At 34.6% G+C, this 278,743-nt stretch overlaps 31 protein-coding genes, 7 long non-coding RNA genes, 2 other non-coding genes and 3 pseudogenes across 58 annotated transcripts; 24 read left to right on the top strand and 19 right to left on the bottom strand.

Moving 5' to 3' along the window:
* Positions 1 to 6,270: 6,270 nt before the first annotated feature.
* Positions 6,271 to 8,690, top strand: LOC125218741 (basic helix-loop-helix protein 80-like). The gene is made up of 8 exons (XM_048120482.2): positions 6,271 to 6,604; positions 6,698 to 6,820; positions 6,892 to 6,957; positions 7,099 to 7,167; positions 7,252 to 7,338; positions 7,438 to 7,545; positions 7,659 to 7,791; positions 8,291 to 8,690. The coding sequence occupies exons 1-7, from the start codon at positions 6,416 to 6,418 to the stop codon at positions 7,749 to 7,751; spliced, it is 735 nt and encodes a 244-aa protein (XP_047976439.2). The 5' UTR covers positions 6,271 to 6,415; the 3' UTR covers positions 7,752 to 7,791; positions 8,291 to 8,690.
* Positions 8,691 to 13,076: 4,386 nt separating this feature from the next.
* LOC125202023 (V-type proton ATPase subunit C-like) lies at positions 13,077 to 17,990 on the bottom strand. Its single transcript, XM_048100334.2, has 11 exons — positions 17,751 to 17,990; positions 17,592 to 17,660; positions 17,381 to 17,508; positions 17,192 to 17,291; positions 16,124 to 16,191; positions 14,917 to 15,058; positions 14,558 to 14,674; positions 14,254 to 14,379; positions 13,961 to 14,044; positions 13,789 to 13,868; positions 13,077 to 13,456 (listed from the first exon to the last, which is right to left on the bottom strand). The coding sequence occupies exons 1-11, from the start codon at positions 17,868 to 17,870 to the stop codon at positions 13,357 to 13,359; spliced, it is 1,134 nt and encodes a 377-aa protein (XP_047956291.1). The 5' UTR covers positions 17,871 to 17,990; the 3' UTR covers positions 13,077 to 13,356.
* A 2,876-nt stretch (positions 17,991 to 20,866) lies between these two features.
* LOC125193323 (uncharacterized) lies at positions 20,867 to 22,136 on the top strand. Its single transcript, XM_048091096.2, has one exon. The coding sequence runs from the start codon at positions 21,022 to 21,024 to the stop codon at positions 21,859 to 21,861; it is 840 nt and encodes a 279-aa protein (XP_047947053.2). The 5' UTR covers positions 20,867 to 21,021; the 3' UTR covers positions 21,862 to 22,136.
* A 1,151-nt stretch (positions 22,137 to 23,287) lies between these two features.
* Positions 23,288 to 27,075, bottom strand: LOC125200659 (long chain base biosynthesis protein 2a). Its single transcript, XM_048098360.2, has 12 exons — positions 26,827 to 27,075; positions 26,681 to 26,746; positions 26,142 to 26,230; positions 25,766 to 25,911; positions 25,551 to 25,675; positions 25,381 to 25,474; positions 25,104 to 25,267; positions 24,599 to 24,760; positions 24,159 to 24,285; positions 23,901 to 24,067; positions 23,711 to 23,818; positions 23,288 to 23,604 (listed from the first exon to the last, which is right to left on the bottom strand). The coding sequence occupies exons 1-12, from the start codon at positions 26,947 to 26,949 to the stop codon at positions 23,509 to 23,511; spliced, it is 1,467 nt and encodes a 488-aa protein (XP_047954317.2). The 5' UTR covers positions 26,950 to 27,075; the 3' UTR covers positions 23,288 to 23,508.
* A 10,456-nt stretch (positions 27,076 to 37,531) lies between these two features.
* Positions 37,532 to 39,553, top strand: LOC125202013 (protein CELLULOSE SYNTHASE INTERACTIVE 1-like). Its single transcript, XM_048100325.2, has one exon. The coding sequence runs from the start codon at positions 37,645 to 37,647 to the stop codon at positions 39,307 to 39,309; it is 1,665 nt and encodes a 554-aa protein (XP_047956282.2). The 5' UTR covers positions 37,532 to 37,644; the 3' UTR covers positions 39,310 to 39,553.
* A 2,933-nt stretch (positions 39,554 to 42,486) lies between these two features.
* Positions 42,487 to 43,230, bottom strand: LOC125205563 (CASP-like protein 1F2 pseudogene; annotated as a pseudogene).
* A 7,936-nt stretch (positions 43,231 to 51,166) lies between these two features.
* On the top strand, positions 51,167 to 54,263 carry LOC125204699 (putative serine/threonine-protein kinase At1g54610). 3 transcript variants are annotated; one of them, XM_089065700.1, is made up of 7 exons: positions 51,170 to 51,407; positions 51,503 to 51,777; positions 52,088 to 52,372; positions 52,689 to 53,006; positions 53,086 to 53,313; positions 53,411 to 53,635; positions 53,861 to 54,263. In XM_089065700.1, the coding sequence occupies exons 2-7, from the start codon at positions 51,532 to 51,534 to the stop codon at positions 54,086 to 54,088; spliced, it is 1,530 nt and encodes a 509-aa protein (XP_088921826.1). In that variant the 5' UTR covers positions 51,170 to 51,407; positions 51,503 to 51,531; the 3' UTR covers positions 54,089 to 54,263. The 3 variants fall into 3 exon arrangements, with proteins under 3 accessions (XP_088921827.1, XP_047959369.2, XP_088921826.1); XM_089065701.1 differs by lacking the exon at positions 52,088 to 52,372 and having other exon boundaries at positions 51,167 to 51,407; XM_048103412.2 differs by having other exon boundaries at positions 51,169 to 51,777.
* Positions 54,264 to 54,488: 225 nt separating this feature from the next.
* On the bottom strand, positions 54,489 to 56,006 carry LOC125193315 (bidirectional sugar transporter SWEET13-like). Its single transcript, XM_048091085.2, has 5 exons — positions 55,967 to 56,006; positions 55,657 to 55,870; positions 55,029 to 55,190; positions 54,829 to 54,948; positions 54,489 to 54,756 (listed from the first exon to the last, which is right to left on the bottom strand). The coding sequence occupies exons 1-5, from the start codon at positions 55,984 to 55,986 to the stop codon at positions 54,580 to 54,582; spliced, it is 693 nt and encodes a 230-aa protein (XP_047947042.2). The 5' UTR covers positions 55,987 to 56,006; the 3' UTR covers positions 54,489 to 54,579.
* Positions 56,007 to 66,220: 10,214 nt separating this feature from the next.
* Positions 66,221 to 67,111, top strand: LOC148932238 (uncharacterized). The gene is made up of 3 exons (XM_089065042.1): positions 66,221 to 66,313; positions 66,499 to 66,642; positions 66,734 to 67,111. The coding sequence occupies exons 1-3, from the start codon at positions 66,221 to 66,223 to the stop codon at positions 67,109 to 67,111; spliced, it is 615 nt and encodes a 204-aa protein (XP_088921168.1).
* Positions 67,112 to 68,072: 961 nt separating this feature from the next.
* Positions 68,073 to 72,235, bottom strand: LOC148932237 (protein FAR1-RELATED SEQUENCE 5-like). Its single transcript, XM_089065041.1, has 3 exons — positions 71,559 to 72,235; positions 70,641 to 70,836; positions 68,073 to 69,113 (listed from the first exon to the last, which is right to left on the bottom strand). Exons 1-3 carry the CDS (start codon positions 72,233 to 72,235, stop codon positions 68,073 to 68,075), a joined length of 1,914 nt encoding a protein of 637 aa, XP_088921167.1.
* A 2,091-nt stretch (positions 72,236 to 74,326) lies between these two features.
* Positions 74,327 to 74,444, bottom strand: LOC148932236 (U5 spliceosomal RNA). The gene has a single exon (XR_016136061.1). It is a non-coding gene; the product is annotated as a U5 spliceosomal RNA (small nuclear RNA).
* A 300-nt stretch (positions 74,445 to 74,744) lies between these two features.
* Positions 74,745 to 74,854, bottom strand: LOC148932235 (U5 spliceosomal RNA; annotated as a pseudogene).
* Positions 74,855 to 76,344: 1,490 nt separating this feature from the next.
* Positions 76,345 to 78,567, bottom strand: LOC148932234 (uncharacterized; annotated as a pseudogene).
* A 1,397-nt stretch (positions 78,568 to 79,964) lies between these two features.
* LOC125202921 (U5 spliceosomal RNA) lies at positions 79,965 to 80,083 on the bottom strand. Its single transcript, XR_007173251.2, has one exon. It is a non-coding gene; the product is annotated as a U5 spliceosomal RNA (small nuclear RNA).
* Positions 80,084 to 80,704: 621 nt separating this feature from the next.
* Positions 80,705 to 85,086, bottom strand: LOC125201882 (pyruvate dehydrogenase E1 component subunit beta-1, mitochondrial). Its single transcript, XM_048100172.2, has 15 exons — positions 84,941 to 85,086; positions 84,642 to 84,714; positions 84,472 to 84,531; positions 84,077 to 84,160; positions 83,941 to 83,967; positions 83,801 to 83,863; positions 83,635 to 83,721; positions 83,150 to 83,275; positions 82,256 to 82,389; positions 82,097 to 82,169; positions 81,946 to 82,011; positions 81,777 to 81,815; positions 81,558 to 81,682; positions 81,348 to 81,462; positions 80,705 to 80,995 (listed from the first exon to the last, which is right to left on the bottom strand). The coding sequence occupies exons 2-15, from the start codon at positions 84,690 to 84,692 to the stop codon at positions 80,927 to 80,929; spliced, it is 1,119 nt and encodes a 372-aa protein (XP_047956129.1). The 5' UTR covers positions 84,693 to 84,714; positions 84,941 to 85,086; the 3' UTR covers positions 80,705 to 80,926.
* Positions 85,087 to 86,343: 1,257 nt separating this feature from the next.
* Positions 86,344 to 87,341, bottom strand: LOC125205554 (nuclear polyadenylated RNA-binding protein). Its single transcript, XM_048104584.2, has 3 exons — positions 86,909 to 87,341; positions 86,787 to 86,821; positions 86,344 to 86,655 (listed from the first exon to the last, which is right to left on the bottom strand). The coding sequence occupies exons 1-3, from the start codon at positions 87,273 to 87,275 to the stop codon at positions 86,515 to 86,517; spliced, it is 543 nt and encodes a 180-aa protein (XP_047960541.1). The 5' UTR covers positions 87,276 to 87,341; the 3' UTR covers positions 86,344 to 86,514.
* Positions 87,342 to 87,944: 603 nt separating this feature from the next.
* On the top strand, positions 87,945 to 89,696 carry LOC125216071 (mitochondrial import inner membrane translocase subunit TIM8-like). The gene is made up of 2 exons (XM_048117692.2): positions 87,945 to 88,071; positions 89,249 to 89,696. The coding sequence occupies exons 1-2, from the start codon at positions 88,024 to 88,026 to the stop codon at positions 89,429 to 89,431; spliced, it is 231 nt and encodes a 76-aa protein (XP_047973649.1). The 5' UTR covers positions 87,945 to 88,023; the 3' UTR covers positions 89,432 to 89,696.
* A 1,171-nt stretch (positions 89,697 to 90,867) lies between these two features.
* Positions 90,868 to 94,930, top strand: LOC125193302 (bidirectional sugar transporter SWEET10-like). Its single transcript, XM_048091076.2, has 6 exons — positions 90,868 to 93,068; positions 93,312 to 93,348; positions 93,449 to 93,659; positions 93,762 to 93,923; positions 94,018 to 94,137; positions 94,433 to 94,930. The coding sequence occupies exons 1-6, from the start codon at positions 93,035 to 93,037 to the stop codon at positions 94,694 to 94,696; spliced, it is 828 nt and encodes a 275-aa protein (XP_047947033.2). The 5' UTR covers positions 90,868 to 93,034; the 3' UTR covers positions 94,697 to 94,930.
* A 7,255-nt stretch (positions 94,931 to 102,185) lies between these two features.
* LOC125201128 (protein TAPETUM DETERMINANT 1-like) lies at positions 102,186 to 104,683 on the bottom strand. Its single transcript, XM_048099074.2, has 4 exons — positions 104,435 to 104,683; positions 104,226 to 104,338; positions 103,707 to 103,826; positions 102,186 to 102,703 (listed from the first exon to the last, which is right to left on the bottom strand). The coding sequence occupies exons 2-4, from the start codon at positions 104,332 to 104,334 to the stop codon at positions 102,342 to 102,344; spliced, it is 591 nt and encodes a 196-aa protein (XP_047955031.1). The 5' UTR covers positions 104,335 to 104,338; positions 104,435 to 104,683; the 3' UTR covers positions 102,186 to 102,341.
* Positions 104,684 to 106,168: 1,485 nt separating this feature from the next.
* LOC125193292 (TPD1 protein homolog 1-like) lies at positions 106,169 to 107,169 on the bottom strand. 2 transcript variants are annotated; one of them, XM_089063513.1, is made up of 3 exons: positions 106,909 to 107,169; positions 106,754 to 106,860; positions 106,169 to 106,666 (listed from the first exon to the last, which is right to left on the bottom strand). In XM_089063513.1, the coding sequence occupies exons 1-3, from the start codon at positions 107,004 to 107,006 to the stop codon at positions 106,320 to 106,322; spliced, it is 552 nt and encodes a 183-aa protein (XP_088919639.1). In that variant the 5' UTR covers positions 107,007 to 107,169; the 3' UTR covers positions 106,169 to 106,319. The 2 variants fall into 2 exon arrangements, with proteins under 2 accessions (XP_088919639.1, XP_088919638.1); XM_089063512.1 differs by having other exon boundaries at positions 106,169 to 106,669; positions 106,754 to 107,169.
* Positions 107,170 to 112,567: 5,398 nt separating this feature from the next.
* LOC148932233 (uncharacterized) lies at positions 112,568 to 114,471 on the top strand. The gene is made up of 2 exons (XR_016135201.1): positions 112,568 to 112,906; positions 114,377 to 114,471. It is a non-coding gene; the product is annotated as an uncharacterized LOC148932233 (long non-coding RNA).
* A 2,054-nt stretch (positions 114,472 to 116,525) lies between these two features.
* Positions 116,526 to 118,601, bottom strand: LOC125210097 (protein transport protein Sec61 subunit gamma-1). 2 transcript variants are annotated; one of them, XM_048109684.2, is made up of 3 exons: positions 118,391 to 118,601; positions 118,153 to 118,276; positions 116,526 to 116,749 (listed from the first exon to the last, which is right to left on the bottom strand). In XM_048109684.2, exons 1-2 carry the CDS (start codon positions 118,482 to 118,484, stop codon positions 118,161 to 118,163), a joined length of 210 nt encoding a protein of 69 aa, XP_047965641.1. In that variant the 5' UTR covers positions 118,485 to 118,601; the 3' UTR covers positions 116,526 to 116,749; positions 118,153 to 118,160. The 2 variants fall into 2 exon arrangements, with proteins under 2 accessions (XP_047965641.1, XP_047965635.1); XM_048109678.2 differs by having other exon boundaries at positions 118,149 to 118,276; positions 118,391 to 118,593.
* Positions 118,602 to 124,650: 6,049 nt separating this feature from the next.
* Positions 124,651 to 126,900, top strand: LOC125215422 (acetolactate synthase 2, chloroplastic-like). The gene has a single exon (XM_048116831.2). The coding sequence runs from the start codon at positions 124,723 to 124,725 to the stop codon at positions 126,688 to 126,690; it is 1,968 nt and encodes a 655-aa protein (XP_047972788.1). The 5' UTR covers positions 124,651 to 124,722; the 3' UTR covers positions 126,691 to 126,900.
* A 459-nt stretch (positions 126,901 to 127,359) lies between these two features.
* On the bottom strand, positions 127,360 to 128,825 carry LOC125215426 (uncharacterized). The gene is made up of 3 exons (XM_089064166.1): positions 128,696 to 128,825; positions 128,517 to 128,606; positions 127,360 to 128,413 (listed from the first exon to the last, which is right to left on the bottom strand). Exons 1-3 carry the CDS (start codon positions 128,768 to 128,770, stop codon positions 127,478 to 127,480), a joined length of 1,101 nt encoding a protein of 366 aa, XP_088920292.1. The 5' UTR covers positions 128,771 to 128,825; the 3' UTR covers positions 127,360 to 127,477.
* Positions 128,257 to 129,205, top strand: LOC148932232 (uncharacterized). Its single transcript, XR_016135241.1, has 2 exons — positions 128,257 to 128,394; positions 128,792 to 129,205. It is a non-coding gene; the product is annotated as an uncharacterized LOC148932232 (long non-coding RNA).
* A 3,873-nt stretch (positions 129,206 to 133,078) lies between these two features.
* Positions 133,079 to 138,843, top strand: LOC125202161 (CBS domain-containing protein CBSCBSPB5-like). Of its 2 annotated transcripts, none has more exons than XM_048100513.2 (15): positions 133,079 to 133,238; positions 133,381 to 133,560; positions 135,026 to 135,194; positions 135,289 to 135,421; positions 135,517 to 135,687; positions 135,912 to 135,990; positions 136,095 to 136,208; positions 136,311 to 136,377; positions 136,599 to 136,704; positions 136,782 to 136,840; positions 137,389 to 137,495; positions 137,567 to 137,697; positions 137,920 to 138,005; positions 138,097 to 138,186; positions 138,361 to 138,843. In XM_048100513.2, exons 2-15 carry the CDS (start codon positions 133,409 to 133,411, stop codon positions 138,538 to 138,540), a joined length of 1,644 nt encoding a protein of 547 aa, XP_047956470.2. In that variant the 5' UTR covers positions 133,079 to 133,238; positions 133,381 to 133,408; the 3' UTR covers positions 138,541 to 138,843. The 2 variants fall into 2 exon arrangements, with proteins under 2 accessions (XP_047956470.2, XP_047956471.2); XM_048100514.2 differs by having other exon boundaries at positions 133,083 to 133,238; positions 133,373 to 133,560.
* Positions 138,844 to 141,716: 2,873 nt separating this feature from the next.
* Positions 141,717 to 144,556, top strand: LOC125202083 (non-specific phospholipase C6-like). The gene is made up of 3 exons (XM_048100407.2): positions 141,717 to 143,076; positions 143,723 to 143,899; positions 144,017 to 144,556. The coding sequence occupies exons 1-3, from the start codon at positions 142,008 to 142,010 to the stop codon at positions 144,316 to 144,318; spliced, it is 1,548 nt and encodes a 515-aa protein (XP_047956364.2). The 5' UTR covers positions 141,717 to 142,007; the 3' UTR covers positions 144,319 to 144,556.
* Positions 144,557 to 149,927: 5,371 nt separating this feature from the next.
* On the top strand, positions 149,928 to 151,448 carry LOC125214355 (thylakoid lumenal 17.9 kDa protein, chloroplast). The gene is made up of 4 exons (XM_048115356.2): positions 149,928 to 150,298; positions 150,593 to 150,710; positions 150,788 to 150,857; positions 151,092 to 151,448. The coding sequence occupies exons 1-4, from the start codon at positions 150,003 to 150,005 to the stop codon at positions 151,310 to 151,312; spliced, it is 705 nt and encodes a 234-aa protein (XP_047971313.2). The 5' UTR covers positions 149,928 to 150,002; the 3' UTR covers positions 151,313 to 151,448.
* A 1,559-nt stretch (positions 151,449 to 153,007) lies between these two features.
* On the top strand, positions 153,008 to 156,124 carry LOC125203510 (uncharacterized). The gene is made up of 2 exons (XR_016135378.1): positions 153,008 to 153,282; positions 155,195 to 156,124. It is a non-coding gene; the product is annotated as an uncharacterized LOC125203510 (long non-coding RNA).
* Positions 156,125 to 161,444: 5,320 nt separating this feature from the next.
* LOC125203523 (uncharacterized) lies at positions 161,445 to 163,887 on the top strand. The gene is made up of 2 exons (XR_007173389.2): positions 161,445 to 162,682; positions 163,689 to 163,887. It is a non-coding gene; the product is annotated as an uncharacterized LOC125203523 (long non-coding RNA).
* Positions 163,888 to 167,486: 3,599 nt separating this feature from the next.
* Positions 167,487 to 171,849, top strand: LOC125203516 (uncharacterized). Of its 2 annotated transcripts, XR_007173384.2 has the most exons (4): positions 167,487 to 167,765; positions 169,650 to 170,728; positions 171,020 to 171,213; positions 171,572 to 171,849. It is a non-coding gene; the product is annotated as an uncharacterized LOC125203516 (long non-coding RNA). The 2 variants fall into 2 exon arrangements; XR_007173385.2 differs by lacking the exon at positions 171,572 to 171,849 and having other exon boundaries at positions 171,020 to 171,495.
* Positions 171,850 to 175,260: 3,411 nt separating this feature from the next.
* Positions 175,261 to 181,999, top strand: LOC125185330 (uncharacterized). Of its 11 annotated transcripts, none has more exons than XR_016135955.1 (9): positions 175,261 to 175,541; positions 177,402 to 178,324; positions 178,847 to 178,954; positions 179,050 to 179,691; positions 180,024 to 180,083; positions 180,312 to 180,375; positions 180,919 to 181,057; positions 181,173 to 181,212; positions 181,653 to 181,999. It is a non-coding gene; the product is annotated as an uncharacterized LOC125185330 (long non-coding RNA). The 11 variants fall into 11 exon arrangements; XR_016135962.1 differs by having other exon boundaries at positions 175,263 to 175,541; positions 179,944 to 180,083; positions 181,667 to 181,999; XR_016135961.1 differs by having other exon boundaries at positions 175,263 to 175,541; positions 179,944 to 180,083; positions 181,303 to 181,999.
* Positions 182,000 to 185,540: 3,541 nt separating this feature from the next.
* LOC125202729 (uncharacterized) lies at positions 185,541 to 187,989 on the top strand. Of its 3 annotated transcripts, XR_007173177.2 has the most exons (4): positions 185,544 to 185,671; positions 186,403 to 186,522; positions 187,438 to 187,520; positions 187,609 to 187,989. It is a non-coding gene; the product is annotated as an uncharacterized LOC125202729 (long non-coding RNA). The 3 variants fall into 3 exon arrangements; XR_007173178.2 differs by lacking the exon at positions 186,403 to 186,522 and having other exon boundaries at positions 185,541 to 185,671; XR_016135470.1 differs by having other exon boundaries at positions 187,438 to 187,989.
* A 206-nt stretch (positions 187,990 to 188,195) lies between these two features.
* LOC125202382 (uncharacterized) lies at positions 188,196 to 193,185 on the top strand. Its single transcript, XM_048100770.2, has 2 exons — positions 188,196 to 188,714; positions 190,716 to 193,185. Exon 2 carries the CDS (start codon positions 190,748 to 190,750, stop codon positions 193,022 to 193,024), a length of 2,277 nt encoding a protein of 758 aa, XP_047956727.1. The 5' UTR covers positions 188,196 to 188,714; positions 190,716 to 190,747; the 3' UTR covers positions 193,025 to 193,185.
* A 579-nt stretch (positions 193,186 to 193,764) lies between these two features.
* Positions 193,765 to 196,170, top strand: LOC125202537 (gamma carbonic anhydrase-like 2, mitochondrial). Its single transcript, XM_048100946.2, has 2 exons — positions 193,765 to 194,225; positions 195,645 to 196,170. The coding sequence occupies exons 1-2, from the start codon at positions 193,838 to 193,840 to the stop codon at positions 196,019 to 196,021; spliced, it is 765 nt and encodes a 254-aa protein (XP_047956903.2). The 5' UTR covers positions 193,765 to 193,837; the 3' UTR covers positions 196,022 to 196,170.
* A 285-nt stretch (positions 196,171 to 196,455) lies between these two features.
* On the bottom strand, positions 196,456 to 201,849 carry LOC125193283 (F-box/LRR protein). Its single transcript, XM_048091056.2, has 10 exons — positions 201,564 to 201,849; positions 200,847 to 200,954; positions 200,655 to 200,747; positions 200,313 to 200,444; positions 199,282 to 199,374; positions 198,581 to 198,620; positions 198,225 to 198,377; positions 197,945 to 198,120; positions 197,411 to 197,529; positions 196,456 to 197,071 (listed from the first exon to the last, which is right to left on the bottom strand). The coding sequence occupies exons 1-10, from the start codon at positions 201,786 to 201,788 to the stop codon at positions 196,624 to 196,626; spliced, it is 1,587 nt and encodes a 528-aa protein (XP_047947013.2). The 5' UTR covers positions 201,789 to 201,849; the 3' UTR covers positions 196,456 to 196,623.
* Positions 201,850 to 203,914: 2,065 nt separating this feature from the next.
* LOC125201341 (UDP-arabinopyranose mutase 1-like) lies at positions 203,915 to 206,099 on the bottom strand. Its single transcript, XM_048099407.2, has 4 exons — positions 205,660 to 206,099; positions 204,824 to 205,074; positions 204,570 to 204,738; positions 203,915 to 204,472 (listed from the first exon to the last, which is right to left on the bottom strand). The coding sequence occupies exons 1-4, from the start codon at positions 205,984 to 205,986 to the stop codon at positions 204,104 to 204,106; spliced, it is 1,116 nt and encodes a 371-aa protein (XP_047955364.1). The 5' UTR covers positions 205,987 to 206,099; the 3' UTR covers positions 203,915 to 204,103.
* Positions 206,100 to 222,792: 16,693 nt separating this feature from the next.
* On the top strand, positions 222,793 to 224,494 carry FP3 (farnesylated protein 3). Its single transcript, XM_048100237.2, has 5 exons — positions 222,793 to 222,945; positions 223,038 to 223,236; positions 223,338 to 223,549; positions 223,633 to 223,720; positions 223,848 to 224,494. Exons 1-5 carry the CDS (start codon positions 222,937 to 222,939, stop codon positions 224,255 to 224,257), a joined length of 918 nt encoding a protein of 305 aa, XP_047956194.2. The 5' UTR covers positions 222,793 to 222,936; the 3' UTR covers positions 224,258 to 224,494.
* Positions 224,495 to 230,005: 5,511 nt separating this feature from the next.
* On the bottom strand, positions 230,006 to 233,090 carry LOC125206644 (palmitoyl-acyl carrier protein thioesterase, chloroplastic-like). Its single transcript, XM_048105916.2, has 6 exons — positions 232,631 to 233,090; positions 232,423 to 232,556; positions 231,800 to 231,913; positions 231,221 to 231,398; positions 230,737 to 230,805; positions 230,006 to 230,354 (listed from the first exon to the last, which is right to left on the bottom strand). The coding sequence occupies exons 1-6, from the start codon at positions 232,946 to 232,948 to the stop codon at positions 230,124 to 230,126; spliced, it is 1,044 nt and encodes a 347-aa protein (XP_047961873.2). The 5' UTR covers positions 232,949 to 233,090; the 3' UTR covers positions 230,006 to 230,123.
* Positions 233,091 to 235,588: 2,498 nt separating this feature from the next.
* On the top strand, positions 235,589 to 236,865 carry LOC125201831 (HVA22-like protein e). Its single transcript, XM_048100093.2, has 5 exons — positions 235,589 to 235,730; positions 235,833 to 235,859; positions 235,958 to 236,080; positions 236,321 to 236,501; positions 236,607 to 236,865. The coding sequence occupies exons 1-5, from the start codon at positions 235,684 to 235,686 to the stop codon at positions 236,625 to 236,627; spliced, it is 399 nt and encodes a 132-aa protein (XP_047956050.1). The 5' UTR covers positions 235,589 to 235,683; the 3' UTR covers positions 236,628 to 236,865.
* Positions 236,866 to 238,494: 1,629 nt separating this feature from the next.
* LOC125205282 (11-beta-hydroxysteroid dehydrogenase A-like) lies at positions 238,495 to 240,893 on the top strand. Its single transcript, XM_048104123.2, has 6 exons — positions 238,495 to 238,710; positions 238,789 to 238,981; positions 239,204 to 239,289; positions 239,952 to 240,083; positions 240,156 to 240,320; positions 240,499 to 240,893. Exons 1-6 carry the CDS (start codon positions 238,525 to 238,527, stop codon positions 240,787 to 240,789), a joined length of 1,053 nt encoding a protein of 350 aa, XP_047960080.1. The 5' UTR covers positions 238,495 to 238,524; the 3' UTR covers positions 240,790 to 240,893.
* A 786-nt stretch (positions 240,894 to 241,679) lies between these two features.
* On the bottom strand, positions 241,680 to 250,347 carry LOC125202716 (protein MICRORCHIDIA 7-like). The gene is made up of 20 exons (XM_048101163.1): positions 249,938 to 250,347; positions 248,934 to 249,008; positions 248,788 to 248,822; positions 248,612 to 248,690; positions 247,952 to 248,044; positions 247,671 to 247,755; positions 247,073 to 247,148; positions 246,658 to 246,786; positions 245,853 to 245,951; positions 245,660 to 245,761; positions 244,774 to 244,938; positions 244,587 to 244,682; positions 243,893 to 243,944; positions 243,702 to 243,813; positions 243,558 to 243,619; positions 243,044 to 243,405; positions 242,515 to 242,609; positions 242,342 to 242,429; positions 242,079 to 242,201; positions 241,680 to 242,005 (listed from the first exon to the last, which is right to left on the bottom strand). The coding sequence occupies exons 1-20, from the start codon at positions 250,293 to 250,295 to the stop codon at positions 241,934 to 241,936; spliced, it is 2,358 nt and encodes a 785-aa protein (XP_047957120.1). The 5' UTR covers positions 250,296 to 250,347; the 3' UTR covers positions 241,680 to 241,933.
* A 425-nt stretch (positions 250,348 to 250,772) lies between these two features.
* Positions 250,773 to 264,879, top strand: LOC125198882 (protein FAR1-RELATED SEQUENCE 5-like). The gene is made up of 5 exons (XM_089065040.1): positions 250,773 to 250,921; positions 262,449 to 263,210; positions 263,364 to 263,436; positions 263,622 to 264,384; positions 264,476 to 264,879. Exons 1-5 carry the CDS (start codon positions 250,773 to 250,775, stop codon positions 264,877 to 264,879), a joined length of 2,151 nt encoding a protein of 716 aa, XP_088921166.1.
* Positions 264,880 to 278,743: the final 13,864 nt, after the last annotated feature.

Raw genomic sequence — 278,743 nt, 5'->3', positions numbered from 1 at the left:
ACACCGTAGGTAGTGAAGAAGAATGTGATGGAATGGAGAAAACAAGAAAGAAGATAGGAGAAAATACAACTAATGAAGTTATTTAACATAGTATGAATGTTTGATGGTGCGCAGGTCATGTATCTGTATAGCTAGCTAGTGATAATTAATTTTACTCACTCGATCGTATCCTCCATATGTCGTTCATTTCATATATTGTGCACTTAGTAGTAAAACAATAATAGTAGTAATACATTACTTAGTGAAATTATCGATCATCATTAACTACTAATTCAAAACTAAATAGATGTCATTAACATTAAATTGTGGAAATGGAGTGATGTATCATAAACACACAACAACACAATGCAAATTCAATCAAACTTCAAAAATCGTCATTAAGTCGTTGTATTGCTGGTCATTTAGTACAATTCGTCGTGTTCGAATCATAGAAATTATTCAATTATGTCACGCAAATATGGTGTACATTGGCATATAAACATTGGAATAATTGTGAAATCTAGTGTACCAAGAAAAAGGACCAATATATAAAAGAAACCCTAGATATCTATGAATCTAGCTAGGTTAAGCTAGGCGCATGACTTCGATGTTTCAATGAAACACAATTAAATCGTTACGCAATGACAGTTCTCATACATGTGTGTTTCACTTTAGCAAAGAATTCCATTCAATTTGAAAGCTACGTTACACACACCAATATATACAGTACTTTTTTTTTCTTTTCTCCCATTGATTTTGTCGATGTGTGTCGATTTATAATTGCAATGGCCTTGAAATTAATTAATCCCATTAGTAAATCATGGAGTTGTAGTTCTATTTAAGAGCAAGATAATTCATTGTTAGTAAATTTACTCATGAAAACAAGAGTTGATTTCAAAAAGGCTATATAACTCCAACATAAAAATTACTCCCTCCGTCCCACTAAATATGAAATGTTTGTTTTACGATACGTGATGTTAATTAGTGTTGTTTTGTGAGTTAATGAAAAGAGAAGGAAAAAGTAGATATGATGGTATTTCCATTTTAGAAAATGTTTTATTTTTAATGAGACAACCCCAAAAATATGTTTTATTTTTAATGGGATAGGAGAATTTAAAATGTTTTTTCATGAGATGCATGGCTGGACAATTTCTTAATCAACATTCATATACCCTTTTGTCTCACTCTAAGTATGAATATTTCTTATTCGGGACATAATTTTATACAGCGTTGCTTTATTAATTAAGTGAAGCGACAATGATATTTCTGTTCTAAGAAGTGTCATTCAAAATGGGGCTTCTCAAAAGGAAAATAGTCACTTAAAGTGGGATGAAGGGAGTACATAATATAGAAGAAAGAATTCAAACCATGCACACTAAACCTAGGGCTCATAGAGACGAGGATGGACGCGCTTGATTGGTTTGCGTGGTTTGAACTAATAAAAAGAGGGTTTACATGGTGCATATAACCGAAGTTTCATCGATGGAGTGAAATAAATTAACGACTGCCGGGAGACTAGAGTATAACTTTGACATCGACGCTGGCGATAGCTAGACAATGTTGAAGAGAGATAAGATAAACATATAGATAAATATGCTTGACTTAAATAAAAGACATTTATATATGCCTCTTTGGTTCAAAGATGGTGGTTAACTATTTTTTACTATCTAAATGTGCTAATATGTGTCATTACCACTATTGTACAAAGATGCAAAGAGAAAGTAAATGAATGCTACTATACTACAGTAAATTAAAAAAAAAATATTGTGCATGTGATTGAATTAATGCATAAAATCACAAAGACGTTCAAGACTCTTCCTGTCTTCCACAATTATTTTCATTTTACTTTTTTCTTTAAATTTCAATGTGTCATCTTAATCAAAAGTGGGCTCATCGTCACTGTCGATCGTCCATATACACAAGAGCAACTACCTAGCTAGCTAAACTAAATAGTGAAATTTCACTGTTTATTCATCACCAATTAAACCATAAATGAATTTCTTATTACTTGTTGAATTAAATGGCAAGATAGGAGCCACAAGTTGTGCCTTTTTTTCTTTTCTTTTCAATCAACACTATTCATGTTTCTCCAGGTGCTTCTGGGTTGTGTTAGTTATGTAATAACGCCACATACATATATACATATGTGTGTGTGTATTTGTGTGTGTTTTTTTCCTTCTTCTTGCATGTGTGTGTGTGTGTGATTTGACATATGTAGAACAGCAATAACACTACTACTACTTTTTTATCGCAGTTCATTCGTCTCTTTTCTTTATAATATTGGTGTCTCCATCATATGTGGCAAAAATCTTGAAGCTCCCCTTCGTCAATGGACAATGACTCCACTTCCATTTTTATGTAAACTAGTTGATAATATCAAGTTTTGTTTGGTTTAATTTGCTCCTTTTCGGAGACATTTTTTCTATAAAGGTTCTATAATTAAGCATACAATGTACTCCCTCCGTCCCTGAAATTTTGTCACATTTTTCCATTTCCGTCCGTCCTATAAAATTTGTCACATTTCACATTTTACCATTTTTTATAGTGGATCCCACATTCCACTAACTTATTCTCACTCACATATTATTATAAAACTAATACTTTAAAAGTAGGACTCACGTCCTTCCAACTTTTTCAACTCACTTTTCATTATACTCCCTCCGTCCCCGAATAAGAGTTACTAATTAATTTCCATTTTGGTCCGTCCCCAATTAAGAGTAGCACTTCATTTTTACCATAAATGGTAAGTAGGTCCCACATTCCACTAACTCATTTCACTCACATTTTATTATAAAACCAATATAAAAAAGTGGGTCCCACATTCCACTAACTTTTTCAACCAACTTTTCTTTATATTTCTTAAAACCCGTACCCGGTCAAAGTGCTACTCCTAATGGGGGACGGAGGGAGTATTTCTTAAAACTTGTACCCGGTCAAACTGTGACAAAATTTGGGGAACGGAGGGAGTAAAACCGAAATTCATTTCGAGACGATCCATTGTTAGACAAGATAATAGCGAGATACTCTGAAAATATCGTATAAACCAAGATCAATTTTTGTCCAAGATTAAATTAGTCGCAAGTGTGAAGTGAAACGATAATCGTGAAACACAATGTAATATTGACAGTGCAAAAGAGACAAGCTTAGATACATCGTCACGAGCCATGACTTTTAAGAAAAATGATAGCCGAACTAGGGATGCGAATATACACGATATCTAATCAGAATAAAAATTTCAGCCGACGAAACTGAAAAGTCACAATCTCATAATTACTTGAAATTTGCTCATAATTTGTGAAAAATGCTAAGAAATCGGAGATCGTTTGAGGGGCAAAAATGTCATTTTCCTAAAGTCCGGATATTTGTTGTATTTGATTCTTTTTTCTATTTCCATTTTATTAATTTCCTATTCGTTTTAGGATTAAGGCCTCAGGAAACATTGTGTTTGCAGTCAGTTTTTTTATACTTATTAAATTAATTTTCAAGAAACTAGGGTGCGTTTGAATTTTTGTATGATTCAATCATTGATTGCATGCCAATTGACATGAAGAAGAAATGGTATGAACGACCCCATAATATTAATTGAGCTAGGTCCTTCGTTACTTAATTTCCACATTTATTTTGTAATCATACATTAATAAAATTACAAGTGTATATATGCCATTAATATACATCGATTTAAACCAAGACATAAATATCAAATCACACAGTTTCAAAACACGTTGCAAAGCAAGGTACTACATGCATTAATGTTTGTAACCGGCCATGTGTCTTGGTTTGTAAACACATTACACATACATATATTTGACATAAATAAAAAATGGTACTAATTAATATCTTTCTGATCATTTTAGTTTATCTGATTTCTTGTCTTTATATGGCCTTTTGACGATGTTAATTCAACCTAAACATGGAATCGAAATTGGCTTATAATTGGCCGAGGATAAACTAGTCTTAGATTGACAGATGTAATATCTTACATAGCTAGCTAGCTAGATAGCTAGATACTCCTCCAATCATGCGACATCTTTTTCCACTACATATATTTGCATAATTTAATCAAAAAATCATGCTATTAGATTGTGTGTTCTTAGCTAGTTCTAGATGCTGAGCAATTTAGATGGTGCAGTAGGGTTTTCCTGTTCATGGGTTTTTTACATGCAAAGTTTTACCTAGCTATGCTTGTTTTACCCCTTTATGAGTGATTCTTAGATTGTGATTCTTTTATTTATTTTTGTTTTACCTGTGCTTTTTTTTAATTTATATTTGAGTAACATAATTTATCAAGAAGTTTTTTTGCAGTAAAAATTCTGCATTGAAAAAGATATAGGAATTTTTCGCTTTATTGAAGATTCAAGCTGAGCACTTCACTCATCGAGCAAGTGACACATTATATCCATCGCAGATATTAATAATCCAGTAATCGAAAATGATTGTACAATAAAAAATTCTCAGTATATAAGAAAATTTTAAAATTAGGATATGTGGCTAGAGCCCAAACTTTCCCTTTCCACCAGGACAAATGATTGAAAATTTAAAAAGCATAAGAAAATGCAAAGGACCTGAGAATCATAAGAGGAAGAAGGGGAGTTTAAATATGGATCTTTTGTCTTTGTCGAATTTTGCTACAACACAATTTTAGATGGGGTTGATTATGGCAAGTATGTCCTCACGAGTATGTTCTCTTCATCTAGGGGACTTACGAGTCCAGGTTGTTAATTGGAATATGATTTGTTGTTTCTTTATGTTGTCACTTGGTTGTTTACCTATTTTCCTCTTCTTTCGGCGTGCCTTGGGCTTGCCCAGGTGCCTCCGGTCTCGTTGTTCTTGGATGGTTATAGGGTGTTCTTGCTTTAGCGCTGATGGTTTTTTTTGAGTATTTTGCTTCTATATAAAAAAAGGAAGCAAATTTTAATTGAGAATATTTAGAAATGCAACTATAAAAGGTAAAATAAAGAAGAACAACGAAACTCTATTAAAATGATTAATTTTGGTGTATATTTCGAAAAAAGAGAAGGAATAATTGCTTAATTTTGTTGGGTTGTAATGATTAATATTAGAGCAGAATCGTATGCACAATGCTCAATCGGATTCACTGAATTAAAGGTTATGAAAAAAGCAAACTGACATTCAACTGTTTAACTGTTCATCACATTTGGACCAACTGATTACTCACATTGACTCATCTACGGATCTAACCCATGGCCCCCCAATCAAATTATTTCACATACATATTTATTATAATCAGAAAATATATGATGAAATAAAATGAATATATTTGTAGATTCTTGGTCCAAAATATTTAAAGTTCAATGAATTAATGAAATAATCCATAATAAAATAATAAAGATACAATTTGGGGAATGTTTTGTTTGATTTCAAATTGGAAATGATGGAGGGGGAGATAATAATGATCATGTCATGTCCATTGATTTACATATGATTCTTCTATTTATAATGACTAGCAACATTAAATATGTTTTGTACTACCAATTATGTTTAATTTTAATCACAATTTGTGTCTCCATTTTCAATATTTTCCAAAAATATCTTAAACTAATGTTTTGTTTACAAGAATTCTTCAATTTTGGAAATGTTTGATCGAAATGACGAGTCACTTCGTTGGATTTTTAGTTGGTATTTTAGGGTTTAGGAGTTTTCTCCAATTTATATTGCAAATTTTTGGCTAGGTGATTCAATATTAGTAATAAATGATAGGAGTACACATTTTAACTAATAGAATAAAATATTGATTAAAATATTATCAATTGTAAGATGGATAAATAGTACTCATTCTGTCCCCAGAAAAAATAGTCATTTTTCTTTTTAATTTTGGAATATTCAAAAGAAACAGTTTCATCCAAAAATGAAAGTTTTTCTCTAATTATTCAATCCATATATTCTGTTTTTCTCTTGTACTTTATCAATTTTTTCTTCTTCTTTTCTTTCTTACATTATTGATTTCACATTTAAACCTGTGCCGAATATTTTTGGTGGATGAAAAAAGTAGAAAGATAAAAATAAGAGAGAACGAAAAAAATGATGGGATGTGATACACTAAAAATGAAAAAATTAATTTTTATGAACATATATCAAAATAAAAAAAGGACTATTGGATAGTACTTCCTCAGTCAATTTCTTTTTTCATTTCGAGCCATCATCTAAATTATTTTTAATTAATATTTCTTACTGCATGCATACATTGTAATTAAATTGTTATATCTCTCTTTCTCTCTTCTGGTCCCCAGAGGTTATAAGTATATAAATATAAGTAAGGCCTCTCGACATTGTAGCAGAAACAGACCCACATTATTCTGATATTATATAAGTTTATTTTCTCCCTCCACCCTAATCATCATCATCATAATAAATCAGACCCCAATTCTGCACAATCTCTCTCCCATCACTTTCTCACAATTTCCTTTGCAAACATTACATGGCAGCCTTTTCCTCAACCTCCTTTCACCACCACCACCCTTGCCCCCTCTTCCTCCCTGTTTCCACCACCATTGATGCCACCACCACCACCACCACAATAGACAACAATTCCTCCTCAATTGTCACTGATAAACAAGAAACCATGGATAAAAAGAGGAAATGTTCTCCAAATTCTGCTCAATCCAAGGTTACTATTGTCTATTCACATGTACTATTATTTTCCTTTACATTAATCACATCCAAAAAAATTTATATTAGTGCTAATTAATTTTTTATATAGGATAAGAGAGAAGTGAAGGGAAAGAAGCAGAAGAAATTAAAAGATGATGAAGAAAAGAAAGGCTACATACATGTAAGGGCAAGGAGGGGCCAAGCTACTGATAGTCACAGTCTTGCTGAAAGGGTATATACCTTCTTTTTTTTTCTATTTTTTTTTTTTACTTTGTGAAATGACTATTATTTGTTGTGTTATAGGTGAGGAGAGAGAGAATAAGTGAGAGAATGAAACTGCTACAGACTCTTGTTCCTGGCTGTGACAAGGTGAATTCTTCAACTTCAATAATTTAATTTGTCCCAATTATATATAAATCTAATTGGCCAGTTTTGATTTGGTTTGGGATAATATTGTTTGTTTAGATGTATTTTGTGTGACAGCTCATGTGGTTTTGTGTGACAAAACAGGTCACCGGAAAGGCCCTCATGTTGGATGAAATTATTAATTATGTCCAATCCCTCCAAAATCAAGTTGAGGTGAATATTTATTTATTAATTTTCAAATTTTTCTTTTCAATTTATGTATGTATATTACCATGCTAAATAGTTCATTTTCTGCAGTTTCTCTCAATGAAGCTTGCCTCTGTGAATCCTATGTTCTATGACTTTGGGGTGGACTTAGAATCACTCATGGCTAGGCCTAATCAGGTACACATACAGTTTTCTTTAATCCAAAAACTATTGAGTTGATTTGTCACATTTTTTTATAAATAAAATCAAAAATTTGATAATGAAATTTACATGCAGGATCTTATTGACTTGCCATCCCCAATGCCAGAATGCAGTCCCACACCAGCCAATAACACTAATTTTGTTGAAAATCCTATTGTGTTTCAACAAGCCCAACTTCCACAGGTAAATTATACATCAACTTTATTTTTTTTATTATTTTTTTCAATAGATATGTATATAAAATTTTACTCCTATATTTTAATGGAAGATGGACAAAATATACTTATCATTTTCAGGGAAGCAGCCAGAGCTTGTGGGAAGTGGATGAGCATAGACAAAAAAATTTCAATCAGTCAGGACTCAACCACAGCCTGTTTTCATTCCATTAATTAATAGTATAAATTCCAGCATCTGCCCTACAACCATCTGGTTAGCACTCATTCACTGTCTGAAAAATATTTTTATTATTATGTTAATAATTAAAAATTACTCCATTTTAATGCATACAATGGATTTGAAAGATTTTATAATTTCTCATTCATTAATGTCTTTTAATTCTGCTTGCTTTACCTTTTCAAAGAATCATGTTTAATTAATAGTTACCATTGGTAAAGAAAATTAACGAACAACATCGTTTGCGGATTAATTAAAATAATCAAAAGAAAATGATATACTAATTAAACCCAAAAAGGAGTGCTTCAAGTAACGTGGGATAGATGAATTATAAAATAATGGTTTTCATTTATGTATATTACAAAATTAGTTTTCTAAGCTAGTTGTGGTTAATCATAAAAACGTGCATGAATCAATTTATAACCAATTAACTTATAAATTGATAGTATTTCTTTATTCATGCTAAAATTTTAGTTTCTTTATTTTACCCAACATATAAACAACAATTTCTTTGTCTCCCATGAATCATTATCAGGTATGTTGAAATAATTTGATATTGATGGAGGAAGAAGACAGTGCAAAGGAAAGCCAATGCTCATAATATTTCTAATTAAAGAAATTGAGGGGGAAATTCAAGTTGCTTCGATAGATTTGATGAGCACAAAAAAGGGCTTCAAAAATAGGTGGATATAACTAATCTGTTGACAGATTATAGTACTCCATCTTTATCAGATTTGACTCTCAAATATGGGAGCGCATTTTCTAGTGCTTGTAAATTTAGGCACAAATTATGTAGAAGGAAAAGATTAATTAGCATAAATTTCCATGTGTTGAGAATATATATGTATTGAATGTTGTGAATTTAAAGTTTAAATTAGTGCATTGTAATTCACTATATATTTTATTTTTACCGACACTTGGTCATATTCAGTTAATTCTACAGTGACTTACTTTCTTGTCCTTGTCGACTAACTGATTTAACCTTTTAACTATGATTTGATATTTTACTATACTACAACTGACATGACTTGATAGGTTATACTATATGTAGAGGGATTTTATAGAGTAAAAAAATCTCATTCGTTTACCATATGGTAGTTAAATTTAATTACACTGAAAAACAAAAATTTACAAAGCTTTTCAAATAAAATATAGTACGACTTAGAGAACTTCAAATTTATTCTAGGTGACAAAGAGATTAACATTACTTCATTTGTCCCTTATAAATGTACTCAAACTTATTTACATGATTTTATGTAAATATTTGGTAGTATGTGTGTTGATGTACTAGCAAAAATGGTACACTTTTGTTAGAGCGAATTTATTTAACTGTATAAATGCTAGAAAATGCGTGTGCCATGCATAATTTTCTGTAAATAAATTGATGTAGTAAGGATATAATGTAAGGAGATAAAAAGGTTTGGTAATTTTCAAAAAATAAAAAGTGCACAATTTTTTAGTCATGCTAAAATAGTAAACTGATCATATAGTATTCATAAGGGGTGGATGAAATGTGAATTATTGAAAATATTATTTTATAGAGTATAATAATCTGAATTCAGTTGGCAAATTGCAAATCCGTTTTAACATGAGGGCAATGAGTCCCTTCATTGCAGGATAAATGTAGATAATGTATTAGTCAATAAATTTTTAAGTTTTTGTCAAATCCTGGTTTTATATACTAGTTGTAAAATCTGCTTGTATATTACAGAATCAATTATTTGTTTTTGGAGCTAATAAGACTGTGATGCTTATATGACTTGATGATTATTTGCGTGACATTATCAGATCTTAACCAAAATAACATCACCTAGACAGCGAAACAACATCATAATATACTAAATTATATATTTGGCTGCCTACAATATGATGTCATTTGATTAACGATCAATAGTGCCACATAATTGAGTCATTAAACTATATTAGCGCCAAAATTTAAATTAATTGCGAAATCAGAATCAATGAATAATTTAATTACGAAATCAGAATAGTTAAGTGTAATTTACATGCACATATTTTAAGCAGATATGTAAAGTTCCAAAAGAAAAGGTTAAACCATCAATTTGGGTTAGTCTCTTCATATAATAATAATAATAATAATAATAATAATAATAATAATAATAATAATAATAATAAAAAAAAAAAAAAAAAATTAAAGATAAGTAACAACGAGCACACCCACCGACTGACCCACACCACTCACCCAATGAATTATAAACTACTTAATGAAAAATGAATTGGACTATATATAATGAATAAACAGGCTAGTAAAAATATTGGAAATTATGTAGAAGCATGATGTGTTCAAAACGTGATCCAAATGGGAGTTTGGGCTAGAATAATTAAATATAGAGCTCCAAGTTCTCAGAATTAAAAACGCAAAACCAATGTTTGGCTGCATTCATGTGGAGGCAAGGCATGTGGCATTTATGAGAAAATTGATCCACACTTAACTTATCACTTATAATATAAACAAATAGATACCCATCTACAAGTCTCTTATCAAGCATATGAAATACTCTAGCCACTTTGACTCTATACAAATTTTATGAATATGAAAGAATATATATAGGTATAAAAAAATAATGAAAAATTATACTTCCTCCGTTCCATAGTAATAGAGTCATTTCACTTTTTGCACTCGTTTTGAAAAAATGATATTAAATAGTTAAAGTGGAGAGAGGGTAAAGTAAAAGAGAGAATAATGTAGAGAAAGTCTTATCTACAATATTCTCTTACTTATTTTACTTTTTCTTCACTTTAACTATTTATAATTATTTTTTCAAAAAAAGTGCGCAAAATGAAATGCCTCTATTACTGTGGAACGGAGGGAGTACTAATCTTACATTTATGTATTAGTTTTATAATGAAATGTGAATAAAATCTGGGATAGACTTACTAATATAGTAATAAAAAAAATAAATGGGACATGCGAAGACGGACATACCAAAAAAAACCTATCATATACAGTAACATTTAAATTTATTCCACTCGACTTTCCAAAAAGAGAAAGAGTAGACAATTAGTGGGATGACCCACGAATTCTATTTTATTCATATTTTGAGACAATAAATTATGTAAATTTGGATAGCTTTCTCTAGAAGTGGAGACTGTCATCCTTTATGTCCATATATATGTGCTCCTCAAATTAATATACATGTCTACAATTATCACTTGTCACAATAATTTTGGAAGGAGATTTAAAGATTAGGTGTAATGTAGAGTTAGGTTGATGTATATTTCGTTTTTTATACTTGTGAAATGCAATATAGGTTTATATATGAAACTTTTGTGTATTTTTATTTGGTACTTGAATTGTGTTGTATGTAGTGCTCTCAATGACATATTATTACTAGTGAATTTAGGAGACATTTGCTAATGCTAGATAAATCATCTTATATTAAATGTATATAATAATTGGGATTCTAATCAACTCAACAAATTTGAGAATTGTCGTCATTAATTTGATCTTTTGTTTCTTTTAATTTGTTTTTAAGGGAAATCTGATTTTTTTTCCCTTAATTTCCAGTATATTAGTTCAATTGCTCAACCCTTGCAGCTTATTAAAACGAACCGCTATCCTATCTATGTTCATATCAAAATTACATTTTGCTCTTTTTGACCAAATATAGTGAAGGCTCAACAATATATCTTGACCTGCATATTTATTACTCCCTCCGTGACCTGTTCCACAAAAATATGCGCTCTTTCCTTTTTAGTCCGTCCCACAATAATATGCACTTTCTAATTTGGAAAGTCTTGTCTCTCTAATGAGGTGGGACTCTTTTTCCACTAACAATACTTTAATTACTTTTTCTCTCTACCTCTCTCTTACTTTACCAATTTTATATTAAAACTCATACCGAACCCAAAGTACATATTCTTTGGAGACAGAGGGAGTAATTTGTAAAGGTTGGTTAATTCTATATCTTTGTATAGACAAATATTATGCTAGGAATGTAATCAAATGCAAACTCTAAATATTGTACAAACTTCAAATTATGATTTGCACTATTAGAAAATATCAACATATGACAAAATAACATCAACAAGAAAATGTCGACAGAGTGTCAACGATTTATGTTGTGTTGACATCAAAATTCTTGAAGTTTTACATTATGTTGACACTGTGTTGAGGAGTTTGGAATTTGTATAATATATAAAATTTGCATTTTATCACTACCCTATTATAAATACCTAAAATATCATTATTAAGCACCATAAGCATAATCTTCGTTTATCCATCATAGCATTATTAGTTTATTTTAGTTTATTTTATTTATACATTTAATTTGGTCTAATATCTTAAAAATGGTAACTGACATCACAATTTACAAATTACACAAAAATAAAAGTTCGATTTATTCACGTCTCTCATCATTGTTTTTTCTCTCCACTTTGTTGTTGTGTTATTTTCCAGTATAATAGTATATGGAGTAATTATTAGAATAGTTGAGCATAGACAAACGTTTCATTGCAACTTGCAAGAGATCCCATGAGTTATGTTGTTTTGTGGAAGAAATCACAAAGTTCGTTTTCACTCCATTCTCTCGTCTTTTTCTTGCAATAGCTACATCTACCTTGTCATTTTCCGACCTGTTCAGTTCCAGACAAACACTACTACTACACATTTAATCACATCCTCAATTTACACACTAAATGACAAATGCATCATGGATTCGAATCTCTTAAGGGCAACACTTCAAATATGCAACCAATTCCACGACGAAATCAGTAACTTTGCACTCTCAATGGAGTGGCTCTCGCGTTCTCACGAAAAAATACAGTTTTCACAAGCAAATAGTGAGTGGTGATTCTTTATTCAAATACATCATTGTAAGTTATCCACAGATCAAGTGACAACGAAGGATCAGTGATCTGTGGCTTCTCATCAGCATCTCCATCAGTTTCTCTCATTCAGACAGTGTCAAGATAAGTGCAAAATTGGCAAATCTCTATCTCTGCACTATGCAACAAACTCGTAAAATATGAAGTTAATCATAGCATGTGCAATGTTGTCTGTGAAATTAAGTAAACATCACAGAGCAGTTTGCATCACTCTGATCCTTTCTATATTCCACATCTCTACTACTGTCGATTTGCCAGCTTGCAGAGATGATGCATTTCCCTTTTCGCGACATGTCAACTCCGTATTCATGTAATCTAGCAAACAAATCAAAGGCTAACAGTATCTACTTTGGTTCTATCCTTCATCACGAAAGCTGTTGGATGTCAGCATCCCAACATTAAGATGACAAATCGGTTCGCTTCCAAGCAAAGAGGTTTATTTTCATACCAATAACTTATTTGTAGCTGATAAATAAAATCCAATAAGCTTATTCCTTGCTGATTAATAAAATCCAATTACATCTGTCAAAACACAAGTTCAGATGACAAATGTTTGGGATTCACAAGTCCAGCCGGCATGCAAATACAGAAAAATAATAGGTGGGAGTGTTTTACAGGCAGCACATCCATCTAAAGGAAGGAAAGAATAGGGCAATATTCTAGTATATAATACAAGGATAGAATGTCTTTATTATAGCCAATAAAACAGCACAATTGATCGCAAAAGGGACAGTGACACTTCAGCGTCTAACCTTAAATAAGATTAATGGTGAATGAGACGTAAGGATGAGCATCTGCTTCGCCTGCACCAAGGCCAACCACTCCTCCGTCGTCCTCAGTTTTCCAGAACGTGCTACAGTAACACAGAAGATAATGATGAAACAGAAGAATTCTAGTTGAGAAGTTTACTGATATCTAAGCTCAAAAGGAATTGTTTGGTTTTGTTAAACAGAAACAATGCATCTGCTTCGGATGCATTGGTGACAATCCACAAATTCATGAGGCGACAGAGCATAAATCTACTCGGAAAATATTCATCCTATAAAACTACACAGCTTCAGCAAAATCTAGTTGGAATTATGGTCCAACATGGTCACAGGCTTTGGGTTTTTTGTCCAAAAAAATAGTCCATAAAAGTTTCATGAGAAGTAGGAAGAACTAAAAAGTAAATCAAAAGTGTATTACCTGTTTGAATTGCTGCACATTCCCTCAAGAATGGAGCGAACTTTCTTCTCACTTTTTACTGGAGGTGACAGTACAACAGACTAAGAAGAAAAGGCGAAACAGAGATGGTTAGAACAAGGTCCCTACATAGCCATTTGAAAAAAAGCAACAGAATGATAGGCAGGATAACTACCAGAAAAGATGGTGGCAGGCCATATCGGAGAATGCTTTCACTGAATACTCTTACCGCACAGAAGTGCATCCAGGAACTAAAAACCTGTAATAGAATGAAGCATATGAAAATTATAATGGATCAAAGTAAACTTAAGTCGCAATCTAAGAAACCATATCTAATAATGCATTGCAGACAACTTTTTATTGTTTCCATCTAACTCATTGAGACTTGGAGAACATAATTCACATATCGCCACACATATACATCTGAGGAAACTAATTTCAGAAAATTAAAGAAGAGGGAGTAAGGACCTCTCCATAGCTAGTATAGCACCATTGCAAAAGGGAGCTTCTCATTGTCTCCTGGTCTTGCATCAGTTTTTCAAGCTCCTGCTTCCGACTGTCTTGGGTCTCGGGATTATATTCAAAATCACGAACCTATATCAATAATTAGTGAATGACAAAAGAACATATTAGTGGCTGTCTTATAAAAGATTAAACTTTGGAAAACTACAAATTTTAACATACACTTGTACAATAGTTGCAAGTTATACTATTAAACCAATTAGGGAATATCAATCAAATAGTAAAAGAAATGAGGTTTACCATTACTTACCTGAAAATTTCTTTCACGCGCCTTCGTTTTAAAATTATCAACATCACGACTGAATAATGTCACAGTGTAAAGAGCATATTCATTATCCTCATGTAGCTTCTTCGAAGATCTGGGGACCTAATCAAAAAGTTTAATCAAGAAATAGTATTTTCCAAATCAGAACTGAATGTATATATTTAAGGCAACTAAGATAAGCTGTTAAATGCAAACAAGCTCATTTTATGTTTGATGAGATGCTTCTTTATTCCGTTGCACTTAGTGTATACAATCAGTAATGAAAAAAAAAGGACAGATAGGCATTCTACTGCAGTCTATATGAATAATGAGAAAATCCCCCCTCTAGTAACTAGAGTGATTACCACATATGATGTAAGAGTCTCGTAGCTTGATAACCAGTCTTTCTGAGAATACTTTGAAACAACTGCAAGAAGGGTAGTCAAGTGTTCCGAACTAACAACATCTTCCGGTTTCACTAAATTTGAGAGATCACGAACAGCTAAGCTGCATTCAGAAATCATTTGAGACGGTGAGTTAGAATACACTCATACTTGAATAAAGTGATGCTTTAGAATGCTATTATCACCAAGAAACTTCAACATGTTCCCACAAACTGCATGCAAGCAACTGTGTGTGTGTGTGCTGGCATGGATGTGCTTGTGCATAAGAGAGACAGAGAAGACCATTCTCGTTGCTAGCAAATTGCTAACACATGAACACCAATCCTCCGACCACAAAGTTCCCTCTTAACAATATTATCTAATGATAATTCTGGAAGCAGTATTTTTCTTTAAAAAATCTAGACTCAGTCTTCAAAGGTAGACCCAAAAAAGTATAAGGGAAACCTCACTGATAGACTTCTAGATTTCAAAACATTTCAAAACTCAAGTGATTTGTTTAAGATAAAAGGGTATTCAGAAGAACACCTACCAGAAGTCAATTATGAAGACTGAATTACTAGTATTTAGATAATACATAGAATATAAAATAACTGAATTCATTTTGCCCTTTTTTGAGAATTGTAATTGGATGTGGATTTATTTCGGAATATAAAGGCTTTATACCAAGCAAAGAACTACAGCCATAGCTTGTGAAGCCACTACAGCTCAAAAGAAGATATTGCATCATCTGTACAAGTTATATTATAGAATTATAGTCCTCAACCAGGTGCATTTCATAAATGGTTCTTCAATACACCAAAGCAACTTTATTTATTCCCACTTTTTATAGATATATTCCTTTTCGTGAGTGAGACACCAAGCCATTCACACCTAACAGTCACCAAATTGAGCAAGGAGGCATTTGTATCCAAATTCCAAAAGCAGTACCAACTACCAAGACAGTCATTCACTGGGAAAATAAAACCCGATAGAGTTCATAGCAAATGGACTTGCAAGAACTATCCCACAACTTGTGTCAGTATGTATTAAATTAGGCACAAGTGATTATTTTTGTCACTAATGAAAAGCAAGGAACATCCATACACACAACATTAGATCAAGACACCAGCAGAAGTCGAATTCATTCTAAACAAGCCCCAGATATATAAAGCTTAAATTACTCATATACCTTCCAGCCTGCTTTCTGTTAATTGCATTCAGTTGGCTGCGTACATTGCTATATTCAGCGACACGGACCTGTAAAGGAAATCAACCATCATGTTAATGTCTCCAAGCCCAAATACTTAAGGCATTCAAGACCATATGTAGATATATATTGTTTTCATAAGCAGAGACAAAAAATGATGGTTGAGCACAGTATTAAATTAGTAATGCACTCAAAGGATTAACTTTGCCATCAAATCTAGACAGAACATCTATTTAAAAGATCTTTATTTTACATGACATGTCAAAATCCATAACAAAAACATTATTTAGGCTTATTGACCATACTGTCCTTTACCAGGTAGCTGACATATTCGTACAGGGGCTGGCATGTACATCAGCATTGGAATACTATGATCCACAATTGCTTCTGAAATTATAGCAAATTTTTTTTTGTTTTTATTGTATTATACTAATATTACTATTTTATTAAATTATCTATTTGAAATTTTACTAAGTATATGAATAAAAAGTTACTATTAAGAAGTGAGCACTTTTGGCAGTTTAAGTTACTGTAAGCATGCAAGACGAGAATAGAACAGAAAAAGCCGCAACATGACCAATAATGTCAGTTTTACTTGTCTAATGATATTTCTCTAAAGCTGCTTAGAATCTTTCGTGTGCCTAAAAAACGCTAGGGTCAGAGGGAGTTTAGCTAGATAAAATATATCATTATTCATTAAACTGACGAGGACTCTCCAAAGGATTCTAAATAGTTATGATAACAGTGGATTATGATTGCCAAGCATTAATATAGGTTTCTGGGGCCAACATAAGTTACACAACTAAAGAAGCATATGGTAGATAACTGTCCACTAGAGAGTAACCAAGCAACTTTGGTTGTTTGAGCGCAATCAGCAATTCAGAGATTAGATAGATGACACGATTAATCTCTCAAACATTTATGGTACCGCCGTACCGCAAAAGCTTCCTTTGCTAGTCTAATTTGTTTGACAAAATCCATATTGAAACAAAATATTAAAAGGATTCTAGTATATTAAGTTATAAACAAGGTGGCATTGAGTGAGCGAACCTTGAGATCATCCTCAATCTTGGCAATGTGTACATGAATTCCGTCCACAATCTCCTTGAGCGGCGACATTGTTGGATACTTTGCCTCATCCCACACGAATCTAAAGAAATGATAAACCTTTAAACAAATCCAGACGCTAACAAACATCAATTCATAAACAAAGACTCGATAATAAGCATCTAATTTTGCCTGGTAAGATAAGAGTCCACGGGAACCCCGTCCACAGTAAGCGAGCTACTAACAACACCGGACACCCTCTCCAACTCCTCAATCTGACGCCGGATTTTGTGCGACACTCCTTCGATAAAGTTGTTTGCCTGCCAAAACAACAAATCACACTCCAATTAAAGATGAGGAGAACAATTTCAACAAAATCAGCTAAGGTTTGTGAAGAACTCGCCTTCGATAGGTCGTCGCTGAGAGACAAGAGCAAATCCAGAGTGCCTACTCGCAGATTCGGAATGTTGAACTGCGGAATTCAAACAAAAACAACACAATTGGCGAATCAGGATTGGGGGAAAATGCGAGTGGAAGAGATCTGCGACGAATAAGAAAATACTCTGTAGAGAGAGGTGTCGAAGGCTTGTTTGGAGATGGATTCCTGAAGACGAGTCCATAGGGAGGAGGCGGAGGCGCCTTGGCCGACGGGGAGAGACGCTACCCAGTAACGAGTCGCCATTGCCGCCGATTAGAGATTGATCGAGCGATTCGAATTCGATTAAGCTTGTGATTCCTCTTCGTGATCTTTCTTTCCTCCTTTCCTACGTGTCACATTTGCTATTATTGTCGATTTGACAATGTCTCGACATGTTGACACGATATACTATTAAAATCTGATCCACGATAATCATAATCCAAAATTTGTGATTACAAAAATAATGCATAATACGCGATTTTAATAAGTTTATAATCTAATCTATTATTAAAAATGCAACTATATGATTCAAACTTAATTATCTTCGATAAAACATTTTTCTTTCAACCACTAAATTGTTGAAGGTTCGACTCATCTCAATAGAAATGTTGTAAGAAAAATAAATTTTAATACACAATTTTTACATACATAAAATATACACTCTTCATCCAAAGTAGGTTGAAACATTCTTTTTAATTTTTATGATATTTAACAAATTTTTAAGAAATAGAAAGAGAGTTAGAAGAAAATAATATTATACTACTATAAAATATATACTCTCTTCATTCTAAGTGACTTGAAATATTCTTTTTATGATATATAAAAATTATTAAGAACTAGAAAGAGAGTAACTAAGAAGAGAATAATTTGAAAAAAAAAATGAATTAATTCAAGTTCTTAGGATAGCCGAAAATGAATACTACTATAAGGGGGTAAGGGGGTGTTTGGTAGTCTAGATAAAGCCATGATATATGAGTTATATGGCTTATTTGGTTGTTTGGTAGATAAAACGAGGTCCATGTTAAGTCATCCAAGCCCATCTCGGCCCGGTCAGGCCCGAAATGATTTAGTTCAAAAGGGTTGATTATTTATCAGCCCAAAATAGTGAAGATAACATATTAATCAGCCATATAAGAAATGAAATGACGAAAATAGCTGCACAATAATTGATCCAATCTATCCAAGTAAAAAATATAAAGTATCAGTAATTTTTTCATATAATCATACAAGGTCAAAGAAAACAATCGCATGCCTGGAAAATTAGCAGCTGTAGCTCCAACCAAAAAATGAGAAAATATCAAAAATTTCAAATTCAAGCCTAATAAATTGGTAAAACAGAAAATCTAAGATCTCACAACACACAGTGAATAATGACATTGCAGTTCCTACGACTTTTCCCAACCAATTTTCCGAAACCAAAAGTAATTCAAAAAAGTAATCGATGGAAACTACCTTGCTTGATTGAGGGGAAGATATGCAGAGGAATGAGTGAGGAAGAGACGTTGCAACAAGAGAAATGGGTGGGAGAAGAGGCGTCGGATCGGAGAGACGCGCTAGCGCTGGATCGCTGAATCGAGAGCCCTAATTTTTTGGGCTTGTGAGAAATGGGAAAGAAATTGAACATGTGTGTTAGAGGGATAGATCTGGAATAATATTAATTCACAGGGTTAGATAAGTCATTTTAGGTTTCTATCTTGAGTTTTATCTTTGTGTAACAAACAAGATGACTAAATTATTTATCTTGAATTTAATCTCAATTTTTATCTTCTGCCCATATTAATTAGTTATCTTATGTTAATTAATAATGCCTACCAAACACCCCCTAACTCTACTCTCTTAAGACCGATGAAATATTAGTATCTTTTAGAAGAAAATACATACTTGCACGAACTTACTATGCGCACAGGTCTTCCTCATTGCACAAGCACACCGCTTCCTCGCAACCACCCCCCCCCCCCCCAATCGCAACCACCCCCCCCCCCCCCCAATGAAGCCACCACCACACCGCTTACTGTGCGCTGTAACTTGAGGTAGCTCTCGCTCTTCCAGCCCCATCACTTCAAAATTGATGTCGATTGAAGCCAAGTTTTGGGTGAGGTTTGACCAGCGCACATGGTTGCAATATGCGCATGATAGTGTGCGTTATTTCTATATATATAATGTGGTTATAATAGAAAAAAAAACGGAAAAATAATGAATCTTACCTCCTTTTGGGTGTGCTGAAGATTTGTAATACATGCGTTAATATTTTTTATAAGTATATGGTATTACAGTGATTTTTTATTTTCGTATAATCCAATCATTCAAAAATCAAGATTTATATACAAAAAATTGTTATTTAAATTATAATTTTTAGTTGATTGTAAAATTCAAAAGTAGCATATTATACAATAACTTTTGTATATTTCACAATTGTCATGCGATTCAAAATCACTTTAGTTGACTTCTATATAAATTTGGTATAGTTTTTTATTATGATAAAAATATCAAAATAACAAAAGGCACAAAAGTCGTAATAAATATAATCAAAATTTTGCAAAAGTTAAAATTTAGTTCACTATTTTTAAAAACTAATGGCCAAAAAGTTATAATATTAATGATAACTTTCCTATTATATTAATGGCAATAGATATACACTTTTGTTTGCCCCTAAATCAACGTATAATGAATGTAACTCTTATCCTTTCCCAAACATGAATATAATTTAAATAAGTTGACTTGTTTGCCTAAATATTCAATGAATCCAACCTTTTTCCCTTTTCCTATATTCACTTGTTTGCCTTAATTAATACTCTCTCCGTTCCACAATAATAGAGGCATTTCATTTTCTGCACTCGTTTTAAAAAAATGATATTAAATAGTTAAAGTGGGGAGAAAATAAAGTAAGAGAGAATAATATAGAGAATAATCTTATTTATAATATTCTTTTTCTTACTTTACTTTTTCTCCACTTTAACTATTTATAATTATTTTTTCAAAATGAGTATGCAAAATAAATGCCTCTATTATTGTGGAACGGAGGAAGTACTACTATCTACTACTATAACTTGTTTTCCTTTTCCTAATCCATACATGAATATAATTTAAATAAGTTGACTTGATGATTTTAGCAAAAATAGAAGTACTGACTACTGATAATTTGAATTCCCCTAATTAATACTGTTTCATAAACATTCCACAATTTATTTATTTCTCTAAAAATATCCCCTGTATTAAATATATTTATAAATAGAGTTCACACTCAGTCCACATTCATCATACACACTGAACTCTCTCTCTCTCTCTCTCTCTCTTTCTCTCTCACTCTCATTGAACCGTCTCAATTGATCCACGATTCTTACTCTTTATTGCTGAAACCCACTGAATTGTTCAATTTTCTCCACACAGAAAAGCAGCTGGTGCGTAGCGGAGAGCAATGCAGCTCAACGGCGATGAGGCGCCGCAGGAGAACGGCAAGCGGATGCGCCGCCCAAGCGTGAGATTGCACCAGCCCTACTACGAAAACCCCGCCCCCCGCAAGATACAGCAGCAGTGGAAGCCAGGGAAGGGCGCGCCCACACCCAGAAAGCCTCGAACCGCCAAAACCGCGAATTCCAAATTCACCAAGAGCGATGAGCGTGGCAAGGGCGAAGGAGTGGGGAAATCTGATTTGGAAGAAGATGTGGCGATTGGGAGCTGGAGGAGTTTCAGTGCCGCCAATCGGGATAGGGATTTCCAGAGAAAGAGGGTTAGGTCATCCAATTTGAAGAGTGGGGTTATGGAGAAATCTCGGAGGCTTGGGGACCAGGAAATTGGGGATCTTGGATTGCCTAGTGATGCTGAGAGTGGGGAACACGACCAAAATCAACACATAGTAGGCGAGGGAGAGGGGGATTTGAATGGTAATCAGATTAGTGCCGATTTAATAGTCGAGGATTCTGATCCGTCTAGCCCTAATCATTCGTTTGATGACGATGATAACGAGAATCGTAAATTGAGTGGAGATCATGACAATGTAGGTGGAAAGCAGAGGGGATCGAGTGATGATCGACGTTCCCGTGAAATGGGAGAAGATGGGGATAGTAGTGGTGTGAGGATGTGGCTTAATGATTTGGGGTTAGGGAAGTATGTGACACTGTTTGAGGTTCATGGGGTGGACGATGAGGTGCTACCATTGCTGACTCTTGAAGATCTTAAGGATATGGGGATTAATGAGGTTGGGATACGAAGGAAACTGTATTCGTCAATCCAGAAACTCGATAGATCGTTCCCGTGAGCTTTGTTGATGGCAAGACTTGTTTGGATGCTCATTTTGCTGAAAATTGCAGTGCATATACGAACTGGTCTATATGTGTAGTTTAGGATATGTTGAATAGTTTTCTTGCTGCTTTTAGTTCGGTAAACTTGTACTCTTTGCATAGATGGTCTGTCAGGTAGCTGATTGATCATAACCTACTAGATGTACACTTTTGCTCTGATTGTGGCAGTTACTATCGTATGATGCAGCTGTGGTTACAGTGTGAATAACAACTTTTGGATCTCTTTTTGAAATGACATGAGTTCGGTGTCACTGAGAATGCTTGGTGTTTGTTGTTATTCCATGTCTTATTGTAAATGGCTTGTTTTATGTTGGTCTAGTTGGTAAATTCTGTGCCCGGCCTTGTGAAAACTCTGCCTCGTTATCCTTTTCATTATAATCTAGGTGAACTCTATGCCATTTGTCTGAAGTTGTAGGAATTGTCTATTAGGAAATTCATGAGGCCTGACTCCTGAGGGTATAAAACATAGGGGTGAAGTGATAGCTAGTGATGAAAAGCATTTAGCATAGACAAAGGTGCCATGGTGATCATTTTCAAGATTGGTTCTTTATGATAGCCTTATTACAAAGGTGAACCTGGTGACCACCTCTATTTATGAGTAGGATGCACAGATTCTTGAAGAATCGATCTTTTTCTGATTCCCATCGTAGGTTTTTTATGCCCTCTTATTGATTGCTTTGTGTTCCTTCCTCAGTTCTGTTATCTCCAAGTTTTTGTTGGCGGCACATCTCAGGAGCTATCAAAACAGAGATGAAACTGGGTGATTGAACATTTATGTTCTATGTTCTATCTTCTGATGGAACGATTTGCTATGATCTGCTGCTGCTAATTTAACTGTGGGAATCATCTTAGTTTTAGGATTGAGTACGTTGAATTTAAAATAGTTATGCAGGTGATTCTCATCTTCCATCCTAAGTATCAGTATAACTTTTATACTTGTCTGGCTCTAAATGCCAGAATGGATGTGCGATTACTGAAGTGTTTGTTCTTGGGACTGTTCTTTCGACAATTTAGATGTGAATTTGGCATGATAGATTAGGAAGCATAATGTGATGCAGAGATTAGGATTGTCTATCATGTGATATAACCAGAAATTCCTTGCGACTTCTGCAGTGATATTATGTATTAGCCTCTTCGTCGTCTTCTTGTTCAAATCGGAACTCACACTTCTCAGTTTAGATCCTTTTATGGCATTCCTTCTGTTCATGTGTTTTGATTACAAGATTTTTGGGGCCTATGAAATATGAGGTTATGTTCTATTGAGCCATTGGCTTTTTCATCAAATGTGCATATTAATTGTTCGAAATGGACAGCAAAACTAAATATTAACACAAGGTAGCAAACTGTGTATGAGACTTTGGACAAAAAAAGCAGTCCCAGATCAAACACAATTAGGAGATGAATACCAAAGTTGATAACATTTACAATTGCAAGAAGATATTAATCCCAGAATTGGGGGGTGAATATCACAACAAACAACTAAAGTTATGCAACTTACGACGCCACTTGCATAAATTACAACACCACTTCCATAAAAGCAGCGGCAACGATATTCCTATATAACCATTCTAAATTGGCTGAGAAACTGTCACAATCATGTTTCTTCAATCTACCTTCTTAACCTGTCCTACCTCCACTTGCTTATTCGGCTCGGCGGGAAAGTATTTTACACCCACCATATCCCCTACCGTGCCGATAACCTGCCAGTCTCACGCAGTTAGATATTGATCACCCAACATTTCCCTTACAAACAAATCATGCAATGCAATGCCAATGCGAGCACGTGCAAACGACAGTAAGACTAACCTCCAAAGCTTTGAGAAGGTCTTCTCTTGAATGAGAAGCAGAAATGCAAATGCGAGCACGGGCCAGCAGTAATGGGGTGGCTGGGAAAGCAACCGTCACCACAGCAACCTATAATTCCATGATCGAATTAGATTGTGCTAATGATGAGAAACATGGAAGAAACAGCATATGAGAAGAAAACAATGCTTACATTCCGTTTGAGGCACTCTCGTGAAAAGGCAGGAATTTTTGCCGGATTGTAGAGCATAATAGGCATTACAGGGGAATCATTATCACCTAGAACCTCAAAACCCATTTTCTGCAATTCAGACCTGAAAAAATTGCTGTTCTCACGAATCCTAGCTAGTTTCTGAGCCCCTGTTTTGACAAAATGCCCGAAGTTGTAAAACTATTGGAAGATACATGAAGCTGAAAAGTTGAGTTGCAACGAGGGACAGAAAAGTCTGACCTCTGCTAGAACCATCTTCTCCAAGAACAACCTTGATGGAAGAAATAATTTGCTGAGCAGCCGGTGCTGATATAGACGTGGCATAAAGATGAGCAGGGCATGTGTATTTCAGGTATTGAATAAGTTCCTGGGGGATGAAAATGTCAGCATGCACCATTACAAGATCAAGAAAATTAACAGGCATCTCCATGTCAGCATGACATGTAAAATAAAGTAAAGAAACCACCCTTACGAACATCACCCTTGGCAAACAAATGCATTATTCATGCCAATCAATTGATAGTACTACTTATGAGATGGCATGCCATTCTCGGAGCTAATTTTGCTCACTAGCATAGTTAGATGTCGAAAAAGAGGGCATAGAGCCCAAAAGCTTTGCCATATCTTTAGTTGTTCTAACGAAATATTTAAAATCTTGACAGAGTACTTATGGGACGCACCTTGGATCCTGCAATATAACCACCACTAGATCCAAATGATTTAGTGAAAGTTCCCATCATTATGTCCACATCAGCAGTATCAACTCCTAGGAGTTCACAAACACCTCTTCCACTTTTCCCAACAGCCCCAATGCTGTGAGCTTCATCAAGATAAACAAATGCCTGTTCAAAAGGAAAAAATGGGAACAGGTAACAAGGATCAAATTGGATCTCATGAAAAAGCCAGAACACGTGGGGGAAAATAACAAAAATAAAAGTACCAAAAATTAATATTTAGAGGGCTTGAAAAGCAGATCCCAGAGTTTTGTTTTGAAATAATTACACCACATGGGCATGTGTATTTAGTCATATACACTCTTTATAAAGAGAAGCTAGACAAAGAGAGACTGAAAATTCATCTGAAGATTCTGAACCGATTAATGCACAAACTTTACAAAAGAAAAGAGTGGAGAATGCTAGCAATCAGCAAATATGGAGGTTAGCAATATCTTGTACTGATATCTACCTTGTATTTCTTGCAGATGGAAACAATTTCAGGGAGCTTGCAAAGTTCACCTTCCATACTGTAGATTCCCTCCACCACAACAATTATCTTTTTCCAGGGCCTGTGTGTTCTAGGTTGACCATCTGCAATTTGCTCCCTCAGAACACTCTCCAAATGGGATGGTGCTGCAAAGGATATCCAGAGAATCAAATGATGGCATAAAGATATTATTGTTGTTATTATTGTTATTCTTCTTATTATTAATATTATTATTAATTATCTAAACATTAGAACATACTGTTATGCTGGAAAACTCGAACAGTAGCCCCAGATCCACGGGCACCATTGACTATTGAGTTATGGTTCAGAGAGTCACTAATGATCAGGCCTCCCTGAAAAATTCCCAAAGTGAGGACTATACAAAATAACAAAATTTCAAAGTTGAGTTAGCCAACTAATTCTCTGTACCTTTCCAATTAGCACGGGAAGAATGGCCGAATTTGTTACATAACCCATCCCAAATACAATAGCAGCTGGCTTTCCCACAAAATTGGCAACACACTCCTCCATTTCAGTATGCAATATTGTTGTGCCTGATCAAAGCGTTTTATTCATCAAAATACACATAAGCGGATACATGCTTCAGTGTGGCAACGGGCAATATAATGAGGAAACACATTTACCTCCATCAACACGAGTACTACAGGTGCTTGGGGTATATTTCTTCAGGCACTCGATTACACGAGGTGTGCAGTATTCATCTGCTGCAGCAAATCCTAGATAGTTATAAGATCCCAAGTTCAGACACCTATTTACTTTTGTTGTTCGCCTACAGAAAAATACCAATTAAGTAAGGGTTGAATTCAAAGTGAGTTCCATGCTGAAGGACCATGGTCCTGAATTCATATGGAAGCTAGAACTTTCCATTCTACCTGAATATATGGTAGATTGGTCTCTTATAGTGCTAAAGTATATAATCAAAACAGATTTATAACTAAGCGATTAGGGACTTTGGTTGTGATTAGTGAGATAAAATAAAATTAGGAGGTAGATTCTTACTTTAGTGTTTTGTTGTTATCATTGGAGACACGCTCCACCACATCAAACCAAGCATCCGGAGGGCTTGATATTGGTCTGTTGAAGCAATCCTGAAAATCACATATGATTTACAAAGCAAGTTCATTCCTCTGACAATGTAGAGAGACTATTACAGAATCCAACATAGTGAAATCACGGCTATCCAACCACTATATACGATTAACGGAATCCAATCTAGCTCGTCTGTTTAAGATTCATGACCAACTGTGTTTACACTGATTACATTATATCATAGACGAAAGGGCATCATTAGCTCTTTCCTTACTATCAATACAATCAACTTTACATACAGCATACAGGCAACCTTTTCAACTTTAGCAGAAACAAGTCATTCCCAAATTCAATACGAAGCTCACTAAGCATACGAAAATGACACCAATTGACATAAAATACGAGGAAAATGCAATCCGTTGATAAATCATAATAAATCACAAAATACTTAAAACATTGACGACGAAGCCAACAAAAGTAAGGAGGAAATGCGGATGCAAAACACGAACCTGAATTCTCAAATAGAGGCGGCGAATGTAGAAATCTTCAAGCCCCAAACAGATCGGCGCATAGCCCTTCCATAGCACAAAAACGCATTGATAATCAGATTCAGCGCCTACAGGAGAAAGAAATCGAAGAATAATTCAGCTCGTACCTGAAGGGTGCTAGCAGAGCACCAATCGAGAGACTTGCGGAAAAAATCACGCAGCTGGCCGAAGGCGAAGAGTAGGCCGTAGCTGAAGTAGGTGGTTAAGGCGGTGAGATAGGGGATGATCATCTTGATCTAATCCGAACACGCCGGAGAGGAGATCCCTATGGTGAGAGAGAGAATGGTGGAAGGAAGCAGATTCAGTTTGACTCGCTCCCCTCTCTCTTCCTCACTTTTTTTTCAATTTTTTTTTCTGAACTTTTCGAAATAAAGTGAAGCTTTATATTTGTTAAAATGTAAATTTTATTCTTCCACTACTTTTGCTGTCATTTTATGAAAGATTTTAACTTTTTGGAATTAAATTGAATGGTTTCTCTGGGATTTAATTCGTATTTTTTTAAAATATGGGATAAAAGCATGTAATTTTTTTTATTATTATAGAGGATTCTTTTTACTCTCAAAATACATAAATTGACCAAACTATTTCTTACCTTATTTTCTCTTATTCCTTTGCAAGACAGATCGAAATGATTGATCCAATTATAAGCGAGTTACACACAAGGACACATATCAAACAAAAATAGCACAAATGCATTTGACATTGCCGGTCCGGAGGGGTGATGGGGAGAGATTGTGAACTTGCTAGTATATTTGGATCGATCCTCTGGGGTCTTCCGTAAACATATGGAAATATTCATATCACCTATACAATTAATGATTCATTAATCATTAATTGAAGTTGATTGTCCCCACTACCTATCATGTAAGGGTTAAAAAACTCTATTATATTTGCAATGAAATTGCATCAACCCACAATATAATAATTTTACCACAACTACATCGAGGTTAGAGTTCACTTCGTCATTCATCACTAAGATGGATGCTACATCACCTGCCTTCAACATCCATCTTTGCTTTGTTGGACGTCATGACACTGATATCTGTTTCTTCTTGAATCCATCATTACTAACAGGAGAAGGAGAAGAAAGAAGACGGCCTAGCATGATAAAAGAGAGGGAGTTTGGATAGCCACAGGATGATGCCTAAAAACCATATTAGTTTCATAGTATAAATTATGAAACCTATAAAGAATATAGGCAAGTCATCCTTGGCTACCGAACTTCGCTCTGCTATTTCATGCAACTCCGCTCTTCCCTGTTCTATTAATCTTGGTCTGATGATGAATTCCATTGCAAACCAACAAGTATTTATAGAAGGTAATGGGTGCAAAATTGAGCCACCCTTAGACATGATTTCAATCGAATTTTCATCTTTTCGAGGGAATAGAATCTTGCAGCATCAGAGAGGGACCAATGGACCATACCCTTTTTTCCATCAACTTTGATTTGCATTCAATTCATGTAATAATGCATAAATAATAAAGAAATAGTAATGATATAAATTGAGGGGAAATTCGAAATCATGCTCTTGACCAGGGGTGGGTCGATACGATATATCATATCGAAAACGTCGTATCGTGTATCATATCGAAAATATCGATATGAAAGAATTTCATATCGTTATCGTATCGAAAGTTTCGATATAAAAAAATTTCATATCGTTATCGTATCGATATTTCGATATATCGTACCGAAATTCGATATATCGTTAAATATCGATATATATCGAAAATTTCGATATATATCGAAAATAAAATATCGATATATATCGAAAATATCGATATATCGAAAATTTTCGATATATATCGTATTTTCGATATAAAACGATGTATCGCGATATAAGGAAATTCATATCGTTATCGTATCGAAAACTTACGATACGATATCGTATCGTATCGAAAATTACGATATATCGAAAATTCGACAATTTTTCGATATTTTTCAATACGATACGAGCGATATATCATTTTTTCGGTATTTTTCCCCAGCCCTACTCTTGACATTCCAAAACGATTTGGCTTTGACGATTCTTTAGTGGGAGTGAGACATATTCAATAAAAATGAAATACATATTTATTTTTTCAGGTTAAAAATAATTTTATAATTATAGCTTATAATATAATCAATATTAATTTTATCTTAAATTTTTTTCACAGTTTAAAATCTCGAGTCTCGATGAATCGATGCCATTGAGGCATATAATTATAGCAATGAATTATTAGGTCAAAACACCCCATTACTCCTATATTAATCTCTGTGGGCTCTTAATGAAATTTGTGTTTGTGTAAGGATTATAAAATTCCTAATCGTTGAGTATTATGACAGAGGGGTATTATTTTCTTATTATACAGATTTGTATTAATCACTTTACGTGTCGACTCCAGACTAATAGTACCATATTGGAGTTCAAATGTGACATTTCAATTCAACATCTCATATATAATCTCAGTTCTAAAGTGTAAATAATATTTATACTCTACATTTTTTGTCAAATAATTACATGTCATATATGTAGACACATATGTGAATTTCAACGTGCAACATCATTATTTGGGCGATGTAATACTTTATTCGGTCATAAACATAGGAATGATGATACTGTAATTATGCATACATAGTTACATTAAGACATTTTTGTGTTCGATAGCAAATATCGACACACATTTGTTCCACCTATTTAAATTATTTTAGAGTAATTAATAATTACAGCATGAAACTACATATATAGCTCAATTTTGATTAAATCATAAACCACAAATATTCTCATCCTTACAAAGAATTGATAAAGATATTCCCACTGTGAGGGGGACCTCTACCATTTCCACATCTATTTCATTCATTTCAAGAAAAATAATTATTAATTAGGACACTCTAATTATAATATAATCCGATGCATATTTTCAGTCAAGAACAAAACTGATCACTTGTCATAAAATCATAAATGGACACACTTAATTTGGGAAGTGGTATTAGAGCCTCCTCACTGGTAATAGGCCAACCACTCTCTCTCCCTGCCACGTCAGCAGCACTAAAAATCTACCTGCCACATCAGCCATAGGCCAGCCGCAATAAAAATAATTCAAAAACAACTACATTTTACGGAATAAAATTTTCGATTAAATTACGGAATTAAATTTACGAGACATATATGGGAAAATTCATTCATTTCATTAAAAAAAAAAGCACATAGATAAAAAAAAATACATGATTTTTTTTTTAAAAAAAAGGGCTTCCACACACGAGCCCCGCCACTCTCTACTCCTCGTCGTCGCCGCCGCCACCCGGGGTATCTGAGCCCGCGTCTGAACCCCCCACCAGTGCCCTCGAGGCATCCAAATCCACCCGCATGTTCTCGAGCATCGAGTAGAGGAACCTCTTCTCCGTGGGGTCGGTTGCGGCCTTCCCCTCTTGGAAGACCGCGAACATACGTTCCTCCGTCTTCGCACGCGAGAATAACGTGTACGCGCGTGGGGGTGGGGGGGCCGAGATGACCTCCTGGGGCGATAGGGGGGATCCTCCCCTCGCTGCCCGTTGCGCCAGCTTTTGGCCAACTAGGCGAGGGCGACGAGTAGCGGATGGAGGGGACGGAAACTCCTCAGCATCCGGGGGGAGGTCGTGGGATCCGCCGCTGCTGCCGCTGTAGTCGCCGGAATAGTTCAGCCTCTGTTTCTTCGGCCACCCAGCGTCGCACCCTGCCCGGAACTTCTCGGAGTCCTTCAACAACACATAGCATTCCCAGAAGAGGAACTCCTTATACTTCCCCGGCAAGGGGAACTGACTCTCCGCTATCCTCCGGGCGTCCTCCTCATTCTGCCCACTAGTCAGCTGGCGGAGGGCGTTGGCGTACAACCCCGAAAATCGGCCGACCGCGGCCCTGATCCGTTCCCACCCCTTCCGGCACTCCTCCCCGCTGTAGTCCTTCCCATGCGGGCAGTTCCTCCTGTAGGTTGCTCTAATCTTCGCCCACATGTTGACGACCCGCTGGTTGTTCGCAACTAGCGGATTGTCACAGACCGACAACCACGCCTTGGCCACGCCGGCATACTCATCCTCCGTCCACTTCCTCCGCGTGGGAGTGTCGTCAACACCGGGCTGCGAGGACTCGCCGACCGCCTTGCCCTTCCCCTTGCCCTTCTTCTTCTTCGGCGCGGCCCAACCCGCTGGAACGGGAGTGTCTGGATCCCCGAGATCGATCCCCATATCATGCAATGACAAAAGGTCATCGCCAGTGAACTGCGTCTTTATTGGGGGTCGACGTGTGAGACGAAGCCGTAAAAAAATCAAGAGAGGGGCGATAGACCGTGTCCTCCCCCGGGCCCCTACATCCCGGGATGCATACCGTGCTGCATCCCTCCCTGCCACATCATCCCCATCATCTGCTCCTGCATCTGGGGCATACCTCCCCACCCCAGCGCTGACTGCCCGCCGCTCGCCTGCCCCCCGCCCGGCATCCCCCACGGCATACCCCCCTGGTTCCCCCCCGTGCATCCCTCCCCCCCCCCCCCCCCGGCGCTCCATCCATCATCTCCATCAACTGCCCCCAAGGGACGTTAAACCCTGGGCCCATCTGCCGCCCATCTGGCCCATGCAGATCCCAAGGGTACCGTGGGCGTATGAGAGTCGCTCGTCGCCAGACTGGACTCGTTGTTGTTGTCCATCGCTCGATGATGCTCTTGTACAGAAAGTTAGAGAGAGAGAAAACTCGTTAAAACAAGTGGTGCAAATGAAAATGAAACTAAAATCGCGTATATATAGGTTTTCAAAAAAAATTTAAAAAAAAACGAAAATAGGCGCTGGCCGATCGGAACGCCACAATGGCGGCCAGCGCCCCTGAATCGGCTAGCCCACGCCGATTTTCTGGCCGATTCGCCGCTGGCCGACTGCAAATATCCGGGAATCCACACACGAGCCCCCTCCCCACTCTACTCCTCATCGTCGTCGCCGCCGTCCTCGCCGCCACCGGCTGCACCCTCGGCATCTGAGCTCGCGTCTGATCCCCCCAACTGTGCCGCGAAGGTATCCAAATCGACCCGCATACTCTCGAGCATTGAGTGAAGAAACTTCTTCTCCTCGGGGTCAGTTGCCTCCTTCCATTCGTGGAAGATCTTGTGCATTTGTTTGCGCGTTTGTTGACGCGCGTAGAAGGCGAGTTCGACTGCCGACTTGCCAACAGGGGGGATGCCGACTGGACCTCCTGGGACCCCTGGGCGACTCCCCTCGCTGCCCGTTGCGCCCTCCTCTGACCAATCGGGCGAGTGCGGCGAACGAAGGATGGAGGGGACGACTCCTCTGGAACATCCTCGGGGAGGTCGTGGGAACCGCCGCTGCTGCCGCTGTAATCACCGGCATAGTTCAGCCGCTGCTTCTTTGGCCAGCCAGCATCGACGCCCGCCCGGAACTTCTCGGAATCCATCAGCACCAGATAGCAGTTCCAGTAGGTGAATTCCTTATACAGCCCCGGCACGGGGAAGGCTTTCTCCGCTATCCTCCTGCAATCCTCGTTAGTCTGGCCACGGTCTTCATGCGGAGGGCGTTGGTGTACAAGCCCGCAAATCGGGAGACCGCAGTCCTGATTCGTTCCCACCCCTTCCGGCACTCCTCTCCGGTGTATGCCTTCCCATGCGGGCAATTCCTCCGGTAGGCTGCTGCAATTTTAGCCCACATGTTGACGATGCTCTGATTGTTTGAAACGAGGGGATCATCACAAACAGACACCCAAGCCTTGGACAGCGCGACGTTCTCATCATCCGTCCACTTCCTCCGTACACTGTCGTCATCAGCCGGCTGCGACGACTCGCCTACCACCTTTTTGCCCTTCTTCTTCTTCTTTGGTGCGCCCCGGTCCTGCCCCCGCCCCTGACCTACTCCCTCTGTCTGAATGAGAGTGTCTCCGTATCGAACGCCTGGTACCAACAACTCCTCTATGGAGAAAGTGTCATCTCCAGTGAATTGAGTCTCCACTTTCATCGATGTGTGGGAAGACGCAGTCAAAAAATCAAGAGTGGGGCGATAGACATTGTCCCCCCTCCCCCCCCTCGCGCGTCACGGGCTGCACCCCCGTCTACCACCCCGGCATCATCTGTGGCATCAACTGCATCCCGGCTCCCCAACCGGGCATCATCTGCATATCGGGTTGCATGCCCGGTACCACCTGCCCGCCGCCCTGCGGCATCATCTGCTGCCAAGGGTACATGCTGTAGTACCCGCCGCCCATCTGCCCCCATCTCGCTCCCGCGGGTACCGTGGGAGTTTGATTCCCGCTCGTCGCTGGAGTAGACTCGTTGTTGTGATCCATTTCGCGTTATTTCTCTTGTACAGAAATTAAGAGAGAGAGAAAACTCGTTAAAACAAGTGGTGCAAATGAAAATGACGTGAAAATCACGTATATATAGTGTTTCGAAAATTTAATTAAAAAAATTGCGCTGGCCGATCGCTAGCCGATCGCCAGCCTACAATGGCGGCGAGCGGATCGGCGAGTGCATCGGCCAGCGCTCGCCGAATTTCTCGCCAATTCCGCGCTCGTCGGTTGCAATGGTTCGGCGAGCGGTCCGACTAGCGCCTGGAATCAGCTAGCCGGTCGCTCGCCGATTATAATGGATGCTCTTATGAATTTGAATTATAGTACTTAATTACTGTTTTTTTTAGACAAGACACACAACATCACTATTAAATTACTATTAAATACTGACTTAGGTATATAAATTAAATAGCAATGTATGAATGTTGACTATATTGATTTTCTCCATCAACATCACCAGGTGTCGTGCATGAATTATTGTAAACGTCAATGCATGCAAAGGAATTGATTCAAAAGTCTAGCCGATCTCATTTATCAATTCCCCAAACCATATAAATCATTTTCATTTGACCTATTTACGTATTTCATATATTCCTGCAGTATATATACCCAAATCAATCCTTATTTCCACTTATTGGAAAACAATGTCAATTGTCAACTCTGAATGACTCAATTTTATTTTATTCTTTTATCACTTTACTTCAAGAATTATTCTTTTTTGAAATTGAATTAAAGCCCATTACTTGTTAATCGTATGATTTGCACATATATTAAAGTTATAAACGTTTATAGTGCGACACATATTTATTGGTTTTTAGGATAAATATTCCATGGAATACTACATTTATATTTTTCTCGTCCCAATGCATAATCAAATACCCAAATGCGGAAGTCATGTTTAAATCAATTTAGTTCATAACATAAAGGTTATTATTAAATTATTTTAGTTCATATGAGTTTATATCTCTAATATGAACTAAAATGACTTACAATGACCTAGTATATAAACATGAAACCTTTGTGTTTTAATCTTATCTGTCCATTTTTTATTTTGTTGTTGAAATTTATTCTCTAATTATAATGCAGTAAAAGCTAGTTAGTTGTACTTTATACATCTATTAAATGCAAGCCCAGTTTTAGTTTTCAGTGTAAGTATCTGAACAATCTATAAGTTTTGAAATTCACTTCTCAGCCCAAATATTTTGTTGTTGAAATTTATTCTCTAATTATAATACAGTAAAAGCTAGTTAGTAGTACTTTATACATCTTCTTAGCCCAAATATTTTAAGCCCATAATTTTCAGCCTAGTTTATAATCCAATGCATAGTCGTCATTTGAATAATACTACTTGTATTTTTTTTAATATCAAAAAAGAATTTAAGTAATTTTTTTAACTATGCCTATTACAATGAAAAATTTAGGGTTGTCAATAGACGTAGTTTACTTACATCTAGTATTGATAAACTAAACTCTTTTCCTTTCATTCAAGTACAATAATTATAAATTTTCCAATTTTATAATCTAATGGAGCACGGTTAAAAAATAATAAAACATATGGTATTCGTCGACATTATCAAGGTCATATGATTAATTATTGTAATTATTCCATTATCCATCCCTAATGATCACACTAAATAGATATAAGAACTTTATTTAGTAATAGCAGTAGTATTAATTATTGATTAATAGGTCAACGTCAACGACTTAACTTCCACATTATTCAAGTCTTCATAATTGGTCCATCACGCCAAGACTCACAGATAGTTACACAAATTTCGCCTTTGAGAGAGGATCATGTTTAGGCCGTGCAAATGGACCAGCAAGAAGAAACTAATTCTAACTTGCCAATTGAAATGTTAACGAATTAATGATTAACCTAATAAATACTAGGTCGATTAATTATGTGAAGTGTTGACCATTGAAAATTGCATATATATGCATGGTTGTATGGTCTATATTAGAAACACATGATATTGGTTGCTATTTACACGTAATTATAACGGCATTGGATTGAAATCATAAATTATACATGTAAAAAGTAAATAAATGTTTTCACTTAAAAGAGATTTGTTATACTGAATAGTTATATAAAGTGTTTATATATAAAGAGATTTGTTATATTGAGCTAACATTTTGTGAGCAGCAATTGAGCGCCTCTCTTCTACGCTACCTCACCTCACTTCTCTTTTTAGTATGTGAAATTATCGCATCTCACATTCTCTATATCTCTTTGCCGGCCAGAAATTCCTCTTTATATAACCCCTTCAGTTTTTTAATTAATTTCAAATCAAGATTATGAAATCTCATGAGAAAAGGAAATGAGCTTTGATTCCAAAATCCAACTGATGCCAATTAAGAGTGCAATTTTTAGGAGAAATTTATCGCAATCAGCGATTCTTTTCTTTTTCTTGACCCCTATACATTTATACATGAAAACGTGTGTCTCTTACTTCTTGCCACAATCAAACCCATTTGCACATTTTTTATCACATACAAACTCAGGATTTATGAAATTATGCACTTTAACTAGTGTAATGAATACTCCATATATTAAGAAATTAAATAACTACTGTAATGGTGCGGTGCACCTTTACCCATACAAAAAATGATATAACTATAATAAAGAGACAATATAAAATTACCAAAACTTTGTGAAATTAGTTAAATAAGGTTGTTTTATCGATGAAGTGGCTGTGGGCACGGTCCCGTTCTTGCTCTAGACTGTCCGATTAGTGATTAATAATATAAATAAATTGCGTAGAAATAGTAGTGAGGTGTAACTCTCATAAATATTATAATAATCAATCGCTGCCATTTGTGGCTACTGAGGTGCTTCCTCATAAATATACAAACTTTGTACACTGTATACCAGCTGACCGGGGACCATGCCGCATACCCATACTATAATAGCCACTTAATAATGTTTGTTAAATTTACTTTATTGTTATGTTTATAAATTGAACATATATTTTAATTAACATTTTTTTATATCGAAGTTAATAGACTTCATAAAGTATACTCCCTCTATCCACGGATAGGAGTCCCGGTTCACTTTTACCATAAATAATAATAGACTCACACTCTACTAACTCATTCCACTCGCATTTCATTTAAAACTAATATATACAAGTGGAACTCATATCACACTAATTTTTTTCACTCACTTTTCTTAATATTTCTTAAAACTCATGTCGCTATGGAATGAGACTTCTAATTGCGGACGGAGGAAGTATCATAGACAACATCCGCAAACCAATCAATAAAGAAATTAAATATTTTAATAAAGAAGTGATTAAAAGGATTGAAATATTCTTCTTGGGCTTGAAGATATTTAAAAAAAAAAATCAAAATAGTGAAGAAGTAATTCAAATAATATTACATTAAAAGTAATAAATCTCAAAAGATATTTACAAGTATTACAGAGAAAAAAAATTTATACTTTGGTAAGGTTTGTTGACAAAGAAAATATCTCTTTAAAAATTAAAATATATAGTAGATAGAATAAAGTTCTTTTTACAAAATACTTGTACTCTTAAAAGTTAAAAGTAATACACCGAATGAACGAGGGTTTGGTATGGAAATCTTTGTTCTCATGCCTGGCACTGCACCTCCATCTTTTCGCCCTATAATATTTTGTCATTTTGCACTTTTCTCCCCACCTTTTTGGTTTAGCACCCTTTCCCTCCGTATTTTCCCTCCCTTTTCACTTTATTTTTTTAATCTTCAATTTAGTTTTGATTTACCAAATATAGGACCTAGTAGGAGTACATAGTAGGCAACTCCGATTAAATAAAATAATGATCCCATTAATAAAATTTCATATTTTATACTTATTTTATTTGTTCCGTTCTATAATAGTAGAGTCATTTTGGTATGTTACATAATAAGTACAATATTTTCCTTTTTTAGTAAAAATAACCTATTTCTTCTCAACTACTTTACTCTATCTCCATCTCTTTATCTTTTCATTTCTTACTTTATTTTACTATTTACTCGACTCACTCAAAACAAGTTTTCTTAATTTCCGTGGCCAAAAATATGTCTCCACTGAGGGAATAGTACATATTCACATGCCTGTATCTTTTGTAGTAGACCCTTTAATACCTTTTGTACAAGTCTTTCCAAAACCTCTTTTCCTCACTGTCAATTTAGTAGTATTGGGTTTCAGTGTTTGGAAATTGAAATAATTTAAATACGAGTATGATTTCATTTGTAGCTACTTGTCTACTTATGGCATGCTATAAATTATACTATTGCATACCAAAACAAAATAAATATACCAAGATGTTATTGTCAATTCTGACTTTTTCTCTTGTTTTATTGCTGTTAAGGGGAGACTTTTTCATTCGTTAAGTGTACGTCTTAATCAACATTTTAATATAACAATAGTAGAGTAATAATTTATTTACTTGATCATAATGTAATGTTATATATTAAAGTAGCAACAGTTGCCGTGTTGCGTCATTTATTTAATTACACTCGGATTAGCTCTTTCTATGATTAATCAATAAATCACTAAATTAAAATAATGGAGTATTGATTATATAATGATTTAGAATATTACCATAATTGGAAATCGAGCGTTTGCATTTCCACACTACGCCCTTCCTCCGCCGCGCCGACGCCATGAAGGAAGAGCCGATCAATTCCGCCGTCGCCGACGTACAGCAGCAGCTCCACTCTCTCTTAGACTCCGTCTCCCGCGTTCAAATCCTCAAGGGCAAATGGTCGCTCATAGCCACGAAGCTCACTACATTAAACAACCGCCTTTCCAATCTATCCACCTCCGCCGCCGCTGCCGCAGCCAATAACCCCCTCTCCTCCGACCTCCTCCGCTCCGTCTCCTCCACGTGTTCATCCGCCGCCTCCCTCTCCGCGCTCTGCCACTCCCCCACTCCCCCCGCGGGAAAGCTCAAAACGCAGAGCGACATCGACTCCTTGTCGGCGAAGCTGGACGCGCACACCAGCGATCTCGAGGTCATCGTCCGCAGCGGCGTGCTCGCGGAGAACGCCGATGCGGTTATCAGCAGGAGAGAATCCGCGCGGGGAGAAATCCGGTACTTGATTACTCGGCTGCAGATCGGTTCGACCGAATCGAAGAGCTCCGCCCTAGAATCTCTCAACGGTTTATTGCAGGAGGACGGGAAGAATTTACTGATTGCGGTGGCGCAGGGGATAGTTCCGGTGCTGGTGCACCTTCTCGACTGCAGCAATTCACCCGAATTGAAGGAGAAATCGGTCAGCGCGATCGCGAAAATCTCCACCGAGGACTCGAGCAAGCACGTTTTGATGGCGGAGGGTTTGGTATTGCTGAACAATTTGATGCGTGTGCTCGAATCCGGGAGCGTATTCGCCAAGGAGAAATCGTGCATCGCGCTTAGGGTTTTGAGCAATTCGAAGGAAAACGCGAGGGCGATTGGATCGAGAGGAGGAATCTCGTCGCTGCTGGACATTTGCCGAGAAGGTTCCCCCAATTCGCAGGCGCTGGCGGCTGGGGTTTTGCGGAATCTCGCCGTTTTCGAAGATGTGAGGGAGAATTTCATCGAGGAAAACACAGTATTGATACTGCTAGCATTGTGCGATTCAGGCACAGCGTTGGCGCAGGAGAATGCGATTGGATGCTTGTGCAATTTGGTGGCTGAAGACGATGGTTTGAAGCTGCTTGTTGCAAGGGAAGGTGGAATTCAAACGCTCATTGATATCTGGAATTCTTCTCCAACTGCTCAGACTCTGGAGGTGGTTGTGGAGATGGTGAGAGCAATGGCTTCCTGCCCGAACATCGCTGAATTCCTCGTTGCAAACGGCTTCCTAAGCCGCTTAGTTAGCGTACTAAGCTGTGGCGTTTTAGGCGTTAGGATCGCAGCTGCCAAAGCTCTGTCTCATTTGGCTTACAACACCAAAATAAGGAAGGAATTGGGGGAAATGGGGTGCATTCCTCACCTTGTGAGCATGTTGGATGGTAAGGCGGTCGAGGAGAAGGAAGCCGCGGCTGAATTGCTGTCGAATCTCATGAATTATCCCGGAAATAGGAGGATTTTCAGCAAGGAAGACAAGGGGATTGTGTGTGCAGTTCAGCTATTGAATCCTTCACTAGACACCTTGGATAATAAGAAGCATGCCATGTCGATATTAGGATCGCTGCTGCAGAGCAAGAAATGCCAGAAACAGATAGTGGCGGCTGGTGCCTCTGCTCACTTGCAGAAGCTCGTGGAGGCTGAGGTTGATGGTGCTAAGAAGCTCCTCGACAGCCTTGGACGGGGGAAGCTGTGGGGCGTCTTTGCCCGCTCTTGACAACACCACCACCCACACGAGGTGATTGTGTCTCAGTCTCTGTGTAACATAATTTATCTGTTGTTTTTGCTCTGTGATTTTTTTGGTTGTTTTGTTACACGTTGTGTATAAACTGTGGTTAAAGTTTGTGGTAGGAAAGTAAATGTGGTTAGCAGTTAGCTGATGAAAGTTTGTGGTGTATAACTAACATGATTAGTTATTTGTGTTCATCACAATGAAATGCAATAAACTAAATTGACATGAAGCAGTAGTGTTCTGCAATCCCTTTGCTGTTCGGGTTCGTTTGCTTCGCCTTTGTTTTACTCGGGAACTTGCTCTCTAGTAAGCAGTAGTTGTATCTGCGCATTTCTTGAGTTGGGAGGTGAGTTTTCTTTCACATTCCCAGTCTGGAAATTCCATCATGTGTTGTTATTCTGTGATGGAAATAATTGGGATGTTTGTTGATATGTATGCTTCAACTTGACAGTGTTGAAGCATTAGTTTATAAAATGAATTGGTTATGTGATGTCAGTTTCGGTTATGGGGTGTTGTTGGCTGTGACAATGTTAATTGAGATTGGTTGTGTGATGTGGACCAGGGCAGGCTGTGGATTTTATATGTTGCATTGCAATAATTGCAATAATTCCATGATGATTGCTCATCTACTGAGATTTTATTATAGGAGATATGGTGGTATTTTATTAGTTCAAATAATATATGGTATAATTGAAGCTAAAAAGAAGCAAAGTGAGAGAGGAGAGGTCAGAGGTTGAGTTGTGACTTGTGATGATGTGGATATTATTTTTAATTTTTAAATGTTTGCTGGTAATGAAACGACATCATTTTCATCAATACGACGTCATAGGATAGGCCGTATGAATAGAAATAGAATCATAATTCTTCTTGTTTTCTTTAAAGCCCACATTACTTTTGGAGTTATGGGGTGGTGCATTATTTTGAAGGCCCATATTACTCCCTTATTTGGTTTGTTACATTGTATTTTTATTACTCCGTATTAAAATTAAGATATATACATATCACAAGTCCTAAAATAAGTATAGTTGCACAAAAAAAACCATAATCTATGTTTGTGTCCCAACAAAAATATTTTGGCGCTTCTACAATGACGCGTGACGTTGGAATTCAAGTGGCATGTCTTACGGTCCAAACATATTGCCACGTGTTCAATCAACCAGAATTATAGAAATCTTCTATTTCCTCTTTATCTTTTTATCTATTTTCCTACAATTATGATTGGGCCGGATACACTGGATGACAGTATACCCTTACCATGAAGCACTAAATTTTTATTCATCTTATATGTTCTTGGAGTAGAATCACTCCATATATTATAACAGTAATAAAATCATGATATAAAAGACCATATATAAATCGGTTAAACCACGTGACTACAAAATAATCAATGAAGTCATTTGATTTTGAGGTCATGACTTCATTATATAAGACCTATTTAAGAATTGAAAAATATTTTAGAGACATAGTGGCAATGCCATAATGGGGATTAAATAGTAATTATACACTATAATTTTATTTTTAATTAAATTTATATTTTGTATATATACTTAATTACCCTTACATTAAATGATGTATTAAAGACACCTATTTATGGACATAATTCTAACTTAGGCGTGTACAATTTTTTTGGCATCATAGTAACCACAAATTTAAGATTAACATTTTTTTTCTCTCCCCTTTTATTGCATCTATTTAATCACTTATCTTTAAATTTTTAAAATATTGTAATTTTATTAATTTTATATATTTGGTGCACATTTGTCTAAAAATAAATAATGTTTATTAGCAAACAAATAATGATGGATTTTTCTTATTAAACTAGTCTTTTCAAATTTAAATTTAAATAATTTAATATAAAAATAATTAGCTATATGAAGTATTAAAAATTTATTATCTATTTTTAATAAAATGTAGTAATAAGTAAGAAAAATTACTTTAAAATTGAATTTTAATTTTCAATATTGATAAACTTATTTATTTTGTCACTTTTGATTCACAAGATTCTTTATAAATATTAAGAGTTCTTAGCCCAATTCAATATTGATTTTCTTAGCTCAATTTAATATACTATCATGTACTAACAGATTAAAATAAAATAATAATTTAAGAAAATGCTTCATCATATAACTATATTATTTTATCATACCATTCAAATTAGAATAAGAAAAATATTTATTTTTTTAGTATATTTTTTCATATTATATACTCCCTCCGTATTTAAAAAATAGAAACATATAAAACGTGCATAAGTACAAGTATAGAGATCGCAAATGATAATTTGCAAGTATAGGAACCGCAAACGTGCATCTTGATAAGTATAGGTCCTAAATATGTAATTCACTCAAAAATTAATAAAGTAAGAGAGATAGAGAAAAAAAAAAGTAGTGAAAGTAGTGTTAGTGGATTGTGTGATCCACGTCTAAAAATAGAAAGATTCTAAAAGTTTCTATTTTTAAGAGACGGATTAAAATAGAAAGAGTTTCTATTTCTAAAATACGGAGGGAGTAAATGATTTCATTGTTTTGTACTCCATTTAAAAATATTTGACAAAAATGAACAAGCTATGAAAGAATAATACCAAAGAAAAAGGGAAAATTTAAACTTAAAATATCAAATAATTAAATAGAAATTTGTTTGAAAACACATAAGTTATCAAATTATTTAATAATTAATATAATAATTTGTTTATATAGTGTGTTAATTGATACTACTATAATAATATTTATAATAAAAAATAATGATTTTTTAATTAAGTGTTACGTACGTTACACTAAATTTTTTTAAAATCCATTTATGACTTTGAACCATGATTCAAGTTTATCTCTAATTAATAAACATGCATTTAGGTATAGGAATTTAATTTGATTTAATTTTCCTAAACTAGATATATAGCCTTAATCTGACATTAGGGTAAATTAGTCATAATATGAAATGAAATTATGGCAAAAAAAAACATAAAGGTATAATGGAGACATTATATCTCTAAATCACTATTCTTAATAATTTCCCATCTTTCTTTATCATTTAAACGGATACATAACTTGTATCATGATCTAATAATCAATCTCACCACATAAATTTATCATCATTTTATAGACCAAAATAATAACATCTCATATTTCTTCTAAACGAACTACATGTATATCATAATTATCTCCTAAACGAACTTCAATTAGCATAATAAACAAACATTATTGTATAGGATATATAAATATATCAGTAGCTCTGCAATTCGCTTTGATCACACGAAGATTTGGCGCGACTTGTTGGCGGAGATGACGGTGAGAATGAGGTAAACAAGCAGAGCAAAATACGAAATCGACGAAGCAGCAGTCGCCTTTCTGCAGAATTCGCCCAAGTAGCCGCAAATCGCCACCCATCCGGCGAGGCTGTTGCCGTATTTCCCCACGTACCCCACCGCCGTCGCCGCCATCAGCAGCACTGTCACGATCTGCCCCAAATTTCCCTCAAATCAAACTCAATTTCGACAATTATTCAAACACACACGATCGAGACTAATTTTACCAAATCATGCAGGAAGAGGTAGAAGAAGTAGGCCGGATCCACCGCCTTTTTGCCGACGTAGGCGAGGAACAGCGACAGGATCGTCAATGCGAAGACGATTAGATTCGTATATGCGAAAAACCTAAATTAATTTTGAAAAAAATGGGAAATTGAATGGAAATTGAAGTGTGTGAGTATAATGTATGTATATTTCTTACTTCAAGGCGGGGGAGTAGCTGTATCTCGGGCGTCGACTTGGATGCCGAAGGCGACGGAGGTTTGTTTGGCGGTGAGCATGATCCATGCGGCGGCGAAAATCCGGAGGGAAAACTGTGATGCGAAGAAGTGTATGTGAGTTTTGCGGGCGGGGAGGTGGAGGGATTTCTCTGCTGATGTTTCCATTATTGATGAAGCTCTCTCTCTCTCTCTTGCAAAGCAAGGAGTGACGATGGTGGTGGGTAGTTTATAGAGAGAGGGAGGGAGGAGTTAAGATCGAATTGCAAACGTGGTAAGATTACTTGAATTCCTTAAAAAAAAGTACTCCCTCCATCCACGAATAAGAGTCTCGTTTTTCTATTTTCGTCCGTCCGCGAATAAGAGTCTCGGTTCATAATTACCATAAATGGTAAATAGACCCCACATTCCACTAACTCATTCAACTCACATATCATTTAAAACTAATATATACAAGTGAGACCCCTATTCCACTAACTTTCTTCCACCCACTCTTCTTAACATTTCTTAAAACCTGCGCCATTTAGAGACTTTTAATCGTGGACAGAGGAAGTAGCTTTGAATAATGCATCAAGTGGAGATATTATGTAGAGATGACTAGACTTAATTCAGTTGTTAATACGGTTCATCTTTATTCAAGATTTGATAAAGACAAAGAGATTTAGTTCAGTTGTTAAGACGATTCATCTCTAATCACGATTTGATAAAGATGACGAGAGTCAGTCCAGGTTGTTCGGTTGTGCTGTTAAGATGATTAACTAATCTCTGATCAAGGTTCGATAATGAGACTCGGCTTAATTGTAAAACGATTCATCTCTAATCGCAATTCGATAACCATATCTGATTAATAGGTTGAAGATTCGATTCATCGCATAATAAGGAAATGATCGTGGTTCATTTTTTTTGTAAGTAAAGGTGTGCAGGTGGTGAAGGGGTGTTCCTCTACTTGTAGTATTAAATCTATGGCTTTTATAATTCATAACTATATTTTCGTGCATTTGTCACCTCTTTTGGGGCTTTGCAATAACAACCTCTAAGAAGGGATTTTTCTTTCTACATATACTCATGTGAGTGTGAAACTATTTAATTATTATAGGAGTAATATTTTATAGAATGCTTTTGTTATTTATAGAGTGCTTAATACTCATGTGAGTGTGAAACTATTTAATTATTATAGGTGTAATATTTTATAGAATGCTTTTGTTATTTATAGAGTGCTTAATTAGTTAACTAAGTGTCGGTTGGACATGTACTATAACATTTGTCATAATTGGCTTACATTGTCCAAGCTAATAATTTAAATTAATTATTAAACATATTAAAAAGATAATTTGGGCTGAGACATATATAGTATATTAAATTGTACAGTGCTTGAAGTATTAGTGGCACCTAATTCTATGCATTTTGACATATCAGTTGGTGGAATATTAATTCTAAATAAATCTTTTTTTTTTTTTTTTTCGAATCCAAGTCGACACTATCAATTTTTGATGCAATAAATTAACCACTAGGTTTCCAAAATTTGTGTATGCGTGAGTAAAATATATACACACATCAATTTCAATTCAAATTTTGTTTATTATGTATCAACTGTACACAACATCTTCTATTCTATATCGTTCGTATAAAGTGCCTTACAAATATGACTCCAATTTGTGATCGTTGAATTTTATAGAAACAAATGGTGCATTCTACATTATTGATTAGATTTCATGGATAATTAAGCCTAAATATCATGTGGAGGTCAACTCAACAGCATTAATCAATTTAATACCCATGAGTTGCAATTTAAATGGGGTAGTCATAAATTAACAAAAATTGTATATACAAAATTGGAAAATTTAGGTATTTTACATATAAAATAAAGTTATAATTATTAATTAATTTCATGTATTACCGAGTTAGCCTTCTATGATCATTTAGGAAAGATTAGTTAAGTCTTTGTAATCAAGTTCATACTTCAATTAGGTAAATAATGCTAGTATATATCAGTGGCATAATTTCTTCTTCCGTTAACAAGAAAGAGGATATTTCTCAAAATTTAAACTCCCCCAATACAAACTAAATCATGTAGATATATACATTATTCTCGATATTTAAACTCCCCCCATACAAACTAAATCATGTAGATATATACATTATTCTCGATATTTAAACTCTACCCAACACACTAAATATGTAAATTATGTAGATAATATACATTAGTTGCATAATTTCTTCTTAAGTAATTTAAACTCTCCCCTACAAACTAAATTATCTTTTAAATTATCTTTCGCACTATTTATTTTATTATTAAACGATCTTTACATTTCTAAGTTATAAAAACGACTACATAGGTATATAATTAACGACTACATACGTATATAATTAATTTCTTAATATTAGCATGAAATACAAAATAATAATAGTCATTCACATCCAATTATTTTAGAATTCCAAATTATAAAAATAAATTCATGCATATATACTTCATTCTTATTTCTTAGTACTAACATCATAAACATAATCGTTAGCAACCTTTTTAAGTCTTTACTATATTATTCATATAATTTAGAATTGACATATAGTAATGTAATAGCATAAGTCATGTTGTAGCCTGGGGTGTCCATTTTCTCATTTTAACTTTTTTTTGTTAATTTATAGGAGTATATGAAATTATATTAATTTAAATTATAAAGTAACATTGTTTTTTGTTCATATGTTCACTTTTGTTATATTCTTATAATTTTGTAAATTTCAATGATAATAAGTGGCCAAGTGGGAAATTATGTACTTTATGTCTTGTTCTTTTCGTAAATTTATAATAAAAAATAATTTTGTTTGTTTTTGTTTTTTTCATAAATTTCTGTAAAATCCAAGTTAAAATTATTAAATAATACTATTTATATTCGCTTTTTGAATTGTTGGAGTGTCATCTAAGAATAAGAAATAATTGCAGCCTGATATGATTCAAACCTAAATAAGAAAGAACACGAAGTAGAGGGATCTTAATGGCTAAGCAAACTATTTGATGCAGCACTATTTCCATATTTTTATTGTAGTGATATTCCATATGTTCACATTTTTATCAATGAAATTTAATAGTGATTAGACTTTACAAATATATAACAAAAGAGTAATTAGGTAAAGAAAATAATAGCTAATAAAAAACCTGTTTAAATAAAAACCGATTTAAAATGTAAGGGTATTGTATATACAATTTTCGTTAATTTATCTTTACTCATTTAAATGAGCAATTACGTAGGGTCTGAAGTAGTATTTAATTAAGACACTTGTGATAGGTACTAATTGCCTTGTCAATTGACAAAACTAGATTTGGTCATCCAAAAATAAAGATATTTTATTTTTAATATTCTCTCTGTCCCACAAAAGATGCTACACTTTTCTTTTTAGTTTGTCCCATAAAAGATGTCACAATTCCCTTTTTGAAATTTTTTTTCTCTCACATAAATATAAAAATTATATTTTCTCTCTCCATTTAATACACAAAACAAAACCTCCTAAAATCTCGTGTCGTCTCACAAGTATGACATCTTTTGTGGACGGAGGAGCGATATTCTTTTTTGGGGTACATAACAAGGTCAGCTTCGACCCAACAATTGATGACCTAGCTATTGACGACCCAACAATTGACGACCCAACAAGGTCAGCTAGGATTGAGGTGTGGTTTTGAATCTTCTACATCGAAGTGGGAATCATAAAATAAGCATATTTATCTCCTAAATTATGTGGATTTTGCATAATTTGTCCATTTTCCGTGAATTACTAAAACAAAATCTATCAATATATAAAGTGGGAGTTGTTGAGAAAATCACAGAAATGCCATTATGACCACTTTTAGGGGGAAAACGATAGAATAGAGAAGTGGTCAAGTGGGTGTAGGCGTGTAGTTATTCTGCTATACAAGAAATAAGAAAGTTGTATCTAGACTGAGTATAATCTGTCAAATTCGCCTATCTCAAAATCTTGAGAAAAGTGAAGAAGAGATATATTAATAAGAAATTATATATTGAAACTAGCTTTCACCAGAAGTTTTGAACTACTATTATAAAAGTCCTGCAAAAATAGTGTAAGAGATCTTAAATGAGTGATTAATAGAGCAATGTCCGATGGCAGTTTCCGACAAACCGAAATGAAGCTCTTTTTGTCCTATCTTTTCTCTATCTGTACGTATATGTGTATAGGGGGGCTATGAATATATATAGGTGTTGCAGGGGGGTTGGACAAGGAAAGCACGACAACAATGGCAACATCGACCATGGCAGAGCGAAAACGGGGAGACAGAACAAAGGTCGATGGAGAGATGAACAATGTCAGCTTAAACATCAACTGGAAAAAAATTATTCATAAGAAAGATAAGATTTTGTTGCCAGCATTAGATTTTACCTTCAAATTTAGATTTTTTATTGTTGCAATCGCTAAATTTCTCCCTCACTGACTCTGACTCTGTGCCGGAAACGTTGCAGCTTCCTCAACGAAGACGCATCGTATCACCACTCCACTCCACTCTATAAAGAAGGCCGTCGGCCTCTCTCTGATACGCTGTCGCCGGTTTTGAATCTCCAAGGTCAAAGAAATGGGGATTCCACTCGCCAGAGCATCCAGCTGCAATTCTTTTTTTTTTTTTAAGCACCACCTCAATTTCAGTGCATCTTTCTCTACTAATGTTGTATTGGTAACATGAAGTAGGGCTTCATGTATTTCAAAGCCCAATATTTAATAGGCTTTACATGATTTAAATTTTTTTATAATACTTTTGATTAATAATAAAGTTGCATGATAATCAAATCTACCACTATTCTAACAATTAATTAAGTCCCTTTTATATTTTCTTAAATAGTGGAGTAGTACTCCATAAAACATGATTCTCAATAAAAATTTTAAATAAATTAATTATCTATAAAAATTAGTTTAAAGTTGGATCAAATTCTAATTTACCTTGCACCTGTTAAATTTTGAATGCTAAATTATAAAGTTACAAAAATTTCTCAATTATTCTGTAATAACTTTTTAAGATTTAAATTAGTGCACACATGTGAAATTTTTGTGTTAACAATAAATAGTTACATAAAATGCATATATATTACAACGGGGAGTGATCAATTATTAACTTTTTAAGTTGCTAACTTGCTAACTCATCAATGCAGTGTATTAAAAATATCAACACGATGACATTAAAATGTCAACACATAATTTTGTTGAACTTCAATGTAATGTGTTGATATTATGTGTTGACATTTTGATATCACCATGACATTTTAAATACACTGTATTGATGAGTTAGCAAAGTTAGCAAATTAAATAATTAACAATATAACGCACCCTTATTATAACATGGACTAAACACCTTTATTTTGAGCTACAAAAGCTAAACATTATGTCATAAATTTTATCAAATGTGACTATTAAGAATTTTTTAAATATCATGGTTTGTTATTCAAATTTTAAAATGGGATAATCAGAATTTGTCAAACTTTATGCTTTTATAGTCAATAAACTCTTTTTAAAATAGACGCTAAAAAGATATGTGTAACAGGCAAGACAAGAAATTAGAGGAGAATTTATATTATGCTAAGAAGCCAATAAAATCTTTTTAAGAAAGGACATGTTAAAAAGTGGGAGTAATATTCAAGACAATAAATTAGAGGAGAAATTATAGTACTATTAAATTAAGAAAGAACATGTTTATTCTATGCACATAATTGCACTTATATCATAATATTACTCAATGTATCTGGACATTGATATAATATCGTTGTATGGAATTTTGCATTTTTTTTAATCAGAATATCTTCCAAAATAAAAGTTTAGGGTACTATGGTTCAAAGAGTATAAAAACTCCAAAAGTCCTTTCAACGAGATTATACCAATATCCATGGATGTTTAGTGATATTTTCAATGAATAGAGACTGCGGATAATATTACTGCAATGTACTGGAACTAAAAATGTAACTCTCTTTTAATTAATTAGAATACTCCTACTTTTAGAAGTTCACTCTATTCCATCTATACATAATATTAATATTTTATACATGTATAAAAAGAGAGTTCCTAATAATCAATTTAATTAACCGACACAGTTTTATTCATCTAATAAATGTTATTGTTCATTTCTTATTTTTAAATTTATGTACGCAAGGTTATTGGTTCTTATTTTTATTGACTTATCGAAAATGTGTAACTAATACTTGAAAATTATATAACCTGTGCACGAAGGATGATACTAGTAAAATATAAATCCCACTACAAAAGTAGGAATCCAGACCTTTTATGCGGGCCCTACATTATTTGCTTGGGTATCAAACAGTTGCAAATGTATAAATTGTGGGCTTTTTCTAGGCTTTCTCACTCTCATGATTCAAAATTTTGGTGGCCCAAATTATGGCCCAAATACCATCCAACCGTAATACTGTTTAGAGAAAGTGATCAAAACCCAATTAAACAAATAGCGTTGAATATAATTTTAATCTATAGACTATAATATTCATTATACTCTCACATCAACATCGCTATTATATTTTTCTTCCCAATTATGTAAGATATGGGGTTGAGATATTAGGTATTTTTAATTTTAATTTTAATTTTAATTTTAATTTTATTTTTATTTTTCATTAGATTATAGGAAAATGATGTGTGTTGAATACCAAACAGCATTTTTTATATAGAAGGGCCCTGGGCCCTGGGTCTCTTGCATATGTAATCATTGAAAAAGACAAAAAATATTTCGACGAGTCAAAATTAATGTAGTAACAAGATATGTAATCAAATTTTCAAAGAAAATTGGGATTTTTTCCTGCTGTTTTTAACAATTATTATCTGATGAAAATTGGAGTAAAACAGAACTATCACTTCATATTTCAGTGCCGATATTCACATCTAGAAAAAACTAATCATTAACAAGATAATTATGGAGACTGGAGTAGTACATATTGGGGTACTAATGTAATATATGAATGAATTCACTAATTCAATTTTTATGTATCTCTTGTAGATTCTTATTCTTATGAATATAGAAAGAGAAAAATATTTATGGTCACCACAATGAATCGTCTATTAACATAATATTTGGAGCCAACAACTATGAATATACAGTACTCAAATAATTCACATGATTGACTTGGTCAAATTTCAAATTTTCAACTCTCACGTCTACTAATGGTCCTTGAGTTCAATCTCATACGACTACTATTTTTAAATTACAGTATAATATTATGCTTCAGAAGATAATTATTTCCACCTAATTAAAATCGGTATTACATTAATTAAATCTCTGTGCAGTCAATTGGATTTACTCATTCATCCATTCCAGTCAAGTCAAGTCCTCCAATAAATCCACATTTGAACTATTCGTTTTTCTGCGCATGGAAAAATCACTATTTCAATGAATATCTGAGTATTGTGAGCTTTTTTTATTTTTCAATCAGCATGAAAATACTCAAAGCGTAGCTATAATACTTAAGAAAAAAATAAGAACAATAATTGGCGGATATTTTCTACCAATATTTTTGAATTCAGTTTAATTTTTTAATGTTGTTTAAAAACATGTCGATATCAATGTGAAAGTTGAACTAATTACGATTGGGAAATAGAGTTATGAATCAGAATAATGGGTTTTGATTTTTCTCACTATGGTCAAATTAAGTCGAACTTCCAAGTCTATATATAATTAGTTAATTACAATAAGAAACTTTAATATGCATAAAAAACTTCAGTATCATCATTACTAAAATGAAAGCCATATTCTTGATTGTCTTTGACTACATTAGTAGTTAGTATAATTTTTACAAATCATCAAAAATATGATCCCAAATTTTCAATTTGTCAATAATTGTATATGACCTACACTTGTGGCATGATTAATAGTAGTACTTGAAAGTTGAAAGCAATTGAAACTTTAGTTGCTAAAATGATTAGCCTTCTCAATAATATGCGTATGATATTATATGACTTATATGCTTTAATAGGACCACACACACTCATTAGTACTCTATCACCTTCACTCTTGTAGTCTTGTACTTGTATAAATGACGATCCAGATAATAATCAGCATATTTTTGAATAAATTAAAAATAAATATAATATTTAAAAAGTTGTCACATACACAAACACTAGCTATCAAAACACATTAACTAGCCTTCCCTAAACATACCGAATTCAATTTAACTTCCATTAAATGCATTACCACATTTCAAGCAATCACAATTCAAATACACAACATTTATACATCAAAATTTCATAATTCAGTGACATATTTTAGCAATCTTAGCTCAATTCTTTGTCTGCCGCCCAAATTCGATATAATTTTGGGGTCAACGGAATTTATTTGAATTTAATGGAGTTTTTCGGTCATAACCATATAAATACCCTGCTAATTAATTCATTCCATGATTCCATTGAAAAAACGATCATTTTTTTTCTCACAAATTTGAATTTTTTTCAGACGCAATGGGAGGTTGAGAGAGCTCGATTATGGGGTGTGTTCACGGAAAAGGAGCCGCCAGCAATAGTCGCCGGAATCGGGAGGAGCTGACGATCGAAGAGGCTCCCGCTGCCGCTGCCGCTGACAGACCGGTGGTGGTGCCGGAATTCAGGCTGAGAATAGGCGCCGACGCTGCCGCAACGGAATCGTGGCCGCCGTGGCTGGTCGCCGTCGCCGGAGACGAGATCAAGGGTTGGAAACCGCGGCTGGCTAACACCTTCGACAAAATTGCTAAGGTATTAAAATAACTCCGTCAATTCACGGCGTTAGTTTGTTAGTTTTGATCAGTTACTGCTTCTCTGTTTTGTTGTATTCCTCTGTTTTTAGAATCACCTTTTGCTCACTGTAAAGGTACCACTTTCTATACGTTAGGTACAGCCAATACAGAGATTCTAGGCATGGTTGAAGTGTTATTAGTGGAAAATGATAAAATTAGTTATAAATAGATAGAGACTAATTTTGGTGGACGATACGATTTAGTAATTGTGTTTTTTAACTAGAGTTGATTTTGAACAAATTGTGGGATTGGGGAATAATGTTGCACAGATTGGGCAAGGAGCGTATAGCAATGTGTATAAAGCTAGGGATTTGGTGACGGGGAAGGTGGTGGCGTTGAAGAAAGTGAGGTTCGATAGCTTTGACCCGGAGGCTCTGAGGTTCATGGCAAGGGAGATACTCGTGTTGAGACGACTAAACCATCCGAACGTTATCAAGCTCGAAGGTCTTGTTATTTCGCGGATGTCAAGCAGCCTTTACCTCGTGTTTGAGTACATGGAGCATGATCTTGCTGGCCTTTCTGCTGCTCAATCTGCTAACTTCACCGAGGACCGGGTAAGTAAGTTGTACTATAGAACGAAACCATACCGGTTTTCACTTTTGTATTCGAGCAGTTTTATCTACTTGATGTGTGTTTGATTAAAGGCTTTCGTTGTGGTACATGTGGCTCTTTCGCGTTTATATTTCATCGAATTATGCAATTTTTTTGTATGTTGTTGTTTGTAGGCAACTGATGATGCATTTCTAATATCCGAAGCTTAAGCTTATTGATCATCTGAATCGTCATGATCTGTTCTGTTGCGTTGGATTGATTCGTGTACTGCTCCGTCTTCTTACAGTAGCTAGTCGTCATTTGCTTCTCGATATGCAGGTCAAGTGCTATATGAAACAGCTGATCTCGGGTTTGGAGCATTGCCACAGCAATGGTGTCTTGCATCGTGACATCAAGTGCTCGAATCTGCTGATTGACAACGAAGGAATACTTAAAATAGCCGATTTTGGCCTTGCTTCTTTTTTCAATCCCGAGAGCAAGAAACCTATGACGAACCGTGCAGTCACCCTCTGGTATCGCCCTCCTGAACTGCTGCTAGGCGCCACACACTATGGCGTTGGTGTCGATTTATGGAGTGTCGGCTGTGTTCTGGCAGAGCTTCTCGCTGGAAAGCCAATACTGCGCGGGCGAACAGAGGTAATTGGTGACTAGTCTTACTTGTTTAATGAAAGGGATAACTTTATAACGTCGATTTATGGATGCTTTCGCGTATTAGGTCGAGCAGCTGCACAAGATATTCAAGCTATGTGGCTCTCCTCCTGAGGAATTCTGGAAGAAATCAAGTCTGCCTGATACAACTCTCTATAAACCGCAGCATCCGTATAAATGTTGCATAAGGGAGACGTTTAAGGATTTCCCGCTGTCGTCTCTTGCTCTGATAGAAACTCTTCTTGAAGTCGATCCTCGTGCACGAGGCACTGCTGCTGCAGCATTGAAGAGTAAGGTAAGTAAGCAGGCGTGCGCGGTCCAATCAATACTCGTTGCTTCTGGTGATGATTTTGAGTGTTTTTACCTGATCTTGATATGCTGTTTTTGGCCAGTTTTTTACTACTGAACCATTTGCTTGTGAACCATCAAGTTTGCCTAAATTTCCTCCTACCAAAGAAATGGATTTGAAACTGAGAGATGAAGCAGCCAGAAGGAAACACGGTATAGGCAGAAAATCGAACATCAACGATGGACTTAGAAGAGCTCGTGTGCACAACAAGGCCATCCGTGCAAATCCGGTTCTCGAAGCCAACACAGAACTCCAAATGAATTTAAGCGTATGTCGTCAATTTCTTCTTTCAATTTTACCAGTAAATAGAAATTATGCGAACGTTTTTAAAATGAGAACTTTGAGAATTGAAAATTGCAGTTTTCTTCTCTCATAACATATTGAACTGATATAATTATGTGTTCTGACTTTAAGAAAAGTTTTGAACTGAACCATCTCCTTACACGTGATTGAGTATATTGATGATCAAACGATACTTGTCTATATCGTGCAGAGGCTAAGAGTCGGGAGAGGGAGGGGCGAGAAGTTCCCACCACCACACCAAGATGGCGCAGTTGGCCACACAATGTCGTCGTTTGCTGATGATGCTTTGTTCGCTTCCTCGATTAGGAGGAGGAATGGTGACAAAGAGCCTCATAGTGCACCTCCTCGTTGCTTCATCAACGCCTTATATCAGTCCACTGCTGTTTGCTCCGTGGACTTCCGGTTCGGTCGCAGATGAACGCTTTCGACATAGGTATAACTGTAACCATATCTTCAAGAATCAATGCTGCTTATCAAATGTAAAGGTCATATTTTTGTGTACAGTTATAGACGATGAGGTTTATACAGAAATTTATAATCAATTTTATTAAGAGAAATAAGCAAATTTTGGTAGGTAGGGTATTTTGGGTTTATTACTTGACTTCCATTTTACACTGTACATTAATAATTTCAAAACAAAATTAATAAACCTTAGATATTAATATACCAAAATAATTTGCTTCCGATGTAGAATTACCTATTTAATATGGAGCGAAGATAATTGTTTTGTGAATTCGCATAATTATAATAATACTAATTAACCAATAATGGTCGAATTAATACTATTTATAGTAAGTAAACAATTCTAGATTAGATGATTGAAGCTGTAACGTTACCATTAGTAGATGATATAATTTACAAACAACATATATACATACAGATCACCTATAGATTAATGAAAACCCTAATTTAGACTTCCGTTTGAACCAGTCTAATTATTGGCTCATGATCTAATATTACAATTTGAGTTACTACAACTGCAGCTTCTGGAAGCTTCTGCTTGCTGCTCATTTTCTCCGCATATTTGTACTTTACATACACTCCCATTTGAATCACTCCAAAACTGAACCCTACCACATTTGGAACCTATACATATATAAACATTAAAATATTTGCAAATATAAATATTACTATAAATGGATATGGATATGAGCTTACTGCAACGTTGTAATCATTGATTAGAAGCCCATAAAAAAACCACATGACGGCGCTAAGTGTAAGGAATAGTGAGAGAAGAAATGGCATGTATTCAACACTCTTGCTTTGTATCACCTTTTTCTGCAATTGCAAACATTAATTATTTATACATCAAATTAATTAATTAAATATATTCAGACTATTTATGTAAATATGCTGACCAGAATACACAATGGGGCAACGAACACACACAGGGAGAAGACCAGGCAAATCCACCCAACCACCGGGGCACGCTGAGGCGGCTTCACCAGGTAAATGGTCAACGCGACGATGAATCCGAATCCACAAATTATGAGGAGCACGAGCATCTTTAGGGTTTGTACCTGCATTTCAATTGTAAATATGACTCTACATAATAAGGCAAATTGTCGGAAAAATCATAAAATTCGGCCAATTTTGATCCATTTGACTAGAAAAAAAAATCATGAAGTTTTAACATTGTTCACAACTGTCCCACAAGATTTGATTTTGATGAAAATCATATCTGCGATAGATGAAATTTGAGTTTTTATCTCCAACTGAAGAATTTTTGTATTTAGAATCTACATCAGTTTAACAACACTCAGCCACATCATCAACTGGAGACACTTATGAGCGACATCAATACATGCAAGAGACCTAAATATCTCAACATAGGATAATTGCGAATAATGACCTTATGATTTTTTTTTCCGGACGATTTTTAAAGTTGCCGGAAAGACCAGAATGAGGCCAAATTTGATGATTTTTTCGACAATTTTCCCACGATATATATCATTATTGGGGAATCGAAACAAATAGAAAAATTACCCTGGCCTTGTTCGGGGCGTAGAAGAGATAGAAACAAACATAAATTGTCTCAATGAAACAGCCAAATGCATTTATGGTAAGGATAAGAGTGGCATTGGATGACTTGAGAAGTGCATAGAAAATCCACAGCATTGAGCTAAACAATGCCACCACATAAGGGAGTGATTGATATCCTTCACTTGTTTTCTTCTTGTAAATTGAATAGAATGTTGGTCTGCAATTCACCATTGCTTAATATTAATTCAACATATATCTATTAACTAACAATTACTACAAAATAATAAAAATCAAGTTAGTATAATAAACTTACATTGGAGAAAGAAACACCATGAACGACACAATATTACCTGAAAATGACAAAAAGTGATTGATCTAAGTAATTAATCAATATCCACTTAATGAACCATGGATGATTTTCTTGGCTTTCCATTCTTATAACTTTCTTGGTTCATTACCCTAAATAGTACTACTATTATATAATCAAAGAGATAAAACACAGATATATATACCAAGTAGTCCAAATGCTAAAGCCCATTGCCAAGAGAAACCTGCCATCATATATATCTGTCTTGAAAATTATGATGCAAATCTAAAAAGAAATTTTTTGTAGCTATCTTATACATACATATGAATTATTTCAACACCTATTTATAAGCCTAGAATTAAATTATACACAGGACACAAGTTCCAAAATTCTTGAAGCTTAGCCAAATGGGATTATTTTTATATATAATTGTAAAGTGAAGCGATTAAGTGATAATGACAACCAACTTTCCTTGAGATATTAGTATAATTTTCTAGAGCTGCAATTAATTAACCTTTGCAATAATTTATAGAATTTATTTTCTGGTGCAATCAGAAAAAAGTGGATTAATAATTTGTCTCATCAGTCTCAGCAGTAATACCCAATCTTGTCTCTATGAAATAAAAATAAAATACTATCAAAAGGGAGATGTCGTTCTGCTCTTGAATGATCACCTAGTGTAGTAGAAATGCTCCAAAATTAGGGAAACATCATTTTTTTTAATAAAAAAGGAAAGAGAGGAGGATATATCTTATCTAGGATTGGTTTGTTTCATAGTTAATTAATTACTACTTGAATTTTCACAATTAAATGAGCTCTAATTTCGGATCGATAATTTAATTTCGAGAATAGCTAAACTTTTCGAATGTTATTATGGAATATACTAGTATGTGTTTTGTGTTTAGAAATGTGACTCGCTAAGTTTTACTTTGGTTTTGGATATGTATCATCTACTACTATATAATTAAGTTTTGTTTTAGTCTGAGAGATGAAATTTGTAATCTATCTTATTTTCTTGGGCTAGATATAAGTATAAATTTGACTTTTGCGGCGAATTTTGTATTTTATTGGTTGGTAGCTTCCCTTGTACGTGTGTGCTGTATATATCTTAATTTCAATAATTTATAGTACTGCATCTGCAATGTCATTGCATTATAATCTAATTATATCTCAATCATTCCTTGACAGTATAAATTTATAATTTGTACCTACACATGTTATTTTTGTAAAGAACAATGTAATAGCCGCTTATTTTATTTATACCATCTTCTATTAAATACTCTTCTTATATGTATTTATTTTAAAATGTTTTTATTAAACGACTTACATCAATGTTTTTCTTTTCTTTTTTACTTGTAAAGATGCCAATATTTTGATGCGTTAATAATCAAATTTTTTAACGTGCTATTTCTATTTCACTTTTTCAACTTGTATCAACATATTAGCGAAATTTAACTTCAAACAATGGAAGCGTGACGACTTCTTCCCAAAAACAAAAGTTATTACTATGAATTAATTAGTATGTTAAAAATATGGAATATAATTGATACAATTGCTAAAATTAGAAATAAATTACTAATACACTTCTAAATTGAAAATAAATTATTAAAACTTAGATAGATTCATAGATTCGATCTTTGACCATAGAGATGTTTGAATAGATATAAATTGATGCTATCCGATTTTGCAAAATCTCTTTCCCAATTTACCCGTATTTTGTATGTTTGCTCTTATTGTGGAATCTAGCAAGACACTAGTTCTTTTTCTTCTTCTTATTAATATTTACCAGCAGATCAAATAATTATTTCTCATACTGATTTATTTGTATCTTGAAATGAAAAATAAGACCATTGATCCAAAAATTTAAGATTTGCTACTAAAAATATGGATCAATCCCCGAACCATAGTTAGTGATGGACAAATCTTATGCACTCAACTATAAAATATACTACTAAAATAAAATAAAGAAGGACAATATTTGGTGTAAGATGGGATGAATGATATGTGGCGCAGGGAATGATGTATTAGTGTTATTCGTCAATTTACTATTCTAAATTATTACAGGCTGAGCCTCCACGTTGTATCTATATTTAGACAATAGGCTTGTCAATTTCAATTCGATTTTCGCTCACTTATTATGTTATTTTGATGGTTGGTAGACAATTAATCCCTTTTAAATATAATAAATTGATTAAATATAAAAATTAGAAAATAAAACAATCAAACATGCTCGAAATTTATTCATTCATTTAAAGTAAATAATAAATTAATTTGAATTATTTTCATTATAGGAGTATATGTTATGGTACCTACCACCTAAACTACAAATCAAGAATGCGTGAATGTCCAAAAATAGTGTGTATATTGATATTTTCTTTGTATAATTTTGTAAGTTTGACTGATCATTAAATCTTTTCTTCAGCAATTAATAAACGCAATAACTCTGGTAAACGCAATAAATTTGGTACAATTTGGGTGATTTTTAAAAAAGTGTAGGTTTGACTGCTTTTTTTTTAAAGATGACCTACATGCAACATAGTATTATACGTATTTGATTTTTATTATATTTAATAAGTGAATCTCATCTTCTAATAATTTAGTTCACTTACGATTTTATTATTAAGTAACATATAAAAATAAAATTTACATTTTAATAATTTTACTTGTGTTTATTCACTTTTCTTAAAACTCATGTTAATCTCAAATTGGTCAATAAATGGAAGACAAGGTGAGAGTAGTAATTAATAAAGATTAATTGAGATTTTAACTCTTTCAAAAGGTATAACTAGACAGGCTATCAAAGGAGTGTTATGATATTTTTTTTAAATAGCTTAAATAAAGAACACTTAATACTTATAAAATTAAAAACAGGCGGTGAAAATTTCGTATACAACTTGTAGGATTGGAAAGATTCGAGTATAATACTTTTCCCCCATTAAAATATAGGGAGTACTACAATAGATTCAATACAGACTTCACAGTTAAGATTCCTACTACTATTCCCCCATTAAAGTGGAGTATTGGAATTGCAAAACAATATGATTCGTTTTTTTCTTTAATATTTGGTTAATTACTTTTCACTTCAATATTCACATTACAACATCAACTAATATTATATGTGAATAAATTATAATTATATTACATGTTTTCGAAGTTCGTCACTTCCTATTATGTTTCGCTTATAATAATTATATTCATTCAATTATATTATTACCCGTTTGATAAGAGAGGTGGGACATAAAAAGATATGTAAAACAAGATAAGAAATACGAGCTTTATGTAAAGATAAGCAGTGATAAGATTTTTTCGTTATTGTTTGATAGAAAAGAAATTATCTAAATTTATATAGTAGTACTTATTAAATAACAGTGGCTTAACTTGATAAATTGGTGGGTTACATAAACATGGTTAAAGTTAATATTAATTTTGGTAAAATTGCATAATTCTCTAGAGTAGTGATATAGGGCAAGTGCCCATTAAGTACATAACTAGAGAACAAATTATAGCCACAAGATCAAGAAAATCAAGGGCTAGATTAAATAAGCAAGGGTTATTTTTCGCAGTTCATTATATACACAATTTACTTCAGCGGGGGTATTTATGTAATTTCATAATTAGGGTAATAAATCAAAATTCCCAAAATTTTACTCTCCCGCTTTGAGTCTTCCGCTGTAAGCTACTTCTCTCTCAAAATTTCTCTCACAAAACCCTACGACCGACGACAAATCTTCATCTTCACCACTCATCTCCAGCCATCTACGACTGAAATCGACGACATCTGTTCAGCATTTGTACCATTAAGCATCTACATCGAATCCACATTTACAAAATGGTTGATACTCGAAAATCTTCAACGGAAAATTCTAGCCGCCATTTGCGTTCTGGCCAAAATTCTAGTGAAGGTAATACACATCTGAAGCTTTTCAAAGTTCTTACTCTTAATTTATTTCATTAAGTTCATCTCATTCCTAACTTCGATTCTGATTTTTGTCAAAATAGTACAAAAATCGACTCGCAAGCAGCCGGCTATCAAACAAGCAACTCGGAACCTCGATGCAAATGCTGGAAACAAAATTCCAGATCCAGATGGTAAAACCTAGGAATTAAATTTGTAAAATGAAGAAATAAATTATGATAATGAGGTAACAGAGTATTCCAAGTGAACTTTCTATAATTGTAGATGATATGTTGTATATTGATATTGTGTTTCTTATTAATGTGTTTAGGATTTTTGGATTAAACGTAATTGTTGTGTTCTTCATTAAAATGAACTACATATTCTTTTTAATGAAGTAGTAAATTGATAAGATGAAGTAATACATTATGATAATGAAGTAATATAAATGATTTGTTTATACAGTAAGGTTTATTACTAAAATGAAATAATAAAACATGATAATGAAGTAATAGTCTATAAATATGAAGTATATGTTTACTGTTTTGTATGAATTTAGGATTTAGAATTAAAATTAACTACTGCATTATTTGCATATTCAAATGAACTACATATTTTATATGATGAGGTAATGCAACTGATCTGTTTTCCTATTAACTATAATATAGTTGTTATGGAGTATTAAATTCATATAATGAAGTAATAAGTTATGATAATGAAGTATCATATTAAACTATCTATAATCATATGAAATGAGGCAACAGAGTATTCCAAGTGAACAATCTATAATTGTGGATGATATGTTGTATATTAATTATGTGTTTGTTATGTATAGGTAAAAATTCCTCTCCAACTAGGAAAAAAACAAGTAGTTCTTCTCAAATCCCTACTGAAATTCCTACTACAAAAGGTAAAAAATGAATTGATATTTAATGTGTACTTAATGAATTAACATAGTATTCCAAGTGAACTATCTATAATTGTGGATGATATGTTGTATATTAGTTGTTGTGAAGTATTGAATTCATATAATGAAGTAATAAGTTATACAGTAGGTTTTATTACTAAAATGAAGTAATGTAACATTACAATGAAGTAAATGACTCTAAACATGAAGTATATGTTTACTGTTTTGTAGTATGAGTTTAGGATTTAGAACTAAAATTAACTGCTGCATTGTTTGCATATTCAAATGAACTACATATTTTATGTGATGAGATAATGCAACTGATATGTTTTCCTATTAACTATAATCTAGTTGTTGTGAAGTATTGAATTCATATAATGAAGTAATAAGTTATGATAATTAAGTAATATAAAGTGAAAAATCATATGAAATGAGGTAACAGAGTATTCCAAGTGAACTATCTATAATTATATATGAAGTAGTAAATTGATATAATGAAGTTAGTTGTGTCTTATGTATTCACACACTTTATTCTAAGTGAACTATCTATAATTGTATATGATATGTTGCAAATTACTTAGGCAAGTACTTCATTCATACACTTTATTACTTTATTCATGTTCCCTGTTACAGACTCTAATGAAGTAATAGAACATTATAATGAAGTAACAGACTCTAATTATGAACTACCTATTTATTGTATTCAAGTAATATAAATGCTATGTTTATACAATAGGGTTTATTACTAAAATAAAGTAATATAACATTATAATGAAGTATCAGACTCTAAAAATGAAGTAATATAAAGTGAAAAGTGAAAATCATAATAAATGAGGCAACAGAGTATTCCAAGTGAATTATCTATAATTGTGGATGATATGTTGTATATTAATTCTGTGTTTGTTATGTATAGATAAAAATTCCTCTGCAACTAGCAAGAATGCAAGTAGTTCTGAAATCCCTGCTACCAAGAGTAAAAAATGAAATTAAAGCATAGATGAATGAAGTATTGAATTCATATGATTAAGTAAGATCTTGATCATTATCTAATTTTTAATGTGTTGTGTACTTTTTATATAGCCAAAGGTTCATCTGTAGAGAAATTGGATGCAGCTAAAGGCCTAAAAAATTCTGTCCTGGAAGGTAAAAAGTGAAGTCTAAGCTATTTTTGTTTTGAAATAATAAATTGACATGGTGTAGTTAACTAGTATTATTAATTGTATTTATTAATGATAATGCTGATGCAGGGGACAAGAAATTGAAGGCTATAGAGGAAATCATTACGCCCATTGAGAAGCTTCAAGGTTAAATTCCAAAACTGCCACTATGGTTTGATGTAATACAACATGTAATTTAATTCATTGACTAAAATAGTCCACTTTTTTCAGAAATGATGAATCCGAAGCAAGCATATGGTGGTAATGACTGTATTGATGAAAGGAGGACAAAAGATAAGCATGATAAGCTGTCAAATACAGAGAACCAAGGTTCGTTTTAAAATAAATTTTAGTTGCAATGACCCAAATAAGTTAACTGATGAACTAAATAATTTTACTTGCATATGTTAGGCACAAAGAGAATCAGGGAAACAGAAGGTGCTTTACCTGGTGGGGTACAGGCAGATAAGAATAAGGAGAAACGAAGAAAGAAGATTGTTAACAAAGTTGCAGAATCGGCAAATATAGAAGGGAATGATGCTAAAAAGGGACAAGAGAAAGGTAAAAAGTTTGCTCGTAATAATGCTAAAGAAGATGCCAGTAGACCTTATGTCCAGAGAGTCCTATGTCTTAAGAGAAGACCTAGGAAATTTGTTGAAGCGATTGAATCGCTCAATGATGATCAAAGAGATGTTGTAGAAGATATGGGGTTTGGAAGTCTTTTGCACTTCAACTTGAACTATATCCCAACGAAGCTCGCATTTGAGATTCTTGATCATTTTGATCAAGATACATGCAGTGTAGTATACCAACGTGGTATACTACATATTGGGCATGATGATGTGCGGGCTACCTTGGGGTTGCCAAATGGTGGTTTGAGGTTAGAGCATAATGGACGCCAAACAACCAACAAGTTCATAAACGAGATTGCAGAATCTGGCGGTCGAAAGAGGTCTACAATGGGTGCAGATATGCTTATAGAAAAGATGTTAAGCGATGTCCATGGAGGGGAGAAGTTCAGGAAGATATTCCTGATTTTGGTTGATACAATCTTGATCAACCCTAAGGGAGATGGATACTTGCGCACGCAAATTGAAGGGGTCATCCATGACATTGATAATGTCAAGGAATACAGCTGGTGTGGCTATGTCATTGATAGCTTACTCAAGGCCTATAATACCTGGGCTCAAAACAAGGACACACCATTCACTGACCCAATTTCATTTCTGGTGGTAAGTTTTAAATTCAAAAATTTATTAACCTTGAATAAATATGTTTTAAATATGAACTTTACTAATGATAGCTTTCATTTTGTAGCCATGTTATATTGATAGGATTATGCTTCGATCGAGGCCTGTTACCCGAACATTCCCAACCATTAAGGGCTGGACAAGCACGTTAATCCACCAACGCCAGAAAATGGAGCTTGAGCCCGGGTCATTCGGTAGAGGCATTGGGGAGCTAATCTTTGACCCCCGAAGAAGCTACCTGTCTGAAGAGGTTGTCAAGGTCAATATTGCGTCCTCCTCTGGGGCAAAGCCCAAAGATATCTCTAAGACAAGCCAACGTAGAACTACCGTTATCACACTTATGGGAAAGGTTGCTGATGTCCTCGGGGAACTGATGAAGGAGTTGAAAGATAGTGCAGATGAGCTAAAGAATGATGGGTGCTCTAAAGTTGCAGCCAAATGCACAATGAAGATGATGGGGTTGAATGAGATGGAGCCGGAAGAAGATGTCAATGATGTCCAGTCCATGTCTCAAGCAATGGAAGAAGATGACCTCGACAATCCCGAGTTTCTTGAGGCTGTAGAAAAAGTAACGAGGGTGGTTGAACAAAGAAAGAAATGGCAAACAGAAGGGCCATCGTTTGATCTAGAATTAGAGTTTCATGAAAGAAACGTAAGTTGATGGTGGGTTACGTCGTGATGTTGTGCTTGGAGTTTTGTGTTATTGGGATGTAATTTGTAAAACACATTAGTATGACATATATTTGGGATGAACTAAACTTTTTTGTTGTATTATATGGTTTTTGTAACTAACTGAATTTCTCCATTTTGGGGTTTTAAAATGAAGAGTACTTGTTCATTGGGTTTTGTTTGTATTGATGTTTATTATATACAGGTTAATACTACACCAACAAGGGACATAGATCCCGGAAGCTACATCTTTGAGGTTGTGCAATTCATGCATGTCCAAGATTTGGACAAGGTAAGAAGCTGTCTTGCCTCTTATTGATTCTGCATGAAGTAATATTTAGTTGTGATAAAGTAAACATCTCATTGAATGAACTATCTAATTATATAATATTACTGGGAGAATATTCCACCATCAATCTTCAATGTTGATGCTGGACTTAGGGGAAACTTAGAAGCTAATCTAGTGGCAGAGGTAATATTACAATAGCTAGAAGTATGCCTCCTATATGATGAAGTAAATTGTCCTTGAAATGAATCATTTTTTGAATGGACGTATTGCAACTATCAGGATTTTAATACGCCGTGTGTAGTTCAACATGGAGAAAATATGAGATCGTATACAGATGATGAGCTAAAAGATGACGGAGCAAAGGTATAAATTTATTCTGGATGAAGTAAAAATCTCACTGAATGAACTATTTAATTATATAATTATTCATTCTGGATGAAGTAATATTTAGTTGTGATGAAGTAAACATCTTTATGAATGAACTATCTGATTATATAATACTAATGGCAGAATATTCCACCATCAATCTTCAATCTTGATGTTGGATTTAGAGGAAACTTAGAAGCTAATCTAGTGGCAGAGGTAATACTACAATAGTTAGAAGTATGCCTCCTATATGATGAAGTAAATTGTCCTTGAAATGAATCATTTTTTGAATGGACGTATTGCAACTACCAGGATTTTAATGTGCCGTGTGTAGTTCAACATGGAGCAAATATGAGATCGCATAAAGATAATGAGCCAAAAGATGGAGCAAAGGTATAAATTTATTCTGGATGAAGTAATATTTAGTTGTGATGAAGTAAAAATCTCACTGAATGAACTATCTAATTATATAATTATTCATTCTGCATGAAGTAATATTTAGTTGTGATGAAGTAAACATCTTACTGAATGAACTATCTGATTATATAATACTACTGGCAGAATATTCCACCATCAATCTTCAATGTTGATGCTGGACTTAGGGGAAACTTAGAAGCTAATCTAGTGGCAGAGGTAATATTACAATAGCTAGAAGTATGCCTCTTATATGATGAAGTAAATTGTCCTTGAAATGAATCATTTTGAATGGACGTATTGCCACTACCACGATTTTAATACACTGTGTGTAGTTCAACATGGAGCAAATATGAGATTGCATACAGATGATGGAGGAAAGGTATAAATTTATTCTGGATGAAGTAATATTTAGTTGTGATAAAGTAAAAATATCACTGAATGAACTATCTAATTATATAATACTTCATTATTAATATGATACACTACATCATGGAAAAACTTATATCTATATTTTGGTGAATAGAATATTAATGTCGCTGCGGAAATACATTCAGTTATTGATGCTTACAAGGATATAGACATTGATGATGATTTCATGGGTAGTGGTCCTCTAGTTGGTAAGCCGGTGGGGAGTGAGATCATTGTTTACAATGCTAACAAGGTAATCCTGTGCAAATTAAGAATATAATAATATATAATCTGAAGTTTGTCTTGTGGTTAATATATAATGTGTTACAAGTGATTTATTTATTGCAAACAATAGATCAAAACTTTGAAGGGTCAAATGGAGTACGTACTAGAACAGAGAAAACTGTTTCTCATGCATTGCGATCTCCATTCGCTAACAGACCAGTTAAGATTACAAACAAGCTCAGTAAAGATGAGAAAGAATCATATTACTGGATTCGTGTAACACATGAAAGAGACGGGTATGATTTCTAATATTGTTTTCTAATAGTATATCACACCATTAACATATCCAACAATAGAATGTGAAATTCTAACATGTATTATATAATGTGCAGATTTGTACTTGTTTATGACGACGATGTTGTGAAAGTTACAAAGATGAAAATGTGTTCTTTGATACCTCGAAAATTGATTGTGGTTGGTGTTATAGATGCATGGGCTTCCTACCTCAACAACATGGAAGAAATCTGATCACCATACTCATCAAGGCGGCTATTCTTCACCACTTATCCATGTGTAAGTACAAATTATTGAAATATAATAAGATTGTATGTTATGAAGATCCTAACTACATTAATATTAATAAGCAGTTGTACACCATTGTGACAAAGCCTCAATCCATGGATGCCAACACAGTTATTGCAAACTTTTGTAACAACTTGGATAGAGAGGTGAAGGAAATTCCATATTTCAAATGGAAAGATGTGAACACAGTACAAGCATCATTACTTCATTAGTACTTCATTTTTACACTATATTACTTTATTTTTACACTATATTACTTCATTCATATATTTTATTACTTCATTCATTTTTCATGTTACTTTATTTTTCAGATTGTTTACTTCATTCGTATACTTTATACTTCATTCATATTGTATGTTACTTCATTCAATAGGCCTTCTTCCCCATATGTGCAAATCAACATTATTATGCTGTTTGTTTTTGCTTCAAGAGAAATGCTATTGCTATAATAGACAATTCTGCAAACGGGGATGACAACGACCTCACAATTAATTATGGTCACATTCCAGAAACATTGGTTCGTATTCTTCTCTTATGATTGAATTTTATAGCACATACATATGAATACACACAACTACAAATGCCATGTATTTGTTTTGTACATGAAGAGATCATATTTTTGTCACTTCCTCACCAAGAATGGTCTCCACGCATATTGCAAGATCGTTTCCAACGCCAAAATGGAGAGATTGAAAATGCCATGGAGGACAGTTGATAACATTGAAGACTTTGGAGTATTTCTGATGCGGCATATGGAAACGTACAAGGGTGAACGTGAAGGTTGTTGGAATTGCGGCTTGAAGAAATCAATTTCAGGTGTGCTTCGGAGCTTGAGGGCCAAATATTGTTCGGCGCTGCTGTTAGCCGAAAACAGCCACGAAAGCTTCAACAACAAAATTGTTACATCAACGTATTATGAAAATGAAAGCAAACACATTGAAATTGATGTTGAGAAAATGATTGCGGCATATTTAAAGAAGAAATAATAAATCAAATTTTGTATTTGACATACATCTGTTATGAGCAATTTTGAATAAAATACCACACTTTGTAATGTTGTTCATTATTAGCCTATAATAATGGATTGGGTAACCGATTTAGTTCATTTCAGAAATCTTAGTTCATTTCAAAGATCTATTGACAAATGGAAAATATAAAGTAAGATTAATAATCTACTCCTACTATATATTTTGTCTATTCTCTTTAAAATTAACATTATAAAAACACTTCAGTCTATTCTCTTTAAGCTTGCGAAAAGTCTAAACAAGTTCAAATTCAAAAATGTAAATGAAGTAAGAAACTACATGATTGAAGTACAGAAGTAAGGGAATGAAGAACAGAAATATCCGAATAAAGTAACATTTGTAACAGAGCTACTGGAACATAATAGAACAATCAGCCTCAACATTGGTTTTCCTCTTTAAATGTTGTTCAGTGTTAGCCTGAAATACTGCATTCGGTACCATATTTAGTTCATTTCTGAGATCTATTGATTATTGATAAGTGATTGACAAATGGAAAATATATCAAAGTAAGATTAAGATAAACGTCATAATAAAGAACAAATAAGTCATTATAAAAACACTTCAGTCTATTCTCTTTAAGCTTGCAAAAAGTTTAAACAAATTCAAATTCAATATGTAAATGAAGAAACTACAAGACTGAAGTACAGAACTAAAGGAATGAAGAACAGAAATATCAGAATGAAGTAATAAATTTTGGAACAGAACTATTGGAACAGAACAAAATAACCAGCTTCAACATTGGTTTCTCCTCTTTTTCTTGTTCTTCTCCTCCTAAAACCAAAGTGAACTATTTCTTTCCAAATCCTCACTGCCTCTGTTTTGTCTTCTCATTCACCTTTTTGCAGTTCCTCGAATCATGGTGTCCAATCACATGACTGTTTCCACACTTTCGGCCTGGTTTCTTTGCTAACTTGATTGCTGCCTACTTCTTTGATTTCCTCCTACTTCCACTTCCCTTTGTACTGACAACATTAGGAGGATGAACTTCAATAAAGTTTGGAACTTGTGAGCCATAGAAGTTTTCAATCAATGTTCTCTTCTCTATTGAAGACAGAACAACACCTTCTCCAAGAAGTTGCTTCTTACCTTCTTCAATAATTGCAGTAAATGCATTGATTTGGTCAATGTTCCCTTCAATACTTTGTGTCATTTCAAAGAATAATGCATACATGTTTTTAAATGCAATCTTCTTCTCGTCTATAGCAGAGAATATTTCATGATCATCACAAAAACCTCCATGTATTGGCTTCACAAACTGTGACTTCAACCATCTCCATCCACACAACTTCTCGGGTATCAACCTAACAAACTTATATTTCAACACACAAAATATTTGGTTGCACAATAGACCAAGTCTCTCAAACTTTTTACATCCACACAAATAGGTGTCATCACCAATGGAGTAAGTCACTGTCCATGAGTTTGAATCCTTGTCATTTATGTTATATACTTCATTCTCTCTATTGGTAGACACTCCTAAAGTTGCACAAGACAAAGAGAAAAATGCATAAACTATCTCCTCTTGAATTGCATTAAAAGCACTACCACTATATATTGTTGATGCATGTTTCTCGATTTCCAATTTTGTTCGCAAAATAGACACTTTTGTTGAATCACAGTATTCAAGCTTTGCGCTATTACTTTTTTGAGCCTCCAAAGCATGGTTATAGTTCATATAAAATAGCATAAGGTTAGCCCGACACTTTGAGTACCTTTTAAAGAAGCTATTCTGTGATTCGGACAAAGATGTTGTCTTTATCAACGAGCTCATCGGAAAATCACGGAAAAGGGCTGGAACCCAAAACTTTCTAGATGCAAACATTGATGAAAACCAGTCATTATTGGCCAGCCCATATCTTTCCATTATAGCGTGCCAAGATTCTTCAAATGCATCGGGCTCTATCAACTCCGACCAAACACATGCATTCAATTCCTTCTTTAGTTCTTCACTACCAAGCATGTTCTTGGCAATTTGTCAGCAACTTTAGTCATTATATGCCACATGCACCACCTATGTCTTGTATTAAGAAGAACCTCTTGATTCACTTGGATTTTACATGATTTTAGAGGGTAGTTTTACTTGGTTTTGATCATATATTGTGTACTTTAAGACATGGTTATAGCTACTTCTCTATTATGTTGGTATTTTGACCATTTTGTGAAGAATGTGTAGAAAAATGTACAAAATATGTGGATGTGCAGCTGCTCAATGTTCGAGACAGCTTATCTGGATATTTTGAAGTCCAATTCGCATGTAATTCATACCATTCTCTTCGTCTTCGAAATATCTTCGCGTGGATATCTTAAACGTCTCAATCGGAGTTCGGTAGAAAAAGTTATGACCGTTTTACCAAGACTGCGCAGAGCAGTGACATAGCTGGCGACCCGCCAGGTTCGCATGCAAACGAACCTGGCGACCCGCCAGCAAAACACGAAAAAAACGCCGTAAGCAGCTGGCGACTCGCCAGCTTCAACGCACACCCAATCTGGCGACCCGCCAGCTTCGTTCGACAGTTTATTTCGGGCCCAAAGTCAACCCTAGGTATATATATGCCTAGGAAACGCCTCCAAACACAACATACACGCCTCCTACCCCAAAAATACCACTTTTTCACCTAGAAAGAAGAGAAGAACGAGCAGAGGAAGAGCATTCATCGCAAGATTGAAGACGAGGCCTCCAATCCGCCCAATCCAATTCTAGGAGTTTCTACCTTTAGTTTTATTCTTGTTCAAACAATGTTTTTGAATATTTCTTTGACTTTTGTGTTGAACATGAGTAGCTAAATCCTACGTAGAGTTCTACGGGGGAGATACAATGATTCTTATGTTTAATTAATTTTCTTTTTCTATGCCTTGGCTCATGTGGTTTTTTTGATTTCTTCTGTGCTTATACATTTATTTGACTGATCACCTTATAAATGCATGTGGATTTTACTACAAGAACTGAGAAGTGAGTAGTTTAATTTGAAAGAGAAGAAATTGACGTTTTTGCCAACATAATCGAGAGATTTGAGCCTTTGAATGAAGCTAAGTATCTTAGGAGCTATTAGGAGTTGTTGCCTTAGTTCTAAGAAGGAGACTTCGGTTCTAGGTAGCAATCTACAAATTATATGCTTTGAGAAAAGATATAGTTTTACCTTAGTGATAGCTTAATAACCCTTGAGACCCTTTGTTGGCATAGTTAGGAAGTTAGTTGAGCATAGGATAGTTGTTATCGATCCCGTAGGATTCTACTCTTCTCATCCTTGATCTACATCCGTTTTCTCTTATTTGCTTTAGTTCTCTATTTATTTTTAATTGTTTTTACCTTGCTTTTAAATAGATTTAGAAAAACCAAAATTCCGATTTATCTAGATAGTAGTTGAGGTTGGTTCGTGGTAATTAGATTGACACTCATTGTCTCTGTGGATACGATACTCTTTGCTTACTATTAGCTACATTAGTCTCGTACACTTGCGGGTATACTTTTGTTAAAAATAAGTTGAGTCACCTCTGCAATAGCAACTTTCATTCCTAAGTCTTGGTCGGTTAGGATTAGCTTGGGAGCCACACCCATACATTTCACAAATTGTTTAAATAACCATGAAAAGGAGTCGGCATTTTTCTTGGACAAAAGGCCAGCAGCAAATGTCACAGGGCGACCATAATTATCCTTGCCCGTAAAAGAAGCAAATATCATGCAGTACCTACATGTTAAAATCACTATAAGACATGCAGAATATACTTTAATCACAAACACTTCACTTTAAGCACGAAATACTTCATTCTAAGCATGTTTTACTTCACTGAAATGGAAAAACAAAGCACTTTAAGCATGGATCACAAACACTTCACTCTAACTCTATAATACTTCAGTCTAAGCATACTTTACTTCACTGAAATGATAAAATAGTGCACATAAGCATGGATCACAAACACTTCACTATAATCAAGGAATACTTCACTCTAAGAACATTTTACTTCACTGAAACGAAAAAACAGAGCAATATAAGCATACTCAATACACTTCACTGTAAGCATATTTTAGTTCACTAAATGCTCAATATACTTCACTAAAATGAATAAAAACAGTACAATATGAGCCATGCTCAATATACTTCACTAAAATGAATAAAAACAGTACAATATGAGCCATGCTCAATATACTTCACTAAAATGAATAAAAACAGAACAATATGAGCCATGCTCAATATACTTCATTGTAAGCTTATTGTAGTTCACTAAATGCTCAATATACTTCACTGAATTGAAAAACAATACACTGTAAGCATGCAGAAATAAACAATAGACTATAATCATATACTAGTTCACTATATGAACAATATATATCATTATACGCTCAATATACTTCATTGAAGTGAAAGACAGTAAACTATGAGGCATATGAATATAATTAGTGTGCACGTACCTATTTGTTGAGTATGTCGTATCAAAAGAAACAATATCACCATACAAATGATAATTTCTCTTGGCAGTTGGATCACACCAAAACAAACGTGTCAGTCTATCCTTTGAGTTGACCTCAAATTCATAGGTAAATGCTGCACAAAGTTCCTTCTTCCTGCGCATCTCATTTAATAGCATTTGTGCATCAGCTCCTTCCACGTATGCTCTAAGGTCGCGTATGTAGTTGCGCACTTCTAAAACAGTACACCCTACATAATCTAATCCACCAAGAACTTCCTTGAGTAAGCTAAAACTTAAAGTTGGACCGATATTTGCGTTAGCGCAATCAAGTATGAATTTCTGATGGACTAAATTCAAATTGCGGTTCAACTTCATAAAACGCTTATGGCGTTCCTCAACCATCTCGTGACTATGTTCTTCAACAAAACTTTGTATAACATAACCAATACCCATAAAAAACTTCCAAGACACTTTAGCATTACAAAAGCACTTAATAGAAGAACTCTTGCGTTTAATCTCATGTTGTTCATTTTTTCTTTGCTTTGTACCTTCTCGGCTACACACCACATAAATCCAAGTAATGACATCTTTTTCCTTTTTCGATCCCTTCTTACGGGTGTCAAACCCAACATATCGAGCATAATTGTTGTAGAAGTCCAATGCACGATCAAGGGTCATGAAACTTTGTCCAATTTTTGGTTTCAAATCATCGGGACATTTTGGTACGTAAACCACTGTAAGAAAAATATACTTCACTGTAAGCATAAAATACTTCACTTTAATCATGTTTTACTTCACTAAAACGAAAAACTAGAGCACTTTAAGCATAAATCACAAAAGCTTCACTCTAACCACTGTGAGCATAAAATAGTTCACTTAATGCATAATATACTTCCCTGAAATGATAAAGCAGAGCACTAAAAGCATGGATCACAAACAATTCACTCTAACACTCGAATACTTCACTTTAATCATGTTTTACTTCACTAAAATGAAAAAATAGAACACTTAAAGAATGAATCACAGACACTTCACTCTAACCATGGAATACTTCACTTTAATCATGTTTTACTTCACTCTAACCATAAATCACAAATATTTCACTCTAGCACTGAAATACTTCACTTTAATTATGTTTTACTTCATTCTAATGCATAATACACTTCACAAAAATGAAAACAGTTCACTAAATGCATAATATATTTCACTACAAACAATATTTACTTCACTATAAAGTATATTTAATACACGATAGTACATATTTACTCACTAAAAAGCATATTTCTACACTACAACGCATATTGAGCATATTTACTTCACTGTTCGTCACATATAGTTCATTCTAACGTTTTTCACATCATACACAATCTAATCACGCTGAGCAACAACACTTATTTGATAATAATAATTGATAATTATCTTTAGATTCAGTTTCTCCTTCCTCTCCCAATGAAGAGGAATTGGAATCGAAATAATCTTCCGATGAATGTATCATAATTGAATCCATATGATAAGGAATTCAAACGTCGCGATGAAGGAATGAACGTGAAGAATGAGTAAAATTGTGTTGATCAATCGTGAGCGAATTTGATACCTTCGGTTTGCCACGCTGATCGATCCTGACCGATCACACTGATCACAGAAGAATGAATTCAATCAGAATCAAATCACGCTGATCGATCCTGAACGAATTCGCGATGAATAAAACGTAGCTGATCAATCGTGAACGAATTGGATCAGGAAGCTGAATTTGGTTCAGATTTGAGAAATCGCGCATGGATTTGGTTCAGAAATCTCGCAGTAATTCATGCTTAATTATCGTGAATGAATTTGATTGAGAATCTCATATTTTTGGAAGAAATCCTAAGCTGAATTTGGTTCAGATTTGCGCATGATTTGGGAAGATTGAATTCACGATGATGATTCTATGTTATTCATTCATTCATGTTGAGATATTGAATTCCCAAAATGCCCTTGAACAAGTATTTTTTCATAAAAATATGAAAGTTTATTTAAACCATAGGATTAGTTTGGAGTAACGAGATGTATGGCTGAGATATGTTCTCTATTTATATACTTAAAATTAGTTAGACCTTGATCAATCCTCTAATTCTCCATTCGTATATTACTCCCTCCGTCCCGGCTAAGATGACACATTGCTTAGCCGGCATGAGATTTTAGGAGTTATTGGTTAAAGTGTTTAATTGGAGAGAGAGAAGGTGGATGGAAGTATTAAAGTAGAGAGATAAAGAAAGATGAATATTTTAATATGAGTGAAAAAAAGTGGTTGAGTGTATTAATTGGAGAGAGAAAGTTACCAAAAAAAAAATGTGTCATCTTAGTTGGGACAAACTAAAAAGAAAAACGTGTCATGTTAAGCGGGACGGAGGGAGTACTATTTTGTCAAACACGTTAGGCGTAAGTCTTCGTAATCTGAGTAACAAATTGGATTTTCTTTAAAAAAACTGGTTGGGCCTAATGCGAAGCTGGAATTGGGCCTTTAATTATTCCACATATGGGCCCAAAAAACAGGCCCAAAATTACTCCAACGTAATAACTTCTGTCCAAAATCAACACTGCCATAAACCCAAATTACAAGATGAATATAAATGTAAATTTTTCTGGTAAATCTATTACAAGCACAACAACAACAAAAATATTAATTTTTGTATTTTAACTAGAACATTAATCATACTAAATGGAAACAAAATGATTGAATAAGATAACAAAACGACAACGAGATTAAAATTTGAACTAGTATTGCTGGAGAGTTCCTTAACAGAAACACCCCTCCAAAAAATGGCGTATGCCACTTATAGACGACGAGCACACGGTATTCTTTAGTAAAAGGCGAAAGAATAGTTCGCTATGTGTTCAACGCGCAGCTGCGTGATTTTACCCATAGACTCACCTCCTTATTTTATAGTAACGGTTGGCTACTCTTTTGTCTCTCGCTTCCGATGTGGGATACTATTTCACCCAAAAACCCAAACCCTCTCATCTTCTTCCTGTCTCTAAAGCCTCAGCCTCATCTTCTTACTGGGATTTGGATACGTTTCTTTTGTTACAGATTATAAAAAAACATCCATATTTGCAATTAAATTTCAGATATATTTGAGTTGGAACGTTTCATGAAGAGTTGGACCCACCCTCCATATTTAACCAATTCTGACTAATTTTGTTTGGGGCCTTCCTTATAAAGAAAGACCCTCCAAAAAATGGCGTATGCCACTTATAAGCGACGAGCATTCTTTAGTAAAAGGCGAGAATAGTTCTCTATGTGCTCAACGCGTGGATGCGTGATTTTACTAAGCCATCTGCCTCCTTATTTTATAGTAGAACTTGGTTACTATTAGTAATGTAGACACTGTGGATTAAGGATTTATAGTAAATACTAAACTAGGTCTTATTCTCAAATCTCAGTTGGTAAGACGCTTATTCTAGAAGTGATTTGTGGAGCAACCGATCGTTGATTCGAGATATATAGTTGATTTTACTCTTCCAAATTAATGTTCCATTATACTATATGATTACCTTTTTCGAGTGTTTTAATGCTTTTCTATCATGGTATCAGAGCGAGTTCTGAGCGATTACATTTTGAAAGCTTTCAGAGCGTGTAAACAGAGAAAGGCAATTCAAATTGAATCTTCATAGTCTCAAAATATTTATTAGTATGAGATTTATGGTGTATACAAGAATGATAGTAGTATCAATTAATTAAAACATCTACCATCCTTGGACGGGCCAACGACGATGAGGATCTGCAACCCAACAAACCTTCCCTTTGTTCGGCAGCTTCGTCTCCACGGTTTCTTGTTTCTTCTTGTGAGAAAAGAGTTTGAGAAGAGATCTCCACCCTGACCTGTTTCTCTTGCAACGATGGTTCCCGGCCTTGACTTCGCTCTCGTCCACGAGTCGCATAGACTGCGAGAGCCTCTCGTATGAGGTGGCGCGTGCCACGTCCGACACCACAAGAGAGCTAGCGCACCTCCAATCTGAAGCTCTCCATTCTCAGTTGCAAAGAGGTCAATGCTCAATTTTGATTGTTATTAATGACAAACTGCATGGTTGTTGCTTGCCAATAATAAATATTTCAATTGTTTGTCTGGATAATAAACATTTTTTTGTGATGACGTGCTGGATACTACTATATGTTATAAACGTCTATTTTAATTTCTAGAAAATTGATTTGGAAGAAAAGATAGCTAAAAGAATGTAGTGCAAATTAATGTAGTTTATTGATGAAGCTTACATGTAGTGGTATGATGTATAATCCCGAGAGACAGAGTAATTTTAGCTATTTTTTAATGAACATTGTCTTTTTTTTATTTATTCTACTATTATGTACTGTAGTTTATTACTAATATGGTACCTCTTCCTATTATTATTTTTTTTTTAAATATGTGGGGCCATATTTGTTTACAAATGTTAGTTTAAAAATCTTAGTTTTCGAAGAGTAGATATATAAACCATTGAATATTACTATCAAATTAGGTGTAGACTAATAGAAGGTAGGTTCAAATTATCATTATGCAACTATTCAACATTGTATAAATGCCATGTAACATTTGTCAGGACAGCCCACTAATATGGTTTTATTACACAAATAAATCAATGTCAGTTATTCATCCATAACACTCGCAAATAAAAGATCTTGAATAAAATAAAACATTGATTCATGCTTGCACATACTATATGGAACATTCATAATAAGAAATTCAGAAATGGTCTTGAACTTGAAGATCTCCAATATTTGAAAATCCAATAGAGGATGCTAATGGTATAGGTTAGGGTAGATGATTGATTCTAAGATCTTCCCGATTTCGCCTGTTTATCTTTCCTATTTGCGAAAAACTAAGTATTCCTATAATAAGAGAGACCACCATGACTATAGCGATGGCAATGGACACCATGATTAACATAAGAGCAATAAGGTTGCGTGATTTTATTTTGGAATTGGGATTGATCGCCAATATTGATGCTCCATAGCTCACCGTGATAGATGCCAGCGACACGCACATGGCAAGAAAGGTGATGCTCAACAGACAAGTGTGTCTGGCTGGCCCTCCAAACGCGATGAAGAGGATTGTGAAGATGGATGAAAAGAATGCTACGATGTTTGCACGTACCATAATTTTGTACATATGTGGGTGAGTATATGCGATCACGGCTTCACCAGCCTTGTGTGGTGACATGTCATCCTGCCACACGCCGCCTGCTGGGTTGACAGTGCTCTGGAATGCCATTGTTGCTATCAGAACCGCCACCACCATCGTCGAGTTGGTAATGTATGGCTTGACTTTGCTTATTGATGGTAGCGACAAATGTAACAAGACTCTTTGCACTACCATATATGTTGGGTTAGGGCTCCCAACTTGTGGAAAAAAAGACCCAAATATTATTGGCTCATTTATTTACTTAAATAGGTCAATGGAGAACTTATAAATACCTACCAAGTGTGTAGGAGCCGCAACAATTGAGAGAAGAGAGAGAGAGAAAAACATGTAGAAGGAAAGAAGGGGGAAAAGAGTGTTCTCCAAGTTTCTGCACTGCACAGTCTCGGGTTTTGTCTCGATCGGGGGTCCAAACGTTGTCCGATCAATTTGAAATTTTAACTGGAGGTATAAGACTCGTGGTTCTTCATTATGACCCAAGGAAATTGAATTTGAACGGTTAGATCTCCGGTTATAAATTTCTGAACGTGACTGCAGTTTTTTGAAATGTTTATTTCATCTATTTTGAAGTTATATCGATTATCTAGTGCCTTCGTTGTGTTGTTAAGGATTAAATATCATTGTAAACTTCTTGGTTGTATTCTCTCCTTGGTGTTAGTGGATTTGGTAGACCGGTGGGTCTCGTGGTTTTTATCTCTTCACATTGAAGAGAGTTTTCCACGTAAAATCTTGGTGTTGATATTTTCATTATCGTTTCTCATTATCATATTATTGATTCGTCCACATTAGTTGCTATTATATTGTGCTCATATCATATTCTTGCAATTGGGGAGGTTTGTTTATCTGCTGCGCCTCAGAATTAGGCCATTCCTCCCAACAATATATGTAGTAGTGTTTGGAGGGCTCTCATTCAAGATATCTAGCTCTGTTTTGTACGTGGAATTAAATGTGCGCCTCTTTATGTGGTTGCTTTCCACCAAATACTGTAAAATCTGTGATTTAATTTAATAGTAACTCATTAGTATCTTCATCAATATAATTGAACCTTGTACTTAATTATATAATGTATGATTAATTAGTGAAATGGTTAAAGCAAATTGATGGTTACCTGCACCTCACTGCAAAATGTAGTATAGTTACCCCATCCTCATCAATTGCATTCACAATATCCTTTCCCAACTTGTCCACCAAAACCTTCAACACCATAAGCTGACCGTGTTTGACGCACAAGTGCAGCACAGTCTCTCTACGACGCAACCTCTCCATAGCGGGCAAATAACTCACTTGAAGGAGATGTTCCATGGTCTCAACATGCCCTTTCATGGCAGCAATATGAAGCGGGTTCATATCATGGTTGTCACGCCACCAGCAAGCCTCGGGGGCTACTGATAACAACTTTTGTGAGATCTCAACATGCCCTTCTTCGCGCTAGCCTCGGACTAAGCTTTAGCAATTCTTCAACAATGGCGGTTTGTCCATGCATTGCTGCGATGTGCAGAAGATTTCATGAACATGGAAACGAGACTCCATGAATAAGAAATGGATCTTGTTCAAGTAGCTGTACAAGTGTTGTTACATCCCCTTTTGATGCAGCATTGTAGAGTTTCACTCGCCATTCTTTCCCCCCACTAATTGTTACATTCTTTCTATCTTTTGTACTTTCTCACAAAAGTGATTGACGTACAAACAAGCAAAGAATCCTGTTATAAGGTTGGCTCTCAAGTAAGTTCTACCTAATTTACACACTACTTAACAATATGTTCAAAAAGCACCTCGTATCAAACGAAAATTCTACCGATAATTACTTCGAAATTTCAAAAAAGTTAAAGACCTCATAAAGTACGACTTACATGATTATTTTTCACATTTCACAAAATATATAATTACATATCTAAAATTATATAATTAGAACATATAAAATTCACACTTATTAAAGAAAGAAACTCTAAATCATGGTGCTTTTAAATCCAAAGTTACTACTCCCTCTGTCCCGCTTCAGCAGTCCCATTGACTTTTCTGTCATCTTTTTGTAAAAATAATAAAAAATAATTAAAAAGGAGAAATGGTAAATTAAGAGAGAGAATAATATAGAGAAGAGTCTTATCTACATTATTGTATCTCTTACTTTACCATTTCTCCACTTTAACTATTTTTTATCATTTTTACAAAAGGAGGACAGAAAAGTCAATGGGACTGCTAAAGCGGGACGGGGGGAGTATTAAATAGGTATTTCGCATTATATCAAGATGCCAATACAAAGGATTCATATAGGCTGCACAAACTTCCCCAAAAAAAGATAAATACTTGTGCATATCCCAAAACAAACACCAATACATAATGAAAAGGTGGTTGCAAAAATTTAGGATTCTTGTTGCCATTACATCTTGGGTTTGGAAATAACCCATGTGTTACCAACACTTTGAAATCCAAAGATGGCCAAAAAATCCAACCTCCTCAACAACACCGCCCCTTTAATTATTTGCATAACCCGTAAGCATTAAAACTGTTAAATCGTGTAATGCATTTTTAAACTTCTAGTAACATATATTTCTAACTGCCAAACATAATATAGCTTTTACCTTGCATTTCCTCTTCTTGTTATAAAATCAATATTTTAGTCAACATAACTGTTCGATTATAGAGGATGATTACATATATAGCTTTTAGTCTTGTGTCTCTCGCTTCCAGTGTGGGACATTACACTCCACAAACCAATTCACAACCGGCGCTCGCTCTTCAGTCCAACAGAGAAGAGGGATGATGTATGGGGATATAAGAACCATTGACAAAAGTTTTGAGAATATTTATGTTTGTACTCGAGAAACATACTAGCACTAAAGCCAAAAACAGTGTATTTTGTTTTTGTGTTGTTTCAGGAAAAGGGAAATTATGAAATAGGTCTTCAACACTCTTCAAACAATGAAGAAGCTAGTCAAGCAAATCGATGCAAAGATATCAGAACATGAACGACGTGAAACTGAAGTTTCCAAAAGTATTCTTTTTTTCGAGTTTGTATATTTTTGTGTAAGTGAGCTAAAACAATTGTGTTCTTGAACATAGTATGAATTTGTATATGCTTCTGTTGCATGTTGGTGTTGAGCATATATATCAATGTTTTATTGGATGATTTATTCATATGGTTGCATAGTTTGTAAAATTGTATTAGTTGGGGTAAAGAATTACACTCTCTAAATAACAATTACTAAAACTAAATTTAAACTAGTATTGCTGGGGGGTTCATTTATCGAAACACCCCTCCAAAAAATGGCGTATGCCGCTTATAGGCAACGAGCACACGGTATTCTTTAGTAAAAGGCGAAAGAATAGTTCGCTATGTGCTCAACGCGCGGCTGCGTGACTTTCATAGCAATTCGCCTTCTTATTTTATAGTAGCGCTTGGCTACTCTAGAGTCTCTCGCTTCCGATGTGGGATATTAACTCTACAAACTGTATTGAACTGAAGGTCCAAGGATAAGGCAAAACTGTTTAGTTTCGTTTCTGTGTTGTTTTTTGTTAATTTCCTAAGTTCGTTGAGTTGCTAAGTTTTCTGTTGGAGTTTAGGTTCTTTACAGCACAGTCAAGCATCATCGTCACTCAATTTGTTGGATATATGCAGCAAGATCATGTTGTGAAAAAGGTCTCCAACAGTTTCCACACAATGTACGCCTGCAAAAGCTTAGCCAAGGAAATCAATGCAAAGAATGCGGAACATGAATGATTGAAACTGAAGTTTCGGAAAGTATTGCTGTTTTGAGTTTGTGTTTTTTTCATGTAACTTTAGTGCGAAAGGTCTCACATGCTTCAGTATGAGCTAAATCAATAATTGTTGCTGTTTCTGAAAGAACTTCAAACATCTTGATTTGCTCTACTTTATTGTTATGCCTTTTGTTGGTTGCAGTGTTTTTACTACTGAGATTTTGATACTGTGACTGAAATCTTACTATCAAAGTAGAAAATTCATATAGGTGGACAATTTAGCAGAAGACTGAATTTGCTCATTTACTTTCCCTGTTTGGCTGAGTATCAAGAAATTGTCACAAAATAAAGCATACGAAGCTCCTCAACAACGAGGCTTTCAACGTAGACTTGTTAAGCCTCTACGGTATTGTGAATTACATGAACTTATTCCAGGCAAGGGAGGGAAACGTATGTAAAAAATGTAATGTAGAGTGAAGCGCTCCGGTGATCCCATCCTCTAAGCCGTTGCGGCCAAAGCAGTTGATCTGTAACAAGCCCTCTTTGCTGCACGGACAATGTCCTCGACCTGACAAACACGGCCAATATCAGATACTCCACAGCTATTGAATTAGCAACAAGGATTGATTAAAAAAAAGGTAAAAAACAAAGTATGGATATTTCCTTAGTTTAACTAGCCATTGTCTTAAAATCTGGTAGGCCATTGAGCCTTTTTTACACCTACAAACCAAATAATCTTGACTAGAAACAAGCATATTTTCTGTGGCACGTACTAGTTGACGGCACTAGGGATGTTGATCAATTATACACAAGAAAATATTTGGTCAGTTCTCTGTCTCTGTGACAGCAATTAACTTTACTCAAATAAAGCTAAGCAATAAAAAAAATCAAAAGTCCAAGAAGAGAGAAGATAGGTATACCTGTGGGACAGCCATCCTCTCAAGATTTGCAGCATATGGCATAGGAACATCAGCCCCTGAAATCCTCTCAACAGCTGCATCGAGATACTCAAAACTATCTTCAAGAACAGATGCGCTGAAGAGCCAAAAGGAATCATAAAATAAGTACTCCATTAAGGCTTGAAGGGATAGGACTGAGTTAAAGAGGGAGAGAGGGGGTCAATTAAATACCAGATCTCAGCACCAACACCATGTTGAGGGAATCCTTCCTCAACAGTCACCAGCCTGTTTGTTTTCCTAACCGAAGCATTTATCGCAGCTCTATCAAGTGGGCGGATTGAGCGAAGATTTATCACCTGCACATGCAAAAGGAGCCCCAACATAGTTGTAATTCCAACTTCACTCTCTGTAAGAAGGTATAAATGGGATCTATTGAAACATTTTAGTTACCTCGGCACTGATTCCGTCTTTTGCAAGAATGTCAGCAGCCTGTGCACATTTGATTAAGAGGAATACAAATGGGTTAAGAATTTATACACTGATCTGTACAGTTGGACCGGACTTCTTCACACTCCTAGGAATTAAACATCCAAAATGCATTTAACAAATAATGACAGACCTGAAGAGCATAGCCAACCATCTTCGAGAAAGCAGTGATAGTTACATCCTTTCCTTCTCGTTCTATCTGCCAAAAAGTTAACAAACTTTGAATAAATAATCACTAAGCTGCAAACCGTAAGCACATGATATTATAGAGAGGCATACTGTACCTTGGCTTTCCCAATAGGAAGACAGAAACTGGAGTCGAGGACTTCAGCCGAAACAGGAAATGATTCACCATACCTGTACATAAATAATTAATCCCCCAGAAAATTAGCATTAGTTCAGGAGCACACTAAAAGCATTAGTACCAAAGTAGTAGTACTCACAGCAACTCATTTTCCAGGAAGACAACGGGATCTGGATCCCTTATTGCAGCCTTAAGCAGACCACGAGCATCTTCTGATGAATAAGGAGTTAGTACCTTAAGACCTGGGATTGCACCGAACCATGCTGCATAGCACTACAAAGGATACAACTTAGTTTTGCGCTCATAGACATATCCATATCTAATTCTAAATGCATATGTTGTGTAAGTGACTAAATGTAACAATTTCCTTCACCAGATATTACAAGACAATCTACTCAGCAACTAACTATTAATCATGTAAAATTTTTTGATGCCAAACTGATCTATCTTGCATAAAATACCCTTCCATTGCGAAAGACAAAAAGCTAGTTATCAACTCCATGACTAATTGGTTATGGGAACACCTTCTGTGACATTCTGGATGACACAGATCGTGATCATTAAGTCAACATGTCAGAGATTTGGATACATGGGCCTAGTGAGCAACATCTGTTATGTTTTTGTAAAACCAAATCACCGATGAGAACAGTTACTATACATTCATATCTGTTACTTTTAGTAAATACATGGACGTGGTTCTATATTTAATATGCTCACAAATGTGAAATACAAGAGACGAAAAACACCATTCAAAAATATTTAAATGAACACCTCAGAAGCCCAAGTTTAATTATTTATATTTGAATTTGATAATTTGGAATCACAATTGAAGCTCAAACTCCAGATAAAATGGTATTTATATTAGGGAGGTAACCATATGGCTATGAATAGTTCATATCGTTTAAAGAGGGCAAATGATGTAGCATGTAGAGTTCAAAATAATTAAATTTCAATATAACTAAGTTGCAACAGACAAAAATGTATTGTTTGAAGTGACAGTTATAAGGTTTAATTTTTTTTCTTATTCCAATACCTGAGAATGTTGAGCCCCTACACCAGCAGCAGCACCATTTGGGCCTCTGAAAACTATGGGCACTGATATTTGACCAGCGGACATGTAATTTGATTTTGCAGCAGAATTAATAATGTGATCAATGGCCTGCAGCAAGAACTTGTCAGTTACCTTTACCACTCAGCCTTAACACATTTTGTTGCAAGAAATAGGCTTAAGAATTTACATATGCTTTTTTAGGGAGATTCATGTTGAGGTGTAGCTTAAAACACATCCATACTTAAGAATTTACATATGCTCTCACCACCAAACAAGAGAGAGAAAGAAATGTAGAAGACATGCAACTATGAAATCTTACAATACATGCGAATGGTTGTAGAAGAAACTGCAACAACGAGCAGTTGCAATTTTGAAAATGGACTTGGAAAAACTGACACAGATTCTAAAATCTAAAATAGTAGTACAAATTTTGTGAAGCTAAAGCATCGTGATAGGAGAAACCTAACCTGCATTGAGAAGTTGAATGTCATGAACTCAATTACAGGCTTTAGACCGTAATATGCTGAACCAACTCCAATTCCAGCGAACCCAGCCTACACAAAGTATTGAATTGAGAATTATTTTCTCCTTAATCGAATTTAAAAAACTCATGTGCACAGGAAAAGAGCCAACCTCAGTGATGGGTGTATCCAGCACCCTCTCAGGACCATACTTGTCAAGAAGCCCTTTTGTAATCTAGTAATAAATGGATAGCAAATTAGAGATACAGAGCAATTTCCATTTGAACAATTCACAAGTGAACCAAAGCTCACCTTATATGCACCCTGATACTCGCCAACCTATACAACAATAGCTTAGTTAACAATGTGACTAAACCAGCAAATGTCAAATTTAAAGTAGAACACCATTCACATATGAAGTGATTTAATGTTCGGTGGACAGTGATACCTCTTCACCCATAACATAGACTTTCGGATCAGCTGACATCTCTTCATCAAGGGCCGAGTTTAAAGCATCACGAACTGTCATCGTCTAAAAAAAACAATAACATCAATAGACATGAGTAATACATCTTATAAACGTCAAATATCTCAACAACTGACTGATCACCAAGTGAATACGCTGAACAAGAGTCAATACAGAATCAGATAAACCATAATCACAGGCCACATGAAATGGCACAGCAATCTAAAGTGTAACAAAAACCATAAGAGTGGGAGAACATTGGAAACATATTTTCCTATAGCAACCCAACATGAGAAGCCTTAAAAATCAATAACCTTATGGATTCTTTACACAAAAAGGTTCTTCAATTAGTTACTAATCATTTCATCAGTTATTACCTCCTTTGCTGAAGACGAAAAAGCCCTAGATGCAATCGCTCGAAGTCCTTGCTCCAAACCCTTCCAACCCAAAAATCAAATCCGGAATCAGGTCAAGAGCACGAACAATCAATTGGATGAACCACCAAGAAGCGGAAGTAAATTAAGGTGAAATTAAAGAAATTAATTACCAAAGCATGATTGGCTCTGCAGGCAACTTTGCTCCTCAAAACTCCCAACATATCGGCTTCACTCTATAGCTCCCTGAACAACATCAAACAACACATTCAAATCCACAATCTCGTTACTCAGATCAAATCTGGCGACACAGAAATCGTTGACAATAACTTAAATCCAACAAACTAACACAGATACGCTACCACCACCTACCCAAATTCAGTATCTGAACACACAAAAACAAGTGAGGAATTCGAAAAATTGAACGAATATGTTGAAAAATCTGTGCTAACAAAATGAAAACAATACTTACCTAAATAAAAAAACGAGAGAAAGAGGGAGATTGGTGAGCTGCCTTTAATGGTGGGATTAGGGGCGGAAGAATTATCTATTACACCTTTTTGTTAATTCCGTTTTGGCAGTCCAAGGTCAAACGTCAGAGTACAACCTTCTGAAGCGTAGGATTCTGTCCTGTAGAAGTTGGTGATGCTTTAGTAGGTTGTACCCTAATGACGATACTATCCTTACCTCGCTGGAACAGTGTAATGGAGATGAAATACTGTAGGAAATGTATGCGTTGGAACTGTAGAGGAATCTTGCTAGTGGAAAAATATTAATCCATTAATAAATTATCTAAATTGGCTGCTTTGGTAGGCCCGTGGGGCATTTTCTTTTTGAAATTTAATACGCATAATTTTTATATGGCCCTATCGCTTTGAAAGGGTTGTATTTGGTGGTTGAGAATTTACCAATTATTAAATCAAGTTGATTTTTTTTTTTTTTTGTTTATTTTCTGATTTTTAGAATTTTAATTAAAAACAGCACCACTTTGTTGAATATTACTCCGTGCTTGATTTGTGAAATAGTGATAATATTAGATGAGATAGAATAGTTAGCTTTAGAGATTTAACTTTTCACGGTCAAAAGATTATAGCAGTTTCAAATTTTGTATATGTAAATTTGGTTGTGTATATTTTAGATGTTGCGAGTTAGTTACAATAAGGGAGGGAGATGATGTTAAATCACAATTGATCTAAAAATAATTTAAATATAGCTATTGTAGTAAATCACTAAATCTTATGTGGAAGTCTTAATTATCATTCTTGTCATAACATTTGAGCAAAATAACAAGTATATTTCAATATCTCAAAAAAGCCAAGTTTGTATATCCAAAAATAGTTTTTGAGCCACAAAGCTGGCATGTCTAGCTTGGCATATCAAAAAAACCACTTTTTTATCTCAAAAATAGTTCTTAAATGTTTAAACATTTATTGTGGCGCTTTTACAAGAACTTTATTATTGTTTACTCTCTCCGTCTCACATAATTTTACACACTTTGATCCGGCACGGGTTTTAAAGAATGTAATGGAAAGTGAATTGAAATAGTTAGTGGGATGTGAGTCCTACTTTTAAAGTATTAGTTTTATAATAAAATGTGAGTAGGAATGAGTTAGTGGAATATATGGTCCACTACCAAAAATGGTAAAAGTGAAATGGATAAAATTATGTCGGACAACCGAAAATGGAATACTGGGTAAAATTATGTGGGACGGAGGGAGTAATTATATTCGCAAATTTCCTGACGAGTTTTATTTCTTGTGTATGGTCACTGACTCATTTGCAAATCAAAATTTGTAAAGTCGTTTATGATTAAAGACTAACTGGTGACTTCTAATTGCTAGTCATATAGTTCAGTGGAAATATTTTTTATGTACGTGACAAAAAAATCGACTGAATATTAATTTTTGAAGAGAATTTCCCCTATCCAACATAGTACACACTTACATAGTAAAGAGCTTAATAAAATTGTACAGTGTATATACATAGTAATAGAGAAAAAAAAAAGGTGGAATAGGAAAATTTCAAGGCCTAATGTAATTATAATTATCATTGAGATGGGTGATTATATGTACGGCCTTTCATGTTTAGATTTTTCACAAATCTCTTTCTCAATATCACATTTTTAATGTGTCTCTTCATATTTCTGTCTCTCTTCGCTTTCTTTTGGACACTTCCCTCCTCCTCTTTCTGTACAAATCACACAAAAGATTCATTTTATAATTTATTTTTCAAATTAATAGACAATTTTATTATATAATCTTTTCATCCACTACGGCACTACCAACAGATTATTAATTTTAGACAGATATATTGTTTACCTTGGAATATGTCTCTTTTGAACACTCGTCTTGACCTAAACTTTCGAGAGCAACGATCAGTCAACAATCCGAAATAAAATACGATCAAGTAATTTGAAATAATAATAAAAAAGAGTATGTACCAAATTGCTGTAGATGGGCATCTCGTGCAGCATCCTCGAAAAAAATTCGAAAACTAGGCGATCCCCGAGCGATCATTCTGCATTGATCGTCGTCGTGTCCATCTTCAAGTTGCGGATGGAGTTTGGGTTTGGTGGAGACTTTAAGGCCGTAGGTGTTGCCGATGACGGTGGCCACGACAACGCTATTGCTTTCCAAAGTCTTTTCTTCCAAAAGGAGGCTCTTTTTGTATGAGTTGTCCTTTGGGGAGCGGGCGGGAAGCCGCCACGTCCTCATCGCGGCTATCTGTTGGAGGACAAGCGGACGGAGCCTAGTTCGTCGGAATATGGCTCTGTCGGTGCTAATCTTGGAAATTTTGCACCCCACCATCGTCGCTATGTTACGAGCTTGTTTCGTATCTTCAAATGATGGGGTGTCAAATTAACTCTCACGGAAAACGCCCACAAAATGGAAGCCGATTAACCGATTGTCCTGTTTTCAAGGGCTATCTATGCTTTATGTATACTATTATGCTATAATTTTCATCCAATGATTTGAAATTAAAGCTACCACGGTGAAAGATAGAAATTACATATATAGATACCACATAATTACTATAGTAGTACTATATATTTCATTTTCAAAGGGTAGTAGGCCACGTACATTGTAGATAAGATATCTAATAAATTGAAAATTGAATAAACAGCCTTAAAATGTAATTGTAAAAGATTTGAAAATTTAATTTAATTTATACTTGGAGATCCAAATAATAAGAAAAAAAATGCTAAAAATAGACAAAAATGCACTTTGTAGAATGCTACCCGGTCAAGGGATTATTGAGCCTTAAAGCATCTGGTAGAGTCAAAGTTTGTAACTTGAGTCGGATGGGTAGGCCAAAGTGTACCTGGCCATCATCAGGGCGGGTCGAATGCACCCGGTCAGATGCCATGGGCCGGTCGAACCACCGGGTTGAGTGGATTCTCTTTATGCAAAAAATTGAACCGCATGGGCCGAGTCTCTTATTCCTCATCATCATATGGGCCCAAGCCCATATTACTTATTCCCAATTTTTAGTTGAAGAAGGGTTTTGTCCTCTGCTAGGGTTTTGATTAACACCTTCTACCACAGCAAATCTTCGATGGATCCTTCGTCAATCAACTCCCCAGAGCTGCAGAACCTTCTAGCCGTAAGTCCTTAAATTTATCGAATTATTTCGGTTCTATATTTATACGCTTTCTGTATCGCAAATGGTAAAATTCAATGTTAATAGAGGAGTAATATCAGGATCGTTTGTTTCTGGATTATCTTATTCGTAACGACGACATTTCTTTGGTTAAATTTTAAATTCTTCCACTTCATCAGTAATGAATTTTAGGGAATAATTGGCTGCCGCCTTGCTTGATTAGATTTTAAAGATTTTGAATGTTTGAGTTTACAGTCTGTTAGTTTTTAGTTGAATTATTACCTGTGTTTTAATGTAAGTAGAAAGCAAAGGTGTTAATTTTTTTCCTCTCCTTTTCTTCTAGTGTAGTGTTGTATTGTGTAGACTGTAGAGTAGATTCTCAGTCTCTCTCAAAGGGTTCTTCATCCTCAGCTTGCCTTTGATCAAAATTAAACCTACTTCACTACCAAAATTGTTCTAGCCTTATGATTCTTGGATTCTAGGCAAGCTTCTTGATGCTGGGGGGAAGGTTGCAACATCCGTAAAGCTGTGTGTAAATTTTATGCTTGTACATACAAGCTAGGCCTTGCTTTGTTATTCATTCAAGACTATCTCATGGAAACAATAACATTAGAGACTTTATATAAAATCCAGTATCTACCCTGCCTTTTTATTTCCCCTGTTTTTGTATCTTCCGTAGTTTCTTAATCACAGCTCTATCCTGATCATGCATATGGTCAAAATATCAACCTTTCTATTTTCTGAGAATGATAAAACCCACTTCTGTTGTTGAAGTACTACTATAGTTTTATAATTCGAACTGCAGGCTTAACAATAATTAAGGTTGTGTTGCTGCCTTTTCATTTGTTTTATGAATTTCGAGCAATAGCAACAGGTTTTCAATGACTTCTTTTTGAAACTTCATCCCATTTGGGTGGACTAAAAGCCACTTGTAGAACAAATCCTTATTCTAAAGTATTGGTCAATTAGCCTTATTGTGGCAACACTTGTTTGCACTAGCATTTATACGAACTATTGCAAAACACCCATTTCTGTAATAATTTTCACAGTTAGGTCCAATATTTAGGCAATCGAGGATTTATTTAGTAAGCATCCCAGAATTAGCATTAGGGCAATCCTACTTGATTTGAACAATTTTGTTTCTTTCAGGTATCTAACCTCTGTTATTGAATATTTTCAGCAAGAAAAACAGAAGGCCATGATTAGTGAAATGATCTCAAAGCTTACATCTGCTTGCTGGGACAAATGCATCACTGGCTCTCCCGGAAGCAAGTTCAGTTCCAGCGAAGCTAATTGCCTCACCAACTGTGCTCAACGCTACATGGATATGAGTCTCATAATCATGAAGCGTCTTCAGCAGTGAGATTTAGTCTAAGCTTTCATTTTGATTTGAAGAAGCCCTTTTTTGTTTCTGATCTCGATGGCACATACATGTCAACGATTGTACTTCAGTCATCGTCTCTTTTAGGAGCGAGCATGCTTCTTATTAGGTTCTTTTCTGTCATCGACAATTTGTATGTTTACGATTTTACATTATAAAAAGCAAATTCAGTTGCTAGGGTGTGGCTCACCACAAAACATTCAATATTCACGATTTTCTTATTTTATCAATCTTCGACTTATGATTAGATGAGTCCCGATTCTTGTAGATAGATGGAAATCATTTGTTCTGATTTTAATTTGTTTCAATTCAATGCTGATTGCTGAGTTGTTGACATTCCAAAATCCAAGTAGCAGATTTTGAATGAATATATCCCTTTAGAATCAATAAGTTGACAAAAAAAAGAAGAGGATGCGAAAAGTTATTGCCATTGACTATAAAAACTTATGAATAAAGGGAACCAACCTAAATAATATTTCCTCCGTCACATATTTATAGTCACATTTAGTTATGGCACGAATTTTAAGGAATTAGTGGAGTGTGTAATTAATGAAGTGAGAGGTAGAGTGTGTAATAAATGGAATGAGATGGTGGAGTGAGATAATGGAATGTGTAATAAATGGAATGAGATGGTGGAGTGAGATGGTAATAAATGGAATGAGATGTTGGAATGTGTAATAAATGAAATGAGATGATGGAGTGAGATAATGGAGTGTGTAATAAATGAAATGAGTTGGTTGAAGGTGAGTCCCTTTTTGACTTTTTGATTTTTTATTTTGTTTTGATTTATTTCAGTGTAGATAATGACATTTGGGTGTAATTTTAGTGAATAATGGGGTAAAATTTTATGTCCAAATACGGAAATTCTAAATGTGACTATAAATGTGGGACGGACTTTTATGGCAAATATGACTATAAATCTAGGACGGATGGAGTATCACTCTATATCTTTAATTTTCTTTAAATATGACAATATTAATCTAGAGTTTTATTCAATTATAGTCCAATATAAGTAAATTTTCTTAAAATCTTAAATGGGGTCAATCAATCAACCTACAGAAATTTAGAGGGATAAACGAATGGCTACCTTTAAACAATTTTTCTATTTATAAAATAAAGTATTTAGTAGTAATACATATTTTCTATGTTTATAAATCGGATGATGCACACTAATATAACGATATAAAATATCGAAAAGAAAAAACTAAAAAAGGAATGTGGTATTCCCTCTCCCTACTGGACTGGATCCTATTTGTTCCAGCTCAACAATTGGTGGAAAAAGTTGTAATTATGAAATTAAATTGAAGGTTGACAATCCATCCTGATGCAATAGAGAATAAATTCGAGAAAATTTTGGTGTATAAATAGAGGTGAAAATTGGACATAGAAATGCACATATGAAGATTGAGGTAGAGTAGAGAGGAGAGGGGTTGCATGAAGAGAAGAGGGTTTCGATGGTTTAGTAGCCAAGAATGATTTGCCTGGAACCTTATATTTTCGGGCTCCGGGCAATCTTCTTGGTTACATCACCGCCTCTTCTCTTTCATGCCACTCCTTTTTTCTCCATGTTCTCATGCCCACATATCATTGCTTTTTCATATTCCTCATCTCAAAATTTTACTCCCTTCATCCCAGAAAAGTATATGAATTATTTTCGTGTTAGTATGTTCCTGAGAAGTATGAAATTTCTAATTTGGGAATAGTTAAAAACACATTATTCCTACACATCACTTTATTTATAATATCATTGCACTACACTACTAATGATGTGAATCTCACTCTCCACTAAACTACTTACTACTTACGTTACCCTTTTCTCCATTTCTCATATATTTATTATTAATTATGCATTAAAATCCGTGTGAACCAAATGTTCATACTTTTCAGGATCGGAGGAGTACTATTATTCTTTCCCTATTTTGGTCTGTCAATCAAAGTTACTCTACTTTTATAGTAATTGAAAACTTGTTCAATTATGCATTACTACACTACTAATATTATTTCAATCTCATTTTCATCTTTTTTTTTCTCATACTTAGACAATTCACATTAAAACTTAGTACCATCTCTGAAGTATTTATGTGTAAGGGACGGAAGAAAAATGTTCCTTTATTACCATTTTCTTGCAAAATGCTAACATAGCTAAACACAAGTATGATTTCTACATTTTCTTTGCTGGAGAAAACATCCAGAACTGGAAATAATTTGAAACTCGCAAATAAAATTTAAAGCTAGATAAGTTTTTTGGAGTGCGATGTAATTAATTAAGATACTCCTAATTCAGTAGTACAATAGTATGTTTGAAAGTCAAAATGTAAATTGATTTGTTGGTGACAAATTATAGCTAGATAGTCATATACATGGATGTAAAATTTGTTATTAAGTGTAACTGTAATTTTAACTAATTATTTATGAGTGGTACTATTTAATTAGTAGATGTAAAGAACAAATTAGAGGCTATTATTGAACACAATATATAGTGCGTCGGGCAAAGCTGGTTTGGTCTTATGCTGGCATAATTCTTGACGTGGAGAAAACCCCAATTTACCTACACATTGAATTTAATTTTACGCTTCATTAGTTGAGATATGGAGTATTAATCTTTATTGCTTTCAATTTGATTTGGGTTATAGTCACTTAATGAAATATTGAAGTTACATAATTTGATTTGTATTATAGTCACTTAATGAAATATTGAAGTTACAAAGAAATGAACAAAGAAATGAACAAAGAAAACCCTATTTAATGATTTTTACTATGTATTGGTTTATACATTAAAAATTTAAAACTCAAAGAGATCACATGATATTCGATAAATTCTTTTGCTAGTTAATTCATCACATCTTAATTAATCAGTTGGTGAAAAGAAATTTGTGCGCCGGAAATTAACAAATCGAGAGAAATATAAGTTAATTAATTTGACGAATGAATCTCGATAGAAGGGAAATTGTCGTATCCATTAAATTTGATTTTTGTACTTTTAGGATCACTTGATCGTCAAGAAAAGGAAAACACATCATTCACCGAACCAAATTTGACCTTGCGCATTAATGATGGATCACAACCTAGTGGATAAGACATCATTATTGCATCTAAAAATAGATCGAGAGTTCGAGTCACAACAGCGGTAAGAATGAGTTGTAAAGCGTTACCCAAATGGATTGGTGGGTGACACATCGGATTGAGCATGCGTGGGTCCCATCGATTTAGGGGGATCTACCAAAAAACACAACCAAATTTGATCGTGGGAAAAACAATGCATATATTGCCCAATTAGGTTAGATGTGGTAAGAAAAAAGGAAGAAGCAATATTATGTGTTGTGTTCAAATAATTATCACCACTCTTTAATTTGAGTCTTGAACAACTGTAAAGAATAATAGGAGTACTACAATTGAGTTGGTTTTCACCATTCATTTTAATTTGCATTTCAAATTAATGTAATATGCATCCCACTTGCTAATCAGTAATCTCTATATAAACCACTCGATGTTAGTAACACATACATATTCTCAACTTAATTAGTCTTTTCTTTTAAGTTAAGAGCAAGAGATTAATTTGTGTATATTAATTCTTTCAAATTCAAGATGAGTTACTTGGATTTCATCTTCGGCCTTCTTGGTACAACATCTCATTTTATTATTATTATTAAATTCTTGTAGTTTTTTCATGTCAAATGCATTGTCTCCCATTTCATGCTACATTGATATCTCAAGTAAGACAAAAAGATTATAAATGTAGCAAAAAAGCAAGTTGTTACAACTTGTTAAACAACCAATTTTCAATGTAAAATACCCATGTAAGCATTCACAATTTATTTTTATACTTCATTCATTATAATAAAAAATAATTTGTTTTTTGCAGGCAACTTCGTTTCCTTAATGGTGTTCCTCGCACCAGTGTAAGTCTTCACTAGCTACAGATAATAGTATTATTTGTGACTAATAAAATAATTTTTCCATATCAAGGTATAATGATATATAGTAAATATTTTGATGCAGACCAACATTTATTCAAATATACAAGAAAAAATCAACAGAAGGATTCCAATCAGTGCCATATGTAGTTGGATTGTTCAGTGCAATGTTGTGGATATATTATGCTATGCTCAAGACAGACACCACTCTCCTCATCACCATCAACTCCGTCGGCTGTTTTGTTCACACGGCTTACATCTCTTTTTATCTTTGTTACGCCCCCAAATCCGCTAGGGTACGTACGCAATACTCCCCACCCTCCCCCCCAACTTAAAATTCTCGATCTACTATTTTTAGTAAACATGTCTCACATTCCATTAACTCACCGTTGGTGCAGTTGCAAACTGGGTTTCTAATCCTTCTAATGAACATCATTGGCATGAGTCTAATTGTTGTGCTGACTTACTTTCTCGCGGACGGCTCCACACGTGGCAACATTGTAGGATGGATCTGCCTCATTTTCTCCCTGTGCGTCTTTGTAGCGCCTTTATTTATCCTGGTCAGTATTTATTTCGAAGTCAATAGGAAATATTATGAATTTTCATTTATCAATTGTAGTTACATTTAATTTATTTTTCGTGGTCGACCCTCAGAGACAAGTGATCCGAACGAAGAGCGTGGAATACATGCCGTTTCTCCTTTCACTTTTCCTCACCTTAAGCGCGGTCATGTGGTTCTTCTACGGCTTACTACGCAAGGACTACAATATTGCTGTAAGTATATATAGAGAGAGGATTATGTTTTTCAGTAATAGTATATCGAATTTATCCACCAAAAATGCTATCTCTACTTAGTGGCGGAGGCAGAAACTTTACACTGAACCCAAGAGGACAAATTTACAATTTCCTTGATAATGTTGTTCTCACATCAAAACACAAACTTCGTAAAATCTTATTTTTATTACAATTGGGGGCCATGGACCCCACAATTGCCTTTGTCTATGATAATAGAATAGTCTTTTGGTATTAGTTCTCGTGAAAATGACTTTCGACTATTTATGATGTACAGATTCCAAATGTGGTAGGATTCACCTTCGGAGTGATTCAGATGGTGTTGTATGTGATATACAATGGCGCGAAGAAGGCCGTGGAAGAGAAGCTTCCGGAAATTCAAGTGGATGGGCAGAAGAATTCCGAAATTAGAGAGCAAATCATCGATGTAGTGACTTTGAGTGCACTAGTTTGCCCAGAAATTGTTCCAGCTATTCCACAGCTCGTTCGCCGGGACAATTTCAACCTTCAAAATGAGATCCACATCGCCACTTCTACCTGAAAATTTACTTACATTTTCGTCAAATACTTTCTTGGAATTAATTAACTTATAGTAGTATTCAACTATGTTACATCTTCTTCCTAAATTAGTTTAATTTGCTGTTGCCCCTAGAACTACCTTCATGGTCAGTTTGGGTTGTATCATTTTCAATTGACTTCAAGTGTAACATATATATCATATATGTGTGTTATTAATTAGTAGTTTCAACATCTATTATTATGCACCTTAAATTAGTATATATGAATATTTAATGTGTGTTCTTGAATCTTGCTATAAGACTGAAAATTCGAGAGTACCATTCACGGGCAATGCATGGTGTTTAAGTTCCAATCTTGTTCGATCTAAGCTTAGATTGCTTATGACGAAAGCTAATTATTAGTTGAAAGAGAAAATATGTGTGATCTCAAGTAAGAGATTAATGGACTCTTGACTTGACACTGATATCTATTTTTTTGTCACTTTGTTGCTACAACTTCAAATTTAAGTTCTTGAACGTTTTTTAGGTTTTCGTAGTTAATATTTGAAGATTGAAAAATTCCTCTACTTATAGTCATCACATTGAAATGAGCACTTATAAAACTTTGACACGTGAAATTGAGATTCTTCTTGTTTGAAATTCGTGTCGTTCTCAAAGTCAGTGGTCTCGTGCAAAATCTTCGTAACCTTGGATTTGTTCCACAATGATGTAAGAGTACGGAAGATCTCATTTGTAACCCACAAAGATAACGATATAAATGTTGGTTGCATAGATCCTTGTTGTTAGACATCAACTTTCTTCATGCTTATTGTCTAGGAGTTATGTCCTTGTGTAGCTATGTCTTAATTGATTTAATAAAATGTATTTTAGCTATAGGAATTATTGCTAAAAAGGGCAAGATAAGTAAGCAACATAAAAATGAAACGAAAAAAATAGTGGTTGTATCACTTACTAGTTATACATGTTACATGTAGGTTATCCACTTGCCCCAATTCTTGTCTTGAGTGAGCAAATTTGGATGCAAGGTCAGAGTAAACAGCATACTCCATCAGAATCTGAAGATGAAGAAGAAGATTCTGTTTAGTGTTGATTGACAAGAAAGAAGAAATATTCAACTTGATCATGGGCCCACCATATCTTTATGTTTTGAGGCAGCTCTTCTTTTTTTCAGTTGAATATTTCCTTTGAGAAGAGGCAACCTTTACCAAAGGAGAAGAGTAAAGGCCAAAACTGGTGCTGAACATATGTTCATTTTACGATTTTGGTCTAAACTTTATCTTTTAAATTTTTTGGTCCTGTACGTGTCAAATTGGATCACAATTGGTCCTCCGTTAACAATTCCGTTAATTTATTAACGGTCAACGGATTAAACCTAATTTTGACCAATTAAAACTCTTAATTATGATTTTTAACTCACTAATTATATCATTAATTATTATTCTAATTTATTACCCCTAATAAAACAGAATATATATATTAACACTAAATATACTAAAAACAAATGAAATTAAAATAAAAAATTTCCTCAAAAATATACATTCCCAATTTCCTCAAATCTATAGAATTCCTAATTGAAGCAATCACAGCAGCGGCAGTATACTTCCGATTTCCTTCTTCTCTTTTCCGTCGCCGATCAGCCTCGCCGGAGGTCGACCAGCGTCGGCTGCCTCCCGGCCCTCTCTCTCCATTTCACATCTTAAATCCAAATCTGAAAATCGGGGAAACCTTAATCGAAGGAGAAACAGCAGCACCTCCGCCGCCTCCCTCGCCCTCCTCCCCTGGCGAAATCGCCCCTCCAATTGGGCTGCCGACCCTCCGTCGGCATCTTCCCCCTCTGCGATTTCTTTCCCGGTGAGCTCTCTCACTCCGGGGAGCTCACCTCCGTCGAGCTCTCTCCTTCGAGCTGCTGTTGCTGCCCGCGTGAAGACCTTGGTGTGCCGCCGCTGGTCTGTTCCTGCATCAACACCTCCTTTCGCCCGCTCGGCGGACAGCCCGCATAAGAAAAAGAAATATACAAATTTATGAATTGCATTTTGTTATTTTAATTTCTTTATTAAGATCTTTAATTGGTCAAAATTGGGTTCAATCCGTTGACCGTTATAAAATTAATGGAATTGTTAATGCAGGACCAATTGTTGTCCGATTTAAAATATGCAGGATCAAAAAATTCAAAAGAAAAAGTTTATGACCAAAATCATAAAATGAGCATATATTCCGGACCAGTTTTGATTTACTCAAAGGAGAATGTAGATCAACATTTGGCTTCATTTACCTCATTGAAATTATCGAATTAAATCAGTTTTTATCATTATTTTTTGAAACCGGAGTAAACTAATTAGTTGTATTAGTATTGAAACAAAACCAAATAATAAAAAATCAAATATAGTAGATCTTCAAAAAAGTTGTATCAAAAGTAGAATTAAATAAAAAATAAAAGTAAAAAATCGGAATACACTAAGAATAATTAATAAACCATATCTTTAAAAAAAATATAAACCAAAACATATTTTACAAATTGTGAACCAAATTAATCTACATAAATAGGTTTAAATGTAAATCAAATTGTGAACAGCCCAATAGTGAAATGGAGTCCATCAAAATCCAACTGGGCATTTGGTCCCAAAATCCATAAGCAGCGCTCAAAATAATGCCAAAACAATGAATTAATTGGACTCGAAACCCAGTTTACAATATATAAGCCCAATTATATGCTCATCTGATTAATTATAGCAGTACCAAATACAATAGTACTTTATTGAATTTATTATTAGTTTAATAATAATAATAATTGCATGACAATAATTGCCACAAAGTTCTTATTAGAGCATTCGCAGCGGTAAGTTGTCCTTCCGTGCCAGCGGCACGGCTTACCGCTTATCCGCCGCTGCAACTTGTCCGTCCATGCCAGCGGCACAGTGCTGCTGTTAAATAAGAGCACGTCCGTGCCGCTGAGCAAACTTACGTGGCAGGCTGCGATTGGCCAACGGCATAGCCATTGGCAAATTTGATTTTTTCTTTTAAAAAAAAAAAAAAATCAAAATTAATTAAAAAATTATTTTCCCACTTCTCAATAAATTATAACCGTTTTCTGCACAGTTTGATTTATTTTTCAATTTTTTTACCCCAAAATTCACATTTTCATCTATAAATACCATCACTCCAACACAAAAAAAATTCCCACCACACTACACAATTCTCATCTATTCTATGTAATTTGTAGTCTTTAATTATGTAAATTTTAATTTGTACAATTTTAATTATGTATTTTTTATTTTCTAGGCTTTTAATTATATATTTTTATTTTCTAGGATTTTAATTATATAATTTTTATTTTTTAGGAATTAATTATGTATTTTTTATATTTTAATGTATTTTTATATTGTAGAAATTTTTTTAGTAGTTGAAGTATTTAAATCGAATAATAGAATGGTGGGACCCTTGAGTTTTTTTTTTTTTAAAAAAAAAAAAAAAAAAAAACTCCTATACGAAGGAGGATATTACAAATAAACTCCTAAGAAATGAGGAAATTAGGAAATTATAACAGATGTCAAGAGGGCTCGAACTCGGCACCTCATACATTGATGTCTAAGCTTCTTGCCGCTAGGATAAAGGCTCTGGACAGGTGGGACCCTTGAGCTTGTCCTTACGGAAGAGCATGGATGTTGGTGTTGTGCTCTTGCCTAAGAGCATCCGCAATGGTGCTTAGGCCAGCAATAGGCCAACCATTCTCTCCCCTGCCACGTCAGCAACACTAAAAAATCCACCTGCCACATCAGATTTAGGCCAGCCATAGGCCAGCCGCAATAAAAATAATTCAAAATATACTATATTTACGGAATTAAAATTACGATTAAATTACGGAATTAAATTTACGAGACATATACGGGAAAATTCATTAATTGCATTTAAAAAAGGTACATAGATAAAAAAAAATTACATTTAAAAAGGTACATAATAAAGAAAAAAAAACTATCGCCGTGCAATCCTCCGTGCCCACAACTCTTCAATTATATTCTTTTGGAGTTGAATATGAGCATCCACTTGGCGCATGTTGGCAAATTCCTTGAGGCGGCCGGCTTCATCGAGAGGTACCCCACGTCGTACACTAGGGGTGGCCGTTCCGTGGCTTGGACCGGCTTCATCGTCATTGACCCAACTAGTCAGTTGTACGCCTTCGTCTTCGACGATCATGTTGTGCAGGATAATGCAGGCGTACATTATCTGGGAAACGCATCCGACATCCCACAAACGCGTTGGACCCTTAATTGCCGCCCATCGAGACTGGAGCACACCAAATGCACACTCCACGTCCTTGCGCGCCGACTCCTGTCGTTCCGCAAAGTAGGCCTTCTTTTCATCACTTGTTTGTCTGATCGTCTTCACAAAGACCGGCCACCGAGGGTATATCTCATCCGCCAAGTAGTAGCCCATATCATGCCGGTTGCCGTTGGCCACAAATGAGACGGCTGGACCGACGCCCTGGCACTTCTCGTTGAAGAGGGGAGACGAGTTCAGGACGTTGAGGTCGTTGTTCGACCCGGCTACCCCAAAATACGCATGCCAGATCCACAGCCGGTAATCAGCTACGGCCTCGAGGATTATCGTGGGATTCTTTGACTTGTAGCCGGTCGTGTAGGCCCCCCCCTTCCAGGCAGTCGGACAGTTCTTCCACTCCCAATGCATACAATCTATGCTGCCTAACATCCCGGGGAACCCATGCTTCTCCCCGTGCATCTGCATCAAATTCTGACAATCTTCGGGAGTAGGGCTTCGAAGGTACTGCTCACCGAAAACGCTTATCATGCTCCCACAGAAATCCTTCAGACATTTCAGGGCTGTCGACTCACCGATGTGGAGGTACTCATCCCACATGTCTACCACGCCTCCGTAGGCCAACTGCCTGATTGCCGCCGTGCACTTTTAAATAGGGGTGTGGCCGAGTCTGCCAGCCGCATCGTGCCTGATGCGGAAACACAGATATTGACGCTCTAATGCCCCAACGATGCGCATAAACAACTCCATGCGCATTCTAAAACGCCGCCGGAACATGTTGGCGGGAAACCGCGGGTACTCTGAAAAGTAGTCGTCGTACAACCGTTGATGTGCAGCTACGTGATCCCGATCAATCACTGCTCGCGGTGGACAACTCGTGGAGGGCGAGGTATCGCCTGCTGTTCCACCCTACGCATGTACCGCTCCATCTCGCGGTTCATGTAGGCATTCATAGCCTCGTTCATCCTCCGTTCGTACTCCTCAGCATCCCCACCACTACCACCACCGCTACCACCCGTGTTACTCATCGCGCGATGATGCTCTTGTACAGAAAGTTAGAGAGCGAGAAAACTCGTTAAAACAAGTGGTGCAAATGAAAATGAAACGAAAATCGCGTTTATATAGGTTTGAAAAAAAAATACAAAAATCGGCGCTGGCCGATCGGGCCGCCACAATGGCGGCTAGCCGATCGGCTAGCGCATCGGCCAGCGCCCACCAATCGGCCAGCCCACGCCGATCGGCTCGCCGGTTAGCCGCTTGCCGCCTCCAATAGTTCGGCTAGCCGATCGGCCAGCCCGAAGAATCGGCTAGCCGGTCGCTAGCCGACCATTGCGGATGCTCTAAGAACAAAGAGTAAAAGTGGGTTCGGGCCGACCTTCGTATTCTTATTTAAGAGCACGGACGGGGATGCTCTTAGTTCCGCATAGAAAGGATGGAATGAAATATTAATAAAAAAAATGAATGTTTTTTATGAAGGAAAAAGATTACTCATCTCCTCTGTAGACTGTAGTTATATCTCCCCCCTCGTTCAAAAAAAATCTTTACTACTTCCCACTCTTGATTCCGTTAAAATATATTAGATCACAATAAAATGAGCAATGATGAACAACTAAATTTTGTACAACCAAAACAAGATTATATTAGTAATTTTGATATATTAATTAAATATTAAAATAATAGATATAATTAGTTAACAAATTAAAACCAATTTATTAGTCTTTAGCCTCATTTTCAATTTTTTATTTTTATATTTGAATTATTTCTCTATTATATTTTAAATTTATATTAAAGTATGCATTAATTACATTTTATGGTTCAAAAAAATTTAAAAAAATTATACACAAATACCATAATATTGTGCACATTCCATATACTATATATATGTCTATACTTTTTAATTAAATGCATAAATAAATTATTTTTTTACTCAAATAAATCAATTTTTGGTTGTACAAAATTTGGTTGCATAGACTTATTGAAATAAAATTATGGTTCCAAAAGTTCAGGTGTTATTGAATCATTAATCATTGCAGTCACTCGGTACATATCTAGTGCATCCACAAGAAGATATTGTTTTCTGTCTCGTCACAACCTCATTTTTTCAAACCTCATTTTTTCATGTCACATTAGCAAACTTTATTTAGCCATAATGCTCACAATAAGGTCATTCTCATTTTTAACCACAATTCAATTTATATTTTAATTTTAATATTAGAAAAGTGATAAAAATGCAATGTACTTAAAAAACACAATTTCAAATTACTTCATGAACATGAGTATATCAAGTACAGTAATAAGAAATTCCACTAAATTGCAAAAAAAAAATTATAAACATTTAAAAAAAAAAAGTTTACCGATTGTTTTTCAATAATTAAAATTATTTAAATCCGACATTATTTCATATCGAGAATTAAATAAATTGAGTATTCAAAATTATATATCATGCCGTATATTTTATGGTCACATCAGTCAAATTAGTTCTCTCTTATAAAATCTTCAAAACTGTGCAAACTGTTTCCTTGAATCGCCGAAATTTCGGGCTGCAAATTTCGATTTAAATTGAAAACCTCAAATTCTTCCATGTCTTCTCCACTATTCACTATCCAGAAATTAATCATCAGTCATCCATACATTTCATGTGACTGACACATTTTTATGGAGTGTTTTTATACTCAATTCTTCAACGAAAAATACGTATAATCACTTTTTTTTACCTTTAATTTATCTACAAAAACGTACATTTCTATTTATGAAACCATTTTTTCACTTTTTAGATGTTATTTTATCAACTATACATTAAAATTCATGTTATAGTATTATTTTGTGTAAATGGACGAAAATAAAGCAACATTAATTGTAAGTACATAAATTTGTTATAGATAATTTCAATATGGCTAGTATAAATTTGTTATTTGATAGAAAAATTATGACTTGCAAATAAAACAAAGTTCAATGAATCCAGTCTCCAGAGCTCTATCCAAACCACATCTTATCGCTTGCATTATTTGATTTTGAATTATTTCTTACTGATTTACTCAATTAATTTAGAAACCACAGTTACATATTCATATACTACAAATAACATACCTATTTTAAAGTCTCTCATTTTTTACATAAATGCAAAATTATAACATTATCATTATTGTGATCGTGTTACAAATTTACAATATTATGATTATTGGAGATTAATCAACAACTGTCACTCCCATCCAAATTTTCAATGCTATTCCATCTTACCAAAACACTAATCCAACTCGAATCAATCAAAATCCCATTTACAATTTTCTGACGAAAAAAAAGAGTTTTGTTAAACTAAAATCATAACTGAACTTGTACTATTTGATCTGCCTCTACTCTGGTCTCTGTATATACATATCTCATATATCCGTGGTGCATTCACGAGCACCTAACGGAGGAGACGGAGAGGGCGTAACGGAACGTGTTAGCATACTGGAAAGACAGTGTCCTGCCGTTACGGAGCGCCTTCCCGTCGTTAAGCAAGCAGTCGTCGAAGCGTAGCCGCTTGAACACGTGAGGGTTCACGACGCGGGCGGAGCTGAACCAGCCGCAGCTGACGTGGATGGCCGAGATGTCGCAGCCGGAGACGCAGGTGTTGCTGATCTCCACCGTGTACACCGGAATCCCGTTCGGCAGCGCCTCCGTCGCGCCTTGGATGATCATTATGTCCGATTTCGAGCACTTGTCGCTCCATATCCTGTTTGGCTCCACCACACCCTTTTCTCTCTCATGTCCCTTTCCTGTGCAAACAAGAATCACTGTAAAGCCACATTTTGACTCATTAAATGTTTCTTTTTTAGTCTCTACATGAATATGACAAAACTCAAACCACAGAAACACCCTTTTCCCAAGCTACCAAATCTTCTAACTTGGTGTCTACGCGAAGAGAGATTGTGTTGTGAGTCTTCACTGAAATGTCGCTGTTGATGGTGGAGAAAGAGAAAAAAGGCCAAAATGCATTTTCTTGGGAAGACATGCCAGTGGGAATGAGAAAGGGACTTTTCAATCAATAAAGATGTGTGTGCATAGAGAAAAGAGCTCTCTCCTTAATTCAATGTAAATCAATCTCTATGCTATTTCAAGACCCAAACTTTACATTCCCCCCATTCAATTCAAGCACAGGTGCACACGTGCAGGAGCAAGTAAATTCTCTATCACACATTCATAATCACACCAACCCTAAATAATTAATTGACTAACATAATTACAAGATGGTATTATTGCACAAGAATTATGTCTAAGTAGAAACCAGCTAGTAGCTGTACCCTACAACTAGGGTGGTAGGCTGATTAAAGGGGGAATTGGGTTGGGAAAAACGACACGTAGGGGAAAAGGGGACAAAACCGTACGCGACCACTGAGAGAGAAAGAGGTGGCTAAGGCTGTCGCACAGTGCGCACAGTGGGGGCAGAACTCTCAGTGTGTGTTTTGCATGTAAACATCAATATTCAAGGCTAGTAATGCATAAAAGCAGAAACCATGGCAGAGTATGCATACATGCACATATGCCGAGCATATTGTGCGTGTTATCATATCACAATAATATTCATAAAGCGCAGAGAAGCACCAGCCAATATACCCACTGGTTATACCAGAACCTCACCCCCTTTCTACCTTTTTCCACTTTTTCCCCTTTCTCTTTCTCTCTCTCTTCATGCATAATCCAAATTCCATTTATTGCAGGAGCTCCCACTACAGTACGACTTTCTCGTAAATACAATTAGGGAAGAATAATTCGAATTACCATTATTTAGCAGCTTGCGATGAGAGAGAGAGATAATCTGGTGGTTATTCCCGGTGATTGAGGTTGAGCTCTTAATCTTCGTCTCCGATAAAACTGACCCTAACTTCATGAATTTTTTATCTGAACAAAGTAATTTTGAACTATTAATTTCGAATTTTAAATGCAAATGCAGATAAAAACAAAAATAAGCTCAAAACAGCAGAAGATTACACGTTTGGGGACCATATATGGCTATACTACTACATTTAGCAAAAACAAAACACTCAAACACGTCCTTGCTCGCTCAGAATTTCTTTTGTTTGAATAGTGTTACAGTTACAGGAAAATCGACCGAAATTGATCGCGGATAAAATTAAAATACAAGAACGAGACAATCAATGAAGTTTGAGAGAGCGTTGTCGCCGAAACTAACAAATCACAAATTCGACCAACTCTCAAATTATCGAATTTTCAAATATGAAACTCGACTCGGAAACGCGGAAATACACATTACAATACACAGTAATTCAGTAAACAGACCTGTAGTGTAGATTCCAGTGAATAGCAACACGGATGTAACGGCAAACACCGCCGTGAATGAAGAAAGCCTCCGGCGCCACAATAATGACGATGATGATTCGCGATTCATTTTTCTACGATTACCAAAGAGAAACACTAATGGTTTAGAAAGGAAATCATTTTTTTTTCACGAACAAATGATAAAGTAGCAAAAAATCCCCAATTCGTACCAAATGTATGAGACAAAAACACATTCAGATATATAAGCATGGCGACAGAGCATCATCGAGAGCAGAACGGAAGCACAAAATAGTGATTGCAGATCTGAGACGGAAAAGACGAAGCAGCAATTGTGAATCGGCAGCTCGCGAGTGGAAGCAGAAATTGTGAATCAGAAGGTCACTGTGTATGAAGAAACTCTGATATTTCTGCCATTTCACCTTTGATTTTGGAGTTTTTGGAGGAGAGATATATAGATAGAGAGAGCGACGAGTTTCAACAATCAGTTCCGAGAATCGTGCATGACTGTATACTCATATATATATATATGAGTGTGAGTGTGTGTGTGTGTGTGAGAGAGAGAGAGAGAGTCTGTAAAGAAGATGAAAAAAGCGTGTGAAAGTATATTAATTTTATAATCATTAATTTATTTTATTTAATGTGAGTTTACTATTTTGTTAATGGCGTCATTTATTAGTTAAAGTTTGATATAGCAAGAGGACACGGAGTTGTTCTCAGGCATAAATTCTATATTAATTGTGTTGTAATCAGTATAATAAAAACACAATCTTAAATAAATTTGGAATTTATTTACAATAAATTCGTCACTTTGTTTAATAAATTGGTAACAAATTTTAATTTTCGAATTCATACTTTTTAACGGCTAGTTCCTATTTTAAATGGAATTGGAAGTAATCTAACTAATTGTGGTAATGTTTTTTCATGCAACAAATACTACATAGCAAAATTTGTTTTATAAACATTTAAAACAATCCCAATTTATCTGCCTGAAAAAACATTGAGCAAGAAGAAACAACAAAGTTATTATCCAATAATGAAGAGCATTTATTATAAATTGACAAAACAAGATTTCACAAAAGAAAATTTAAACGAAACAGCGATGATAATTTTCTCAAATACTACTACTAAAAATTGTACTTTTGTTTTCCGAATTCGAATTCAAATTCATAATAATAATAATCTAAATAATGTTGAAACTCCAACAAATTAAATGAATGTACAAAAAGGATGTTTAACTAACACCAGAACTAGATAGATGCCAAACGTAGAAGACGCATAATAATTGAAATAAACACTGAAGTGAGAAAAAGTGGATTATATATAAACTAACTCATTTATTAGATTGTATATTTGTATACCTTTCAGTTGGGGCCATGGGGGGTAGAGTTCAGGAATGAATTCATTATTTGTTTTTCATTTTTGTTTTAATAAGAGTCTATAGTAAGTAAAATTGTTAAATGGGGCTATGACTATAATTCCTATAGAAGTATAAATTAAAGAAATGCACTATTAAGATTGAAAATAAATTATTTAATCACAAAGTTTTATTTATTTTTTTCTGAATTACTCATATAAGGAATAGACAGAACCCCTTATAGTACTGAACATGTTACATATGACCAAACTTGGTAATTAAAATGGCTACTTTACCTAAATTAAACAATAGTTTGGTATGCAATTAATTGTTTTGCAATCAACCAATGGCCCTATTTAGCATTTTAGCTAGACATATTTTCACATTCAATAACACCCCCAAATGACTATGATTCTGAGAACTGCATGCTTCTTTTCAGTCATCAACATGTTCACTAATTTAACAATAACAATAATCTCAATAATTGAAAGTATGATATCTCAATAAATAAAAACAATAGTTATAGTTGTAAAAAAAACAAAGAGGAGGTACAACTTTTGTGCAGTATTCTTTAGATATTCCATTTACATCCAAAAAACAGGAAATTAGTCCACAACTGTCACCTCTCACAAAATCAGCTAAAAATCCTCAATATCTCAAAAAAACTAATCCTTCTTGAACTAAACAAAATCCCATTTACAATTCTCACCAAAAAAAAAACCAGTTTCTCAATATATATATCAGCAGCTAACGGAGGAGACGGAGAGGGCGTAACGGAAGGTGTTGGCGTACTGAAAAGAGAGGGTCCGGCCGTTACGGAGCGGCTTCCCGTCGTTAAGTAAGCAGTCGTCGAAACGGAGCCGTTTGAAGACGTGCGGGTTGACAAGGCGGGCGGAGCTGAACCAGCCGCAGCTGACGTGGATGGCGGAAATGTCGCAGCCGGAGACGCAGGTGTTGCTGATCTCCACCGTGTACGTCGGAATCCCGTTCGGCAGCGGCGGCGTCGCACCTTGGATTATCATTACGTCCGATTTCGAGCATTTGTCGCTCCATATCCTGTTTGGCTCCACGCCATTTTCTCTCCCCTCTCCTGCAAAGAAATGTAGTACAAATGAGAATCAACAATTTACACTTTCAATGCTTCCATTTTAGTGAGATTAATCTGAAATTTTACCAGTAATCAGCAGCTTGCGATGAGTGATCGGAGAGACAATCGTGTTTTCGCCATTGATTGAGCTCTTCTTCTCTGCATTTGTATCACACAAATCCAAAAAATCAAGGCTAATCTTAACAGAAAACGGCAAATCAGTAAATCGCACACACAGGCACGTACCTGTGGTGTAGATTCCTATGATTAGCAGCAACGATGTGACGGCAAACAATTTCAATAACGACGAAAGCTGAAGCGATGGCGATTCGCGATTCATTTCTCTACGATCGCACTGTGTCGGCCGAGTTAAGGCGAGTCAACTCGGAGCTAGCTAGAACCTAAATAGGCTATAGCTTAACAGCAGCAGGGAGCTAGCAAATCACCGCCAAAGAGAAACTGCAAAATATGCACGGACGGAAACCGACTTCAGCTTTACAGATATGCTTCGATTCATCTTTGACCGGAAAAAAAAAAATCGCAGAAGAAAGGTGTGATATGACTTGATTTCACAACTAAAAAACGATTTCAAAAGCCAGAAATCTCTCATGCACACGAATAAATCCAAATCGAAAAGATGAATGAGATTTTTTGTGCGTTCAAAGCTTCAATTAATAATCAGTGTACTTACTGGAAAAGCATAGTCTAGCTAGAGTTTTGACTTTGAAACATCAGGTAGCATGAAGAAGAATGGGGAATCTGAACGAAATCGATTGAAATTTCTCAAAAATTGAAGCTCAATAAAGGAAAGTTTGGCGACACAGCTTTTATGATAATCCCGGGAAAAGAGCCCCAGAGCCGAATTTTTGAGGCTCCGATTCCCGATTAAAAACAAAAGAGGGGCTGAGAAAGTAAAATATCTTTCATAAAAGCGATGATAAAGTAACAAAAATCCCCAATTCCTACCAAATGCGTGAAATAAAAAACACATATATATGAGGATTGCGACAGAACGGAAGCACGAAATAGAGTGAGACAGAGAAGGAGAAGGCGATTCAGCAGCTCTGGTGTCTGTGTTTTTACATTTGATTTTGGAGTTTTTCGGAGAGAGACGAATGTGAACAATCAGTTCCGAGAAGCGTGCGTGATTGTATGTATTCATGTGTGTGTGTATATATATATATGGAGTATAAGAGAGAGATAGAGAGGGAGGAGTGGTAGGGTTTTGAGAGTTGAAGGAAAGGCTGAAAAAAAGGTAATGATAAAAGAAGGAAAGTTTTTTAACCGCGGTAATGAAGATGTGCACGTGCTGCTCGTTAACTTTTACCGCCTGTCAATGTCGCTCTTCTTTCATTCACCCATGGCGATATGCTTTATTTCTTTTTGGAAATAAACATATATGGAGTATAAGTTTGTGTTAAAACGACAACCCCTTTTAAAGTGACACCTAGACACCAGTTATACAACAATATTATAAACGTTACACAACAATCTATAGATTGTTGTATAGCGTATTGGATATTGCTGGCCAAGAAAAATTGTTATATAGTGTACAAAATATTGCTGGCCAGAATTTTTTTTTACCGTGGCAGCTTATTATTCGTTCACGTGTACAAATGATTGGCTAGGAATGGTGGTATGGTATTAATTTAGGAGGTGATGGCACCCTAACACTCCCCACGGAGTTTAAATATAACATAGATACACAAAAAAATATTTAGGGCATCCGCAATGGTGCGGACGATGCGACGAACGATGCATCGTCCGTCGCATCTTCCGCCACTCCAGCATCGTGGACGATGGGTTAACCATCATCCGCAGACGATGCACGGAGGATACCCCATCGTCCGTCGCATCGTCAGCCACTGTGGACGACGCGGACGATGCGATGCGTTTCCGTTTTTTTTTTAATTTTATTCAATTTTCAAAACCTATATATACCTCTCATTTTCACTTCATTTTTCACTCTCTTCACTCTCAAATTCACGGTACATTTTCTACATTTCAAGCAAAATGGATTCCGGAGATTACCCAAATCCGAATAGTCCGATGTTCGGTGGTGCACGATGGCCGGGTACAGAACAGAACCCGACGAATACCGGTCATTCGACACCAACATCGACTCGCAGTGGCGAGAGTCTCGTGGATGTGCGGGACAAAGCGATGCAGTCGTACATGTCATTGTACGGCGATTTCAAGCACTACCAATCCTGGACGCTCTTGAGGGACAAGCAGAAGTTCGTTGGTGATGTGATTCCCCCATCGACGGCGGCGAGGAAGAGGGCGTCGAAGCGCACCTTCGCTGATTATACAAGTAGCGAGAGCGACGCGTCTCCAATGGACCTCAACAATCCGGTGTTCGACGATGAGAGTTCCGGCATACCGATGTCCTCCCGGCGTCCCCCTGGCATGAAGGCTGCCAAGGGCAAGGGCAAGGCGACCACATCCGCCGCGGCGCCGTCTGACCAGCCCCAGAGCCCGACCCCGAGCGAGACTTCGGCTGCGTCGCATGCCTATACGGATTTGGTGGCCTATTCCGACTACAGGACGTTGTTGGACGCGCACAACGCTCTGATGCAGGCGACCAACCCGACTCAAAGAGAAGGCATCCAGCGGATGATCGATGGCCTTAGCCGGAGGTTGGACTACTCTAGACGAGCCGATGGGGCATTTTTTTTAATTTCTTAGTTTGTAACTTTTTTTTTTATTTCTTAGTTTGTAATATTTTTTTTAATTTCTTATTTTGTAACTCTTTTTTTAATTAATTAAATGTAGGATTTGCCTTAATTGTGTTGTTTTTATTTTTTTTATTTGCTTGATAAATTTGCATAAATTATATAAATACAAAATAAAAGTAATATGCTTAGGGTGTCGCTTAGGGCAGACTATAGTCCGCCCACTGCAGGTGAAATGAGAGGAGGATAAAATGTTGACGTAGCGGTGCATAGGATGTCGCTTAGGGCGTCCCAACGTGGATACCCTTACCTATTTCAATATGGGGTCATGCTAAGCCAAGATTTTTATTAATTTCGTAAAAACAGAGAAATTTGGTAACAGTGGAACGAGAAAATCACTATAAATATATGCAAAATAGATATTCTATTTTTAACCACACAAGAAAGTGTAGTACTACTATATTTTTATGGAAATACTATATAATAAGGAAACAATTTATAAATATGATAAATAAAATATGTAGTTCCTCATTGGCTTCCTTTTAAGCTCCATATTTAACATTTTATTTTATTTTTTTATTTTTTTTGGTCTTTTCTTCTTTTAGATGGTATACTCAAATTTTTATTGACATAAATTTAATTTAACTTAATAGGTGGGACATAAATTCCACAATTAATTGCGTTAATATATTTCATGAACTTAATGACTAATCTTTGCTTATAGATTTGATATTCTTCTCTCATACTACAATATCTCACGGAGTAGTAATTATTAACATAAATATGACTTTTTTTTATTTATTTTTTCTTTCCCTTTATTTCTTAGCGTGAATATATAACGATATATTTTCATCTACGCTAATGTTATGAGGATTTTGTTTGATTTTATTTATGTAATGTTTTTTAAAAACAAGCATTATTAGGGCATCCACAGAGGGACGCCTTAAGCGACGCCCTATGCACCGCCACGTCAGTATTTTATCCTCCGCCCATTCCACCTGCAGTGGGGCGGACTATAGCCCGCCCTAAGCATTTTATCTATTATTTGAATATTTAAATACTTCAAAATTTGGAAAAAAAAACTTCATTTCATTAAAATTAAAACATTACAATACGAAATAAAAAAACTACAAATTCTCAACGACGGCGGTTGCGGTTCCAAACTTCTTCAATCATGTCGGTCATGAGCTGAGTATGGTCTTGTTGGCTGCGCATTGAGGCCTGTCGCTGTAGAATCGCACCGAAGCCCATCGGTAATCCTCGAGTGACAGGCGAGGTTGCCGTGCTGGAGCTAGTCCGGCTTCATCATCCACCCAATCGGTGACATGTCCACGTTCTTGTTCGACTATCATGTTATGCATGATGATGCACGCATACATGACGTCGTCGATGACTTCCTTGTACCAGAAACGCGCAGAACCTTTCACTATTGCCCACCGCGATTGGAGCACCCCAAAAGCCCGTTCCACATCCTTCCGCGCGGACTCCCGCTTTGCCGCAAACAAGACTCTCCTCTCACCAGCTGGTCGTCTTCAAAAAAATAGGCCACCTTGGGTATATGCCATCGGCCAAGTAGTGCCCCATATGATGTCTGCGGCTGTTGGCAGTGAACTCGATGGCCGGGTCGCGACCCCTGCACTGATCAGCGAATAGGGTGAACGAGTTGAGGACGTTGATGTCGTTGTTCGACCCGGATACACCGAAGTAGGCATGCCAGATCCAGGGGCGGTGGTCAGCAACGGCTTCCAGGATCATAGTAGGGTGGCTGCCCTTATGGCCACTGGTAAATTAGCCTCTCCACGCCGTCGGGCAGTTCTTCCACTGCCAGTGCATACAGTCGGATGCTCCCTAGCATCCCTAGGAAGCCGTGCACCGTCTCGTGCATCCGCATCAGACTCTGGCAATCATCAGCAGTCGGGCGTCGCAAATATGTGTCGCCAAAAGCATCCACAACTAACTTACAAAAAGTCTTGAGACATTCGCGACCAGTTGTCTTCCCGACGTGAAGGTACTCGTCGAACATATCCGCTGTTGTGCCGTAGGGCAACTGGCGGATCGCAACCGTGCACTTCTGCAACGGCGTAAGTTCGGGTCTGCCGATCCCGTCTTCCCGATACTGGAAGTACTCATCACGTCCCTCCAACGTGTGCACAATGCGGATAAAAAGATCTCGGCTCATTCTAAACGTCGGTGAAAAATATTCGGGCCCCACCTTGGATTCTCGGTAAAATAATATGCGAATAGACGTTCGTGCGCTACGTCGTGCTCGCGGGGGACATACGTCCGACGTCGTATCGGGCGAGGGACCCGCGCCACCGCCTCCTCCGCTGCGTTTGTCCCAAGCATTCCGCCTTGGCTTCATTAACGACATCGAACAAGGCTCGGGTCAAGGCCCGTCTGCAGCCATTCGATGTACTCAAATCGTAGTCGTCGGGATTCATTTTGAAAACGATGAGAGAGAATAATTGAAGAGAAATTGAAGAGATGTGAAATTGGAGTGTGTGAAATGGTAGAGAATTGTAGTGTTTTAATAAGAAAAATTTTTGGGAAAAAACAAAATGCGTGAGCATCGTCTGTCGCATCGTCTGCGATGCCACAGCAGCGGACAATGTGACAGACGATGAGCATCGTCCGCGCTTCTTCCTCGGACGATCGATCGGGCGCGGACGATGATCCGCACCACTGCGGATACTCTTAATAAATTCTATTGAGATGCCATAAAACTTAAATAAATGTGGAAGTACTGTATTAATTGGTTGAAAATGTACCCAAGTTTACGAATTAAATGGCATGTTGGCCTCTATTAGGGAATCCATAACCCCATCCTCGATCAAGGTTTCAAGTCCCCTCCACATCACCATTTTCGCCTTTTTTTGCACCAAATCAAAACTTCCACAATAAGGCCTGCTCATTTGACCGGTTTCGGTTCTTACTGCACTGGTTAACCAGTTTCAATTTTTCATAAATTCCGAAACCGGAACCGATGTGTAACTTTAATTGAATTTATTTGTAATTTTAATTTAATGATTTTATGTAATACCTTAAATTTATAAAATAATAGAAAATAGGAATAAATATAAGAATTAAAATTTGTGTACTCCTATATTATATATGTACAAGTGATAGTTATTAATAGAAAAAAAAAATATGAAAAGAATAAAGAGGAATCAAAATAGAAGAAGAATAAGGATCGGGATGTGATCTTTTACGCGGATGAGGATAAAGATAAAAGAAAATACAAAAAAAAAAGAAGGGAGAAACGTGGCATGTGGGGAGGTGAAGAAAAGAAAATAGGAAAAGGATGGAAATGTGAAGTCTTTCTCTATATCTCTGCACAAATAATTTTTCTCGCTTTACACACACCGAGCATCCTCATCCATTAACTCGGCTCTCTCCATCACGGGAAACCGTCGCTGTTATTATCTCTCCGGCGCGACGTTGCTGTGCCGCTGGTCTCCTCTATCCCATGTGACCTATCTCCACCTTCCTTCTCTTCCAGTCTCCATGGAAGTGAGATTTATAGCACAAAGTTCAACACCCCAATCTCAAAGCTTGTGAAATTAAGGTAATAGCAAATTCTAACTTACTCATGTTATCCTCTATGCTTGAATGTTGAATCTCAGAACTAGAAATGGATGAAAAAAATCCAGACTCTTATGAAAGGAACCAATAGGACGAGTGCTTGCCTTGGTGAGTTTGTTTTGATTGCTTGGTTTGTGTATAAATATGATTCGAAAATAAAAGGTAGAACTTTGGATATGAATTGGGATTGGTTTAAAACCTTGGAATCAAATAAAGAACTTAGTTTGATGCATTTAATTGAGTTTGGAGTATATTGATATTTAAGTATGATTTTGGAAGCTTGTGTTATGGGGTTTGTAAAGAACCATGGAGAAGATGTTTATTGACCTAAGGTTTTGGAAGAGTGTCATTAGTTAGGAAAAGAGGAAGGAAAATCCGTCTTTTTTGGTCCATAATGTACACATATATATTGTCTTACTATTGAGCATAATTGTTCGAAAGTAAATTGTAATTAGTATTGTTCTTTCCCTACTGTACTAATTAGTTTCGGCCACTCAAAACTGTTGGAAATTTCATTATAAAATTTTCTGTAGATATTTTCATGTCATAGGAAGGCCCCTTCAAAATTTCAACTCATTTTACCAACGTTTGCTATTTATTAAAAGTTCATGCGAAACAGTCGCCAGAATCTGTTACAAATTGGCAAGCTGTAATAAAACAGCCATACCTCCTTAATCCCCTGGAGTTTTTGTGATTACCTTTTTGTAAGTTAAACTAGACTTCAAGAGGTTTCTTTTGTTATAGGGCTCGACTCTAGTGTTACTCCGAGCAAAAGCAGTTAATTATTTAAAAATAGTGTAATGCAGTGAATTTGAAATGCTTCAAAAGTTGAAAGAAGAAATAAAGGTATGTTAGCTAATTGAAGGTTATTTTGGGGAATTCTTCTATTGTGTAGCTCTAATTTACATATGTTTCTAAGTACAAATAAATACAATAGACGTTCTAAAGAATTTTACTTATCGTAATACCCCCGTTTTGTTGATAAAATTGATATGGAATATATGTACGATATTACAAAGATGAACAAACAGCAAATAATAATTGAAAGAAGGAAAATGGTGCGTGGCCGAAGGAAACAACGAATGAAGGCTTTTGGACATTATGAGGTAGGATATCCAGCATTAATACTCATTTTTCTTACTTAAATTAGTGGTTATGCTTATATAAACAAATTTTATAATAATATATCCGCTGATGCAATTACGCATAAACAATATGATTGTGTATGAATATTGTGTGTTAATTATGAAATTGAGTATTCTGTTATGACTTGGCTAATTTATAGTATGTTATTGGGTGATGTATGTAAAGTAGATTATGATTGATATGCAGATGTAATTTATGTATTTTATGAAAGAACTCTGGGTACGATTGTTATGAATGCGAGTATAAGGAAATTATTGAGAACATGGATTTTGAATTGATATAGATCTATGTTGATTGTGATGATGAGGTGGATGAGCAATGAATATGCTCATATATGTGTTGTGATGCCACTGGAGGAAATGCTATGTGAAACGGTGTGATGGGAGGAAATGATATATGATATTTGGTGTAAGAGTAAGAGTATAAAATATAAACAAACAATACAATAATATTCATGTCGTTATTTGATGATAATGCCAAGTGTTGTACTCCCTCCGTCCCAAGATAAGTGACCTACTTTTTTTGGGCACGGAATTTAAGGAATGATATTTAAATAAGTTAAAGTGGAGAGAGTAAAGTATGAGAGAGGGAAAAGTAGAGGAGAGAAGAGAGAATAAAGTAGGTGGAGAATAAAGTAAAAGAGATGACTTTTTGCTAAAAATGGAAATAGGTCACTTATAGTAGGACACCCCAAAAATGAATACAAGTCACTTATCTTGGGACGGAGGGAGTACTATTTTGTAAAGAATCATCAAACGAATTAATAAATAGTAGGTCATACTAGTTTATGTTGATAGTTCTTTTAAAAAAAGTTCTAAAATTTAGCAATTTTTTCTAAAGGAGTTTTAAAATTGAATTGCATTCTCTTTTCTTTTTTTGGCTAAACAAATGTTCAATGGAATTTCAAATACTCCGTACTAATTGATATTGTTGTGACTTTTTGGTTTAAAATGGGACAATTAATAAATTCTCCACAAATGGGTTAAAGTCGAATGTTAAATGAATTATTACATCAAGTTTGTTATTGCGCTAAATTTCTATCGTATGAAATATACTTGTATTTTTTGTATAAGCTCTTTTGGAGATGAAAAACAAACTTATGTTGTCAAAATTGAACTATGAAAATAATAGTAGATTCAAAGTATCGCAATTTAAACATTTTAATATTCACAAAACTGAGTTTGCATATTTAGCACGGTTTAAATCCAAAAATCACTCAATGTTTCAAATTATTTTATTTCAGTTCAATATTAATTAAATCAAGTTAGATTTATTAGTATATCAAATTTTACGTTAAAAAAATGAATTGTAATCCAATTACATGTGAACTAATAATCAGATTATGTTGTTGTCTAAAATATGAAATCGGTACCGAAACTAATTTTCTGATTCCCGTTCCTCAATTAACTGGCCGGTTTTGGTTAACCGACAACCGAAGAACCGTTTAAGCACCTCCGCTACAACTCTAGTCCTATTCAAGCTACAAATATTAAATTGTACTATTCACAACTTCAAACTATTTTACTCTAAAAATTGAAATGTTGAGCAATTATATTTCAAAAAAAATAAAAAATTACAATTTCTAAAAATTAAAAACGTTGAGCAATTATATTTTGAAAAATTTATTGGAATAATATAGAAAGAATGAAAATGTTGTGGAGTTTAAATTGGTAAAAAAAATTAAAAAATTAATTTTCTACTATAAAAAGGAATGGGGTCCGGGTCCAATCTTAGCGTTTGCAAAGTTGGGCCAGACCGCAACTGGTCACGGCCCGTGATCACACAACGCTAGGCCAGACCATAACGGGACTGGCCCTAGTCATAGCCCAGACCCGAGCCAGATTCCAAGTGCAATTGTAACGCTTCCAGATGCTCTTAATGAATCCTTACTTAATATACACGATATATTTTTCAAAATATGATTCATAATAGATTATGAAAAATAACCTACTCGACAAAGACATCTGAAAAACGCACACAATATCAATAATTATTGCACGGAACATTGCATCTCCTGAAACCGTGATTTTCACGTTATACTACTCCCTCCGTCACCAAAGAATAGACACTTTGGATTCGGCACAGATTTGTACTAAAATAAAAGAGAGATAAAGAGAGAAAATAACTAAATTATTGTTTGTGAATAATAAGTCCCACCTCATTAGAGATAAAAGAGTTCCTAAACTGAAAAAAATGTATATTCTTATGGAATAAAGGAAATATTAAATTTTGATAGTGAACATATAATTCACAAATAATGCTGAAATTGAATAAAGTAATAAAAATTGTTTTTCATATTTCAAATTAATTAATCATCCAAACAACCAAGTACCCGACCGTATAACTAAGTCACTAAATCGCTCACCAAACTAATGAAGCAAAATTTATCAAAAATCTACTGAGTTTACTATACGTACTTTTAGGAATTGAACACCAAATAGCAAAAACTCACATACTTGGTTCAAAGTAAACTCAACTTAACTTATCGAACAGTGAGCACAATGTAGATGCGAAACATGTAGTAACATAAACAGTAAAATCATGTATTGGAAGTGTTTACAATGGAGAAAAAGACATCGTGCATAAGATTAGAAGAAGTTCTACAATATAAAGAAATCAGACAAATAAAATCCGAGCAACCAATCTGCTTCACCGGGGTTCTCATTCTATAGCTGGAAGCCTGCACATCAAATAATAGTTTTCATTAGTGAAACTAATCTTATACACAGCCTAATAGTATCACAACTGCAAAGCTAACATAAGGTGAATTTTCAAAGTAGGATGTGCTAACACCACTCTAATTGTTTCAAGTGAGGCAAGGAAGCAAAAACTCCATATAATTTCTGAGACGCGCAAATTATGATTTTATCTCATTAAAGTGATGTTTCAAGTGAGCATAGTTGGTGTGTGATAAGTAAGGAAGCAAAAAGTCCATATAATTCCTGAGACACACATTTTATGATTTTATCTCAGTGAAGTGCTGTTACAGCATAATCATCAATGATATGAGTTCTATGCATTGTGGGCTGAAGAAAAGATGAATGTGAAAATCATCAACGTTCTAGCTAACATACGTCACAATTTTCCTCACTGGAAGATACAATCTTCTAGCTGTTTCTTTATATCAAGTGCAGCTTTAGAGCAAACCAACAAAACATGAGAAATTTGCTATGAACAAATTTAATTTCGCTAACTCGACATTTGAAGTTTACTCTCTAGCTTATACATATTGCCAATATAATAACCAAACCTTATCTCACGCCATTCAAATCAAGCAAGATACTTCACCCCACTCCAAGTAGTCTATATCAATATAAAGAAGGTGTGGTGGGGTGTGGTGGGGGGGGGGGGGGTAACCCTTCTCATCAAGTAAATTATTGTTATAATCAAGAATAGAAATTCACTCTGCAAATTTGTCATTGAGATCATAATCTCATGTACATAATTTAGGAATAATTAATAGTAGTTGTAGTAAATAATAAACGGAAAGCTATGATCTCTGAATTCCCTCATCATAAACACTGCAATTCCATTTTCCTTTTAATCTTTCATGATGAATATACATCCAAAAGGCCCAAAAGGGACATTCCAGTATGCAGAGAATGTGAAATCTCCCCAAATCAAATTGTCAAAACAGATCTCCGTGGATATGTGTATACACCATATACCAATGCTAAACCACAAATGGAATTTCTTTTGACCTATATATTGTAGTAATATTTCCCACTTCATTATTTTGATCTAAGTTGACAGTTCCTAAATCCCGGGCATTGTAAATTTTCAAGCTCTGTAGCTCATATGATTTTTGTGTGTTCCACAGCAAGCACTAGAAGTCTAGAACTAGACAAACTTCAGTACATATATTAAAAAGATGGGGATTCATTGATCCATTTATATAACTCATTCTGCATACAAATTTGGAGAACAATGTATTCATTTTTCACTCATTCCGAATAATCACACTAAGCTCCTAGTTAGTCCACGGTATAACACAATCAGCAGCAACAGAAACAGCAAACATATCAAATTCAAAACATAAACCAAAGTAAAAAAACCGCAATTGAAGACAGGGAATGTACCTACGAAATAAATCAAGCAGCGCCCACAATAATATTGTTGATCGGGATAAAAATCAACTTGACGAAGAAACCAACGAATCCCATCACGACGAACCCGATGGCTGTCCGTGTGGCTACCTTGGTGAACTCTACACGAAAATCAAATTTCAAAAGGTCAGTTAACAATTCTGGTTTCTTCATACACCAAAACAATCTTTAAATCGTCGAACCAAACCATAATTAAGAAAAGCTAGCTCAATTACCTTTGCGATCAGGCTTGTGGCATCGCTTGACGAGACGAACGCTGTCCTTGGCGAAATCTCTCAGTGGATCGAAGACTGAATCAAGCGCATCCATATTCGATTTCGTTATTTGTTCTCCTAGATCTCAGATTCTCAATTTGGACACGAATTGAGGGTTTTGAATTTGGGGAAAAGGGTTTTATTACGTGTGGGGACTGCGGATTGGTGCAAGTCAAATACGTATGACGCTATGCGAAGTTCCTAATATATCCCTTTGAAAATAAACACATACAGTATATTCACAGATATAACAGAAATAAACAAAAAAAAAAAATACTCCATTTACCTAATTCAATATGGGATCTACTAAGCCAAGATTTTTAATAATTTGATAAAACAGAGGAATTTGGTATCAGTTAGAACAAGAAAATCACTCTAAATATGTGCAAAATAGATATTCTAATTTTAACCACACAAGAAAGTACTGTAGTGTATTTTTATTGATAACAATTCATAAATACGATTGTTGGAATGGAAAAATCAATTAATTGGTAACACAAGAAATTAAAATATGATGCTATGGCGAGAGAATAATAGAGGAAAGTCAATTAAAAGTTATGGAAAATCTAGGGTTGGCACGGTACGGTATACCGCACCGAGAATGTCATACCGCATACCGTATCGTAAATTGTGGTATGAAAAAAATGTCATACCTATACCTTACCGAAAATTATGTATGATTATTTCCGATACCGTTACCATACCGTCTATGCGGTATACTGTACTTTTACGTTATACCGAAATAAGGTATGGCATACCGAGTACGGTATACCGAAATAAGGTATGGCATATCGTAATACCTGTGTTTCATACCAAAAAAATTCTATTATAGCCAAATATTTAAAATAAAATTTCACCTATTTAAATAATGTCCAAATGATTAAAACTACACCACAATCAAATCTATACAGTTGACTTGATTTGCATCTCTGCGTGTGTGTGTTTGGGGGGGTGGGGGCGGTTGAACTAAAATATGAAAGTAGGGTAAGGGATTTTAACATATTAACTATTTTTTATATAAATTTTAAATACAACATATATATTGACTTTTTGGCAAATATCGTAAATGCGGTACATTGCGGTATAGCGCAGTATAGAAAAATCTATACCTTTATCATACCGAAATCTATCGGTACGGATCATACCGTACCACAACTTGCGGTATACCGTAAATTCGGTATTTTCGATATTTTTTCGGTACGATAAGTGCGGTATTTCGGTATTACGGTATATTTAGCCAGTCCTAGGAAAATCAAATCAAGAAAATACTTGTGAAATTAGAATATATTTTCCATGTATAGCTAGAACTAGAGCCTTTAAATGGTAGCATAACCATTGTAAGAAATCACTGAAACCAATACAATGTAGTCTTTATAATTCTCCCATTCTTTTCATTTCTGCATTAGAGCATCTCCATTCTCCAATGGTACTTCGGCCAGAAATCGGCCAGCAGTTTCTCCCCCTGCCACGTCAGCAGCATTAAAAATCCACCTGCCACATCAGATTTAGGCCAGCCATAGGCCAGCCGCAACAAAAATAATTCAAAAAATACTACATTTACGGAATTAAAATCACAATACAGAATTAAATTTACGACATATATACGGAGAAAATTCGTTAATTTTATTTAAATAAAAAAAGTACATTAACTAAAAATAAAAAGAATTACATAATAAAAAAAAATCCGGGCTTCCACACACGAGCCACCGCCCCACTCTACTCCTCACTAATTTATTAAAAAAATACATTAAAAAATGTTAGTATGCCTTGAATCTGTGTTAGTTTGCCGCTAGCCGAACGGGGGCCCGACGGTATGACATGTTTCTGTTTTAGTTCTTAATTTTGTATTGGGCCTAGTTGTTGGTGTCCATCGTTAGATGTTGCTCTTGTACAAAAATTTAGAGAGAGAGAAAATCGCGTTTATATAGGTTTTTTTTTTTTAAAAAAAAAAAATCGAAAATCGGTGCTGGCCGATCAGTGGCCGATCGGCACGCCACAATGGTGGCCAGCGCATCGGCTAGCGCCGAGCGATCGGCTAGCGCACGCCGAAATTTTGGCCGATTTTGCGCTGGCCGACTCCAATGGTTCGGCTAGCCAATCGGCCAGCGCGACGAATCGGCTAGCCGGTCGCTAGCCGACCATTGGAGATGCTCTTAGTCTTTTATTTTCCGCATTATATTTTGTACTAAATGATAAAAATAATAATAATAATAATAATAACATTTTCTTTTTTCTTTTTTGATCTCTTCTTCTTTTAATTGTATATTTTAATTTTTATTGACATTAATATAATTAAGTTAATACATAATTCCATAATTAATTGCGTTAATATATTTCATGCACTTAATGACTAATCTTTGCCTATAGATTTGATATTCTTCAGTTCTTCTCTCATATACTATATCTCATGGAGTAGTAATTATTAACATAATATGATTTCCTTTTTCGTTTTCTTTGTTTCTTAATGTGAATATATAACGATATATTTCTATGATTCCATCAACGGTAATGTTGCCCAGACTTTTTTGTGTGGATTTTGCTTGATTTTATTTACATATTTCAAAAAACAAGCATATTAATAAATTCTATTGAGAGATACCATAAAACTTCAAATAAATTTGGAATGGAGCCTATATAAACAGAAGTACGATATTTTTTTGGGTAAAAAATTACAAGTACCGTTCCCAATTTTACGAATGTTATGTGGGCTCAGTATGAATCCTTAATATGCAAGACATATTTTCCACAGTATGATTCATAAGTAGATTATGAAAAACATCCATGTAGGCACAAGTAAGAGTTTTTGCACTTTTTGGCACGATTTCTGGACAATTTAACCCTTAGAGTGGTGAAGGGCAACTGTGCACTTAGGGCATCCTTAACCCCATCCCGGATTTAGGCCGCAAGTCCCCTCCACGTCATCATTTCCCTAAATTTGGGGTTTCAGGCCACAACTTCATTAACCCCGCAGGCCACAGCTATTATTTTGCACTATTCACAACTGCAACCTATTTTACTCGTAAAATTGAATACGTTGAACAATTAAAACCGAGAAAATTCAATGTTCAGTCGGAAAATAGAAAATTACAACATTGAAATTTTAAAATTCCAAAAAAAAAACATTAAAACATAAGTCAATTGCGGTTCCAAATTTCTTCAATTAGATCCGCTTGAATTTTAGGGTGAGAGTGAGAGAAATGAAGTTGAATTAAAATTAAAATGGATGGAGTGGTATATATAGGAAATTTTTTGAATTTTATAAAATAAAATAAAAATTTATGAAGTTGAGTCCCGGTCCGGCCCAAACCCCAAATAACGTCGGGCCGGGACTCGTTGCGGCACGTCCCGTATCAGATAATCCTAGGCCGGGCCAGACTCTGGGAGCTGCCCAAGGACGCAACTCCTCTAACCCTGCAGGCCTTATCCCAGGCTACACCTATTAAATTGCACTATTCGCAACTTCAACCTATTTTACTCATAAAATATAATACGTTGAACAATTAAAATCGGGAAAATTTATTATTCAGTCGACAAAAGAAAATTACAAATCCTAAAAAAAGAAAATTACAAATCTTAGAAAAAAAAAATTACAAGTCCTAGAAAATAAAAATAAAATGAAAAACTAGTTCTTCATTTTGGCGCGAAGGCAGACGATCATCTCATGGTGCAACTCGAGCTCGATCTTCGACATTGTCGAGGTATCCCTCGATGTCAACTCCATCAGGTGGCTCATCCGCAACGTTGACATAGAAGCCGGAAATAATGAAATATACAAGAGGATTGAATGGAGAAAGTGTGGCAGAATGGTGCACAAAATGAGTATATACAGGCAGATAAAAAGGAAAAAAAATGAAGGGGACTTGCGGCCCGGCCCGCAAGACATCCAACTCTGGGTCGGGACTCTTCGTGTGCGTCACGGGCACGCCTAACACCAGGCCGGGACGGACCCCGGGCGCGGCCCCGGGACGCGACTGTGTCACCAAGACCGTCCCAGACCGAAAGTTTGGTGCATTTAACACGGTGGGCCGCGGGCCGGGACCCAAGTGCGGTCCGACCTGCAGCGTTTGGGATCCACTCAATTAATTCAATGGAAGTTTTATTAATTTTTTTATAGGGCTAAATCATTTCTCATTTTTGGTTTCTCAATTTTAATTTCGTTCTGATTTTTTATTTTTTAACTACAGTTTTTATGTTATACTCCCTATATAGGTGTAAAGATAATTGGCTAGGATTCATTGATTTTATACTCCCTCCCTCAAAATTATGAAAATTATGAACTCTTTCATTTTTTTTTCAGTTTCGTAACTCTTTCATTTTTAGTCTGTCTCTGAAAATATGAACTTTTTAATTTTGAAAACTCATTTTTCTTTAATAAGGTGCGACTCATTCCCCACTAACAATACTTTAAAAACTTCTTATTTCGATATCTGATAGTCTATTACTCTACCAACTATGCATTACTACTTATTTTAGATTTTTAATAGATAATTATTTATTAGTGTTAATAACTTCATAATGGATCTACTTTTCATAATTTTCATGTATTAACTACAAGTCTAAATGCTGCCGGTGATATTTTTTTTGTTCAGGTACCGCAAGCGCAATGATGAGTCGAGAATGGATTCTATGTTGTGTTAAAAACACAGAGGCTGCTTTGAGACCAAATGCTGCAAATTTCAAACAAAACTCTTCACCTATCGTTTAAAGCATTGAATGTGATAAAATTATTATTCCGTCCGTTCCCTCATAGTTGAGGCGGAACTTTTTGGCACGGAGTTTAAGAAATGAATGTTAAGTGTGTTAAATAAATACATAAAAAAGTAAGAAAGAGAAAAAGGTAGAGAGAATAAAGTAAAAAGTGAATAAAGTAGAGAAAATAAAGTAAGAGAGAGTAAAGTAAGAAAGAGGAAAAAGTTACTATATATGGAAATGACTCAACTATGAGGGAACTTCCTGAAATGAAAAAATGACTCAACTACGAAGGAAAGGAGAGAATATTAATACAAGAAAAACCTGTAAAGGAAACATTGTGGCCCGAATAGCAGTACTGTTTTCAATTTTATAAACATGAATAGTGATATTATTATATTCAACGCAATAAACACAAATATTACTTTTAAAGAAAAATATGGAAACACGCTTAATTTGGGACTTGTCTCTAAAAACATACACAATAGGAACTCAACCTAAAATTTCATCTATCACGTCATCATGTCCTTCTAATAGCCTAACTAATATCTTAGCTCAGAAACAATCTAGCAATAACCCAATCAATGCTCTTGTCCAACAAATCAAAATATACGAAATTAAATTGGACAAAAAATGAAGAAAATTCCAACATACTTCAATAAAATAAAAATAAAACTTCTACGAGTGGTGTGAATAAAATAAAATGCAATGAGCCATATATATATAGAGTTTGTCAGTATGCCTTGAATCTAGTATATTGTTGGTGAATCACATAAATTTGTGTCTCTTTGTTTCTGTTTGTTTCGATTACTAAATTACTCTATTCCGTCAAAACAGAGTTGAAATAATAAAACAAAAAAAAATCGGACGGCTCGCTTATCGCTCACTGCGCAATAGGTGGCTAGCGATCGGTGAGGGCCTCTCGTCTACACCCTAGCTCTCTGGCGTTTCTCTCTCCTCCGTTCGGTTGGCCGCTCGCAATAACGCTCTAGTAGTATAGCCGCATGTTGGTGGCTAGGATGTCGACTAGAGCGCTATTGTGGATGCTCTAAGTTGCATGAGAGTGATCAAAATAGAAGTGATGGTGCGTTTTGTTTGAAATGCACCATAAGTCTAGGATGCAATTCAGTCTACATAATAAAATAGACATGAAACTAGGATGTGTGCATCCATCCAACCTTTGCCCCTCATTTCCCTACTGCCACCACCGACACCTTCACCATCACTGCCACCTCCTCCACCATCGTCGCCTCCCTCCGCGGCCACCTCCTCTGCATAATAAGATCTCTCCGTGCACACGCACACTTAACATCCGCTCACTATACCTGTTACCACTAGTATACTTTGTATTTCTACATTTCATTTAAAACATTCCTATCATGTTAGGTTTGGGAACATGTGAATTATGTGGTGATTCGCAATTCCTATCATCAAATAACCATCACCACATAAAATATAAGTGGCTGTTGATTAATTTCAATTTGGACCATTCCCACCACTGGCGCCTCAATAAGATTTGCAATCCAAATCTATCTCCACTCCACTAGTCCACTTCACTCCACAAACAAAAACCCTACACACAACTAATCCCGCCGTCGCCGACAATGGCGGCCTCCGCTCCAACCTCCACCTCCTTCAAACCTTCCCACATTCCTCCTCTCTCCAATTCCCCCAAGCTTCTCTCCCAATTCACCCTCCCTTTCCCCCACAAGCTGCCCACCGCCGCCATTTCCCACCGCCGCGCCCTCCAAATCTCAAATGTGCTAACCTCCCCCGACCCACAATCCCTCCACGACAAAGAGGAGAGTCAGAAATTCGTCTCCCGATTCGCTCCAGACGAGCCTCGCAAGGGCTGCGACGTCTTAGTGGAGGCCCTGGAGCGAGAGGGCGTCACCGACGTCTTCGCCTACCCCGGCGGCGCCTCCATGGAGATCCACCAAGCCCTCACCCGCTCCGGCACCATCCGCAACGTCCTCCCCCGCCACGAGCAGGGCGGCGTCTTCGCCGCCGAGGGCTACGCCCGCGCCTCCGGCCGCCCCGGCGTCTGCATCGCCACCTCCGGCCCCGGCGCCACCAATCTCGTCTCCGGCCTCGCCGACGCCCTCCTCGACAGCGTCCCCATGGTGGCGATCACTGGCCAAGTGCCGCGCCGCATGATCGGCACCGACGCATTCCAGGAAACCCCAATTGTTGAGGTAACTAGGTCGATCACGAAGCATAACTATCTCGTGTTAGACGTTGAGGATATTCCGAGAATTGTGAAAGAGGCGTTTTTCATTGCGCGGTCGGGTAGGCCTGGCCCGGTTCTGATCGATGTGCCTAAGGATATTCAGCAGCAAATGGTGGTTCCTAATTGGGATCAGCCGATGAAATTGGGGGGTTACTTATCTAGATTGCCGAAGCCTCCGAGTGAGGTGTTGCTGGAACAGATAGTTAGGTTGATATCTGAGTCGAAAAGGCCGGTTCTTTATGTAGGTGGTGGGTGTTTGAATTCGAGCGAGGAGCTGAGGAGATTCGTGGAGCTCACAGGAATCCCTGTTGCTAGCACGCTCATGGGCCTTGGCTCTTATCCTTGTTCGGACGAGGAGTGTTCGTTGCAAATGCTTGGAATGCACGGGACAGTCTATGCGAACTATTCAGTCGACAAGAGTGATTTGTTGCTTGCTTTTGGGGTCAGGTTTGATGACCGTGTGACGGGGAAGTTGGAAGCGTTTGCGAGTAGAGCCAAGATTGTCCACATTGACATCGATTCTGCTGAGATTGGGAAGAACAAGCTGCCACATGTGTCTATTTGCACTGACATCAAGTTGGCTTTGCAAGGCTTGAATTTGATATTGGAAGAGAAAGGGAAAGAGGGTCTCCTCGATTTTTCAGCGTGGAGGGATGAGCTAAAAGAGCAGAAGGTGAAATTTCCTTTGAGCTATAAGACGTTTGGTGATGCCATTCCTCCTCAGTATGCAATTCAGGTTCTTGATGAACTCACCGGAGGGAATGCAATCATTAGCACGGGGGTTGGGCAGCATCAGATGTGGGCTGCACAGTTCTATAAGTACAATAAGCCACGGCAGTGGTTGACATCAGGTGGTTTAGGCGCGATGGGTTTTGGACTCCCGGCTGCAATGGGAGCTGCTGTTGCTAGGCCAGATGCAGTTGTAGTGGACATAGACGGCGATGGTAGCTTCATAATGAACGTGCAAGAGTTGGCTACTGTCCGAGTGGAGAACCTTCCTGTCAAGATTATGTTGTTGAATAACCAACATCTTGGTATGGTGGTCCAGTGGGAAGATCGCTTCTACAAGTCCAACCGAGCACATACTTATCTTGGAAACCCTTCCAAAGAGTCGGAGATTTTCCCTGATATGTTGAAGTTTGCAGAGGCTTGTGATGTACCTGCTGCTCGTGTGACAAAGAGGGAAGACGTCAGGGCCGCAATACAGAAAATGTTGGATACTCCCGGACCATATCTCTTGGATGTCATTGTACCACATCAAGAGCATGTGTTGCCCATGATCCCGAGTGGGGGAGCCTTCCAAGATGTTATAACAGAGGGTGATGGAAGAACTAAATATTGATGAATCTTGATTCGTGTAGTTCAAATTAGACATCAGAGTAATGGATGCAGGTTATGAGTTGGTTTTGTAAGTTAGTTTGAGTTTTGGTTCAGTTGTACCAGGTTTACTTTATGCAGTGATTGGTATCTAGTGGATACCATTTGTTTGATGTCATGTCACCTTCTTCCGTTGAATAGTACGATAAGAGAGGAGTTACGTTTGGAATTGCTAGTAACATTGTGTTCAAGTTCCCTTTTTCTTTTCTATTCTTCATATATTGGGGGCTATCACAAGCTAACACCATAATGAGAAATTTCCACATGCTATTCTAATAATTATTAGCCTAGATGTATATTTCCTGTTTTGATTGGCTAGCATCATATTGAAAGAAAAGAAAGAAGACTAAATGCAGAGAGAAGGATGCTGAGAATACATACAAGAAACCTTCAAAAGCTGAAATCAGCTCTGTCTGGGGGATATGGTGATTCCTCCGTTGGAGCTAAGGTAACACACATTGCGTAATTAGTCGCTTCAAATTTCATAGTATTCAATAATATTAGTATGGAAATTAAGATATCTAGACGAAATTCTTCTGATAAAAGAATGCTATCTATGTATGCTTGTTTTTTAACAGCTAAAAATCTTATGTAACCTTATGCGTAAAGTGAGAATGTTGATTTGAGTTGCCTCTGAAAAAAGAAGAAAGAATGTTGCTTTGAGCATTCAAGAGGAATATTTTCATCATGAAAATGTCTACTTGACACTTGAGCTAAACTTTAATGTTCTTACAGGTATATACAGAATAGCTTCACTCATTCACTGCTGCAGAGGAGGTTGACATGTCAAAGGATTTTTTTCTTACCAAGAGGCAGGTAACCGTTGAAGAATTTGCATGTGTATTATCAGGACTGCATAGCACAAAATCTGGCCTATAGAGTGCAAGATTCAGCTGATCTTCTCCCACAGCCAGTGCTGTAGTGTCAAGCAGAACATGCCATGAGTTGCGATGAGCTTCTGAAATCCAATGCATGGAGTATCGCGTTCCATTTACTTCAACCGGGTAGGAAAACAGCCCTTTGGGAGTGTGCTTGCATTTCCTCCTGAAATAATGACTAAGTTGTGAACCCTTAATCCTCAAATCCAACCAAGATTCTGGTGCCGCAATCACTCTTGATTCCTTGTAGGTTGCAAATTCTTTCACATAATCAGCATCTTCCCCGATAATCGTCAGGTAATAGTTCCCCTTGAAAAAGGGGTAGCTTTCTCCAACCAACATCATTGCATCCTTGTAGTTCTGGGTAAAGAGAACAAGATACTCCTCATCAGGTAATCCGCAGTGTTTCAAAACCTTGTTTCTAGCTTGAATTTCAGGAATCGAGATGAAGCTCCCGACGAAAGAGGACTTTTTGGTGAGGATGCTGAGCAATCTCGATGGCTCCAGCTGCGTATTCTCGAGATCAGGGAGGCTGCTTCCAAAGGTGTCTCTGGAAAATCCTCTTGGTGATTTCCGCTTGTCATCTGGCTGAGGTTCTTCAAGTTTTTCTGTGATACAGAGATCATACAGATCGGTTTTCTCTCCTCCTTCCACGAGGGCATTGGAGTACTCTGGGTACTTGGCCACGACGTACTGTTCCACGTATTGCATTTCAGTCGGAGTTATCGGTCCTGACCACCTAAGGTCCAGACCGTGCAGCGTGGATATGGCCTCAGCAACTATATGAGCTGGTATTACTCTATGAGCTTTCTGTTTCATTTTCCCAAATACAAGTGAAATCAGATGCATTTCTAACATGATTTTCTTGATAAAAAAAGGTTTTAACAAAATAAATAAAAAATGATGCTCTTACCTTAAAAACCATGCTGCTTGGTCTTCCAGTTTCAGTTGGTGATTTTGCTGCACTGAATAAGGATTTTCTCATGTCTTCTTCTTTGGCTACCTAATTTTCAAGAAAACAAGAGTTGTCGAGAAATATCAAACATGGGACTATTTCTATCTCATAAGTTTCAAGAATGCTCATGTTCTTACCTTCATTCCTGGAGATATAGCTGCGTGCTTCTCATCATTCCTCTCCATGGTTGTTGCTGATCTTTCCCTGCCCATAAACTGCCGGATTTTTTTTAGGTCAAAAGGCGAAGAGAGAGGGGGGAAGTCGGTACCAGAAGTAGGAGATGAAACCAAAGTGAATACAGAACGAGCTGCTCTATTTTTATGAAATCATCGTCAACAACAAGGAGGATGTGATGTCGTTGCTGGAGTTATAGCAGACGCAGCGATAGATGATCGGTGATGCTGCAGGTAAAGTCAACAGGAAGATGTGAAGAGTGGCAACAAAAATGTAGCTGTAGTGGTGATGGGGATCAGAGTTTTAAAATAAGAGCAGAGGCAATCTAGAGAAGGTAAAGACGATAAATGAGGTTGCGTTGTGCATCTTTTTTCTTGCAAAATAAACATGATTCCGTCACTCGTGCCTTGGCTTTATTAGGACCAATGATTATATACAATAGCGAACGCAAGTTGCTCGAATCTTCCTAATAAGGGGGTTGTAGTAGAATATTGAGAATGTGAAAGGGACATGAATATTGTTTGGTTTAAAATATGTGGAGCAGAAAGGGAGTGATGGAAGGCCAGTTGAGATTGAAGTAGTTGTTTATTGTTGTTTGAGTATTGGTTAGCAGCAGCAAGTAGGAATATTCCTACTACAAGTGTGAAAACTAATATACAAATTATAGATACCTGTTTGTTTGTGATTTCTGATTGTAGACCTTACATCACCAAGACCAAGTCAAGATAGCAGAGCCTATGAAACTTTCTCTCTCTGTGAATTGACTTGGCATTCATTTATCATCATAGAGCAGTCAGTCAATTTCATGAAAACTACTTGGAAAATCTTGCTATTATTAACCTAATGTTTGTGAAAGATGCAAACTTTGACATGAATATGTGTGTGAAGTGAACTGTCTGACTTGGTAAAGAGTAAATCAGCCTGCAAGGTAGTTGAGAGAGAGAACTGGGAAAACTTGCTATGTACATACAAATTTACTCTGTTTGAGTCGAGAGCAGACTGAATTACAGGCGTGGCAAGTAGCAGAATCCCTACTACTAGAATCACACTTTGATTCGACACAAATTATAAGAAATAACATCTTTCCGTTCGGAATTAAATACATCACACTTTGATTCGGAGATATGAGTGCTATTTTCATACTTAGTTTTAGGGTAGTCAAACTTAAAATTAATTAAGTAAAAAGTATAAAATATTTAATATAATAGGGTATTAGAGTTTGAGATTAGCTTCACAAGTAATCTAAACACACCGGCCGCCGATCCATGGCATATCTTCCCCTTTTGGACTATATCTTGATTTTACTCCATTAATCAATCATCACAACCTTCTTAGCTTAATTAAGCATTTGACTATATATAACTCTTCAGATTTTTATAAAAAAAACTAACATTTCTGATTTAGATTTAATCTAGTACTCCCTCCGTCTCCGATTAAGAGTCACACTTTGACCAAGACACAGGTTTTAAAGAAGTGTTTGAATGTGTAATAAATGGAGTTAGGTAGTGACATTTTGTGTAAATTTTGTGTAACTTTTGCCAACAATAAAGGTATTTTTGATGTCCAAATATAGTAAGTAGGAAGTGTGACTCTTAATTGGGAACGGACCGAAATGGAAAAGTGTGACTCTTAATCAGGGGACGGAGGGAGTAATATTAAGTACTCTCTCAATCCCATAAAAATATGAATATTTGAAATGACACGAGAATTAATGCATAATTAGTAAAATAAGAGATAAAGAGAAGAGTTTTAAAGTAGTGTTAGTGGATAGTGAAAACCACATTAGTTTTTAATGAGTTGTAGTGGTGGCCATAATTAGTGGTATAAGTAGTTAATAACTTGATGTATATGGGTAATGAGTTGGAGAAAACTTTCCATAAATGAAATGCCCATATTTTTTTGGGACGGACAGAAATGAAAAATGCACATATTTTTATTGGACAGATGGAGTAATTTTTGTCATACTTTGACCGGCACGGGTTTTGAGAAATATGATGGAAAATAAGTTGAAAAGTTAGTGAAGAGTGAGTCATACTTTTATATATTAGTTTTATAATAAAATGTGAGTCTGAATGAGTTAGTAGAATATGAGGTCCACTAAAAAAATGATAAAAAGTGAAATGTGATAAATTTTATGAGACGGACAGAAATGAAAAAATGTGACAAAATTTAAGGGATAGAGGGAGTATCATGTTTGGTTAATGAGATTGAATCTCACAATTAATTGTAGATGATTAATCATGAGATAATGAGTCGTAGCCAACTCCTCCGATTAAAGTAGTTGCACAACTTAATTTTAGATAAATAATCATATGACAATTAGTTATACCAATCAAACAACATCTTAGGAGTGAAGCTAAGACCATCTTCAAGGATACACTAAATTCTAAAATGAGATAAGTAGTTAGCTCCAATGGTACTCAAAAACCAATTCCATTTTTGGTCTTGGAGAAAAAAAATACCTATCTTTAGGTTTACACTAAATCAAAACCTATAAAATTTTCAAATTTTATGAGTAAAAGAGACATAATATAGAATATTTTTTTAATTTTGAGTTTAGTATAAATGGTTGGAGTAAAGTCATATTTAACATGACATTTACACTAAAATGAGTTTGAATTTAGTGTAAATGGTTGGAGATGGCCTAACGCAGTACTAGTGCATAACGTGGACGGTACGAAAGATTGAACAACTATTGCTACGAGTCTACAAGTAACAATACTTACACAATAATAAAGCCATAAAATAATAAATAAATTTCCCCTAAAAAGAGAGCATAGCATATTTTTGACATTAAAATAAATAGCAACAATTGAATAATAATGTAAACAAAAAGAAAATAAAATATAGTTGTAATTTATCTTCAGAAACACATACTATATGCAAATATAAATGCCAAATAAGTGACAATTGTGAGGCACCACAACTCTCTTTGCTAAAATGGTCATTGGTGGATTGTTGTTCCATTTTTTTTGTAATTTGTTAATTTTAAATTTTTTAATACAATAGTAAGTGTAGTAGTACTATATATCAAAGGAAATAGAGAAAAAAAAGATGTATCGCCTAGAATATCAGGATAAATTTATTTAATTGGATGAATCGACTAGAATATAAGGATAATTTATTTAATTGGATCGAACTAAATTTAAGTTGTCTGGCTCTGTATTTTACAGTTACATTTTATCTGGACAGGTTTTTATGGTTATTCTTTTTATGGGACCCTATTATAAAAAATTAATATTTTGACGATAAAAGTATATATATTTAAGAGAAACGATCTGCTGCATAACAATTATGAGCGTTTGTGAGCGACTAACAATCCCACGTAGACTAATTTCCTTAATTTTAGATGTTTATTAACAGAAAGCCAATTATCCTTAATTTTAGATGCTTGTTAGCGTAAAATCAATTATCGTATATTATTTTCCAAGCCATCAATATCATTAAATTTCTTTTTTATCTTTTCTCTTTCGATTTTCTGCCTCTTGTTCTTATTGTAAACAAACTTCTCTACCACAACATCAATACTTCTTAATAATTTTCTCTCTCTTCGCCTAAATTACACTATTTGATTATTAGTTTCTGAAAAAAAGGAAAATGACATTCTTTTTTATTACTCTCTACTTTTGATGATAAAATAATAGTGTAAAAGAATAAAAAAATGAGAATTTTATGATAAAATAAGGTTTTTAATTGGTAAAAATTAAAAGCATAGATTTTAATCAAGAGACAACTAAAAAAGCATAGATATAATCAAGAGACAACTAAAATGCGAAGAAACAAATTATTACATACTACTACTATGTAAAAAAAGTGAATCAAGTATAATGATATATAACAAAGTAGAAAAAAAAGTGTAAATTGTATAAGCATATTTCCAAACATACATGAACAAAGGCTAAAAAAACAACATCAAACAAGCATATATGAAAATTATAATAAAAACCTATGGAAACACATGTATTATGAATTTATGATGTATACTATAAAAAAGGATACGAAAAGTAAATAAAGGAAAAAGGAAAGATAGAAAGAATTTAAATGATATTGAAGAAATGGAAATTGTGGATTTGTTAACAAACATCTAAAACTATGGAAATTAGCCTACGTGGGATTAGTCACTCACACACGGTCACATTTGTTATGCAGCATATCTTTTCTCATATATTTAATATCTTATATTTTATCCTATCTTCATTCATCTTATTAACCTTCATTCTCATTTTTTATGCTAAAAAATTTGTTAATTCACTCCTCAATTGTGGGCCCGACCATATGTAATATGCCAGCCCGATGTTAGGCCCAAATCTACGCAATTAAATTACTCCATATTTTAAATTTTAAATTAAAATTAATGTAATATTTTGGACATCGTAACAGCGAAAATCCTCATCCTTCCGTTTCTCACGCGTGCACTCCTCTTCTCTTCATTTGTCCTCCCTAAATCAACGCCAAAAATCTTCAATTAATCACTTTTGCTCATTCAATCGCCGTTATTCCTGATTGGTATGCTGTAATAGCGCTACATACTTTCACGATTCATGCTTTACTTGGCTGAAACAGCTATAATTGCTGAGCTTCTGCTGTGGATGATTGTGTTTTGGTTCAATTTTCGATGCGTGTGTATTGATTTCTGGTAGATTTACAGCTGCTGAACTTTTCCGATCGAGCAGAAGATGTCGACCGCGCCTCCAGGGGGACCGTCGACTAGGAGAAGCGTGACGTTGACCAGGAGGAAATCTGCTGCTGATTACGGCGGCGGCGGCGATGGAGTTGTTGGAATTCCTCCCTCGAACCACCGCAAATCTATATCCGGCTCCCGTTCCTTGTACGCTATTCATATCCGATAAGCTTCAATTTGAAAATGTTTTTATTCCGTTATCGTGCGAATGAATTTTGCTTTTCAATTTCATTAATTTCTTTAGCAGATTCCTTTAGTGTGGTGGATGGCATTAAATGGAATATTTGCGTGCTTTATTTTCCATTTATTTCTGCTGTAGAACTGTCATAAAACGATTCTAAACTAAATGCCGATAAGTAAAGAACAAGCGGTTGGTTGATTAGCTCATAATTGCTGAAAGCAAAAGGTGTCTACGTTTAGTCAAAGCATTTTTCGCTCTTTATCTGCACGATCAGGGTGAATTTATTCTAAAAACTGGAATACAGTTACTACAGCTTTTATTAGCTTGATTATGCTATATATATATATATTTTAATTAATAAAATTCTTTAATTTCAGCTTCAACAGTTATTGCAGAAAATCCAAATGCTTTAGTAACTATCCTTGCTTTCTTGTTAGCAATCCTCAATATTCCCTTAAATGTTGGCCTGATTCTTGGTCGAAGCACAAATTGAGCTGCCATTCTTTGCTCTCTGTTATTAGAGGATAGTTGTGCTAATGAAGTTGAAAACTCTAGTGAAGTGCTAGGAAGAAAGTAAGAACTATTAGAATAATTTGTCAAATGATAATGGGCGGGGTCTAAACTTAAGTACAACGAAGTAAATTAAACTTGAGTAACAAGTAGATCTATGACTTTTCCACTTGAAAATTGAAACTAAAGGTATCTATGTCGTCAAGCACCAAGCTTCACTGCTACGCCCTCTGTCTACCAAGACTGTGCAACAGGGGGGATGGCATGCTTTTAATAAAATGATAGGTTGACTGTATACTTAAAGAATTGAGAGCTTCTACTTGAAGTGATGATGTATTACACAAGGACTGACTGAGGTTTGATGTTAAAAGTAATCTTATACAGTACATACTCTAACCAAATAATGTAATAGTGTTAGTAGTTATATTAATTATGCTTTACTGATACAATCATACAAATGAGCAAAGTTAATCTTCAGAGCTTGAAAAACCAAATCTGTTACAGATTTTTGTCTTGCTTTCAACCGCCCAAGTTTTGTTTTCCAAAGGCTGTGTCTAGCTGATGACTGATGTGTCAGTACATGCTGTTTCAATTTTCACTTTTCGTGTTTCATTTTGTTTCTCAGTGGTGAGCATTATGTTCAAACACATGGCTGAGCATTGTAAATTGAAGGGTAACTTGTTAACTCTTTTGTTGAGAAAGTGAACTTATTTATTCTAAGTAAGAAGTGGGAGGAGTGCACGCTTATGCACACATTATTTAGATATGCTCTACATCTTTATGTCGTATTTCAGCTTATAAATTAATTTGTTGTGCCATGTGGAGGAAGACACATCAAACATAAATGCATGCAACTAATTTCTTTTGTCAAAATGTATTTCCATGATATTTGAGAATTATTATTCTTCAAATTTGCATCAGAGGACTGACAGGGGAACGGACGGTCAAGCGATTGAGGCTATCAAAAGCCTTGACAGTACCAGAAACTACCACTATAATTGAAGCTTGTCGCCGGATGGCTGCCCGTAGGGTTGATGCTTTACTGCTAACCGATTCAAATGCATTATTGTGTGGAATCCTGACTGACAAGGTACATGTTGGGATAGTCTTTTTACAAGTCCCTATGTTGCTTGTTCTCATTTCTTTTCTTAGAAGAAATGACATTTTTCTTCTTTGCACTGAAGGATATAGCTATGAAAGTCATTGCTCATGATCTAAATCTTGAGGAAACTCCTGTGTCTAAGGTCATGACCAGGAACCCAGTATTTGTGCTTTCTGATAATCTTGCTGTCGAAGCTTTGCAAAAAATGGTTCAAGGTCTCTTTTATCTAAAACTTCATGCCTCAACACACTATGAATCTTGTTCTAGAATCTAAATTGGCTTGGCTTCTGCATAATATTATTTTCCACAGGAAAGTTTAGACATTTACCAGTTGTTGAAAAAGGAGAGGTGATTGCTTTACTTGACATAGCAAAATGTTTGTATGATGCTATTGCTCGTTTGGAGAGGGCAGCTGAGAAGGGAAAGGCAATTGCAGCTGCTGTTGAAGGCGTGGAGAGACATTGGGGGACAACAGTTTCTGGTTGGTGCATGCATCCATTAAATGTTCTCTCCTTTTTCGTACAGATTTTACTTGTGAATTTCTTGTCCTTGTTTTTGTTTTTCTTTTTATTTTCCAGTGGCCTTAGATTATCTAGAATGTTATAATTGTAACTTTTAAGTGTCTAGCCATTTTGTATGTTATAAAGAATCATGATCATCCACTTGCAATTGCTACTGTTTTGATTTTAACATGTTAATATGTAGGCCCAAACACATTCATTGAGACACTTCGAGAGCGAATGTTTACACCCTCTGTGTCCACTATAATTCCTGACAACTCAAAGTAGGTAATATCTTCACTTTGCTATAATTTATATCCATAGCCTGCATCTTATGACTATAGCAAGATATTAGAAGCGTAATGCAACTAACCTTGTGGTTTGTTAGGATTGTTACAGTAGATCCAAGTGACACTGTGCTAGAGGCTGCAAAGAAGATGTTTGAAGTTCAAGCAAGCTCTGCCATTGTAATTGTAGAAAACAAACCACGAGGAATACTTACGTGAGCTTTCCCTTCTTTAAGAAAATGCACAATCTGCGTGCACAATCTGTGAAATTTTGTTTCTTAACTGATTACTCACTTGTATGCAATACTTATTTTTAGTTCAAAAGACATGCTGATGAGGGTCATAGCTCAAGATCTTTCTCCAGGATCTACTTTAGTGGAGAAGGTAAACTTTACCCTTCTCTCTCCTTTGCCTTGGTTATTGCTCCCATATCCATCGCTGTAGCTGTTCAATCTCTGGAGTTGTTTTGCTGGAGTTATTTTCTGGAATAAGGATAATTCATAATAGACTTTTTGAGTATCTTTTGTCAAGTTTCAGTTTTCTTGGTAAATTGAAAGGTATGCCAACATTGCTCTTTTTTTCATATCACTAAAACAATTCTCCAGGTGATGACACCAAATCCAGAGTGTGCTACTGTAGATACTCCTATTGTTGATGCACTTCATACCATGCATGATGGGAAATTTTTGCACCTTCCAGTTGTTGATAAAGGTATACCAGCATAATATGTCTTAGAAGAATTTTGAGGATTATCATTTCCAGGCCTAAAGTTTAACGCAATGATACAGAAGGAGTGGCGGTAGCTGTTCTCGATGTTCTTCATATAACTCATGCTGCAATAGCCACAGTAAGTCAATCTGAACCTTCCTTTTACGGATGAGGTAATTAGAGATCAAATGATTTGAACTAAGAAATGTGCTAACCTATTGAAGCTATGTCTATAAGATAAGAAATAAACTACCTTATATTTTCAACTAAAACTGTAATTGCTTTAATTGCCAATGTTTCACTTTCATTTTTTTTTTTTTTGCAATTTCATTATTTATTTGAATACATTTTTGTGTAGCTTAGAAGAAGAATTTGACTAAAGCAATCTAAACATTTTATTTCATTGTTTTGGGTTGTCAACGAAAATTACCGTCAACTTTACCGTTGCATGAGCTATGTTCTTATGGATTGGATGAAGACAGAATGATTGTCTCAGGCATATTTATTTTATCACTAGAATAAAGACTATTAACACTCCCATTTCTGTTTTTATTTTGAGATCTTCAACGTGCTGCTATTACTCATGCTAAAGGGCAGTCCTGATTATTTTGACGCTTAGAGTTTATACCATTGCATTATATACTACTTTCTGAAGATTTTATGCTCTGATTGGGTTCTTTTTTCCAGGTTGGAAGTACTGCAGCAGTCAATGGCGAGGCCACAAACACCATGCTGCAAAAGTTCTGGGATTCTGCAATGGAATTAACTCCAGATGATGATGATGAGACCCGGAGGTTGTGTGCTTTACGGTTGAACTACAATTCCAATGTTTACAGTTCCTTACAATCTTAGTATGATATTTCAGTGAGAATTCCTTGAAATTGCCTTCTGATGGGGGAGATGGCGGACGATCTATTGCTTATTCTACTTCCACCCCCAACTCGTTTGCTTTCAAAATTCAAGATGGAAAAGGAAGGATGCATAGATTTTTATGTGGTATTTTTCAAGTGTTATCTTTTAGTGTGAAAATCGTCTTGTTATCCTAGTATACGTTTAGCCTTTTAGGTTTATCATTATTACCACTTCAAGTTTTATGCAGCAGAAGAATACACCACATACTTTTTATGTGTTGAAAATTGTGTCTTGTTCTTTTACCATCTCTATTATATACTGCTCATATAGTTTTTGCATCACTTTGTGTCACTATTTTGTGTTTAGGTACACAGAGTTTGGCCGACCTTATAGCAGCAATCCTTCAGAGATTAGGAGATGAAATTGACCGTGACAACCTTCCATATATTCTGGTAAGACATGCTCTTGACTCTGCCCAGCTGTTTTATTTTCTGTATTTCGAAATTCGAAGTCTTATGCTTTTGGATTGCTACCATTCTTTAGTATGAAGATGAAGACAAGGACAAGGTTGTGCTTGCGTCTGATAATGATCTTCAAGCAGCTGTGGATCATGCCAGGCTAGCTGGTTGGAAGGTAAGTTTCTTATACTCGAAAGCAACTTTTGCTGTCTCTGTCTGACGATGAATTTGCATCCATTTGCGAAGTTATCTTTTAAGTTTGCCCCCCCTGTGTGAAACGCATGCTGTGTCTAGTTGTTTGACCCGATTGGCCAAAAAAGGAAATGATAAATACAAGTAACATGAACAGGGGTTGAAATTGCATTTAGAGTATACCAGTGCAGCACGTCCTCGGATGGGATCCAAGTCGAAAGGTATGGAATATGCTCAAGCAGATGCTTGGGCTTCGGCATACAGCTCTGTGGCTGCTGGGGCCGCCTTAGTTGCTGGTTTAGGCGTTTTAGCATTCTTGAGGCGACCTGCAAGTTGATTCGATACACACGTTGCTCGGAGAGTTTGAAGAGGAAAGAAACCAGAGTGTGGTTGTGGTATCTTTTGGTTGCCATTTGTGAGTATACCTTAACATAACAAGAGAAAGTTGATTGTGCCTTGCAAATTACAATAAGCACAGGTGATTATGACGAAAAAAATGGTATGTATTTTCATTGAAAAATTGGATTTGTACATGTAAGTGGAACTGCATACATACAGTATCCAACTTTCTATTTGTCTCACTTTGATCATATGTGAATTCATTGGATTGTCAAAAATAATGGAATTCCCTTTGTTTTAACACCATATATTTGTATTCGAGACCTCTTTTATTTAGTTAATTTTGATCTTGAAGACCATAAATTTTGGGCGAATTTTTGGTATTTGACACGAACTTTAAAAGTGGTTTTAAAAATCATATACTCTTGAAACTGTGCAATTTTTCCAAACCTTATGGTTTGAATAATCTGCCGTGTATTGTTAGACCACTTTCAAAATTTGTAGAAAAACATATTAGAATTTGTTCAAAATTTAGTTTTTAAGCCCAATAACCTTGTAGTTTCTCATATAAATGAGAAAAGAGTGGTTAGGCAGATTGCTTTCGATGTTTGTTGAAAATTTGCCTACAATGTATGCATAATTTGGGTAAAATAAATAAGAAAAATTAATACATTGATTACTTCACCTCAATTAGTATAAGGATGTGACAATATCATTAAAAGAATATTGTCATGAGTTAAATCAAATATTTACTAATTTATGTGTGACATGTTTCATTTAAAAATGTGAGGGTCCATGGCACCGACCGAACCTCTAATTCGTCTAGGTATATGGAGACAAAGCGACAACAATAGAAATTGGTATTAAAACTTTTATACCAATATTTTATTTAATAAAACCTATGGTCACGGATCAAATATTCCCTACAGTCTCTTTGACTTTGACAGAATGATTTAGCTATAATAAATTATAATGGCATTTGACTATTTTTCTAATCAGAATCAAGATTTAGTTTAAATAATTGTACTTAAAAATAAACATTAATATCATGTAATCTAATTGAATTCAAAATGACAAAATGAATTGATGTGTAGACTGTAGACATATATGAAATTATAACATAAAAAGAAATAAGTATGAGTAGGGAGAGGGATCAATTGCTAACTCATCATGTAATTGCTAACTACAAAAGCTATAGGATTTTAGAAAACGTGTGGTCTACAATTCGTCACAGTTAATTTTTTTTTATTAATTAAATCCAAAAAGATAAAAAAAACTCCAAATTAGGGTTTTGGATGAAAATGTCAATATAGTGTTTCGAAAATATCAACACATTGCTTTAAGAATGTTAACCCATTGCTTATATTGACATTCTACGTATATTATATTGACATATTTTATATAGTATGTTGACATTTCTGTTGTACGAAAAAATTAAAAATTTTTGAATTTTTTTTCAAATTTTGACGTCGGAACATATGCATGTAGGATATTGTTGGAATCCTTATAAAATTATCTTTAATTTGATATTATGTTATATGAATTTAAAGTTTTGAAATTTCTTTTAAAAGTTAGTTATAACTAATTTTATAATTAATTGATATTAATATTTCTATTGATATTTTTTGTGCATGATATTAATATTCAAGGGTTGAATGATGTTCGCCTTTAATTTAATATAGTACATGTGAAATGTAAGAAATTTGATATACGAGAATTCAATTGCAAAACTTATAATTAATGTAATAGTTATTCTCAGTCACTTCACATGTACACAAGTATTTAATGCTCGAAAAATTATAGTATGAGTAATTCATTATGTTAAATAATTGTGAAATGAATATTTGTGTCGGTGCATTCATCTCTTAATTTAATGTGGGAATTTCAGTTCTACGTGTCATTGTCAACAATGTCCAAATCTTACTATAGTTTCCACAATATCATTCTTAATTTTATTTGAAGATATATCATTATTAGCATTTTATTACATTTTGATGAGATATTTGACATTTCATCAATTGTAATTTAATCACTAAATTTATTGCTAAATGAAAGATGAAACTCTAAAGTAACACATCGCAATACAATTACTTTTACGTTTTATTATTATTAACTTGCTCATTTTTCACGTGGCATGCTATTGCTTATTAAGTAAATCCTAATCAATACGATTGCCACATTATATAGTAATTTAATTAATCGGCATAAATGGTTCGAAATTATGTCAATTGATTATGGACCATGCCATATTAACCAAAATTAAACAGCAGTATCCTAATTTGTGCATCAAAATTTCTGGTAACATTTCAGTTTTTATTAGATGTTACGGAATAATGTACGATCTCTATTTATTGAACCATATCAATTACTTAAAAGAAAAGTGATTTATTATTGACAACATCATAAGTACTTTTCAATGTATACAATTCAGATGTTTATTTTAATGAACTCAAATTCGTAAAATTATATTTCCTTTCATCAGCAAAAATAAAATAAAAATAAACAAATAAATAAATCCTATTTTCCATTTTACTACGTCGTCTTTTGTTTTCATTTTAAATTTGAATTAATGAATCACCCGCTCATATTTTATTATAAAATTATAAAATATTAATTTCTAAAATCACAAATTATGATCAAATTTTGGATTCTCACTGTCTTTAAAATTAGCCTAAAATATTACAAAACTCCCATTTATTTCGTGACAAGTCAATTATCCTATCAAATCATTAGTATATTTTACTATTTTTTAATTAATATTTTTTTTCATAATTTTAAAATATATAAAATTCCATTCATTCTATATTAATAGAGCGTTTCTTTTAGGCACGTAAATTAAGAAAAAATGTGTTATGTGAGTTAAGTAAAAGGAAAATAAAATGGAAAATGAAAAAGGTAGTAAGATGAAGAGAGAAAAAAAGTAAAAGAAGTAAAGTAAGGGTAGAAAAATGTGTTCTTTTACTATAAAGGGAAATAACTCTATTATTATGAAATCGTATTATGACTAAATGACTTTATTACTATAGAACGAAAGAAGCCTTACTCAATAAATAGGGTTGATGGTAACAGAAAATGTCCGCCACGTAAGTTGATGTTGTTATTCACATTCAACAGTTACAAACACGTTTCACCACATACATCCACACATTCCCATTTCCCTTCTTCTTCCTATATTTCCTGCAAATCTTCTTCACCCCTTTTCTACTTTACTGCATTCATTTTTTTATCGTTAATAATTTATTTACCAATTTGGAATGTAGCCGCAGACTATATCTCTACATTCACGTGATCGCACTTCACTCCACTCTCTATAAAAAATGGCGGCATTCCTACAAATCTCTGCCGCCCTTTCAATCCTAACTCGTGAACTCTGAACTCACCATTTTCTAGTCTTAATGTTTTCTTCAATTCTCCACACTTAATCAATCCTCTTCACCTCAGAAACCCCAAAATCAAGCTAACAAAATGTCAAAATCAATTTTCCCGATTTTCCTCATTTCACTCTCCGCCATTTTCTCACACTCACTTCAGCTGAATACTAATCAGCAGCAGCCGATCAAAAACGTCGTCGTTTTGATGCTGGAGAATCGCTCATTCGACCACATGCTGGGCTGGATGAAGCAATCCATCAACCCCTCAATCAACGGCGTCACCGGCCGCGAATGCAACGCCGTGAACTCCAATTCCACCGACATCATCTGCTTCTCCGACGACGCCGACTTCGTCGATCCCGACCCCGGCCACTCCTTCGAGGACGTCGTGCAGCAGGTCTTCGGATCCGCCTCCATCCCCTCCATGTCCGGCTTCGCCGAGCAAGCCTCCACCATGGCCGAGAAAAACCTCTCCCAAACCGTCATGAAAGGCTTCCGCCCCGAGAATCTCCCGATCTACGCCGAATTGGTCAAGGAATTCGCCGTATTCGACCGCTGGTTCTCCTCCATCCCCGGCCCCACCCAGCCCAACCGCCTCTTCGCCTACTCCGCCACCTCCCACGGCTCCACCAGCCACGTCAAGCGCCAGCTCGCCACGGGCTACCCGCAGCAGACGATTTTCGAGTCTCTCCGCGAAGACGGCTTGGATTTCGGGGTCTATTTCCAGAACATTCCAACCACATTGTTTTATAGAAATCTGAGGAAATTGAAGTATGCATCTAAGTTTCATGACTACGATTTTAGGTTTAAAAAGGATGCTACGGCTGGGAAATTGCCCAATTTGTGCGTGATTGAGCCGAGGTACTTCGACATTTTAGGGTTTCCGGCCAACGACGATCACCCCTCTCACGACGTTGCCAATGGGCAGAAGCTCGTGAAGGAGATCTACGAGACGCTGAGGGGAAGCCCGCAGTGGAATCAGACGCTTTTCGTCATCACCTACGATGAGCATGGAGGTTTCTATGATCATGTCCAGACGCCCTTCGTCAATATCCCCAATCCTGATGGGAATACCGGGCCGGCCCCCTATTTCTTCAAGTTTGATAGGCTTGGTGTTCGTGTGCCTACTATCATGGTGTCTCCTTGGATCAACAAAGGGACTGGTATACTTTCATGTTCTTAGATAGTTAGCTTTCACTTTGCATGATTAAAGTTTTTTCTGATCATGTCTTTCACATTCTTGGATAATTAGTCTTGGAACATTCATTCATATATAGATGCTTTGGGCTTTATGAGTTTATATAGTTGCTTTCACTTTGTAGGAATGAAGTTTTTCATGATCACGTCTTTCACATTCTTGGATATTTAGTTTTGGAAACTTCATTCATATATAGATGCTTTAGGCTTTAGGAGTTTATATATTTAGTTGCTTTGACTTAGCAGGAGTGAAGTTCTTGATCATGATTGTCTGTCAGATTCTTGGAACATTCATTCATATATATATATACATGCTTTTGGCCTTTAGGAGTATGTATGGTTGCTTTCACTTTTCAGAAATGAAGTTCTTGATGATCATGTCTTTCACATTCTTGCATATTCTGTCTTGGAACATTCATTCGTAGTTGCTTTGGGGTTTAGGAGTTTATATTTGCATATGATGATATTGATCTATAGTTGCTTCAACAAACAGGGCTGATTTTCAGTTGTTATATCTGAAAAAACTTGATTGATTTTGTGAATAACCTGCCATGTTGAGTTTTACTGCAAGATATGGTATCTGGTATATTAATTTGTTGTTTTGGTATGTAGTGATAAGCAAGCCAAATGGGCCGACTAACAATTCTGAGTTCGAACACTCATCCATTCCAGCAACCATAAGGAAGATCTTCAACCTCTCATCCCACTTCCTAACTCATAGAGACGCGTGGGCTGGCACATTTGAGCAGGTTTTCAGCGAGCGAACATCCCCACGAACTGATTGCCCCGGTGGGTAACAAACTCATCCTTAATCTGTTGCATTATCGTTGATATGTGAAGCCTCAGTTGTTAGCTACAACACACTTCCCATACACACAGTTTGATCAAATTCCATTTTACATGCAGAGGTTCTGCCTGATGTGAGTCCTTCAAAGAGGATTCAAACGAATGAAAACAGGGGCTTGTCCGAGTTTCAGAGCGAGGTCGTGCAGCTAGCTGCTGTTCTGAATGGAGACCACTTCTTGAGCAGCATCCCGGACGATTTGGGGAAGAAGATGAGCGTGAAGGAAGCTCATGGATACGTCAGAGGTGCCGTCTCAAGGTTCTTGAGAGCGAGCAGAGAGGCTACCAAGCTGGGAGCAGACGAGTCCACCATTGTTGACATGCGTTCTTCTCTAACCACACGTTCCTCCAGCCGCCACGGCTAGTTTCTTTCAGCGGAATGGGAACTCTCTGCCGTTGTTGGTGTGTGTAAGTAGCAATTCTTTTTGGGTGGCTGTGTAGTTGATGAGAGCTGGTCATGGGGTTTGCATCTTTGTATTTATCAGAATTTTCTATCTAAATTGTGATAGTTTCTTTGCATAAGATGTTCATTCTCATGTCTCAGTGGAATCTGTGATGGAACGTTTCTTTTATTTTAATTTGATGCACAAAAGTCTGTAACAATGATGCTAAATTACACTTTCATGCCCCATTTAGAATAGTTGTTCATGATTTAGTTCTATTATTAAGAACTTTTTTTTAAAGAAAATTACAGTATTAGTATAATTTTATTGACTTAGGTGAAAGATTGAACACAAACTAGTAAAGAAGAAAGCTTTCATTGTTTTTAGCCAAAAATAGCTTCAGAGGAAAGATACTATTTCATTGCATAATTTTGAATGCAGATACATTACATATTTATAGCTCAATGAGGAACACAATCTAGATCCTCTCTAATCTTTGTACTACACCATTATAATCTAATCTTAAGCATCTAATCATAACTGACTCTGTTAAGCTCTCTTCTTCACAACTCCTCTCATTTTCGCGTCTCTCCAAGTAGTACCCTTGTGGTCCTTCTTAGCTGTGATATCAACAACAAAATGGTCCTTGAGAGTGGGTTGCATATCTTCAACTTTGAACTCCTCTCGTGCACTGAATGATTCACCACAACAGTCACTTGGACTTACTTCATTGAAGGAAGGTGTTGATACATTCTTCACTTCATCATTACATTCAGTTTCACAATGTTCTCTAACACGCCCCCCTCAATCCAAGGGAGGCTAATGAAATCACTCCAAGCTTTTCTCTTAGCTTCACGAAGGATTGTCTAGCAAGAGGTTTAGTAAAAATATCAGCAATCTGATCTCTAGTTGGTACATGTCTCAGTTCTATTTCTTGTGCCAGAACTTTGTCTCGGACAAAATGAATGTCCAACTCTATATGCTTAGTCCTTGCATGTACCGGATTTGAAGCCAAAGCAATCGCACTCATGTTATCAACCCATATCACTGGACTGGACTTTCTATGAATCTTCAACTCCTTGAGCAAGGAACTCAACCATGTTACTTCTGAAGCTGTCTGTGCAAGACTCCTATACTCTGTCTCTGTACTGGATCTGGCCACAACTCCTTGTTTCTTCACACACCATGAGATAAGATTCTTTCCATAATAAGTATAGAACCCACTCGTTGATCTCCTATCATCAATGTTTGCTGCCCAATCAGAGTCTGAGAAGGCAGTTATCATTCCATTTGATTTGTGTATCTGAATTCCATAATCTATGGTTCCAGAAAGGTACCTCAATATCCTTTTTACAGCCCTCAAGTGTGAATCAAGCGGTGAGGACATGTATTGGCTTACCTTATTCACTGCAAAGTTGATGTCTGGCCTTGTAATAGCAGCATATTGCAAAACACCAACAATGCTTCTGTAAGATTTAGGATCAGTCACTGGTTCACCAATATTTTTGCTAAGTCCCCGACCAGAAACCATGGGTGTTGGACAACCCTTTGCTCCCACCATATTAGCTTTCTTTAAGAGATCTTTGATGTATGCAGACTGACTCAAATGCAGACCACCTTCAGTAGTTTTGATAACCTCCACTCCAAGGAACAAACTCACCTCCCCAAGATCTTTTAAAGAAAAATGAGAATTGAGCTGATTAATTACTTTCTGAATAGAAGAGGGAGCATTACCTGTGATAAGCATATCATCTACATAGATGAGAAGATATATGATCTCACTTCCTTGTTGTCTGAAGAACATAGATGCATCAGCCTTTGATTAAGTAAAACCAAGTGAAAGGAGAACTGAGTGAACAGTGAAAAACCAAGCTCTTGAAGCTTGTTTAAGGCCATATATAGCTTTATTAAGCTTACAAACCAAGTGTGGACCACCCTGCTCAAAACCCAAAGGCTGTTTCATGTAAATATCTTCCCTTAGATCACCATGTAGGAAAGCATTGTTGACATCAAGATGAATAATTGACCATCCAAGAGATACTGCCAAACTAAGTATAACCCTGATAGTTGTAGGCTTCACCACTGGACTAAAGGTTTCATTAAAATCAAAGCCATTGAGAGAATCCTTGAGCAACAAGCCTTGCTTTGTATCTAGCAATATCCCCACATAGATGATATTTAATCTTGAAAATCCAAGTGCACCCAATCAGATTCTTTCCTGGAGGTAGTGTCGTCAAAATCCAAGTTCTATTCTTGAGTAGGGCCAAAAATTCAGATAACATAGCAGCCTTCCAATAAGGAATAAGCAAAGCCTCAAGTCCAGATTTAGGAATAAGATGAGGACTAATGGCTAAAGAGAAAACCTTAGCTTGTAAATACCAGCCTTAGCTTTGGTTGTCATGTGATGTGTAGACCGAGTAGGCTGAGCAGTATGGAATGGTGTTTGACGGATTTGAGGGAGGAGAGAGTGATGAAGCACCAGAGTGTGAAACTGAGGCAGAAGTGGAAGAATTAGATGATGAAGGTGAATCTGAAGCAACATGATGGGAAGAAGAATTAGATGATGTGGGTGATTCTGAATGTGATGGAACAGGAGATGGAGGTGGAGTAGGATTAATAAGGATGGGTGATGGAGATAAAACAGAATTCCAAGAGGAAAAAGAAGATGATGTTTGAGGAGCAGATGCTGCAAATGCAGATGATGATGATAATGAGTGAAATGGAAAAGTGAGTTCATAAAAAATGATATCCCTTGTAATCACAATTTTCCCATCAGGAAGCAAGGCTTTATAGCCCTTGTGAGAAGAGCTATACCCTAGAAAAGTGGCCTTGACTGACCTAAAATCAAGCTTATGGTTGGTATATGGTCTGATGTAAGGATAGCAAAGGCAACCAAAGTGAGGAATAGTCTGGTTTTTGTGAGTGTAGTTTTTCATAAGGAGAGAGGTTTTGGATAACCTTAGAGGGCATGCGATTTATGAGATGCACAGCTGTAAGAAATGCATCTTCCCAGAACTTATGAGGCAATGAACCAAAAGTGCCAAACCAGTTTCAACAATATGCCTATGTTTCCTTTCAGCAAGGCCATTTTGCTGTGGAGTATAAGGACATGATACCCTATGAACAATCCCACACTCTCTTAGGTAAGTAGTTAGTCCCTGAAATTCACCTCCCCAATCAGATTGGAACATTTTGATTTTGGAATTGAAGAGATTTTCACACATTGCTTTGAACTGCCTAAAAACAGCATTTGCATCACTCTTGTGTTTTAAGAGATATATCCAAGTGAACCTTGAATAATGATCAATGAATGAAATATAATATGAGTATCCATTTCTGGAAATCACAGGAGAAGGGCCCCATAGGTCACTATGGATCAATTCAAGTGGGGAACTCTGAGCTGAAACTGACTGAGAATAAGGTAATTTGTGGGATTTGGATATGCAACAAGGATGACAAAGAGAAAGATTTTTCATTGAAGTGAAAGGAATATTACAACTATTCAAAGCAAGCTTAACAACATCTAGAGTAGGACCTAGTCTACTATGCCACAAGGCAATATCTAGATCAGAATTTGAAACTGAACTACTGCTAGAAGCTGAATCTTGAAGGCTGACAGAATGGACTGCTGGGACTGCTTGAAAGGCATTGGAGCTGTGGCTTCTCTTGATTGGGGAATGATCTACTAGAAAATGATACAGGCCCTCATCAAGAGTTCCTTTGAGCACGACCTCCTTGGTGCACAGATCCTTAACAAGACAGAAAGTTGGGTGAAACTCAAAAAATACAGAATTATCTTTGGCAAATTGTGAGACACTTAGCAGATTCTTGGTGATATTGGGAACATGTAAAAGATCTTTGAGATAAAGTTTCCTAGAAGCACTAGAGGAATGTGATTTAAAAACAGATTCTCCCACATTAGCAATAGAGACAGAAGCTCCATTCCCAAGTACCAAGTTCTTACCTCCACTGTATTCTGAACTGATATTGAGATTACTCAAATCATTGGAGACATGGTGAGTTGCTCAAGAGTCAGGATACCAGCTTGTGGATGCATTAGAGTCATAATTGTACTCTGACTGACTTCCCATTGAAAAAGGTCCAGTAGGTGATCTTGGGCCTGATTGAACAAGATGTGCTGTAGGGCTGAAATGAGATTGCTGTTGTGTAGGAGCATTCCCTTTGAACTGCACTTGTGGTGGAGAAAATTTTTGTTCAAATCTGTGCCAGCATTTTGCTGCTGAATGCCCATGCTTATCACAAAGCTGACATATGATCTTGTTTCCTCTTCCAAAGCCTCTTCCACCTCTCCCTCCTCTCTGATTTCTGGAGCTTCCTCTTCCACCTCCAGAATCAAACTTATTTCCATAAGAATTGGAATCTCTTTTCTGAGAAGTGTGTTGAACCAGATTTAGAGCAGGCTGTGAGGCTTCTACATTAGAAGAATGAGCTCTTGTTGTCTCCATTCTGGACTCAAAAGTAAGAAGATATGAGCTCAGATCTCCAATAGTCCAAGGTTCAGATCTGGATGTTACTGCACAAATGGCTGGATCATAGTCCTGACCCAAGCCACCCAAGATATACAGGGTTTGTTCTCCATCTGGAACCCTGCATCTAACTGAACCAAGTAAATCAAAACACGTTCTCATTTTACTCAAGTACTCACTCATAATAAGAGCATCCTTCTTGAGACTTTGCAGCTGTTGCCTGTATTGCATGATCTTTGCTGTGGATCTACTAGCAAAATTTGTTTCCAAAGCTCTCCAAATGTCTCTTGCAGATCTAAGTCCCACCACCAGAGTTAGAGCGGATTCTGAAAGTGAGGAGAGTAACCACCCTGCAACTCTCCTATCCTGCCTTTGCCAAGCTACAAATGTTGGATTCAGCATCATGCACTCCTAGTTGGATCTGGTATCATCTGTGATGGTGGGTTGGGTTCTCCAGTAAGAAAACCTTCAAGCCCATATCTGTAGACAGCTACATCAACTTGCTGCTGCACATAAGAAAATTTCCATCTCCCAGTTTGACAGAAATGGGAGGCAGCTGAGAGAAAATAGGTAAAACAATCAGAGGTATATTGTTGACATTAGAATCGTTTGATTCTGTCATTTTGACAAAATAAAGAAAAAGAATTCAAACAAGGGTAGGAGAGACAGGATCCTCTGGATCCTGCTCTGATACTACTAAAGGGAGTATCAGTCAAAATCGAAAATAATCAAAATTAATACTGACAAACCAATACGACGTGACAACAAAATGATGCAACTGTTTTGGATAAATTACATCACTTTATGGGTATATTGATTAAAATGACATCAATTTATCGGACACGATGTGATTTGTGCTAAACACAACCCTATACAAGTTTTGATCAATTATTGTCGAATGCATGATTTGTGCTAAACACAACCCTAAACACAACATTTTTTTTTCTTATCTTGTAAAGGAAGTTTTTAGGGTCAATATAATCGTATTCGAGAATACATAGTAAGGATTATACTACTCATTTCACCTCTTGTTTGGTAAACGCTATTATATGACTTGCGACTCTTGTTTAAACCATAACGACTCCCACTCCCACTCGTAGAAACGGTTGAAATTAACCGAAAAAACAACCAGATTTCATGCTCCCTTTGTTTAATCATTTTCTGGGGAGTGAGTGAGAGATGATGATAATGGGTCACCTTCTCCATCACATTTCCCCTGCGTTTCCCATTTCAAAACCCACCCCTAAATTTTCCTCTAAATTTAGCGTCGATTGCATCAACAATATCGATAAATATTCTACCACTAAACCCCCAATTAGTTGGTCTACTAACCTAATCTCCGTTGCAATTGCTGTGGCCCTTGTTGCTCCGCTCCCATCTCATGCAATCCCATTTACCCCTTTCAATCCTAAATCTTCTTCAACAACCACTCCTTTTTCACAGGCACAGAATCTTCCTACTGGATTGGAAAACGGGTATACCTTTGCTCTCTGTCTGTCTAAATCTTCAATTCTAATTTTGTATTACGTGTTTTCCCCTTTTAGTGTGTTTTTAGCAGTTCAGAGTGTTAATTGAACATCTTGGCAAAAATTGTTTTACTAATTTGATGCAAAATTGATGATGATGGTATAGTTAGGTTTCCCAAATTCATGTTAAATAAATATATACATGTATCAAATTAGTGGAATTTTGTGAATTGAATTCGTGATAATACTAGGGTTCGAAGAAAAATGTGGCATGTAATGTAATGAGTGTTGGATTGGATGCAGAAAAATTAGACCTTGTCCTGCAATAAATCCAGGGTGTATATCCAGTAACCCCAAGTCATCAAATTTTTCGTTTCCATGGAAAATAGAGGGCTACTCTTCGAGCAGTGCTGCCATTCAGGTCAGCCCCTACGCTTTCTTTGATACGTCCGATGTTGGTTAAACAGAACTAGGGATCTAACTGGTGTGTGGTATCAGCAACTGCAAGATGCAATTCTAAAAACTCAGAAGAATGCCAAGATCCAGCTTGTCGAAGATACACCTACTGGTAACTCACTAATCGATAAAATTTTAGCACAACCATGCTATGCAAGTGTCTGAGGATCTTGTGTATGCATTTTTGCGTGTTTCTGCGGTGTTGGTTGTATTAGTATGTGCATAAATTTCAACAAGGGGGAATGATGTTGATTGAGGGTTTTTACTCCGACTAGAGTTAAGATGCTTAGATTGTTAGATGTAATGAATTGAAGTTTCTTTTGATGAAAATGTGGGAATAATGCAGGGATGTATCTGCAGGCTGAGGTGGACGGAGGATTTGGTCGTGACGTTGTGGAGTTTCTGGTGAACGGAGACGTGGTTTCTTATAGAGCTATGGCGACCAAGGTAACGTACGTATACCCCTTCACCACAGCCTTGGGGGACTCGAAAGGGCAGGAAGAGAGACTGCAGCAGATCGTCAACGAATTAGGCTGGTACGCCCCAAGGTTTGATTTGATGGACTAGATGTATGTGTAGATAGTTCCAAATGTCTAGTGATGACATTTTCACAGGCAATATGGATTTGTAATCATAAACTGGAATTTTTGTATTGTTTGAAGAAAACCTCATTGATCAAATGTGCAGGAAAGTTAAAGCATCATTGAATTTTGTGTAAACAGGGAGAGTTTTCATGCAGATGTGTGAACCTAAAGCTCAAACTTACTGTATTTGTTAAGTTGAGCTAATCCCCCGGTTCCAAAAAAAAATTTAACGATAAAATACAATTTAGTTGATAGGAGCAAAAGCACAGATACGGTGGTAAGAACAGCTGCTGGAACTGCTCTGCACGAGAACTTCAATCACGCAGGGCTAACTGGGGCTATGAGAAAGAAAGAATTGTGGAGGTGATATAACTGGTCTACCCGATGAATGCTCCTTTTAATTTAATAGCTAAAACTGATATGAACTTGTGGCAAAACAGTTGCATCAGTTAAAAAAAAAATACTGGTGTATTAATGATGTAAAAGAGAGAACATCAGTAAGGCTCTGCTACCAGATCTATCAGAAGCTCAGTGCTTTGTACTTGAATGTATTAAAAAGCACACAAGTGAATTGTGGTCTCTTTTGCTCAAACTTCTCAGGAATGACAAAGTCTGTTTAGGTTAAGACATAGGCATAAAGTGTATGTGGTTTTGGTCTATCATGAGCTGAAAATTGCAAGGGAATTTGGTTGAGAACTATCCAGAGGTATTGGTGGCTAACAGGGATCTCCAAGAACGAAGAAACCATTGTGACAATTACAAATCATGATTTTTTTTTTCTGGTCTGAGAGCTTTGCAGGAAAGAGAAGATCCATATTTTGCTTCAAAGGTGACAAGATTCTAGATATGTCATCAAAATACTATGCATTTTCTTTTTCCGATATACATGTTTATGTTTTTGTGCTTATGATCAGATATCGCGAATACAAACCTAAAGGAGCCCAGAGGTAATGCTTAATATGGATCTCATTAACGAATTAACAATCTAGGAACTTTCACCAAATTGATGCAATTGCACATTTTCTAAATTTACCAGTTGCAGAAGCTGTAGCATTCGAGATCTCTGGTTCAAGTGTTCTCGTGTAATTTACAGTGTTGTACACGCTAGTTATGCTGCTTCTTTAAGCTATTGCATTCTCTAGCCACACAGATTCTGCAGATGTGGAAATCATTAACGGCATTAGTAGTCATATGCTTACTTGTACACTATTATAGAAATTAATTCAACTGACCACTTATTTTTGAATAATCTCTATCAATGTTTCTAGAGTATATATTGTAGATGCTATACCAAGTGAAATAAACGGATGCACTGCATCGCGTCGATTTATATAAAATTACATACGAGCTTCCGAACGTGTATGTTGAATATATCAAGCGACATATTTTTCTCTTCTTTTTTTAAAGAGGATTAATAATAATGTACGTGACAAACTTTATCGAACTAAGTTTAACATCGAGGAGCATCGTTCGGAAATTCAGAAAGTCAAGCATTCACAACATAAAATTTCTAGTATTAAATTGAAATTTAAATTACAAACAGGGAATTGAGTTAACATTTTAACCAGGCTTAATTTTAACCATGGTTAGGGTTTAAACTTAAACACCTCAAAAACTCTCCCCCCAAAAAAAGGTGGGGTTTTACCAATTTAAATAGAGGAAATTCAGAGTAATTATTAATGCACGATTCATCACCAAAATATTCCTTTTTCCGATTTCTCCTTCAAAGCGTTAGATTCTCCCATTTCAGTGTTCTTTAAATCTGAAATTCTGCATTGTTCAATCGATACTCTGTTGATCCGAGCACTCAAACACCATTGAAAATCCATTTATTTACCTCTCCTTCTTTCTTTTCAGCTTTATATATATTATTTCAAAAAAAAAATTTAGTTCCTTTTCAGTGGAGAATTTCATCAAAAGGTTCATCGGAAAATTTCTTCCCGTAGAAAGGAGGTAAAGTTGTGTATAGTTTATGTGTTTTTCAGCATTGATGGTAATTTGATTGTAATCTATATACAGGATCATGCTTTTTGAGTTCACGATAAATTGCATGTTGCTGATGATTTTGGAAAATTGGGGTTTTGTTTAATCAATGTGTTGGTGAGCTTGATGTTTTAATTATGGCTGATGATTTGTGAGTTGATTGTAGTGATGTCCAATTCTGAATTCTGTGTGTGTGTGAAGGTTTATGTGATTATTTCTATGTATTTTCTGCCTCTTATTAATTACTAATATGCTTTATATTGAAGTGTGTTTATCTGGAGAGTTTGCTTCTCGTGGTCCTCTTTTTGGTTTTGGTAATGACTAATGAGGGGAATAGATTCTAATGTATGAAGAGATTGAAATAGTTTTTGTGCTCTTACTGCTTGTTGTGAGTTGTTGAATTGTGTTCCGTAGTTCTTCTTTCTAGAAGATGTGCCTGAGGTTTTGTAGATCTGTAGCATGGATGAGATCATGGTATGCATTGAATTGTGTTTTGTAGTCTTGTTTGAATGATTTCTCATTGAGTACAAAGTAAAGAATAGTCAATTCTGGAGTCGAGTAAAATTCGTAAATACAGTTTAGCCAAAAAGATAAGTATCTGATCAATGATAGCATCGAATTGATAAATAGTAACTAGAATTGTTTAAAACAAGATGGTAATAGTTTCTGGTGTTTTTCCTTTTTTATTGTGTGCTAGTTGTAGAAGGGGCTTTCGCGCCAAGATGGTTTGCACAGATTTAAAATAAGTTCGGTAATACCGTTATTCTCTACGTTCTATTTGTCGTTTGGTGTATGAAGCACATACTTGTTTGTCCGTATACATTAAATAAGTTTCAGTAACATTTATTTGCAGCTACACTTTTATTTCCTGACTTAGAGTGCATATCAAAGATGAGGCCACGTGTCGAATATGAAATGGGAGGCCGACTCTATTTTTTAGATCTATGGTGCTCGCTGGATTTTGTCATCCATAGAACACCTTTTCTGCACGTTATTCGTTTATATGTTTTTGACAGCTTTTTAATGAAATCGCTTACTATGTCTGTAGATGAATATTTAGGTAACATTACACACACACACATACATTTACTATGTGTGCGTTGATCATGGATTCATTGTTTGTTTCTCTTTAATATCCATGCTTTTTCAATAATTATTTGACAATTCTGATTCCATTCTAATTCCTACAGAATCAACGAGAATTATTTGAGTAATTATGAATACATCTGCTTACTTCTTTGACAATTTATCCCACAAACATGTGCGTGTTCAAGTTATGTACGTAGTATTCAATCTATTGATGAGTGGGTCCTATCAATTTCTTTTATATGCATAAAACTAGACTTGACTGACTTCTGAAGTCCGAATTTTAGCATTTTTCCAGGATTGTTGTTTCAGAAATGCATTCATGCTGATATTCTTCTGTCCAATTGTGATATAACTAAAAATTATTGGTAGTCACTTTCCTATAGTCATATATCTCTGCTTTGTCCTTATCATTACATATTTTGTTATGTATATGTGTGGTCTTTTGTTTTCCATTATATACTTTTAGCACATGGAAAATTAACATGTATATCTTGTGACATTCATATCAACAAGTAGTATTTTTGCCAATTCATGTTTGCTATTTCCTCAACATTCTTGTTGCCTTCTTTTCCATTTTCCCCTTTCATTGTCTTTTTTTCTCCTGATTGAATAGCTTCCATTCATAAACCTTCAGAAGAATATACATGTGCAAAACTGTGCATTCCATGTTCTAAACACAAAGTTCTTTTAATTGCTGCATTACTTGCGATGAACGTTTAGATTTTGCATATCGTCTAATTTTGTTGAGACCCTGTTCCTTATTCCATCTATAAAACATAATATTAATTTGTAGGTTTTCAGAGCAGAAGACTGGTATATCTGAAAATGACCTCCATTGCTAGCTTCTTTCGACCAGACACATTCTGGGCATTGTGCAATAGGTGCAACGTACAGTATGAGTACACAAACATATTTCTCAATCAGACTCTTCTTTGCTACGGCTGTCATCAGCCCTTTTTGGCGACATCTATACCTGTACAGAGCTGCAGTTCACGCCCTCGTCCTTTCCCAAATCAACAACAACAAGATATGCACGCTGCTGCACAACTATCACATTCAAGAACCTCTCAAGCTCCTTCATCCCATGCACCTATTAACATGGAGAGAGAAAATGGTCCTTCAAGTGTGCCAGAAAGAGCGGACACAGCTTCAGCTTCGCATACAGCTTCCCTTGTGCTAAACAAAGAGAGGCCAGCCAAAAGGAGAAATACGAGGGAGTTATCTCAGAGAAACATGCGTGCTATGCTGATAGGGAAGGCTAAGACCGAGATCCTTCACCAGCTAAATGAATGGGAGAAAAAGACAAAAGTGACCTCTTCACTTTCGAATGGACAGGATATGGGCAATGTCGTGCCTGCTTCGTGCAACAATTCCAGTGACAAAAAATGAAGGAGTTGGAGCCTTTGAAATCCTCCACTTTCAAAGAGACTGTTGTGGAAGCAAGCCTCTCCCCACTATAAAAAGGTGGGTTTTCACCACCTTAAATAGAGGAAATTCAGAGTTATTTTAAATGCACAATTTATCAGCAAAATATTTATTTCCTTTTTCCGATTTCTCCTTCAAAGCGTTTACATTCCAATTTCAGAGTTCTTTAATTCTGAAAAGCACTCAAACCCTTTGAAAATCCATTTATTTAGGTCTCCTTTCTTTTTAAGGGCTCGTTTTGTAGCATGGACTGGAATATACCATGATAGTGAACCTGGGATAAAATTTCGGGCCTAAAGCAGGATAGAACTTGGATTAGGTTTTTATGTTAGTATTGTTTTGTAGCATGGATAATTTTCCAGAAATATTGATTATTTTGAATGTCATCAACAATTCAAAAATCGACGAATACTTCCATAATCGAAAATCTATGTATTGAAGATGAGTTTGAGTCCAAAATCAAGAATCTAATTCCAAAATTGAGAGTTTCATGATCTGAATAAATAGAAATCGATACCACATCGACACCAAACCTAGAAATTCATCCATAATTTGATAAAACAAAAAAAAAACAAAATACAAAAATCGGAAGAACAAATATGCCCCAAACATACAGAAATCCACTACAAGAAGACTAAATTGCAGAAATTATTATGAATTTGGATCTAGATTTACGGCAAGTACTCCACCAATCCCTCCCCTGCAATGTTTTCCAGCATAATACAGAGGGCATAGAGTCTGAAACCAAACGACTCCGGGCGCCGCCACTATCGCTAGGTGGCGAACGACGGCGGCCATGGAATAGAGGTCCAAGGTTCATGGAATAGATGTTGACGGAGAGGAGTGCTCAAGAGACAGAACAAATATGGTTTGTTGATGGCAGAGAGAGAGTGGAGTGGAAGAAATTGAAGGCGCTGATGGCAGAGAGAGAGATTGGAGGGGAAAAAATTGAAAGGTAAAGAGGAAACCTATTAAAACAGTGAATAATCCAACAATTTTTGGTGGACTTTTTTCCCAGGAGTAATAGTGGAATTTGGCACTGTTTACGCCGGGCCTGGATAAAATTCGATAGGCCCGTCGGGCTTTCCCAAAAATTATCCATAGTACAAAACATAGGTTTAGAATAGATTAAATGCCCCAATCCATACCTAACCCACGTACAAAACAGGCCCTAACATTAGTGGAGAATTTCATCAATGTGAGTTGTTGAATTGTGTCACCAACTTTGCTGATAGGGAAGGCTAAGACAGAGATCCGTCACCAACTAAATGAATGGGAGAAAGAAAAAGTGACCTCTTCACTTTTGAATGGACAGGATATGGGTAATGTCGTGCATGCTTCGTGCAACGATTCCAGAATTTATCCAGAGACAAAAAATGAACTAAGTTGGAGCCTTTGAAATCCTCCACTTTCAAAGAGACTGTTGTGGAAGCAAAGCCTGATGATGATAATGGGTCACCTTCTCCATCAAAGACAGGATATGGATAATGTCGTGCATAACTCCAAATGAGTTAAGATGCTTAGGTTGTTATATGTGATGATGTGAAGTAATCTTTTGATAAAATGCGGATTGTGGGAATGATAGATATATGCAAGCTTAGGTGGATGGAGAATTTTTTGGAGTTTTTGGTTAACGGAGACGTTATTTCTTATAGAGCTATGGCGACCAAGATCACGTATATATACCCCTTCACCACGGCCTTGGGGCACTCCAAAGGGCAGGAAGAGAGGCTGCAACAAATAGTCAATGAACTAGGCTGGTATGCTCCAAGGTTTACTTTGATGGACTAGATGTATGTGAAGATAGTGTATTACTCCCTCTGTCCCCAAAGAGTATGAACTTTGGGTTTGGTACGGGTTTTAATAAATAAGGGGAAAAGTAAGAGAGAGAGAGGGAGAAAGGGTAGTGGAAATAATGTTAGTGGGAGACTGGGGTCCATATTATTATAATGGTATAAGTGTTAATGATAATGGTATAAGTTGTCAATAAAATGATGTGTAAGGGTAGTATGTTTTTTGAATTTTTCAAAAGTAGAAAGTTCATACTCTTTAGGGACTGATGAAAAAGGAAATAGTTCATACTCTTTGGGGACGGAGGGTGTATTAAGTAGTCGAACAAACGTTAAGTATTTGGGATTAAAAATGATATTCTTCAAATTTCATGGAACGAAACGTAGAATTTTCACAAGCATAGGGTTTAAATTGGCATATTTGGAAACATAGTTTAGCTAATAAATCGTGCCAATTTGAGAAGAGAAAAAAAAATCGAGACGCAAAATTTCCTTCTTAAATTTGTATTGCGAGGACTCTTAGGACGAACCCTGTGATCATTTATGCACATGCAATCCTTTTATGGTGATTTGGTATGATGAGAGTGATACAGACAAACAAAACTAAACAGGAGAACTCATCTAAAAAAACTAGTCTGTTAGGAGAGAGCCCATCTAGTCTATATACCCCACACCAGTTATTAGAACAACCGATGTGGGAATTGAGTCCGTAACAGAGAATCAGATGGCGTGGGAGAAAATTGGGATGATTTGACTGTTGCGGTACGATCTTGCTTCTATTTTTGTGTTGTCATCATTTTGCTGGATATATATTTGTAATTGAAAGTTGAAAATATGATGTTGGGGAATGGGTTACCTATTTTGATAGATATGCATATTAGAAGTGGATCCGAGCCTTATTTTTGAGATTTTTGTTTGTCATAATTGAGGGCTTGCATATATTTTGTTGCTATATATAGGTTGTGTAGTAGAAAAATGAAGATAGTGTGTTTAAATCGTTGCATGTTTCTACCATTTCTTAATAAGTAATTATAGATTCTTTCTTTCTGTATAATGTTGGTGGTTTGGATTGATATTTGCAACAAGTTCATTCACTCCAGCTTTCAGATGTTCTAAACAACTTGTACAAATATAGCCACAGTAGATTAGGGGTGTGCATTCGGGTTTCGGTTCGGTTTTTCGCCCAAACCGAACCGAACCCGAAAAACCGAAAACCGAACTAAACCGAAAAAACCGAAATTTCAAAACAAAACCGAAAAACCGAAAAAAATAGTATACTTTAATATATCTAATTTATTTTATTTTATATATACTAATAGAATATAAATATATATAATATTTATTATATAAAAATATATTAGAAGAATATATGTTATATATATGATATATACTAAATTAATAGGATAAAAATATATAATACTAATATATTTAAAATATAATTCGGTTTTTCGGTTTTTTTTTGTCGCCCAAACCGAACCGAAAAACCGAAATTTTTGTATTTTTAAAATCGAACCGAACCGAAAAACCGAAAAAACCGAACCGAATTTCAAAATTTCGGTTTGGTTCGAATATTCGGTTTTCGGTTATTTTGCTCACCCCTACAGTAGATGCAGTTTTCCTCTCTAGAGTTTGAGAATATTATGCCAACTGCCATACATCAGTATGATCTGTAAAACTAAATCTAATTAATGCACACTCCCCCCCCCCCCTTAAAATGGTGGGCTTTCACCACCTTAAATAGAGGAAATTCAGAGTTATTTTAAATGCACAATTTATCAGCAAAATATTTATTTCCTTTTTCCGATTTCTCCTTCAAATTGTTTAGATTCTCCAATTCAGTGTTCTTTAATTCTGTAAAGCACTCAAACACCTTTGAAAATCCATTTATTTAGCTCTCCTTCTTTCTTTTTAACATTAATGGAGAATTTCATCAACGTGAGTTGTTGAATTGTGTCACCAACTATGTTGATAGGGAAGGGTAAGACAGAGAGACCTCTTCGCTTTTGAATGGACAGGATATGGGCAATGTCGTGCATGCTTTGTGCAACAATTCCAGAATTTATCCAGAGACAAAAAATGAACGAAGTTGGAGCCTTTGAAATCCTCCACTTTCAAAGAGACTTGAGGAAGCAAAGCCTGATGATGATAATGGGTCACCTTCTCTATCCCATTTCGCCAGCGTTTCTATGACAGCAAAGGATGATGATGATAATGCCCTCTTCGCGGTCTATGATAGCAGCCATGACGACATACGCCCATTCCAAAAGCTTCACCAAATATAGCCACAGTAAATGCAGTTTTCCTCTCTAGAGTTTGAGAACTGTTGCGGTACGATGTTGCTTCTATTCGTGTTGTTGATTGTGCTCTTCATTTTGTACTTGAAAAATATAGTATGATGCTGGGGGAATGAGTTATCATTTTGCTGGATATACATATTTGAAGTGGATCCGAGGGTTAATGATGATGAACTTTTTGAGAGTTTTGTTTGTCATAATTGAGGGCTTGCATATATTTTGTTGCTATATATAGGTTGTGTAGTAGAAAAAAATAAAGAGTGGTTTAAATCGTTGCACGTTTCTATCATTTCTTAGTAAGTAATTATAGATTCTTTCTTTCTGCATAATGTTGGTGGTATGGAAATATGGAATTGATATTCGCAACAAGTTCATTCACTCTAGCTTTCAGAAGTTGTAAACTAACCATATCATTGTACACTTTTTTTTCAGTTTTAGATCATTCTAATTAAACAATATGTCCATCATAAAGTTTCAGAGCACTTGAAGCACGCTATAGGATCCAACATTAATTGTTACTACATGTTTGGCATAACATTTACATACAAAAGGGGAATGGAATTCAGTGTTGAGAATCATACGGATTTAAGTGTAAAAATGTCAGATAATCAAATACTACCTTGTATTTCATCTATGATCACATGTATGAGTTAGGTACTTTGGATTTTTAGTAATTGTACAGTTTTTTATTAGCTTGGTGTATGTATGCCCAAAGTTTAAGACTGATTAGATTTGGTTGTTTGGAGGTAATGCCTTTTCAAGAGAGCAGCAGCTGGAACTCTGCTGCATGAGAACTCTAAGCACATAGGTCTAACTAGGGTTATGATTAAGGAAGATGATCGAGATCAACCGTAGGCCTCTTCGGAGGATGGTTCTTCTTTTATATTTGTGAAAAAGGCTAGTTTTCTCCCCTTGCTTCTGAAGATTGTAGTAATATGATCAAATACAGTGGATTCTGTATCTAACATCATCATTTTGCATTTTTCTTATACCTCATCGATGTGTATCCTTCTGCATTCAGACTCATCACAGAGAGGACACATGCTCCACCGATGGAAGCTGACCTCACGGATGCCAAGCTAAAAAATGACCAAAATGCCCTCTTCGCGGTCTATGACAGCAGGCCATGTCGACATAGCGCATTCAAAAACATGACCAAATAAGGCACAGTAAATGCAGTTTTCCTCTCTTGTTGGCAGGGTCGGAACTACCATGGGCCAAGCTGCCGCTCCAGAGGGGGCTTGGCCGGCGCCTGTCCCCCCCTGGATATGTCTGTTTTACGTTGTTTACAGAAAGGATTGGGGGAAAGGAGAAAAAATTCACTAGTCAAGGCATACCAATGTGTCATTGTGACATGGTATGTCCAACCAATACTTATTTGACAAGTGGAAATAGATTAACACTTAAATTAAGTTCACTAATATGACATCTCTTTGTTTGGAAATTGTAAACACCCCGACTTTTTCAAGACGTCATTTGTGAGTCTGAAATTTTTTTTCGCCTTTGCTTCTTTTGTCGAGAGAATGAGCGTACAAATTTGAGCTTAAACAATTATACCATGACAAACCCAAAAAAATGGAGTACTATTTTTTATTCTGTCATTTGAGCCCAATTTTTGAGAAACCCAAATCAGCATGGTATTTCATGCGAGCCCAATCCCTTATTTTCTTTCGAAACCCAAGTTGTGGAGGAGACCAAGTCAGCAATCTTTTCCATCAATTTCATAGCCAAATTGCCCACTCCCTTTTCCGGTAGATATATAAGGAAGAAATCAGTTTTTAACTAGGAGCAAATCTCAGCCAATATCAACAAGATTTTCTGCTCATCGTACATCTAGATATATATTTTTGCCCACAACTCCCATATCATTCAACCAGTTTCAAAAGCTTTCAACCGATTTCATATTTTGACAGAGAGTGCAGAGAGAGAAAAGAAATTGAAAGAGAGAGAGAGTTGGAGAGACGAATCGAGGGAGAGATGGAAGGCAAAATCAGTGCGGCGACGGCTCCGTGCGGGCAGCAGCGACCATGGCGATTAAAACGGCCTCGACACTTCAACGGGGCTGGTCCACTGCACTTCAACGAAGTGATTCACGGAGATGCAGCGACACTAATTAGTTGAGGTAGAAGAGTCGTAGAGAGAGAGCCAATAGCGGCTGCAGCGGGATGGCAACGATCCAATAGCGGTGGCGGTGATTCGGAAATATCAGCAGCGGCGGCAGGATAGCGAACAGCAACACGTCGGAGTGGAGCTGGCAGCGAGCGGCAGCTCCGTGACGATGGCTGCACGGTGGACATCGGCTGTCTCGATCTGGAGCAGCAGCGGCTGACCCGGCAGTGGCCACGCCGACAGCATTTTGACAGCAGCGGCGCTGTGGCGGAGATGAGGGAAAGATAGGGCGGAGATGGCGACGGCAACGCTCAACGTAGAGGACAGCAGCAGCGCTGCACGCGGCTGTGCAGAGAGAAACGAGGCAGTGGTGCCATGACAGAGATGAGAAAGAAAGAGAGAGCTGGAAGAAAGAAGAAAGGAAAAGAATTTGGAAACTTCAAATCCCATCTTTGGATTTCACGTGAGGTGAGAAAAAGTTGAAGAAACTATGCGACTTGTTTATTTAAATGTTTCTGTGAATTAGTTTATAGATATGGGCCTATTGTTTTTAGTAAAGGAAATGATTGCAGTTAATCTAGTGGAGTACATTAAATCAATGGCCGCCTTCATACACGTGTTTCGAGAATGCGATGGAACACATGATAAGATTTTATGCGAGAGGTGGGCTTTCGAACTAAATACTTTTAAGAGTTTTAGTTTTAACATATCGATTCGAGCATCATTTTATGTGACGAAATGCCTGTGATTGCAATTATTATTAATTTTAATTTCCATGAGATGTGATTTATGTGCTTAAAGTGAAAGTGGTGTTATGTGATATATGTGTTGATTTGTTGACTGATATTGTGAATTGCTCGACTTGTTGATGTGATGTGAGATGACGCTCGACCTTGACGGTAAAATGATTTATGTTTCAAATACATTTTATGAGAAAAATAAAGTTGAGAAGAGTATGTCTTATGAGAAAAATGGAGTTTGCAAAGGGTATGTCATGCCATGTTTTTGTTTTGAGAAATGTTTATCTGTTTGTTTAGCAAGGGAGTGGTCCCTACTAGACCTATTGAAATTGAATTCGGGTTTGACTAGGGAGTGAGTCCCTACTCAAGCTAGTGTACACCATTGGGGATCGTGAGCCGTCTTTTGGGTCGACCGGTCCGGTGATCGAGTTGTGGCCATACTCTCATTCACACGTTGTTGAGGTTGTTGATGTTGAGGTTGATGATATTGAGGTTGTTGAGATGATGATGTTGATGATTGCTTGGTGGGGAGTGAGTCCGTACTATGAGTTAAATCGAATTCGGGTCCTAGAAAGGGTGCGTCCCTACTTGGACCAGTGTATATGATGAGGACTGTGAGTCATCAAATGGGTTGGCCGATTTTCATGCTCGTGGAAAGTGGCCACCTTATACGGCACTCTAAAGAACAGATATGGCAGTTTCTTAAATAACTCAAGGAGAAATGGTTGTGTTTTTGAAATGATGAGGAAAATGATTTGAGGATGAGTTGAAAGTTTGTGGTTGTGAACTATTTTTAGTGTCTCGGGCCTTTTCAAACTAAAACCCCGAGGTCACTTAATGGCGACATGACATAACTGTTTTATAAAATTATTTTGGCATATGTTCACCGAGTAAGTACTCAGCCCTGCATTTGCTTTCCCTATGTGCAGGTTGAGCTGTGACGAGCGCAGTGGGTGTTGAGCATAAAAGTAAAGAATGTCTATCAAATATTCAGAATTGTGTCTTCATACATAGCATTATTCTACTCTCGAAATGCTTCCGCTGAGTTGTTGTCTTTCTTTTGAGTTCATGTATTGATGAGATACTATTCCTATTGATTTGATTATTGGTGAGATGATATTCTGATTATATTCGAGCCATTCCTATTATATTAAGCTTTGGTCGAGTTTCATCGTTTTCCCCTTTCTTTCCCGCTTCTTTAACCCTCTCCTTGTTGCGATTCACCGTATTTTCTATCCTTAGAAAATGCGGGCGTGACAGAAATGTACCAAAATATGGTAACATTATTAGGCCTTTCTATATGGATTATTATGGAGTATCAATATATGTATAATGTATTCATATAATATAAAATATTTTAATTTATTTTAGTTATTTAATTCTAAATTTCATAATCTATTTGTTTTAATTAATCATTATGTAAAATATTTTTGCGCATATATATATTGCCATTGCACATTATTAACTACATAAATGCTTACATGTTATATTAAAATAGCTAAATATAAAAATATAATTTAAAAATTAATTTTATTATACTCCCTCCATCCCATTAAATATGCAATATTTGAGAATCAGCATTGGTTTTCATGTAGTGTTATTTTGTGAGTTAATGCAGAAAGAGTAAAGTAAGACAGATGAAAAAGTAGAGATAGAGATGTTTACATTTTAGGAAACGTTTCATTTTTAATGAGACAAACTAAAAAGAAAAACGTTTCATTTTTAGTTGGATATAGGGAGTATTATGTTAAATCTAAATCTACATTTACATAGCATCTTTAAGAACAAAATACCACACAATAAATTACTCCTACAAAAACAGCACTTACATTCAAATTAAAAATAATTAAAATTATGCTGCTATAATAAATAGTAAAGTTAATATTCAAAATATGTCTCTACTTCAGAAAATAAATGAACATTAGTTCAAATAAAACTCTTCCAAAAATATTTCATGTAAATACGTCGAATACTAGGAGTACTATCTGTGTACACATGAATGCATGTATTGTATATACTACGGGCTCGTTTGATAAGTTAGTAATGCCTAGATATAGATATTTATATGACTATTTCTAAGTGTTTGATATCATAGTTAACCTATTATGTCAGCCCGTGGTTTTCTCTATGGCTCATCCGAGCCCGCAAATTTTTCCTTAAAATACAAAGATATGTAACTCACAAATTTGGTCGGATAGCATTTGTACCTCATTTATTATGATTTATTAATACAAAATCTAGATAATTTCTTGTCTACCAAATAACAGCGAAAAAACCTTCATCCGAACTTATCTCGACACGAAGCCCGCATTTCTTATCTTATTTAACAAATCTTGTTATATCTCATTTTTCTTATCAAACGAGCCCTACGTGTTATCGTTACCATATTTTAGTATATGTTTGTGTTAAAATGACAACACCTTTTAAAGTAACATTGTGACACCACGTATCCAGCAATATTATAAACACTACACATTAATAGTATAAATGATAGACAACAATCTATAGATTGCTGTCTAGCGTATTAGATATTGCTGACCGAGAAAAAATTATTGTAAATTGTTGTCTAGTGTATTGGATATTGTAGTCTAGTGCATTGGATATTGTTGGTCGAGAAAATTTACCCTTGAATATTTTTTATGATTGCCACATGGCAGCTGATCATTCATACACGTGTACAAATGATTGGCTAGAAATGATTGTATGGTGTTATTTTAAGAGGTGTTGTTATTTTAACGCACCCTTTATAGTACATTTCCAAACAAGGTGAATGTTATATTAGGTGAAATAATTTGGATGTAATATATTTCCACTTGTCAAATAAATATAGGTTGGACATACCATGTCATAATACCGCCTTGGTATGTCTTGACTAGTGAAATTTTTTCTCGGGGGAAGGGGGAAGGAGATGATAGGAAAAGAGAGAAATTAGAAAGTAAATTATCATTAAATTTACAGCTGTGTTGGGGTCCACTTTAATTAAAGAGTAATTAATTCTTTGTGTGTTCAAGAGATTTGGAAATATATATACTCTCTCCGTCCACTATTAGGAGTTTCATTTTTTGACTGCTCGGATTTTAAGAAATGCTAAAAAAAGTGGGTGAAAAAAAGTTAGTGGAAATGGGGTCCCACTTTTATATATTTATTTTAAATGTGATTGAGTTAGTGGAAGGTGGCCCATTTATGATAAAAGTGAACCGAGACTCCTATTCGCAGATGGACTAAAATGGAAAAATATGACTCCTATTTGTGGACGAAGGGAGTAACATCATAATCGAATTTGCACTATTTTGATTTGTGGAATAATTCCTAATGCTGATATTTTTGCATCAATGGTTTAATACTTGAGTTTGTTTAGCAAAATATTTTTCATATCTTTATAATAGCAGAATTTATGTATCTTTATTTGTATTTGTATTTCAATATATTAAAATATTAGTAGTCATTAAATATAAAAAATTGTCAAAGTCTAATTAATTTATTTGAAAGTAAAGTATTAAATCTAGAATTTTAAAATTTATTAGAATACATATTTTTTCATATTATAATAAAACATTATAGTTTTAAACATTACCAAAATACAATATTTTATAATCGGATATGATAATTGAGAAAAACAGAAATTGTGATTTTAACTGCCAAATTTTTTACTAAATTTTATAATTTGAATAACTATTATGAAAATATAGAGTATTAAATTGTGTGTTTGTGTTTTCATCATTTAAATTTTATAAAATAAATAAAACTGTTTAAAATATTAAAATATTATTTTAAATATATATTTACAATTTGTATGTGTTTTTTTATTTTTTTTTATTTTTATAATTTTAGCATCAGCTTATTTACATTACTAGTTCCATCCTTACTTGTTAATTTCTCTAGAGTCTGATATTCTTGTGCCAACCGCCATGAATCAGCATTATATGTAAAATTGAATAAATTAATGCACCTCTCACTCAAAGATTCTGCAAAGATGGAAAAGCATTAATGGCATTAGTACTCATTTGTATATTGTACACTTTTATAGAAATTAATTCAACAAAACATTTATTTTTGAATAATCTCATCAATGTTACTAGAGTATTGTAGTGCTATACCAAGTAAAATAAACGAATGTGGTGTGTCACGTCGATTTATATAAAATTAATACGAGCTTCCGAACGTGCATGTTGAATATATCAAGCGACATATTTTTTTGTTCTTTACGTAACATACTTTACCGCACTAAGTTTACCATCGATGAGCATCATTCGGAAATTCAGAAAATAAAGCATTCATAACATAAAATTTCTAGTACTCCCTCCGTATTTTAAAAATAGCAACTCTTTCCATTTTAGTTCGTTGCTTAAAAATAACAACTTTCAAACTTTCTATTTTAGGAAATCTTTACCCCTCTATACATCAATTTATTTACAACTTATACTACTAATAAAGTGGATCTAATAATCTACTAATATTAATTCCATTACATTTTTTTTCTCTCTCTTACTTTACCAATTTTTTTTTTTTTCTCTCTTACTTTACCAATTTTTCTCACCCACTTCCTTACTTTTCAAAATTGTGCATTTAAATCTGTGTCATTTCAAATATTTCTATTTTTAAAAAACGGAAGAAATATTAAATAACATTTTAACCAAGGTTAGAGTTTAACCTCAGACAATTCAAAAACTCTCCCCCCCAAAAAAATGGGTTTTACCACTTTAAAAATAGGAAATTCAGAGTAATTATTAATGAACGATTCATCAGCAAAATATTCCTCTTTCCGATTTCTCCTTCCAAGAGTTAGATTCTCCCAATTCTGTGTTCTTTAAATCTGAAATTCAGCATTGTTCAATCGATACTCTGTTGATCCGAGCACTCAAACACCATTGAAAACCCATTTATTTAGCTCTCTTTCTTTCTATTTAGCTTTATATATATTATTTCAAAATTATAATTTTAGCTCCTTTTCAGTGGAGAATTTCATCAAAAGGTTCATCGGAAAAATTTCTTCACGTATTGAGGAGGTAATGTTGTGTATAGTTTATGTGTTTTCAGCGTTGATGGTTATTTGATTGTAATCTATGCACAAGGATCATGCTTTTTGAGTTGACGATTAATTGCATGTTGCTGATGATTTGGGAATTTGGGGTTTTGTTTAAATCAATGTGTTGGTGAGCTTGATGTTTTGATCATGGCTGACGATTTGTGAGTTGATTGTAGTGAAGGTTTATGTGATTAATTTTATGTGATTTCCGCCTCTTATTCATAGCTATTATGCATAAACCTTTTGTGCTTTATAATTTGAAGTGTGTTTAACTGGAGGGTTTGCTTGCTTCTAGTGGTCCTCTTTTTGGTTTTGGTAATGAGGGGAATAGATTCTAATGTATGAAGAGATTGAAATAGTTTTTGTGATCTCACTGCTTGTTGTGAGTTGTTGAATTGTGTTCCGTAGTTCTTCTTTCTAGAAGATGTGCCTGAGGTTTTGTAGGTCTGTAGCATGGATGAGATCATGATATGCATTGGTGTTTTGTAGTCTTGTTTGAATGATTTCTCATCGAGTACAAAGTAAAGAATAGTCATTTCTGGAGTCGAGTAAAATTCGTAAAACCAGTTTAGCCAAAAAGATTAGTATCTGATCAATGATAGCATCGACTTGATAACTAGAATTGTTTAAAACAAGACGGTGATCGTTTCTGGTGTTTTTTCTTTTTTATTGTGTGAAAGTTGTAGAAAGGGTTTCGCGCCAAGATGGGTTGCGCAGATTTAGAATAAGTTTGGTAATACCGTTATTCTTGACATTCTATTTGTCGGCTGGTGTATGGAGTACGTACTTGTTTGTCCTCATACATTAAATAAGTTTCAATAGCATTTATTTGCAGCTTCACTGTTATATCCAGAGTTAGAGTGCATATCTCGGCTTAGGCCACGTGTCGAATATGAACTGGGAGGCCGAATCTATTTTTTAGATCTACGGCATTTGTTTGGATTTTGTCATCAATAACACACCTTTTCTGCACGTTATTTGCTTTTATGTTAGTTACAACTTCTAATGAAATCACTTACTATGTTTCTACATGAATATTTTTAGGTAACATTACACACACACACACACATTTACCATGTGTGCGTTGATCATGGATTCATTGTTTCTCTTTAATATCCATGCTTTTTCAATAATTCTTTGACAATTTAGATTCCATTCTAATTCCTACAGAATCAACGAGGATTATTTGAGTAATTATGAATGCATCTGCTTACTTCTTTGACAATTTATCCCACAAACATGTGCGTGTTCAAGTTATGTACGTAGTATTTAATCTATTGATGAGTGGGTCCTATCAATTTCTTTTATATGCATAAAACTAGACTTTACGGACTTCTGAAGTCCGAATTTTAGCATTTTTCCAGGATTGTTGTTTCAGAAATGCATTCATGCTGATATTCTTTTGTCCAATTGTGATATATCTCAAAAATATTGGTAGTCACTTTCCTATAGTTATACATCTCTGCTTTGTCCTTCATTACACGTTATGTTATGTATATGTGTGGTCTTTTGTTTTCCTTTATATATTTTTAGCTCATGGAAAATTAGCATGTATATCTTGTGACATTCATATCAACTAGTAGTATTTTTGCCAATTCATGTTTGCTATTTCCTCAACTTTCTTGTTGCCTTCTTTTCAATTTTCCCCTTTCATTGTCTGTTTTTTATCCTGATTGAATAGCTTCCATTCATAAACCTCCAGAAGAATATTACATGTGCAAAACAGTGCATTCCATGTTCTGAACACAAAGTTCTTTTTATTGCTGCATTACTTGTGATGAACATTTAGATTATGCATATCGTCTAATTTTGTGAGACGCTGTTCCTTATTCCATCTATAAAATTTCATACTATTAATTTGTAGGTTTTCAGAGCTGAAGACGGGTATATCTGAAAATGACCTCCATCTCTAGCTTCTTTCGACCAGACACATTCTGGGCGTTGTGCAATAGGTGCAACATACAGTATGAGTACACAAACATATTCCTCAATCAGACTCTTCTTTGCAATACCTGTCATCAGCCCTTTTTGGCGACAGCTATACCTGTACAGAGCCACAGTTCGCGCCCTCGTCCTTTCCCAAATCAACAACAAGAAGATATGCACGCTGCTGCCCAACCATCAGCTTCAAGAACCTCTCAAGCTCCTTCATCCCATGCACCTGAGAAGCATGCCAAAAGAAGGAGAAATGCGAGGGAGTTATCTGAGAGAGACAAACGTGCTATGCTGATAGGGAAGGCTATGACAGAGATCCGTCACCAGCTAAATGAATGGGAGAAAAAGAAAAAGTGACCTCGAATGGACAGGATACGTGCACTGCCGTGCATGATTTGTGCAACAATTCCAGAATTTATCCAGAGACAAAAAATGAACAAAGTTGGAGCCTTTGAAATCCTCCACTTTCAAAGAGACTGTTGTGGAAGTAAAGCCTGATGATGATAATGGGTCACCTTCTCCATCGCATTTCCCCTGCGTTTCTAAGACAGCAGAGGCTGATGAAGATAATGCTCTCTTCGCAGTCTATGACAGAAGCCATGACGACATATGTGCATTCAAAAACTTCACCAAATATAGATGCAGTTTTCCTCTCAGAGTTTGAGAATATTGTGCCAACTGCCAAACATCAGTATGATCTGTAAAACTAAATTTAATTAATGCACACTCTCCCCCCCCCCCCCCCCCCTATAAAATGGTGGGCTTTCACCACCTTAAATAGAGGAAATTCAGAGTTATTTTAAATGCACAATTTATCAGCAAAATATTTATTTCCTTTTTCCGATTTCTCCTTCAAAGCGTTTAGATTCTCGAATTTCAATGTTCTTTAATTTTGGTTAAACCGGACTAGGGATCTAATTGTTCTATGGTATCATCAGCAATTTCAAGATGCAATCATAAAAACTCAGAAGAACGCCAAGATCCAGCTTGTCAAAGATACAACTACCGGTAACTCACTACTCGATAAACATTTAGCACAACTATGTTTTAGAACTGAGCTGGACAAGAGGCAATACAAGTATCTGAGGATCTTGTGTATGCATTTTGCGGTGTTTGTTTTATTTGTATGTGCATAAATTTAAACATGGGGAATGATGTTGATTGAGGGTTTTGACTCCAACTAGTGAGGCCAATACTGAATTCTTCTAGTTGTTGAAATGAATTAAGATGCTTAGGTTGTTATATGTGATGATGTGAAGTAATCTTTTGATGAAAATGTGGATTGTGGGGATGATGCAGGGATGTATCTGCAGGCTTAGGTGGATGGAGGATTTGGTCGTGACGTTATGGAGTTTCTGGTGAACGGAAATGTTGTTTCTTATAGAGCTATGGCGACCAAGTTCACGTATGTATACCCCTTCACCACGGCCTTGGGGGACCTAAAAGGACAGGAAGAGAGGCTGCAACAAATCGTCAATGAATTAGGCTGGAATGTATGTGTAGATAGAGTGTTGCATCATTGATTTCTGTTTCTGTGTAAAGCAATTTAGTTATACAGGCAGGCTTGCTATGCTGCTTCTTTGCTGTTGTGGTTGTCTCCAGGCACGAATATAACTACGACACAACAGCCACAAAATCTTTTTTATGCACTACATCTTTTGATTTTTAAATAGAAATGAATATGTAGTTGATCTGTTTTGCTTAGCGGACGACACTGAATCTGCAAGAAATGGATATTCTAGCAATTTTATTTGTGAAAAAGGATAGTTTTCAAATACAGTGAATTCTTATCTAACATCATCATTTTGCATTTTTATTATACCTCATCGATGTGTATCCTTCTGCATACAGACTCATCACAGAGAGGACACATGCTCCACCGATGGAAGCTGACCTCACGGATGCCAAGCTGAAAAATGACCAAAATGCCCTCTTCGCGGTCTATGACAGCAGGCCATGTCGACATACGCGCGTTCAAAAACATCACCAAATATAGCCACAGTAAATGCAGTTTTCCTCTCTTGTTGGTTTCTCTAGAGTATGATATTCTTGTGTCAACTGCCATGAATCAGTGTGATCTGTAAAACTAAATGTATTGAGGGAATATCTGTTTTGGTAAATGAACTTTGTCAAAGTATTATTTTAGGTCCGTGAACTTTGAAAATATCATTTGAAGTCTATCAACTATGAGTTAATATCAATCGAAGTACTTTTTTACTATCTCCAAGTTTTTTCGAACGAAAATACGCTCAATACCTTGAAGGGTGTATATTTTTACTAAGAGGGAACATATTTTTCAGTACACCAACTATCCTAAATGAGCAAATTTAATCCTTAAATTTTAATAATATCTTTTGAGGTCCATCAACTATAAGTTAATATCAATTTTACTACTTTTTAGCTATTACCAATATTGTAATGACCAAAGTACCCTTAAGGCCATGAAGGGCAATTCAATCTATTTATCCTTTCATTTTCATTAAAGTATGTAATTTATTTTTCTTTCTTTATTCATCCGGTTTCTTTTTTCTTCTAATTTATTTGGGATTAAGTTTAATAGTTTCTTATACTATTATTATTAATATATGTCATACCTTATTTGAATATTATGAGATTATTTTATAGTGCTAGTTAATACTTTTATATGGTTACATTCTCAATTATTTAGATAAAATTAAGATAAATATTTTATTTTAATGAATCTCATAATTTTAGTTTACTGAAATTCAAGTTAATCATCATATATAATATATACTACATTGAAATAAAAATTTAATAAAGTAGAAAAAATACGATTCACGAATAGTCAAGAAAATAGATATGAGAACTATGAACAATTTTCATGATGTTGTTATAAATGGCCTAATGATAATATTGAGACGCGACATTGTGATATTAAACAATTGATAGCAACTATTAATTTTTTATTTAATTAAACAATCATAGATTTAAATTAATCATATATTCAACTAAGGAATGCCATTGTCTTTTTTATTAAATTGATTACTGATAATTTCAACTAATTTTTTTAGACTACAATTACTATATAAGAGTAGATAAAATAAAACTTAGCTCTTTGAATTATTTAAGATTTTTTGTATATAATGAATTTTAATTTATTTTTAATTGCCAATTTTATATTGCACTTAAAAATAACATATTCTTCTATGTATAGCTTTAAGATTAAAAAATTAATATTACATCTAATAAATTGAACTACTTTTATATACAAATATTGTATTAGTATAATGTTTACATATATTTATACCTAAGTTATTTCACTATTAATATTATATATAGTACAATGATTTAAAATATTAAAAATAAGTAAAACTAAACGCAAATAATTAATAGTAATAGAATATTAATATCATTAACATATTTTTATTTTGAAATTAAAATTAGAGGGAACATCTTTTTTGGTTCATCAATTATCCCAAATTATATACTTTAATGAAAATGAGAGAGTAAATAGATTGAATTGGTTTTGGTCATGAAAATATTGGAAATAGTCAAGTAGTTGAATTGATATTAATTTATAGTTGACGGACCTCAAAGATATTATGAAATGTTACGGACAAATTTGCTCATTTAGGATAGTTGGTGTACAAAATAGATGTTCCCTCTTTTACTAAACATATCACATACTCATATTTTTATATAAATATCTTTATTATATATTTTTGATGAATTTTCTAAATACAATTTGACAATATTATCACTTAATTTTGTGACATACAAGACAGGTTCATTCTTCAACTTTTTATAATTAAATAATTTTGAGGCATGTATACTCGTAAATATTAATGTCACAAACAATAGACGATACTTGAAGAATTATTTAATTATAAAAAGTTGAAGAATGAACTTTTCTTTTATGTCACAAAATTAAGTGATAATATTGGCTCAAATTATAATTAGACAATTTGTAGTAAAGATATTTATAAAAACTATGAGTATGTGATAAGTTTAGTAAAAATATACACCCTTCAAGTTATTGAGGGTATTTTCGTCTGAAAATATTTGAAAATAGTAAAAAAGTACTTCGATTGATATTAACTCATAATTGATGAATCTCAAATGATATTTTCAAAATTTACAGATCTAAAATAATACTTTGACAAAGTTCATGAACTATAAAACATATTCCAATGTAATTAATGCACACTCACGCTCACACTCACAATCACACTCATAGATTCTGCGGATGTGGAAATCATTAATGGCATTAATAGCCATTTGCTAAATTGACACTATTATAGAAATTAATTCAAACACAATACTTATTTTTGAATAATCTCATCAATTTTCTAAAGTATTCTAGCTGCTATACAAGTGAAATAGACGGATGTGGTGAGTCGCGTTGCGCCGCGTTGATTTATATAAAATTACATACAAGCTTCCGAACGTTTACATTGAATATATCAAGCGGCAAATTTTTCTCTTCTTTTTTGAAAGAAGATCAATAATAATGTTACATGACATAATTTTTAGCACTAAGTTTAATATCGATAAGCCTCATTCGGAGATTTAGAAAATCAAGTTCACAACATAAAATTTCTAGTGTTAAATGCAAATTTAATTTACAAACAGTGAATTGAGTTAAAATTTTAATCCTACTTAATTTTAACATGGTTAGGGTTTAAACTCATACACCTCAAAAACTCTCCCCCCAAAAAAAGGTGGGGTTTTACCAGAAAGGGATCCTCTGCCCTACTGTGCATAAAACGCAACAGAAAACTAATGAAACGACGCTTTAAACTTTTTCCCTTTATTCACTAACGAAACACTTCTTCAAATTATTTTGTTTCTATGTCATATGATATGTATATATTTTTATTATAAAATACTCTTTCATCATATCTATTTGGTTCGAAGAAGTGTAAACAAAAATAAATTTAATAAGTTAGTGGAAGTTCCACTTATATATATTAAATTTATAATAAAATATGAATAAAATAAGTTGATGGAATGTGTAGCATACTTATCATTTATGATTAAAGTGAAATAACACTCTTATTGAAGAACAGATAAAAATGAAAAAATAGGACTCTTATTGAGGATGGAGGAAGTACTTTTTTATTTAAATTAAACGCTCAATAGTGGTGTACTAAGTTCCTCCATCCAACTAAGTTGAGTCTATTCATTTTTGGGATGTCCAGTCATTTTAAAAAAATATATATATCCAATCACTCTTATTTTATTCATGTATCATACTTTTCAATACAAATTTTCAACTTTCATGCCCAAAAGTTTTGATCCAATTTAATAGGGACGGAGATTTCTTTTTAAAACACAATTTATTCATTTAATAGTAAAAGTTAATTTTAGCATAGCAGTAGTGATTATCAATTGAATAAAATTATAAATAATTAAATGGTTATTTCTTTCTAGGTTTAAGTTTGAAGCGGCGTTCCTAATTTAAGAATTAGGGAAAAAGTTTGAAGCCGCGTTTCATTAGTTTTCTGCTGCGTTTCATGCACCCAGCAGAGGATCCCTTCCCGGTTTTACCACTTCAAATAGAGGAAATTCAGAGTAATTATTAATGCACGATTCATCACCAAAATATTCCTCTTTTCCATTTCTCCCTCAAAGCGTTAGATTCTTCCATTTCAGTGTTCTTTAAATCTGAAATTCAGCATTGTTCAATCGATACTCTGTTGATCCGAGCACTCAAACACCATTGAAAACCCATTTGTTTAGCTCTCCTTCTTTCTATTTAGCTTTATATAAATTATTTCAAAATTATTTTTTTAGCTCCTTTTCAGTGGAGAATTTCATCAAAAGGTTCATCGGAAAAATTTCTTCACGTATTGAGGAGGTAATGTTGTGTATAGTTTATGTGTTTTCAGCATTGATGGTTATTTGATTGTAATCTATGCACAAGGATCATGCTTTATGAGTTCACGATTAATTGCATGTTGCTGATGATTTGGGAATTTGGGGTTTTGTTTAAATCAATGTGTTGGTGAGCTTGATGTTTTAATCATGGCTGACGATTTGTGAGTTGATTGTAGTGAAGGTTTATATGATTAATTTTATGTGATTTCCGCCTCTTATTCATAGCTATTATGCATAAACCTTTTGTGCTTTATAATTTGAAGTGTGTTTAACTGGAGGGTTTGCTTGCTTCTACTGGTCCTCTTTTTGGTTTTGGTAATGAAGAGATTGAAATAGTTTTTGTGCTCTTACTGCTTGTTGTGAGTTGTTGAATTGTGTTCCGTAGTTCTCTTTCTAGAAGATGTGCCTGAGGTTTTGTAGATCTGTAGCATGGATGAGATCATGATATGCATTGGTGTTTTGTAGTCTTGTTTGAATGATTTCTCATCGAGTACAAAGTAAAGAATAGTCATTTCTGGAGTCGAGTAAAATTCGTAAAACCAGTTTAGCCAAAAAGATTAGTATCTGATCAATGATAGCATCGACTTGATAAATAGTAATTAGAATTGTTTAAAACAAGATGGTGATTGTTTCTGGTGTTTTTGCTTTTTTATTGTGTGAAAGTTGTAGAAGGGGTTTCGCGTCAAGATGGGTTGCGCAAATTTAAAATAAGTTAGGTAATACCGTTATTCTCGACATTCTATTTGTCGGTTGGTATATGGAGTACGTACTTGTTTGTCCGCATACATTAAATAAGTTTCAATAGCATTTATTTGCATCTTCACTGTTATATCCAGAGTTAGAGTGCATATCACGGCTTGGCCACGTGTCGAATATGAACTGGGAGGCTGAATCTATTTTTTAGATCTATGGTGTTCGTTTGGATTTTGTCATCGATAACACACCTTTTCTGCACGTTATTCGCTGTTATGTTAATGACAACTTTTAATGAAATCACTTACTATGTTTGTAGATGAATGTTTTTATAGGTAACATTACACACACACACACACTTACTACGCCATCAAGGATTCATTGTTTCTCTTTAATATCCATGCTTTTTCAATAATTATTTGACAATTCAGATTCCATTCTAATTCTTACAGAATCAACAAGGATTATTTCAATAATTATGAATGCATCTGCTTACTTTTTTGACAATTTATCCCACAAACATGCGCGTGTTCAAGTTATGTGCGTAGTATTGAATCTATTGATGAGTGGATCCTATCAATTTCTTTTATATGCATAAAACTAGACTTGACTGACTTCTGAAGTCTGAATTTTAACATTTTTCCAGGATTGTTGTTTCAGAAATGCATCCATGCTGATATTCTTCTGTCCAATTGTGATATATCTCAAAAATATTGGTGTCACTTTCCTATAGTTATATATCTCTGTTTTGTCCTTATCGTTACACATTATGATATGTATATGTGTGGTCTTTTGTTTTCCTTTATGTATTTTTAGCACATGGAAAATTAGCATGTTTATCTTGTGACATTCATATCAACTAGTAGTATTTTTGCCAATTCATGTTTGCTATTTCCTCAACATTCTTGTTGCCTTCTTTTCCATTTTCCCCTTTCATTGTCTGTTTTTTCTCCTGGTTGAATAGCTTCCATTCATAAACCTTCAGAAGAATATACATGTGCAAAACTGTGCATTCCATGTTCTGAACACAAAGTTCTTTTAATTGCTGCATTACTTGCGATGAACGTTTAGATTATGCATATCGTCTAATTTTGTTGAGACCCTGTTCCTTATTCCATCTATAAAACATAATACTATTAATTTGTAGGTTTTCAGAGTAGAAGACTGGTATATCTGAAAATGAACTCCATCGCTAGCTTCTTTCGAACAGACACATTCTGGGCATTGTGCAATGGGTGCAACGTACAGTATGAATACACAAATATATTTCTCAATCAGACTCTTCTTTGCTACTGCTGTCATCAGCCCTTTTTGGCGACAGCTATACCTGTACAGAGCCGCAGTTCACGCCCTCGTCCTTTCCCAAATCAACAACAACAAGATATGCAGGCTGCTGCACAACTATCAGCTTCAAGAACCACTCAAGCTCCTTCATCCCATGCACCTATTAACATGGAGAGAGAAAATGGTCCTTCAAGTGTGCCAGAAAGAGCGGACACAGCTTCAGCTTCGCATACAGCTTCCCCTGTGCTAAACAAAGAGAGGCCAGCCAAAAGGAGAAATACGAGGGAGTTATCTCTGAGAAACATGCGTGCTATGCTGATAGGAAAGGCTAAGACAGAGATTCGTCACCAGCTAAATGAATGGGAGAAAAAGAAATAGTGACCTCTTCACTTTCGAATGGACATGAGACGGGCAATGTCGTGCATGCTTCGTGCAACAATTCCAGAGAAAAAATGAACGAAGTTGGAGCCTTTGAAATCCTCCACTTTCAGAGAGACTGTTATTTTTATTGCCCAATTTATCAGCAAAATATTTATTTCCTTTTTCCGATTTCACCTTCAAAGCGTTTAGATTCTCTCATTTCAGTGTTCTTTAATTCCGAAATTCAGCATTGCTCAATGCATACTCTGTTGATCCGAGCACTCAAACACCATTGAAAATCCATTTATTTAGCACTCCTTCTTCTTTTGATCTTTATATATTATTCCAAAATAATTTTTTAGTTCCTTCTCAGTGAAGAATCTCATCAAAAGGTTCATAAGAAAAATTTCTTCACATGGAGAGGAGGTAATGCTGTGTATAATTTATGTGTTTTTCAGCATTGATGGCTATTTGATTTGAATCTATGCATCAGAATCATGTTTTAAATGCACAATATTTCAGCAAAATATTTATTTCCTTTTTCCAATTTCTCCTCCTAGCGATTAGATTCTCCCTTTTCAGTGTCCTTTAAATCTGAAATTCAGCATTGTTCAATGCATACTCTGTTGATCCGAGCACTCAAACACCATTGAAAATCCATTTATTTAGCTCTCCTTCTTTCCTTTTAGCTTTATACATTTTTTCTTTTCAGTTCCTTTTCAGTGGAGAATTTCATCAAAAGGTTCATCAAAAGGTTTATATATAAACCTCCTGAGGAATATTACATGTGCAAAACAGTGTACTCCATGTTCTGAACACAAAGTTCTTTTAATTGCTGCATTACTTGTGAAGAACGTTTAAATTCTGCATATCCTAAATTTGTTAATACCATGTTCCACATTCCATCTAATGCTGTTTTCTAAAACTTCTTGATTTTTGTGTTTTCAGAGCTGAAGACTGGTATATCTGAAAATGGCGTGCAATAAAGATGAGACTGCCGGATTCAGTACATCAGATTTTCAGCAGTCACCACCATTCTCTGACTCAAATGGTCAGGTTCGCAATTTTCAAAACAATGCACACCCTGTCTTTCCTGCTCAGTATATTCCTACTCCAAGCCCACCATTCTCTAATTCGAATGGTCCTTCCAGAAATCTGATGACCAGACACATTCTGGACATTGTGCAATAGATGCAACGTACAGTATGAGTACACAAACATATTCCTCAATCAGACTATTCTTTGCTACCGCTGTCATCAGCCCTTTTTGGCGACAGCTGTACCTGTACAGAGCCGCAGTTCATGCCCTAGTCCCTTCCCAAATGAACATCAACAAGATATGCACGCTGCTGCACAACCATCAGCTTCAAGAACCTCTCAAGCTCCTTCATCCCATACATCTAAGAAGCATGCCAAAAGGAGACGTAAAGATGGCCAAAAGTGTGATGATTACAATGATGGAAGCCAAGGGGAAATTTTAAATATGAAGAAGGCTTGTGCAGATGCGAAGGGGAAATTTGTGGCCAAGCAGCCCCGAAGTACGAGGGTGTTATCTCATAGAAACATGCGTGCTATGCTGATAGGGAAGGCTAAGACAGTGATCCGTCACCAGCTAAATGATTGGCAGAAAGAAAAAATGACCTCTTCACTTTCGAACGGGCAGCATACGGGCAATGTCGTGCATGCTTCGTGCAACAATTCCAGAGACAAAAAATGAACGAAGTTGGAGCCTTTGAAATCCTCCACTTTCAAAGAGACTTTTGTGGAAGCAAACCTCTCCCCACTATAAAAAGGTGGCTTTCACCACCTTAAATAGAGGAAATGCAGAGTTATTTTAAATGCACAATTTATCAGCAAAATATTTATTTCCTTTTTCCGATTTCTCCTTCAAAGCGTTTAGGTTCTCCAATTTCAGTGTTCTTTAATTCTGAAAAGCACTCAAACACCTTTGAAAATCCATTTATTTAGCTCTCCTTTCTTTTTAACATTAGTGGAGAATTTCATCAACGTGAGTTGTTGAATTGTGTTACCAACTATGCTGATAGGGAAGGCTAAGACAGAGATCCATCACCAGCTAAATGAATTGGAGAAAGAAAAAGTGACCTCTTCACTTTCGTATGGACAGGATATGGGCAATGTCGTTCATGCTTCGTGCAACAATTCCAGAGACAATAAATGAACGAAGGTTGGCTTTCACCACCTTAAATACAGGAAATTCAGAGTTATTTTAAATGCACAATTTATCAGCAAAATATTCATATTCCTTTTTCCGATTTCTCCTTGATAGCGTTTAGATTCTCCAATTCAGTGTTCTTTAATTCCGAAAAGCACTCAAACACCTTTGAAGATCCATTTATTTAGCTCTCGTTCTTTCTTTTTAACATTTTATATTATTTCGAAACTGTTTGTTTAGTTCCCTCTCAGTGGAGAATTTCATCAAAAGGTTCATCGGAAAAATTTCTTCACGTGGAGAGGAGGTAAAGCTGTGTATAATTTATTTTTTTTTCAGCATTGATGGTTATTTGATTGTAATCTGTAAACATGATCATGCCTTTTGAGTTCACCATAATTTGCATGTTACTGATGATTTTGGGAAATTGGGGTTTTGTTTGAATCAATGCGATTGTGAGCATGTTTTGATCAGAGCTGACGATTTGTGAGTTGATTGTAGTGATGTCCAATTCTGAATTGTGTGTGTGTGTGAAGGTTTATGTGATTATTACTATGTATTTTCTGCCTCTTATTCATGGCTAATATGCATAAACCTTTTGTGCTTTATGATTTGAAGTGTGTTTAACGGGAGAGTTTGCTTCTTGTGGTCCTCTTTCTGGTTTTGGTAATGAGGGGAATAGATTCTAATGTATGAAGAGACTGAAATAGTTTTTGTGCTCTTACTGCTTGTTGTGAGTTGTTGAATTGTGTCACCAACTATGCTGATAAGGAAGGCTAAGACAGAGATCTGTCACCAACTAAATGAATGGGAGCAAGAAAAAGTGACCTCTTCACTTTCGAATGGACAGGAAATGGGCAATGTCGTGCATGCTTCTTGCAACAATTCCAGAATTTATCGAGAGACAAAAACTGAACTAAGTTGGAGCCTTTGAAATCCTCCACTTTCAAAGAGACTGTTGTGGGAGCAAAGCCTGATGATGATAATGGGTCACCTTCTCCATCACATTTCCCCTGCGTTTCCCATTTCAAAACCCACCCCTAAATTTTCCTGTAAATTTAGCATTGATTGCATCAACAATATCGATAAATATTCTACTATCAGGAAAATCGAGGGCTACTCTTCAAGCGGTGCTGCCATTCAGGTCAGCGATTCTCCTTTTTTTGATACGTCTGGTGTTGGTTAAACTGAACTAGGGATCTAACTGTTCCATGGTATCATCTGCAATTTCAAGATGCAATCATAAAAACTCAGAAGAATGGCAAGATCCAGCTTGTCGAAGATACACCTACCAGTAACTCACTACTCGATAAAATTTTAGCACAACCATGTTATAGAACTGAGCTGGACAAGGGGCAATGCAAGTATCTGAGGATCTTGTGTATGCATTTTGCGGTGTTTGTTGTATTTGTATGTGCATAAATTTAAACAAGGGGAATGATGTTGATTTAGGGTTTTGACTCCAACTAATGAGGCCAATACCGGATTTTATAGTTGTTGAAATGAGCTAAGATGCTTAGGTTGCTATATGTGATGATGTGAAGTAATCTTTTGATGAAAATGTGGATTGTGGGAATGATGCAGGGATGTATCTGCAGGCTTAGGTGGATGGAGGATTTGGTCGTGACGTTGTGGAGTTTCTGGTGAACGGAGACGTTGTTTCTTACAGAGCTATGGCGACCATGGTCACGTATGTATACCCCTTCACCACGGCCTTGGGGGACTCAAAAGGGCAGGAAGAGAGGCCGCAACAAATCGTCAATGGAATGTATGTGTAGATAGTGTTGCAGTCATGCTTCGAAATGTGTAGTGATGAACATTTTCACAGGCAATATGGGATATGTAATCATAAACTGGAATTTTGTTTTGTTTTAAGAAAAACTCATTGATCAAATGTGCAGGAAAGTTAAAGCATCATCGATTTCTGTTTCTGTGTAAAGCAATTTAGTTGGTAAGACCTTTTTTCTCCAACTAATATGTTGGACGTTCAAGTCACCACGGCCACAAGGGTAAATGAGATTGATCACTTTGTAAAGAATCAAAAAAATATGAACTCGGGTTTTGTTTACTGAAAGACATAAATTACTTATTCTAACATTTTACTTAATTTCCTCATTTTCTTTAACAAGGTTAATTGCATTATATAATTTGACTTGAAAATTGGAGCATGTTATAAGCTACCTTTCACTATAACGAGCTTGAACAAATTGTTATGGAATTGGAATGCAATTTATATGTATATTTGACATATAAAATAAGTATAAGGGGTGCATTGTATTACTAACTTTTTTAATTTGCTAACTCATCAACGCAGTGCAGAGTATTAAAAATGTCAATACAGTGACATTAAAATATCAACAAAAAATTTTGTAGAAATTTTAATATACTATGTTGACATTTTAAATATTGATATCAATATAATCTATCTATACATATATAAAAGGCGAGTTTTGGGACGTTTTGAATAATAATTTTATATGAGGGATGTAAATGCAATTGAGAAAAACTGAGGCGTTACTTATGTCTAACTCTTACTAATTCATGCGTTTATTTAGATATTTAGATTAGATTAGATTAGATTTAGTTTAATATAACGGTTACAAATGTTAATTTTCAAACGGTTATTAAATCACATAATAATAATAATAATAATAATAATAATAATAATAATAATAATAATAATAAACGCATGTAACTGCCATTTTAGTTTTGGAATTAATGCATGCAATTCAAATTGACGGTTATATCTTTAAATTGGCTGATTTTAATTATAAATGAATACAAGGTTCTGGAAGATGCTCCATTTTTTTACTATAAATAAATGACATTTGATCGCCTATAACACATTCATTATCTTTTTTCCATTCCATTCTTCACGTGACTCGGGTTTTAGGTATTCTTTCTATTCTTCATCAATATTATTTAACATAGAAATTAGTTTATGCATGAAGTTATTTCTACATTTGTTTATTGATTTGTTTTGTACCCTCAATTCGCTTTATCAAATGTTTTGTGATTGATGCTTTTCTTAATTGTTTTGATCTATTGATATGTATTTGCTACCCTAAATTCAACACTACATCACTTTATATGCTTATATTTTTTTTTATTATATTATTGTATGTGAGAATTTTGATCTTATTCTGGTGTCTTTGATATATATTTATATATTATTTCTATAGCATAAATCTAGGTTCCTATCACATAATTTTCAATAGAAATAAAATTTAAAATTTTGATGTTTTAGTTCTTACCAAAAGAAAAAAGATTGTCATCATGGAACCATTATACACATTGCTAATTGATCCTTTGATCAACATCCTTCCATAACCATTGCTAATGGAGTACTTTGTGTGTAAAGATTTACACATTTTATTGTAGATTTTAGAGATATTGTTCCACAAATTCATTTTCTGTTGTATACCGAGACTTACACCGAGTTGATTGATGAAGGATCATTCAAGAAATGTTTTTAATGTTGAATCTTAGGGGGAAAAGTTGAGGCTGTTGAGAAATTATTTGTTCCACAAATTCATTTTCTGGTGTCTACGGAGACACTCTTTATCAAGCAAGAGAGGGATTAGTTATAGACTATTGTTTTTCTTTGTTTATGCCTTTTCCCACTCCTTCGTTTGTTAAACTCATATGAAGGAAGCTATGTGTCTTGAATATTAATTGCTTGAAGTCAAGTGGAGAGGATGAGCTAATATTTTAAATTTTTTTGTTAAGTTGGTCATGCAATTATATTAACATGTATTTTTATAGATTAATATTAATAAATTGTTTATGTCAAAATGATACTCCGTAGTATTTTTCAAAAAATGATTTTGATCTATTGATACGTTTTTGTAGGTTAATTTTAACAAATAATTTATTTTATTTTCTATTTTTGAATATGTATAATTATTTATACTATTATACAAATTAAAAGAATATACAATGTGTCGTGCATCGCACGGGTGAGAATAATTTGAATTGTATGATGGAAAAATATTTCGTCGTGCATCGCACGTGGGTAATACTAGTATATATAAAAGACGAGTTTCAGGAGGTTTTGAATAACTATTTTGTGTAATAAATGCAATAATCTATATCTATACATATATAAAAGGCGAGTTTTGGCCTTTTTTGAAATATTTATATGTTTTGTCCTTATTATGAAATATTTATAAATTATGGACCAATTTGAACATTTTAAGTAACTCTTATGAATATTTATTAGATATTTTAATGAGCATTTGACTAATTCTTAAAGCACTACATGACTCATTGGTGGTTACAAATATTTAAATAGAATAAGGACCATTTAACAAATTTTGTAACCTATATTGTCTTGATTTTATAATTTATGATGTTTTAATTCCATGATCTCTCATGTACTAATTTTGTACCTATAAAAGGCATAGAGTTGTGGATGAAATATACACTAACAAAACATTCTTCATTCTCTCTCAAGCTTTCAACATTTTATTGCACATTTTAGGAACATTGTTTTGCTTGATTTTGGAGCCCCATCAAGTTTATAGGTGCCTAGCAGGTTTGAGATGTTATATACGCTAGGAGGAAATCGTTTCATCTTTGGGGAAAATACGTCGATCCGAGAGCACTAACCGTGATGTAATTTGTCTTGCGGAAAGAGGGTTTTTCTTGACTAATTTTCATTGTAATTTCCATTTCATTTATTGTTGTTTTTTTCTTTGATTACAATAGTTAGAGTACCACGTGTATATGGTTCCAGAATTTTATCCCAATTTTTTTACAGTTCTTAGAGAGGGAAGAATTGTAACATCCTTAACTCAAACATACATAGTATTTATCTTCATCTTTACACAGTTTATTATTTTTAGTTGAGAAATATGAATGATTGTTCTAAATATATATTTCAAAAATGTCAACACTTAATATAGTCTCTTTATCATTGTCCAAATAATTGTATTTGTCTTAATTTCATTTTAAATATGTTTAATTTAATGTCTTTAGATGTAAAAATGAGTTGAGGAGTATATATTTATTGAATTTTTATTATATAGTAGTATATTTTTCCATTTTAAATCTTATATAATTATATTTTTTCTTATTTTAATTAATCGATTAACAATTTAAAATCGTATGACAAAAAAATATTTCGTCGTGCATCGCACGTGAGTTAACACTAGTGTATTAAAATGCCAACTAAGTTTATATTGACGTTTGATTTTAATCGTGTTAACATTTTTAATAAACTGCAATAATAAATTAACATGGTTAGCAACTTAAGAAAGTTAGCACAACTTAAGAAAGTTAGCACAACACCTCGTGAGTTTAAATACTAGTCGATCAAATGTAAGTATATTTGGGATGAAAATCGATATTCTAGAAATTTCATGGACTGAAACTTAGAATTTTACAAGCATAGGGGTTAAATTGGTATTTTCGGAAACCTCTAGTTTAGTTAATAAATCGCGCCAATTTACGAAGAGCGAAAAACAATTGAGACACAAATTTTCCTGCTGAAATTTGTTTTGCGATGACTGTTATTTATGCATATGCAATCCTTTTACGGCGATTAGGTATGATAAGGATCAGATAGCGCAGAAGGAATATGGGATGATTTGATTGCTGCGGTACGATCTTGCTTTGTTTTCGTGTTGTTGATTGTGCTTAACCGGGGCTTGATTTTGTATTTGAAAGTTGAAAATATGATGTAGAAGGAATGGGTTACCTATTTTGGTGGATATGCATATTTGAAGTGGATCTGAGGCTTATTATTGATTATGAACTTTTTGAGATTTTTGTTTGTCATAGTTGAAGGTGTTGCTATGAATAGGTTGTTTTGTTGAAAATTGAAGATATCGGTTTAAATCGTTGCACGCTTCTATCATTTTAAAGTAGGTAAGCATAGATTGTTTCTTTCTGCATAATGTTGATGGTATAGAATTGATATCTGCAACAAGTAGCAAACAACTTGAAGCAAATCATATCAGTATATATTTTTTTTAGTTGAGATCATTGTAATTAACCATGTCCATCAGAGACTTTCTGAGCACTTGAAGCACGGTACAGGATCCGACATTAATTGTTACATGTTTGGCATAACATTTACATACAAAAGGGGAATGGAATTCAGTGTTGAAAATCATGTGGATGTAAGAGTGAAAATGTCAGTTTATCAAATACCTTGTATCATGTATGGGTTAGGTACTTCGGATTGTTTTTATTAGCTCGGTGTATCTGTGTATGCTTGCCCAAAGTTTAATAAAACTGATTATCTTTCTATTTTTGGTTTATTATAAGCGATTAAAAAGAGCAACACATAATTTTATAAACTCATCAAACTGCAATTGATTTCCTTCAGAAGCAATGCACAGAGTAGGTGGTAATGCCTTTTCAAAAGAGCAGCTGCTGGAACTCTGCAGCACGAGAACTCTAAGCACGTAGGTCTAACTGGGGCTATTATTAAGGAAGAAATGTGGAGGTGATATAACTGTCTAGTCGATGAGGAATTGCCTAGTCATGTGTGCTCTTTTTAATTTAATAGCTTGTAGCAAAGCACTCTACATTAATTGAAATGGAAAAACTGGTGTATAACTGATGTAAAAGAGAGTACATTAGTAAGGCCGAGCTACCAGATCAATCAGAAGCTCATTTGCTTTCTACTTGCATGTATAAAAAACAGGCAAGTGAATTGCCACATATCCTTAGGTTAAAATATAGACATGAGCATTGGATCCTTCCTCCATAAAGTGCATATGGTTTTGTTTACATATTTATCTTGCTTAAATCATATAGGATGACGTATCGTCATATCCCCCACTAGCGCCCTGACTCTGGATCCTCTTTTGCTGTATCCACGTATCCTAAAATTTAACAAGCAAGAAGTCGAACTCTATATACTTATGCCAGAGTATATCATATAACCGAAAGGACTGAAATCTGAATTGTCCATATATGCAAGTTAGTTTTACAACTACCTGACGACAAGCTGGTGAACTTACGTATTTGTTGTAATACAGTCTCTGGCAAATGTGATGAGATTATAGATCTGTCATCAATATACTAAGCATTTCCTTTTTTCATACACGTGTTTATGTTTTTGAGCTTATATACTTATTATGGATCTCATTAAGGAATTCACAATCTCATTATATTATGTGTCATTTACACTGTGATACTGGCTAGCTATGCTGCTTCTCTAGGCACGAATACTACTACGATACAGCCGCCTCAAAATCTATTTTATGCATTATATCTTACATTTGATTTTTAAATAGATATGCAATTGTTATGGTGTCATATGAGTTAGGTTCAAGTGATGAATGTGAGCTGTTGCAGGTGGAGTGAATGAAACTCAGACCGATGAATAAATCCTATTTGATGTTTTACTTTGCAGATGACACTGAATCTGCAAGAAAAGGAGATTCTAGCAAATTTATTTGTGGAAAAGGCTGTTTCCCCCCCTTGCTTCTGGAGAATGTTGTAACAGGATCAAATTCAGTGAATTCTGTATCTAACATCATCATCATCTCTGACTTTTTTTTTCATTTTTCTTATATTTCTGCAGAAAATCCTCATTCTACCTCATCAATGTGTATCCTTTGCATTCAGACTTATCACAGAGAGGACACATGCTTCACCGATGGAAGCTGGTCTCACGGATGCCAAGCTGCAGAATGACCAAAATACCCTCTTCGCGGTCTATGACAGCAGCCATGACGACATACGTGCATTCAATAAAACATCACCAAATATAGCCACAGTAAATGCAGTTCTCTCATAGAGTTTGTGAAATCTTATGCCAACCGCTATAAATCAGTGTGATATGTAAAACTAAATTTAAATATTGCACACTCTCACTCATAGATTCAGCAGATGTGGAAATCATTAATGACATTAGTAGTCATTTGCTTAATTATACACCATTATAGAAATCAATTCAACTCAACACTTATTTTTGAATAATCTCATCAACGTTTCTATAGAGTATTGTAGATGTTATACCAAGTGAAAATACACGATGCGGTGTGTCGTCTCGATTTATATAAATTACATAAAAGCTTCCGAATGTGCATGTTGACTATATCGAGGTAGTAGTGACATATTCCTTTCTTTTGAAAAAAGAGGATCAATAATAATGTTACATGGCATACTTTATCGCACTAAGTTTAAACCGACGAGCCTATATTTGGAAATTCAAGAAATCAAGCATTCACAACATAAAATTTATTAATTACAAAATTACAAACAGTGAATTGAGTTAACATTCTAACCAGGCTTGGCTTAATTTTAACCAGAGTTAGGGTTTTAACTCAAGACACCTCCAAACCTCTACCCCCAAAAAAAGGTGGGCTTTCACCACCTTAAATAGGCGAAATTCAGATTAATTTTTAATGCACAATTTATCAGCAAAATTTTATTTCCTTTTTCCGATTTCTCCTTCAAAGCATTTAGATTCTCCCATTTCAGTGTTCTTTAATTCTGAAATTCAGCATTGCTCAATGCATTCTCTGTTGATCCGAGCACTCAAACACCATTGAAAATCCATTTATTTAGCTCTCCTTCTTTCTTTTGATCTTTATATATCATTTCAAAATAATTTTATTTAGTTCCTTCTCAGTGAAGAATCTCATCAAAAGGTTCATCAGAAATATTTCTTCACGTGGAGAGGAGGTAATGCCGTGTATAATTTATGTGTTTTTCAGCATTGATGGCTATTTGATTGTAATCTATGCACAGAATCATGTTTTTTTGAGTTCACGATTTTGCATGTTGCTGATGATTTTGGGAAATTGGGGTTTTGTTTGAATCAATGCGTTGGAGAGCTTGCATGTTTTGATCAGGGCTGACGATTTGTGAGTTGATTGTAGTGATGTCCAATTCTGAATTGTGTGTGTGTGAATGTTTATATGATTATGTCTATGTATTTCCTACCTGATTTATTTATAGTTAATCGGTTTAATAAGCATAAACCTTTTGCCCATTGTAATTTGAAGTGTGTTTATATGGAGAGTTTGCTTCTCGTGATCCTCTTTTTGGTTTTGGTAATGAGGGGAATAGCTTCTATTGTATGAAGAGATTGTATTTTTTTTCACTCTCACTGCTTGTTGAGTTGTTAATTTGTGTTCTGTAGTTCTTCTTTCAAGAAGAGGTACTTGAGGTTTTGTAGATCTGCAGCAGGGATGAGATCATGATATGCATTGAATTGTGTTATGTAGTCTTGTTTGAATGATTTGTCATTGGGTACAAAGTAAAAAAATAGCCAATTCTGGAGTCGAGTAAAATTTGTAAAACCAGTTTAGCCAAAAAGATAAGTATCTGATCAATGATAGCATCGAATAGATAAATATTACTCCTTAGAATTGTTTAAAACAAGATGTGACCATTCCTGGTGTTTTTCCTTTTTTATTGTGTGCGAGTAGTAGAAGGGGCTTTCGCGCCAAGATGGGTTGCGCAGATTTAAAATAAGTTCGGTAATATCGTTACTGCCGTTATTCTATTTGTCGGTTGGTGTATGGATCACGTACTTGTTTGTCCGCATACACTAAATAAGTTTCAGTAGCATTTATTTGCAGCTACACTTTTATATCCAGAGTTAGAGTGCATATCACAGCTTAGGCCACGTGTCGAATATGAAATGGGAGGCCGACTCTGTTATTTAATGAATATGAAATCACTTTTAATGGAGTACTATGTTTGCAGATCAATATTCGGGTAACATTACACGCACACACAGACACTTACTATGTGTGTGTTGGTCATGGATTCATTGTTTCTCTTTAATATCCATGCTTTTTCAATAATTATTTGGCAATTCTGATCCCATTCCTACGGAATCAGTGAGGATTATTTGAGTAATACTGAATCATCTGCTTACTTTGACAATTCATCCCACAAACATGCCCGTGTTCTAGTTATGTACGTAGTATTGAGTCTTTTGATGAGTTTGTCCTATCAATTTCTTTATATGCATAAAACTAGACTTTATTGAATTCTTAAGTCCGAAATTTAGCATTTTTCCAGGATTGTTGTTTCAGAAATTCATTCATGCTGATATTCTTCTGTCTTATTTTGATATATCTCAAAAAGATTGGTTGTCACTTTCCTATAGTTATATATCTCTGCTTTGTCCTTATCATTACACATTATGTTATGTATATGTGTGGGCTTTTGTTTCCCTTTATATTTTTTTAGCACATGCAAAATTGACATGTATATCTTGTGAATTCATGTTTGCTATTTCCTCAACATTCTTGTTGCCTTATTTCGATCTCTTAAAAGTATGCAAGCATAAAGAAGTTTCGTTCAAGTTAACATCCACATATTGAAATGGAAATTTGAGTTTTTCAGTATTTATAGATGAACTATCTAATTCAAATGATGCCCCCCTTTGCAGTTTTCCAGTGAACTGTGTTCGGTTGACTTTCCTTCTTTTCCATTTTCCCCTGTCATTGTCCGCTTTTTCTCCTGATTGAATAGCTTCCATTCAAAAACCTCCAGAAGAATATTACATGTGCAAAACAGTGCATTCCATGTCAGTTCTGAACACAAAGTTCTTTTAATTGCTGCATTACTTGTAAAGAACATTTAGATTCTGCATATCGTCTAATTTTTGTTGATATGCTGTTCCATATTCCATCTAATGCTGTTTTCTAAAACTTTATTAATTTTTAGGTTTTCAGAGCTGAAGACTGGTATATCTGAAAATGGCATGCAATAAAGATGAAGCTATCAGGGCAAAAGGAATTGCAGAGAATCTGTTACTAGAGAGAGACATTTTGGGAGCTAAAAAGTTGGCTTTGAAGGCTCACAGCCTCTTTCCTGAGCTTGATGGTGTGTCTCAGTTCCTTGAGATCATTGATGTGTATGTAGCACATGAGAAGAAAATAAATGGAGTATCAGACTATTATGGAATGTTTGGGGTAGATCCACTTTCTGATGAAGAGATTATAAAGAAACAATACAAAAGAATGGCGCTCTTTCTTCATCCTGATAAAAACAAGTCTGTAGGGGCTGCTGGAGCATTCCAAATAATATCTGAGGCGTGGGGTGTATTGCGAGATAAGGATAAGAGAAGTGAATATGACCTGAAAGTGAACATACGATCTTCAAATCAGACTGCCAGATTTAGTACATCAAATTTTCAGCAGTCACCACCATTCTCTAACTCAAATGGTCAGGTTCACAATTTTCAAAACAATGCACACCCAACCTTTCCTGCTCAGTATATTCCTACTCCAAAGCCACCATTCTCTAATTCGAGTGGTCCTTCCAGAAGACCGATGACCTCCAGCTCTAGCTTCTTTCGACCAGACACATTCTGGACATTGTGCAATGGGTGCAACGTGCATTATGAGTACACAAACATATTTCTCAATCAGACTCTTCTTTGTCGCCGCTGTCGTCAGCCCTTTTTGGCAACAGCTATACCTGATCCACCTGTACATAGCCGCAGCTCACGTCCTCGTCCCTTCCCAAATCAACAACAAGAAGATATGCACGCTGCTGCACAGCCATCAGCTTCAAGAACCTCTCAAGCTCCTTCATCCCATACATCTAAGAAGCAAGCCAAAAGAAGGCATGAAACGCCTATTAACATGGAGAGAGAAAATGGTCCTTCAAGTGTGCCAGAAAAAGCAGAAACAGCTTCAGCTTCGCATACCGCTTCCCCTGTTCTAAACAAAGAGAGGCCAGCCAAAAGGAGACGTAAAGATGGCCAAAAGTGTGATGATCCCAATGAAGGAAGCCAAGGGATAGCAGGAAGTGGGGTATATGTGAAGAAGGCTTCTGCAGATGCTAAGGGGAAATTTGTGGCCGAGCAGCCCAGAAGTACAAGGGAGTTATCTCAGAGAAGCATACGTGCTATGCTGATAGGGAAGGCTAAGACAGAGATCCGTAACCAGCTAAATGAATGGGAGAAAGAAAAAGTGACCTCTTCACTTTCGAATGGACAGGATACGGGCAATGTCGTGCATGCTTCGAGCAACAATTCCAAAATTCATCCAGAGATAAATGATGAACCGAGGTTGGAGCCTTTGAAATCCTCCACTTTCAAAGAGACTGTTGTGGAAGCGAAGCCTGATGATTTTGTGTCCATGAGTGTTCCAGATGCAAATTTCCATAATTTTGATGATGGCAGGGTAGAGAACTCATTCGCTAATAACCAGGTATGGGCTGCATATGATGATGATGATGGCATGCCTCGTTATTATGCTATGATTCATCGTGTCATATCCAGGATCCCATTCAAGATGCAAATAAGCTGGTTAAATTCCAAATCCACTTCTGAATTTGGATCCCTTGACTGGGTTGCTTCTGGCTTCACCAAGACTACTGGGAATTTCAGGGCTGGTAAGTTTGTAGTCAGTGAAAGACTAAACTCTTTCTCTCATCCAGTTAAGTGGAAAAAGGGATTAAGAGGAGTTATCCACATTTTGCCAATTAAGGGGGAAGTTTGGGCGTTGTACAGGAATTGGTCCGCTGATTGGGACGAGAACACGCCAGATGAAACAATACACAAATATGATCTGGTAGTGGTACTTAAAGACTACAATGAGGATACAGGTGTTTTAGTTGCTCCTCTTGTTAAAGTGGCTGGGTTCACATCAGTGTTTAACCAGCTTCCGGATCAGAGAAGGATCAAGACCATTCCAAGAGGAGAGATGTTTAGATTCTCCCATCAGGTCCCATTTCACTTCTTGAATGGTGTAGAAACTGAAAATGCTCCTAAGAATTGCTATGAACTGGATCCTGCTGCTCTCCCTTTGGAACTTCTAAACGCGATTACAGATGTTAAATCGGCTGAGCAAGTAGTTGCTGATCCTGGGATGCTTAGAGAACCAGGCCTCGGAAATGGGACGATGACAGAATCCTGTCCAATAAAAGCCCATACAAATCAGAGAAGAGGAGTTGAAGATCCCAAGCATGTAATTACATATAGTAGGAGAAACAAGGGAAAGAAGATCACCTTGGATAAATTTTAGGTAGTTCTTTCTCCAATTTTTGAATTATACATATTTTCCTAGACAGAAGTGTTATGACCAGCATTAAGCTTATAAGTTTTTCAGCTCAAAACAGCTGTGCAGAAATTGTAGTATTAGTATTTGATTTTTGACTGAAGCTGGGCTAATTGCATGGTGTCACATTGAGGTTGAGTCAATTTTGAGATCATACATATATATATGTAACAGTTGATTTTTTTATTCTTTATTCTAGAATTTTAAAATGATGGGACACCAAAGAACCTTCTTAACTGAAAAATAAATGGAAACAAAGATAAATTATCTGTCACATAAATTGCACAAAATATGCACGATATTTGATTAATTAATATATTAAACATTCCTCCCATTTCATATATTTTTACAAAACCATACTTAGCAAAGTGGTAGTATAGTATATTACGAAATTTAAATATTTTCATAAGTAAATCACAATTGAAAAACATCGACTTGTAGTGTGTTGATTATTTTATCAATTAAATGCCATTATTTTTTATAGATCGGTGATATCGTTTAACGATGATGAAGTCCACATATAATTTCACGACAGTCATATAAGAAATAATTTCATAAAAAATTGTCGATAATAGTAAAATTGGGTGCAAAATATCTGATTACTTCACAATTTTTTGGCAATTTGCCATAATTAATTTAGTGAAATAGATGGGCAGAACCCGACCCGACCCGCTCCGACTCACTCTACAGCAGTGAACCGATTCGCTCTTCCAACTCCTCTCCATTTCCATTTCAATTCTCTCTCTTTCTCTCTCTAGCTAATAAAGAAATCGAAAAATAATGGCAACAATTACCCGATTGTGCAGAAGAATACTGCCCCGCACCCACTCCACCTGGTCTCCGGGCCGGGCTTTCTCAGCTGAAGCAGCTCAAGCTGCAGAAAACCCGCCCCCACCGGCTCCGCTCATCCGCGAGTCGCCGGATCGAGTGAAATGGGACTACCGTGGCCAGCGCAAGGCAATACCTCTGGGCCAGTGGGCCCCCAAGGTCGCCGTCGACGCTTACGTCGCGCCCAACGTCGTCCTGGCCGGCCAGGTCGTGGTCTGGGACGGCGCCTCCGTGTGGCCCGGCGCCGTTCTTCGCGGCGACCTGAACAAGATCTCAGTTGGATTCTGCTCCAATGTGCAGGAGCGCTGCGTTGTGCACGCCGCCTGGTCTTCTCCTACGGGTAAATTGATTTTACATTCTGATTGTGTTAATTAGGGTTCAATTGATTGTCTCTCTTGTCTTATTTAGGTTTAGATTTAGAATTAGGTATATTCAGGCTGCCCAAAATTGAATTGTGTGATAGCTAAATCCAAATCAAAATGCCATATCCTAATTTTGAGCCTAAATTTGCACAATGTGATCAGTTGTTTTGGACTTTAAGCCTTTCACTAGGAATCTGCAATTTATGATTTTACTTTTTCTGTATACAACAATTTGTTTCGCCTAGTACTGGGAAAGGTCCTCGTATAACAATTGATATTTTAGAGTCCTACTTTCCATATGAATGAGCAACAATATTAGCTAAATGATGACCGCCCTCTAATCCTGTTTCTAGCTCTTGAAACTTTAAAATGAGGAAGGACTTACTTAAAAGTGGTACTTATTCTGTTCGACTAAAGCTCGGAATATATATTGAGTAACGTCGATTCCTATCAGATTTTATGCTTGGTGATGGAGAATATTGATGTAAACGTCTTGTTGTACCCATTCTTGAATTTCGTGAATTCCTTAAGCTTGTTTTTTCCCATTCATTCCAGAAGTTAGTTGGGGTATGAAAAACGTGTTAACCGTTTGCTCGAAAGATCCGATTAGAATGACACTTCCTCTGGTAGTTTAGTTAGGCCTTGATATATGATGGTAAAGATAGGACACAGGATGTTGTATGGTGATTTTTAATATTAAAAGAGTTGATTTTCTTGTCATATCTGCTATTTCAATTGGGGCTGAATCAATAGAGTGAACCAAATACCTTTCCAAGCTGGTTAATCAAATAAAGAGCAAACTTAGTGGTTTACACTGCTCAATTACTGCAGTTAGAAGCTTCAGTTTACTGGAGTATGACCTTGGACTTTGACTTTCCCTTACTTTTGGTTTTTTACCAAAGTACTTAAAAACTTAGTACATAGGAGATCGAGCACAAGACCGAGGATTGAATCCCTCTTTAATCATTGCTGCTGAGGTTGTCGGCTATTTTGTGAAGAAAATGAAGCTCATTTACTCTTCAGCTCAACCTCCTTCACCTATGTGACCTGCCAACTGAAATCCTATGTTCTGAATTCAATTGTTGTTAAAATATCATGCATGAAACATAAATTGTCTTTGATACAGTAGGTTCCAGGCAGGGAGTATAAGTTTTTTAATGATCCCCAATTTCAAATCAGCGTCAACAAGAAATATTCATTTTTTTTGAAATATTCACATAAGAATAAGTGAATTTAATCAAAATAACTAATTATCCATATGGCAGTGTTCCTCATATCTTAGTTAGTATAATATTGAGTGTGGTCAAGTCTTCAATTTTATAGGTTTGGCTTGAACTTCTTCTCAACAAGTATTTGATGATATATAGCTCTAGCTGAAATATTGCATTTTTTGACAGGGTTGCCAGCCGATACACTAATTGAGAGGTTTGTCACAATTGGTGCATACAGTCTGCTGCGCTCCTGCACAATAGAGCCTGAATGCATTATTGGGCAGCACTCGATTCTAATGGAAGGTTCCTTGGTCGAAACACATTCCATCCTTGAGGCCGGATCTGTGGTTCCACCAGGAAGGAGAATACCAAGTGGGGAGCTGTGGGCAGGAAATCCTGCCAAGTTTGTGAGGGCTTTGACTCATGAGGAGACACTCGAGATCCCTAAACTTGCTGTTGCGATAAACGACCTGAGCAGAAGCTACTGCTCTGAGTTTTTGCCTTATTCAACTGCATATTTGGAAGTGGAGAAATTGAAGAAATCTCTAGGTATTCCCATCTGAAGTGTGATGTAATGCTCGGCTTCTTTTTTGTGAAAGAAATAAGCAATCATGAGACGCTAATGAGGCGTTCAACTGTTCCTGCCTTGTATGTTTTGTTTAGCACTTTACTGAAAATGGGATATGAAATGGTTTCTTGACTTCTTTGATAAGTATTTGCCAATTATCTACGACATAATGATTCATGGATTGCAATTCTTGAAGATTATATTCAATCCTATCATTATAGGATGGTTCATATATAATATTTTTTTCTATTGGGTGTGATCAACAACAAAGATTAATAGCCATCCTTGTATCTCTACAAATTGTTTTAGAGGTTGTTCACTTTTTATACCTTGAAAGTTTAACCACAGAAATGAAAGATGATATAATATGGATACGCGGTCATAACAATAATTAATAAGCATGAAAATATAATAAAACTGAGAAATAAGTTAGAGAATGGTTTGTCTTTCCACACAAAAAGATGAAATGTTTAGATTTTACATACAGTAGACCTGTGAGTCATATAATTCTCTTTTATGGACCTCAGAAGCTTAAAGCTCTAGGAAATCTACAAACCTTCCACCTATGCCGCAACCATATAGTGAAGACCCGATGATCTAATGTTGTGGTGGTGGCGGAGAGTAGGACATGACTAAGTAAACAGTACTGTAGACATGCTGACCGCAGTGGACAAGATCGCCTTCCTCGTTATCTTGTTCATACAAGTTCAAATCCCCACGGCAAATTTCCCCAGCACAGTAAGTACCCCCGAAAGCAACCCCAGGAAAGTTCTTCAGAAAGGGATGGATATCAATACCATTGACTCCAAAGAATGATTCGCCCCGGCCACAACAAGTAAAGATAATGCCACCAAACACGTTACTTTTGTCACAGTGATCAACATCACTCATGTGGTTGTTTGCGCAGTCGCAATCTAGATGCCTGAGGTTATTTGAAACTTTGGTGCAAGATGACAAGGCAGCTCCTGAATCCGAGATATAAAAACGGAAGGAGTCTCCAGTTTTGATACCAACAGAATTGACAATCAGATATTCTTCATCCCCTCTGGAAAAAAGTAAAATTAAATTTATCCACAACTGAAGACGACAAATACAGACTTTTCAATATTCAAATCAAAGAATGCACTTCGTGCTAAAGCATAACATCAATGGACGTGAGAAAATAAATTCACTTGGGAAATTTAGTAAAGAGAGGGAGAGGTGACTTAGACCTTTGCCTTTAAAAATTCACACGCGAAAATTAACTTTGTAAAATAGTACTGTTCATTAGGTATTCCTAATTTCTACGAGTAACACTAGTACTTAGCTCCATGTAAGTCGAACCTATAATTTGGACAGAGAAATTATAAAAAGATGAGGAGAATAGCATAGAATTGTTTATTACCCCCGCACTTCATGGAATTCAAGAAATTGCATCCGTCTTACGGTTTCCATCCCAACTGAGCATTTTCTTCTTTTGGTTACTCCAATATAGAAAGCTGGATACTGTATACGATTTCCTAGCTGCACAATTATGTAAAACAAAAGAATAAATAAGGAATAATAAGTTATGAAAGATTTGATAGATAACTGCTTTCCTGCTGCTTCAAAGAAGAAATTGTATCATAGAGGATTAATCCAAAACTTAATCCAGACAAGACAACACACTCTGTGTAGCATCTACTAAGAGCAACAAGGGTGAGGAAAGATAGTTACAACAACAGTTAACTAGCAACAGAAAAGCTATTACCTCCAGAAAGAAAGAAAGAAAGAGAGAAAATCAATATTATGAAAGGAGATTCCAGTTTCTATCTAACTTTACCAGCCGCGCAAAAATACTAAAATTAATTTAGCAGACGCTTCTTTCAATATTCAGTAACTTCTCATTGAGGAACAAAATAACAGCATAGTGACAAGGTTGAGAGTAGACAACAGATACCTCATCATAAATTTCTTCTAAAATTGCTTGGCCATCAAGGTGCCCACGAACCGCTTCTCTAGATGCAGTGAGCCAGGTAGAACTTTTCCGACATTTAACAGAAGCAGCTCTGTAGGTGGGACCAATTGGTGATACGCCAGTTGATAACCTGACATGGAATTTAGTTTCTCCAATATCTGCAAATAGTAAATACAAACAGTTGTGGTATTGAAAACTGATTTCTAGTTTTTGAGATTCTTGATAAAAATTTCTCACAGGGAAAAATGAGGGATGAACTCACCCATCGGTTTGTCAGCATCCCTTGCAAATACTAGGGCAACTGCAGCACAACCAGGGTGTTTCTGATTGGTAATGGTGTTTCCACTATCACTTCTATACAGAAATTGACAGCCTCCGTCACCAACAATGAACATATCCTCAGAAAAGGCATATTCTAAGAACAACAACCAACAAAAAAGGCGTAACTTATACACTGTGATAAGGTTGAAACATCAAAAGTCAAGTTTCCAGAAATTTAGAATCTTATATTTAATAAACATTGATGCACTTTATTTCACTATTTGCATTCTGATTCAAATACAGATGTATATCATAAAAAAATGAGTCTGCAAGAACATCTAGTCACAGGTTACTCACCAAGTGTTTGAAGAACTGGATTGATGTCTGTTTCTCGATCCTAACACATCAAATAGTTCTAATGTCAGACACACATTGCATTATCTATCGAAGTATATAACAATGTATCTGACCTAATAATGTTATAAAAAATGTATGCCTACTGCATGCATCTATCTTTACTTCACTTCCTATTTTGAATCTAGTAAAAGTGGCTAGTTTTCTTTTGGCACGTGTTTCTGCTACCATGCATTTTTGTTGACACCATGATACGATACTTGAAAGGAAATTAAATACTCCCTCCGTCCCGCTTAAGATGACACGTTTTCCTTTTTAGTTTGTCCCAACTAAGATGACATATTTCTTTTTTTGGTAACTTTCTCTCTTCAATTAATACACTCAACCACTTTTTCTCACTCCGATTAAAATATCCATCTTTCTTTATCTCTCTACTTTAATACTTACACCCACCTTCTCTCTCTCCAATTAAACACTTTAACCAATAACTCCTAAAATCTCGTGTCAGCTAAGCAATGTGTCATCTTAGCCGGGACAGAGGGAGTAGTAATTTACTGAAAGGATAAGTCCAAACAGCTTGCACCAAGCTAGAAAACTGAAATAATTCAAGCACAGCACACGTTAACATTTGTACTGGGAAAACATAGAAGCACCAATCAGAAGCGAATAGATGAACAAAAGAAAAGTTAGGAACTTCAACTCACAGAAAACAATATTATTCCAGCAGGAGATGAGACGGTTGATGTAGCTTCTCTGATATCCATCACAAAGTCGTCAATAAGAATGCCGTGAGGTCCCTAACAAGTAACGTTGTAAGCATTTTAGACTTATTTATCAATAGCAGAGTGAAGTTTATCCCTATATCCAGTGGCGGACGCAGGATTATTATACTGGGGGATCCAAACTACTATTAACAATTGTTATATAGGTATATTTTTGGTATCGATCACGACAAAAACAATTATGACTTGAACAATACATAGTTAAGATATAAATGGATAATGAGAGATACATAATTTGAGAATAAGCAGTATAAATTAAAGATACATATAATGCTAATGTTAGTGTCGAAATAATTGAAAATATATATAGTTTTAAATGAAAGCAGGATAACTTTAAAATTAAATTTACTAATATTAAATGATATATATGCATAATTGTAGAGTTAAAGAATTTCATTTTTGTTTATACATTATACAGAATAGTATTATTTTGTGATTTTGCAATAATAATATTTATACAAATGACAAAATAAAAAAATTGCACAAAATTACTAATGTGAGAAAAAAAAACAAGAATAAATTTGATTACAAGATAATTTACTTAATCTAGCTTTTAGAAAACCTACTAATATAGTAATAATAAAAAAAACAAAAATAAATTAAAAATCAAATAAGATGGAAAAAAATCCAAAGAATCAAAATAGATTTAGAAAACAAAAGCGCACAGATCTAAAACCTAATGTGAGAAAATACACAGATTAGAAACAGATTTAGAAATCAAATAAGTACAGTTAAGATTCGAACACGGGACCTCCTGTGCGCAAGCCATATTGGAAACCATCTTTGCTACATTACAGTTTATTAACTTCTGTATGAATATTGAATATATAGTTACATCGCAAATGGGCGGGGGTCCCATGGATCCCCCATGCCCCTTCGTGGGACCGCCTCTGCTATATTCATTTTAGACATATTTGTCATTAAATAATTTAGGCGGAGATAGCTATATTTACCTTGATTCTGAACATCAGAGGAATTATATGGGCCTTTAGTCCTGGTAAAAATCCAATTGTCAATGAAATGCCCCCTTTTTGCTCGAGCAACGCGGCACCACCATCCTCCTCCTCTGTTATTTCCCATTGAAACTAGAACAAAACCGAACAACTAAAAACTAGAACTAATAAAAGAAAGCCAATCATCCCCATATCCATATCAAATATGAAGGCACCTAATCTGACAATTGAAAAAAACAAAGAAGCGATATTGCATAAAATAGCAATTTCATTTGAGAGAAAACCTATTTTGACAAAAAAACTCGTACAATGTAAAGGATTTAGTTTTATGGTTTTTTATACCTCTACAAACTGATCTGTGAGCACATCCTTGCCAATAACACCCTCACACACATTTACAATTATAGGAATACCGGAACCAAATTTCCCTTCAATCTGCAAAAATTAACTTTTTTTAGCTATCTAGTGAGTAAAAATAGGCAGATTAACTCCCCTAAACATCTACATATTTAAGACTAGAGTGAGGGGTCATACCAGTTTGAAAGCCGCTTCCAAGCAAACGCAGGGACCAATAGAGGCCATCACGAAATGAGGTCGAATTGGTTCCTGTAAGACCTTGTCCATAACCTCACTCACAGCATTCTACAACCATAAACATGTGAATAAATTGTAATGGAGACACTAAGATTATTAAACTGATGGGGTAGGCTAAACAACAAAATGTGCTTAGCTAAAAACTGATGGGGTAAACATCACAAAATGACCTTGTCCAAAACCTCATTCTACAACCATAAGAGCCGAATAAATTGTAATGGAGATGATTAAATTGATGGGGTAAACAACACAAAATTAGCTTAGCTAAAAGTCTATGAACTTCTCACACCATAGTTCCTTTTGTTCATAGTTCTAGTTGTCCTTAAACAGTTGCAAACACCACAATCAAGATTTACGAAAATAAAAACATAGATATACGCCAACGATATCTCGAAATAAATATCATAGAACCAAGGACTTCCACACAAGACATAGGCTGAGTTAATCTGGTGATCCTTATTAGTTTCTTTCATGTCATTAAATATTGATATGTCGAACGAAGTGCAAAATCTAATTTTAAGCCTAAATCCCAGGTTAAAATCTTTAATTTTCCATAATTCATAAAAACCAGATAATCTGCAATGCAAGATCACTTATTTGGCCCTAAAATTGGCGAGGTGGCAAAGGAAATAGTAAGATTTAAGAGCAATTACGAACCTGAAGGGTAGGGTTAAAGGAAACGGCGGAGCGGAGCTTGGGAACGGAGAGAACGCGGTGGCAGACGGAGCTCCAGGAGCGGTTAACGCAGGCGGCGGATGCAAAGGATGGAGCGGGTAAGCGAGTGAGAATGTTTTGCATGAGATCGTCGCCTAAATCGTCGATCGAAGCCATATTATTTGGGCTTCTGCTTCCTGATTTGTCCTTCGCTTTCGACATTTTCATCAGTGATGGAAGAAGGGGTTGATAGAAATAGCAAATAGCAAATAGCGAGGGCTCAAAATTGTTGAGGGCGAATCCAAGGGTAAATTCGTGAGATGGTTTCTTTTTAAAACATGTGTTATCACTTTTTTAAATGTGTATAAAATATTAAGTCAAATACAGATGTTATCATTTTAAAGTTTAAACCTGTATGCTTCTTGTTATTCTCATTTCAGAATAGGGTGGCAAATTGTATATGTCCGGATTGAGTTGTTATCGAGTCAAACTGCAATCTAATTTGTCACCCCAAACCTACTCAGAGCAGATTTGGGATTATTAGAGAGTGCGACGTCCGTATCTGCCACGGGGTACGAGTAGTGGTCTTGGGCGATGAGCTGATGACATCAGTAGAGAGTGAGCGGCAATACATGAGAGGAAGCGTGGCTAGAAGCACGAGATGGACCAAAGGTGGCAACACGCTAAAAGAAGCACTAAGGCAGCCGTCGGTGGCAATGCGAGAAGATGTTAATAGTCCTATTTTCCATTTCTGGACATTCACAAAAATTAAATATCTTCTATTTTTGGCAAACTTTTCTTTATAAAGAGGTGGCATTGCTCACCATTAAGTACTTTCAATTATTTTTCTTTTGTCTCACTCGTACTTTACTAATTTTGAATTATAATTCATGTTGCTCCCTATGCTAATTTAGGTTTTAATTTTTACTAGATTAGTTTTTCTTATATTACATTGTAATTGAGCCCTCTTACCGTTTTTCATCACAAAAAATATCCCCTAATAACAAAAAATAAAATAGAAGAAAGATAATTTTCTATTTTTCTCCCCAAAAGTAAGTATTCCTTGGAACCAACTTTCTCTTCTCTAAAGTTCAAAATCGTATCTAATCAATTCAAAAAGAATGATGAGAGTAAACAAACACAATCATTTAAAAAACAAAAAAGCAAACTAATAGCTTATTGTTATGTTGAGATATGACCTCCCAAATTATCGCAATTACCAATTTAAAACAAGGATATAAGCAGTTATCTAAAGTTCAAATTCGAGGAGGAGAGATCCAAGGGCGTGGGCAGTTCAAAATCAAACCAAAAAGGAAACGAGAAGAAGAAAGAAACATGGCAAACCCCACCACCAAAAGATCAAGAAAAGTGGAAGAATCCGAAGTCGATGCAAAGAACCAAGCATTAATCCAACAGTTGAACGAACTCGAATCCATTTGGAAATCTCAAGAAACATCAAGACCCCAACGTTCTTCATCTTCTTCAACAATAACCACCTCTTTTGATCATCCCTTCCAAACCTCACCACGAAGCCTCATGTCTCATCTTCAGCACAGAGAGCCTGCTTTGAGGGTGATCAAGAATTGCAGTGATGAAGTTGAAGAGATACTCGTGGATAGAAGGGCTGCCATTATCAGTGGTAGATTTAAAGGGAGGCAGCTTTTCGCAGCGGCCGAGGAATCCTCTGGCCGTGGTGGGGAGAGGAGAGGAAGAAGGGAGTCTTGTGATTCTAGCGAATCTTGTTCGTTGCCGGAGGAGAAGAGGGTGGTGGAAGTGGCTGTTGTGGGAGGAGGCGGCGGGAGGCCGAAGGAAAAGGGTGGAGGCCGGAGGGTGGTGAAGGCTAGTTTAGGTCTAGTCTTGATTGTTTTGGCACTTGTCCTCTTTTGCATCAGCTGCAATGGCAACAATGTTGAGGACTTTATTTTAGTCCCTACATGATAAAACACATTCATGTTGGTTTAGTTGTTATTGAATTGAATTTGTTTAGTGTTGCATAATTGTTGCTTAGTAGTTTCATTCATGTTTCCTACAACGTTCTTGAAGAATTTTGAACTTAGTAAATTTGTTTGTGGGAGATTGTATCTTCACCTTAACACCAAACAAGATGCAATTTGATGAAAAACAGAGCAATCTTTAGCTTGTTTTGTGGTTCATTCATGTTTTCTTGATGAATGGACACTTTTCTTGATGAATTTTGAAGTTTGTAATTGTTTTGGTGGGAGACTGTATTTCACCTTTACAACAAACAATCTGCAATTTGATGAAAAAAAAGCAATCTTTAGCTTGTTTTGTGGTTAATTCATGTTTTCTTGTGTGGGACTTGTGAAATAAGAGGGGGTAAAAGCACGTGTATATTGAAGCTCAAATGCAGTAGTATCAAGTTTTATAACCAATAGATGGTGTAATTTATGATCACTGTGCCGTGAAAAGAGATAACTCAACTTCTAGAATACAAATATGAAAATAAAACAGACAGAATGCAAGTAAAAATGTGGAGAGTTGGAAGTGAGTGAAATAATTTAAGAAGTAATCTCTATCCCTCTCTACTTCTTCTTGGTAGAAGAAGAAGCATCCTTCTTGGCAGCATCAGTAGCAGCAGGGGCAGCGGACGCAGCAGAGTTGAGCTCGTCCCATGCCTCAATCCAGGTGACCATAGCATCGGCCAGCTTCAGGAAGTAGGGATCAATAGGGCCGAGCTTCTCTCTCACCAGCTTCGACAGCTCAATGTAGCATTGCTGCACGGTCATGCTTTCCTTGGAGAGAACGATAGATTGGAAGAAGGGGATGATATCCTCTTGCCAGTAGATCCCTTTGTATTCCTTCTTCAGATTCACAAACGGGTTGCTAGCCTTGCTGTGCCAGATATAAGGGAGCCCCGTCTTCACCCCCAGACCCAAATGGTCAGTGATCACCTGCAAATATGGCCACACATTTCAATTTAGCTCAACTATTCAAGATACAATTTTTTTCCTGGTTTCAACAGTGTATGGGTGTGATCAAACAAGCAACCTTAGTGCACCAGCCAGCCCACATGTCGTCGTATCTCCCGATCGGCTGGCCATCGCCCATGAGCCCAAAGTACATGGCAGCACCAATGAGCTCCCTGTCGAATGCAAGGTTCATCCCGCACATAGGGAAAAGGGTTCCCTTGGGAATCGTCAGGACAGCGTCAACATACCTGTGGAGGCAAACAGACAACAATTCAACACTTAGCAACAGTCAAAGACTCGATTTTTATCAAGAAACGCGAGCAACCATCCAACCTAGTGTTGCGCTCGCGAGGCTTGACAAGCTGGGTTGGGGCGTCATAGTCAGGGATGTTGAGCCAGAGCCCATGGGAGACAGCAGTTTGCGCTCCTTCCCTCATGCTGAAAGGGTAGCCGCGGACAAAGTCCGCACCCTCTCTGTAGGGGTCGTACAATGTGTTGAAGAAGAATGGTGTGGCTGGAGTCAGCAGGTTATTAATGTGCTGAGCCAACGCATTGATCTGTTCCCCACTTGGATCCTTGGCTACCTATATATTCATCCATTCTAATTCAGATACACTATTTGCTTTCATATCAAATCAATTGCTGATAAATACATCCAATCAGTTGATTTGACAAAACAAATACGCCAGTTTTTTGTTTAATCTCCTCTAACTATGACAGAGCAACTAACACTACATCAAATCTATAGCAAATTAGCGATTGATTACATCACAAGCGATTAAGCAAATAGATAGGTTTCTTTTTAAATCTCCTCTAACTATCACAAAGCAACAACACTACATCAAATGCATAACAAATTAGCAATTGATTACTACTCCCATCACAAGCATTTCAAACCAAGAGAGACTACATTTTGTACCTTTGCTTTCGAAAAATGCACATGGCAAATCGGGACTAGCCCAATTTTTTTTATTATTAGTTTACAATTGATTAAAGAAGGGATTTTGATATTTTAATTAGTAGTATAAACAAACAAAGATATTCTTCTTCGCATATTCTGGTAGACCGTTGACTTCCCAAATCCCCAAATCGAAAAACTCAGATCCAATCCCTAAACTCGCTCCCGCAACTCACAATTGAAGTAAAAAATCGATTAAAAAAAAACTCACGAAGCAATCGTCGTCAATGGTGAAGATGTATTTCTTCTTAGAAACGAGGAATCCGAAGCAGCGGCAAGCGGAGTCCTTGAAGGAGATGCAGGAGGCCTTGGGGCCGAGGATCCGGTTGATGTCGTTGCGGTTGTAGAGCTCGTAGTCGAAGCCCTCGGGGACGTGGATCTTCTTCGAGGGGTCACCGTCTTGAACGATGATGAGGTGGTACTGCTCGAAGAAGGGCCTCCACATCTCGAGGAAGTCCAGGTTGCGGATCGTCGGGATCACGATGTCGAGCTCGTCTTTGAGCGGCGGCACCACTTTGCTCGCTGGCTTCGACGACATTTTTTGTAGTTGAATGTGGGGAGATCTTGGGAGGGGGCTGTGGTGGTGGAGATGTGGGGAAGAGGGTGGATTTATAGGGGCGGGAGAGGGGGATTGGTGTGATATTGTTGCCTTCTGCGTGAGTGGGGAATGGAGATTGACTTTTCCATGTGAGAAGCTGCCGGATTTATTGCCTTATTCTATACGTGTTCGGTTCAGGACTGCCGGTTTAGCTTCCAGACTATGCCGGTTTTTCTTTCTTAAAAAAAGGGAACCGGTTCGCGAAGGGTTTATGAGGTTTTGGTTTTGGAACCGAGATGGTTGTGGTTCTATTCTAGTTCAAATAGACAATATTGTGAAATAATCGGTTGATCAGCAGTTCACAATTTCATTTTTTTAGAATGTGAGACAGACTGCTTAGTTCTTGGTTTCGGTTACATTTTGACCTAGAACCGGGATCAATGGGTTGGTCTACATTTGTTTTTTGGTGGGCGAGAAGTCTAGTATTGACTTCCAACCCAGTATTTTAAAATTAGACCGGAATATCAGTTCAACCGATTCATCTGCGAAAACCGATGCAATGTTAGGCGATTTCAAACTGGGAAACTATTCAGTTGGTTCGTGAATTAACGATTGATTAGACCGGTTTGCTAAATTGTCATCTTTATCCTTCTCAATCCCTCTACTATTTTACGTAAAATGTTTAATATATTTTTTCCTTTTGTAAGCTTGTTTAGTAGATGGAGAGAGAAATTAGTATATTTATATTGATGTGAGAGAGATTTTTTTTTAAATGAAATGTGACATTTTTTATGGGGAAAAAAAGGGAAAGTGTAACATCTATTATGGGACGAAAAGAGTATCAAATAATTGAGCGCAATATTTGAAACTTGTTATATTAATTTGTGCTTTTGATACTATAATCACTTCAAACTTTGGGCGTAAATGTGTGAAAGTCTTGACAAAAAAGTTTATAAAATTGTGTACGTCATATGCTATAATTAATTAGTAGTAGTACTACTATAATATTTTGTGTACTATATGATTGTCGTGTGATTATCTTACTAACAAAACTATGAATGTGAAATGGTGGTTTGTTGAAAATTGAAGTTGATGTTTAATTCAGTTGGTGTAGTATGTCTATGTGCTAAAAGATTGGTACTCCATTACTCTCTCCAATTCATTATTTATGTCACATACTATTAATTTTCAGCTATTTCATAATGTGACATATATTGTTTTTAAAATAATATTCCTTGACCATTTTACATCACTTTCAAGTTTCAACCCAACCCAAATGAACATCAAACTCAAAATAGTAATTACTATTACTATTATCATTATTATTTCTTGGAACATGAAAATTTGAATTAGGCTTCTTTCGTATCGGGATGTGCTGTGGTTGTCTATACAATCTTCTAAAAATGAATATATTAAGTGCAAAATCACAGTAAAATAATCAACAAGATCATGGTATTGCTAATCATAAAATTATATTATTAACATATACATAGACATGCACCAATTAAATTGGAATTAACATGATGTCGAATGTTATTTATAGAACAATATCAACCTAAGATGGGATGTGTCGCATATAGTTACTACTCCATCTTGTTTCTTATATTGTATTTCTAAATTTTCTAATCTTTTCATTTCAATTATATTAAAATTCCAATATGAGAGATAAACACTGATATACGTACTTATTATGATATGATGATTTGTACCAAACTCAGATATTGTTCCATATATATCTAAATTAATTGGATTATTATATTTGAGCGAATAATGTACTAGTAATTAGGTGATAGTCCAATTGTGGCGATGCACACATTTATAAATACGTGCAATTCAACTACTATATGAATCTTTTATTATTCATTATAGCGTGTGTCATCAATGCCAGTTATTATCATTAATTCACATAAAATAAAATGTAATGAAGTAATATGCCAAATATGTCAAATAGCAATAACAATAATTAATTTGCAGTTAAAATTGGGTTTAGGCTTTTTTTTACATTTATGTTCACCTCGTCAGTTATAAAAACGCTATAATATAATCTTGATAGTAGAATATAAAAATGTCAAAAAAAAAAAATTATTTGCATGATAGTACTATTAAAGAAGGCATGTGACTTGACTTTTGGTCTTCTTTTACGTACATAATAAGTTAGGCAAACTATCAAATTTATAGAAACGCATGCATTAAACTTGAAGTTACATTGCCCTTTTTATAATTTTTTTAATTAATTGTTGCAGAGAATTGACTCAAAGGTCATGTAAATGTTAGAAATGAAATGAATTCATTAACAGTGTTAAATAAACAATTAGACTCATCCTTGCCTAACTGGCTAATGCATTTTACATTAATTAATCTATAGCAGTTGAATAATTTCTACACCTTTTTATACGTACTTCAGCTGCAATTCTTATTTTCCACCTAAAATTGAGATGGTATATATAGGTAAACTATTTCATTAGTACTAGTACAGAACTGTAATTATCATTAATGTGAATAAGTCAATGATAATTCGTTGGTCTCACTATAGTCTATAAGTGGTGCAGTTCAAAATTGAGACTTTTACACACAAAAGTTAAGTTAGTCAATTTGAATAGACTACCATTAATTTTCTTATTTTACGTGTTCTATTTTTATAGACTACTGGCATGAGTTTTTGCGTCCAAAAAGAAAGAAGAAACAAAAATGTTTATGAAATTGTTATGAAATATTCAAAGAAAACTAAAATAAAAATAAGGAAAAATAAGAATTATATATGAAATTTCATAGAGCACAAAAAGTGGAGCGATAAATCTCAATACGTAATATTCTTGGATACTAAAAAATATGCTTTTAATTAAATATAAGTATGGTTGTAAGATCAAAGACAACATAAATTAATTATACGACTACTAGTTAAAAGTGAGCTTGTTAACAAAGCCCACTTACTAACTTTAAAAAATAAATCTGGGCCCGTTGGACTGTAAGCGAGCTGGAGGCCCAATGGTCTTTATATGCATAATAAATAAGCTGTAGATAATAGGCCATTCTTCTTCTTTATTACACCATATGACAAAAAAAAATACTACTATGTACTAGTTTTAAAACAAATATTTTGAACCAGGAACGAATTATACACCACCGAATGGTTGAACTGCGATTACTAACAATTCCAAATTGGCATCATTAGCAAAATGTGAAAGCCTCAAAAACACACTCATCCGTTCACTGCAAATTGTCTTAGTACTAGTTAATAACATACTAAGTTTTAATTTAAAAATTGATAGTGTAAACAAGAGACAGAGAGAAAAAATAATTGGTCTATTGGAACATTACCAATGAGACATATTTTATTAAAGATGGAATACTTATTAAAAATAGAAAATGATTGAATTTTGTAGACGAATCAAAGTGGAAAAAAAATAGGAATTTTGGTTAGTTGATGGATGAAGTATCCGTGTGAAGTTAGTTAGTACTCCCTCCGTTCGCTATTAGGAGTCTCATTCATGTGCAGCATGAGTTTTAAGAAATGTTAAGAAAAGTGAGTGGAAAAAAGTTAGTGGAATAGGGGTCCCACTTGTATATATTAGTTTTAAATGAAATGTGAGTGGAATGAGTTAGTGGAAGGTGAGACCCTATTACTATTTATAGTAAAAGTGAACCGGAACTCTTATTTGCGGATGGACTAAAATAAAAAACGGGACTCCTATTTGCGGACGGAGTGAATAATTAGTTAGTTGAGAAAAAAATAAAAGAAAGGTAGTTGAAAAACTACAGTAAAATTTAATGTAACTTAACATTATTCTATAGCTTCATTCTTTTAGATGAATGAAATCCACTAGGCTTTCCAGTTATATAGGACTTGTACCATAATGTACTAAAAAGGAATATTTTGAGCTGGTAAATTTAGCTGAAACTTGGTGGAGCATTTTTATAATATAAGTACTAGTACTATATAATAACTGTATCTAGACATGCTTTAAAAAAAGTCAAATAATCATAATTTTAATTCGATTAGAAACATTGAATATTTTTAGATGGAAACTTGTATGTCAATGCATAATTTCAATTGTGTGGAATTCATCATATGTTAGTATTTGGAAGAGTAAGGTCATGTGATCAGAAATTGAATCTAATTAACAATACAACTTTCCAACTCAAAATTCACATTCTCTAGCTAATTGTATTTTGAAATATTCCAATTCTACTTATTCGCCAACAATAAACATGATGATAAATATTCTAAAATTGATTTGCTAATAATAATTTCCAACTCTAAGCATAGCTGGCAGCTTTTCGTTTGGGATTTCTTTCTTATTCAACCAATTTAATTAATTAATTTCCAATAATTACCGCCAACTATTAATTTAGAATGTGATACTTATTCCATCAATTTGTCATATACTAGTAATAGAGTAATAGGTAAAGAAAATTAGTTTAAGCTTATTAAATTAGCATATAAATACTCTAAATATACTGTAAATTTGTATGGCATGCCATCGTTAAAGATTACGCAATATATTTTAGAGCATTCGTTTAATTTGTCATGTACTCTATTTTAGTTAATTTCTTAATTAAGATATCTACAAATTACTTTTCATGTGTTGGACTAATTAAGTCGATAGTCCATGCATGAAATCATACTTTATATTCATGAATTATGTGAATGATTGTCATAATCAACTCAACAAATTATTGTGTGCCTTGACCAATTTAATTTCGGTCTTTAAAAACATAGAGAATTGCATTGTTATGATTAGTTGGGATCCACCAATATGCGATAGCTATAAATGTGTAACAAATTAAATTATTGTACCATGATATGTTTGCCTTTATTCCAACATCTGCGACATTCATGCTTTTCTCCATGTTGCATATGCAATTAAGAGACTATATTTGCGATATTAATTTGCCTTTTAGATCATGTATAGATTGCATGTGGTTTATCACTTTATAATCTGAATCATTTTCAATATATGATCATTGATTTCACTTATTCAACGTATAAAATGATACTCCCTCATTCCGCCATTAGGAGTCTCGGTCACTTTTGGCACTCGTTTTGTAAAAATGATAATAAATAATTAAAGTGGAGAAATGGTAAAGTAAGAGAGAGAATTATGTTGAGAAAAGTCTTCTTAACATTAACATTATTGTCTCTCTTACTTTACTATTTCTCCACTTTAACTGTTTTATTATCATTTTTACAAAATACATAGGCAAAAGTGACTGAGACTGGCGGACGGAGGTAATGAAGGACGGAGGGAGTAGTTACTGTTTGAACTTTCAACCCTCGGTTAAAAATTAAAATGGCGTCCGAATGAAGATAATTTTGTTGTAGATCTCATTTGATTTTAGCTTCCACGTGCTTGATCATCTCTGACACAACCTAATATGTGGCTTCTTCATTGAAGAATCTTCATGATTTGTTTCTTATCTTGGTTAGTTAATAGTTTACTGGGTTTGCTAGCTTTTGCCACCCTAAAAGGTGGTGGGCCTACATGTATGAAGCACATTAAATCCTATGATAAACTTACCGTTATAGTGGTTTAAATGAACAGCTATGGCCCAACAAAGGCCCATTATTAATTCAACAATAATAAATAGAGTTAACGGTAAATATTTGCCTCTTTTAATGTAGTAAAAAAAATATGTCTATCTATGTAAAAATATATAAAAACCACTTAATTTCATGTAATGATACTGCTCCTTTCATCTCCTTTCATTCACGAAAAATAATCATATTTTTTTTATTGACGACGGTTCATTAAAATTAATCTGTCTATTTATGGTAAAATTTCTCTCTTAATAAGGTGGGTCCTAATTATAGTTGTAAGTACTCTAACAACTTTTCTTTTATCTTTCTCATTTTACCAATTTTACATTAAAATTTGTGTCAATCATTACCATATTTTTATGGCTATTTTTTATATACCGAAAGAGTATTTTTTTCTTAATGAAGCCCATTGATCATCGCCCCCAAAAACCTAAAATCCATACTGACCTCTCCTCTTCTATCTTCCCCAAATTTCTCACCCCAACCTCTTTCCAAATCCTCATGCTTATTCTCAAATTATCACGAGTCGTCGATTATTTTGCTACGCATTCGTCTCGTACTGCTATTGGCTCTAATGACTAATTTGTCACAACTGCAACCAAAAATGTTGTAAACAGTAACACGATAAATTGTGCTTCGTGCAAGCGTGTATAAACTAAAACTAACCAAATATTCACCCTTACAAGCTAAATTGATCAACGCACTAAAAGATGTACTAGTAAACATAGTAAAAATAAACACGACTCCATTATTTATAGATTATTACAATAATGGGTATAATTTGTCTTGCTTTCATTTTGCCTCCTATAACAAATAGGCAACATGACCGACATCTCACGTGATATTTACCCAACAACAAGAAATGGCGTAGGACCTAACTCTTTTTTACCACCAAATGTCCAAATCGATTTGTCATGATTTTGTACAAAATTAATATTTTACTATTATGATTTAACAATTCATGGGATTGGCAAAGCCACATATTGAGAATGCATGCAGCTTCTAATATAGACAATGCATATTGATTGATCATAAAGGTCAGTATCATAGGATCGGTCAAATTCAAAGTTGAACGATAGCTAAATCACTTATTTTTTAGGTTATATAAAATTGTTATTTCGTTAATAAAAAGATTGGAAACAGCCAAAATTGTGTTGAGTATGATGGTTAGGAAAGCCGCCAAAATTTTATCGATTGCAATATTCTAAAGGATCACAGTCTCTTCTAGAATTTAAGATTATATCAGTTCTCGTTTTATTTAAAGACAAATTTTTAATTACGTACTCCCTCCGTTTCATAATAGTTGAAATATTTTTTCCGGTACAAAAATTAATAAAAATATGTGTAATGTATAAAATAAAAATATAATAAAGCAAAAGTAAAGAGTCAAAAAATGTAATACAATTTTTTTATTAAAAAGGACATTACTCTACTACTATGGAACGCTCTAAATGGAAAAAATGACTCCACTACTATGAAATGAAACGGAGGGAGTATAACTTTGACTTCAGTCGATATAAAGTGTACATTTTTTTTGTTATGAATATTTTTGACGTGAACCACTCTTTCCGAACACGTAAAACTTGTTTCTTAATAATGTCTTGTTCAGATATCAAACTTTTCATTATGTATATGCTTATGGTCGATATAAATTTTTTAATCGTTTATTTTTTTTTTCCATGCAAATCATTAAGGGTACAAGATAAATATATTCACTATCTTGGCACGTTAAAGTCAATGGAATGTTGAAAGTACGAAAAGGTAGACCCAAAATTGAGAAGAAATAGGGAATCCATTCATTTGGAAGTAACCATATAGGTTTCCTTCAATTTGCAAATTTGACCGATCCGTAATGAGAAAATATTAGGTCAAATGATGAGATTTTATGTCACGTTAGAATTTACTAGAATATCTTGATGCAGGTATATTAAAAAGAATGGAAACTTAAAATTACCGAAATATACACCCTCTGCAATTTTCTCATTAAACAGAAGCAGTAATTTTTACTACACCAAAGGAGTAGGAGATATTGTGACATTTCTTATGATTCAACTAAAATTGTGTCACTACTGATAAGGGAGTATATCTTTTAATTGCAAGTGTAATTGGATATGTGAATAATATGTTGATAATGGCGGGAAAGAATGAGCCACACGTACATTCACCAATGTCCAAACAAGGCCTTACCATATCTCTTATCTTGTACTACTATATGAAGACAGATAGATGGCCTCATTGCACCGGACCATTTCACATCTCTACTTTTCTATATATCCAATATGAATTTCTTATTTTATCTCACATATTAAACTTTAATGACTTTGTGTGTCACATACTCTAATATCCCACATCGATTATACATCGGTAATTGGCGTGAAATTTATGGACTAAATATGATATTTCTATTAATAGACTAGTTTTTTGCATGAACTTTTATGTTTGCTCTATAGCATGGTGTTTTCATAGATAGTTCGAACAACTCATAGTGGTGGTTTGCCAAAGGAACTGGTCATGATAAAGAGAACATTTGGGAGCCAGCTCGGACCGGGTGACCCTGAATGGTGGCCATGGCAAACAAACCAGACATGGCCAATGCATACGTGACCAATAATCAAGGGAGATTGATTTTTATGGACTCTAATATCCCACGTCGATAATGTTAGACAGTTGATTTATAATTTATTGACCAAATTGACACGATCTCTTTATAAATTATTTTTGAAGAGTAAATTCTCTCTGAATAAGAGCTCTCCAACGTTAAAAAATCAACCATAAGCTCATTCCCAAAAAACTAAATAAACACTCCGAATGATGGGTCAGAATAAATAAATGGTTAGCATTGTCTTATGCAAAATACTATAATTATAATCTATACTATCACGTGATCGAACTATATATTTAGTAGATGAAGTATTTCATGTTCATATAATGATATAAATTTGTACTTTTATGAGTATATTATTTTTATCTACTATAAGCGAACTAAATGTGTTTTTTATGAGATGTAAAATTTGAAAAAAATATTAATTAGTAGTACTATTTTAGTCGAAAGATCATGAGATGTTTGCATATAATATTGCTGTGGAATAAATAATAGTACTATGTTTGCATATAATATTGTTGTGAAATGAAATATAATACTCCAATATTTGCTCTTTCATTAATAACCATAACTCGTGATAAACTCGAGTACTTATGAGTTGTAATTTTTCGAATAGAAAGTTACCTCGAGCTCTCTGCAAGGTCCCCACACCTCATTGGGTGATTCTGATGAAAAGATGAAAATTTATGGCCCAATCGATAATTATTCAATTGCAACTTGCATTTGACTATGAAAAGTTAATTTTTTTCGTCGTTTTTTGAGTGTAAATACCAATTCGATACAAAATCATAGCTAAAATCTAATTAAATTTAGGGATATTGGCATCTAATATCACAAAATTTTTAAAAAGTTGGGTTTTTCCCACGAACTTTAAAGTTGGCAAATAATATCACGAATTTTACCATGGGTTTGTTTTTTTCCCACGAATAAAATAATTCATGTTATTTTAATAGATTGAAGAACAATTTTGGAGGATGTGCTTTAAGAAAAATTATCTTCAAAGATTGAAAAACTTGAAACTTTCAAAATTGTTGTCGAGAAATTACGAGAAAAAATCGGTATCATAATATTATTTGTGAGAATTTTTTCATTCGTGGGAAAAAACAAACACGGGGTAAAGTTCGTGATATTATTTGCCAATTTTAAAATTCGTGCGAAAAACTCAACTTTTTGAAAGTTTCGTGATATTAAACGTCAATATCCCTTAAATTTATATACTAAGATTTACATTTCAAGTCTTCACTAAAATAATGTTCCAATCGAGTTACTTGGAAAGCTGTGGCAATAATCATTAGAATTTGACGTCGCAAACATTTTGTAGCAATCGAGCTACAATTATTACAAGATAGCCAAAAAGAAAATAAAATTGACAACTTATTAAAGAAAGCAGAAGAATTTGATAGGGAAATTCAAGACCACTAAATAGGCAGATGGGACAACTGGGGAAATAATCACATCTCTTGAATAAATAGTAATTTGTGTTGTAACTTGTAACCCTAATTTGGAAGCTGACATGCACATTTATTTTGATGTCATGTTGCATAAATATGAGCAATTCTCACTTCTCCTTGAGTCATACTTTGCTACATTCAATTTGTGTAAATAGTGAACACCTATATATAGACATCAGAATACAAGTAGCTTCCATAGAATTTGATATATTACAAGCATTTAAAATGACGTTTTATCAAAAAAAAATGTTACTTTCGATCTTTTTTTGCTCAAAGTGGGATGATAGATTGTAAATCGATCGAAGCTCCAATTGTACTCGATCATGGCCTAAAATAAAAGACGGAGCTCAAAATCGGTAGACTGCGAAAGATATCTACATCCAGTAGTGAAATTAATTTATTTGTCTCATGTACCATACCTGATAGCATATAATATCACTGGAGTTATGTGACAATTTATGCATCACCCTTAAGGCAATTACCTTGAATCAACATTAAGAATCGTAGATATCTAAAGGGAACATTTGACCATGGAATAATAATATTCTAAAGTAAAGCACTCAGATGCATATTGAGCTAGAATTCTATTATCATAAGATCTACGTTAGGATATTTCACCATTGTTGGAGGAAATACGGTTACTTAGAAAAGTAACAAGCAAAAAGTTGTGGCATTGTAAAGTGTAGAGATGGAATTTAGAGGGAACAAGTGAATCAGAAAAATATGGTGCAACACAATAGTACAAAACACGTTGAATTAGACTACCACTTCATCAAGAAAAAAGACGAAGTTGGAATGATCAAGTTTTCTTTTGTTCGCTTTGAAAATCAACTTGTCAATATTTTGATTAAAACAGTAGACTCTAATGAATTTCTGAGAGATACTTGGCTAGTTAAATATTGATAACATTAATGTTAGAATAATTTATTTGATGAGGAAAATGTTAGAAAATCAAACAACATAATTTAGGAATCACTTTCTTTGTTAGGATGTATATACAACTATTCTAGACTTAAATATCCTTCTTTTTGTATACGGTCATCCCCATAAATAAGGTTAATGAGCATTATAACTATACACAATTCGAATAAAAGTCAATGTTACAAAAAGAACGAAATCAAAATTGAGACACTAAACTAATAAGAACTGAAATTTCATGTCGCGCGTAAGCTACAATTAAACCTTTTATAAATTAACATTCATAACACCACTCAAAATATTATGGAGTAATTGGCACATGCGAAAAAAAAAAAGTATGCCTATCTTTCACTTTCAAACTCGTCTCATCTATTCAACATATATTTTAGGGAATATATTCTTGTAGAAGCCGGTAACACAATTTTGCCAAAATAAATAAATTATTTTCTTGGCATGAAGATGTGTCTTATCCACTTGCAAAGTGTAACACTATACATGTATATAAATATAAATTTCATTTGCATTTTATATATACCATGTTATAAGACATTCCAAGTATGAAATATAAATATGTAAAAATATAAAAAAAATATTTATTTAGACATAAATAAATATCTATGTGGATGCATGTGCAAGTTAATTGTATATCGGTGTGCGAGTGTGGGGATACATGCCACTTGGAATGGTGCACATTCATAGAATTTGGCTATCTAGCTAATTATATATATAGAGTAACAATTACAAATAATCAAAAATTCTATATGTCCTTAGGCCATGAATATTGCTTGTCCCCAACGTCATGAAATAAATTGGCCTTATCTGTTTTGAGGTTTGAGAGTGAAATTGTACGTGAAATTGGACCACTATATTAAAATTGTCTCAACTTATGTCTTACGTACGCCCATATACTACTCCTTTCGTTTTAAAATAGTTCAAGATTTTTTCGGTACAAAATTTAAAAAATTGATATATGAAGATTAAAGTGAAGAGAACAAAATAAGAGAAAGAAAAGTTTTTGCTAAAAACAAAAAGGACTCAACTATATAGAAACAACTCAAAAGAAATACAGCTCAATTATTTCGGAACAGATGGAGTATTTTTTAACTTTGATTCTAATTACTTGATGCAGATAAAAGAATGCAAGTCCATGAGCTAAAAGTCTATGGTGCAATTAGTATATACTACTAGTATTTTCTTTATTGTGAAGAAATAGTAGCTCGCAACTTACGGACTTATAATAATTCTTTTGGAAACAAATTAATTTTTATATATGTTCCAATAGAGATTTTTAGTTTCTATAATTGAAATTAAATGCGTACCGAAATTGTTTTTACATCGAATTGGCAATGCATGTGAATGCCGAAAATACTACAAAAAACTTACTCTTTTAAGCACACAAAAATTGAGATGCAATTACTAGCGTTTGGAATTTTTTAAAAATAACATAATTTAGGACTCAAAAGCAAGCGTCCCTTAGTTGAGGGCAAATAATCTTAATATTTATTTTTTAGAACGTTTCTATTTGTATTTCTTAATATTTATTTTTTAGAACGTTTCTATTTGTATTTCTTAATTTTAGTTGGGATATCAACAATAAGAACACTTTATAAAGTGAGCGTCCTTGATGATATTAAAAACTGCACTTATTCGATCTTTTTTGTTGTTGTGAATTAATGAGTTCACAATTTGATTAATTGTTGAAAACAAATTATGCATGAAGTAAGTTTTTTAGTTGTTGTGATTAAATGTACAACTCACAATATTGATTGTTATGAGTCGTAGATTTATATTCATATTTATGGAGTATTTTTGTGGGGAGTAATCAATTGCTAATTCATCATTTAATTGCTAACTATAACTAATTTTAGGCTATAGGATTTTAAAAAACGTGTGGTCTACAATTTGCCACGTGTAATTTTCATTTTTATTAATAAAATCAAAAAAGATAAAAAAAAACTTCAAATTAGGGTTTTGGATGAAAATGTCAATATAGTGTTTCGAAAATATCAACACAATGCTTTGAGAATATCAACACAATGCTTTAAGAATGTTAACCTATTGCTTATATTGACATTCTACATGTATTATATTGACATAGTTTATATAGTATGTTGACATTTATGCTTTATAAAAAAATTAAAAATTTTCAATTTTTTTTTTCAAATTTTAACGTCGGAACATATGCATGTAGTATATCGTTGGAATCCTTATGAAATTATCTTTAATTTGATATATGTTATATGAATTTAAAGTTTTGAAATTTCTTTTAAAAGTTAGTTATAACTAAACATGTAGTACATTGACATTAATACCCCTATTGATATCTTTTGGAATTAATCCTATGGCCTTATTGACGTTTTTCATTGATCCTATTGACATTTAGATATTGATGATCTAAGACCTTAATTTGAATATCTAATGGCTATTATTTAGTTGTAGTTAAGAATTAAGTTATGAGTTAGCAATATAACACTCCCCGTATTTCTGTTGTGTAATTATTAGTTAATGAGATGAATGCCTAGCCCATACAGATTTAAAAGGCCATAAATCAAATATCATAAAAGAAATGGAAGAAATTTTTAGTACGCAATCCTTAGATGATGAGATGAATCCATATCCCATACAAATATAAAAAAGCCACAAATTAAAAATTATAAAAGAAATACTCCTGTTGTGGATATGGGTAATTCCGGAACTGGGAAACCATTGTCATAATAATTGAGGTAAAATCAGTATCTATATACATATGGTCCTACTTAAATAAAAACATTATAATAAAATGAATAGTGAATTTTCATCCAAATAATAAAATTAATAAGTACCAGGAAGCATGATTCCATGGCCCATCAACTATTGCCTACTGCGTACTGTGGTAGGTTGTCGAGAGTCTGACGCCCAAAATATATCTAATAATTATTTTTGTCGATATAAAATCATCTTAACATAAATAATCACCTCAAGTTTTATCAAATACTTATAAAATGAAAATAGAAAAAAAAGAAGCGAAATATTTTAATAGAAAATGAGAATTATTTTATTAAATAGAAACTTATATATAAATTAATTATAGTCGATAAAAAACAATCTTAAAATTAAATAACACTACAAGTTTTATATCAAATTCATAAAATAAATATAGAAAAACGAGAAAATTATTTTCAATATCAAAAGAGATTTATTTCATTAAATAGAAACTTACATATAAATTAATTTTAATGGACAATCCAAATTAAATAAATATAAATATTTTTCATAGTCAGCGTTAATCATGCAAATGAGCAAATCAGTCCCATTGTTGTATAAAATTTTATCATACTTAGCTCCAATTACATAAATACGCTGAGTGCAATTTTAATATATTTATCATACTTTAAGTTTGCAATCATCTTTCTCATTTGCTGGTCTTTCAGTTTAGATCGAATAACCAAATTAATTGTGATAGTTGTAAATAACAATGACATCAAATTAATTGAATTAATTAGAATTGAAAAATATCGAATCTTACTTCTTCATCGAAGTGCAAATTAATTATAATCTTTATATCCGTTGGAATAAATATGATACACCGCATAAATTTAATGTTTTCATCTACCCATTTATTTAAAAAGAAATGCGCAAAACAAATGGGGATAGTAAATATATGGATTTGAAGGTTGCGTCACAAATTTATGGTGTTTATATATACGTATTTGGGAATTGAACAAAGCTTTAAACCAACGTGGGTTCGAGAAAGCTGTCAGAGTCTCATTCGATTTATTGCAGTTTGCCAATATATATAATTTTGTTTTTACGAATTATCTATTTATCTACTTGACGTGCTAGAGATAAACACTGAATTATTTGTATGTTCTAATATATTGGTTTATCAGCATCACGTGCTAGAGATAAACACTAAAAATATTTCGTCTATTCACATATAGCCAATTCATCGGCATCACGTGTTAGAGATAAACACTAATATCCGTTCATTCGAATATAATTAGTTAATCAGCATCACGTGCTAAAGATAAACACCTAAATATTCATCCGCTCAAGTATAGTTAATTTATCTGCATCACGTGCTAGAGATAAACTCTTAAATGTTCGTCCATTCTAATATAATTAGTTCATCAGCATCACGTGCTAGAGATAAACTCTTAAATGTTCGTCCATTCTAATATAATTAGTTCATCAGCATCACGTGCTAGAGATAAACACTAAATATTCGTCCATTCGAGTATAATAAGTTTATCCACATCACGTGCTAGAGATAAGCAATTAAATGTCTGTCAGCTCGAGTGTTTATCTCTATCTTTTGGATCTATGTACATTGAAAATCATCTTTCATTACATGTATTGTTCGTTGCAATGCCATATTTTCCAGCAACAGTGCATACAAATAGTAATTGTTTTGATAGGAGTTGTATATTTGAAATTTCGAGAATAATTTTTATACTATATTTTTAGTGATTGTTGTGGCTTTTACGCAATGATTCATTAATATGTCAAAAATTAAAAATAACTTGATATAGGTTAAGCCCCAGATTGAACCAAAGTGTCTCAGCCAATACCGAGCGGCATGCTTTGGGCAGACGTTAATCGTCATTATCATTGCTCTTATACAAAATATATCTACTTTAGTTGAATAGTAAATGAATATTAAATAATTGTATTAGAACATAGTAAGAAGTTATATTGTATTATTATTTTGTTTTTTTATTTAATCTATAAAATAACACTGCATATTTTCATATAAAAAATTGTTTTTTAAGTATAATAAATTGAGTGAATTTTTGCATACATTATATTTTTTTGAAAAATTAATACTCCATCCGTCCAACTAAGTTGAGTCGTATTCTTTTCTGGGACGTCACAACTAAGTTGAGTCGTTTCCTATTTTGCCATAAACCAAAACATCTAATTACTCTTACTTTATTTTATCACATACTTTATCTCTCTTTATATTTTCCATTTTATTCATCATCCCACTTACTTTTCTACGCATATTCTTAATCTCTATGCCCAAAAGCTTTAACTCAATTTAGTTGGGACGAAGAGAGTATCATTTGTTTTGACATACCACGTCACATCTCATAGTTGGAATAAAATTTCAATTAGTAAGTATAAATGTATAATAAATTAGAAAAGATTGAGATAGAATTAATAAGATGAAACAATTAGAATAGAATTAATATATTAAAAATCGAGATAAATTGATAAATTTTTAAAAATTAATTAATACTATAAACTCACTAAAGGCCTATAGGCCAAATATATTTGATCATTAACTCAAACATATACAATTAATACAAAATTTTTTTACGTATATATTAAGAACTAGATATATAATTAATATAATTTTAAAATTAGAATTATAAAATCACTAAAAAAGTTAAATAGGAGTATATTCGATCATAATTAACCCATAAAACAACAATTACTTCAAAATTTTTATTTTATGGATTTTGGTGTGATACATTAACCCATCACAACGGATAGGTAATAAATTGAGTAGTATTAATTCCTACGTCATTGACAGACCACTATTTCCTTTGAGATATGAGATATCATTGAGATTTACTTGCAGTAATAACACACCAATTTTTCCATGTCAGATCCCACTATTTTTGTTATCTTCATCATCAAATAAATTGTTGTAGCAGTAGAGATTTGAACCTCATTAATTCAGAATTTCCAACACCTCTTTTGCACTACACGAGTATAAAACTTTCTTATAAAATTCAATAATTTATTACCCATCAAAATCAGATTTTTCGATTTATTCACGACACATTGAAAACAGTAGGTCAAAATTCAGAAGCAATTTCCAAATTTCACTATAGAAGTAGATTACTAGATAAGATGGTGAAAAGGTATGTGCACCGGCCACCAAAAATGGCTAGTCAAAACAATTACACATACTAATTTATGATTGATTATTTGCATAATCTGACTCCTATGAATGTTGTTCGGTTGAATAAATATAACTCGACTTAATTTCGTAACAATGTCCAGTAAAACTAATAATAGTCTTACAAATTTATGATTTTTCCTCCTTGTATAATTAAAATTAAACTCAATGAGATAAATAAATTCGACAAGTTAATCTAGATTTATCCGACCGACTCCTATTAATGTTATTCGGTTGAATAAATATGACTCGACTTAATAACAATATCCAGTAAAATTAATAGTACTCCTATGAAGTTATGATTCTTCCCCTTTGTATAATTAAAATACATCTCCGGATAATATAGTATTCGGGATAAGAAAAGTGGACAAGTTAATCTCGAGCAATCGAACCTTCTCGAACCACACCACTCCACGTACTATATAAGAGCCACGTCAGTGATAGTGATGACGCACCCCTATTCAGCCCGCCTCTAGATCTGATAAACTCAAACAATTCTCCTGCTTCATTTCTGTGTGTAATTTACACGCACTCGAGGTGTATCTCTCCAATGGGCGAGGTCTCTCTCTCACTCTCTCTCTGTTATAATATATTTGTATATATCCAACAAATTTGTTGGTTATTTACTTGTTTTTTTTGAATTTGGTGCAGGAAAAGCCAGCTGAGGATAAGAAGCCGGAAGCTCCGAAGGCGGCGGCGGAGGAGAAGAAAGAGGAAGCTCCGAAGGCGGCGGAGGATGGGAAGAAAGAGGCGGAGGCGCCGCCGCCGCCTCAGGAAATCGTTTTGAAGGTGTTCATGCACTGTGAGGGCTGCGCGAGGAAAGTCCGCAGGTGTCTCAAAGGATTTGAAGGTATCAATTTAATTTGAATTTGATTTCACGTAGAACTGTTAGTTTTTCATTTTGAATTGGTTTAATTAATTATTTTTTTCTATTTTTTTTTTTAATTTCAGGAGTTGAGAATGTGATAACTGATTGCAGAGCGAGTAAGGTGGTGGTGAAAGGCGAGAGGGCAGATCCGATGAATGTTTTCAAGCGAGTGCAGCGGAAGAGCCACCGCCATGTCGAGCTCATTTCTCCGATTCCGAAGCCTCCGACGCCGCCGGAGGAGCCGGAGAAGCCGCCGGAGAAGGTGGAGGACAAAGCTGAGGAGAAAAAGGAGGAGGTAAGTTCAATTTCAAATCGATTTTTGAGTTTTTTTGTTGGTGAGATTCATTATTTGAGCTCTGGTTTCAATTTTGGTTGCAGCCTTCTGTGATTACTGTGGTGTTGGGGGTTTATATGCACTGCGATGCTTGTGCGCAGGAAATCAGAAAGCGCATTCTCAGAATGAAAGGTGCGCTCTCTCTCTCTCTCTCATCTTCACGCCATTGAAGCTCTGAAATTCCTTCAATTTCGATTAATTGAGAGAGAATCTAGGTCAATTGAAGAGCAATTCAACTCAAAATCAATTTAATTTGCAGGAATTGAAAGCGCAGAGGCGAATCTGGCGAACTCACAGGTCACCGTGAAAGGAATGATGGAGCCGAAAGCCCTCGCCGATTACGTCTACAAAAAAACCGGCAAGCACGCGGCCATCGTGAAGGTGGATCCAGAGAAGAAAGAGGAGGAGAAGCCGAAGGAAGAGAAGAAATCGGACGGAGAAAAATCCGACGCTAAGAAAGCGGAGGAGGACGGCAAGGAGAGCAAATCCGGCGAGGCTGGTACGGCGGCGGAGGAGGAGGATCTGAAGATGGAGCTGAGGAAGAACGAGATGTACTACAACTACTACCCGCAGCAGTTCTACCAGCAGCATAGATACGTGCACGAGCAGATGAATGCTCAAACGCAGATGTTCAGCGACGAGAATCCAAATGCATGTGTGGTCATGTAAATTTGGGGGAAGGTGAGGGGCAGAATGGGAAGAGTGTTTTGAGGGGTAAGACTGACCTTTCGCTGTGGGCAACATATGTCTTGGTGTGTGCTCCCTTGTCTTGGAAGGTGTATTCAGTAATGCATAGTATAAATCTACAGTAAGATTTGTAGAATTTTGCAAGAATTTTGTACCTTCTTTTTATTTATAATGTTTGTCGCATAATTGCTCTCAATAATACTAGTATTTTATTTTTAACTTATACTTGATCCTGTAGTTGTATATAGTGTTTGGCTTAAGTGCTTTTTTGGTCTGGTTGCAAATTTTTGAATATTAATAAACATAAAAAATGGCCTGAAAGTTTACTGTTTTTGGTGAAAGTGATCGGTTATTTTACAACTTTTAAGTGAAAAGATGGCATTTCTTTATATTTTTTAAGTTGGATTCATCATTTTTACAATTGAGCCATAAAGTTTTTGTCATAAACTATATCTAACCCTGAAATTTAGGAGGAATCGAAATTCGTTAGGTTCTATTAGTACCTCTTTTGATACTAGTATATATGTGTATATATTGTGTTCGTTTTTGGTAGTCTATTCAAAAATCTGTTGGTGGAATCCCAAATGATATGTTATTTTTCGAAATATGCATATAGAAATAATGAGTAAATGCAGGCTTTTCTTGGTATTAATTTCTGTTTCATATCTGTTTTTTCATCAATATGCATTGACATCATTAATGTTCATGTCTGTTTTTTTACATTTCTTTTAATAGATAAAATGGAGATCTTTATGTTTTTATTTTTTGTTTCATCAAATTCTCAGCATAACTATCCTTGTATTATTATTTTTTTACTTTATTGGAACCTTATGTAATGATTTTCCTTCACTTTTGGTTATCTAAATAATATCCTTATGATTAAATTAAGTTCCATAATAAATTGTAAATTTGCTAAAAGAATGAACTCGATTGCTGAAAATAGGAGGTGAAGAAAGATTATACTCTGCAATACAAAAATTAAATTAAAGCAAAATCTATGAAATACACGTTCATGAGCCCAACAAAAATGAGCAGAGTCGGTAGTGATTTCTAATTCTAATGAATCAAAATAAACCAAACGCAATAGGATTGTTGAGTTATTTGACAACCTCTCTCAACTATACATCCAAATAAATTCATTGAAGGAGATAGCAAAACGAAGAAGATTTTTTTGTTTGAACTTTAATATTAGCCTTTTTGTATAATAGTTATTTCAAATATCCAGCTAAGATATTATGTGAAATTTATTTAAATGAATAGATGATGTGTTATTTTATATATAACGAAAATGACCAATTTTATTAAATAAGAATATAATAATATTAAATATAAAAGTACAAATACTTGCTCAAATAAAAAAATTTATACTGTATCTAATAAAATAAAAAATTAAAAGAAGAAAGACATATGTATTTTGCCTAATCACATATGTCAGTTTATGATTTGAGCATCATTCCTACAATTATAGACAGCTCCTGCCAGAATAATCTTACTAGTATTTTAGTCATATAGTTATAGCAAAATGAATATTGGATATATTGTGAATAGAATATCCCCCAATTATTATCCTATATTCCAAGTGACATTTACAGTTAATAATTAATGACTTTGCTTTTTAGAAAGGCCCGTAAATAGTATTATAATATGGGCGTTACATACATCATAAATACAAAAAGTAACATACTAGTAGTACTAATATTTAACAAATTTTCTTCTCAGTAATAATTGCATATTTTGGATTTGACCACCTCTCCTTCATTCATATTGCTACTTCATTCACATTCATCGGTTCTAAGTACTCTGAATTATGATGATTTTATGGACTCATCAACGTCCATCCATTTTCATCATCATAATCATCATGGTCATCATACTATATATTATAGCTCCTCGACTATGATGCTCCCCTACTCCTAATTGCTATAACAAGAGAGGCAACTCAAAAGTTTATTATGATATGAGATCTATTCTACATTTTGAGGTCATAACTTTGACAATAATTTTTTGAGTAATCTACATTTAGTCACTCTTTATAGAACACTAGATGCAACCCCAATCTTGGAGTATAATTGTATCTAATGAATTTTTTCAATAAAAGTCTCTTATCCAAAAGATAGAATCCAAGCCAACCTCTCCCTTTATTTACAAAGGAGAGATCCCACTCTTTAGTACAAATACGAAAGAATCTTTAAGAATTTGTTATGATGCAATAAGCTGTTTAACTATAATCCAACTTGTGATTGTACTCTTTCACATGCATGACAGTATCCATATATATCATACAAAAGCATCTCAATCATTTCGTTACCTACTTTTCGGAATTCCCTAATTTTTACTTACCATTGGACCACATCAAATTCACCCTCAACTTTTAATCTTTATGGGTTTTTTTCACATTTAGGTCTTATACTAATGAGTGTGATATAGTATGAAATAAAAGTCCTAACTTTGTTAAGAAGAAAGTCTAAGGGTGTCCAATTGTGGCGGCATGCCCAAGCCACCAAAACTTGGCCCTTCCCAAAAAAACTTGGCGACCACAACGGTGGAAGTCCAAGGGCCGTGGCTCTCAGCCCCCTGCAGTAGAGGGTCGCGCCTCGCGCCCAAGGGCATCGGCTGGGCTGAGCACGCGCCTCTCCCATGGGACCCCCCTACCCCCGCCGCGCCTCCTCGCACCTCTAGCAGTGGGCGGCCGCGCCTGAGCCACCTCCGAGTCGAGGGCCGCGACCCTCCCACCGTGGACACTCTAAGCAGCACACGATATATCAAAGACTATTCAAGAGCCTAAAAAATCAACTACTCAAAATAGTAGAAGGTCAATCAAAGTATGACAAAAGATTAGCTAAAAGAAAAACAACTCATGAGCAACACCAAACTCGAAGATAAACACACAATCATTATTCATTAAAACAAATAAATAAAATAGCAAGATACAAGAAAGGCAATCCAGTTTGTCATGGTCCATAACAATAGAAGTCAATCCAGTTTGACATGATATACAGTTATATAAACACTAATTAATTAATCTGAATATATTTTCATTTATTTCGGAGTTATCAACATATGTGTAAATTAATAAAATGCTATGGGTTGGTTTTGGGTTCAGGCTAAAAAAATGAATTGTACAATTTTTCCAGAAGGAGTTTTAATTAGTAGTACTACTCCTAAATAGTGTTGGAATCTTTTAGAAGACAAAAAGAATAGTTTTAAGTTTTGCCTTAAACGTGGTGTATTTCTATTAATGAATTGGTTAGACATTGATCTTGATATTTAACAAACACGATGGTCACATTTTTCATGTGACGGAAATTGGTTTGTTTACCGAACTCGAACAAATAAATTTTTCTTACTAATATATGTTGTAGACTATTAAATTAGTAAACTATATAGAAACAGGATGGGATGAATGAATGACAAATCCCAGTTTCATCTTGTTTTTTTCGCTCGATTTAGACTATATGAACCTCAAATTTTTTCCAAAATTAAAGACAATGAATCCGAACTACCGGATGAAAATCAGCTTTTTCATCGAAATGATTAAAGCCTGAAATTTTGCAACTACCATTAGAAGATCTATAAACTGAATATAGTAGAATAATCTGAAATTACATAATTCTGCTACATTTATTGGTAACATCCTCTTATATTACTATATTAGTGTCATTACTTTTTTAGAAAAATGTTTTAGAGACATAATGTCTCCAAGCCATAATGTCATAATGAGGTTAAAATTGTAATCTTATAACTATATTACTTCCTCCGTCCCGCTTTAAGAGTCCCGATTGATAAATTTTGGACGTCCCGTTTTAGGAGTTCCGATTGAGATAAATTAATAAAAAATACCTACAAAGTGTTAAAAATGGGTACAATTAATAAAAAAGTATTAAAAGTGGGTCCTGATATCCACTACAATATTTATTTATTAGACACTCAATTAAAAGTGGATCCCAACATCCACTACAATATTTATTTATTACACATTCAAACACTTTTTTGTTTTTTTCTTAAAACATGTGTCCGACATTTTGTTACACACTTTTTTACATCTACCATTTTGCCCCTACATCTTAAAAAAGCAACTATGTGCATAATGGAATTTTAATTATAATCTTAAATAAGGATGTGCTAGCTTAACTATGAAATATATATAAATGTGGAAGATATGAATAAAAATAAAAATATATACCTAAAGAAGTTAGAATATTAGAGAAATGTGACCCACATTTTGTTACACACTTTTATAATTTTTTAAATGTAATTCACTTCAAATTTTTGTAATCCGTTTATAATACAAAAGATAAAAGTATAAGAAAAATTTTATCAATTTCACCTATTCTTTTGTTTGAAAATGAAAATATAATAAAATAAATATTTTTCAAAAATTAAAAATTCTAATGCATTAATAATTTTATAAAAATACTACTTCTTTTGGTTATGTCATTTTGGTCCATTCACTGTAATTAGTAGTATCATTTTTATTTATGGAAATTTGTTCTTAATTTTTTCTCTTTCTCTCTCATAATTTATTCATTAAGTTTTGGAACATTACGTTGAATATCGTTGAAAAAACATAATCACAAGCTTTTCCGTCTATTTAATCATAGTAATTTCATGGTATAAAGTTAATTCTTTAATAATAAAATAATTTATTATGAATGACTATTAAATGAGTAAGTTTTTTATACCAATAAAATAAATAGACGTGGATGACTACTAAGAAGTCAAATTTTAAAAGTGATTTAATACCCATAAAATAGTTAGATCAAAAGACTTGATTATTTTGTTTGATAATAATACTAAGAAATTAATATATATGTGTATAACTATTTTTATAATTTAGAATTTTAAGAATTATCTAATAATAAAATAATTAGTTGCTATTGATTACTATTAGATGAACAATTCAATTGAAAAGTTAATTTTTATATTAGTGTTTGAATAAAATAAAATAAGAATTTTCATTTGAAGGTAAACCAATTCAAATCCTTTTATATTATGCAAAATTAAAGAGGATTATTAACGACTTAATTATAATTCCCCAAAGTTATTGAAAGTTAATAATTAATGTGCTTTGATTGGACTTTCCTTTTATATTCAAACGGATCTAATTTCCTTTCTTTTGAAATAAGGGTATATTAGTCCATATATGAATTATTCTTATGGCAAAAAAGCATAGGGGCATCATGGCATTGAGACATCATATCTCTAAATCACGCCTCATTTTTTTAATGACACTTATTTGGTTGACTTACAATTCTTCCAAAATTACTGCTACAACAATTTGTTGTGGTGCAATTAGTATATATTGTAGGCTATTCACTAAAAAAATCGGCCAAGGACCCATTTTAATGCAACGATGCTGATTTATATTTCTAAATATGTCACTAATACTTTAAAAATGTCTTCAATTTTTTTTGTCTCAACTAAAAGTACAAAAATACAAATATAATCTATATAAAAGATATATACTTCTATAAAACTGAAATAATTTGGCCTGATCAACTTTCAAACAGTTTATATTGCATCCTAAATTATGGTTATTTTCAAATTTTCTCACGCAAGTGATCGCGTCTATTTTTGTGTCCTTAGGTAATATTGTCTATATTTCTTTTTATTTACTTTTCCTGTATAACTATAATAATCTTTAAATAATTATCATATTACTATAACCACTAACTATAAAAAATACTTTTCACTTTCCATACAGTACATAATTTGCAATACAAATTATTGACAATATTCCCAAGTAATCAAATTAATATGAAAAAATATGGAGAGTTTAGAGTACTTGTAATACAAATAATTTGCAACATTTATTCAGAAAAATTAAAGGAAAATAAAAATAAAAAAATTAGATATTGTGACGAGGTTTTTTGAACTGCCAGGCCGATCTTGCTCGAACGATCTCAGCCTTATCCTCTTCCATGCGCAGCAAATGTGTGCATTCTAACATTTTTTGGTCTTCTCCGTTGACTGTGATGGTGGTCAACGACTCGAGGAGGTTTGACTGTCGACACTCCCGTCTGTATTCTAAGGTCATCGACGTCATGTTGTAGTCTTCAAGCACATTTATAGGCACGCTCTGTCACCCAAAAATGATGTATACATAAATTTGAAAACATACCCGAACCTGCTCGGTACCGCAGTTTTATCGAGCAATTACCAAACATCTATTTGCTCGGTAATTGGCTTTACGGTACTTGCAAGAGCACTTACTGAGTACAAGACCAGTAAATTAGTACTTGGTAAATGACTTGTTCCTCTAATCGACCACCATGATACAATATTCGATCGCTAAGCTCGTGTTTTTGGCAGTGTTTTATAGTAAAATTAATAAAATAATAAAAATGAAATAAAATAGTAGTATTTCCTAGCGGCTGAACAAAGAAGAAAAAACGAGGCATCTAATGGCAAACAAAAGAGTATATTTAATAGTGGAATTATATATAGTATGTGGATATTACCTCCAAGAGCCAGCCGAAGTATTTGACATTGTTTACATGTTGATTTGCATCCATATCGCTCCATCGTGGCTGCATTAATTTGCGTTAATATGAATCACATATTGGGTGAGCATATATATATATATATATATGGGTGCGATCATATCATAACTCATATTTATGTGATAACCTAATAATCCTATCATTTTATGAGTCAAAAGTATCATTTTTACTAAAAATGATATTTATACACGATAAAATGATATTTTTTCAGCATGCATAAAATGATACTTTTATTACATAAAATGAGGGTTATTAGGTTATCACCATAAATATGAGTTATGATATGATCACATCCTTTTATATATATATATATATATATATATATATATATATATAATAAATTAGATAATGAAATGCAATTTAATCGATAAGACGATTCTCCTCGATCTATTTTATATAGAGAGAGGGCTGAATAGAGAACTAATCAAGAAATTGAACTTACAGCCAAACCATTGTGGATTCTTTGAGCAGTTTGATCGGTAAGCTTTTCAATTTTATGGGTATCGGAATTCTGAGGTGTGATTGCTACCTTGTTAAGGTAAAAAGGCTGTATCTCTTCCCTCACTGCATCTGGGATTTTGCTTACCCTTCTTGTTTCTCTATTCATGTTCACCCAATTACTGCACAAATTATTACCATTTCAGTTCTTGCATATATAAAAAGCCATATAGTTTGGTGATCATTTATCCCAAATTTTGAAAAATCAATTGGAAAAACCTTAAACTTCAGACATGATCACATGAGTTTGTTCAACGGCGAAAAAGTTTGGTGAAATTATATTTTGTAGTATGAAAACATATGTAGACGTCGTCGGCGGTGAATAAAACGATGTTGTCTATTCATAAGGAAATCGGTGTCATCCAATCTCGGGAAAACAATACATTACACATAGACGGCCATATTTTTTTTGCCATGGGATATAATAGTGAACAAATCAAAACTTAATGGTTTTTAAATTGAGAGACGACCAAATCTTATGGTTTTTTTGGACAATTTCTGTTGTAGCCCGCCAGGTACGTACCTGGTGGCTCTGCTTATGATTTTGTTGGTGTTGTAGTCTCGAATAATCCAATCGCGGCGCATCCCGTTTTTACCGCCTGCATCCACCCAAGTGTCGACCACCACAACATCTCCCCTGCGACACCAATCATTTTTTATATATCTATATCTAGAGGGGTAAATAAATGCAAATTACTCCCTCCGTCCCCCATTAATTGTCAACTTTTGTCATTTTCGTCTGTCCCCTATTAATTGTCCACTTTCACTTTGACCAGAAATGGTAAGTATGACCCACATTCCACTAACTTATTTCACTCACATTTTATTATAAAATTAATAAATAAAAGTGGGACACATATTTCCACTAACTCTTTTAACCCACTTTACTTTATATTTTTAAAACCCGTGCTAGAACAAAAATAGACAATTAATGGTGGACGGAGGGAGTACATATTATATCATGCAAGCTCCAAACAATAATCTGGATGATTAGATGTCAACGTATTACAAAAATGTCAACTAAACAAAGTCTTTAGTAATGATTTGAATCATTTAAAAGAGTATATATTCGAATTAAAGAAAAAGATAGCCCTTTTCTAGGGTTTTTTTTCCACAATCAATCAATATAGGGTTTGATAAATTTACCAAGAGCTATACTCATCAACTTGGATGTTTATACGCGTGACAACCCAGATAAGCTTCCTGATGCTCATCTCCCGCGTCGCGCCGAAGCCGTTCCCTGCCACCCCGGCGCTCGACACGTGGTTCAGAGCCGTCTCCTTCAATCCAAATTCATGCATACATGTAAGAAAAATCATGACATGCACGTGCAAAACGTGATTAATTAATTCACCTGCAGCAGATTCATTAGTGTTTCCATGGTGGCGGTTTTATCCGGTCCGGTCTCGTAAGACCGGATAACGAACGTTTGCCGGTACACGAACCGGTCCTCCGCCAAAAACCCGCCTAGCAAATACCCGCCGTTCGCCTCCGCTTCCCCGCCTTTATCCCTTAAAGGCGTGTGAGTCATCCTCATGTTTACGTTGTTCGCCTTCATCTTCACGCATCCGCTCCTCCTCCAGCCGCGGTTGAACTGGACCGGGCCCACGCTCGTTGAATGATTGTCGCGGAGGCGGAGGGCCGCGGCCGCGGTTTGTATGGAAGCCATCATTTTCTACTAATCTTTGCTTCACAACATTCCAATTTGGTGGAGAGTTTTGGATTTTTCAATTAATAATGTAGGTGATCTACTCAAATTAATCCTAATTTGACAAGGAATTAATTAACATAGGAGTTGGATTACGTTTGATGAAGTGGAAGGTTGTAAAAAGAAAGAAATGGGCGTTTGGTGTTGAACAACTTATTTGAGGGTGGAGGAGAAACTACATTGAGTTTGGACGCTTAATTTCCTAACCTTTTTTATTTGTCCTTATTTATTTCAATGAATCAATTTGGGGTGTGTATTAATTATTGGTTATGATCAGATGTGTGACTATTATGAGTTTACCAATATCATGTGTGTGCGCATCATATTTCGCAATATAATAATTGTAAAAAAGGATATGACTTCTACTTTTTTTTACAATGGCACGACTCAAAATCAAGGTGTGCCTATATTATTATTCCGAGAGTATCAACAACGTCGTGAGTGTATTCGTACGTGATATAAGAACGTCCATTGTTAAATCCAGTAAGATCTAGTCAAAGAGATAGGGCAATTTTTTTTTTTCTTTTCTTTATTGAAATTATTAGGATATTTAATTATATTTTCTTGTGTGTGATTTTATTTTATTCTGTTTAATTGTATAATGTTGTGATTTTAGTGATATTCATATTGTTCTGATTTAAGAAGATGCATATGATTTTTTAAGGACTAAGTGCAATTACATGAAAGGTGGGTTGGTCTACAGTCTGGCCCAATGGGCTGTAATTTAACTAACACAAGTAATAGAATAACTAAGGCCCATATCAACTTTTAGCCCATCCTTGAAGGGATTTTAAAACTTTACAGAGCTCCTCTATGGGGAAGATAGCCGTCGCGGCCGGGTTGAGATGGGACAGGGGTGCGGATGCCGGTGGGGTCGGAGGCCGATGGAAGTCATCCCTTGGCAGTTCTCCAATGCGTGCTGTGGGGTATATAATTCGAACAACACCTACACATAATATAAACAAAAAATGTCACAATTCTATTAAGTTATATTGAATTTTACACATATACATCTTAACTAGTTGGATAGAACTTGATAACATAATTGTTTCAAAGATGATGGAGGCATCTATTGCTATATGTCGACCACCGACGTTGTCCCCATCACTACTTTCCGATAAAACTTGAATTTACAAAATTAATGTTAATTAAATATTTAGGATCCAAATACATTGCTACTATACAATGTAATCGTTTCAAAGTTATGTGATGGTGGCATACTGGCATTACAGTAGATCAATGGTGTCCCCATTATTATTTTTCCATATATATATAAAAATAAGACTCATGCCCATTAAACAATGGAGGATTAAAGATAAATATACATAAATTGCATATATACATAATATTTTTAAAATTTGGATTTAATTGAGTTGAATTATGAATTAGTTTTGTTATTTGTTTATATTATTATGTAGCAATAAAAAATAAATGATACTATGAAAGTTTATGTCAAATTTATAGTATATTAATATGAGCTTGATTCGAATTAATTACACAATATTTAGTAAAAACAATTTCTTAAATATTTATATATTTAAGTTAAAATTTCAATTTTTTTAGATTGTTAAAAAATGATTAATATGTACTTTATTTTAGATAAATTAATATTTATAAATCAATTTTTAACGATAAATGTTGAAAAAGTTTGATTGTGTATGTAGTACAATTTATATACATATATCACTAAATATATTTTAAATTGCAGACTTAAAATTGAATGGGAGTAATTTAAACTTTGACTCGAATATATAATTGAAATATTAAATGTCCAAACTCCCCCAATTAAAACGAAGTAAAGAGAATTAAAAGCGAACTACACCGAGTAGACAAATAGTGAATACAAGAACATAAAAAGCATGGGAAGAAAATAACTCCGTTCAAAAATCATTACAATTAGATTAGATTTGCCAAGCACAAGAAACCACGTGTCACCGACCTTCTGCATCGACTCCTGCAACACGTGGCATCTGTCTGGGAACTCACAGCCCCTCTCCACAAATCTCTAACCAAATTCGCTTTTCATTTCTTTGGAATGAAGAAATCATCATGGTCTACTAAATTAATCTAATGTCAAATCCTGATTAAATAGTACTACTCTCCCATTCCTACATAAACTGGAGTTCAAGTTAATTTTACTATAAATAATAATACTCCATAAAATAGGTAATTAGTTTCAATGGTGCTCTAAAATTAATTTTATTTTGATTTTGAACAAAAATAACCTATTTTAGATTATACTAAAACAAAATTAATTTTTTTTTTAGTTTTGCAAATAAAAATGACATAATATAAGAATTTTTTTAAAAATTTAATATAAAATTAAAATCATATTTATTATAGTAAATTTAAATTTAGTATAAATGATTAAGATACTAAATACCAAAATACTCGTAAATTTTGAACTGACACAGGCGGTGCTAAACATCGTTTGCCACGTTAAATCGCAGATCTGATGCCGCTTGTCTATCCGCCACGTGTCCCTAAGTTTAATTATAGTAGTATTTAATTATTTTATAGACGTGAAGAGATTTATGAGGTAATTATCCACCTTAATATTTTGTCCCAATCCACACTCTAGAATGTGCATATAAAAAGTAGAGTGAAACAGAGACAAAATCAATCTTATAAATCACTTTTCCAACTCAAAACAAATACTACTCTACTTTAGTTCATTGGTGTGAAGTGAAGATACAAGCATGAATCGTTTCTGGACTTTGCTCACCTACCTTCATTCTTTGGCTGGGTAACTTTATATGTTTAATTTCATATTTTTGTATTTTTCCCATTTTCACTATGGTAAAAATGACAAATATGTTGATGAATTTACTGGTCAATGTTGGTTCAGGCCAGGGGTGATGCTACTCTACCCATTGTAAGTGTATCTTTAGTCTATGAACAAGATCGGATTTCTTGTATAATGTTTAAAATCAGTTAATTTGATGAGAGTGTTGGGTAATTTTTTTTGTTCAGATATGCATCAGTTGTGGCAATTGAGAGCACATCAAAAGTTGATGATGAGCAGTGGCTTGCTTATTGGATTTTGTATTCCTTTCTCACTCTTATGGAAATGCTAATCCAACCTCTTTTGGAATGGTATGTTTAAACTTTTCTCGTCTTCTAAAAATAATCCAACTTCTATTTTTTCGAACCTTTTACTACATATATTAATTACACTATTAATTAATTATATGGATCTCACTACCATCCTGATGCGACACGGCAAATGTTGGTTGTGTTGTTATCGGATCAATTTCGTGTCTGATTTTTGTGTTGATGTCAGAAATTGTCAGCTCTAATTGATAGATAAAAAAAAAAAAAAAAAAAAAATTGCAGGATACCGATATGGTACGATTTGAAGCTAGGATTTGTGGCATGGTTGGTTCTACCACAGTTTAGAGGGGCTGCTTTCATATATGAGAAATTTGTTAGAGAAAAGCTCATCAATAAATATGGAGGGGGCCCACGTCAGGCCAAGGGCAAGAGCAAATTTGTAGATTATGTAGCTACAAACAAGGTACTCCTACTTGGTACTAGTAAAAATGTTAAAAATGTGTACTGTAATAATATCAGTAGTAGTAATTGTTTTGGATTGATTTATGGGAATTTGTGTTTGACACAGGGAGAGCAGGAAGCTTACTAGTGAATACTGAAGGAGAAGAAACAAACTGACTTTGATTTTAAATTTCCTCTTTACTTGTCTTTTTTTTTTTTTTTTTCACTTTTTCTTTTTCTTTTTCTTTTTGTTTTTCTTTTTCTTTTTCTGAGCTGCTGTGTATTGTATGTATGAAACGAACCTAATTTAGTAATTTTAGTTGATGGGTGCATTGTAAATTAGAGTGGCTGTTGCCTGTTAAGATTTCTACTCTCTGTTCTTCCAAGTTCCAAATTCTACTTTGAGATGATTGGATCGACGAAGAATTTGTCTGTGGTGTGATTGCTCACATGATCCAAAAACTGAATCATTACAAAATTTCTTAGCTTCACAAATAACCCAATTTTATGCGTAATTTGTTTTGAAAAAACGTGACACTGACTAAAACTTAATCAGGTGTGATTATACTTATACATATGACCATTTGCTATAATACCAGCAATCAAATTCCCTCTTCATTTGGCAATTTGCTCTAATAAAATCTCACACAAATTCCCTCTTTCCAGACAATACAATCATGTCCATAAGTTTCTTACTAGGGTTGGCACGGTATGGTATACCGCACCGAGAATGTCATACCGCATACCGTACCGTAAATTGCGGTATGACTAAATGCCATTCCTATACCTTACCAAATTTTTGCGGTATACCAAAAATTCGGTATGTCAAAATTTGAAAACCTTTATCTTACCGATATTTTCGGTATGCCGTACCGTGTTGCGGTATACCGCGGTATACCGCAAATCATACCTGTTTGATATATAAAATATTGAAGAATTGAGATTTAGAATTAGGACAGAATAATGAATTTTGCTACTGCTTTACAATTATGCCTCTAATCTTTCTTTAGTTTTAAAAATATAAATATTATAATTTTATAAATAATATATATATTAAAAAAATATATTTATTTACGGTATATACTGTAATTTTGCAGTACATACCGTAATTGCGGTATGATGCGGTGTACCGCGGTATATGCAAAATCCATACCTTTACCGTACCTTAATCTACCGGTAAGGTATCATACCGTACCGAAAAGTGCGGTATACCGAAAATTCGGTATTTTCGGTATTTTTTCGGTATGATAAGTGCGGTATTTCGGTATTTCGGTATGTTTTGCCAGCCCTATTTCTTACACTTAAACCCCTCCGCTCTTCTAGTCATTCAAGAAAATCTTCACGAATTGCAAAAAAAATCCTCAAAACAAAATAAACTAATTATAAAACTATCCTAAGAAAGTGCAAAATAAACCAATAAAACACAATATTGAATAGGCCAAGCATATTTAGTAGAAAATTAGTCCAGATCCATATCTCGCCCTGCCCGTCAGGCCCAAGATACAGATGGTTCTATGTTGAGCCGAACTACTTAATAATAAAAATCCAAGCCCATCCATGACCTAATTATATTGGGCTTTGGCTATGATAGCTCCAAAATATGGAACTACCTTGGGCCAGATTATTTTAATTGGCCAAAATAAATAAACACAATAACAATATCAACAGACTAGAGTTCTTATTTTTCACGTGTTACTACTATAATATTTTGTCATCCCTCGTAATCAGCAAATTAAAAATTACCCAACTTGTCTGCCTTGTCCTTGAATCAATAATTTTTTTATAGGATAAATTTATTTTATTATAAACATCTGAAAGTCTTGATTTTGAAATAGCTAGAAGATGATAAATACACCATAATTTGAAATATTAATGAAATTTGAAATGAAGAAAGAAAGAGAAAGATGAGTTTTGGGATTGGGAAACGGCACCGCTTCATGCACCAAAATACGTGTCATTCTCCAAACATGCATGATGCATCACTCCCATATATATACTCATCATCATCATCTCCAATTTCCGATCATTCTCCACAAATTGCAACGATGCTAGAACTAATCCACGCCTTCCTCAACCTAACTCTTCCCCCAGTTACCTACTTCTCCCTCATGCTTTTCCTCCCACCTTTCCAAATCTTCAAGTTCTTCCTCTCCATCTTGGGCGCCCTCTTCGCCGAAGACATCTCCGGCAAGGTCGTCGTCATCACCGGCGCCTCCTCCGGCATAGGCGAAGTAATTATCCAATCCAACTACCTAATTGCAAAAGTATACTCCCTAGTAATTAATTTGAATTTGAATTTGAATTTGCAGAGCCTTGCATACGAGTATGCTAAGAAGGGGGCGTGCTTGGTTCTGGCGGCGAGGAGAGACAAGAGCCTGCAGGAGGTGGCCGACACAGCGCGGTATCTCGGATCGCCGGAGGTCGTGGTTATTCGCGCTGATGTGTCCAAGGTCGACGACTGCAGGAGGGTTGTTGATCAAACTATGAATCATTTTGGAAGGCGTAAGATTATTTCTTTTCTTCTTCACTTTTTTTTTTAAAGACCGCGTCGCAGAGTGTGTTTTGGTAATTAATGGTAATGGTAAATATAAATTTTAAAGACCGCGTCACATGAGTGTGTTTTGGTAATGGTAATGGACTCTGGTCACTCTATCACTATGTTAATACACGCACACTAGAGACATAAGAGTGTGTTTTAGTAATGAGTTAACTTGATCAATGCAGTGGATCATCTGGTCAATAATGCTGGAGTGACATCAGTTGCGATGCTAGAAGAAGTCGACGATGTTACTGATTTCAGAGCAATTATGGTAAGAAAGTACTACTATTTTAAGTTTTAGTATATTAACAAATACTCCCTCGTCCATATCTCGTTCTCTGTGCGATATACTGCATTTGTCCATAAAATAGTCTTGATAGTGCAAACGCAGACACAGAGTTTTAATCTAAAATTGGTGGATTTTAATGTAAAAATTGGTAAAGAAAAGGAGAGAAAAAAATGAGATGATTAATAAAGTTAAGTGAACAATAAAATACAATTGCCATAGTATTGAAGGAATAGTGTTCTCTAAGTGAAGTGTCAAGTGTTGGACATGATTAGTTTAAGAAAATGGTACTTAGTGAGCTAAGTGGACACATGAAATTTAAAGATGGACATTAAAATTGAGAATAAATAAAGTAATGACTGAAAAAAGATAACAAATTAAATTGGAAGAATTAAAAATGTTGATTTTTGACCAAAAAAAGGATAAATCACAATTTAGAGGGGTAATCTTTAGAGTATGAAAGATTAAAATGTTGGTTTTAGATAAAAGAAGAAATTATTTAGGAAAGTTGGGACATCTTGTGTTTTCGTTGGACAATCTTCTGATGAAGGATCACCAAATTCATAGAAAGGGAATATTTTGATTTTCGAAATGATTCAACGAATGTGGAATGGGAAAATAAGTAACTGATTGTTGGTGTGGTGCAGGATGTAAACTTCTGGGGGTCTGTATACATGACTCGATTTGCTGCACCCTATCTTCGCCACAGTAGAGGCCGAGTCGTGGTGCTTTCGTCTTCCGCATCATGGCTGCCTGCACCCAGGATGAGTTTTTACAACGTCAGTATCTCACATCACTCTAATAAAATGGAACCATTATATAAATCTCATAGACTATTTTACCCTTTGCAGGCAAGCAAAGCGGCAATGGCACAATTCTTCGAGACACTACGGGTGGAGTTTGGACCGGAGATAGGCATAACCCTAGTCACACCCGGATTCATAGAATCCGAACTCACTCAGGGCAAATTCTTGACAAAGGGTGGCCGACTCGAAGTTGATCAGGACATAAGAGATGTAAGTTGTGTATCTACTTTCATCAATCAAACATTGAAAGAAAAGTTTAAATTTTTTCAGTCTTTAATTTTCTCTAAAAAAATTAAAATTTTCCTTTTATTTTCTCTATTAGTCTTTTATTGTAGTATTCCACATTATAGTAGTATTATTTATAACCGGTGGTGGTTATGAGGTGCAGGTGCAAGTGAGCGTGATTCCGATTGAGAGGGCGGATAGCTGTGCGAAGGCGATAGTGAGGAGTGCGGTGAGGGGGGAGAGGTACCTGACGGAGCCGAGGTGGTTCAGGATGACTTATCTGTGGAAGATATTTTGCCCGGAGGTGTTGGAGTGGATGTATAGATTGTTTTACATCGGGAATCCGGGGTCCGCGGATGCTGAGCCACTTAGTAAGAAGCTTGTGGACTACAGCGGAGCTAAGAGTCTGCTCTATCCGGAGTCGGTTTATGTGGCACAGCCTAAGAGAGATTAGGTAGACATCCATTTACATGTCATGTTTCAATAATATTTACATCATGGGTATTTTCAATAATGTAGACTTGTTCAGATCATGGATTTTTAATCTTTTTTTCTAAATTGACCTAAAATCGCATATCTTGAGCTTATAATCATCATCAAAGTCCGAGGAAGCAACATTCTGGGTAGACTCTCAGCAAAAAAAATTCCGGGTATTTTAATGCTCCAATAATAAATAGTAGAGTAGTAGTAGTATATATAAAATTTAGTTACTCAAAAATTAATATCAGTTACTTTTTTATTTTTGACTAATTTCATTATTTTGGTAAAAATAATATTATGAATTTCTATTTCTTTAGATAAATGGTACTATAATTTAAATTCCATTTTCTAGCAATTTGATTTTTCAGAGTTTGGTGTAAAATGTAACACTACTATAAAATGAATATTGGACTGTGCAATAGAATTTGAAAAACTATAATAGATGTTGTACAAATATTTAATAACAAAATGTTCTCTATTTTATTATCAAAATAGAGTTAGTTAGAAGTTAAAATAATTATTTTTAATATTTAAAAATGAAATCCAAGTTACAATTTGAACTTATCTTTTAAAAGAAACTTTGCCATTGAAGCCTATGAGTTTATTCTCAAACCCCAAATTAACATATCAAATTCCATCAATGATTTTTAAGGTCGTTAGAAAATAACATTTACCACTAGCATATCACGATCCAAGGACTATATATGATGAAACCAACAACTTAACCGAAACAAGCTAATCTCATTTCAAAATAAATAAATAAACTTTACAAAATTGAAATTATTAAATGACTACTATACTTTATACTCCACTTGACGAAGAATTTAAGCAGGCTTAGAAAGTCAATAAAGAGTAAATAGTAGATGAGCAACAAGTGAATTTAATCCACTAAATTTGAATGATTAGACAGAAGAGTTCTTACAAAAAAAAAAAAAAAATTACCCATGAACATAGCTAGCAAGTCGCAACTAAGAAAAGGTTAACTTCCTAGATGAAGAGAGCAAAGGGTAAGAGTTGATACCTTGTGGAAGAAATCAGCAAACTAACGAAGCCTCAGCTACTACAGACCTACCATGTACAACTCTATACCAAACCAAAAACAGATACATCAGCAATGCCTATTTCGTGTTGCATGACCTCTCCAAAACTCGCATTTTCGCCAGCAACTCTTTAATCGTGTTTGATGCTTCCTGATGGATAAACACTGGACGAGTTCAGTTATACAACGAAAAGGGAAGCCAAATCAAATAGGTAATGACAAACCTTCATGCTCCTTCTCAGATTCTCCTCCTCTATGTCACGCCGCTCTCTCTCTTCTGAAAATATTTCAATCAAACTCTCCTGCTCTTTAGCTAGCTCCTCGTGTTTTTGTCCTGCCTCCTGTAGCTGTTGAGTGATAATGCCGATGCATCAGCCAAAGTAGACATACATGATAAATGACTCTCACTATTGCAGAGTTTAATGCTGCTATACAACAAGATCATATACAAAAAAAATCATGAAATATCTATATCTATGAACATAACCTGAGCTTCGAGAGACTGGGATCTTTCTTTTTCTTTATTCAAATCATTCAGCAAATCACCTAGAACCTCCTCTTCTTTCCTTTTCAATCTGTGAATTCAGGAATGTATGATCGATTTACTGAGATGTTTACACAGCCCAAGATAAATTCATAATTCAGGAAAGACCATGGTACCTCTCTTTTAACCGGAGATTCTCTAATTTCAACCGATCCAATAAACTGGAACTTGAATTTGATGGTGAATTTCCAGCATCGTTAAGGCCATTCTCCTGATAATCACATAAAAACAGCATTTTTTTTAAAAATCTATGAGTTCAAAAAATGACAAATGAATAAATGTTACTGCAACAAACAGTCCCTCAGATTTTGAATTGGATAAAGAAGGGTGGTGAGGATTGGACCCTTGACCCCACTCTATACACACAGGAGATCAACAATTTGTTTATAAGTTGCATTGGTTGTAAGGATTTGCAAATGGGACTTGGAAATCATAATAGCAAACACTTGATGGCAACTTGGAGGTTTGAAGTCCACAATGTTTCAAACTGATTTTGACTGATTTTTACTGGACGTCAATTCCACTATTTGAAGGATATCAATCCAGTCATTTCAAACCATAAAATTCAGCCCCTCGATTAAAAGATGACCCAAAGCATGCTGCACAAGAAATGAGCCAACATAGGAACCAAAATCTAGGACTCACCTGTGACTTTGAATTTCTGGTTGTTCGGGAAGGCATTTCAGGTGTGTAATCTTCATCACCTTTACGACTTCTCAACCCCGACGGCCTATGTGACCCGTCTTTACTGAAAACATCCTTTGAGGATGACCCATTATTATGCTTCCTGGAAGTGTTCCGCCTATCATCATCACTTAGATACTCATCAGAAGACAAGGGTTGCTCAGTGCGATTTGGTTGTTTCGTAGTTCTCTTGACATCACCCTTGCCATTCAAACGCCCACTGTTACTTCCCTTGTCCCCAAACTTGACCGGTGTTTTGTCAGTTGAAGTGAAATTTCTCATCTTCGATCGAGAACCTCGAGGAAAAGAATCAGGAGAGATCTCTGAAAACAAATGTATTTCAGTCAAAACATGAAACATCATACTGGATGCTAACAACTAATATGCTTTAATTTCAAAAATATTGCTTTTTGACTATCATTTCTGTTCTCTTCCTAGTTATGGTTTCATTTGAGCATCAACCCTTCTATATTACCTCTTTGATTAACTTTTTTGTTAACTCTTGGAGCATAGCCAATTTTGTGACAGTTTGTAGTCCTGAAAAAGGCCACAATTAGAATATCCCCAGAGTTTTTTTAGGATTTGTTTTTAAAAGCAATATATAGGTACTTAGACTGACCAATATGTCTTCTGCATTTGTATCAATCGAGCCTCAAGTTTAGAAAGAACTGTAGTCCGCTCAAAACCCTGCTTATCATGAGCTGGTTCAACAAAATCTGCTTCAAGCACACCTTCAACACAGATATGTATACAACTTTAAGAGACTTAACCCAAACACCGATCTTGTAATATAGAACTCTTAAAATGTACCTATAACTCCACGACCATCACTGCCAGGTGGATGCCAAACTCTCCAGAAGGGCTGGAAATATGAAAATTTTAAACATTTGCAATGCATTCAAGTGCAGAAATGAAGGAATAGATGTACATGAAACAAATATGAGAACAAAGAAATACAAAAGACACATTGACAAAAATATTCTGCCAAACAATATCATGTCCTTCAGAAGTTGCGTTACGGTAAGTAAGAAATAAAATAACGTATTTAATGAATAAAAACATGAAAAACAGTTTATAGCAATAAAGAAGTTACTTTCTCTCTCAATATTCCCTTCATTAGAGTAAATGACAGTTAAAATCCCTAAATAAATGTCCATCCATGAGCTACACACGTAGCTTCTGTTTAGCTTCATATTATCTTGTATACGTATGAAGTGATGATGTTGTCATGCATGGATACAAACTCCCATTGCAAGTCATATTGTGCTTGTAGAAAGTTAATGCAATGAAAAGTTAAAATGACCTAGATGCCATGTTCCAAGCTGTGCAACTCAAAATTGAGAACAATTCCACACCAAAGCTATCAGGAATAAAGAAACAGTAGGAAGAAACAAATGCTTCTGTACAAACTTACAATAATGCTCAACTCTAAATAAATACACCAACTAGAGAAAGCTAACATGCAGCAGAAGCTGTTTCTTAAGTGCCAGAAAAAATCAACTACCTTAATAAGCCGGTTTTTGTGGTAGACATTAAAGCCCTGAACATCAATGTGAGCTTTTGCATCCTTAACAAAGCCAACAGTCACAGTAGCAACCATCTATGCAAACACAGAAGTTAGCAAAAAAGTAGCACAATCAAAATTGCAATTGCAAATGATCAGAATGAAAGCAAATAGCAATATAAGTTACATTTAAGTTTTTTGGAATCTCTTCAGTAGTAGAGGGTTGAGGACGATAAGTAATTTCCTGAGACATCATCATATCGTTCACAATATTGTGATGCTCAACATCTTTACCACGCAAAATTATTCGAAAGCCCGGAGGAATTCTGAGATAGAGAATAGCTGCATAACTCTGCAATATAAACAATGAAAGTTGTTGAATGACATTAAATTTCTTAGTCAAATATCTAATTTGCAATTTTGTACATTTGTATATTACTTGCACCTCTGTAGAAAGAACTGTATAACAAAAACAAGAAAGAAGAGTAGGGAAGGACTATGAATCAAATTGCATAATGAAAAGGACACTAGTTAACAGTATCTATCAAGAAAATTCAAATGGTACATATAGAAGAGGAAAAGCACAGTTTGAAGCTCTTGCATGTTATGTTTATTTGTCCCCAACAAAAATTGGAAAGTAATTGCAACAAAAAAGAAGCATAAGTAATGTGGATCGACTATTGTAAGCACAATCAAAATAATAAATTGGGAATAGATCCAAAACTTATTTTACGGATCTATCTCTTCTCTATAGACTCTACCACACTAGGTTCTGCTGAAATACTGAGAAATTCTAAAACCTTAGCTTCTGGGGATAGAAAAGAGACACAAAGCTTTCTATGGCCATGCTTCAACTGATAGATCTTTACTAACAGATCACCAATAAATGATAAATTCCTGTTTAAGCAACTTTTTGAACCCCTAATATGAATATAAATGATAAAATTTAGAAATGTTTGAAAACTTAAACTGAAAAAGAAACAAATTAAACTTCATATGAGATAAATAAAACTCAGGAAATGACCACCAATATAGAGCATAGAATATCAGAGCATCATAGTAGAGATTTTTACCTTTAATGAATGACGATATGTTAGAAAATGCTTTGAGTTAGGATATTTCTTTGCCATGTCAATGTTCTTCTCATCTCTGTTGACACCTCTGATTTGGATGTCCTTAAGATATAATTAAAGAAAATGAATAAATGCTATGAACTATCAACGTAAATGAAGATATCCTCAAACATAAAAGACAGTTGCAACTTACATGTGGATCTGTGTCAAAATCCAATTCCAGCAGTCCCTCATCATCCTCCCAAATATTGTATATTATTATACGAGTACCCTGATCTTGTATTTGATTGAACTACACAGAAAAGAAAAAGAAAAAAAAAAGCAAGTCAAGCAAACAAAATATTATTTGTCCAAAAAGCCCAAGCATCACAGCAGTTTCAGTCCCATACATCAAACTTGACATGTCAGTGAATCAAGTGTCCTTCATACTTTATAATCTAAAGTTTTCTAGAAAAAACAAAAACTATTGCTTTTGAAAGCAAAACTAAACAAGATCCAAGCATCTTACAAGATGAAGACCTAGTGTAGCATCTTGAGTTGCATTCAAAGCATTCACCCACATAATACAAAAAAACAAAACATAAACATATGTATGCATGTATGTATGCATATATATTTACATATACCATTACTTTAACATATTTTTCACCCTCCACCTTGAAGTGAGCTTTGAATTGACTTCTATAGTTGTATTTCAGTGGACAATGCTTCTGTAGACACCAAAACACAGACTACACAAAAATTTACTTCCAGGAAGCAGAAAGATTGCATTCTACTAAATGGTTTCATCTGAGCTTGAAAAAGAAAAGGTAGGAAACATTTAGTCTTGTACCGACAGTCTGACACTTGTACAATGCCGCTGATGCAATTGATATTAACGACATGATTTTATGCTTCTATTATGTAAAATCAGGACATCAAATATTAATCTATATTAGGAAACAACTCAAACGAAGAACAGTAATAAAAGAAAGAAAAAGATGGAAAAAATATATCACCTGCCGAAGAAGTTCATCTTCACTTGAAAATGGAGACCACTGCAGTATTGTTTCAACATTTCGATCCCAGTCATAGACTGATGATCGAATTATCTTGATCCAATCTTGTCCACTTCTTTCATAGTCAAGCTTTTTGTAATTTAAAGAAAGTCAAAACCACGAAATAAAGGAAAATACTATAAAATATTATCCTATTATTAAAGCAGTTACTTAAACAGTAAAATGAATTCCAATATGCATGAAGCACGTAAAAAAGAAGGATCAAAAGAATTAAGAAAATCCTGGTCAAGTCAAAGTAATGCTCATTGCAATACTAAAATCCTAGTGCAAAAAAAGAACTAAAGATGTTACACTTCAGTTCAGATACTCTATTCAAAAAGAGAATTCGGTAGGGTGGGGGTATACAATTGCTCACCATGGGAACCACAATATCTTCCTTCCCAGTGCTCCGCAGAAATGTATAGGACAGCAATCCAATGCTTTGTGTTGACCTAAATGCAAAAGTTAAATAAATTGGTTTGCATAGCTGTGAAATAAAAGATCATGTAAGCTGCATTCATCAGGTATGACGAACAGAGAATTGTTAATTAAACTAAATACAAACAATAATTAGAAAGGGTGGATCACAGAAAAGTATTCCAGATGCTGGCAGTTGAAAAAATTATCTGCTATTGTGGCCTTCAACCAGATATGTACCAGGATTCGAAATAGCAAAATATTTCAATCATAAATACTAACTCTAATGAGAATCTACTACTGTATGCAACTAGGCAGCCACCTAGACATTTTTCCAACACTTCGTGTTTCAAAAAATTTGGCCAACCATAACTTATTCAGAAATTAAGATAACAAGCAAACAAAAGCACAGAGAATTGAGTAGATGATCATAGTTACTTCGGTTATTGGGTTATACAATAACAATTTAGATACAGTTCAAAACATACTTCAAAAGCTAAACTGTTGCTACAATTCAAAAATCAAAAGCAACTTGGTACTTTATGGAGAATGCAAACCTTAGCCCATTTTTCCCACGGCATCGAGAAAAAACAATGACATCAGCACCAAGTCTCATTGTGCTAGTCTTAAAACCATTTCCATCTGAGACATAGAGCTCAAATAGTAAGTCAAGGACTATCAAAAAATAACTCAAAGTCTCATCATGCATGAGTAGATATGTCTGAAGGTGCAGGGTGTGGGGAGTACACACATACGGATAATGAAAGAGATATGTGTAACAGTGTGTGTGTGTGTGCTCGTAATAAGAGAGTGTGAAAAAAAAGAAGAGAGAACTTACACTGCCCAATAGTATCTGCCATTTTGCTCTTTGCAGAATAACCTAGAGATACACAGTGACGCATTTTCTCCGGATCCATTCCACCACCGTTATCTAAGCAGATCTCCAAGTAAAAAGGCAGCAGGTGAAAAAACAGTTGATAAAAAGACCCTCCTTTCACGGAACAGTCGGAAGAGAAATAAGCTTTAAATGGTTATGGTGTCAGCAACTTCTTTATTAGTCTACATTATGCATAAACACAAAGTTATTCAAATTTATTACAGTTCCATTTTCTGTGGAGCCCTCAAAGTAAACAGGAAGAACAATTAAGAAAAATATCCTACTTTTGCTTTCAAAGACAAACCAGTAAAAAATGATGGCAGTATAAAATTTTAGAGCCTGCGTAATGCCTAAACAGAAAAAAAAAAAAAAGCAAGTAAATCAAACAAACAGATAAATAACAATAGCAGATGTGAGCAAAAGAATGCTAACCACAGCAAATAATTCAGACTGTTGTCACAGACACACTGAAAGATTGATGCAGTGCCAAGGTAAGTTGCCAAATTTACAACTTTATACAGGTGGAGAAAAGTAAAAAATATTCACAATCCATGCTCTATAATCATCCATATGCAGGGCAACTATTAAGAAAAGTAGTAAGTGAAACTTTTATGATAATACCTTCAATCAGCAACATTTTGCCACCATCTTTCTTACTTTTCACCATGTCTATGTTAACATATGTCGCTCCATTGCAGACCTGTACGAGTAAGAAGAAAATTAAAATACGACGCCCAAGGCAAACAAAATCCTGGCATGATAATGATCAGCAGAAAAAAAGAAACAAATTCACTTACCTCATCCAATGAATTATCCATGAGTTCTGCAAAAGCTGTAATGATAAATCCATGTTAGACCAAACACATCAGAATAAAGTAGCACCATTGCATCTAAACATGAAGCAGAAATGTGCATTATATTTGTATAAAATTACTTCATTTACCTCCAAGAGCCCATTTATGACTGGTAGCATTGGAATGTAAGAATCTCGGATGCACTCTGACATGGTCCATGCCACCTGTGTATATAACACAAGAAACAATTTAGCTATTATATCCATCCAGTGTCACTATTCAGACTCACTAAAAACGTATAACCAGAGATGCATGCAGATGCAAAAAAAATTAAGCACCATTATACAGATTAAATAGAACTCGATGATAGGGTATAGGGGTATATGTAAACAAATCCTTCTCGTGGTATGTGTAACTCAAGCTAAACTACATGAGGTTCCATTTAGTTCTCGGGTACGCAGGGATCACAACTCAACACATAGAACACACTTCAGCCTGGCAATTTTAGGTTAACGCTTCCCACCTTTTTATTTGGGTTTAGGGTTAACAGAAGCATCAACAACCACCTTTCAGTAAAACTAACACCACAAGGTTAACAGAACTACAGAAGCATCAACAACCATCTCAATAACTCAAAAATACCAAGTGATTATTAAACACTAGCCCCCACATGCAATGATGATTAGCTGGTGAGTAAGTTTGTCACTATTTTCTCAATACTTTTGCACAGATGCATCTGATCCTTCTATTCTCAAACTCAGTGCCCAACGAAAAAACCCCGGTCAGTTGTTTCCCATCGAACAAGATATTAATTCATCGAGAACTGAATACTGATTAATGATTTCAAAAATATCGACTGAAACACCCCACTAAAGAGTTACTACATGATTATACCAGGTTCTTACGTTTCCCCCTTTATGTTCCTAAACAGGAGAAGTAAACCGGCATCCTCATCTCTTAACGTTCAGAACGGAAACAACTAAAAGGGATAGGGTACACCACAGGAAGCAACAATCAGAACACCCAAAATCAGTTTCTACAACTTTCAAAAATCTCTAAAGCCACAACTCAAGTTAAAAAACAAAATTAGAAAAGCAACATAGCATTTTGACAAGCAATAAAGGAGAAGAAGAGAGAAAAAAGTGTGCGTCACCATTAGAATAACCCCAGTCACCAGACGGCGCGTCCTCATAATCCCCCGCCTTCCAAAACTGCTTCGCAATCGGCGCAGCAGAAACAGCGTGCGCCGGCGCGGCGGTAGACGGAAGCGCTAGAGGAAGCTGCTCGGTCGACGGCTGCGGCAGCGGATCCAGAAACCCCACCGGCAGCACAGCGCTCTCCGCCATTCTCCTCTTCTTCCTCGCATTATCGTCGTCGTCGGAGTCGGAGTCGGAGCTGGAGAGGTCGATAAAGGCAGAGGGTCGGGTACTGGCCGGGGCGGAGTAGGGTTTGGGCGCGAAATTCGGGTCGAGTAGTTCCTTCTTCACATGAATTTGGGTGTCTTTTGCCATGGTGGTGAAAGTGAAGAGGCGGAAGCAAATGGAATCCAATTTTAAATGTTAATGATTTTCCTTTTCTGTGAACTAGTTTAAAATTGGTGCTATTCGTTTATAAAGGGTGCGGATTTTGTTATTATGCGGGATAATTAGGGTTTAGGATTAATTACAATGTTTCATCAATATTTTAAATGAGTACAAAAAATTTTAAATTAGCATATATCTTACAAAAAGTTTGATTAGTGTTTCAAATTAGTACATTCCGTCAAATAACACTAACACCGTTAACATGAACACTTAGAAGAAATTCCATTTTCATTAAAATAATGATTAAATATATATGGTTCTCATTCCCATCATCAACACCACCACCATCGATGACCTTGAGACCAATTTCAAACCCCTGAAACAGCATGTAGTTCAGGAACTCAGTTCAGAAATCTATGTTTCTTCAACTCCAAATCAAGATTTCTTGATAATCAGGTGCCCATAATGGATAAATCTTCGAATTTATGTGGGAGGAGAACGGATGAAAGAATGGTGAAGGCCTGTGTGGAATTGGAAGAGGGAAATCCGCATGAAACTGACAACGAATGGGGGAAAGTGTCGGCGGTGTTCAACATAGACAAGGTGCACGCTGTGTAAAAGCGAGGAGCTCTCGAGGTTGGCGGCTGTCGATGTTTTCGCGGAGTTGGGAGTTCAAGTTACGGTTGAAGACTTCATGTATCTCATGTTCACAGCTACTCAGTTCGGTCAAAAAACTAATCAAATTTTGGAATGAATGATGAAAAATAAGAAAAAGCTAACGGTGTTAGTGTTATTTGACGGAATATACTAATTTGAAACACTAATCAAACTTTTTGAATAATATATATGCTAACTTAAAACTTTTTGTACTAAATTGAAACATTGATGAAACAATTTGTATGTATAGTGTAATTACCCCTGAAGAATGCCACGGAAAACTTAATGGTCATGTTTGGTTAACGGGAAAGCAAAGTTATCAAGGAAAATGATTTACTTTTTTGTATTTGGAAAATATCAAGATTTTAAATTTTATATTAAACACCAAGCTAAAATTATACTCCTACTTGTCATTATTTTTATTTTTAAAAAAGAATAATGATATAAATTTTTTAATAAATTATTAATTACAAATGTGAATAATTATATTATTATATTTATTACTATTAGCTTAAATATGGATTATCCATCAAAATATATGATAATATAATTGAAATTATAATTTAATGGAGTATTTTAATCATAAATAATTATATTAATAAATATGATTATTATAATTATAATATTTATGGATATTATAATTGATTAAATTTTATAATTTGACATTTCACTATGAATTTATTGATTAATTATCAATTTATAAAATAATATTTATTATTATTTAATTTACATTATATAATTATATTTTAATTATTTAATAAATTATTAATTATGATTATGATAATAATAAATATGTATAAATATTATAATAATATAGTTATAATTATGATAATTTTAATTATAGTTATTTATTATAGCGCAATTAAGTATGGTTTAAACTTTTAAATTATTTTTAATAATAATAATAATAATAATAATAATAATAATAAAACTATACTTGTATTGCATTAAATATGATAGAATCCTAAAAGTTGGAAAAAGAATATATAAGAAAAGTTAGGATTTTAGAATCCTGAAAATTTGTACTAACTTATCTTGTCTCGGGATTCTGATTACTTTTTCAGTTTGATTAAAAACCAAAACAAATACTCCCTCCGCTCGCGAATAGGAGTCTCATTCCATTCCGGCACGGGTTTTAATAAATGTTAAGAAAAGCGAGTGGAAGAAAGTTAGTGAAATAGGGGTCCCACTTATATATATCAGTTTTAAATGATATGCGAGTGGAATGAGTTGGTGGAATGTGGGCCTTTTTACCATTTATGGTAATTATGAAACGGGACTCCTATTCGCAGACGGACCAAAATGAAAAAACGGGAATTCTATTCGCGGACGGAGGAAGTACATGATTTTAAAATTTAAGGAATCAGATTACTTTCCCAAATAGAATCCTTGCAACCAAATATGCCAAAATAAGTTGGATAAATGATATCACGTACCGCGGGATGGATGAAACGTCTAATAATTCGTGAATGAATTGAATGATACCATACACAAATTTATTTAATAAGTCGGATAAATTTCACAACCAATTGGAAATTTGAGAGAGGTAAAACTTATAAAATTGTGTAATGTAGCCTTTTGATGTGAATCAAATGATACTAATTATACTCCAAGTTTTCTCCTATTTTGTATATTTAAATCATCTATCAATTGATCATTAAGGTTTGATTATTATATATTAGTTGATAGATGTACATGTGGAGTAGGGTCTGATTGAAACTGTTCGTTGCCTATCAAGATGGTGTCCAAATTCTTTTATCTTAACACCATTATCTTAGTCTTTGAAATAGCTTCGCGTGGGTATATTGCACGCCTCAATCGGAGCTCGGATGAAGAAGTTATGGCCATTTGACGAATGTTGCGCGAAGCAGTCAAAACCGGCAAAAACGCCCGGGTCGGGCGTTTTCAGCATTAAAAACGCCCGGGGACAGTGGAAACGCCCGGGTTAGCATAAAAAACGCCCGGGTTGGCACCATTTTGCCCGGTCGGGCGTTTTTCTCGAAAACTGCCGAATTTTAGGTCTCAAATTGGTTTCTGGGGCGGTTTTGGAAGATATAGAGACATATTCAGACACGAGAAAAGGGAGAGGGAAAGAGAGAGAGAGGAGGAAGAAGAAAAGCAAGAAATTCCGGCCAACATTCCGACGATCCGTCTCCAAATCTCAATTTCACTCAACGAGAGCATGTTTCCTATGGTTTTTGTTGCAAATTCCACCATGTGTTTAGGCTAAGCTCTCTATGTTACTCCAAGTTGTAATCTAGGCTTTGTATGGATGTTTCTACACCTTTGAACTCATGTGTTTGTTACCAACAATGTGCTCAATATTTATACACTATGTTTTTGGTTAATAATGTAGTGTTGTTATTTCCTTTGCTATTGTCTCTTTAACGTAGTTTAGGAGTGAATCGATTGTTGGTATGCTATCGAATTAGATTTGTTCAGAGGATAATTTGATAGTGGATTAAGTAGGTGATCATAGTAGATGTTTATTCCTCTAGCGCTTCCGCAGGAGTTTATAAACATTGAAGATTGGTCCATAGGTTATGTGTTCAGCTAATTGTGAACTATTCATCGTGTACATGTTCAGTGTATGTGATTAGGTTGATGTTTTAATCCCTTCATATGTTTCGTTGTATAGGTGTAGAACAATACAAGCCTAGTGAGCAACTTGGAGTGACATATTTTCTCATTTGAATAGTCTATTTTAGTTAACTTGTAGTTTTATTTTGTCAACATCTTTCAAAACCAAAAATCAAATCTCTATGTTACATCTTTTTAAGTTTTTTAAGTTTTAAACAATCTTTACCTCTCTGTGGATCGACACTTGAAATACTACTACGACACTGTAATCTTGCAGTATTGTAGTATTATTACTGTTAATTAATTAAACTTGATATCTTGTGTGAACTGAATTGGATACTCTAAAATACGCATCACCTTTATATATGCACTAGTTGAAAAACATCTGAAAAGAAAACAAACTGTAAATGAAAGTAGTTACTCCCTCATTCCTTTATCCATTTTTGTTCTGACAACAGTTTTAAGAAATGTAAATAAAATTTGATTAAAAAGGTTAATGGAATATGAATATTATTTTTATATATTAGTTTAATAATAAAATGTGAGTGAAATGAGTTAATGGAATGTGGAGCTACTCACCATTTATGGTAAAAAGTAAAAAGTGAACAATTAATATTAGGGAAAAACAAAAATGACAAAAGTGGACAATTAATGGGGGGAAAAACGAAAATGACAAATGTGGACAATTAATGGAAGGCGAAAAAGAGTAAAAGGAAACCCTAATTAAAATAAATATTGATGAACAATTTTCCATCTATTTATTTTAATTTACAACGAATTCAAATAAATACCCAAACAACTTAAGAAATCTATGAAACCCTAATTTATAGAAGGAAGGCAAATCAAGGCTGATATATGTCAAATGCCCCTAGCAAAATTGTACTGTTATCTTATAAATTGGGCTAAATGTAAGAATTTGCAATTTCATGGGATACGACATTACGACTCACACTAGGGTGTGTGACAATATTATTAGAAATTGATTTTCATTTAGATCAATTATTTATTAAGAAGTCCAATCATGTGAATTTGTAATTTTGTACGAATATACCTCCCACTAGGATGGATCGCAATATTCCAATATTAATAGAAACTTTTTCACATTTTATGATACATCTAAATTTAGTCTTTCTAAATTCTAATGTATCAAATTCTAATATTCAATTCCACTTAAAATATTTTTAAATATTATTTGAATAAAATCAAATCCTAAATTAACATAGTGATTATTTTGAATTATCAGTATACAAATATTCTTCAATTATTTAGATGGGTAGTGATAAATTAACAAAAATTGTATATACAAAATAGGATATTTTAGGTATTTTACATTTAACTAAATTTATAATGATTCATGAATTTATAACATTACACATTCACCCTTGCAAAACCATTTAGGAAAACATTAAGTTTTCAAACTGAATATGCACAAATTTAAGAAACGATTAACTATACCTTCTTCAATCATCTTTGTATCTAAAGATTAATATAATTAAGTAATTTACATTAATGGTATAGGAACACTTTAGATTTCTGCTTCAAATTTTTGCATCATACACTATCTTTTTATTTATTTATTAATTCATTGTTCATCAATCTTCTCGTTATCTTTATAATTTTATGAAATAAAAAAAAATTATTATTTAATAATGATCATTATTTTTTATATGTGTATATATACATAAATTCCGAGTACTATCACTTAACTAAGTAATTGTAATCATTAAATCGATTCAATTGTATACTCTATGTTTCTACTAAAAATTATGAAACAAAACTAAATGTAGAGTATATAATAGATAAAAATAAGTACTATTCGTGTCCAATTATTTTATTTTTGAATAAATTTTAAGATAAATTATAAAAATAAATGCATGTATATATACTTATTTTCTCAGTATTAATATCACCTAATTAATTAATGATCATTAAATTAATTTTATTGTATACACTACATCTTCAAGTAAAAATTATGAAATAAAATTAAATATAGAGTATGTAATAGTGATAAATAAATTAAATGGATAATAGTCATTAGAGTCTAAGTTATTTTATTATTAATTAATTCTTAAGATTATATAATACAAAAATAACTACATCTATAATACTTTAAAGTACTATCACTCAAATAATTGATTATTATCTAGATACATCTTCACACAAAAATATGAAAATAAATCAGATACTATGATATATATACAAATAAAAAAAATTAAAATTTTCATTTACATCTAATTATTTTATTTTAACTAATTATTGATTATAAATTTAAATGTAACTACATGAATGTATGCTTACTTTCTTAGTATTATCATCTAACTAATTCATGTTCATTAATTCAAATTCCTAGTATACTATACATCTCTATGTAAAATTCTTGAAACGAAATTAGATATGCTCTATAATATAAAAATTAAATTTATAATAGTCATTCTCATTCAAATATTATATTATTAAATAATATTTTAGATTATAAATTATAAAAATGATCACATATATGTATACTTAATTTCTCAATGTTATCACTCAATCAATTGTTGATCATTACGTCGATTTCGTTGTATGCTCTACAACTTCACACAAAATTCGTAAAATAAAATTAGCTATGACATATAACAATTAAATTGATAATACTAATTTGAGCTCAATTCTTTAATTATTAAATAGTAATTTTTAAGAGAGTAAATTATTAAATGACATCATGTACATAAACTCAATTTTCTTAGTGATATCAACCAATTAATTGATAGCCATTAGTTTGCATACAATAATTAAATTTTTAAATTTTTTTAATTGTAAATTATAAAAATGACTATATGTATGTACTTATTTTGTTATTTTTATAACTTAACTAATTGATGGTAATTAAGTTGATTTCCTTGTATCTCTATATCATCAAGCAAAAAATTTTAAACGAATATAAAATAATAAACTCAAAATAATACTCCCTCCGTCCCGCTTTAGCAGTCTCATTCACTTTTCTGCACTCGTTTTGTAAAAATGATAATAAATAGTTAAAGTGGAGAAATAATAAAGTAAAAAAGAGAATAATATAGAGAAGAGTCTTATCTACATTATTCTCTTTTTTACTTTATTATTTCTCCACTTTAACTATTTATTATCATTTTTAGAAAACGAGTGCAGAAAAGTCAATGGGACTGCCAAAGCGGGACGGAGGAAGTACTCTATTTGTCATACTCTAAATGGAACATTTCATATTCAGTGTTATTTTGTGAGTTAAGCAGACATAGAATAAAGAACAAAGAATAAATTATGAGAGAAAAATAGTAGAGAGAATAATATTTCTATTTAAAAATGTGTCATTTAGATTGAAACATCCCAAAAAGAAAATAAATGTGACACTTAGAGTGAGATGGATGTAAATTGCCATTCTTGTTCATTTATTATTATTATTATTATTATTATTATTATTATTATTATTATTATTATTATTATTATTATTATTATTATTTTTGTTATTATTATTATTAGAATATAGTAGGAGTAATTTTTAAGATTGTAAATTAAAAATGAGTACATCTCCATGTATACATATTCAATTTTTCTTTATTACTTATTAGTGGTTTCTAAATTGATTTTCTTGTATCCTCCATAAATCATTAGATATGATATAATATAAGTAAAAACGTAAATTAAAAATAATAATAGTTATTTTAAAGACTACATGTTTATATATACTACTTCCTTTTTAGTACTATTATCCAATTAATTGATAACTTAACTCGGTTCCAATAATATTAACCTTTCATGTTTGTTTGACAAGGATCGTATGTTGGGAAAGTAATCTATTTCCCAATTATAAAATTCTTGTATTTGTTGAAAATGAGAAAGTAATATGATTTCTAATAATTAAATTCCTATGTTTGGTAAAATTATAAGAAAATGGGGAAAGGAAACTAATTCCTAAAACCAAGGAAAGTTATATAGAAATTTAAGGATTTCTGGGAAACTAAAGTTGGCAAGGAAAATGATTCCTGGGAAAATGAATCCCGGGAATATGATTCCTAGTAACGTTACTTTCCTGTGTTTGGAGAATATCAAGATTTTAAATTTATACTTAATTTAAACACCAAACTAAAAATATATTTATTATTATTTTATTTATAAAAAAGAATAATATTGTAATTTTTTAATAAATTATTAATTATAAATAATAATAATTATATTATTATATTTATCATTACAATGGATAGTTTAAATATGGATTATCCATCATAATATATAATAATATAATTATAGTTATAGTTACATGGAGTATTATACTCATTTATTATAATAATAAATATAATAATTATTATATTATAATTATAACATTTACAGATATTATAATTGAATAAATTTTATAAATTAAAATTGCATTATGACTTTATTGATTAATTATTAATTTATATAATATAATAATTATTATTCATTATACAATTTATATTATATAATTATATTTTAATTATTAATAAATTATTAATTAATATTATGAATTATTATAAAATATAGTTATAATTATGATAATTTTAATTATAGTTATTTACTATAGTGAAATTAAGCATAATTTATAATTTTAAATTATTTTTAAAATATAATAATAATAATAACAATAATAATAATAATAATAATAATAAAACTATATTATATTGCTTAAATATGTAAGAATACTAAAACTGGGAAAAAGAATACCTAAGAAAAGCTAGGATTCAGAATCCTGGAAAGTTATACTAACTTTCCTTGTTCTCGGATTCTGATTACTTTCTCAATTTGATTAAAAACCGAAACAAATGCAGGAATTTAAAATTTAAGAAATCAGATTACTTTCCCAGAGATAATCCTAGCAACCAAACATGGCCAGTTTGAAAAAGCAGTTTCTTCCACTACTCCTCAAATATCACTTTTCTTCCACTACTCCATAACTATTTTATTTACGCTAAATGTTAGTAATTATAATTATATATGTAGTCTACGGACTTGATTATTTAGAAATGAATTTTAGTTGTGCTAAATTTTATTAATTCTAACAGCATCCACAATGGATGCCCGATCGCGCGCCCGATCGGCCGAGATCGGGCTCGGGCGTGGTCGGGCATCCACTGCAGGCGTCGATCACGCCCGAGCGCGACCGAGAGTTCGGTCGCGACCGATCGCCCGCCCGATCAATCGGGCGTGAGATCGGGCGCGCCCATTGCAGCACAACGCCCGAGCCCGATCTAAAAAAATTTATAAAAAAATCAATTTTTAATTATAAAAACTAATTTTTAATTATAAAAACTAATTTTTAATTCTAAAAAATTGATTTTTATTAAAAATCAATTTTTTAACTTGAAATAAAAAAAACTATAATTTCACAACGATCCGTACTAAAAGACGGATCTGTGAATTAGTGAGCAAGTTTTGCATTACTTGAGTAAACCTTTTATTATAGATAGGTTTTCAACTCTAACTTTCATTGTGACTTCGGTGTAGGACATATGGTAGTTTTATGGTTTTCAACTCCAAATTTCTTTGTGATTTCGATGTGGGACAATTATTTTTACACTTAAAAGAGAGTTTTTTTTGGCTTTATGTAAAAATTTGTTTGATTTCATTACATAATCTAGATTAGCCTAATGGTAAATGTATCTTGTTAAATTATAGAGTTTGTGTGTTAAGCCCTAAACTCAACATATTTTTTTTATTATACTTTTCTCATTTTATTTGATTAATGTAAGTGTTTTATTTAAATTTATTGTGTTCTATAATAGTGTATTAATTTTTGCTATTTTTATTTGATTAAAATTAAATATGAAATTTACAAATTCTTTTTTTAAAATTAAGTAATGCATGATTTTCATTTAATTTAGTATTTAATTTTTTTATTTATAATATGTGAAAATATAAAAAAATTAATATTAAAATTGAAATGAGAAATGGATAAAAGATAGGGCATCCACTAGGGCTCCACCATTATAGAAAGATAGGACATGCTGATGTGGCAATCACTAGGGCTCTCATTAGGGCTTCCACTAGGGCATCCATTGTGGATGCTCTAATCGTCAATATAGCCACAAATTTGATTATGATGAATATTTTATATAAAAAGATCAATTATGCCCCGTCAAATGTTTGTAGATTATTTTGATTTAGTGTGCTATTTTAGTTCTGTTTAGCTAATTATATAGATTATTTATTGTTTGTTTTTATAATTTCTATTTTAATTTTAATGTAAAATAGTTCAGTTGATAAGAGTATTTTATTTTGCGTGCTTTATTCATCGAATTATTTCAGAAAATTATAATTTTAAAATCCTGGCATATTTCCAAACATAGTAATCATATTTTTCATCAATCATATTCCACATAATCATTTTATGAGGAATCATAAATCTTAGAAATCACAATCCTAGAAATCACAATCCTAGAAATCAAAATACTAGTAATCATTTTCTTTAACTTTACTTTCCTGTCAAACAAACATGACATTAGGGTTATTCAATTCTAAAAGATTAAATACAAAATAAAAATAAGTTTGGCACTTTAAAAACTTTTTAAAATGAATTAAACATAAGAAATAAGTTAAAAAGTTTTAAAATATTATTATGAAATTTATCGGACTTAATGAGCATAGATTTGTTTGACCAAAATTTTAAATCTTTGGAATATAAATTCAATTTGTCTAAAGTTTTGGGATTTCTATAATTAAAAGATTATATACAAGGAAAACATTTAAAAGTGATACCTTTACAAATATAAAAAGGGCAGTTTAGGAAGGAAATAATACATTAATAATCCATAAGATAAGGACAAATTTGAATTATCGTTATCAAATCTTAGTAGAACATTATCTGGATAGAAACAAATAATATCATAAGAAAAATTCCAATCTTTCCATAATTTATATAAAAGTACATACTGTATTTGACGATACAAGACAATTATTTAACACATATCTAAATCGGGTGATCAATTGCTAATTGATTAGCAATCCAAAACTAAGGCCAATTTTTAACCATTAAATTATGAGATCTAGTGGTTGATATAATGACAAGTGTATTATATTTTAAATTTAAATAATTATGAAATAAAATAGAAGGGTATTAATGTCAATCTCCTCTTATTAAAATTATCTTAAAACTTTAAATTTACGTAACTCTCTTAATTTAAATTATTTTTTGCAAAAAATATATCAAATTAAAGGTAATTTTATAAGGATTCTAACGAGGGGTCAATTGCATATGTTCCAACGATGTTCGGATGATGAAACTTGATAATTTTTGTTTCAGTTTTCGTATATGTTGATGATTTGACGAAATCTCAATATAATGCATATAAAATCTCAATATAGTGATTGTGAAATCTCAATAAAACTGGGTTGATATTTTCGTGTACTTGTGTTGAAATACTAATGTCATTGTGTTGATATTTGTAATACACTATATTAATATAAAAAAAGCACGAAAATTATGATTGGATGATGAAATTTGATTATTTTTATTTCAGTTTTCGTGTATGTTGATGATTTGACGAAATCTCAATATAATGCATATAAAATATCAATATTATGCATGTAAAATCTCAATATAATGCATGTGAAATCTCAATAAAAATGGGTTGATATTTTCGTCTACTTGTGTTGAAATACTCATGTCATGTTAATATAAAAAAAACACAAAAATTTTGATATGATAACAAAATGACAATCTTACCATTTTGTTGATATTTTGTCTACTATTTATTGAGATTCGTAAGATTTAATCTCATCCATTCATTTTAAAGTCTAAGAGTGAAGATTTGGTCTTAATTTTGAATTATGATGCTATAAGCAATAGAAGATGACCCTATCCAAATCATATTCTATCCTTTACTCCTTCATATAAAAAATAATAAATTATGGAACAAAATTAGATATAATATATAATAGTTAAAAATAAATTCGAATAATAATAGTCATTCATTGTCTAACAATTTTATTTTTAAATAATTTTCAAAATTGTAAATTTTAAATATGACTGCATATATAGAGATATAGATATGTGATCATAGGGGAGTGATCAATTGCTAACTCCACATCTAATTGCTAACTACAACTCATTAAACACTCTTAGATGTAGCCATCTAATGGTGGCAAATAATACTATGTAAAATTTAATTTTTAATTTTTTTTTATGTTGGAAGGGTAGTAATGTCATTTTGTAGTCAATTCACTCCTTCAATCAATTTAACTTCTCAAACATTTCGTTTTTCATTCAAATGATTCCCTTTCCAAAATCAAACGATTCTCTCTCCAAAATCAAACGATTCTGCAATCTCCTTCCCGTAATTAGCTCGCTTTCGTTTCATTTTCCATAATCGATTGCATTCTCATAATTTTCCATTTGTTCAATCGTAGAATTGTTTGATTGGTTGCACTCTCATTGATCGCGGAATTATTATTCGTTCTACAATTCATATCCAATTGAAGTGGAAGGTTTACGTTGAATATCTGCTGAAGCTCGAATTTTAGTTGTTTCTCTATGGATGATATATCAAACACAGAAGGTTCGTAATCTAACTCAGAATTTGAAATTCTGTTTCTTTCCATCTGCATTGTTTATTCAGTTTTGCTGCTATCAATTTTGGTTTGGATTGGATAGATTAGTTGTTCATACATAATGTTTGATTTGTTTGTTGATTCAATCCTTTAATGTTGTCATTGTAAATCTGCAAACATTATATTTTTAAGAGCATACAAATTAACGTTGGGTTGATACATTTATTATTGTGGATTGATGTGTATATCACAATGAATTGATGTTATTTTGATATTTTGTATGTTGTATGTTCATATTTACTTGTGGATAGGGTGATTTTTTGTACACTACAATCTATACCATTTCTTATATAGTTACACTACAGTTATTATATTTTGTTTCTCCTCTAGGCTTGATCATTCCTGTTGCAAAGATGAATTGAGGCCATATGTTGGCCAGAAGTTTAAGTCACTTGATGATGCCATTGCATTTTATGAAGAATATGCTCGTGACGCTTGTTTTGACACACGAAAGGGAGGTCACAAATCTAGTGGTGATGTAACGACATGGCAGTACTTAGTATGCAATCGGCAAGGTGTGCATAGGTATGAAGATGATGATTTATTAATATCACAACAAGGACCTTCAAACAAACGTAGATGTGGGTCAAAAAGATGTGGTTGCGAAGCAAAAATTGTTTTCAAGTTTGTATCGGAATGGGGTGTGGTTCATTATGCTGTTCATACCTTTGTTGAAAAGCATAATCATGGTATGGTTGAAAAGCAACATAAACGTTTTATGAAAGCCAATCGAAAGTTGAATGAAGTCCATCTTAAATTTGTTGAAGATTGTACGAAGGCAAATATTGGACCTAGCTCAACTTTTAATCTATTGAAAGAGTTTATTGGTGGGTATGAAACTGTTGGATTCACGGCTAATGACATTAGAAATTGTTCTAGAGATATTAAAGAAAAAATGAAGGGTGTTGATGTTCAAATGATTCTCAATCAAATGTCTGAGAAGAAGAGCTTATGTGATGGATTTTTTTACAAATTCCAGTTAGGTCCCGATGGAAAGCTCATAAGTTTGTTCTGGTCTGATGCCGAGTCCAGGAGACATTATCATATGTTTGGAGACATTGTAGCATTCGATACTACGTACTCGACAAACAGGTACAATTGTGTTGTGATTTCATATTTGGAACTTGTTGCATTGATATGTTTATGCAATTTCTAATATGTCGTTATATTTACATTTCTATTGTTCTAGGTTGATATTTATATGCTTTAGTATTTAGATTATGAGTTTAGTATTTTATTTAACAGGTATTGTATGGTTTTTGGTCCTTTTACGGGCAAAGATAACCATGGCTGCCCCGTGTCATTTGGAGCTGGATTTGTTTGTAGTGAAAATTCAGATTCATTTTGTTGGTTATTCAATGTGTTCGTTGAATGCTGGGGGTCGCGCCTAAGCTATTAATTACCGATCAAGACTGGGGAATGAGGATTGCTATAGAAAAAGTTTTGGTCGGTACTCGCCATCGTTGGTGTATGTGGCATATAATGAACAAATTGTTTGATAAGGTCCCAAAATTTGTATCGGAAATTGAAGATTTTAAAAAGGATTTGAAATATTGTGTATGGTCAGAACTCTTGGAGCCTGATGAGTTTGAAGAAATGTGGGATTATATTATGCAACAATATGGCTTGGAAGATATAAATTGGTTCAAGACCATGTATGATAATAGGCGTTTCTGGATTCCAGCTTATTTTAGGGACTTTCCAATGAGCTCGTTGATGAAAACAACATCACTATCCGAGTGTGAAAATAGCTTTTTCAAAAGTTACACAAAGCCTCATTTTAGCCTTGCTGATTTTACTCTGCAGTACAACCATGCATTGGATTCTCAAAGGAATCAAACTGAAAGGTTTGATTATATTGATTCTACGACCATCCCAATTTTATCAACTGATTTGGCATTTGAGAAGCATGCAGCATCGTTATACACAGATCAGATGCTTAAAGTAGTACAAAATGAGATTTTGGAGGCAGATCGTAGGTGCCGATTGACTGATATTTTGACTGTGGCAAACACGAAGATTTTCAAAGTGGTTGACAGTAAACATAATATTTGTTATGTTAAACAGGAATCAGCAACTGACTCATATGAATGTGACTGTAAGTTGTATGGGAGGAAAGGTATTTTGTGTTGCCACATTTTTCTTGTGCTAAAAAATAATGATGTGAAGACTATACCAGAGAAATATATTAGCACTCGATGGCTGAAGAAATCCTTATTAAAGGCTGTTCATTGTGATCCTAGCGACGAGCATGTCTCCTGCCAAGGTAATTCCATGTTTTAAACTTTCTTTTCTATTTACATAATATGCACATTCTATTGATATTGTTGGTATTCACTGTTGATATTTCTGTACAGATTCAACTGTTAATGACAAACAGAAGCAAGCTAATAAGTTGCACACGATATACTTTCGGTTATTTCAACGTGCTGATAGTCAAATTGATGGTTTTAATGCACTGGAAAATGCACTTGAGAGAGTTGAAGAGGAACTTTTTGCATATTGTGATTCTTTATTGCCCTCAATAGATAAGGATCGGAGTATTCATAATATATATGGTACTACTCGACCAGATGTTATTATTGCTCACCCTCCAAATGTGGTAAAAACTAAGGGTTCTGGTCGCAGATTTGTGTCAATTAAAGAGAAGGCAATCAGGCAGTCATATAAACCTCCTAGGCGATGTTCAAAGTGCCGTGAGTTTGGGAATCATGATTCCATAAATTGTGATAGGATCAAGGAGAAACTGAAGCAAAAGTAGTTATGTTTTACAGTGAATTTTATGTTTTCATTATTACATTCTATTTCCAATGAATAAGGTACATTTTAATTGTTGAGATATATTTTAATTGTTCAATTAACTACTCAAATGATTTTTGATAGAAATATGGTGCCTTACGAACTTTAACACAAATCCTAATATGTATCACTTTCAAGATGGATGTAATCTTGTACTTTCATATGCACTTTCAAGATGGATGTAATCTTGTACTTCCATATGCAGCTTGTGTTTTTTTTTTCATTGGCCATTTTAGCTGCATTTGAAATATCACCTAAGAGTTTAAATAACATCAACATACGCCATTATAATTGTCAATATAATAACAAATGTCACCTAGAATTTAGTAATTTTTAACATGCATTTGAAATATTAGAAAGGATTGTAAATAACATCAAATCTGATTTTAATTAACATCAACATACGCCATCATAATTGTAAACGTAATAACAAATTGCCAAAATACGAAATTGGAAAGAGTTTTAATATCCAAACCATACATTGAGATGTTTTCAGCAAAAATACTAGTAATCCAAATCATCCAAAGTACTTGTTATCTAAAAGTCATCCAAATTCTTATCAAAATACAGCAACCATGGTCTGATAATACCATATCAGCTACAAGCATTAAAATTCAGTACTTGGCAACCATATTAGCAAATAGCTCATCCAATTCAGCTTTCCTACCCTTGTTTTTCTTGAAATATTCTAGCACCTTCCGCTTGTTCTCCAAACTATTATGATTGAAGGATGCCCCCATCAAAGCTCGGCAATACTTTCATCTCAGAATCTGGACATTCTTTACAGATTTGCTTGTAAGTCCGATGTCCCAATCCTTTGGCTTCTGGCCAAAGTATGTCTCCATGTGCCTCATCAGAAACACACCACAATCATTTATGTTTTCGGATGTTTTCCACTGCACATCTATTTTCCGAATTTCAACCCCCTTAACTACTTTCTCCAAGTTATACAATTTTTTCCTATTAAGGTATGTCTTGAAGAATTTTCTCTGCATTCAATAAAAATAATAATTATTAACCACACATCAATTTCATTTACCTAGTATGCATCAGAATCAATTTTAGTTATTACGTACCAATAATTCAAGATCATTCCCATATTTCAATAGGTCTGACTTCCCTTGAATTGGGAGACTGTTGTCAATGATATCCATCGTTCCAGACTTCATTCCAAAGCAAACAAGGTAGTAATGTTCATGGGAACACATTGGAAAGAATACCTATTTTACAGAAATTCTGGATCACTAACTTTAATGTGAATGAATATCAATATATTTTATGTTGAACAATACTTACCATTTCAAATTTAGTGAGGTCAAATTTTTTCATCTTCTGAACTTGAGTCTCAATATGTCCTATAAAGTTGTACCTTGCTTTTGTTTCATCCCAATTCTTTGGCCTATTGACTACAGTGTTTACCTGCATTCAACATAATTATTCAGTAATTGAAGTAAATAACATGTGTGTAAAAACAATATTTTTCACTCACACATGGGAAACTAGTCATAAACAGTCGTGTTGGAGATGTGGGTGCTCTGTAGGATTCCATATTATTCAAGTATGATGCCCAAGCATCGATCACCCGAACTTCTATATGGGCATGCGGTTTCAGCGAGCCAATTTGTTCTTTTGTTAACCAAACAATATTGTCAGAATACACTGGTGTGTTTCTGCATGAAATAGTAAATATTGAATAATGTTTCAAAAATATTTTTAAACTGAGTAATTCAAGAATATAAATATGGATTAAAAAAAAGATGAAACTATACTTACTTTTCATTCTCTCTTGTTCCTAGAATGTAGTAATACATGTCCTTTTCATCACTCGTCAGTTTTGGACCTACTTGCAAGATTCTTTGATTGAAAGGGGAGCACATTGCTGGAGTTAGGCGTTTGTGTTCTCTTTTCCGCATCTCTCTCATGGGAATCGCACTTATTGGTACTGCATCCTGTGAATATCAATATATTAGCATCCTAACATGTCAAATATATTAAATTAATATATGTTATTTGATACAAAACCTGTATTTGAGCATTTGTTGTTAGACATTCACTCTGTATTGCTGATTCTTCGGTTGTAGCTTTATTTACCTTACGTTTCCCCTTGTCAGATCCACAAAATTTTTCCAGTTCACCAGGAGTCAAATCAAGACATCCTGGACCTGCCTCCATCAATACTTCAACAGCTGAACATGATATTGAATCTTCGAAATCAATCTGTTGGATGACCTCATTAATTATAGCCTGCATTGTATTATTTATAATTTGATTTATATCATTAGACTCAATAGCATCTAATCATATCAATAGAACTCTATATTAAATTATTGTTTTAATAGTTAATTTCTTACTGTCTCCTTATTCGGAATCATGTTGCTTGGTATGTCTGATGTTTGTCCATTGATATTATCCTTCTCTTGTTCCTGTATGTAAATTTAAAAAAAAAAACATAAATATCAGTGTGAAGACATCTCAATCTACAATGCCATTAACATGTTTTGTTCAATGTTTTAACACTGACCGTCTTTTTTTCCTTGTCCATACTAACTTTGCTTGGTATGTCTGTTGTCACATTGATATTGATGGGCACTTCAACTGTGTTCATATCATCATCATTGTTGTTGGGCATTTCCAATGTTTTCTCATGCACATTCTCTTCATTGGTCTTAGCATGCATATAAGAACATAGTATGCATGAAAAATATCAGTAATATGCATTAATAATGTCACTAAGAAGTATATATCATATAAATGAAAATAGTGCTTTAACCTTTTCTGGAGTTACTTCACCATCACTTTTTGTCTTATTCCTCACACTATCATCACCAAGAGGTATAGGCTCACGTTCTTGATTATAAATGTGTGGATCATTTTCTTCCTAAGAATTTTCACAAACCAAATCAATAATTAAATCGCAAAGTAACAAAATGGACCTAGTAGTAGTTAAAGAAAAGTTGACTTACTTCATTATCAGATAAACCTAGACTGAAGCTTGGAAATTCATTTCTGTTGTGTAGTAACTCTCGTTCCTGTGTTGCTTTCTGTAAGGATTCCAATGCATCATTCCAGTCATTGTTAATGTAGTTTTCTTCAGGCATTGACTGTGATAAAGATGAAATAGGATCCACGATAGCATCAAGTCCTGGATTATCATTCCCAGTTGCTTTTCTTGCTACATCACAAATTATTTTGAAGCAGTCTTTCCTCCGTATTTCATTTGGTGCCTGCTTCAATAAATTTATCAAACTTGTAGTAGCATCTGTCAATATCTTCGAAGCATTCATAACATCGTTCACAAACTTCGCTTCAGGGCTTTGTGACATCCCTTCACCATTATGTTTCTGTTTCTTCTGAATCTTACTTACCTTGCCAACATTATCTTGATGTGGTTCATTTGTTATATGCAAGGGTACTTCAAACGGTGGCACTGGAAATCCCATACCAAATTTACCAGCCTTTAATTCTTCTTCTTGACTTTTCTTTAGTAGTACATCAGTCCAACCCATCCAGGTTAGATATTGACGTTCAACAGTTCTTTTCAAGTGGACAACTCGGTCCACATAGAATAATTGCAGAAAGGAAAAAAAATAATGTTAAAATAAATGTCAATTCACTGCATTATAAATATCAATACCATCTGTTGAAAATATCAATGTAGGGCATTTAGTACTTACAACCATGAAATGCAAAGGCCCACTGAAAGCTTTTGTTTTGTTCTTCGACCAATATATATGTGTTTTCGATAACACTGACAACAGATACCCACACCAGTTTATGTCTGCCACATTATCCACGTCTTCAGTGAAATGCAAGATTTTAGGCTTCAAACTACCACACGCTGACGTCTCTATAAGTACAGACTCCATCATTATCAAGAATAGTTTCTGGAACCAAACCCCACCTGTTTTATCCTTTAACATAAGTGTTTCAAACTTTTTAGGTGAAATGTTCCCCTTTGGGACTTTAAGCATCTCTGCAATTTCATCCATAAAGGTCGTATCATCTTGTTTGTCAATACGTTCAACATTAATAGAAACCCCTAGGAAAGCCCATAGTCAACTCCACATCCCTATCTACTATGCGTATACGTTTCCTACTTTGCAGCTTCAACTCACGGCTATATGGATTAAAGTTGTCAAGAATCCAATAGGCCAATGCATTAGGAACAGAACACAAATTGTAATCTAACAAAGTTCCAAAACCTATCCTTCTTACTCCTTCCTTTTGTTCCTCATTCAGTAATTTTAATGTTTTGACAAAATCCCTCGGTGTTCTTTTGACCAACAACTTGTTCAACTCTATTTTTTCTTCCATCTCTTCTGCTTCTTCTGGTACTTCCTCTGTTTCTTCTTCTGATACTTCCTCTGTTTCATTCGTGTACTTTATTCTAAGCAAACCCTTTTTTGCATTCTTACCTACAATGCACTCAATGTCAACACAGACATATATTTAGCTCAATCTAGTTAAACTAAAATGTCAATTTACTGTATACAAAACATAAGCCCATATAATGTCAATGCATACACATTTACCTTTACTCAAAATCAAAGTATAATTTCTAAAATGTCCGTTTAGTTTTAAAAAACAGAAATATAAGGTTTCAACATGCATTCTTCTCCAAGATCTATACTATTTCAGTTCATTGCATAGCATAACTACATCTAATTGTTGATATAGAGCTTAAATGTGATGATCAGTCCCCAAATATACAAAAATAAGTGAAATCATTTAAATGTAGACAACAAACAAAGCTGACGTTGCAGAGCGTTGAGATTTTAAAAAAATTTCCAGAAATCAAAACTCAATGTCAATGCAGACATATATTTAGCTCAATCTAGTTAAACTAAAATGTCAATTTACTGTATACAAAACATAAGCCCATATAATGTCAATGCATACACATTTACCTTTACTCAAAATCAAAGTATAATTTCTAAAATGTCCGTTTAGTTTTAAAAAACAGAAATATAAGGTTTCAACATGCATTCTTCTCCAAGATCTATACTATTTCAGTTCATTGCATAGCATAACTACATCTAATTGTTGATATAGAGCTTAAATGTGATGATCAGTCCCCAAATATACAAAAATAAGTGAAATCATTTAAATGTAGACAACAAACAAAGCTGACGTTGCAGAGCGTTGAGATTTTAAAAAAATTTCCAGAAATCAAAACTCAATGTCAATGCAGACATATTTTTAGCTCAATATAGTTTAACTAAAATGTCAATTTATTATGTACAATACAAAATTCCATGTAATGTCAATACAGACACATATAATGTGAATACAGACACATTACCTTTACTTAAAATCGAAGTATAATTGTCATAATGTCTATTTAGTTCAAAAAAACAGAAATATAAGATTTCAACATGCATTCTTCTCCAAGATCTATACTATTTCAGTTCATTGCATAGCATCAACTACATCAAATTGTTGATATAGAGCTTAAATGTGATGATCAGTCCCCAAACATACAAAAATAAGTGAAATCATTTAAATGTAGACAACAAACAAAGCTCACGTTGCATAGCGTTGAGATTTTAAACAAATTTCCAGAAATCGAAGGAGCACAAAAATATCAACATTGATTCAAGCTAGAACAACATAAATTAAGCTAGAAGAAGAACAAATCTAGAAATCTGTATCAATATATGTTTATCCAGAAACTAAAGAACCTATAACTTATTCACAACAAAATCAGACCTAGGAGCACAGAAATATCAGCATATTCACAACGAAATCAAACTTCATTATTCTCAAAACTGAAATCGAAGAAATCAAACAAAATACTTATATTACAAACTCCTCATTCTCAAAACATTAATCTATAAAACGTTTTCTAGTCGAATTCAAAGAATAATTAAACATGCATTTACCTTTATCCGGTTCTTCCTCCGTCGAGTTCCTCTTCCTCTTTCCTTTCTCCATCGTTTTCTTCATCAGTTTCGAACACTCAACGCAAAGTCGAACTTAAATCGCTCGGATTTCGAACTTCAATCGCCAGAATTTTGAACCGATTTCATGTTTTTTGGAAGAATCTATAGAGATGAAGATGGAACGTCGAGAGTAATTTTTCTTGGGAAGTAAAATAATTAATTACCTTCAATTAACTCTTCAACTACATTATTGTTGGGATGGACAATTATACCCCTCCGTCATTTTATTTACCCTTAGCATTGATATTATTTTCTAACAAATCTTGACCCTATATTTAATAATCTAATACATCAAATTAAGTTGTAGTTAGCAAATAGATGTGGAGTTAGCAATATAACACTCCCATGTGATCATATATATACACACTTAATTTATCAATGCTATTACTCAATTAATTGATCATTATTGAGTCGTTTTATTTATATACATCTTTGTGTAAAACATATGACATAATATTATTTATGATATACTCCATCCGTATATAAAAATAAACTAATTTTATCATTTTGAGTTGTTCACCAAAAATTAAATCAACTTTAAACAAGAAAAGTGTTCAACAAATTATATTATAGATTATTTTATTTATAATTTATGTCTTTGGAATTAAAACAAGGATAACTGAATACTATTAATAATGTGGATATTACAATCCATTAATATATAATAATCATTCTTATTTAATTATTTAATTATTATGTTGATTTTATTACTATTAACCATAGGTGCTCGAAATCTAGGATTAAAATACTTAATAAAAAATAAGTTTAAAAGTTCTGAAAATGAATTAGCCATAAGGAATAAGTCGATACGATTTTAATATGATGTTAACTTTATCGGTTTTATTGCTTAATGTTATATAGATTTGTTAACAAAATTTTAAAACTGGTGATATCTTCCAAATACATTAAAAACAAACGCTTAAATTTGAATTGCTTAAATTTTGTGGTTTCTATAAATTCATAGATGCTGTAAATGGAAATAATCAAGATATTTAATGGTGATATCTTCACAAATATAGCAATTTAGTAAGAAAATAACAAATTAATAAGAAAAACCGATTTAAATAAAACCGATTTAAAATACTATAAGGAGTACAGTTGTTGTAAATTTATCTTTTACTCCTCCTATAACAGCAGTGGATTCAGGGGCCCATATGATTTTTCAAGCCCGACACACTTCATTTCAATCCAATAAACTAACTTGATAATCTATTAATGTTGTATAGTTCATTGTGGGCACTGTTTTAAATAACAGCCCATAAATGATAAATCTTCACTTGATCATTCCCCTCTCTATATATCATTCATTCAAGCCTAAAATATGGAGTATAAGTAATGATGTTATAAAGACAACTTTATTACTAAATTGAATGTGCAAGTTTATAGTGGGCCTGCTTATTTGGCCGGTTCCATTTCTAATCAGACCGATTGACCGGTTAACCGATTTTAAATTCTCATAAATCCTACAACTGGAACCGATCGATTCCGGTTCCGAACCGGAACGGTTGTGTAATTTTAATCCGAATTTATTAATAATTTTAAATAGTTTAATACTAAAAAAATGATAATCCAACATCAACAAATATAACAAATAATACCTAAAAATTCAAATAAATACACAAAATAAAATAATATTTTTATATGGATAAGAGTGATGACAAGTGTAGTAGGTCGGACTAGTTTATGTTAGCAATTTTTTAATACAAAAATAGGAGATCTAAACTTTAGCAAATTTTTTAAAAAATGAGTTTTAAAATTGAATTCCATTTTCCCTTTTTTGGCTAAACAAATATTTATTGGAATTTCCAATACTAATTGATCTTGTTGTGACTTTTTGGTTTATAACGGAACAGTTAAGAAATTATTCACAAATAGGTTAAAATCGTATGTTAAATGAATTGTTACATAAATTTGTTATAAAGTTAAATTTCTATCATATAAAATGATATTGTATCTGTATAAGTTCGTTTGGTAATTAAAAACAAACTTATGATGTCCTACTCGTTGTAGTTAGTTCATAAAAAATGGATTAGGGAAATAATTGTAGATTCAACGTATCACGGTTTAAATATTTTAAATACTTTAGAAAATAGAGCTCGCAAATCTAACACAGTTTAAATCTGAAAATCATTCAATGTTTCAAATTAGTTTACTTTAATTCAAAATTATAATTAAATTAGATTTATTAGTATATTAAATTATGAAAAAAAATTAAATTAAATTATAATTTGGTTCCTGGCTAGGAACCGGTCGATTCCGGTACCGAACCGGAACCGATTTTATTTAAAAAGTTGGAACCGGTATCGGAAAATCCGGTTCCAATTCCTCAATTAACCGGTCGGTTTCGATTCTGATTTCGGTTAATCAAGACCAGAGAACCGTTTAAGCACCCTAGGTGAGTGGGCTATCATATCACAACTTAATGCGTGTTGTATGTGTGATTAATAATTGAACAAGCCTCTTGGCTTTAAAGTAATTCTTTTAATTGGATCATTGTACAGTACAAAAATAGAGTAAAATATAGCACCCAAAATTTTCCTGCCCAAACTTTTTTGGGCATAACTATTTTTTAAAATTCAGAATTGGTTGCGCTGCCAATAAAGGTTTTAGTGTTTTACAGCACGATTGTATATTTCACGTGAAATTCAGGTTCATGACACTATTCATCGAACCAAAAAAAAAATTAAAGACCGTTCGCTGACTCATATTCAGGCATAAATAGGACACACTCAGGTTATTTATGGCTGTTTGGTTTTCACTAGATAAAAACAGCTAGCCCTATAGAAAGACGCCGGCTCGCATTGTAGATGCATTATTTGAGCAAAAATAAATCACGGAGCTGAGCTGATATTTCAAATCTGCTTCGCTACAGTTTCCAAGATTTGGGGTGGAAATTACCATTGGGTCCCCCAGATTTTTGGAATCCACCTTGTTGACGTCGTCCTCATTTTGGACTTTGTCATTCTCTTCCCCCTCATTCGATAGACTCTTGCTCTCTCTCCACTTGTTCTCTCCTAACCAGCGACGTATCATGAATCATCCCGTCGAAAGGAACGACCACTACACTGGGTTTCATTGGTAAGTTACGTTACTGGTGATCGCTCGATTCGGGAATCCTTGAATAGTTGGTGTTATTGTATGTACACAGATTCCACTTTCTGCATATCTATAATGCTGGAAATTTTGAACAAACTTTCAGATCCGTAAAGTTCGCCCCCCGGTATGTCGATTCGGATAAATCGAAGTACCTCCGGCGCCAGTGCATAAGGATTGCTGGTTTTTAAACATACGGGTTTTATCGAAGTAGCTCCGGTGCAAAAGGTATGCGGGTTTTTAAAGATCCGACTTTTTCAGGTGGTATATCTCTCATTCCAGCATAAAAGTATAATTTGATTCTGAACAACATTTAGATTCCCTCTTCCTTCGAGCCTGAAAATGGTGCACAAACTCGAAGTGCTCACTGGAGGTATGCGGTTTTTTATAGATCCTGCTAAAACCATGAGGGTATATGTGGAACAATCTACAAACATGGAGGACAATATGGTCAGCGTAGAACCATTTATGTCTCCACCCAACACTCAAATAAGACTCAACAAACACCAACAATCGAATAAGACTTAGTGGGGCCAACCACATTTATTTTCAGCCGGTTTTAATACATGCAAAATGAAATGTGGATAAGCGAACGAGTCCTAAAGGTATAATGTTGATTTTATCATATCTTTTACCATGAACTCGTGATATTTAGCTACTTGAATATAGACTTTTCTGTCATTTACATATTAATTTGAAAATGTATTTCTTAGATAATTCTCAAAAGATGTCTAATTTATTGTTTTTGAGTTAAAATATCCCAAAAAATGTATTTATATTGATATGACAATCTAAATACTTGCGTAAACTACTCATATAAGGGGCGAAGCCAGAAACATGGAGGAAAGGTATACATGAAAGGGTTTCAAATTCTATGTAAAGGAAATTTGACAAAATGAGAAAGGGTAAATATAAAGAAATTTAGTGCGTGAGTAATTTTTTTTTTTTTTCAAAATTGAACAATAAAATAGTACTCCGTATACATTATTATATGGCTCACACAAATATAAAATAAAGGAGTTCATTAAACAGATTAGAAGATCTGCAGTAGGGCACATCAGTACTACTTTTATGAACTTTAACTTTTGTTTTTTACCCTATTATTCAAGCCATCTTCATTATTAAAAGGTGGTCTGAAATTTGCGGCTTCGTTTTAATTATGAGGTTTTTATCTAATTTTTTAATGTATTTTAAATTACTCTCTCCGTTTCAGATAATTCGTCTCACTTTAACCGGATACGAATTTTAAGAAATGTAATGAAAAGTGAGTTGAAAAAGTTAGTGGAATGTGAGTCATACTTTTATATATTAGTTTTATAATAAAATGTGAGTAGGAATAAGTTAGTGGAATATGAGGTCTACTACCAAAAATGGTAAAAGTGAAATGGGACAAATTATGTGGGACGAACCGAAATGGAAAAATAGGACAAATTATCTGGGATGAAGGGAGTAGTTGAGATAAAAACTGATGGTAAAAATTTCAACATCGGTATCTACTGTGATTAAAGGCTTCCTTCAATTATATCCAACAAGGTGGGTTTTTCTATCCTACATTTTTGTGTGGGTTTTTCGAACTAAAGTTTTACTGTAGGCTTTTCGAGCTAAAGTATTTTCAAGAGTTTTTGATTTAATGTATCGGTTTGAGCATCATTTTATGTGACGAAATTCCTTTTAAGTGTGACTGCAATTATTTATTCCAAGCATGATGTGACATGTTTTTGAAGTGAAAATGATGTTATGTGACACTATGTGTTGATTTTGAGTGATATTATATATTGCTTGATTTTATTATTGTGATGTGATTTGATGCTCAACCTTGAAAATATGATTTATGTTTCAAATGCGTTTTGTGAGAAAAATAAAGTTGCAAAGTTATGTCATGCCAAGTTTTATTTTGAGAAATGGCTATCTGTTTGTTTAGCAAGGGAAGTGTCCCTACTACACCTATTACCATCGATTTCGAGTCTGACTAGGGAGTGAGTCCCTACTCAGACTAGTGTACACTAATAAAGATCGTGAGCTGTCTTTTGGGTCGGCCGGTCTAGTGATCGAGTTTGTGGCCACGTTCTTGTTTCACGAGATGTTGTTGTTGTTTATGTTGATGTTGATGGGCTAGGGATTTAGGGTTTAGGGTTTAGGGTTTCTCAACGCACAGCTCGACCGCTGGCCAAGGTGCAACGATCCGCTGCAAAAATGCGGCGCCCGATTTGACCTAGATTTTCTCCAGATTTTACCAAAATTAACCAACCTTTTCCTTATATCCATAGGATTCGAAATTCTCCATATATATACCCCCTCAAACCTCTTCATTCAGACACACTTTTACACACTCTTTGCCTCACAAATCTAGAGCATAATATTTGAGAGATCTTCGTTGTGCAAGAGGTTGAAGATGGATTCAAGTGAAGATCAAGGCTACATGATTCTACCTTTGGGTTTTATTGCTTTAGTTCTTATTTTTACATTGCGTTCCCTTCAAACTATGTTTTTAGATTATTCTATCATGTGTAACTAAATTCATATGATTCTAGGGATGTGTTAGTAACTCTTATTGGTTTATACAATTCCTTTTTCTATTTAATACCCGTTTTATTTTTACTTCGTTTCTTCCTTAAGTTGATCCGTAATACTGCATGCTTGAGTGACACATTCGATGCTGATTCAATATAACTTGCTACATAATCGTGAGAGGAGGTTGGCGAGTTAGACACTACAATTAGCTTCCCTTAAAACGACACTGTTAATTTAGAGTGAGGACTTTTCAAGGGTCTTAGGAGCTTTTAGGAGCTACGAATCTAGGATTGACTATCCTAGTGTTAGTAATCTACGCTTATACCGCATGGGCATAACTAGTGTGACTCGTTGATAAGGCTAATTTCATGCATCGGTTATGTGATGAAAAGTCACCAATTACTGGGTCTAACACAAATTTTAAGCCATGTGTGTGAAGGAATTCGCTAGACGGAAGTACTGAAGGCAGCGGACCAGCGAAGGAGAGAGACGAAAAGTGAGCAGAATTAAGGAAAAAAATGGCTAGATGGAGGAAGTCCAAAGCTGAGGGCAAAGAAGACTATTCACACAAAAGAGCCCCTGCTGGACCCACTTCCACGCCTATATAAAGAGGGGCATGCAACACACGACATAGACAATTTTTAGCTCTCAGCTCACACACACACTTGGGAGAATGGGGATTCTGGGGTAGTTAGAGGTTTCATCTTCGAAAAAATTCTGTTGCAACACCGTCCTCACAGAGGGCGAAGATACAATCGTTTATTTTTCAGTTTTTGCGTTTTGGTTTCCGTCGAACTTCACCGTTTTGGAAGTCGACTGCTCGTTGCTACTTATCGTTATTCTATGAAGTTTATTTTATGTCATGATGGTGTTGATTTGTGTTGATTTACGTTGATTTTATGTTCTGGAGAGTTTTATTTCGAAGGTTGATGGTTATTTTCCGTTGTTTCGATGTTTATATACTTGATCTGGGAAATATGTTGTTGATCTCTGGTTGTAGTTGTTGATCTGTGGTTGTAGTTGTTGATCTGTGGTAAATCGGTGAATCTGTAGTTATGGAGATGATTTTGAACGGAGGTTGTTTCGGATGCTTAGATCCGGAGTGGATTTAGCATCCGAAGTGTGGATCTGAACAGGGGAAATTGAGTTGTGCAAGGATTTTGATTTTTGCTTTCGTTTTCATGTCGCTTCGTCTAGTAGCGTAGATCTGCTTTAGTTTTAACTAATCTTCGTTTTTATTGTTTTTAATTCATCTGCTTCGTTTCGATTTACGGTCTCTCTCTGTTTTTACTGATTGTTTCATGCCAAAGGTTGGAGAAGATGATGTCGCTGTTAGTTAGTCCTTTAGTTAGTTATTTTGCAGCTTTTTAACCGTACTCTACCTTTTCCAGAAAATGGTCCCCACATTCAGTTGTTTTCCCAGGACTAGGTAATTTAGGGAATAGTTTTCTTAGATCTAGTAATTGTCTCGCTTGTTCCAGTTTATATGCATGTTTCCTGTTTCTGCCTAGATCTAGTTGTTAGCGTAACAAATTTCAATTACCAAGTCTAGTATAAATTCCTCAACCCCAAGTTGCGTGGCAGCAGCCATACCACCCAAAACCCCTTTAAATGCATACTTTCACATCTGTCCTCGTGGGATCGATCCCTACTTCCCTATACTAATTTTAGTATACGTGGTTGAGGGTTTTGAAGAGATATTCTGTGTGTCCGACGACCGAGATCTTCAGTGTTCCGTGAGTTCCTAGACCCTGTGATCTAGTGGATTCTCTGAACCCAGGAAGCTTGACATTCCTTATTGTGCATGCAGTTTAAAGATATATAGAGTTTCACTCGTTCTAGCGAAGTATAAACTGTGCTAGGGTATTGTAGTTGGAATTTGTATAATCATAATTGTGAACGCACATCCCTTGAATTCTCTTATCTCATATATTTATCTCTAGTTTGTGTTGCAATCTGCTATTTACCGTTTTCAGTTTATTTGTGTTCAAAAGTTTTTCAAAACCTGCTGTTTCACCAAATAGTAAAAGAAGCTTAGTAGAAGGTAGTCAATCGGTGATCTTATTCCCCATGTTCGACACCCCGATACTGGCCTTTAGCTATACTAGATCTACCATGTTATACTTGCAGGTATATTTAGTGCTAATAAAAAGTGCATCAAGTTTTTGGCGCCGTTGCCGGGGAATAATATCACTTTGTGATTGATATTTTCCAACGGACGATTTTACTACTTTTGATTTTCTTACTTTCAAATTTTGATTTTTAGTTTTAATTTTTATT

Source organism: Salvia hispanica, chromosome 2 (genome assembly GCF_029641045.1).
Source record: "Salvia hispanica isolate PSC_SH4W2 chromosome 2, Shi_PSC_v1, whole genome shotgun sequence".
NCBI lineage: Eukaryota > Viridiplantae > Streptophyta > Magnoliopsida > Lamiales > Lamiaceae > Salvia > Salvia hispanica.
Note: the sequence above shows the minus strand (reverse complement) of the source record. Positions and strands in the feature narration are given on the sequence as shown.

Bases quoted from the DNA above. Each gene is read 5' to 3' on its own strand.
- LOC125218741 (XM_048120482.2), top strand. From the start codon at position 6,416: ATGGCAGCCTTTTCCTCAACCTCCTTTCACCACCACCACCCTTGCCCC. The intron at 7,168-7,251 runs GTGAATATTTAT...CATTTTCTGCAG, and splicing joins CCCTCCAAAATCAAGTTGAG to TTTCTCTCAATGAAGCTTGC. The intron at 7,546-7,658 runs GTAAATTATACA...TATCATTTTCAG, and splicing joins AACAAGCCCAACTTCCACAG to GGAAGCAGCCAGAGCTTGTG.
- LOC125202023 (XM_048100334.2), bottom strand. From the start codon at position 17,870: ATGGCGACTCGTTACTGGGTAGCGTCTCTCCCCGTCGGCCAAGGCGCC. The intron at 17,661-17,750 runs GTATTTTCTTAT...TGAATTCCGCAG, and splicing joins TCGACACCTCTCTCTACAGA to TTCAACATTCCGAATCTGCG. The intron at 14,675-14,916 runs GTAATCACTCTA...CTTTTTGATTAG, and splicing joins AGACTCTTACATCATATGTG to GTCCCCAGATCTTCGAAGAA.
- LOC125193323 (XM_048091096.2), top strand. From the start codon at position 21,022: ATGCAGCTCAACGGCGATGAGGCGCCGCAGGAGAACGGCAAGCGGATG.
- LOC125200659 (XM_048098360.2), bottom strand. From the start codon at position 26,949: ATGATCATCCCCTATCTCACCGCCTTAACCACCTACTTCAGCTACGGC. The intron at 25,268-25,380 runs GTATGTTCTAAT...TATCCTTTGCAG, and splicing joins TCGAGTTTTCCAGCATAACA to CACCATCCCATTTGGAGAGT. The intron at 23,819-23,900 runs GTAAGCATTGTT...ATGGAATTATAG, and splicing joins GAGAGTGCCTCAAACGGAAT to GTTGCTGTGGTGACGGTTGC.
- LOC125202013 (XM_048100325.2), top strand. From the start codon at position 37,645: ATGAAGGAAGAGCCGATCAATTCCGCCGTCGCCGACGTACAGCAGCAG.
- LOC125204699 (XM_048103412.2), top strand. From the start codon at position 51,532: ATGGGGTGTGTTCACGGAAAAGGAGCCGCCAGCAATAGTCGCCGGAAT. The intron at 53,007-53,085 runs GTAATTGGTGAC...TTCGCGTATTAG, and splicing joins TACTGCGCGGGCGAACAGAG to GTCGAGCAGCTGCACAAGAT. The intron at 53,314-53,410 runs GTAAGTAAGCAG...GTTTTTGGCCAG, and splicing joins CTGCAGCATTGAAGAGTAAG to TTTTTTACTACTGAACCATT.
- LOC125193315 (XM_048091085.2), bottom strand. From the start codon at position 55,986: ATGGTGTTTCTTTCTCCAAT. The intron at 55,871-55,966 runs GTAAGTTTATTA...GGTGAATTGCAG, and splicing joins ATGGTGTTTCTTTCTCCAAT to ACCAACATTCTATTCAATTT. The intron at 54,949-55,028 runs GTCAGCATATTT...TTGCAATTGCAG, and splicing joins TTGCCCCATTGTGTATTCTG to AAAAAGGTGATACAAAGCAA.
- LOC148932238 (XM_089065042.1), top strand. From the start codon at position 66,221: ATGGATGCCAACACAGTTATTGCAAACTTTTGTAACAACTTGGATAGA. The intron at 66,314-66,498 runs GTACAAGCATCA...TTCATTCAATAG, and splicing joins AATGGAAAGATGTGAACACA to GCCTTCTTCCCCATATGTGC. The intron at 66,643-66,733 runs GTTCGTATTCTT...TTGTACATGAAG, and splicing joins GTCACATTCCAGAAACATTG to AGATCATATTTTTGTCACTT.
- LOC148932237 (XM_089065041.1), bottom strand. From the start codon at position 72,235: ATGACCCTTGATCGTGCATTGGACTTCTACAACAATTATGCTCGATAT. The intron at 70,837-71,558 runs GTACGTGCACAC...TTTAACATGTAG, and splicing joins ACGACATACTCAACAAATAG to GTACTGCATGATATTTGCTT. The intron at 69,114-70,640 runs GTGACTCAACTT...CAAATTGCCAAG, and splicing joins TGAAAGTTGCTATTGCAGAG to AACATGCTTGGTAGTGAAGA.
- LOC125201882 (XM_048100172.2), bottom strand. From the start codon at position 84,692: ATGTTGGGAGTTTTGAGGAGCAAAGTTGCCTGCAGAGCCAATCATGCT. The intron at 82,390-83,149 runs GTATTGGAATAA...TATCCTTTGTAG, and splicing joins TAGGGGCTCAACATTCTCAG to TGCTATGCAGCATGGTTCGG. The intron at 82,012-82,096 runs GTACAGTATGCC...ACTTTTTGGCAG, and splicing joins TTCCTATTGGGAAAGCCAAG to ATAGAACGAGAAGGAAAGGA.
- LOC125205554 (XM_048104584.2), bottom strand. From the start codon at position 87,275: ATGGTGGGGTGCAAAATTTCCAAGATTAGCACCGACAGAGCCATATTC. The intron at 86,822-86,908 runs GTACATACTCTT...TCGAAAGTTTAG, and splicing joins TGCCCATCTACAGCAATTTG to GTCAAGACGAGTGTTCAAAA. The intron at 86,656-86,786 runs GTAAACAATATA...TGATTTGTACAG, and splicing joins CAAAAGAGACATATTCCAAG to AAAGAGGAGGAGGGAAGTGT.
- LOC125216071 (XM_048117692.2), top strand. From the start codon at position 88,024: ATGGATCCTTCGTCAATCAACTCCCCAGAGCTGCAGAACCTTCTAGCC. The intron at 88,072-89,248 runs GTAAGTCCTTAA...GAATATTTTCAG, and splicing joins AGCTGCAGAACCTTCTAGCC to CAAGAAAAACAGAAGGCCAT.
- LOC125193302 (XM_048091076.2), top strand. From the start codon at position 93,035: ATGAGTTACTTGGATTTCATCTTCGGCCTTCTTG. The intron at 93,349-93,448 runs GTAAGTCTTCAC...ATTTTGATGCAG, and splicing joins ATGGTGTTCCTCGCACCAGT to ACCAACATTTATTCAAATAT. The intron at 93,924-94,017 runs GTCAGTATTTAT...GTCGACCCTCAG, and splicing joins TAGCGCCTTTATTTATCCTG to AGACAAGTGATCCGAACGAA.
- LOC125201128 (XM_048099074.2), bottom strand. From the start codon at position 104,334: ATGAATCGCGAATCATCATCGTCATTATTGTGGCGCCGGAGGCTTTCT. The intron at 103,827-104,225 runs GTCTGTTTACTG...TACTTTGTTCAG, and splicing joins CACTGGAATCTACACTACAG to ATAAAAAATTCATGAAGTTA. The intron at 102,704-103,706 runs GTAATTCGAATT...TTGTTTGCACAG, and splicing joins TCGCAAGCTGCTAAATAATG to GAAAGGGACATGAGAGAGAA.
- LOC125193292 (XM_089063512.1), bottom strand. From the start codon at position 107,006: ATGAATCGCGAATCGCCATCGCTTCAGCTTTCGTCGTTATTGAAATTG. The intron at 106,670-106,753 runs GTAAAATTTCAG...ATTTCTTTGCAG, and splicing joins TCGCAAGCTGCTGATTACTG to GAGAGGGGAGAGAAAATGGC.
- LOC125210097 (XM_048109684.2), bottom strand. From the start codon at position 118,484: ATGGATGCGCTTGATTCAGTCTTCGATCCACTGAGAGATTTCGCCAAG. The intron at 118,277-118,390 runs GTAATTGAGCTA...ATTTTCGTGTAG, and splicing joins CCACAAGCCTGATCGCAAAG to AGTTCACCAAGGTAGCCACA.
- LOC125215422 (XM_048116831.2), top strand. From the start codon at position 124,723: ATGGCGGCCTCCGCTCCAACCTCCACCTCCTTCAAACCTTCCCACATT.
- LOC125215426 (XM_089064166.1), bottom strand. From the start codon at position 128,770: ATGGGCAGGGAAAGATCAGCAACAACCATGGAGAGGAATGATGAGAAG. The intron at 128,607-128,695 runs GTAAGAACATGA...CTTGAAAATTAG, and splicing joins CTATATCTCCAGGAATGAAG to GTAGCCAAAGAAGAAGACAT. The intron at 128,414-128,516 runs GTAAGAGCATCA...AAAATGAAACAG, and splicing joins CAAGCAGCATGGTTTTTAAG to AAAGCTCATAGAGTAATACC.
- LOC125202161 (XM_048100513.2), top strand. From the start codon at position 133,409: ATGTCGACCGCGCCTCCAGGGGGACCGTCGACTAGGAGAAGCGTGACG. The intron at 135,195-135,288 runs GTACATGTTGGG...TTTGCACTGAAG, and splicing joins GTGGAATCCTGACTGACAAG to GATATAGCTATGAAAGTCAT. The intron at 137,698-137,919 runs GTATTTTTCAAG...TTTTGTGTTTAG, and splicing joins GATGCATAGATTTTTATGTG to GTACACAGAGTTTGGCCGAC.
- LOC125202083 (XM_048100407.2), top strand. From the start codon at position 142,008: ATGTCAAAATCAATTTTCCCGATTTTCCTCATTTCACTCTCCGCCATT. The intron at 143,077-143,722 runs GTATACTTTCAT...TTTGGTATGTAG, and splicing joins TTGGATCAACAAAGGGACTG to TGATAAGCAAGCCAAATGGG. The intron at 143,900-144,016 runs GTGGGTAACAAA...TTTTACATGCAG, and splicing joins CCCACGAACTGATTGCCCCG to AGGTTCTGCCTGATGTGAGT.
- LOC125214355 (XM_048115356.2), top strand. From the start codon at position 150,003: ATGATGATAATGGGTCACCTTCTCCATCACATTTCCCCTGCGTTTCCC. The intron at 150,711-150,787 runs GTCAGCCCCTAC...GTGTGGTATCAG, and splicing joins CGAGCAGTGCTGCCATTCAG to CAACTGCAAGATGCAATTCT. The intron at 150,858-151,091 runs GTAACTCACTAA...GGAATAATGCAG, and splicing joins TGTCGAAGATACACCTACTG to GGATGTATCTGCAGGCTGAG.
- LOC125202382 (XM_048100770.2), top strand. From the start codon at position 190,748: ATGGCATGCAATAAAGATGAAGCTATCAGGGCAAAAGGAATTGCAGAG.
- LOC125202537 (XM_048100946.2), top strand. From the start codon at position 193,838: ATGGCAACAATTACCCGATTGTGCAGAAGAATACTGCCCCGCACCCAC. The intron at 194,226-195,644 runs GTAAATTGATTT...ATTTTTTGACAG, and splicing joins CGCCTGGTCTTCTCCTACGG to GGTTGCCAGCCGATACACTA.
- LOC125193283 (XM_048091056.2), bottom strand. From the start codon at position 201,788: ATGAAAATGTCGAAAGCGAAGGACAAATCAGGAAGCAGAAGCCCAAAT. The intron at 200,748-200,846 runs GTATGACCCCTC...TAATTTTTGCAG, and splicing joins TGGAAGCGGCTTTCAAACTG to ATTGAAGGGAAATTTGGTTC. The intron at 197,530-197,944 runs GTATCTGTTGTC...ATAATTGTGCAG, and splicing joins TAGAAGAAATTTATGATGAG to CTAGGAAATCGTATACAGTA.
- LOC125201341 (XM_048099407.2), bottom strand. From the start codon at position 205,986: ATGTCGTCGAAGCCAGCGAGCAAAGTGGTGCCGCCGCTCAAAGACGAG. The intron at 204,739-204,823 runs GTTGGATGGTTG...TTGCCTCCACAG, and splicing joins CCTCGCGAGCGCAACACTAG to GTATGTTGACGCTGTCCTGA. The intron at 204,473-204,569 runs GTTGCTTGTTTG...CCATATTTGCAG, and splicing joins GGGCTGGCTGGTGCACTAAG to GTGATCACTGACCATTTGGG.
- FP3 (XM_048100237.2), top strand. The intron at 223,237-223,337 runs GTATCAATTTAA...TTTTAATTTCAG, and splicing joins GTGTCTCAAAGGATTTGAAG to GAGTTGAGAATGTGATAACT. The intron at 223,550-223,632 runs GTAAGTTCAATT...TTTTGGTTGCAG, and splicing joins CTGAGGAGAAAAAGGAGGAG to CCTTCTGTGATTACTGTGGT.
- LOC125206644 (XM_048105916.2), bottom strand. From the start codon at position 232,948: ATGATGGCTTCCATACAAACCGCGGCCGCGGCCCTCCGCCTCCGCGAC. The intron at 231,914-232,422 runs GTAAATTTATCA...TTGGTGTCGCAG, and splicing joins GTTGATGAGTATAGCTCTTG to GGGAGATGTTGTGGTGGTCG. The intron at 230,355-230,736 runs GTAATATCCACA...TTTGGGTGACAG, and splicing joins ACTTCGGCTGGCTCTTGGAG to AGCGTGCCTATAAATGTGCT.
- LOC125201831 (XM_048100093.2), top strand. From the start codon at position 235,684: ATGAATCGTTTCTGGACTTTGCTCACCTACCTTCATTCTTTGGCTGG. The intron at 235,731-235,832 runs GTAACTTTATAT...ATGTTGGTTCAG, and splicing joins TACCTTCATTCTTTGGCTGG to GCCAGGGGTGATGCTACTCT. The intron at 236,502-236,606 runs GTACTCCTACTT...TGTTTGACACAG, and splicing joins ATTATGTAGCTACAAACAAG to GGAGAGCAGGAAGCTTACTA.
- LOC125205282 (XM_048104123.2), top strand. From the start codon at position 238,525: ATGCTAGAACTAATCCACGCCTTCCTCAACCTAACTCTTCCCCCAGTT. The intron at 238,711-238,788 runs GTAATTATCCAA...TTGAATTTGCAG, and splicing joins CCTCCTCCGGCATAGGCGAA to AGCCTTGCATACGAGTATGC. The intron at 240,321-240,498 runs GTAAGTTGTGTA...TATGAGGTGCAG, and splicing joins TTGATCAGGACATAAGAGAT to GTGCAAGTGAGCGTGATTCC.
- LOC125202716 (XM_048101163.1), bottom strand. From the start codon at position 250,295: ATGGCAAAAGACACCCAAATTCATGTGAAGAAGGAACTACTCGACCCG. The intron at 249,009-249,937 runs GTGACGCACACT...TTATATACACAG, and splicing joins TGACTGGGGTTATTCTAATG to GTGGCATGGACCATGTCAGA. The intron at 242,430-242,514 runs GTACCATGGTCT...CTGAATTCACAG, and splicing joins AATCTCCGGTTAAAAGAGAG to ATTGAAAAGGAAAGAAGAGG.
- LOC125198882 (XM_089065040.1), top strand. From the start codon at position 250,773: ATGGATAAATCTTCGAATTTATGTGGGAGGAGAACGGATGAAAGAATG. The intron at 263,211-263,363 runs GTACAATTGTGT...TTTATTTAACAG, and splicing joins ACTACGTACTCGACAAACAG to GTATTGTATGGTTTTTGGTC. The intron at 264,385-264,475 runs GTAATTCCATGT...ATTTCTGTACAG, and splicing joins CGAGCATGTCTCCTGCCAAG to ATTCAACTGTTAATGACAAA.